Genomic DNA, 243,793 nt, shown 5'->3' with positions numbered 1-243,793 from the left:
AAAAGTGAGCATTTATCGGCACACAAATAATCCAATTAATTGCCCTAAAACTATGGCACCGACAAATTCCCATTTTTGCCTTTTGCCCCCATTTTGCCTTTTATGATGGAACTTTATATCAAATTGGGGACTAATCTAGAATTGTGTACCTGGATATTGCAAAAACAAAAACGTTGTCATTTGGCTTGGTTAGAGAGATATACACAAATTGACATATCGAAAAACTGATTCACCGGCTTAGTGCCTTAACCATTATTGGTAGAATCCTGTGAATCAAATTGAAGATTAGTCTTCAAGTAGGTAGCTTTAAGTGTGCAAAAACATTAAACTTGGCTTTGTTCAAGAGATATTTATAAAAATCAGTGAGTATATTGCACTGATCGATCGAGCACTCACTCGAAATTCTTTGATGGTTACCAATTGGTAGTACTTACTACTACTACTACTAACTGAGAGAACAAAAAATATTCCTTGCGTTCTTCACGATTTCGCTTTCTTTCCTTGCGGTGTTGGCAGCAAAGCCAAACTCTTAATCTTATACTCAATTATAGTTGGTAAGATCAATTTCAAAATGCCGGCCGATATCAAACAAACGCCAGAAAAAGCAAAGGCCGCATTATAACTGTGTGTCCAACCGTTTAGTAAAGCAGCAATTGTAGTACCCACGAATACACCAAAGCCCATAGCAAGACCGGTAAGACCAAAGGCATTGGTAAGTTTATCCAAACCCAAGGTGCGTACATAAATTATAGCGCGTAGTGTTGAAAATAAAGCTAAAAAGAGATATACGAAAACGGTTGTATAAGTAAATAAGAATAAGGAAAGAGCGATAAAATTGTATGACTTGACTTACCAGGCGCCACACCATAGCATATAGCATAAGTATATTGAAACCACACAACATCTTCACCATAAAATGCGCTTACTAGAGTAGCCACACCTCCAAATACAATACCACCACCGCACATATAAGTCGTTTGGGCACGATATTTATTCGCAGCAAAACCCGAGAGTATACGAAACACAAAATTGGAGAAACCAATTGAAGGTGAAATGAGACTTCTATTAAAATCGTCAATTTCAGCGCGTACTAGAAAAATAGAGAGGCAAATAATTAGAATATGAAAAACCACGAACTGCAAAAGAACTTATTGCTTACTTTTCGAATATACGAATGGTATATTGAAACCCATTGGAAAGAGGAAAGCAGATAAAAGTAAAATGCGAAATTCCATAATACTCAACATATTGAAATCGAAAAGCTTTGCAAAAGCATTAAATAGCTTTGCAGGCATCCAATTCTTTGGTGAAATATATGCTAGATAAGGAAATTTATGACGATTTTTAAGTTCAGCCAATGTGTGGCGTCTTGGTTGTTGTTGTCGTTGAGAGCGTGCTACTGAAAGTGAATAATGTATACTTTTGGCCTGAAAGAAAAAAAAAAGGTTTTATTTTCCAGAAATATATAAATCTTGTATATTATTTTTACCCGACTTTCGTCAAGCAAAATTCTATGACCCGTTGTACGTCGTGAACTGGCAGTGCGTGAAGCTTCGTCGCTAGCATACACAGCTGGCCCAGTGAAGAACAAATCCTCACGTTCGATGGGATCCACACGCAGTACATAATTCTTCTGTCCCATTGTGTTTCTCGAGACAGTGTCATCGTCATAATCTTCAGGTTTAGAGGCTTCGGAACCACGTCTACCGGCAGCATCAGTTGACTTTCTACGAAAACAGCAGGGACAGATCCGCTCTATTTTTCTGACTTTTTCGGGCTCATAGGTTTCTAATAAAAAATTCAATAAAGAGAGAAAATAAAAAGTATATTGAGAAAACATGTTTTCTGTTAAGTGAAATGAATAAAATGTGTTTGAAAAACAAACAAAAAATGCTAAAAAAAATATAAAAAAAAGGAAAAGAAAATGATACAAAAAAACATAAAAAAATAAATTTTATTAAACTAATAATATAAAAAAATATATATATAAATAAAAAATGAACTCAAGTAAAATAAAATAAAATAAGATAAAATATAATATAAAATTTGATTAAATAAACAAAAATAAGATTAAATGAAACGAAATAAAATAAAATAAATTAAAATAAAATAAAATAAAACAAAAAACAAAAGTAAAATAAAATAAAAAACAAAATAAAATGAAATAAAACAAATTGAAATAAAATAAAAAAAAAAAACAAAAAATAAAAAATATAGACTAAAATTTGATTGTAGCGACCTTTTTGCTTTGACTTTATCAAACTGATTTTTGCCGGCTCAAGGTCCAATGTAATAAAACACTTTCACACACAGTTTGATAAAATAAAAAATATATTTAAAAAAATTTAACAAAAAAATAACAAAATATAATGAAATCAAATAAAATAAATTAAAAAGTAAAATAAAATAAAATAAAATAAAACCAAATAAACAAAAATAAAATAAAATAGAATAAAATAAAATAAAACAAATTAAAACAAATTGAAATAAGATTTATACATTAAAATAAAATGAAACAAAAAAAAAAAAAAAGAAAAACAAAATAACTAACTATTAATGACTGGGTTCTCGAGATATAGGTCAAAACGTGGACCCGGGCACCCCTAGAATGTGTTTATACAATATGGATATCAAACGAAAGCTGTTGATGAGTGCTTTAGTACAAGTTATTTTTCACACCTATTGGTGATTAGGGTCTCGAGATATAGGCAAAAACGTGGATCAGGGTAACAATAGGGTGTGTTTTTACATTAGCTGTTGACGTGTGCTTTACTACAGATTATTTTTTATACCGCTGGGTGACTTGGGTCTCAAGATATAGGCCAAAACGTGGACCCGGATACCCCGATAAAATGTTTTTACAATACGGATATCAAATGAAAGCTGTTGATAAAAGCTCTAAAGTAATTTTCATTGTGATATTCAATTTATTCGCATCAACTTGGCAAAACTGATAAATATGCATGCGAAGCCGAAATAGAGACATGAATTAATATAACCCACATATCTATTTACATACGTCCTATTCGATTTGCCTGAAATTTGGTATATAACTTTGCCTCTGTTAGTATTTAAGATTATTTTTTCGGGAAAGTAGACCAGAGACGGCCTGGGACTGGGATTAGGACTAGGACTGGAACTTGGACTCGGAGTGAGACTGGGACTGGGACTGGAAAAAAATGCATCCCACCCTCTGGGATAGGCAATAAGGGAGGAAAACGAATGAGAAGAACGTGAGAGAAGAGAAAAGAGAGAAGGAGACTGAGAAAAAAATAGAATGAGAAGAAAATGGATATAGATGAAGAGAAAAAGACGGAGGGAGGAGTGAATGAAAGGATCCGGCAAAAGTGAAGAGGGCAGAGTTAGACGGAAAAAGTTTATTAAATATATGCAGATAGGCCAAATTTAGGGCAGAACAACGTCTGCCGGGTCTGCTAGTAATTTAATAAAAAAAGAGTTAAGTTAAAGAGGCCATTTTCCATTACGACGAATCGCAAGTGTATTTGCACTATACTAAACAATGGCAACATATAACTTGACAATTGCTTGAGCCTTCCTGTTTGACATTAAGTAAGAAACGTAAAGGCACCCCGAAAATGATAAATAATACCATTGCTCGACAAAATCGTTTGGAGGCGATTCGTTCGTCTGAGTTATCATTCGCAATACAGAATGAAGCCCAAATTAAAATAACTAAAGTTTTTTTTTTAATTAGAAAGTACTTAACAGAAAAACAAAAAAATAAAATAAAATAGAGTAAAAAGTAATACAAGAAAAGCACAATAACTAAAAAAAAGTAAATAAAAACATAGGTATTATTTGTATCTTATCTCTTTCGGATTTACAAAATTTTCTTTACCAATCATTTGCTCAAATCCTCTATTCATAGTTTTAGGCACTGTCAAACGTGGCGCATAAAATTCAGAATAACGCACTTCACTAAAAAGCTCAATGCTATCATCGCTCGAAGAAGTGTCCTCATCCTAAACAATATTTTATTAAGAAAATTATTTGTTTTTTTTTCCACTTCTAATCTTAAATTCACCGGTAATATAAAACCTACCTTTTCCACAGTCGCAATGCGTGTTGGTGCAACTTCGATATAAGTGGTAGCCATAAAGAGTATACAAACAAGAAATCCCGTATGTATACGTGACGTATTACGCCAACCTATTCTCGGACAAAGTTCTGCATTCATGAACGAAAATACACATATTCCAGCACCAGCACCCGAACATGAAACACCATTAGCTATGGGACGATAGCGCTCAAAATAATAGCCAATAATCAATTGTGAAGTGACCCAAATCAAACTGAGCGCAGGGCCGCCTAAGAGCAAAGAAAACTTTAAATGTATAAAATTTTTTTTTTACTACTTTTCGTAGTTGCTGTAGAGTTTAACTAACTCGTGATTAATCGAGTGTAAATATCATCTTAAGACTACTGTAATTATTATATTATCTTTTTTTTCGCCATACCACTCACCTAATACGCTATAAAAGAAGATAAGCATTGGCAAATTGGGACTAAAGCTGGCAATAGTAATGACAGTTATAGCACACAAGGTGCCACCAAGACCTACTGGACGGAAGCCATATTTGTTGATGAACGCACTTGCAATTGGCCCTGCAAGGAAATAACAACCTTCAAAAGCATTTATTATAATTTTTAGCTTAGGTTTTTTTTCTAACTTTTAATTTACACCAACCATACCAACTTGAACTGAAGCGACCAATACAACAGTTGTTTGTGTTTCACCAAAGTCCTCAGCCATATAAGGTAATAGAATGCCAATTGAAAAAACAATGCCATCCACTATAACTTGACAGAGAAATGAAATCAATACGATAATCCAACCGTAACCGCCGTCCGGTGGTATGATCATATAAAGCTAAAAGGAAAAAGTGATAAAAAAAATTGTTAAAAAAAGGCAAGGAAGTTTGAAATATATTAAGTATATTTCTACTTAATTTCTACACCTTTTCCAGTTTTAGCTCAGAAGTTTAAAATTGAAGTTCAGAAATTTATAATTTAAGTTCAGAAAATTACAATTCAAGTTCAGACATTTCAATATAAATTCAGAAATTTACAATTCAAATTAAGAAAGTTACAATTCAAGTTCAGAAATTCCAATTTAAGTTCAGAAAATTATAATTCAAATTCAGAAAATTACATATAAAATTCAGAAAATTACGATTCAAATTAGGAAAGAAAGTTTGTCAGGAATTCTAACTTTCATTCAATGGAAATAAAAGTGAGTGAGATGGTAAATGTTAGCACTAATAATTTGATACGTGGATATGAGGGCCTACTATCTGTTAAGGAAGCATTGGAATATTTAAATCAATTTTGCTAACACGAAGAAGATGGCGAAGAAAACGCCTCTCCTCTCTTCTCTCTCCTCCTCTCTTAAGAGGTCATTTACCAGGACATCCAGCTATATTCCCAGTCACACAAGCAATGATCTGCATTGAGTATGACAGCAGCGATGTTGAAGATGTGACCACTTACACAGTCAACGGAGCATCCACAATGCCGCAAGTAACGTTATAGGTACTGCGTGCGCAGGTCAAATCTTCCTCCACCTGCCTATCGCAACTCTGTGGAGTTCTCCCCCTTCAACTTCTTTCACACTGTGGTGTCGACTTGAGTACTCTCATGGCCAGAGCGTCCTCATGCACTTGTTGCAAAGAGTTGTCCTCCGTTGTATTCCTAAGCTCGGGATGTACACGCCTTCGAGAAAACTTGGGGTATATCTAAGCCACCGTTGTCAATGAAGCATGAACACCTCCGCAAACAAAATATAAGTATTACATTACATTTTGAAAAATAAAACCCTACTTATAAATTTCCGAATTCAAATTAGAATTTTTTGAACTTGAATTGTTATACTCAGTTGAGCAGAGCTCACAGAGTATATTAAGTTTGATTGGATAACGGTTGGTTGTACATATATAAAGGAATCGAGATAGATATAGACTTCCATATATCAAAATAATCAGGATCCAGAAAAAATTTGATTGAGCCATGTCCGTCCGTCCGTCCGTCCGTCCGTCCGTCCGTTAACACGATAACTTGAGTAAATTTTGAGGTATCTTGATGAAATTTGGTATGTAGGTTCCTGAGCACTCATCTCAGATCGCTATTTAAAATGAACGATATCGGACTATAAACACGCCCACTTTTTCGATATCGAAAATTTCGAAAAACCGAAAAAATGCGATAATTCATTGCCAAAGGCGGTTAAAGCGATGAAACTTGGTAGATGGGTTGACGTTATGACGCAGAATAGAAAATTAGTAAGATTTTGGACAATGGGCGTGGCACCGCCCACTTTTACAAGAAGGTAATTTAAAAGTTTTGCAAGCTGTAATTTTCATTTAGTGTGTCTAGAATACTTTTAATGCCATAAGTCGAACAAAAATTTACCAATCCTTTTGAAATTTGGTAAGAGCATAGATTCTATGACGTTAACTGTTCTCTGTGAAAATGGGCGAATCGGTGGAAGCCACGCCCAGTTTTTATACACAGTCCAGCGTCTGTCCTTCCGCTCGGCCGTTAACACAATAACTTGAGCAAAAACCGATATATCTTTACTAAACTTAGCCCACGTACTTATCTGAACTCACTTTATCTTGGTATAAAAAATGGCCGAAATCCGACCATAACCACGCCCACTTTATCGATATCGAAAATAACGAAAAATTAAAAAAATGCCATAATTCTATACCAAATACGAAAAAAGGGATGAAACATGGTAACTGGATTGGTTTATTGACGCAAAATATAACTTTGGAAAAAACTTTGTAAAATGGGTGTGACACCTACCATATTAAGTAGAAGAAAATGAAAAAGTTCTACAAGGCGAAATCAACAGCCCTTGGAATCTTGGCAGGAATACTGTTAGTGTTATTGAATATATAAATAAATTAGCAGTACCCGACAGATGATTTTCTGGATCACCTGATCCACATTTGGTCGATATCTCGAGAACGCCTTCACATATACATCTAAGGGCCACTCGCTTTTAAAACCCTCATCAATACCTTTAATTTGATATCCATATCGTACAAACACATTCTAGAGTCACCCTGGTCCACCCTAATGGCGATATCTCGAAAAGGCGTGCACCTATAGACCTAATGCCCACTCCCTCTTAAAATGCTCAGTAACACCTTTCGTTTGATACCCATATCGTAAAAACATTCTAGAGTCACCCCTGGCCCACCCTAATGGCGATATCTCGAAAAGGCGTCCACCTATAGACCTAATGTCCACTCCCTCTTAAAATGCTCAGTAACACCTTTCGTTTGATACCCATATCGTACAAACATTCTAGAGTCACCCCTGGCCCACCCTAATGGCGATATCTCGAAAAGGCGTCCACCTATATACCTAATGCCCACTCCCTCTTAAAATGCTCAGTAACACCTTTCGTTTGATACCCATATCGTACAAACATTCTAGAGTCACCCCTGGCCCACCCTAATGGCGATATCTCGAAAAGGCGTCCACCTATAGACCTAATGCCCACTCCCTCTTAAAATGCTCAATAACACCTTTCGTTTGATACCCATATCGTACAAACATTCTAGAGTCACCCCTGGCCCACCCTAATGGCGATATCTCGAAAAAGCGTCCACCTATAGACCTAATGCCCACTCCCTCTTAAAATGCTCAGTAACACCTTTCGTTTGATACCCATATCTTACAAACATTCTAGAGTCACCCTTGGTCAACCTTTATGGCGATATCTCGAAAAGGCGTCCACCTATAGAACTGAGGATTACTCCCTTTTAAAATACTCATTACCACCTTTCATTTGATACCCATATCGTACAAACACATTCTAGAGTCACCCTGGCCCACCCTAATGGCGATATCTCGAAAAGGCGCCCACCTATAGACCTAATGCCCACTTTCTCTTAAAATGCTCAGTAACACCTTTCGTTTGATACCCATATCGTACAAACATTCTAGAGTCACCCCTGGCCCACCCTAATGGCGATATCTCGAAAAGGCGTCCACCTATAGACCTAGTGCCCACTCCCTCTTAAAATGCTCAGTAACACCTTTCGTTTGATACCCATATCGTAAAAACATTCTAGAGTCACCCCTTGGTCCACCTTTATGGCGATATCTCGAAAAGGCGTCCACCTATAGAACTAAGGATTGCTCCCTTTTAAAATACTCATTACCACCTTTCATTTGATACCCATATCGTACAAACACATTCCAGAGTCACTCCTGGCCCACCCTAATGGCGATATCTCGAAAAGGCGTCCACCTATGGACCTAATGCCCACTCCCTCTTAAAATGCTCAGTAACACCTTTCGTTTGATACCCATATCGTACAAACACATTCTAGAGTCACCCCTGGCCCACCCTAATGGCGACATTTCGAAAAGGCGTCCACCTATAGACCTAATGCCCTCTCCCTCTTAAAACGCTCAGTAACACCTTTCATTTGATTCCCATATCGTACAACTAGAGACACCCCTGGTCCACCTTTATGGCGATATCTCGAAACGGCGTCCACCTAGGGAACTAAGGATCACTCCTTTTCAAAATACTCATTAACAGCTTTCATTTGATACCCATATCGTACAAACATATTCTAGAGTCACCCCTGGTCCACCTTTATGGGGATTTCTCGAAAAGGCGTTCACCTATAGAACTAAAGCCCATTCCCTTTTAAAATACTCATTATCACCTTTCATTTGATACCCATATCGTACAAACACATTCTAGAGTCAGCCCTGGTCCACCTTTATGGCGATATCCCTAAATGGCGTCCATCCATAGAACTATGGCCTACTCTCTCTTAAAATACTCTTTAATACCTTCCATTTGATACACATGTCAGGGTTACCCTAGGTTCATTTTCCTACATGGTGATTTTCCTTATTTTGTCTCCATAGCTCTCAACTGAGTATGTTATGTTCGGTTACACCCGAACTTAGCCTTCCTTACTTGTTATTTTCTGACTTTGAATTTCAATTTTCTGAACGTGAATTGTAATTTTCTGAACTTGAGTAATAATTTTCTGAATTCAAATTGGAATTTCTGAACTTGAATTGGAATTTTCTGAACTTGAATTGGAAATTGTGAAATTGAATTGTAATTTTCTGAACTTGAGTTTCAATTTTCTGAATTTGAGTTGAAAATTTCTGAACCTAAACTGGAAAAGATGGATTAGTCCCTAATTTTATAGAAAGTTCCATCGATAACCCTTCAAGGCAAAAATGGGAGCTATAGGCACACAAGCGACCCATTACCTAAATTGCACTATATCTTTTGAACGAAGCAAGATTTTCTGAACGCTTTTTTTGCGTTATATACGCAACTGCTTGCATTTTCAAAATTCTGATTCACTCCTGAACCAAAGATATACACAATAATCGGTTTAGTCGTCAGTAATTGTCAATAAACTGGATATCTTACATAGCGCTTGAACCGTTAATGGCAAAACCTTGAATCAAACTGTCTATTAATCAAACCGTAGCTGGAAATTAAAGCAGGACAAGCGTTTAGAAAATACTGCATGGTTCAAGAGATATTTATGTGCTGGGTTATTTGTGTACCTATAAGTCCCGTTTTCGCCTTGAAGAGTTAATGATGGAACGTTATGTCAAATTGTGGATTAGTCCAGAAATAGATACCGATATATGGCAAAAACTAAGTCATTTGCCTTGGTTCAAGAGATATACACAAACTGGCGGTGATTATCGATAAACCGATTAACCCACGTAGGGCCTTAGCGTCTAATGATAGAAACTTGAATCAAATTGTGGATTAATCTACAAGTAGGTGGTTATATAATGCAATAAAGACATTTTTTTAATTTTGCTTTATTTAAGAGATATATACAAATCGACAGTAGCTATCGAAAAATCGATTTATGCACGTATCGCCCTAACCGCTAGCGGTTAAACCTTGAATCAAATTGCATTTTGATCTACAGCAACGTAGTTGTATACTTCAACAAAAAAAGGCAAAATTAAATGTTTCATGGTTCAAGAGATATACACAATAATCGGTTAAGTTTTCAGTAGTTGTCGGTAGCTCGGGCATCTCATGTTGAGCTTGAAGCATTTATGGTAAAACCTTGAATCAAATTGTCCATTAGTTTACAGTTAGCTGGCTATATGGCTCAAAACGAAGAGTTTGGAAAATCTTGCTTGACCCAAGAGATAAAGCGCAATTCAAGTACTAGCTTATTTGTCATTTGGCTTTGTTTAAGAGATATACACAAAGCGATAGTAGTTATCGAAACACCGATTAATCCACGTAGCGCCCTAACCGTTAGCGATGGAAACTTGAATAAAACTGTACCTTGATCTGCGAGAAGGTAATTGTATAACGCAATAAAAAACATTTCGCAACATTTGCGTGGTTGAAGAGATATGCATTACTATCGCTTTAGTCGCTAGTAGTTGTCGATAAACTTTGTAGATATCACGTAGCACCAGAGCTATTGATGATAGAAACCTTAGTCTACAAGTAATTGGCATTTTAATGCCAAGCAAAAGTTTAGGAAATATTGTTCGGTTCAACAGATCTAGGGCAATTAGTTGCAAGCTCATTAGTGTACCGATAGATTTTCATTTTCGCCTTGAAGGATTAATCAATTATATATCAAATTAGATAATAAGATTCCGACTCAAAAATGTTAATACATATCATACGAGTACTGCATGCTTACAAATCCATTGCCTAATTCTAGGTTATCACGTAAACCACTTCCCAAGTGAGGTTCACTTGAAAGAGACGTGGATGACTTTTGCGCACGTCTGGCATTTGGTGGTGGTAAAGCCATAGCTTGTAGCTCCGCTGGATCCACATATCGTCTATCATTTTGTGCATCCACATTTTGATTAGGTGAAGATATTTCTGTTGTTGTTTTATCTGACTCCGCTGCCTTAATTACTTTTAGTTCACGTGCTTGACTTTCCAAACTAGCAGGCTCTATTAATGCATCATCATCATCACTTATTTCCGATCTTTTATGCAATGTTGTCATCAAAAACGATGATTCAGTTGGAAGCTCAACGCTTTTAGACTTTGTTAACTTTTTCACACGATCCACTAATGCTGGATCTATTTCAATATCATATTCAAGTGTTTCACTTTCTACCGTACTTTGAACTGCTGATATATCAATGCTACTTTCCACTTCTGTTTGCATACCAAACTCGGCTTTTATTGGCTGTGCATTGGGAGCGATTTTTGCATGTATTGGTAGATTGATACTGGATGTTGTTTGCGCTGCAAACTCTGACGTATCTGGTGCTATATCTGCTTGAATCTCCACCTCTATGCCAATATTTTGTGCACCCACGAGACTGGCAGTTGTTTGCCCTGAAAAATCTGTGATAGCGCGTGAGCTAACAGCGCCACTGGTGCGTGCAGATGTAGATCTAACAGCAGCACTTGACTGTGTTGCGCCAGTTCTCGATATGCGTTGACGTGCTGTTTGACGATGAATAGGCGATGGCAAAGGAGTAGTTGATAGAGCAGATTGATAACCTCTTGGATCCTCAATGGTACGTAGGGATGAGTCAAAACTTTGCAAAGAGTAGTAGGGTGTAACATCGTGTATAGATGACGTTGGCGGCGAGCGATTAGCCTGACTAGAAAATAAATTTGTAAAAAGTAATTTCAATTAATATTAGTAAAATGAATTATAGGAAAATTTACTGATCTCCTCCTGATTTATCAGCCAGTTTTCAGCTTGAAATGAATCTGCACCAAAAAATGCGATTGAGCGTATTAAATTTTTCCGAAAAATTCCGTATTTGAAGCATTGTGTCAAGCAAGTTAGTTACAGCATAAAAAAAAATATTCGAAAACAGCTGAGAGTTTTACTGTGAGTTCTGTAATATTGGGAAAGTTTTTTTTTTTTTCAGAAATGAAGTAGTTATTCGTTATGGAAAATTATTTACTGGTACTTCGGTCATAAAAAGCTTTTGAGCAAATATGCCTAGCAGACGCCGTGCAGAGTCAATGAAATATATATAGGCCCGTTCATTTGTGATCATAAGAATGCTTGGTAGATAAAGGGGTATCTACATTTATGCTTATGCCATGCACCATGCACTACAAATACTAATAAACTTGTTTCTTGTAGTATTCTGATGGGTAGTGGAGTTATTCATTTAAGGATACGCGAGCAGTATACGATAAATATAAATAAAATAATTAAAAAAAAATTTTAAGTTAAACGGTTTTATTGAAAACAATACTTACATGAAATAATAATAATACGAAAAGCTAGAAAATAATTAGGTAGGTCCTAGGTACTAGTCATCACACTCCTTATCAATCTAGGGCGTTGATCAGACAATTAAATAAAAGCGTTGGACGCGTCATATTTCTATTGATAGTCATAAGTAAAACCAACTGAACCTTAATCATGTTATGCCACGCCTCACATTTTTAGAAATTTCAAGCGCCCAACGATTTATTTAATTGTCTGATCAACGCCCTAGATTGATATGGAGTGTGATGACTAGTACCTAGGACCTACCTAATAATTTTCTAGCTTTTCGTATTATTATTATTTCATGTAAGTATTGTTTTCAATAAAACCGTTTAACTTAAAAATTTTTTTTAATTATTTTATTTTCAAGTTTTTAGTCTTTATTTAAGTGCCTATTATTTCTCATTCTATTTAGTTCATTTAGTGACTCATTATTACAAGGACTCTTTCCTGACAATTTGTTACAACTTAAGTCCTCAATACATAATCCTTCCAAAGACTTTACTCGACCCTGCGCCACGTATGCTTGTCCCTCCTCCAACTCCAAAATATTTTGATGTCACTTCTACTGGACTGTATGCAAAATTTGTTCCAAATATGAGCCAAATCGGGCATCATAGGTCGCTTTCTATTTATGTATGTATTATGTGTGCCAAATATGGACCAAATCAAATCGAACCACAAATACGATTTTTGAGAATATCTCGATCCTTGCGCCACCTAGCGACGATTTTTTTTGATAGGTCGCTTTCTATTCTTGTATGTATTATGTGTTCCAAGCATGAACCAAGACGGACCACAAATAAGATTTTTGTGAATATCTCGATCCTTGCGCCACCTAGCGGCAATTTTTTTCATAAGTCGCTTTCTATTCTTGTATGTATTATGTGTTCCAAGCATGAGCCAAATCGGACCACAAATACGATTTTTGTGAATATCTCGATCCATGCGCCACCTAGCGGCGATTTTTTTCACAGGTCGCTTTCTATTCATGTATGTATTATGTGTTCCAAATATGCACCAAATCAAATCGGATCACAAATACGATTTTTGTGAATATCTCGATCCTTGCGCTACCTAGCGGCAATTTTTTTTGATAGGTCTCTTTCTATTCTTGTATGTATTATGTGTTCCAAGCATAAGCCAAATCGGACCACAAATACGATTTTTGTGAATATCTCGATCCATGCGCCACCTAGCGGCGATTTTTTTCACAGGTCGCTTTCTATTCATGTATGTATTATGTGTTCCAAATATGCACCAAATCAAATCGGACCACAAATACGATTTTTGTGAATATCTCGATCCTTGCGCCACCTAGCGGCAATTTTTTGATAGGTCGCTTTCTATTCTTGCATGTATTATGTGTTCCAAATATGAGCCAAATCGGACCACAAATGCGAATTTTGCAAATATCTCGATCCTTGCGCCACCTAGCGGCAATTTTTTTCTTATTATTGCATTGTCATCGTGTTCTGAACTATATTCCAAGTTTCAAGCTTGTAGCTTATCGGGAAGTTACTTAAATTTAAATTACAAGATTCGTTCACAACGGCCGTGCGGCGTGCATGCGGCCTGCCTGTCAACTCAAGCTAAATAAAACCGTTTGAAAATACACTACCCTCCAGAAGAGAAATTCAATTTTGTCCTCCGTCAGAAGGCTTATTCCTGAAAATGTGAAAGCGACTCTAAGTGAATACCCTGGTTCCAGATTCTGCAGGGCCGAGGTGTCTTTGATATTCACCTAAGGCTTCTGTCTCCGAAGGAAGAAGGAAATATTTCCGAATTTTTTTTTATTATAATAAAGGTAACTATATAAAAAACAGACACCTTACCAACATTTTAAGGTTAACATGTATAGATGCAGTGATCAGTAAGGGGCAGAGGAGTACATTGGTAACCACTCTTAGAAGACATTAATAGCTGATACTTGTTTTGTAACTAGGAAATCGAACTGTGTGAGTATGTGACGCGCATTTTACAGCATCACTCACCCACCTCAGTGGCTTAGGGGCCTAGAATATACCCGCGCCAGGTATGCCTGTCATAATAGGTGAATTAAATACTAAATTGATTCAAAATGTTGTGTAGCGTAACCCTTTCGAGGGGTTGCCAAAGGAATATATATCGCTTTTCCAATCCAATTGTCAACATCACCTACCCATGGCGAATCTTGTTTCCTCAACAGCGAGGCTCTGGCGACCAGTATTTTCTCATAGATCAAGGGGTAAGAGGCTGGTATGGCCTGGAAGGTTTCATGTGGTCATACAAAATCGTTCCCGTGATGGTCGGGCTAGCACCTTAATGGTGTTTGTTATTGTAACGTACCGGATCTACATCCAGCAAAGGAACATCAACATCGACAACGCTCTCGAAGGTCTTCGGATAGTGACCTTATCGCTACAACAACAACAACAACAACAACAGCCCACTATTAAGTGACGTTTGAACGGTCGAGAGATATTCTGCCGGCCAAGAGATAACACAAAGCTGGGGCCGTGTATAGAAGTCAACACAATTGAGAAGTAATTCACAATGTATTTGCGAAAGTGATTCTTTGCCATGTGGTACAAGCAGAATTCTGCTGCCTCGAACTTGCGTCAAAGCCAATGAGCATCATTTTGATGGTGTGCTAAATGAGAAAGAGCAAAAGTCAGGCAAGATCCGCCAGTAACGGTTTGAGGGATTGCTCATGAGTTTCTTTGACAATTGACTAACTAGTAAAAGGTACGGCTGCCAGCAATAAAAGCACATATCAATGAGAAAAAAACTGCTAACAGATGACACGAATACGGACAATAGGTACATCATGCAACGTTTATTGCCGTGTTTATACAGGAAAGCTCAACTAGATGTTGAATTTGTGGAGATAAGCTTCGTTACCAAATATTTAAATTTCAAATTAACTCGAAATTTGAAATGAACAGAACAAAACAAATCTTAAATTTGTGCTTGTTGTCGAATTTTTCGTATTTTATTTATTCAAATTTTGTTCGTCTGCGCCGCCGCATTCATTTCATTTTTGCAAGTGCATGAAAAGTACATAGTCCTGCTAGGCCGATTGATCAACAGCTGGGTCCGCTGCAAGCGCCGATACAGAATGAGACCACGATAGTCAATTAAAAATCAGGTGACCGGTTTTATTTTTAATTTCGACGTCTGTGCAGAAGTTAACACACTTGTCTTATCCACAATGCGTTTGGGTGTTTACATTTCAGTCTTATGGCAAGGTTTTGGCAAAATTCTTGAGCACTCTTGCTATGGCACATAAAAACTGCGCTGGAAAACAGCTGTCTAGACTATATGTAAAGGCTCAAGCACATTCGAATTTTTGTCCTTTTGGCGCTTACGCTGCGCCAACAGCTGACTTTGAAGACACACGTTTCCATGGCTATGTTCTCAATCCACAAACAACGCAACGGAAACATCAAAGTAAGGCAAAAGTAATTCAAAATCTTAACTTTGTAATCGTTGTCTGTCATTCCTTGCAGTCTTCCTATTTTGATCGATCTTATTCTATTTTTATTTAACTGGATTTAATTTTTAAAAATATTATCTTTTTTAAACTAAAAAAATTGTTATTTGCACTTTTTGAATGACAAAAAATCAAAATTTCAGTTTTCTTTTAGCGATCATTGTCGTAGGAAAACTTTCAACGTACGTTCTTTCAATATGACGCTAGCACAAAAACGACTCAAAAGTCGAATGTGTTGGGGCCTTAAAAATTGCTAACACTACGCGCTTCACAAATGCACCCACATTCCGTAGATATGTTAAAACTACTCATGCAGTAAGAGTTAAAAATCAATCGATGATGTAGACAAACGAGTTGATTAAAATTGTGGAAGACGGACGTAAGATAAAAGTAGCTAACGCAATGGAAATGGTAAGCGAACTAGCTTGAAATCAAAGAAGATTTCAAAAATAATCTCCCTATATAAGGGGATGGTATAGAAAGTAAAAATTGGAGGCAGAAATTAGAGTTCTTGCTCGACGAGTAAGAGCAACAAACATAGGACATTTCCAAATATCACTTGCAGCTAAATAAATCCCCTATATACTCAATTCATGCAAAATATGTCATCCCAGTTCAGTTCTACATACACAAAGACTCACAATAAGCAAGCTTGACATTTTTTTTTGTTCTGTGTTGTTGTTAATGATTTTGTATACTGTGCTCGCGTGCTGAGCTCTATTTGTATATTTGTATGCACGATCATTTGTAATTTCATGCTCCGTTTCGTTTGCTCTAAAAGCCGTATTTTTTTGTAGGTGAGTTGAAAAATTCACTCTGCTCGATAATGAAATCAACCCCATTTCTATCTCGACCAGATAGACCATAAAGAGCTATAGTCTACATTTCTGTTTCCTCAAAAAAATTATTCTACCAAAGGAAAAAAGCAGAAATAAAAAAAGGCTAGAAAAGGGCAGGAAAAAGAGAAGGAGAAACTAAAGATAGATGGCAAAACCGAGGACCCAAATCATAAAAATCTTAAAGATTTCATAACGTTGAGTTCATTGGTTTCTTATCGACGGGCATCGATTTGATTTATTATCAAATTGTTATATATTTTCTTTCTATAACAAAGGCTAGCGACGAGTTATCGATTACATGTAGACCGCTTCATCAGTTTTTAGCCATCGGAAACTTATCTGCTATTTATGCATTAGTTATGACATGTTGTCATGGAATAATCGAATTGTTTTCAGAGTAGTTCTTAGTCGTTATCGGCGTTTGTTCGATTTGTTATCAAAAAGTTATCGATATGTTGAAATAAGAGTTATCAATTTCTTGACAGTGTTCGCTGACATATTGGTAGCCTGGCGTTGTATCGATTTAATATCGAAAACTCATCGGTTTTGTATGGAAAAGATCAAGATAATTAAAAAAAAAAGGCGCGTTAATCTCCGAAGAATTTGTAGGTCGAGCTGTCTTTCAGATTTGTGTCGTGCTCCTTGCTTTATGCCCACCTACATATTTTATGCCGACTCAGAACGGCATCTGCAAAGCAGACAAGGTTTCACTGAGAAACTTTTCATGGCAGAAATACACTCGGATTGCTTGCAAATCACTGCCTAGGCGCGACTCCGCCTAAAAAAACTTTCTTCTTATTGAAAATAGTACTTTACTAAATGTTGATGTTGCTTTACCCGGGGCGTGAATCCTGGATCTTCGGTACGGTAGGCGGAGTCAGCTACCACCACACCACGATGGCCGGCCCGATCACGAGAAAAATTTATTGCTGGAAAAAATTATACTAGCTGCAGAACTTAACCGCACTGGAACAATATTCTATGAAAGCGTGCAATTACTGGCATATGCTGATGACATTGATATCATCGGCCTAAACACCCGCGTTATTATTTCTGCTTACTCCAAACTGGAAAAAGAAGCGGTAAAGATAGGTTTGATGGTGAATGAGGACAAAAGGAAGTACCTGCTGTCATCGAGCAAAGAGTAGGCACATACACGCCTTGGCAACCACGCTATTGTCGGCAGCCATAATTTCGAAATAGTAAAAGATTTCGTTTATTTGGGAACCAGCATCAATACTAGCAACAACATCAGCACTGAAATCCAGCGAAGAATCAATCTTGCCAATAAATGCTACTTTGTACTCAATTGTAAAGTAAAGTCCTCTCTCGGGAAACGAAAATCATACTCTACAAGTCACTTATCGTACCCGTCCTGCTATATGGGGCAGAAGCATGGACCATGACAACAGCATATGAAGCGGCTCTGGGAGTGTTCTTGTTCTTCGAAAGATTTATAGACATATACGCATTGGCGATGGCGAGTACCGAAGAAGATTTAACGATGAGCTGTACAAGCTATATGCAGACATCAACATAGTCCAGCGAATTAAAACGCAGCGTTTGCGCTGGCTAGGCCATGTTAGGTGAATGAAATATGACGCTCCGGCCAAGAAAGTGCTTCTATCGGAACCCGTCTATGGAAGCAGAGGTAGAGGGCGGGTCCAACTCTGTTGGAAGGACCAAGTGGAAAACGATTTAAACTCCCTTGGTGTGACCAATTGGCGCCGGTTGGTGGAGCGACTGGCGCGCCTTGTTGGACGGCCATAACCGTTTAGACGGTAAAGCGCCAGTTAAGTAAGTAAGTAAGTAATACAACATTGCTTAATTCTTTGTCTTTCTATAAATAGAACAGTTTATTTGAAACTTACCAACAACAAAATGTATAACTTTGACACATGATAATATACGAAGTATGTACCTTGCAAAGAATAAAATATGCAAAGAAGGCTTTTGGGATACGTTTACAGCAACTAAGGCATGACGTGGTCAAATACGTTTCAACCATCGTAATAGTGTGAGTTCTAATCCCACTCCCGGGAAAAGAGGCTTTGAAAAGGTTTAGAAGGTATAATCGGATCAGTTGTCGCCTTGTCCGTCCTTATGTCTAGTTGTTTTAATTTTTTCCAAATTGTTAAATAAATTAAAAATTGCTCCAAATAAATGTTTTCATACATTTAAGAGCAACAAAGGTAATCCCCGCTTGGTTCATACAGAAAGCTTGTTATTTCATTTAAAGGTGGCGCAGTAGATAATTTCCCATTCGCACCCGCAAACCCATAGTGTTGGGGCGAGGCAATACTCGTTTAGTAGATATTAAAGACCACCTTTTTTGATAGTATATTTTTTTTTGTTTTGCAACTCATTTACAAAAGACTGCAGATGTGAGTTTTAGCAATTTCGTTTGCTTTTCACTCACTTCACACAAATTGTTGCGTTCACTTGCAGTTGGATTTAGACGTTTTAAGTCTTGATAAAGTTGCAATTTTCGAAATCATTTTCATTTGCCGTTAGCTGTAGTTTGAGTATTCATATAAGTATTAAGGCACGAAATCAATGAGTTGATATTGGCAATATGTGCAATGTCTGCAGGCACCCACACTAACTAAGGACGCATTAACATAGAGAAACTAAACCTTGCTTTGGGAGATGAGGGAAATGAGTTGAGTGCACGCTTAAATTGCAATCCTGCCACACAAAATTTGCGCAACGTAAAGCGAATCAAAAAGTTGAGATGTTTATAACATATGATGTGCTTATCTGCCAAAGTCAAAGTATGAGTAGAAGCATTCATTGTATAGTGACTCGAAAGCATTGAGAGCAAACAAATGCACAAATGCATACACACACTTATGCACGCTCCTACATATCAAATGAATCGTAGTAGTAATAGTGCCACGAATTCTGTGTTAACATATAAAGACATTGTCGTCGTTTTCTATTTTGTTGTTTATTATTGTTGCGTGCTTTATTTTGTTGTTCTTCACTATTAAATGTGCAATCAAGAAAGTGATGCTTTGTTAATCTTGCTTCGATATTTTAAGAATTTATTATGGATGTTGCGTATGTGTACCTAACAAAGAGAAATCTCAAATTCTCTGTGATTTAAGATTCCCAATGGAATTAAAAATAAATTGTATTTTAAATTATTTATGCTAAATAACTAAAAGTGCATATTAAGATATTTTATATTCCATAGGAAGAAAATATATACCATTTTACAATTTTTCTTCTTTCATTCAATTGGCGCTAGCCGCCTGTAGCCGAATTGAATGAAATGTTGAAGAAATCAAATGATTGGGCTTATCTGAAACTTCGCCTTTCTCAAGCAGATAGTGCATTGCTTTTCCAATAATCTTGGAGCTTTGGGTGTTACTCCACGTGGTTTGGATTCAACTGGCCGGTGAATAAAGACTCTGAATGTGCCCATAGTGTTTCAAGAATTTGTTTGACTACTACATGGAGAAACCACAATTTGGTACCAGGATCTATGTTACTGAATACCAGTGTCTTCTCGTCCGAAATTTTCTAGGACCTAGCTTAATTTCTGCCTCAAGATCTGGCAATCCTGCCGCTCTTAGTAGCCGTCGCCTTGACCTCGCGAACATAGCACGTACTCAACCATTTCATCCTGCAGCTCGCACCTGTTACATGGTTGGTTTATTTATAGACAAAATGTGGGTGATAGTGAATTTACTAGATTTTTTTGTTGTTGTGGCGATGAGGATAATCCCCGAAGATTTTGGGGAGTGTTATCGATGACGATGATTCGTTCCGGTAACAAGCACAATTAAAGTAATAGCACGGTCATCTCGGGAACGATTTAGTATGATCACATTGAACGCTCTAGGCCATAACACCCCCAATCCCTTATTTCCATGAAGAATTTGGGGTCGCCAGAGCTTTGTTTTCTAAATATGTGTATGATATATGCATCGTTGTAACAGGATTCGCCTCGCGTAGGCGATGTTAATAATTGGGTTGCGAAAGCTATGAATTGCGCTTATCAACCTCTTGAATCCCAGAATTTATTAGATCTTAAGCCACACTGATAACATCCAGTTATCTCGTCGATAAAGCCATTCAAGAATTCTTATTCATGTGTTATTCAGAAGATAATAGATCTTTTGGTGCACGGGTCCAGTTGAAAACCCGCATTTCTTATAAACTAGGCAAGATACGCTTAAGATCCAGTTGGAATGCAATAAACCTTCCGATGAAGTGTTTGTGCACGCTTGATCACAACGTTTCTTTGTTCCTTATTTCTCTGTGTCCTGATATTAGGGATTTCTTTCCTTGATCCTGCGATCCCGCTTTTTTTAGAATACCACGTTGCTCTGTAAGCATTATTCTTATTCTTCGAGGCAGCAAATACTTTATAATTTTTCATTATTCCTCACTCAAGCTCTCTGCAGCCGTATACTGTCCTCGATACAGGTAACGAGTGACTGAGAAATGTACTTCTGCAAATCGGTTTAATCCCTTTGTCGAAGGTTGACCTGCCTGATATGCGATCAGATCTCTACAGAAAATTATTCTCCCGCTCCAAAGTGCACGTTATAGACATACAGTGTGTCGGGCTCAATTAAAGATTTCTTAATGTAGCGAGGGGACAGAAGTAGAACTAGTGCCGTCTCTTTGTGCTCTACGCTAGTTCAGAGCTAGTGCGATTTGCGAGTTTGTTATCATACGATATCTAACTCGTCATGATGTAAATAGTACTTCGGGATCAGTTCGAATAACTACAGTTCATTTCGGATTTATTTCAATATTCTTTTCGAAACTATTTTGGATTATTTCGAATCTGCTTTGTTCATTTTGCAGAACCACATCGAAAATATTTTGTTGCCATTTCGGTATAGTTTTGGGACGTTCTGAGAGTAGCATCATCAAATTAACAACAAATATCGACAATTTATCATTTTTTTTCGTAAGCAAAACTTGTGTATTGCTATCGGTTTGTTATCGGTTTTTTATCGATAAGCTATAGATGGCTTTTCTGACTGATAAACTATTATTGATATCTGTTTAGTAACAAACATATGAGTGGTCGATAACATTGTTATGGATAAAACGCCGATAACACTTCGATAACATACCAAAAACTCGTCGATTAATGCTCCAATAATGAAGCGATCGCGCGTCGAAAGCTATTCTTACTGATAACAGAACAATTACTTTTCGGTTTTGACTTCGGTTCCGGTTCCTAGTCTTGGTTTATCAAGTACCATTTCCTCTCCCATTCGTTTTTTCAAAAAATAGGGATAAACTTCACTTTCACTAACAACAGTTTAAAACGGTAGTCTTCTACCTTAGCCATTTTATTGTTCCTTTTTTCGATAACGTAAAGGCGGATCGACAGAAAGAGAGTGATATCTAAATGAGTGTAAAAGGAGCATAAAAACAGGAAAGACAAATAAGAAGTGGTTGATAAAAGTAGAAAGAAGAGAAAGTGCAAAAGAGGAGAGATTAATGGGTAGTCAAGAGGCAGTGTAAGAGATGGAAGGAAATAAGCATTTTGAATAAAATTTTTTTTGTTCAAAATGAAGAAGTAAATTTTGTATTTTCTTTACATAGTCTTTGTTGGCCTTCACAACCCATAAAGTTTTAGACGAATAAATCAAGCTCTTACACCACGTTTACACATGCCTTTATGTACAATAAATCGTAATCTACTTATTTGCATGGGAACTAGGCTATTTTCTGCCAAATTTTTACGTTTTTCGTTAATTTTGTGCTCCAGCTTGAGATTACACTCTAGAGGATTACCGATTATCGAAGGGAAGAATTTATATAAGAAATCTGATTGTATAATTAACGATTAGGAGTTAAGTACGAAAATGAAAATAGTTTCGTTATATGTAAGCAAGGTCTAAGCGATATAGAATTCATGAAAACACAGATAAAGATAAACGCACGGATATGGCTAAAAGAATTCAGTTTAATCATTTCAGCATACTCTATCTCTTTCTTCTGAGTCTCAAAAATTGAACAAAAGTTAACAAACTATTTTTATTCATGAAAGGTATAAAAAATGGAATAGCGATTTATGCATTGCAAAGAGCCAACAAAGCTGCAACAATATTTGCAATATCAAGCTCAGTCGTATTTACCGTTCTTATTTAAAAGCTGCTTCGATTTAGTATTAACAGTTATTTTCGAATTTTTTATTTTTTTGCTGTCTTTGAAATTTCACTGTCAGCTTTCCTTGTTTGCTATTTTTATTGACTCCTTGCAAATAATCATACTAAAGCAGCTTCTACGTCACTACAGCGCTCACTCTATTAGATTATTTTGCTTTGACATAAACATGCAAACATATATAATTGTATGCGTATGTATTTATGTACATATATATACATATGTATATGCAGGTACTAAACGCATAGCGCGGAAATACTCATTTTGCGAATTGCTCTACTCTTTCATCAATATGATTAACTCTGTACTAAAGTTTGCTTCCTAAAATGTCAATGACCGAAGTAAGTTTTAGTTGCGTTGCAATGCAATATTGCGTCAAATGAGGAAGAAAAACAAGTAAGGACAGGACTGTCTTCGGTTGTGCCGAAAACTTCATACCTTTCATAAATGGGGCTGAACAATAATCTTATCTAATACGAAATATCCAAATAATTGGCTGTATAAGATAAGTAATATATAATGAGCAGACGTACATGCCTACGCGATTTTTAAGATAAATATGAAATAAAAACGAGGTAGGTAGTTTGTGTGAGGATGCAAAATTTCAAGTTTTTTGTGGTCTGCATGTAAAAAGTATGACCACGAATCACTTATTTTAACAATATATTTGATGAAATATGAAGCTTCTAGCCATTAAAAAGGGGGCAGAAATGACAGTTCGTATGGGGTTTATACAATATATACTACCGAGCTCTATAATTTCTTCAGACAACAATATACGATATATACGTAAGCATTCGGTGAAATTTGAAGCATATGGGCGTTAAAATGGCGTAGAAATTAACGAAGAGTTTCTTATCCGCACAATCGGTTGTATGTGACATATGCCATATATACGACCGTTCTCTATGATTTTTTCCGACAACAATATTTGCTATATACAAAAGCATATGGTGAAATTTGAAGATTCTAGCTGTTAAAATGGAGCAGTAATTACGAAAAGCTTCTTATCTAAACAATCAGTTGTGTGGATATATGCTATATATAAGATAGATCTCATCTTCAAAAAAAAATATGTACAATATACGAAAGCATATGGTGAAGTTTGAAGCTTTAATGTGAAAAATTGAGGAAGATATGACAAAAATCCTCCTTTTTTTGAAAAATCAGTTGTATGGGGGATATATATAGCATATAGTGGTCTAATCGGATCGGTTCCGACAATTGTATAATAGGACACCTAAATATACTCATTCAACAAATTGCATGAATATATCTCAAAAATTGAGGGACTAGTTTGGATACAAACAGACAGACGGATAGACGGACAGACGGGCATGGCTAAATCAACTGAGCTCTTCATCCTGATCATTTCGGTATACATATTGGTGGGTCTATCTCTTCAACTTTAAGGACTTACAATTTTGAGATTCGTGACAAAAATTAATATACCATTACATTTCCATGAACGGTATAAAAAAGAGTACTGAAAGCAATAGCAAGTCATATGTGCACTTTATATGTTGAATCATGGAGACGCAATGGCTACAAAATTGCTGGTAAAAAGTTAATACGTAATTTTAGAGTTTTCACCAACTTTTTTTTTTTTTGTAGATTTATTTGGCTTGCGTGTCGCTAAATTCCACCCACTCTAATAATCATTTTTATACTGTTGCTTGCCACTGACATTGGCATTCAAGCATCATACAAATATACGTGCCATCATACATGCATATGTATGTGCTTAATAGTACGTATTTTCATAACTGCGTATATTTGTGAGTATTTTTCCGAGCAATTTCTTTCTGTCGCAACATTTTGCGACGCCAATAGTGGCGTAAAACTTTCGAGACATTTTTGGATTTGGCGACAAAAGTTGCAGGTTTATATGTGTTATTGTTATTGTTGTTTTTCCTTTTTGTTCACACTGCATATGTAAGCCTTGCCTTAAAACTTGCCACGCATGCGTAGGTGGCTAATATTTTCGAATTTGGTGACACAAAACCATATAATGTTCTAAACAAACCACATAGAGAAATTTATAGCAACTTGATTGGTAATGGATTGGTGAGCTCAGATGACTTTTTCGTAAACTAGTATTGACTTCATTTTGCAAATAGCTAAGTTTACCTCTGTACAATGAGGCAGGTCTTTAATAACATTTGCACATTCTAAAATCTCATTCTAAATAAATTTTTTTTCGCTGTTTTCTCACCGTTAAAAAAATAAATAAATGTAAGGCGCGATAACCTCCGGAGAGATCTAAAGCCGAGCTTCTCTTCCAATTTGTAACGTGCTCCTCTTGACTTTTCCCTTAAATTGGCCGGACGGGACCTACATGTTTTATGCCGACTCCGAATGGCATCTGCAAGGCAGATGAGTTTTCACAGAGAGCTTTTCATGGCAGAAATACACCCGGAGCGCGTGCCAAATACTGCCGAGGGGCGACCCCGCTAAGAAAAATTTTCTTCTAATTGAAAAACCTTATTTCTAAAATTTTGATGTTGCTTTGCCCGGGGTGTGAACCCAGGGAATACGGTGTGGCAGGCGAAGCACGCTACCATCATACCACGGTGGCCGCTCACCGTTAAATAAAGCTTAAATGAATAAAAAAGTAAAAGCACTCTTGCCCATCCACGAAAGAAGGGAATAAAAAGTGACTACACATAAGCGCACTTGAACCTTCATGATTTATCTCAGCAGAGTAACAACTTGCGATAGGAAGCTTAAAAATTCATAAGATCACAGGGCCAAATGGTATTGCAGCAGAAAGAATTCGTGTAATTTCAAAAAAGGGCTCAGACCATATGCTGGATATGTATAATGATTGTCTAAATTCGCCATTAGCATACCGGCCGTTTTGCATGCTCGACACAGCCGCAAAACTTCTTATAAGAGTGCTAAAAGCACGTATTGCAGACGATGTAGAACAAAGAGGTGGGCTATCATTCAGGAAGCTTGGCTTCAGGTCAATATAATGCACTTAAAGGCGTAATTGAAGACGTCGCTACAAGCGGAGGTACTGCATAATCCAAGCTAGTGTCCTCCCTCCAAACTTAGACTTAAGAAATGCTTTCAACAGCGCGAGATAGGCAGGCATGCTGGTGGCCCTTGGCCAGCGATTCCAAATACAAAACTGACTACAGCGCGTCATCAGAAGTTACCTCACTGATCGCATTCTTATATATCAAACCTCAGAAAGTCCGCGTACCACGAAGCTCACATGCAAAACAGCACAGGTGTTAATTCTTGGTCCTGACCTGTGGAATGGCAGATACGATCAAATTTTAAATCTTGAAGTAATTGATGATTCATTCCTTACTGAAGTCATTACAGCTCGGAACACTCACAAAGCTCAATGTTGTCATGATTCGCACAATGGAATAGTTAGATTCCAGTTGGAAAAAGGATAAACCGAGTTGATGCTGCTTACAAAAAAGCATATACCGCTAGATGTTAGTTTTGCAGCCTTCTCTGGAAATATAACATCAAAAAAGAGAGGGGGCAACTATTTTGGAGTAAGGTCTAACTCCCGACTAACATATTGGACGCAAATTCAAAAAGCAATTGAAAAAGCATATACACAGATATACTTTCTAAGAAAGCTGATGGCAAACTTCAGAAAAGCAAAAGAAAGCAAAAGGAAACTGTTGAAGGACATTATCCAATCACGGTTACTGTACTGTTTCGAGCTATGGGCAAATAGGATTCGCAAGAATAATCGTTGTAAGCTTCTAACAGTTGTACAGCGAACAGCAGGTCTAAGAGAAGCCTCCGCTTATTGCGTTTTTTTAGGACCAGCCAAACAAGTAATGAGCGAAACAATCCTCATCGATATTTGAGTGCTGGAAAAAAGAGGGTTATAGCAAACCCAAAATTAGACAGATAAAGAGCGCATAAAAGTCGTTAGCAGAGAGAGCAGCGAATTAAAGTTTAGCTCTTGCAAGAACGGTGAAAGAATGAACAACGAGGCAAATGCACCGCACAACTATAAACAGATATGGAAGCAGGGAGCAGCAGAAACTTTGGCGAGATAAATGTGCATCACTACGTCAACAAAACGCTCTACGTGTACGGATACTTCAAAAAATATTTACACGAGATGAAAAGGGCCGTAGATTCTAAGTGCGTTTGCGAAAATGCAGACGCGAACGATAAATTTCCGTGATGTAGCCAGAACGAACAATTGCTCGAGTAAAAAGAGTTGGCCAAATCACTGTCGTTACAGTAAAAATGCTGAGCTGACCAGAGAAGTGGCAACAAATCAGTAACTTCATAAAACCACACTCAGAGCAAAAAAGCAGAAGCTGGACGCAAGAAGAATAGAAGGCTTTTAAAAACCGAAAATATTTAGAACACCACCCCTGAAGTTGTGCAAAAGCGGTGGCGGAGTGGGGGATGGTTTAAAATGAGCTGGTTTGTAGTGCATGAATTGCTATGGCAGCAATAATATTCCACGAGGATTTTTTTTTATTTTTATTAAAAAACAAGTAAGGAAGGCTAATTTCGGATGTAATCGAACATTGCATACTCAGTTGAGAGCGGTGGAGACAAAATAAGGGAAAATCACCATGTAGTAAAAAGAACCTAGGGTAACCCTGGAATGTGTTTGTATGACATGTGTACCAAATGGAAGGTATTAAAGAGTACTTTAAGAGGGAGTGGGCCATAGTTCTATAGATGAACGCCATTTAGGGATATCGCCATAAAGGTGGAGCAGGCCTGACTCTAGAATTTGTTTGTACGATATGGGTATCAAATGAAATGTGTTAATGATAATTCTAAAAGGGAGTGGGCCTAAGTTCTATAGGTGGACGCCTTTTCGAAATATCGCCATAAAGGTGGACCAGGGGTGACTCTAGAATGCATTTGTACGATATGGGTATCAAATGAAAGGTATTAGTGAGTATTTTAAAAGGGCGTAGGCCTAAGTTCTATAGGTGGACGCCTTTTCGAGATATCGCCATAAAGATGGACCAGGGGAACTCTGGAATGCGTTTGTACGATATGGGTATCAAATGAAAGGTGTTAGTGAGTATTTTAAAAGGGCGTGGGCCTAAGTTCTATAGGTGGACGCCTTTTCGAGATATCGCCATAAAAGTGGACCAGGGGAACTCTGGAATGCGTTTGTACGATATGGGTATTAAACGAAAGCTGTTAATGAGTATTTTAAAAGCTCGTGGGTCTTAGTTCTATAGGTGAACGCCTTTTCGAGATATCGCCATAAAAGTGGACCAGGGGAACTCTGGAATGCGTTTGTACGATATGGGTATCGAATGAAAGGTGTTAATGAGTATTTTAAAATGGCGTGAGCCTTAGCTCTATAGGTGGACGCCTTTTCGAGATATCGCCATAAAAGTGTACCAGGGGTGACTCTAGAATGCATTTGTACGATATGGGTATCAAATGAAAGGTATTAATAAGTATTTTAAAAGGGCGTAGGCCTAAGTTCTATAGGTGGACGCCTTTTCGAGATATCGCCATAAAGATGGACCAGGGGTGACTCTAGAATTTGTTGTTTACGATATGGGTATCAAATGAAAGGTGTTAATGGGTATTTTAAAAGCGAGTAATCCTTAGTTCCATAGGTGGACGCCGTTTCGAGATATCGCCATAAACGTGGGCCAGGCGTGACTCTCGAATTTTTTTGTACGATATGGGTATCCAATGAAAGGAGTTAATGAGTATTTTAAAAGGGAGTGGGCCTTAGTTCTATAGGTGAACGCCTTTTCGAGATATCGCCATAAAGGTGGACCAGGGGTGACTCTGGAATTTTTTTGTACGATATGGGTATCAAATGAAAGGTGTTAATGAGTATTTTAAAAGGGAGTGGGCCTTAGTTCTATAGGTGGACGCCTTTTCGAGATATCGCCATAAAGGTGGGCCAGGGGTGACTCTGGCATTTTTTTGTACGATATGGGTATCAAATGAAAGGTGTTAATGAGTATTTTAAAAGGGAGTGGGCCTTAGTTCTATATGTGGACGCCTTTTCGAGATATCGCCATAAACGTGGACCAGGGGTGACCCTAGAATGTGTTTGTACGATACGGGTATCAAATGAAAGGTATTAATGAGGATTTTAAAAGGGAGTGGTGGTAGTTGTATAGGTAAAGGCGTTTTCCAGATATCGACCAAAATGTGGACCATGGTGACCCAGAACATCATCTGTCGGGTACCGCCAATTTATTTATATATGTTATACCACGAACAGTATTCCTTCCAAGAATCCAAGGGCTTTTGATCTCGCCCTGCAGAACTTTTTCATTTTATTTTACTTAATATGGAAGGTGCCACACCATTTTACAAAGTTTTTTTCTAAAGTTATATTTTGCGTCAATAAACCAATCCAATTACCATGTTTCATCCCTTTTTTCGTATTTGGTATAGAATTATGGCATTTTTTCATTTTTCGGAATTTTCGATATCGAAAAAGTGGGCGTGGTCATAGTCCGATTTCGTTCATTTTGTATACCAAGATAAAGTGAGTTCAGATAAGTACGTGAACTAAGTTCAGTAAAGATGTGTCTATTTTTGCTCAAGTTATCATATTAACGGCCATGCGGCAGGACAGACGGAAAACTGTGTATAAAAACTGGGCGTGGCTTCAACCGATTTCGCCCGTTTTCACAGAAAACGGTTATCGTCATAAAATCTATGCCCCTACCAAATTTCAAAAGGATTGGGAAATTTTTGTTCGACTTATGGCATTAAAAGTATCCTAGACAAATTAAATGAAAAAGGGCGGAGCCACGACCATTTTGAAATATTCTTTTATTTTTGTATTTTGTTGCACGATATCATTACTGGAGTTGAATGTTGACATAATTTACTTATATACTGTAAAGATATTAAATTTTTTGTTAAAATTGTACTTAAAAAAAATTTTTTTTTTAAAGTGGGCGTGGTCCTTCTCCGATTTTGCTAATTTTTATTAGGCGTAGATATAGTAATAGGGGTAACGTCCCTGCCAAATTTCATCATGATATCTTCAACGGCTGCCAAATTACAGCTTGCAAAACTTCTAAATTACCTTCTTTTAAAAGTGGGCGGCGCCACGCCCGTTGTCCAAAATTTTACTAGTTTTCTATTCTGCGTCATAAGTTCAACTAACATACCAAGTTTCATCGCTTAATCCGTATTTGGTAATGAATTATCGCACTATTTCGATTTTTCGAAATTTTCTATATCGAAAAAGTGGGCGTGGTTATAGTCCGATATCGTTCATTTTAAATAGCGATCTGAGATAAGTGCCCAGGAACCTACGTACCAAATTTCATCAAGATACCTCAAAATTTACTCAAGTTATCGTGTTAACGGACAGACGGACGGACATGGCTCAATCAAATTTTTTTTCGATCCTGATTATTTTGATATATGGAAGTTTATATCTATCTCGATTCCTTTATACCTGTGCAACCAACCGTTATCCAATCAAGGAGGATTTCCACAGTTTTTGTATTTTTCGCAATTTTCTAAATCAAACATGTAAGGAAGGCTAAGTTCGGGTTGCAAAACTTTTAAATTACCTTCCTTTAAAAATGAGCGGTGCCACGTCATAAGGTCAACCCAACTACATACCAAATTTCATTAAGATATCTCAAAATTTACACAAGTTATCGTGTTCACGTGCAGAATTTTCAACACAAATCTTTTATCAAGTTATCGTGCTAACGGACGGGCGGACATGGCCCAATAAAAGTCTTCTTCGATGTTTATAATTATGCCATGTCAATATCGGTTTTCTTAAGGTCATTATGTACCACCTGTAATATAATCAAAGGTATTATATCCATTTGTACAAATAACACACGCTGGGTATAAAATGATCGCTAAACCTAAGTGCACGTGAATATTCTTATACATACGAACACATATATTTGTAAGTACATATGTATGTTTATTTTAGGTTCCTTTAATGCTGTTTAACTTTTTTTCTGCTGCTACCGGGATTTGAGTGTGTGATACGATATTGACTGATTACATCCAAATCGCTTTTGTTTCTCTTTTATGTTCTATAATAACTTTGCAAAGGTGATAGCTATTAAAATTTTATTTTCGTAATGTTTGTCTGCAAAACGTGAAAGGCTTTATTGGAGCATTTATGGTAAATAAGTTATAATAAAATCATATAGATTTCAAGGTATATGGGTTTGGGGTTTTTGAAAATATTGGTATGAGGAATGGGGTACATGGGCATACGTCAGAACTTGATTCGTTCCTGAATTTTAGACTACATTTTTGCACTTAAACACTAAGGGATTAGAAAAATAATTTGCATCACAAGTATATAATGCTAAAGGGGTACACTGCCGTCCTCGCAAAAAGGCAGTAAAGTTTAAAATCAATCGTCACTAGTGGAAAGTGTCCTCCAGCGGTTAGCTTTTTGATGAATTTGGAGCTTTGGGATATACATTCCTGGGCATCTAATTTCGGATTGACAGCCAACGCAGAAAAGACAGATATGGTCTAATTTACTAAGAGGTAAAAGGTCCCAAATTACACGAGGTCTAAGCTAGGAGGTATGACCTTGCAGGTGAAATCTTGCACAAAATATCTAGGATTCATACTAGACAGTAAGTTGTCGTGAAAGCTCGACGGTGAGGAATGAGTTAAGCAGGCATCCGCGGCACTTCATGCATGCAAAAAATTCTAGGGTGAAAGTGGGACTTATTGCCCTCTCTCTTTTTCCTTTTGAATTTACAGCGATTTTAAAGCCTAACCTTTACAAAAGAGTTCTTGTTTGGGAGACAGCTACACAATACGAGCACATACCTCAAAAATATTATAGATGGTATGCAGAATAACAATGCTTAGCATTAGGAGAGCCTTGAAATAACCCCGATGGATGCACTCTGTGCCATTATGCACACTCAATCTATAGACCTGGTATCAAAGAACATAGCGTTAACAACAGCAATGAGGCTCAGTGGCTCGGGCAGCTTGAGCGCAGACCGTACGGCCATAGTAGTATAGCGTCATCAATTAAAGGGCGAACAGATTACCTGATTCCGTATATGCACTTTGAAAGGGCTCTTAGAGGCATAAAGAGTTTGATGTTTGACGCAAAAATGGCGGACAAAGCGATACACCTGGACACCGATGATTCCAAAGTAGTGAAAGGAGTAGGGTCGATCTGTGGTATACTGTGCTGAACCGGAAGAAAACGATCGAATGCGTTTTGTGCTCGTGACCTGCGCTTTTCAAGCTAATACTCTAGTTATTACAAGCGATACGACTGTAAGATTTAGAAGCAGCAAGTGGCTTACGTCATAGAAGGCTTCTAGTATTTGCCAAGGGGACTGAGTTATTTTACGACATAGGTTCTGGTTTTTGATAGGAATTTTCAGTCTTGTTGTCAAACTGACTTCAGATTTAATTTCTGTGCAACAAAAACCTTGAGAAGCCATTAGCGAAAATCTTGCTACAAATTGTTTTTATTATTTAATTCCCCGGTGTTAAACTTATTTTGCTCTTTACATCACATTTACACAGCACCAGATGCATCATTTTGGGTAAAAAATTACAAATGCTACGTAACTCCTCATACAAATCGCATTTCTGAAATTACTAACTTGAGCGCATTTCATCGCATTCGGCCTGCAAATGCAATCTACACAACCGACCCACACACGCTTTTGACATTTGCCGGTACCCGAATGGATAAACGACGTGTCATAGTACCTTCCCTGCAAGAATCGCGAGTACTCCATACATGCATGCTATGGACCTACCGGGTGCTCCAAAATTAACCACAATTCATACGAAAAATATGGTCCAATTAACATTGCAATGTCCCAGGACTGGACCATATACTCTAGCTCCGCATTACATCAGAGTAATCCATGGAGTACCCACAGGCCAATAAACATCGTGTAGTGATTACAATCGTTAAAAACGAGCAATGATCGCGTAGAAACATGAGTTGGTCCATTGCTGCATTACAGTGGAGTATAATGGTAAGTACTCCAGTGGACCACAGGATCCAACGATTTTTGCACGGTTAGTGCTGAAACTGCTTTAAACTTCTGACAATTTTCCTTTTTATACTCAGTTGAGCAGAGCTCACAGAGTATATTAACTTTGATTGGATAACGGTTGGTTGTACAGGTATAAAGGAATCGAGATAGATATAGACTTCCATATATCAAAATCATCAGTATCGAAAAAAATTTGATTGAGCCATGTCCGTCCGTCCGTCCACCCGTTAACACGATAACTTGAGTAAATTTTAAGGTATCTTCACGAAATTTGGTACGTAGGTTCCTGGGTGCTCATCTCAAATCGCTATTTAAAATGAACGATATCGGACTATAACCACGCCAACTTTTTCGATATCGAAAATTTCGAAAAATCGAAAAAGTGCGATAATTTATTACCAAAGACGGATAAAGCGATGAAGGTGGGTTGAACTTATGACGCAGAACAGAAAATAAGTAAAATTTTGGACAATCGGCGTGGCACCGCCCACTTTTAAAAGAAGGTAATTTAGAAGTTTTGCAAGTTGTAATTTGGCAGTCGTTGAAGATATCATGATGAAATTTGGCAGGAACGTTACCTGTATTACTACATGTACGCATAATAAAAATTAGCAAAATCGGAGAAGGACCACGCCCATTTAAAAAAATTTTTTTTAAAGTGAAATTTTTACAAAAAATTAAAATCTTTACAGTATATAAGTAAATTATGTCAACATTCAACTCCAGTAATGACATGGTCCAACAAAATACAAAAACAAAAGAAAATTTCAAAATGGGCGTGGCTCCGCCCTTTTTCATTTAATTTGTCTAGGATACATTTAATGCCATAAGTCGAACAACTATTTACCAATCCTTGTGAAATTTGGTAGGCGCTTTGATTCTAGGACGGTAAATGTTTTCTGGTAAAACGGGCGAAATCGGTTGAAGCCACGCCCAGTTTTTATACACAGTAGATCGTCTGTCCTTCCGCTCGGCCGTTAACACGATAACTTGAGCAAAAATCGATATATCTTTACTAAACTCAGTTCACATAATAATCTGAACACACTTTGTATTGGTAAAAAAAAATGCCGAAATCCGACTATGACCACGCCCACTTTTTCGATTTCGAAAATTACGAAAAATGAAAAAAATGCCATAATTCTATACCAAATACGAAAAAAGGGATGAAACATGGTAATTTCATTGGTTTATTGACGCAAAATATAACTTTATAAAAAAACTTTGTAAAATGGGTGTGACACCTACCATATTAAGTAGAAGAAAATGAAAAAGTTCTGCAGGGCGAAATCGAAAGCCCTTAGAATCATGGCAGGAATACTGTTCGTGGTATTACATATATAAATAAATTAGCGGTACCCGACAGATGATGTTCTGGGTCACCCTGGTCCACATTTTGGTCGAAATCTCGAAAACGCCTTCACATATACAACTACCACCACTCCCTTTTAAAATCGTTATTAGCACCTTTCATTTGATACCTTTCAGGGGTCACCTCTGGTCCACCTTTATATCGATATTTCGAAAAGGCGTCCACCCATAGAACTAAGGCCCACTCCCTTTTAAAATACACATTAACACCTTTCATTTGATAACCATATCGTACAAACAAATTCTAGAGTCACCCCTGGTCCACCTTTTTATCGATATTTCGAAAAGGAGTCCACCCATAGAACTAAGGCCCACTCCCTTTTAAAATACTCATTAACACCTTTCGTTTGATACCCATATTGTATAAACGAATTTTAGAGTCATCCCTGGTCCACCTCTATGGCGATATCTCGAAAAAGCGTCCACCTATAGAACTAAGGCCCACTCCCTTTTAAAATACTCATTAGCACCTTTCATTTGATACCAATATCGTACAAACAGCACATTCCAGGGTTACCCTAGGCTCATTTTCCTACAAGGTGATTTTCCCTTATTTTGTCTCCATAGCTCGCAACTGAGGTTGTAATGTTCGGTTACACCCGAACTTAGCCTTCTTTACTTGTTTATCGTAATTTTGTTTAATCAAGTACGTCAGTGCGCTTTCTTATCATGGATTGCTGTCGTCCCAGTCGACTCTTGCTTTCAAATAACTCATTGGGAAGCTCGTAATGATAATGTTATATAACCCTGCAAAAATCATTGGTCCACTTGTGTCATACTGGAGTACTTACCATTATACTCCACTGTAATGCAGCAATGGACCAAATCATGTTTCTACGCGATCATTGCTCGTTTTTAACGATTGTAATCACTACACGATGTTTATTGGCCTGTGGGTACTCCACGGATTACTCTGATGTAATACTGAGCTGGAGTATCTGGTCCAGTCTTAGGGCATCGCAGTGTTAATTAGACCATGTTTTTTGTATGAATTGTAAATAATTTTGGAGCACTCGCTTGGTCCACAGGGAGTACCCTATACATGCATGCATTGAGTAATCGCGATTTTGGCAGGGAAGTAGCAAGTAAAGATGTCTAAGTTGGTGTGTAACCGAACATTATATACTCAGCGTGAGCTTCATTTTACATTTCATTTCAGATAGAATACTTTTATATATAACACGTGGCTCCGCCCGTTAAAAAAAAAATGTCTCCCAATATCATCTTAAAATAAAACTTGATAAGTAAAATATCATTGATTCAAAACTAGTTTTTGCTCAGTTATAGCATATTATTCTAGTCTACAGCCCTTTTAAACTTGTTTCATATCTAAGTTGCTGTGCTAGTTAAGCGATCTCGTCCATTTTTTCTAGAAATATTTGCTGCTACAGGGAAAATTTGTGTACCCTATTTTATTACGACCCGTTAATTTTTCTTCGAGTTGTGGATCCCGAAACATAGAAAATTGCTTAGTCATAAAAGGGACGGTGCCACGCCCATTTTTTTTAATTTGATGTTTTTCCTATTTATTGTTATAAATCCACTTGATAAATGAAATACCATTAATATAAAGCTCTTCTTTGCAAAGACATAACTTATTTTATTCGTCCACGACCCTTTTAAAAATCTTTTATTTAAAAGTAGGCGTGGTCCTTAACCGATTTCTTTAATTTTCCTTCAAAGCATTCCTTATAGTAAAGGCACCCTCTCTGCCGAGTTTTGTTACGATAGGTTTAACAATTTTTGATTTATGATAATACTATTTGTAAAATTGATTTTATCACAAGTCGGCTATTCCACGCCCATTAAAAAAAAAAATTCAAATTTTTATCTAGACTCTCAATGTCAGTCAACATGTCAAATTTCAACATTATAAGTATATTATTTACTAAATAGTCAGGTTTTTTGTGTTTTCCAAAATGTTATATATATAAAAAGTGGGCGTGGTTATCATCTTATTTCGCTTATTTTCAATACCAATCTATTCTGGGTCCAGATATGCTCATGCGCCTAATTTGGTGAAGATATCTCAATATTTACTGAAGTTATCGTTTTAAGGGTTGGACGGATGGACATGTGCAAAGCATGCTGAGTAGAAAATGAGGATATTTGTGGAACAAGTAAATAAATAAATGTAAGGCGCGATAACCTCCGAAGAGATCGAAGGCCGAGCTTCTCTTCCAATTTGCGTCGTGCTCCTTTTGATTTTCCCTACAAATTGGCCGGACGGGACCTACATGTTTTATGTCGACTCCGAACGGCATCTGCAAGGCAGATGAGTTTTCACTGAGAGCTTTTCATGGCAGAAATACACCCGGAGCGCTTGCCAAACACTGCCGAGAGGCCGCTTAGAAAAATGTTCTTCTAATTTAAAAACTTTATTTCTAAAATTTTGATGTTGCTTTTTCCGGCGTGCGAACCCAGGGCGTATGGTGTGGTAGGCGGAGCACGCTACCATCACACCACGGTGGCCGCCGTACGGAACAAGTATTGGATCATTTAAATGGATATTGGAATGCTTTTGTCAATAATCCCGTAATTAAAGTTCACTAATTTTCGGATTGTCGGAACTTAAAAATGACAGACATCCCTAGTCCCTATATATGAATCGGATAGACTTAAAAACTGATCTCAATAGGCAGGTTGTGTGTGCACATCATATTTAGTTTATACATTCGCGCTTCTAAAAATCATTCATGGTGGGTGGACGAAATTTTGGAAAATTTTAAAAACGTTTGGGCTAAAAATTTAAGCATTTATAGGTTTAGTGGTTTCTTGAACTACTTTTCTAATAGCAAGCAAAGAAGCTAAACATTACTTTACCTACGAAGCCTAGGTTTCGTTTCTATTTCTCATTTCATATTTATTAAAGTCAAAGTAAAACCGCTCACTAATAAACGGTTATAACAATTAATTACAATAATAATTAAAATATACATTATTACAAATTAATTGACAATTGCATTTGACCGCTGCCCACTATAAGCAAGCATAAATTATTTGAATGGAAAAGTCACATGAAAATGCTTTTGTGCGCACAATAAAACTCCCCAACGGGCAGTTGAACTATTAAACATTTAAAAGTAATTTACCGACAGCGCGAAGGTAACAAAACTGCACGCCCACCAGTCTACATATACATATGTACATACATGTACTTGTACTTGGAATATTTCTATGCGCAGTTCCATACGCATGGAAATGAGTCATTGAGTGCTTGTGCTTCTCTTTTTGAGCCGTGCGGTATGAGCAATTTGTGCATTTTACACTTTTATGCACTCGCTGCACTTCATTAAAAAGCACTTTATATTAAAATAGCTTTTTGCAAGCAACAGAATATTAAAAATTATTGTATGCATTTGAAATTCATTATAATTATCCATAAAATATTAATCAACTTCACGCCTTGTGTAATAAAATTTATAATAGATGGTATGACAGTCGTGAGGGCGATAAATAAGCTTCCACCCAAAGGAACGCCTGTGAAGAAAGACGCTCATGGTGACTAAACTAGCGCGGAAATTATTAAGAAAAATAAATGAATGAAAAATATAACTTTGACTTAAATTTTAGTATATAGATAAACCTCTCCTAACGGACACATCTATTAGGCGTAAATATTCCATGGCCTGACAGTTTTCAAAACAAATTCCCTTTCCTTAGGAGGACATATCCCTTTGCCAGTCTCAGAGAGTGCTTACGTTATAACATTGGACGAAAAATACGAATATGAGCGTCTTATTAGCGGATATTAAGACCTGTTTTCATAAAAAATTAATCATAAAAATCCCCTGAACAAACAAGAACTCATCTTAAGTGGACACAGTATTAGAATGTTATAAATTTAAAACATACACGAAAGTGGTGTAGCGAAAAAGGTGTTCAGCAGCTACAAAAATAGCCAAATTAGTTCTACAAGCTAAAATATTAATAAATTATGGATTTTAAAAACTTTGTTTAGGCTATAAATCAACACTTTGTGCGATTGTATAATGGATAGCAAAATTATTGAAATCGTTTTTGAGTATTAGCTAAAATATTTTTCAATTGAAGTTTGCAAAAAAAAAAAAAAAATATTGCCGTAAATGATCCCCAAATCTCTAGTAAGAGAAGAGAAAAAATTACTAAAATCGGCCGCTTTTATCTTTGGCCGTACTAACGCACACAAATTCATTTATATATCGTCGCTCGCTTGCCAGAAGCATGAATGTGCAAAAATGAAAATGTTGGGAAATCAAATTCCAATGTTTATTGCTCTCTCAAATGTAGAAGAACTAGTTTCTAGTGTAAAAATGTACTTATATATTATACTCACACTATGCTCTTTTAACTGAGATAATTGTTCTGTTCGCATCCCTTCTATTCTCCGAGATTTAGCATATTCATTTTTCTGGCACAATAAAAATTTAAAAAAGGTGATATATTTTTTGTTAACACATCTATACAAAAAAATTTTAAGTAATCCGATCACGTTAACCTGCTCATGCTTTCTATGCATTTTGATGCGCTGAATCCGAATAAGCTATAAGAATTGGCCCAACTGGTCATGGTATGGCCTTAACCTCAAAAGACGTAAAAAAATCACTACAGAATACAACACCTGCTAGGCCAATTCCGTTGGCGGATTAGGATTCGGAGCATCACAGTACTTGGGAAAACATCCGCGGCTTTGACTTATCGAAAGTATGTATGTAAATGAAAAAAGTTACACATTCAATTCAAATTCATATACACTAATGTGTTTTTATTTAAGATATTATTGCTATATTATTGAACTAGTCCTTATACTCATCAGAATCAAACTCTTCTGAAGCGCTGGTTTCGAGAAAAGCGTTGCCCTCAAGATTTTTATAAAAAGAATGATATTATTGTGATATAACCAGTTTTGCACAAAGTTTTGCCAAGTATTTTAGTTTTGAATCGGGAAGAGGCAACGGCTTCAAATAAACCGGTTTGCCTTCATTTATTCAAAATCTTTTTTTTTTAGGGATATTAAGTTTCATCGGTGCAATTTTTTTTAATTCATACCAGGCACGTATACCCGAACGATGGAACATACGAATATGTGCTGTTCTTATTTTTTTTTTTTTCATAAATTGTAAAACTTGTTTAGTCATTGTCACATACAATATGCTACACTCATTTTTCTGGCTCACATTTTAGTGATTGAATTGTACATTCGTGAAAATGGCATTGCAAATTGTTGGGGTTTCCATGTACGTAGGAAGCTCTAGATTTAAGTAGAACCTATAGAATCTAAAGGGTAATCCAAAGAGGCCTCTAATAAGAAATCGGAAAAATTGCACATTCATGCTTCTGGCTAGCGGGCGATGATATATAGATTATTTTGAACGTTATTTCAAAAGGAAAAATTTCTTGTCAGTTATTTTTAGAACTTTAAAAAATGAAAAAAATTTTACAATTGTTTTTGTTCTAAGATACTTTTTATCGCCTTTATGATATTCTGGTTGTCAGTAGAAAAGTATCGCTGTTACACTTAACTTCCACTGCCTCCGCTGCTTTGGTAACGTCTGCTTTTTCCACCTGAAATATACTAGCGATATTTCAGCTTGTACGATCTTGATATTAACGGATCGGCATAGTATTCCCTCCTTTTGACATGCACGTGTATCGTATATTTCGATATATCCACGCAATTTCCCTACCCTTCCACCTCTATTAGGGCTCTATGAAAAGTTTCTCTTTAGCATAGAAGACTGCGAGTACTAAATCTATTGTATAATTAAAAATTTGTAAAATTGCTACCCTATTTCTTGAGAGGACATCTCTCTTGGGCGGACAAAAGTTGACTGTCTGCCCAAGGAATGTTTCATTGTATATTTATAATTGAGTAATTGTTTATATCTTTTGCTCAGCTTACAAAAAAGCTTAAGAATAAAAATGTTTCATCATACAGCTTATTATCGTGAAAGACGAGAATACATTTCAATTTTGCTTAATTTTTTTCCATAACTACCACCATCACTTGCACAACTGCTTTTTACATATGCTGATATTCCTTTCATATCCAATTTATATTTATGAGAATTTCAAATTAGCCAACATGTCAGTCAAGTTGACATGGGCGTTAAGTGGTAAGCGAAATAAATTGTATGCAACCATAGAAACATCAACAAAAACAACACAAGCTTGTGAAACATACTTATTTGGCATGCGTCAGTTATGTTGTTAAAAAATCAACCAAATGGGAAATGCCACTAACCAAATAACGCATCCTCAAAAAGTTGCATCATTAATATTTAATTTAAATATTACTCATACGCCATGGTGATTGCGCGTTGCTGCTGAGTGAAGAGAACGCTTGGGCTTAAAATTGTCATAGCATGCATTATTAATGTAATGTTGTTAATTTTTGTACTGTTTTTGTTGATTAAATTGGATTTTGCTGGCACTATTTGTTGTTGTAACTTTTCTAGGCTGTCAGTTTTATAAATGATTTGATTTATTAATATCATAAAGTTCTATTCAAGTGACTTCAATCACAAGAGGTTTCCTCAGCAATCTTGCTCCCAAATTGAATTGACATTAGATAACTGTATTGTTTCTAGCTTCCAGGTTGTTATTCAACTGGTAAAATAAACCAAATCATTGATCAATTCAACACAAATTTCTGTAAATATTTAATCATCGCAAATAGCTGTTAAATAGCTGATGAACTTTTAATTCTGAGTTAACCCTTTCAACTGTCACTAAACGTAAAACATGGCTCCTTGGCTTGAAAATTATAAACGTCATCTTAAGAATCTACAAAAAAAATCGTAAGCTCTATAAAAAACTGCTATTGCAGCGATAAAATTGAATGCCAAATATTTTGCGAGACTAACAAGTGTTTCGCTACGCGACAATAACGCGAGAAACCATTAATCTTTCAAAAAAGACCTAACATAGACTGAATGCGACCAAAAAGTTACAATAATTTATTTGCCGACCAAAAGAAAGAACTCTAATCATGGGAAAGAACTTATGTTATGAAATAGCTATATCTATTTGGAAAATACTAGAAGTTTTCTAGGCCGTATCTTAATTGCTGCCTCGAAATCTGGCAAATCTGCCGCCCCTTAAAGCTGGAGCCTTGGCCTGAAGAGCTCAGGACATGTACACAGAACGTGCTCAATCATTTCTTCCTGCAGGTCGCATTTCCTACATGTGCTGTTACCAACGAGGCCTAACTTATAAGCATGTGACGCCAGAAAGCAGTGTACTGTTAGTATGCCCATTGTAAGCCTTAAGTCTACTCTCTTCAGAGATATGAGCCACTTTGTGAGTCTCATAAAGTCGCACTTTCACGCGATCTTAGAAATTGTGTAGCCCCGTGCATCTGTTTCCATGGATAATATGCAACTCCTGTCTAATTTTGATTTATCCCAAACGGTTTGAGACGTCTACCCTTCATTGCCATCTCGACTGCATTTTTGTTACCTTCTATATTTTTATGGCCGAAAACCCAGTAAAAGTGTATTGTCTGACCTGAGCGAAGTTTTTCGAATGCTTGTTTGTATTCCAGGATACTTCTTGATGACGTACTGTGGAAGATTATTGCCTTAGTCGCGGTTTGACTATCAATATTTCCATTGACGCTACTGCAACATAAGCACGCTCCCTAGAAAATTTCGGCTGCTTTGTTCCTGGAGTATAATTTTAACCTGAAAGCCACTGCTGTAATCTCGCAATTTGTAGGATCTACTTATACCTGGATCGATACAGTAAATAGCAGACCCTACCCCTTGCGGTTATTTAGACCCATCTGCTTACAGGCGTGTAATCTGCTCTGCCATTTATGCCTATTGGTACCAACCCCCCGGCTTAATTAGAGCCCCATGATCTCTTTCGATGCACAGGCATGGTATCATAAATTCCGTTCTCCCGATATTAGATGGCTCTATACTAATATGGCCAAACGTCTGCCACAAAGCCTTAAGCCTTGTTGGAGCTGCTAACGCGATATTTTTGGCTATTAGGTCTGCAGGCAGGATGTATAAAATGGTATGCACTCCTAATTTCGGAAGATTTTTGCGGCTCCTGTTATGCTAATCATTGATTATCTATATAACTCTTCACGTTTTTTGGTATACGTACTTTTCTGTGTGGATTTGGCAATTGCTCATTTAACATCCACGGGGATTTTGCTTTCCAGACGTATATATGTAAACATGTAATATGTAAATGAACTTTCTTGCATGCACGCCAACATAAAAAATACATACACATGGAAACAAAGTAAACATCTTGGTAAGTAAAGCACTTTTCGGCTTGTCTCGCTTACAAGCCACAAAACAAAAACTGTTGCTCGAAAAATATGAAATTTGTGGTTCAACAAACTTGTGAGACCTAAGCAAGTATATATATTTAGAAAGAAATACAAATATTTTTATATACATATAAGCTTGATTACAAATCTAATAAACACACAGAAGATAGTCCTTCAATCGAACATAAACAAAATCACCTCTCAACTGGTTCGAAAAGGAGAGTTAGAAGAAAAATGTAATTGTAAACTCAAAAATTCTTTCTATATCGGTGTCACTCATTAATTGTGAGGACCGCCTTAGTAGATCAATTACAATATGAACAAACTATCTCTTCCGATTTGAAGGGGCTCCTAGAGCCACAATAGAGGTAGGTGGTTGGCGCAAGAAAGCAATGCACCTGTACACTGATCGTTCCAAAGTAGTTGAGCGAGTAGAGTCGGTATACCATGGTGATACGGAAACAAATATATCCTGCAAGCTGCCACATCACTAAAGCGTTTTTCAAGCGGAAGTAGAAACATTGGAACAAAATAGCTTAAACTGCAGCCGTTTCAGCTTTTATATTGACAGCCAAGCAGCAAGTAAGGCAATAACCTCTCACACCACAGCATCTTAAGGTGCGTTAGGGTGTGAGCTATCTCTGTAATGAATCGGGACAAGGAGAATCATACATGTATACTGGGTCCCACGGTATATGGAAATAGATGGCAATGAAAAACCAGAGGAACCAGCTTAAAAGAGCGCATCCCTTGAAGCTTGCTTCGTAGATGTCCCAATTAAATTTGGCGGGATTAAGAGAAGGTGAGAGTTACACATGATGGGACAGGCGGGAAAGGTGTTTGAAACCACGGGCGTATAAAGTGTCGAAAAATATGTCTAGTTTGTACAATCTTACACTAATAATGTTGCTCCTATCATTAAAAACGGCGGCCACCGTGGTGTGATGGTAGCGTGCTCCGCCTATCACACGGTATGCCCTGGGTTCAACTCCCGGGCAAAGCAACATCAAAATTTTAGAAATAAGATTTTTCAATTAGAAGAAAATTTTTCTAAGCGGGGTCGCCCCTCGGCAGTGTCTGGCAAGCGCTCCGATTGTATTTCTGCCATGAAAAGCTCTCAGTGAAAACTCATCTGCCTTGCAGATGCCGTTCGGAGTCGGCATAAAACATGTAGGTCCCGTCCGGCCAATTTGTAGGGAAAAATCAAGAGGAGCACGACGCAAATTGGAAGAGAAGCTCGGCCTTAGATCTCTTCGGAGGTTATCGCGCCTTACATTTATTTTTTTTTTTTTATCATTAAAAAGAGAGGACTTTAGACTCACGACAGATATTTTGACTGGACACTGCCGTCACATACTTCAAATTAGATTTGGTCAGTGAAGGCCGATGTAGGAAATGCAGGTTGAAGAAGGAAATGATCGAGCACGTGTTGTGGTCGTGCACAGCGCCTACCAGGCTAAGACTCCTGCTATAAGGAGTGATACAGCTGTTATATCTAGAAGCAACAAGTGGCATAGGTCCTAGAAAGCTTATAGTATTTGTGAAGATGAGCTCATCTGCCTTTCAAATGCCGTACGGAGTTGGCATGAAAACATATAGCACCTGTCCCGACCAATTGTAGAAAAAATTAAAAAGGAGCACGAAGCAAATAGGAAGAGAAGCTCGGCCTAAAATCTTTTCGAAAGTTATAGCGCCTTGCACCATATTTCAGTTTGGTCGCTAAATCAACTTCTGATAACACTACGGATTCATTCAGTCCATATGAGGTCCCCATGGACCGACCAATTCACCCTTACATAATCTCATCTACCTTAATGGAATTTGAGTGGGCATAAAGATATCAATTTCGGCTGATATCTTGCCCTGGGCAGGAACGCGCGAACTGAGCGTGTCCGCCAGTGGAAACTTTCTACTTTTTAACAGCTAAGCCTCGAGCTTGCTTAGAAAATGCAGGGCTGAAAGCTCTCTTGCCTTTAGTCAAGTTACTTCTGGCTTGATTTTGACTTCAAGCGCTTGGCGGTGCTTTTTTTTTATTGGATTTTTGGGGTAGCTCACTACCCCCAAGTGGCCTAATCCTGTTCATGTGTCCGCACCACGTGGGACCGCCATTAGGCATAACGTCAAGGGAGAGAAGGCGATTTAGTCGCCACTACATCGAATGCGCATTTCTCTGCGCTCCCTTTCAAAATCATTAATTTCGTCATTACTATAAAGGCCATCTTGCTCACAGCAATCCAACAATCTATTTGTCCACACATTCGTGGAACTAAATTAGTAATGGAAGGCTCCTCTCCAAAAACTCTGTTTACAGACAGAGGGCAGTGAAATATTACATGTTCTGCGCTTTCCAATTCGGAGGGACAGTTTGGACGGAAAGGATCCTCCTCTATCCCACGCTTGTGTAGATTCTCCTTGAAGCCGCCGTGCCCGCTCAATATCTGTGTGAGGTGGTAATTTAGTTCGCCGTGTGTTCGCTCGTACCATTTCGCTATATTCCGGACTAGCATGAATGGCCAACGCCCTTTTCTCGAATCTTCCCACCTTTCTTGCCACCTAACTATTGTTCGTGACCTTGCGCTTTTCCTAGCATGTTCAGATGGTTGGCTGATTCCAATGCAATACAGATCGTCCATTTCACCTGAGAGTAGATCTATTGGGATTTTCCTGGATAAAACATGGATCGCGTCGTCGGACACCGTCCGATAGCAAATGCTATTCGTATAGCAGTAATGCGTTAGGCTGCTAGTATATCTTTTTGGTAGATCATTTTAGATCCGCGCCATACTAGTGCTGTATATAATATTATAGAGCTGGTTACGTTGGATAACAGCTAACGGGTAGCTTCGCTTGGGCCGCCGATGTTGGGCATTATTCGCGTTAGGGCTCCAGTAACTCTAGAAACTTTCTCCCCCACCGCCCTGAAGTGCTCCCTAAAAGTTAGTTTTGAGTCAATGATTACTCCTAGTTATTTCAAGGAAGGCTCTGAATTTATTTGATAATCTCCTGTGGTTAGGACCAACTCATCCACAGTCCGCTTTGAGCTCACCAGAACCACTTCTGTCTTATTGCTAGCCATCTCCAGCCCCATGTTCGTCAACCATTCCCTTATTCTTCCCACGGCGTCATTACATAATGCTTGGAGCAGATCAAGTTCCTTGGCAGTTGCTACTACGACAATATCATCTGCATAGCCGACAATTACCATACCTCCGGGAAGGTCGATTTGTAGCACCCCGTCATACATCGCATTCCAAAGATTTGGACCTAGAACAGATCCCTGAGGGACACCGCCCGTGATGTTGTGCTTTCTTGGTCCCTTGGCGGTGCTAATGGCGTTTACAAAAGCTTATTTATCTCTGGTTTTTGGAGTGTTTTTAGCAGACTGGTTAATGGGAATCCATGCGGTATACTCTAATGTGCTTAATACACGCAGCTGTGTTATATGTATGAAAGATGATGAGGTGGAATCATCCAGGCTATTTTTGCCAAAATGTCCAGCATTTGCGGGGCAGAGGTGTAAATATCCTTATTTTTGGACGTAATTTACTTTGCAGAGGACATTTTCGAGACCAGTTCATGCCTTATAGGTAGTCCTAGCGTTATCACGCATATATTCAGGAAATAACTGCAAGCCAGTTTCATCGTTAGAATATGTGGTAACACAACGATTCTTCATTAAAATGTCCAAATAACTCCTCAACTGGGAAACTACCACCCAACTTAACCTAACCCGTTTTTCCTTTCCTTTCCTTTCTTTTCCCTTTCTTTTCCCTTTCTGGTATACTTCCATTTTTTGATAGCAGAAATCCCGTATCTTTCTCTTCTCATTTGGTTTACATTCAGTCAATTAGTAAGTGGCCTTGATTTCTATTTTCGATACACTTTTCAATTTACAATTATCACCTATAAAAACCATGCCACTAAAAGTAGGGTAGTACCACGACCAAAGATAAAATGAAGCCAGAAAATCAACGGAGCCTTTGTGTATAAATATCACGAATATTGAAACAGTGTTCCCCCAAAATTATATTCTATGGATAGTAATTTTACATAAATGTCATGAAATAAACAATTATATATATATATACCAGCACAAATTTCATATCCACCCAAAACCCTTTTAAGACTTAGCTTACAAAGCTTTTAGGAGTGATACAGCTGTTAGATCTAGAAGCACCCCTTTTAAAACTTAGCTTACAAAGCTAGTAGTTAAAATATTAAACTATTAAATGGCTATTAACTCGTAAAGGTTAAAGTGCTTAAGATGTGAGCAGCCAAAATAAAGAAACCGCAGTACTGATTAATTTTTGCATATGCAGCTTTTATGGCCTTTATGTACATGTACATACATGAATGTGCTTGTAAACTTTTAATCTTTGGTAAACCATATATCCTAGCTCAACATCAATTCTCACACAAAATTTCTTTTGGCACTAAATTTTACAAATTTTGTTTAACAACTTGTAGCTTGTCAAATTTTAACTTTCAACAGCTTGTAGCTGCGTATGTGAGTTGTACTTAATTTCTACATTTTGCAATTTTCATCCATTTACCATATAAGCACTTAAAAGTTTGCCCAAATACAAAGTCAAGAAAATAAATTCTCATATTTTTGTGGCAAAACAAGTTCCTTTGGTCAATGAAAGCAAATTTTACTTTCAAAGGTGTTATAATTGTACGATTTATGAGTATGATTTGAGTGCCAATATAAGCAAAGTACTTAAGGTATTAATTGATTTTTTTTTATACTTATATGATAATTTCTCATCTGATATTGATACCACGTCGAATGTAATGATGCATAAAAAATATTATTGATTAAATTGGTGACTATCATATGCAAGATATTTTTTCTACTTACTAAATCATTTGTATCTAAAACCTTAACAAGAAATATCACGAAGCATTTGTTAAATATTTGCACTATACCAATCAGGATAAATGATCATATGATGCTTATATGCAATACAAATCGACTTTATAAATATATGAAAAATATTTGATTCAAAGCTTAATTTTGTGTTATGCCACATACACGAGTTAAATTATTAACATTCATATAAGAATGCAGATTACGCAAAATAGATCACGTCATGCATAGCAATTTTACATATTTAAAATATTGCAGTACATCGCTGATATGGAATCGCATCACACCAACTTGAAACTCTTCTCTGTCCCCAATATTAGAGGCGTATATTAATAAAATAAAACTTTCCAGAATATGATGTTGAAACATTTCACTGAATATCACAACGCATGCAACTTGTTCATTATACTACATCGCTTCCAATAAAAATCGATACCATTTATTTAAACATCACATCATACTTTGGTACATTTTATCACATACACACTGAAGTCATATCAACAATATTTTCTTTTTCTTTCATTAAGTGCCACTTAGACGCTTATACATCATATAAGCCCCACATCAAATAGTCATTAGTGTAAAACGCTAAAAATTTTGCATCACATCGCAGTTATCAGGTCACCTCATATTACCCTAAATCATATCTTCTATATCAGTATTATATTAATTGCGTAATACAAAATATCATATCGTCACATTATGTCAGATGACAACACGTCGAAATACAACATATCATATCACACTAAGTCAATTCAAAAAAATTAAAAACAAATCTTCTACTTTTGATTTGTTGACACCCTTTCTGACAGTATGGGGGATCAAAAATGTATGCGTAAATTAAGTGTATCCGTGATCATAGTTTTTCGAAGTGGCATGTTATATGCAGAAGTATAGAATGTTCTTAAGTGTAGGCGTAATGTGTGCCATAGGTATGTTGTAGGGGAGAGTACAACATTTAAGCGTAGACATAGTGTATGGTGTATGATGAAACTGGCGGGTTATGGATATGTTATCCATTTCTGTTCGATGGCTCATCGGTTTGTTAAAAGTGGTTTATCGACGAGATATTTACGATTTTTTATCGAAATGTTGTACGTTTGCTATCGATTTAAAGGTTATCACTGAGTAGCCGATTTCTTATAGACGAGTTATCAGTTAGTTATCGAAAAATTATCGATCTGTCATCGCGAGGTTTTAGGATTTGATCGATAGTTATCAGAAACTTGTCAATTCCTTATCTTAAAGCATCGCTATGTTGCTATAACTTTTTTGTTATCAAAACTCTATTAGAAATTTATCGATTTGTTATCAAAAATTTATCATTGTGCTATAGAAAATGTATCTATATGTCATCGGAAAATTATCGATTCGCTATCGAAAAGTTATTGATTGTTATCGGAGAGTTATCATTTTGTTATCGGCATGTTATAAATTTGTTTTCGCAAGGTTACGGATTTTTATCTAAAGTTATCGATTTAAAACTAATCACATCGATTTAAAACTAAAATATTGCATTAAAACTAAAATATTGCATCACGTCATTAATTCGCATCTCTGCTGTCGTTTCTACAATAGATGACTGCATCGATTTTTGAATCACTGAACTCGATACCATATTACATCACATCGCATATCAATGCATCAAACCACATCGTTTTTAATTGAATCAAATCATATCATATCACACTCAAAAAATTACATATAACTCAATCACATTTAATCACGCAAAACTGGCATCACATCTTGTCATATCGCACCATACTCTACAAAGCCCACACAGACTTTTTTTAACTCACACTTTATTCTCAATTGTTAGTTAAAAAAGATTTGGGAGTTTTTTGAAGTGTCATGTGCTGCTACGTATAAAATCACATGCTATCATTTATAAACTGTATACAAGTGATATCATATCTTTTGATCACACGCAATAATCATATGATATACATTATTTTTGTCATCATGCCTTGTATTAAATCACAGCAAAACAAAATGAAAACGTTTTCATTACGAAAATAACTACCCACAAAACAAATAAACATATCACGTGTATTTAAGTATATCATCGCACCATCTTTGCAGACGTGTTTCCTAATAATATTTTTCGGACGTAGTTTAAGTAGTCATTATTGGAACATACTAATATTACTAACACGAAATTTTGATATAAACAAATCTGGCTTCACTTACAACTTCTCAAAAGTTTGTGTATGAATTTCAGTTCAAGCAAGATAGTTTTGTAAAATAATTACGTAGGTGTCTCGTATGGTAAAATAAAGTATTCGACAACTAAGTCTGTATCAACACAAGTTAGCAAATGTGTACACACAATTCGGTGTGCATACACACATATCCCCTGATACAAAAAAACAAGCACACAGTTGAAAAGGTTGCATTTCTTTGGTTTGTTTGCATGTGCCAGCTTTTAAAATAAATAGCAATGTGCACAAGCGCATATAATCGACATTATAAACCTGTAGTAAACACATATTCCCATATCTACATATGTGAAAGTGTTTATAAATTGCATAACCCATTTTATTTTGCAATAGAATATTCATAATACAAAATATAGAAATCCTAAAAATGATTTTATTGACATTATTTAACTTTACATAAGAGCAAACCTGCCGGTAGTAAAAGATGGAACTATAAGGAATTCATGCATATACATATTTGAGGAAATATCCCGGTGTGAAAAGGAGTGTACAGAAATGAACATAGGACTACCGGCATTAATGTTTATGTATGCACTGCAGAATTCATACTTCCCCTCAGAGTGATGCCTTAGGGTAATAATGCAAAAAGTATAATTTTGGTGAAAATATATCTTTTTTGAAGTAATTATGCGAATATCATACGGAATTGCTAATAAATTACTCCCATAATATGTACAAAAGTAATCAGGACCTAATCTTGAAATTATATTGAAATAATCAAATAACAGCCCAGAGTTGATTGCGAAAATTACACCGATGTGGTATCGAAATAGGCGAAAAATCCAGAAATTCTCGCAAACAAGTCCACAAGTTAATAAATAGTTCCAAAACGATTTTGAAATATTTAGGACATAATACCAAAATCGTTCCGAAAGCAGTTCTGAAATGAACCGAAAAATTTACGAAATAGTACAAAACAAAATGTTAACAGCATCCAAAATTGACCCCAAAACTACAGCGAAAAATTTCCAGACGTTATTTTGAAACCGTTTCGAGGGAGTCCCAAAATAGTCACGATAAAAAGCCCCTATTTAAAGACGAAGTAATTTTTCTTTTTCTAAATTTATTTCCCCTTGATACGAATTTTTTTGTTATAAGGTAGCAACCTTAAAAAGCTTTTTGAATGACAGCGGCTAAGTGGAAAAATCAAAATGTTCTACAAAACCCCTTTTCAAAATTGGTAAAGCCGTTTTGGGAAGAGAAGCGCATATATAAATCTTATCTATACACCTTATAAAAAAAAAAACCACTAAAAAGGTATTTAGTTGGAAATCTTCTCAAAAAAGCTCTTACTTAAAAGCGGTTTTCGGTAGTATAGGGATCATATGGTTATTTTTTATATAAGATAAAGGAATTTATACATTACGAATGGCAATTGGAATATTTCTTATTTGCCATTTAACTTTTAAAATACCTTCCTTCATACTGCATTGAAGAAATATAATAGTTGATTTATTTCAATGTAACCGTTTTAAAAAAAACAAGTAAGGAGGGACTGTCTTCGGCTGTGCCGAAGACCACATACCTTTCATGAATGGGGCTGAACAATAGTCTTATCCCGCTCGTAATCTCCAAATAATCGGATGTATAAGATAAGAAATATATAGTGAACAAATGTACATACCTAAACGGTTTTTAACATAAATATAAATTAAAAAATGGCAAAAAACCCCCTTATCTGAACAATCGGTTGTATGGGATATATATTACATATAGCTCAGATCGAAATGATTTTTACAGGAAATCTTCTATGATATATTAGAATATATATCACCAAGTTTCACGTTTTTATATTGGAAACTCAGGGAGAAATGACCAAAAATCTTTCTATCTGAACGATCGGTTGTATGGAATATAACTATATATAGCTCCGATCAAAGTGATTTTTTCAGGATATCTTCTATGATATAATAGAATATATATCACCGAGTTTCACGTTTATACTTCGTAAATTGCGGTAGGAATGACCAAAATCGTCTTATCTGAACGATCGGTTGTATGGGAGATATATGTTATAGTGGTCCGATCCTACCGGATCTGACAAATGTCTAATATAATACAAAAATACATCCTTGTGCCAAATTTCATTGAGATATCTCATTATTTGAGGGACTAGCTTGCGTTCAAACAGACAGAGGGACGGACAGACGAACATGGCTATATCAACTCAGTTCGTCGCCCTGATCAATTCGGTATACTTAATGGTGAGTCTATCTTCTATATATCTCAACGTTACAAACATCGGACCAAAGTTAATATACCATTTCATGTTCATGAAAGGTATAAAGACAGTTTGTGTGTTTGTTCGATGTGAACCAAACGTTCAGACAAGATAAAAAGTTTGGCATATTGCTAAAGTTTTAAAAAAACACACACCGAGATCATTAATGCTAGGTTCTTCCGGGTCGAAAACCAGAAAAGAATTAAACCAAAACTTCAAACCTAGAATATGATTATTTTCTCTTTTTTTTCGTGTAAAGGACTAGCGACCGATGCACAGCAAAAAATGAAATGCAAGGTTCTACAAATTCGGATAGAGGCAGAAAGAGAAAGGAAAAACTTGGGTAGGAGAAACAGATAGAGCTAGAGAAGAAGATGGATATATAGAATAACAGGAAAGAGGAAAAGGGAGAGGGCGGAGGAACAACTAGCCTGAAAGCGGGTAAGAGATAGCGAGGCATGGGCAGAGATGGCGGAAGGAGGGAGAAGAGTAAGGGGGAGTAAGAGTAAAAGCCGCGGTGTGAGGGTAACGTGCTCCGCCTACCACACCGTGTACCCTAGGTTCACACTCAGGGCAAAGCAACATCAAAATTTTAGAAATAAGGTTTTTCAATTAGAAGAAAATTTTTCTAAGCAGGGTCGTCCCTCGGCAGTGTTTGGCGAGGGCTTCGGGTGTATTTCTGCCATGAAAAGCTTTCAGTGGAAACACATCTGCCTTGCAGATGCCGTTCGGAGTCGGCATAAAACATGTTAGTCCCGTCCGGCCAATTTGTAGGGAAAATCAAGAGGAGCACGACGCAAATTGGAAGCGAAGCTCGGCCTTAGATCTCTTCGGAGGTTATCGCGCCTTACATTTATTTTTGTTTAAGAATAAAAACCTTTCAAAAGTTATGCAGATAACATAAAGTTAAAGTAGAAATTCTCTGCCGGTTTTGCTTTAAATATAATAATATACTGTGGCGAACGCTAGCAAAATCGATGCGTCACGGTGCTTCTAGTAAATAAATGCTAAACAACAAGAATAAGCGTATATAAATAGAAGGCAACGAAGAAAATTTCACACACATAGAAGCGAAGAGAATATTTCACACACACATAACCAGCAGCTAGAAGAGTGGATAATAATTCACACACATGTAGAAGGGAATAAAGTGCGCATATGGCCTTACATAAACTATAGATATACATGGAGGTAGCCAAAGGCAATAAGGGGAACATAAACGAGAAATAAATAAGCATTTATTCGAGACAGCTGTTCGCGAAAAGTCTAGACCCTGCGAGAAATAGGCGATCATTTTGGTCATTTGATTTTAAACACTTGAAGAATGCGTGTAATGAATGTAATTGTAAAGTACTACTACCAAAGTAGTGTAAATAAAGAACATTTTGCTATATTGAATATTAATTATTTACTCGACAGTTCAAAGCTTCGAAAATTCAAAATTGGAAAAGATAAATAAATGCAAGGCGCTATAATCTCCGAAGAGATTTTGTGCCGAGCTTTGCCTCCATTTAATACGTTATCCTTTTCAATTTTTCCTACAAATTGGCGGGACAAGATCTACTCGTTTTATGCCGACTCCGAACGGCGTTTGCAAGGCAGATGAGTTTTCACTGAGAGCTTTTCATGGCAAAAATACACTCGGAGCGCTTGCCAAATACTGCCGAGGGGCGAACCCGCTTAGAAACAATTTATTCTAATTGTAAATATTTCCAATTATTTGAATGCTAAACGTACCATACCCAACAAGATATATAATTTTTCTCTAAGCCAGTCAATAGTTAAAATTTTCTTGATCTAGTTCTTCTTCTGCGAAAGTGTGAGAACCCTTTCTATTACATCGTGTTTTTTGCAGCTTACGAGACCACAAAATAGGGTTAAAATATGTTTCAGTTTTCTTTGAAATGACAAGCCTAAAGTATTGATGGTATGCGTTTTTGTAACATCTTAATCACACCTACCCCTATGCGACAAGACAACAAAACTTTCCCCTGCAATTAAATTTAAAATACCCATTAATATTGTCATATTTTTTGTACTACAACTTTAGCTTTAACTTCGACTAAAACGTTGAAACTTTTGACAAGTGATTGCTTGTTTTACATGCATGTTCTGCAAACTTTAACACCTCCATCAAAGACCCTCAACGCGCAAACAACCTCAGTTACACTAACTTCTACTTTAAGTCAATATTACTAAAATATCCTCGCAGTCTGCCACGCCGCTTTCGTAATTAAAAAACCACAGGCTACTTTACTTGCCTTAACCAAAGTGTGAAGTTTTTCCTGTGCTCTTGTGTTTTTTGAAGAAGTTTCCTTGTTTCTTAGCATCTTTTGTAATGCCTGATTGGTGCAGCTGCTCAGGCATTTCCTTTGACTGCTTTTTCTTCATTTTCTTTCTCGCACTTTCAACGTTGAAGCAAGTTGAAACTTTTCAAATAATTCAATAATTTGCGCCGTTGTCTAAGTGAGGCTTAACAAGTTTTCTACAACAAAGTCAGTAGAAAGAAAAATTTAAAATTTCCCACCGCTAATGACGAGAGAGAAGCTAAATACAATTATAATGAGCATTCCTGGAGAATAAACAACACTAATTCTTTTACAACAATGTTCGATGGAAATTTATAATTTTTTTGGTATTTTGTACACAGGCTTTGCAGTTCTTTGGTTTTCCCACTAAAATCAAAAATACCACAAATTTCCCTCCAGTATAAACCAAAATTTGTCAGAGAATCAATATTAACAAAAACATCAACATCAGCTCTGAAGTCCAGCGAAGAATCACGCTTACCAATAAATGCTACTTTGGATAGGTAGGAAAAGAAGAAACAAAGTCCTCTCTCGGCAAACGAAAATCATGCTCTACAAGTCACTTATCGACCCGTCCTGCTATATGGTGCAGCAGCATGGACCATGACAGCATTAGATGACCCCGTTCTGGAAGTGTTCGAGAAAAAATTTTTTTCAAAGATTTACGGTAACATAGCGTTGGCGAAGGCGAGTACCGAAGACGATTTAATGTTTAGGTGTAAGAGCTTTACGGATACATCAACATAGTTCAGCGAATTAAAACGTAGCGGCTACCCCGATTGGCCATGTTATGCAAATGATTGGTTTTGCGCCGGCTAAGAAAGTATTTTTATTGAAAAAGTGAAAAATTGTATCGCTTCTGGAACTGTTATTCCTGGGTGGCATAACTTTGGTTATATTTTACTTCGGCTAATGGCATTTGGTCTGCATTAGTTCACTATGCATCATTTTGATCATAATACCAATCAGCCCTCTTCTACGTATCTCCACCTTTCAGTAAACATCTGCCCATTGGGCTTGCTGCAATCTAGTATGGGCACATACACATGGAAGTCCCTCACCACGCTACTTCCTTCATTTTCTTCTCTGTGAAAACTGGAGTCTCAGCGTAAGCTTCCTTTAGTATCAAAGAAGTGAGTTGAAGTCTAATCATTTACTCTCATTAGCTTTGCATAACAGAATGGTTGTTGTCATTCCGGCTAGCATGCCCCGTAATTAAGGCAATGAAAAATTACTCGTAGCAAAGTCTGTGTGATTTTTCTTTGACATTTCTTCACTGTCTCAAGGACCTAGCTTTAGATTTTGCAGTCAGCTGATTTGACCACTGCACACAAGCGCTGCATAATGCCTAATGTTGGCCGGTACTCTAAGAAGATTATCTTACAATTACTTTCCTATTCCTATCCTAACGTTAGTTCGTTGTCCGGGCTGGCAAATCCCCTCCTTACCGAGCTCACTGACTGCACACTTTCCACGCTATCTGCGCCTGATAGCGATTTTCTCTTGCGATGCTTTAATTTCTACGTTCTCATTTTTCTATAGTCGTGAATATTTCAATTCGTTTGGCGTGCGATCACCTGCCAGACAAGGCGGGCTGAAGGGTTTTATGTTAAACAAGGGATTAAAAATGTGCGCCAAAGCAGCGCCTCTTGTTTTTGTAAGGCCATCATATCTGATATCTGTGTTAGGCCGCCAGGTATCGGAAAGTACACGTTTAGGTATAGCAGACATAAAAACCATGGCTGTAAATCATACAAAAGGGACAGTCCTCATAACACTCTGGATTAGGAAGTTGAAAGTTTTTGTTCACCAACATCCCTCCATGCTCCTATGAAGCGTCGCAGCGTAGATACAGGCTCCTAAGCTACTCAGCTTCCTAGTCGCGCGCTATGCAGGTCCGCGAGGCCATTATACCAATGACAAGGTTCCGGCTGTTGTAAGGGTAGGATAATTTCGGGATAACTCCGGAAACATTTTAGGTTTATACCGAAGCTATTTGCGGAACCTTTAACGACATTCTTCGGGTTGTTTTAGCATCGTTTGCGAGCTATTTCTGGATGACTACGAGATAATTTGGCATCAGTTTTGATTGCTTTTGAAATCATATCGGAGCTACTTTGGAATTATATCGTGACTAAGGATAATTGTAATCGGGTTCAGGATAATTTCCGGACTATTACTGCAGAATTATATCGAGATATTTTCGGAATTGTATTCGGAATCATTTCGGGTATATTTTGAGATTACTTTAGAGCAGGGATCTGCATTCCATAGCAAAGTTGTGCTCTTACTGCTTATGTGAAAAAGCAAAAACTTTCAATTTTTGGAGACTTATGCTTTTAAGCTATTCAACGTCCATTCTTTTACCGACTTATTGTTGCTATTTGAGGATTTTTACGACTTAACTTTTTCGATACCGTTTAGTAATTATTTTCGATATCTTCTCGAAACTGTTTGGGATCAGTTTCTTGGTTGTTTGTATTAAAATATTTCCATTGGTAATTCCTGAGTATTTCAAGACTATCTCCGTGCAGCTTGTAGATTGTTTTCGAGATTATTTCGGAACAATTTTGTACACTTTTTGCAATTTTTTGGAGACATTTGGAAGTTGTTTAAGAATCATTTCGAAAGGATTGCTACGAGATTTTTTTTTTTTTTTTTGAACTTCAACCGGATAGTTTCGAGTTTGTTGTCGGAAGTACTTGAGTTTGAACACATGAGATTATTTCCTTAAAAAACTTAGCTTTGGAGTATTGGGCCCCGTCTTTTTGAAAAACGGATCATCGACGATTTGTTCTCGGAATATTTGGCATATGTGTGCTTTTTAAATTCACGATATTTTGGAGCAGTCTTGGATTAGTTCTTCGGATCATATCGGAGCTACAACGCAAAAATTGTATTTAATATTCTCTTCGTGCGTACTGAGCCAAGTGAAATGCTAGTACGTAAATAATAGGGTGGTTTTTTCTCACTGGGTAAAAAAATTTAAGCTTGTTTAAAAACCTCATTAAAGTTTTAGTTTTTGGTAATTTTTCTCAATAGATATTTAAGGCAAAACATGAAACTTTTTTGTATTTAAGATATACACATTGGGATGTTTTTATCTCATAGGGTAAAAAAATGTTAGATTTTTTTTGGGGAACCCCCCTAAAGGTTTTTTTTGTTAGATTTTAAGATTGCCAAGAGCACAATTGGAAGATGTTAACCCGTGCCACTGGGGCCACTGTAAAGCTTGGTTTAATGCCCCCAGAGCGTGTTTAGCACCAAAACAAGACGTAGACCTCATTGAAAATATATTGATATATTAAAGCATTGACAAAGAAATATCAGAAAAAGGAATTAACAAAATTATAAATCACCTGTGGTATATTAGACCTAAACTCAATGCCCTGGCAGTGTTTGACCCGACAGTGCAAAGCACCGTAAATAGCCAAATAGCGACAAAAATCATAAAAAAACTTACGTATTTTTTATTGCATATAAAATATTAAAAACAGTATCGCCTTTAATTTGATGCATTACATGGTCAAATAGCTTTAGTCGTTCCAGAGGTATGGGTCGCCGAAGACTCCAAACTGCAAAAAAATCGAGATTTTCAAAACTTTGAGGACCCAGTGGCACTTGTTAAGATCTTCCAATTGTGCCCCAATATGGGCCATCTTAAAATCTAAAAAAAAATAAAAAATTTAGGGTTGGTGCCCCCAAAGAAATCCGACATTGATTTTTTAAAACCACCCTAGTAAATAAACATCAACATTAATATATCAATTTTTTTAGCAAATAGAACTTTCTAAAACATGTTAAACATGTTATTACACTAAGCACACCAACTGAGCACCGTTAAACAAAAAAATGCGAGGTTGTTGTTGTTTCCACTTTGTAAACTATGTACAAGAAGCAACTGCCACCAGTGAATGGCTCGGTCAAATTCAAAAATTTCACACTTCACAACGACTCCCGTCCTGTGAGTGGGAGCAATTCTTATATTTTTGCTCTTTTTTTTTGCAGCCTCAATGATGATACTCTAACAGTCGGAAAATAGTTGTAATGCATAGTTAAAGTTTTACTTACTGGTGTTTCATTTTAGAATATTCGACTATCATTGTTTATTTATAAATGCAACTATGCAAAATATTTCACAAACAGTCAAGCATTTTCTTAATAAACAAATGAATGCAAAAGCTTTTGGCGGCCTGTGCATTAGTTAGAGTGACAAAGGTATGCGATTTGAATTGAAGCCAAAACGCGATGCGAAGGGTGCAAGCTCATGCTGGACAATTCTCAAATTTCAAAGGAAAATCAACACACAAATACATATAACTTTCGGCCGGTCGATTGACTAACTTAGTTGTAAGTACAGTCACGAGCTAAACAAATGCGTGGAGGGCTTCTGTTAGATGCAGACCTTTGTCACGCTTGTTCAATATGCAGATGTTATTTTTGTTTCTATTCTTGCTGCCGTGTTTGCTCCTGACTACTGTACTCTATATTTCTGCAACTTTATCGTTTATTTATTCCATTTGGCTTATTTTATTTTTATTCAAATAAGTGTTGTACAATTTTTTGATAGCCACCTTTTAGGCGCAATTCTCACAAAGTACGCCAATATCCGGCCTAATTACATTTACAGCTTAAGTTTAATTTATAGTTTTTTTTTTTATTTCTACGTCTTGCTGTGGATCTCACTTTTTGCTGTTTTACACTTTATTTGCTTCAATGCTTTACTACACCTCCTCCCTTTCACACTTCTCGCAAACTTCGTTTATTTGTTCTTACTTTCATTATTGCAACCTTTGCTTTGGCCTTTTTGCCGCATTCCACTTTTTGTATTTTAATATTTTAGTAGCTTACTTGCATATAAATTCGGTGTTAATTTACAACTTTATTATGGCTTTATATTCCTCTGCTTTCGCCAAACTGGCGCTAATCCCTCAGCATTTTATGCAATAAAATATGTAATTTTGCTAATGAAAGTATGCCGCTGTGAATGGGAATGTTTATGTGTGAAAGTCTCTGAGCGAATAGGTGTTATTGCAGATGAAGAAAGGATTAAGTGATTTATGTAACATGTTTATGTTAAAATAAAAGTTTATTAAATTTTGAAATTTGATTTTTGTTTAATAAAGCGAAAGTTATTAGCAGAAGTAAGCTTTTATTTTTATGCCAAACAAGCTTAAAATATTACCAATTATATTTTCATAAACATGTTTTATTGCCCATTTGTAAAACCAGATCAAATGCATTAGCTTGAGCAACAAAATCTAATGGCATTTAACGGTACACCTTTACACTCTTTTTTTTTGTAAAATGCGCGATTCCAAGGAAAGAGTTAGAAAAAGAGTGGAAAAGGAAAAGAAAGAGGGATAAAAACTTGGGCAAGGAATGAGAAGGGGAATGGAATAGGAATGGGAATAGGAATGAGAATGGGAATGGGAATGAGAATGGGAATGGATATGGGAAAGTGTATGCGAAAGGAAATGTGAATGGGAGTATGAATGGGAATGGGAAAAGCAAAGATAAAGAGAAGGGAAAGGAAAAAAGAAAGGGTTAGCGACAGAGAAAGGGAAAATGGAAAGTAATGAGAATAGAAATGAGAGTGCAAATGGAAATGGCATTGGGAGTTGGAACCGGAAATGTTAACGAGAGTGGATGTACGAATGAGAATGGGAATGGAAAAGGAAATGAGAATAGTACTGGGAATGGGAATGGCAATAGGAATAGGAGTGGGAATGCGAAAAGGAATGGGAAAAGGAATGGGAATGGGAATGTGAATGTGAATGGGAACGATAATTGGCATGAAAATGGGAACGAGAATTGGAATGAGAATTGGAATCGAAATAGGAAAGTCAATGGCAGTAGGAATGGGAATGGAGACGGGAATAGGAAAAGTAAAGGGAAGGGAAGGCAGAGGAGAAGAGAAAGGGATGAGGAATGAGAAAGGGAAAAGGAAAAAGGAGGGGACTGAAAATGGGAATGGAAATGCGAATAAAAATAGGAATGGGAATGAGTATGAGTTGATTAAGGGACACTTCTTTGTGTGCTCCAGCAGTAATCAGCTAGCTTGTGTGCTTTCCGGAAAACTTGATTTCGTTATGCCATAGTGCCAAAGTCCTGGTGAAAACACATAACCTGCTCTTAACTGATATTGAGAATGGGAATAAGAAAAGAGATGTGAAAACGAATGGGAATGGCAGTGGGAATGGGAATGGGAGAAGGAAAAGTAAAGGAAAAGGGAAAGGACAAAAGAAAAGGGTGGAGAAAGGGAGAAGGGAGGGGAATGGAAATGCGAATAACAATGAGAATGGGAATAACTTCATTCGGGAGCACTACTTTAAGTGCTCCAGCAATAATCAGCTAACATGTGAATATTCCAGAGTCCTTGAATTCATTATTCCATAGTGCGGAGGACCTGGTGAAAACGCTCACACTACTTCTAATTGAGATCGCCTTAATTTTCTGGAAAACGGTGCAGATGGCAATGCAGAAAGTACATCTTGATACTTATGTTTACTCACAGATATTGAAAATGTAGCATCAGTTGGTTTATTCTATGCTCAGAGAAGTAAAGTAACTTTCAGTTTCCTCGAACTCATCAACTCGTCCCATGCAGATTTTTCATGCGTTTTCATGCGGCTAGTGAACCCCCGATGACAAATTAATTTTCTTATCTGTGGGTCATCCAAAATTGCAGTATACACCTTTTCAAAACTCAGTTTTGGAAATGATTCAGAATGTATTTGAAACTTTTACCACTTACGGTAACAGTATATTTATAGTGATTTCTACAGCGTATGCCTGTTATATTTATCACAGAGAAAAAAGTCGCTGTGAAGGTCCGAAAATTCAGGCCATATCACTGGAGTTTGGTACTTGAAATGAAGTTTTTTATTTATTTGCCCATATGCAAAATGACTCAACATAACTTCTACATACGAAACTTGGAATCTAGGGTTTGTTTTAATTTCATATAAGCAACCGAATAAGTCCTTATAAGCTCGTTTCACTAGGTCTGACCGATTCAAACGAAATTCCTTGAACATACACGCGCCAGAAATAAAACAAAAAATTTTTGGATTGTTTACACACATTCTCCTTGACGATCTCATAACAAATAACGCAAAGGATTACTGTAGTTACTACACCTAATATGGTAGTATTTCAACTAAGAACTTGAGTTGCTACAAGAAATTTGAGGGCAGATTTGAAATCAGCGACATCCAAATTAATGAGAAACAAAAGAAAAAGTCCATACAACAGACAAAAAGTGCCATTTTGTCAAGCAGTGTTATCGATATCTCAGCAACCAATGATCGCACAGAAAGTTTAAGGTGTGTTTCGAGAGTTTGAATGAAATATCTATAACAACTAATTTTCGAAATAGCAATTTCTCAAACAAACATGCAAGTAAGCTATTATCCTTATAATATTCTATGCTAAATTTTTTGCATACATTTTATCAAAAATTTAAATCAATAACAAATTCTATTTTTAACAGAAATCCAAGAATTTTTTACAATTTTATTAAAAGGACCTTCGCAAAATTCCATACTTATAGAAATTTATTTTCCATCGACAGTCCACCACGTCGTATACGCAACCTTACATTTGCCTTGCCCTCAATTCATCACGTAAACAAATTTTCCCTTTTAAGTTACAATTTTAAACAAATGTATAACACATTCTATAAAATTAAACTTTTTATTTCAATTCCCAGTCTCAAATGCGCATTTTAGCTGTGAATTTAAAAGCGATTTTACACCTGCCACCAACGCCCTACTCCCACCTCCGCCCATAGCATCGAGAGTATAAAACGCATTTCAGCGTAGCGAAAGTGGCGGAAGAAAAATGTGTGTAAGTGTCGAGAATTACGGCTATAAAATGTAAAGCGAAGCATGAAAACAACTACAAGAAAAAAAGTGAAATAAAACAAAAATACAAAATACTAAAATAATTCCTAGAGTAAAATAAAAAAAAGGTAAAAGGAAAAACATAAAAACTAAAAATGTGAAAAAAACACTCAAGCTGAATGAAATATTTTAAATAATATAAAAGTAGCGTTGATTCTATACATCGAAAAGGAAAAAACAAAACAAACAAGTAAGGAAGGCTAAGTTCGGGTGTAACCGAACATTACACACTCAGCTGAGAGCTTTGAAGACAAAATAAGGGAAAATCACCATTTAGCAAAGTGAACCTAAGATAACACTGGAATGTGTTGTTTGTACGATATGGGTATCAAATGAAAGGTGTTAATGAGTATTTTAAAAGGGAGTGGACCTTACTTCTATAGGCTGACGGCTTTTCGAAATATCGCCATAAAGGTGGACCAGGGGTAACTATAGAATTTGTTTGTACGATATGGGTATCAAATGAAAGGTGTTAATGAGAATTTTAAAAGGGAGTGGGCCTTAGTTCTATAGGTGGACGGCTTTTCGAGATATCGCCATAAAGGTGGACCAGGGGTGACTCTAGAATTTGTTTGTACGATATGGGTATCAAATGAAAGGTGTTAATGAGTATTTTAAAAGGGAGTGGGCCTTAGTTTTATAGGCGTACGGCTTTTCGAAATATCGCCATAAAGGTGGACCAGGGGTGACTCTAGAATTTGTTTGTACGATATGGGTATCAAATGAAAGGTGTTAATGAGAATTTTAAAAGGGAGTGGGCCTTAGTTCTATAGGTGGACGGCTTTTAGAGATATCGCCATAAAGGTGGACCAGGGGTGACTATAGAATTTGTTTGTACGATATGGGTATCAAATGAAAGGTGTTAATGAGAATTTTAAAAGGGAGTGGGCCTTAGTTCTATAGGTGGACGGCTTTTCGAGATATCGCCATAAAGGTGGACCAGGGGTGACTCCAGAATTTGTTTGTACGATATGGGTATCAAATGAAAGGTGTTAACGAGAATTTGAAAAGGGAGTGGGCCTTGGTTCTATAGGTGGACGGCTTTTCGAGATATCGCCATAAAGGTGGACCAGGGGTGACTCTAGAATTTGTTTGTACGATATGGGTATCAAATGAAAGGTGTTAACGAGAATTTGAAAAGGGAGTGGGCCTTGGTTCTATAGGTGGACACCTTTTCGAGATATCGCCATAAAGGTGGACGAGGAGTGACTGTAGAATTTGTTTGTACGATATGGGTATCAAATGAAAGGTGTTAATGAGAATTTTAAAAGGGAGTGGGCCTTAGTTCTATCGGTGGACGCCTTTTCGAGATATCGCCATAAAGGTGGACCAGGGGTGACTATAGAATTTGTTTGTACGATATGGGTATCAAATGCAAGGTTTTAACGAGAATTTTAAAAGGTAGTGGGCCTTACTTCTATAGGTGGACGGCTTTTCGAGATATCGCCATAAAGGTGGACCAGGGGTGACTCCAGAATTTGTTTGTACGATATGGGTATCAAATGAAAGGTGTTAACGAGAATTTGAAAAGGGAGTGGGCCTTGGTTCTATAGGTGGACGCCTTTTCGAGATATCACCATAAAGGTGGACCAGGAGTCACTCTAGAATTTGTTTGTACGATATGGGTATCAAATGAAAGGTGTTAATGAGTATTTAAAAAGTGAGTGGGCCTTAGTTCTATGGGTGGACCAGGGGTGACCCTATAATGTGTTTGTACAATATAGGTGTCAAATTAAAGGTATTAATAAGAATTTTAAAAGGGAGTGGTGGTAGTTGTATATGTGAAGGCAATTTCGAGATTTCGACCAAAATGTGGACCAGGGTGACCCAGAACATCATCTGTCGGGTACCACTAATTTATTTATATATGTAATACAACAAACAGTATTCCTGCCATGATTCCAAGGGCTTTTGATTTCGCCCTGCAGAACTTTTTCATTTTCTTCTACTTAATATGGTAGGTGTCACACCCATATTACAAAGTTTTTCCTAATGTTATATTTTGCGTCAAAAAACCAATCCAATCACCATGTTTCATCCCTTTTTTCGTATTTGGCATAGAATTGTGGCATTTTTTTTAATTTTTCATAATTTTCGATATCGAAAGTGGGCGTGGTCATAGTCGGATTTCGGCCATTTTTTATACCAATACAAGGTGAGTTCAGATAATTATGTGAACTGAGTTTAGTAAAGATATATCAATTTTTGCTCAATTTATCGTATTAACGGTCAAGCGGAAAGACAGACGATCGACTGTGTACAAAAACTGGGCGTGGCTTCAACCGATTTCGCCCTTTTTCACAAAAAACAGTTATCGTCCTAGAATCTAAGCGCCTACCAAGTTTCACAAGGATTGGTAAATTTTTGTTCGACTTATGGCATTAAATGTATCCTAGACAAATCAAATGAAAAAGGGCGGTGCCACGCCCATTTTGAAATTTTCTTTTGTTTTTGTATTTTGTTGCACCATATCATTACTGGAGTTGAATGTTGACATAATTTACTTATATACTGTAAAGATATTAACTTTTCTTTTAAAATTTGAATTAAAAAAAAAAAAAATTTTAAAAGTGGGCGTGGTCGTTCTCCGTTTTGCTAGTTTTTATTAAGCAGACATATAGTAATAAGTGTAACGTTCCTGCGAAATTTCATCACGATATCTTCAACAACTGCCAAATTACAGCTTGCAAAACTTCTAAATTACCTTCTTTTAAAAGTGGGCGGTTCCACGCCCATTGTCCAAAATTTTACTAGTTTTATATTCTGCGTCATAAGTTCAACTCACGTACCAAGTTTCATCGCTTAATCCATATTTGGTAATGAATAATCGCACTTTTTCGATTTTTCGAAATTTTCGATATCGAAAAAGTAGGCGTGGTTATTGTCCGATATCATTCATTTTAAAAACCGATCTGAGATGAGTGCCCAGGAACCTACATACCAAATTTCATCAAGATACCTCAAAATTTACTCAAGTTATCGTGTTAACGGGCAGACGGACGGACGGACGGACGGACATGGCTCAATCGAATTTTTTTTCGATACTGATGATTTTGATATATGGAAGTCTATATCTATATCGATTCCTTTATACCTGTACAACCAACCGTTATCCAATCAAAGTTAATATACTCTGTGAGCTCTGCTCAACTGAGTATAAAGAGGTGCTGTTTTTTCGCATTTTTTTCCGAAGCGTGTTGCACATTTCTTCCATATAAAAAATAAAGCTATGTGTCATTTGTCTGGAAGAAATAATACACCTTTCGGAAAAAAGTCAGTGGAGATTTTGGAAGATTTTAACTTGAACTAAAACTGATTGGGCTAGAAAACTGCTGACTAAGAGATCGGATTGTACCCGGTATTTAGCATTATTATGAGTAAATATCAGAAAAATACGAGGAATATTTTTACACTCAGCTGAGCAGTGCTCACAGAGTATATTAGCTTTGTTCGCATAACGGTAATCCATAAAGGCATAAACTAATCTAGATAGATATAGACTTCTAAATATCAAAATGATCTGGGCGAAAAGAGAAATTAATTTAGCCATGTCCGTCCGTCCTTCCGTAAACACGATAACTTGAGTAAATTTGGTATGTAGGTTCCTGGGCACCCATCTCAGATCGCTTTTGAAATGAACGAAATCGGACCACAACCACGCCCACTTTTTCGATATCGAAATTTACAAAAAATGAAAATAATGCCATGATTCTATACCAAATACAAAAAAAAGGATGAAACATGGTAATTGGATTGGTTTATTGACGCAAAATATAACTTTAGAATACATTTTGTAAAATGGGTGTAACACCTACCATATTAAGTAGAATAAAATGACAAAAGTTATGCAGGGTGAAATCAAGGGCCCTTGGAATCTTGGCAGGAATGCACTTCCTGGTACTACATATACAAATAAATTAGCGGTACCCGACAGATGATGTTCTGGGTCACCCTGGTCCACATTTTGGTCGATATCTCGAAAACGCCTTCACTTATACAACTAAGGGCCACTCCATTTTAAAACCCTCATTAATACTTTTAATTTGATACCCATATCGTACAAACACATTCTAGAGTCACCCCTGGTCCACCCTTATTGCAATATCTCGAAAAGGCGTCCACCTATAGAACTAAGGCCCACTATATTTCACATGTCATAAAAACACATTCCAGGATTACCCTAGGTTCATTTTGCTAAATGCTGATTTTCCCTTATTTTGTTTCCAAAGCTCTCAGCTGAGTATGTAATGTTCGGTTGCGCCCGAACTTAGCCTTCCTTACTTGTTTTTTTATAATTTTAGTTTGTGCTGATTTGAATTAAAATTCAGCAATTGAATTTACTTGGCATTTGAAATTAAAAAAATTCTAGTTTAATTTTCAAGAAACTACCCAGCAAACATTTGGAGTGAGAAATAAAGTCTATAGGAGCCCAAAATTTTAGAGTCTGAAGCTAAATGCGTTTTACTTTTCTTGCGATAGTTCTCCGATATAAACCTGATTACTTACTTCGATTTTTTTTCTCCTTTCGAAAAATTTTTGGGATCGGTTTGGAAAGTTTCAGACAAAAAATTCTTAGAGGTTTTTTCTAAAAATATCTAAAGTAAAACAATAAAATTAAATTGACAAAACTGATTTTTTCGTATTAACAGATGGACTAGTGTTTACGTATACATATACTGAAAATAAGTGTATGAGTGACTATCAACTGATCAATTAAATTTCTGCTAGGGTTTTATAAAACTTATTCAGCGCATTCCATTTGCAACAAAAATTAACTCTGTGTATGAACAACAACAACAACTTACCGTGATAGTTGGTTCTAATTGAAACGAGGGGATTTTCCTTTTTTTTTTTTTTTAAATGCATTCAAGCATTTTTAGCAAACAATTTTTTAATTTTAATTTATTAGATGTTTGGGAAAAAATTTAAATTACTCAACATCAGAACGGGCAAGGCGACAACTGCTTTCATTAAACCATGTAAATCTCTTCAAAGCATTTTCTTTCGGTAATGGGATTTGAACCTGCACTCTAGATGTTATTAAAATAAAAAAATAGCTCTTTTTCACATGTCTCTTCATAACATTTTAGTAACGTCAGCATTACCTAATCATAACATTCCCCTTAAAGCAATACCAATAGGCTTTACATGTTACTGTTAGCATATGTGAAAGCCTTATGCTTTTAAACCAATATCTATTTGCACCGCTTTCGTTTTATGGATATTGCGCTCCTGTCATGAACAGAAATAGGACAATTTGTGCATTCACCACTTTTGGCTTTCAGCTGTTGCGGCATCTTGTTTTGACTTTGCTATATTAGTTTACAACAAAACTACAAAACCATATAATTTGTCATATTTGTGGTCCAATAGTTGACCTCTAGCAATGCTCAGAGTGATAGAAAAAGACGGGGGTTGATTGTGAACCACAAAGGTTGCAATTGTAGAGAAATTGCGTATGCTTACTCAAATTTTAAAAACATAAGTATAGTTTTGGTTGTACCAAAAATTATATTTCTCAGGTACAGATGCTGCGTATGAATTGAGAAATATAATTGTTACTACAACACACTTAAGGGTAATCATTTTTGCAAAAATCCTTGAATAAAGAGCTACACGAGAAGTTCTTTCCCAACTTTATACGGATGGTATGGAAAAGGCACACTTTTAATATGTTATGAAGTGGGGTATGCTTGTGCAATGCATCTCTATTGGTTATCACAACAAGAAATCTCATACTCTCATGTGATATCCTTATTATACAAAACCATAAAAAAATATATAAATAAAAACCTGGGATTTTTACCTATGAATAGATTTAGGCCAAGCCTTTCTTCCAAATTGCGTCGTGCTCTGTTTTCTAATAAAAATTGGCTTCACCGAATAGTTTACAGAAGTCTGAAGCTCTCATTCTTGGAAATATGGTTTACAGCCGTTTCTAAGATAGTCAGAAGACATTCAAATAAGCGCAAGGAAATAAGGAATAAAATATCTGATTCTCTTTGGTTTACTTATTTTCCCACAAGGTGGATAATTAATGTTTATTGGAATGCTTTTCCGTTATACGTTATCAAATTCGGTTTGGAGATAAAGCAGTTTCGGCGTTGCGCCGCAGAGAGATGATGCTAAGTAGGTAGACACCTATGTATGGTACCTACTGATGCAGCCACAACCGTCTTTTTTCATTGTCCAAATAACAGCTGAAGCAGAGTGAAATAAAAATACCCCAATCCGTTAATTTGATTACAAAATAAAGTCGGAAAAAAGCATGACTGTCGGAAGAGGCTAATAAATAAATAAACCCGGAAGTATTGGAACTCAACGAAATAAATTTGACAGGCCAGAATTACCACCTTCTCTTGTCTAAATTTCTCATTTTCTTTTAAATATTTCTCTAAAATGATTTCACATATTGTGGGTATCGAAACAGTCAGCGCTATATGCAGTGACCGGCGAGATGACTCGTCATAACAATCAACCAATATTCTTGGAGAAAAACTGTAAATAATTGCGTCTCATGCATTAAAAGAGAAAATTTTTGCTTCTGTAAAAAAACACAAAAAGTTAACGATGGAGTGATTTCTTGAAATTATTTGGTCTTTGCAAGAACATACTGAAATGACAATAACTCCATTTATTACTTCGAGAAGCAGAGCAAAATGAAATGAAGTCATGTCACTTAATTTTTTGAGTATAAATTATGATTTCCCTAACGAAGCATCAAACCGTGAAAAGATGTCATCACAGCCGATTGCAAATGAGTACATAAATCTTTTTGCTGTATTAATATCCGGTCTGTGAAAGCATATCCAGTATCTGAAGCAGCAATATAGTATATTTTTCCTAATGTTTGAGCTCATCTCTTTTTCTGAGGGTAATTTGCAATACAGGTAGGAAATTTCCTTTAAAAAGTGAGATGAGCATAACTGCATTCAACTTAAGCAGCCCGAAATACCCCTAGATAATTTCAATCATATAAATTGGCTTATTTAGGATACGAAATGACACTGCTAAAACAAACACCACAATCGATGCACCGCAAAGATGCAAACGCTTTGACAATGTTCGAAAAATAATAATCCAAACAACAAAAATAAGTTAAATGATGGCCATTTCTATGGAACACATAAGCAATGGTCATAAATGAAGTCATATCAATTGACTTCATTATACTACATTTGATTTGCAGGAGAAAGGGAATATGAAGAATTTGTGATAGTCAAGGAAAAGTGTAGGGAAAAGTATTATAAATGGAGTTCCGGAACATTTAACAAATATGCTTTAGGCAAAAATAGAGAAGTTGACAAAAAAAAAAAGGAACAGTGGAATATATCATCAATTATGTAGAACTTCATTTACTCTGTTTGATTCACATAATGTGGAGTATCAGGATAGTTAAAAACTTTCAAAAGTGTAATAGTTTTTACTTACTTACTTTATTGGTGCTTAGTCATTTAAACGGTTATGGTCGCCCATAAGGCTCCTCTTCTTTTACACAGCCACTAATCTCTAGCAACTTTAGCGCTTTCTGCTGCTCTTTATACTCAGTTGAGCAGAGCTCACAGAGTATATTAAGTTTGATTGGATAACGGTTCGTTGTACATATATAAAGGAATCGAGGTAGATATAGACTTACATATATCAAAATAATCAGGATCGAAAAAAAAAATTGATTGAGCCATGTCAGTCCGTCCGCCCGTTAACACGATAACTTGAGTAAATTTTGAGGTATCTTGATGAAATTTGGTATGTAGGTTCCTGAGCACTCATCTCAGAGCGCTATTTAAAATGAACGATATCGGACTATAACCACGCCCACTTTTTCGATATCGAAAATTTCGAAAAACGGAAAAAGTGCGATAATTCATTACCAAATACAGATAAAGCGACGAAACTTGGTAAATGAGTTGAATTTATGACGCAGAATAGAAAACTAGTAAAATTTTGGACAATGGGCGCGGCACCGCCCACTTTTAAAAGAAGGTAATTTAAAAGTTTTGCAAGCTGTAATTTATCAGTCGTTGAAGATATCATGATGAAATTTGGCAGGGACGTTACCCCTATTACTATATCTACGCCTAATAAAAATTAGCAAAATCGGAGAAGGACCACGCCCACTTTAAAAAAAAAAATTTTTTTAAGTACAATTTTAACAAAAAATTTAATATCTTTACAGTATATAAGTAAATTATGTCAACATTCAACTCCAGTAATGATATGGTGCAACAAAATACAAAAATAAAAGAAATTTTCAAAATGGGCGTGGCTCCGCCCTTTTTCATTTAATTTGTCTAGGATACTTTTAACGCCATAATTCGAACAAAAATTAACCAATCCTTTTGAAATTTGGTAGGGGCATAGATTTTATGACGTTAACCCTTTTCTGTGAAAACGGGCGAAATCGGCTGAAGCCACGCCCAGTTTTTATACACAGTCGTTCGTCTGTCCTTCCGCATGGCCGTTAACACGATAACTTGAGCAAAAATCGACATATTTTTAATGAACTTAGTTCACGTACTTACTTGAACTCACTTTATCTTGGTATGAAAAATGAACGAAATCCGACAATGACCACGCCCACTTTTTCAATATCTAAAATTACGAAAAATGAAAAAAAATGCCATAATTCTATACCAAATACGAAAAAAGGGATGAAACATGGTGAGGTAATTGGAATGTTTTATTGAAGCGAAATATAACTTTAGAAAAAACTTTATAAAATGGTTGTGACACCTACCATATTAAGTAGAAGAAAATGAAAAAGTTCTGCAGGGCGAAATAAAAAACCCTTAAAATCTTGACAGATATTACATATATAAAAAAATTTTCGGTATCCAACAGATGATGTTCTGGTTCACCCTGGTCCACATTTTGGTCGATATCTGGAAAACGCCTTCACATATACAACTACCACCACTCCCTTTTAAAACTCTCATTAACACCTTTCATTTGATACCCATATCGTACAAACAAAGTCTAGAGTCACCCGTGGTCCACCTTTATTGCGATTCCTCGAAAAGGCGTCCACCTATAGAACTAAGGCCCCCTCCCTTTTAAAATACTCATTAACACCTTTCGTTTGATACCCATATTGCACAAACGAATTCTAGAGTCACCCCTGGTCCACCTTTATGGCGGTATCTCGAAACGGCGTCCACCTATGGAACTAAGTATTACTCCCTTTTAAAATACTCATTAACACCTTTCTTTTAATACCCATATTGTACAAACAAATTCTAGGGTCACCCCTGCTCCACCTTTATGGCGATATCTCGAAACGGCTTCCACCTATGGAACTAAGGATTACTCCCTTTTAAAATACTCATTAACACATTTCTTTTGATACCCATATTGTACAAATAAATTCTAGGGTCACCCCTGCTCCACCTTTATGGCGATATCTCGAAAATGCGACCACCTATACAACAACCACCCCTCCCTTTTAAAACCCTAATTAATACCTTTAATTTGATACCCATATCATACAAACACATTCTAGAGTCACCCCTGGTTCACCCTTATGGCGGTATTTCGAAACTGCGTCCACCTATAGAACTAAGGCCCACTCCCTTTTAAAATACTCATTAACACCTTTCGTTTGATGCCCATATTGTACAAACAAATTCTAGGGTCACCCCTGGTCCACCTTTATGGCGATGTCTCGAAACGGCGTCCACCTATGGAACTAAGGATTACTCCATTTTAAAATACTCATTAATACCTTTCTTTTGATACCCATATTGTACAAACAAATTCTAGGGTCACCCCTGGTTCACCTTTATGCCGATATCTCGAAACGGCGTCCACCTATGGAACTAAGGATTACTCGCTTTTAAAATACTCATTAACACCTTTCATTTGATACCCATATCGTACAAACGCATTCTAGAGTCACCCCTGGTCCACCTTTATGGCGATATCTCGAAAAGGCGACCACCTATACAACAACCACCACTCCCTTTTAAAACCCTCATTAATACCTTTAATTTGATACCCATATCATACAAACACATTCTAGAGTCACCCCTGGTCCACCTTTATGGCGATATTTCGAAACGGCGTCCACCTATAGAACTAAGGCCCACTCCCTTTTAAAATACTCATTAACACCATTCGTTTGATGCCCATATTGTACAGACAAATTCTAGGGTCACCCCTGGTTCACCTTTGTGGCGATATCTCGAAACGGCGTCCACCTATGGAGCTAAGGATTACTCCCTTTTAAAATACTCATTAACACCTTTCATTTGATAACCATATCGTACAAACGCATTCTAGAGTCAACCCTGATCCACCTTTATGGCTATATCCCTAAATGGCGTCCACCTATAGAACTATGGCCCACTCCCTCATAAAATACTCTTTAATGACTTTCATTTGATACACATGTCATACAAACACATTCCAGGGTTTCCCTCGGTTCATTTTCCTACATGGTTATTTTCCCTTATGTTGTCACCATAGCTCTCAACTGAGTATGTAATGTTCGGTTACACCCGAACTTAACCTTCCTTACTTGTTTTAACTTCCACTTGGCTTTCTGCCTACACTATCTCGAGTGTAATTGGAAACTCTAAAAATGTATACTTTTACTCTTCTACCATCTAAATGGCTAGTATCTTGCCGTTATTTCAGTGTTGTACATTATATGGTATGACATTTCCCATATCCAAAAATTTAAATGAATCAGTGATTACAAGAACTTTACAACATTGCCATGAGCACAAGCAAACGAACAAGCATAAAGTTTTCGACTTCAAAGTAAACCCTTTGCAATTTTTTTCACATTTACATACCCATTTTCCGAACATAATGCCTATTCAATTGTCAGTTTCACGATGTTTATCAATATGAACAAACATTAGTTTGAGAGTAGATAACAAAGTGTTTAATGTATTGTTCAATAGATACATTTTGTCACGACCCCAAAACCGGCGTCGCACGACCTGAATATTCAGGAAGACTGATGCTTTCCGTTGTAGACATTGGTTACGTTAACTGATACGACATATTCAATCGAATTTGATATAAAGAAAATCATGTTTTGTGTGTGTGTGAAGAACAGATATTTCCTTTAGTACACACGTTAGATGTACAATTATGCACACAAGTATTTTAATACAGTGATGTTCTATGAAATAGAGCTTGGAAATCGCAAACCATTTAATTGAAAAACAAAAAAAAAATCATATACTGGTGGGTTTAACATATGTCATTTTAATAGGAAGGAAAGGCTTAAATATAGATTGAACATTGACGAGTTATTTGGTTACATTACAACTTAAACCGTAATCCCGAGAACCCAAAATTCATAAGAGTATCATTTTTGCGCTGCGACCAGACTCAGGTTTAATTTCTTTACTTATGTAGGAAATATAATAAGTCTTAGCTCAGTATATGTTCCACTATACATTATTTTCGCTGGCTTTTGGGCTAATTACGGACAACCAATCCAATAGTTTTTGGTAGAATTTGGCAGGGATGCGTTCCATCCTAGTCTACCAAAATACTCTTATTAATTGGTTGCATGCCTATCTGTGAGAGCAGCTGTAGCCTATAATCATAAAGATTTTATTTTTGTACTTAGTTGAGCAGAGCTCACAGAGTATATTATCTTTGATTGGATAACGGTTGGCTGTACAGGTATAAAGGAATCGAGATAGATATAGACTTCCATATATCAAAATCATCAGGATCGAAAAAAAATTTGATTGAGCCAAGTCCGTCCGTCTGTCCGCCCGTTAACACGATATCTTGAGTAGGTTTTGAGGTATCTTAATGAAATTTGGCATGTAGGTTCCTGAGCACTCATCTCAGATCGCTGTTTAAAATGAACGATATCGGACTATAACCACGCCCACTTTTTCGATATCGAAAATTTTGAAAAATCGAAAAAGTGCGATAATTCACTACCAAAGACGGAGAAAGCGATGAAACTTGGTAGGTGAGTTGAACTTATGACGCAGAATAGAAAATTAGTAAAATTTTGGACAATGGGCGTGGCATCGTCCACTTTTAAAAGAGGGTAATTTAAAACTTTTGCAAGCTGTAATTTGGCTGTCGTTGAAGATATCATGATGAAATTTGGCAGGAACTTTACTCCTATTACTTATGTATGCCTAAAAAATTAAAAAAATCGGAGAACGACCACGCCCACTTAAAAAAAATTTTATTTCAAATTTTAACAAAAAAATTTAATATTTTACAGTCCACTTCAATAACAAATAATATAATAACAAAAAACTATTCACCCGTTGAATCAATAAAGGTTAGACACAAATTTTTGATGCTACTTTGCAAGATAGCTGAACCCAGAACCCTCGGTGTAGTGGGCGGTGCATGTTACCACAAGGGCAACCATAGCCGTAAGACCTTAATATGATAGAAAATGTATGAGACGGTATTAAAATTCATCTCGCCGTCAGTCACTTGACCAATGAAAAGAGATGTTAGAGTTCGATCAAGGCAAATCAAAAAAGTTAGAAGTGGCAACTAAAGTATTTTGTTTTTGTAGAAGTTTTAAGTTCAAAAAATGGTAAGAAGCGTATTAGCCTCTTGTAACCTAAGCATACTAAACAGATTACATACGCCAAAACTTCCTAGATGGATTTTTTTTAAGTATCTTTTTTATGGAAGGAAAAAAGACTTCGTCTCCTTGGCAACCAAGGAAAAAAGACTTCGTCACCTTGGTAATCAACTTTGCAGACCAATATAATTTTTCCAAAGAAATCCCAAGGGTACCCTCCTCTTGCTAACAAGCGCTTATGAGATCTATGGAGATGATTGATAAGTAAAGTCCTTGTTAGCCAAACAGAGGTCACACTGTATATAAATCAAAATGACATGAGCATGGGAGTGTTCGGGGAAAGTCCTTCGACATATATTTCTTCTCTTTTACTGAATTTACTTGAATATCTCTTGAATGAAGAAAACTCACTGTATAATTTCTTTAGATAAAAGGGGACAAAAAAATTGGTCGTGCTTTGAATGGAGGCAAAGCTATGTATTTGTGTATCCATTTGAGAACCGCCATAAGCAGTAAAACAGATAACCAGTATTGCCAACCAGTTACTCTTTTTAAAGTATTTGTATTCATATTTCTTGGCAGAGATTTGTAACAATGATCTACAAATGCATCGACGTTTCCAAGCGATATACGATATGTGTATCGAGATTAAAATTTCCACAAAATCGGCGAAGTGTGTTCGGAGTTCACAAGCTACATATGTGCAAACAGGATGCCCTAAGTACTTTAATTACTCATTCTACGTCTGCGCATCTCTATACAATGGCTCTTTATTTACGTATATATGCGATACATCTAAAAATCCTCTCGGCCTTTCAGGCACTTGCGACTGGCATGGTGCAAGTACGGCGCTGCGTAACAAGCGCGCCCTGTTAAAAGCACTTGTCTGCGAAGGGAAGTCAGCAAAAGCTTTAGAACTGAGATGTATTTTGGAAATATGCTTAACGCCAGACCACAGCTCTTCTTTCTAACTTTTCACCTGAACTGGGTAACTTAAAGCACTGAATGGCTGCTATATCTTGGCGTACTTCGCAAATTTTTTTTTTATTTGACGCAAGAACTCCTACAGAAAAGAGGGATCTGTCAAGTTCATTATATCTTTGTTTAATATATTTTGGGTTCGACCTGCCAATTTCTGTCAACAAGTGAGTGATAAGGAGGTCAATCATAGCTCAGCAGTTAGCAATAATAATGGACACCCAATCAAGAGTTGCGCTTAAATCAAGGCTCTTACATCAACTTCTATTCACAGTTTAGTGAAATTTCAAGCTGTCACATCACTAAATATGACAAAGGTCTAGTTTTTCAGTGCGCGTTTAAACTACAATTAAAGTTGACTAGAGTTTAATCTTGACACTTTGCACAATTACATACAATTTTGCTGCTAACCTCAGCTTAAGCGGCTGAAGTGGTAAGGTTAAGCACTAATCAACTTTATCTGAGTTTTGGAGCCAGATTATGTATAAAGCCGTGACTATTTCGCAGTCACTGACATTCACCACTATATAATACCAAATACTTACCAAGGCATTTAGTTTTAATATCACTCACTGAGATGAATAACTGCTCTTATATAATACGAATTCTGGTTTTTACGCGAGAGTATACCACTCGTTACGTTATACATGATATTCCCCTTATTCTCGAGCTGAAAAAACTGCCCCAGGAGGAACAAATTATCTAAGTTTTATTTTTAGTCCCACCCACAGAAGAAAATTACATTTATTGAGATAGTGCGTGGCTCTGTTTCATGGAACATAACTGTTTATACAAATTGGAATTCAACTTCAAACTCAATTTTTATCCAAAATATTTTTGTCCCAATTCAAGCAAATAATTTTATATAAAAGGATTACGTAAAAATTGAATAGGAGCTATGAAACCGAGTCCTGCTTTTAATACTGTTTTACCACAGCCTCACCGATATCTACACTTACCTCAATTTAGTAACTTTCACGTGTGTCTATATCATTTCGTTTTTAATATTTTTTATACATATTCAGAGTGCTTTTACTTTCGTAATAAAAACTGCATTGCGCCCGGATCATATTGGGTCGCTTAATTGTATGCTCAAATTTTGTAGAGTTAAAAAAAATAAAATAAAAATGTTTATTTTAATAGAAATTTATGGCACACATTTGAGCACAGTTCGCCAAAAAAGGGTAAACAAAATAAATTCTACCCTATAAATGGAAACGTCATAAAAACGAAATTTGCTAAAGCCGCATTTGTAGGCAAATTTTTATGAAATTTTATCTCCTATTCCCAGCATACATAATTTCACATTTTAAAATTTTTTATTTCTTTAGTACACCGCAGTGCTTATAATTTTGAAGTTGGCAATAGCATAGCAGTAAAAGCATTAATGTGAGCTGGTTTATATAATCCATATGCCTAAAGTAGAGCAGAGCATAAAATATACGAAGAAACATATTATGTGCTTATAAATAGGCAAATACCTGAAATTCGAAGCGACGTAAGCTTGGTTTCCACATAGCTTAGATCGAAAAAGCTTAATTAACTTTTTTAAGAAAAAGAAAACATTTTTATGTCAATATAACTTTTTCTACAAAATCAAATAGATTTGTAAACGAAAACAAGTAAGGAAGGGTAAGTTCGGATGTAACCGAACACTACATACTCAGCTGAGAGCTTTGGAGACAAAATAAGGGAAAATCACCATGTAGGAAAATGATACTAGGGTAACCCTGGAATGTGTTTGTATGACATGGGTATCAAAAGAAAGGTATTAATGAGTATTTTAAAATGGAGTAATCCTTAGTTCCATAGGTGGAAACCATTTCGGGATATCGCTATAAAGATGGACCAGGGGTGAGTCTAGAATGTGTCTGTACGATATGGGTATCAAATTAAAGGTATTAATGGGGGTTTTAAAAGGGAGTGGCCCTTAGTTGTATATGTGAAGGCGTTTTCGAGATATCGAACAGAATGTTGACCAGGGTGACCCAGAACATCATCTGTCGGTTACCGCTAATTTATTTATATATGTAATACAACAAACAGTATTCCTGCCAAGATTCCAATGGCTTTTGATTTAGCCCTGCAGACATTTTTCCTTTTATTCTACTTAATATGGAAGCTGTCACACCCATTTTACAAAGTTTTTTCTAAAGTTATATTTTGCGTCAATAAACCAATCCAATTACAATGTTTCATCCCTTTTTTCATATTTGGTACAGAATTATAACATTTTTTTTACATTTTTTGTAATTTCCGATATCGACAAAGTGGGCGTGGTCATATTCGGATTCATTTTTTATACCGAGATAAAGTGAGTTCAGATAAGTACGTGAACTAAGCTTAGTAAAGATATATCGATTTTTGCTCAAGTTATGGTGTTAGGGGCCGAGCGGAAGGACAGACGGCCGACTGTGTATAAAAACTGGGCGTGGCTTCAACCGATTTCGCCTATTTTCTCACACAAGAGTTATGGTCATAGAGTTTCTGCCCCTACCAAACTTCACAAGGATTGGTAAATTTTTGTGCGACTTATGACATTAAAAGTCTTCTAGACAAATTAAGTGAAAAAGGCCACGCCCACTTAGAAATTTTCTTTTATTTTTGTATTTTGTTGCACCATATCATTACTGGAGTTGAATGTTGGCATAAAATTACTTATATACTCTAAAGATATTAAATTTTTTGTTGTAATTTGAATTAAAATTTTTTTTATTAAAATGGGCGTATTCTTCATCCGATTTTGTTAATTTTTATTTGGCACACATTTAGGAATAGGAGTAACGCTCTCGCAAACTTTCATCAAGATATCTTCAATGACTGCCAAATTACAACTTGCAAAACTTTTAAATTACCTTATTTTAAAAGTGGGCGGTGCCACGCCCGTTGTCCAAAATTTTACTAATTTTCTATTCTGCGTCATAAGTTCAACTTACCTACCAAGATTCATCGCTTTATCCGTGTTTGGTAATGAATTATCGCACTTTGTGTGTTTTTCGAAATTTTCGTTATCGAAAAAGTGGGCGTGGTTATAGTCCGATATCGTTCATTTCAAACAGCGATATGAGATAAGTGCCCAGGAACCTACATACCAAATTTCATCAAGATACCTGAAAATTTACTCAAGTTATCGTGTTTACGGACTGACGGACGGACGGACGGACGGACATAGCTGAATAAATTTATTTGTTCGCCCAGATCATTTTGATAAATAGAAGTCTATATCTAACTCGATTAGTTTATGCCGTTACGGATTACCGTTATGCGAACAAAGTTAATATACGCAATAAGTTGTCTGTTAAAACACAATCAGATCTATGGGTTTTTAACTTGTGTAATTGGTGCGTTCTCTGAGTGTTGCATATTTAGTACAGAAAACGTGAAATACTTTCAACATTCACAAAGCTTTCTGAGAAAATTGCCTTAATATAATTTTTAAAATTTGTGTACAAGAAAATATATAGTGCACATTTACAAAAGTTTGTGTACATACTGTAACGAATTTTAAGAGAGTCATTGAAGCATTTGCGGTTTCTGTAAACGCACGAATCTCTGAACTGTCGAATAAATAACTCAAATATTCAGTATAATAAAACATTCTTTATTTAAATTACTTTGGGAGTAGTATTTTGCAATTATGGCGTACTTCATTAAAGCGTGTTAAAATCAAACTGATTGATTATCGCTTGCACCGCGCTTCTTTTCTACTCTGTGTTAGCCTCGTTCACCTATTTCCCCCTAGGTCTTGGCTTTTCACGAACATGCCTACTGGAACAGTTGCATCTCATACTTGGTTATTTAGCTTTATACATGTATATCTGTAGTTTATGTTTTTCCTCTAGCTATATGCGTGTGTATGTGTGAGTAACAGCTTCTGCGCTTAGCTAATAATAACGTGATGGGTGATTGTTTCTCTTTCTTTTTCGCTCTTATCTACTGACTACATACGTGTATGTGAAATAATCTCTTCTATGTGTGTAAATGGCTTACTGTCTTCGTTTTTACTTACTAACAGCATAGTGATGGTAGAAATATTAATATTCGACAAGACAAATTTGCAGCAAAAATTTCTGTCAATACAACGAATTTTTTTAAAAATTTTTCAACTTTTTTTTATCTTAAGTTACTAAAAAATTTCCCGATTTTTAATTTTTTTTTGTTCAGCGCAGCAGAATGTATCCTTTCTTACTTACGTTCTTACCTAATTTGGCACTTAATCGTTTAATCGGTTATGGCCATCCAACAAAACTAACTGGCGCCAGTTTAACACCAAGGAAATTTATGTAAGGTTAAACTGGCTGGTTCGTGTTGAGTGAATGAGTCCATATTGTTACTGCTAGTTTGCTCAACGAACAAACCAATCAAAGGAATTCGAATCGTTTTTTTCACCTGGCCCTTTCACAGGATTCTTCTCCGGAACTCGAAGTCAACGACACCTAGAGGTCCGTTAAGTTTTCGAAGAATCTTTCTATTTAAAATTCAAATTGGTTGTTTTTATTAGAAACAAGTAAGGAAGGCTAAGTTCGGGTGTAACCGAACATTACATACTCAGCTGCCAAATTACAGCTTGCAAAACTTTTAAATTACCTTCTTTTAAAAGTGGGTGGCGCCACGCCCATTGTCCAAAATGTTGATAATTTTCTATACTGCGTTATAAGGTCAACCCACATAGGAAGTTTCATCGCTTTATCCGGTAGTTAATTATCGCACTATTTCGGTTTTTCGAAATTTTCGATATCGAAAAAGTGGGTGTGGTTATTGCCCGATTTATTTCATTTTAAATTGCGATCTGAGATGAGTGCCCAGAAACTTACATACAAAATTTCATTAAGATACCTCAAAATTTACTCAAGTTATCGTGTCACGGACAGGCGGACGGTTCATTTCGATATATAGAAGTCTATATATATCCCGATTAGTTTATGCCGTTACGGGATATCGTTAAGCGAACAAAATTAATATACTCTGTGAGCTCTACTCAGCTGAGTATAAAAACTTTCGTACTTATTATAAAATATTAACAAAAATTTGAAAATTTGCGATATATTACGTTTTTTTTTATGTTAAAAAGGCGCAGATTTGAGCGCCGGTCTTAATAGTAGTAGTAACACATTTTTTACCTAACGTCACTTTGTTTGTTATTACTAGGAGATAAAGATGTGTTTTCTTTTCCGTAACTCACATTATATCAAATTTCCTTTAAAATTTCCCTTTTTAAGCAAACTTCATTTTTCTACAAAATCCTTTCTCCCTATTTGCAGCAAGCACGCGCTAAAAATACTCACTTAAAACTTTTCATAACCTACTTTGATAAATTTTAATTTTTAACACTTACACATAAATTTGTGCAAATTCTATGCATTCACGTCTGTCTAATGCTTTGAAGTTTAGAATAACTTAAATTTTTTTACTTTTGATTATATCTGTCTAACTGGTTGTATTTCATAGGAAAGCGATCCTTTTTTAATTTATATGTGTATTTAGATTACTTGCGACCCATGTGTTAAAGCACCTAGTTCGGCTGCAATTTGTGTCACCGTGGCTCTTGCAGATATAAGTGGGCTACTTCTTTCTCAAACATTTTAAGCTTCCTACTTTAAGCAGGATAAACGTGCTAATATGCTTACTCAAGTATTTGACACATTTTAGTTGTTTAGCATTACGTTTAAGGAAATTCCATTGCATAGCTGCATAAATCCTCTCTATATATAAAAATTAAATTCTGTCTATGTGTGTGTATGTGTGTTGTGTTCCCTATGGAAACGTATTTCCCACACTTCTGTCATCACCAAATTTTGGCTATAGGTTGCTTCCATCATATTTCCGAACTAAGAGTTTTAAATAAAAAAAAAATAATTTTTTTTCAATTTCACACACTCCACTGTGCTGTGCGACCTATTTTGTATGTCAGCAAAAATTACTCATACGCCATGTACGTACTTAAGTGCAGAACTTTTGTTTGATCATCATCATTACATTCACAAAATGTTAAAGCGATTGCATTGAGTGATTTAAAGGTTTTTATTAAATTTAAGCATTCCATTGTTAAAATAGCTGTCTATATGGTATGATAGACAAAAAAGGGGCAGCTAAAATATTTTGATTAAGTTATGAGACTTTGAATATGAATTGTGTGTGACAAAATAAAATTTGAAAAATAAAGCAAAGAATGATAAATTAGAGGAATGAGGGATATAACAAAAAAGAAGGAGAGATGTAGCAGGTGTAGAAAAGAAGAGGAAGAGATAAGGAAATTATAAAGGGTTTGAATGAGAAAAATTGGGAGAGACATTTTGAAGATCAATAAAATCGTATATACTGATTGCTTGACTTTCAGTAACGAGAAGGAATGCGTTAAAATATACCTTCTTATTTAGGTTAGTATCTGCCTAACCCGAGCAACGCCGGGTACCCTGCTAGTAGTATATAAAAATGGTATATGTAGTTTTTTTTTTATAACAGATAAAATAAAAATCGCGCGTGGTGAAATATGTCGCTTTAAAGAATTCGATTGAAATAATGGGGTAAATTATATATAAAGCAACGAGTAATTTTTTCTTGTGCGAACCAAACTTACTACTACCATATAAGAGTATTCACTGACTTCAGTGAGTGATAGTAAATCTGGATACCTTTATGAAATTTTTGCATAGCTGTGACTGCGAATGTGAGTGACTAAGTCGCAAAGTGTTACGGCGTCATACATAATATGGCCCTTAGAGACCAATTTTTAATGCGCTATTTTATAAAATTATAGGTTGTCCTTATAGCTTTCCAATTTATTTCATACATGCACGACATTCATAAACAACTTTCGTATGAACATAGTTTACCTGAATTTGCTTGCATCACACATTTTTCTACTTCCACTTTATACAAATCTGTATTTTTTTATTTTCATTTTAATGGAATGCGTAATTAATTGCAAAATTGGGCATGCTTTTAGACAAATTTGAGAAGTAAGCTAAGAGCTTTTCGAGACAACAAAGAAGATGGAAGAATAAAAAACAATCTCTCTTAAAAAAACTTTTTCAAAGAAAAAATTTGAGATATGTAAGTACGAGGGTCAAATCAAACGCTTTCTCTTTGGGATGTCAATAAGTAAAACTGTTTCCATACCATAAAAGTAGAGGAGCATCTTCGAATGTACTTCAAAATGAACGATAAAGACGAAGGGAGAAAGGAAGAGTGAGAGAGGAGGTTGAAGTAGAGGTTGAGGTAGAGGTAGAGGTAGAGGTAGAGGTAGAGGTAGAGGCAGAGGTACAGAGAGAAATAGAGAGGAGAGGAGAAGGGTCATGGGAGGGGAAGTGGGAGTGGGATTGGGTGTGGGGTAGGGAATAGAGTAGGGAAAGGGAGGGAGAGCGAGAGCGATAGGGTTATAGGGATGGAGAGGGTGAGGGAAAGCGAACTCACAATGACAGAGCTTAGCCCTTTGATAGCTGCTTGCCTATTTGATTAGATGAAAAATTCCCCAACAACTGCAGCGACGGATAAAAATTCATCTTCCGCATTATTAATAGCGGTAAACTCCGCTTGAAAAACGCTGCAGTGATCGGGCAGCTTTAATGTTCGGCTAATACTGGGGTAATGACAAAATACTTCACCGTCAATCCTTCCATCAAGAGAGGACTAGTCCGTGAAGAGGTTCAGCAGGCTCCCGTCCCTCCACATATTATCGAATTTTAGTGGTGAATGTAAGAAAAGAAGCTAAAGCTGAGAAGCTCTGGATCACATTCAGTATTGCGGTTACTAGTGCCAGCTTAGATATTGAACGAAGGCCCGTTTATTGCAATCACCGCTAAATGCTGAACTACCTTGAACTTGTTGCTCGTGGGAGAACGATTTTAATGCTCTCTATCCGACCAGAATACGATAGAGTAGAACTGGCTTGAAGAGAGCAACCAGCGCTATGGTTGACAGCTAATACGCATGATTCATGACACCCACAAATCCCTTTGAAGTGTCCTGCATTGTATTCCGAAATTTACCCCTGACAAAAACTACCAGATCATCGGCACAAGATACCACTTAGCCCTTATCCTCAAAGTTGTTAAGAATGTCGTTTATTACCGTGATCAGGGATGAAAGAACATATCCCTGTGGCGTGTCATTTCTTACTTTCCGTAGAACTTTGCTTACAATAGGCCTGTTAAAATGCCGAAAATTACTCTCGAGCTCGGATAACCGGTCAAGCTTTCAAAATTCTATTCTAGTTCTTTCACAAAACCAAATTTTGCGACTCATCTTTGGTTGAAGCTCATCCCGATGGATAAGAATTAATTTAAATATATCTAGAACTATTAGTCACACTCAACAAGTTTAATTCACACTCAATGAGATCGAAGTAGGAAACAAAAAATCATCAATCCGGTAAAATGAACAGAAAAGGTATTAAAAAATATTGAATACAAAAATACGCTCAAAGAATTTTAAAAGCACCAGGAATGCATTAATTAACTTACATCACCAGCGTTGCATACAAAAGCAAGCAAGGCGCTTATCAGCTCGAATGCTCACTAGCAAAAGAAACAAGCAAGTAAAAAGGGGTAAACAAGGAGGATGACTACTTAACGAAGCGGCAGATAAATGTTGAAGACTTTGCAAAAACATATGCAAACATAAGCAAAAAGAAACAGGAACAAAAAAACCAACGTAAACGAACTATAAACAAGAAAATGCTGCAAACCAAATGTGATGCTGCTTGCCACAGAAAGATAGCGGACATCTGTGTCAATGTAAAAAATAACAAAATAAAAAAAAACTGTATATTCAGTGTTTACATGTGTGTGTACTGCTGTAAGAAAAAATTGTTGGGCGGCAAAACATAGCCGGTTAAATGGTACTTTATGCCACATGCCACATTCCTCATTTATTTAGCTGCCTATAACATACGCGCGCTTTGGCGGCTCGTATGTCCGTTTAGCAGTCAATTCTTGTTTGTCTAACTGTATGGTTCTTTGGTGTGACATAACATCTGTGTGCAAGTGTGCAGTGAAAGACAGATTTTGCTATTTACAGATGTTCTTTCCTGCAGCGAGACAAATAGCTGTGGCTATAAAACTATGCTACTGCTACTAAAAACTGTTGTCAACAAAAAATACAACAAACAAAATGTTACTTATATCAAAATAACAAAAAAAAGAAATATGAGGGATTCATAGAAATAAATTTCCAACATAATTTTGCACATAGCCTTAGATTTACAAATATTTTTATACAATATGTCCAGCAATAAATTAAGTGTTTTCTTATGTATTTGCTTTTTAAAATGTTTTTTTTTTTGTTTTTTTTTTTTTTTTTTTTGATATTAAAGAAAATTTACTTAATTTCTTTGGCTGCTAGCTTTACGGATGCTGCTATACTCGAGTATATGTATATGGGGTATTCCATCCCATTTCGACCAATTTAGAGATATTTTAGTAAAGGGTGTAGCGGGAAATTCATATGGCTGAACAAAACGGGGCGTCTCCCCTTAAACCAGGGGGTATTCCATCCCATTTCGACCAATTTTGAACCCGACCCCTTTTAGAATTGGCTGAAAGTTTTTCTTCTTTTTCTAGCTTACGAAAGACGTTTTAGAATTTTTTCAAATTTTTTCAAATTTTTTCATCCAACTCAAAAAGAGTTATGAATTTAAAAAAAAAACACCGTTTTTGTTTTCAAAATGCTATAACTTTTTCAAAAATTTACCGTTTGGGATATTTTTATACTCAGTTGAGCAGAGCTCACAGAGTATATTAAGTTTGATTGGATAACGGTTGGTTGTACATATATAAAGGAATCGAGATAGATATAGACTTCCATATATCAAAATAATCAGGATCGAAAAAAAATTTGATTGAGCCATGTCCGTCCGTCCGTCCGTCCGTCCGTCCGTTAACACGATAACTTGAGTAAATTTTGAGGTATCTTGATGAAATTTGGTATGTAGGTTCCTGAGCACTCATCTCAGATCGCTATTTAAAATGAACGATATCGGACTATAACCACGCCCACTTTTTCGATATCGAAAATTTCGAAAAACCGAAAAAGTGCGATAATTCATTACAAAAGACAGATAAAGCGACAAGACTTGGTAGATGGGTTGACGTTATGACGCAGAATAGAAAATTAGTAAGATTTTGGACAATGGGCGTGGCAACACCCACTTTTACAAGAAGGTAATTTAAAAGTTTTGGAAGCTGTAATTTGGCAGTCGTTGAAGATATCATAATGAAATTTGGCAGGAACGTTACTACTATTACTCTATATGCGCTAAATAAAAATTAGCAAAATTGGATGAAGAACACGCCCACTTTTTAAAAAAAAATTTTTTTAAATTCAAATTTTAACAAAAAATTTAATATCTTTACTGTATATAAGTAAATTAAGTCAAAATTCAACTCCAGTACTGATATGATGCAACAAAATACAAAAATAAAAGAAAATTTCAAAATGGGCGTGGCTCCGCCCATTTTCATTTAGTTTGTCTAGAATACTTTTATTGCCATAAGTCGAACAAAAATTTACCAATCCTTCTCAAATTTGGTAGGAGCATAGATTCTATGACGGTAACTGTTCTCTGTGAAAATGGGCGAAATCGGTGGAAGCCACGCCCAGTTTTTATACACAGTCCACCGTCTGTCCATCCGCTCGGCCGTTAACACAATAACTTGAGCAAAATCCGATATATCTTTACTAAACTTAGCCCACGTACTTACCTGAACTCACTTTTTCTTGGTATAAAAAATGGGCGAAATCTGACAATAACCACGCCCACTTTATCGATATCGAAAATTACGAAAAATGAAAAAAATGCCATAATTCTATACCAAATACGAAAAAAGGGATGAAACATGGTAACTGGATTGGTTTATTGACGCAAAATATAACTTTGGAAAAAACTTTGTAAAATGGGAGTGACACCTACCATATTAAGTAGAAGAAAATGAAAAAGTTCTACAAGGCGAAATCAACAGCCCTTGGAATCTTGGCAGGAATACTGTTAGTGGTATTGCATATATAAATAAATTAGCAGTACCCGATAGATGATTTTCTGGATCACCTGGTCCACATTTTGGTCGATATCGCGAGAACGCCTTCACATATACATCTAAGGGCCACTCGCTTTTAAAACCCTCATTAATACCTTTAATTTGATATCCATATCGTACAAAAACATACCAGAGTCACCCCTGTCCCACCCTAATGGCGATATCTCGAAAAGGCGTCTACCTATAGACCTAATGCCCACTCCCTCTTAAAATGCTCAGTAACACCTTTCGTTTGATACCCATATCGTACAAACATTCTAGAGTCACCCCTGGCCCACCCTAATGGCGATATCTCGAAAAGGCGTCCACCTATAGACCTAGTGTCCACTCCCTCTTAAAATGCTCAGTAACACCTTTCGTTTGATACCCATATCGTACAAACATTCTAGAGTCACCCCTGGCCCATCCTAATGGGGATATCTCGAAAAGGCGTCCACCTATAGACCTAATGCCCACTCCCTCTTAAAATGCTCAGTAACACCTTTCGTTTGATACCCATATCGTACAAACATTCTAGAGTCACACCTGGCCCACCCTAATGGCGATATTTCGAAAAGGCGTCCACCTATAGAACTAAGGATTACTCCCTTTTAAAATACTCATTTCCACCTTTCATTTGAAACCCATATCGTACAAACACATCCTAGAGTCACCCTGGCCCACCCTAATGGCGATATCTCGAAAAGGCGTCCACCTATAGACCTAATGTCCACTCCCTCTTAAAATGCTCAGTAACAACTTCGTTTGATACCCATATCGTACAAACATTCTAGAGTCACCCCTGGCCCACCCTAATGGCGATATCTCGAAAAGGCGTCCACCTATAGACCTAATGTCCACTCCCTCTTAAAATGCTCAGTAACACCTTTCGTTTGATACCCATATCGTTCAAACATTCTAGAGTCACACCTGGCCCACCCTAATGGCGATATCTCGAAAAGGCGTCCACCTATAGAACTAAGGATTACTCCCTTTTAAAATACTCATTACCACCTTTCATTTGATACCCATATCGTACAAACACATTCTAGAGTCACCCTGGCCCACCCTAATGGCGATATCTCGAAAAGGCGTCCACCTATAGACCTAATGCCCACTCCCTCTTAAAATGCTCAGTAACACCTTTCGTTTGATACCCATACCGTACAAACATTCTAGAGTCACCCTTGGTCCACCTTTATGGCGATATCTCGAAAAGGCGTCCATCTATAGAACTAAGGATTACTCCCTTTTAAAATACTCATTACCACCTTTCATTTGATACCCATATCGTACAAACACATTCTAGAGTCACCCTGGCCCACCCTAATGGCGATATCTCGAAAAGGCGTCCACCTATAGACCTAATTCCCACTCCCTCTTAAAATGCTCAGTAACACCTTTCGTTTGATACCCATATCGTACAAACATTCTAGAGTCACCCTTGGTCCACCTTTATGGCGATATCTCGAAAAGGCGTCCACCTATAGAACTAAGGATTACTCCGTTCTTTGGTTTTTATGTGATTTTTTCTGTTTTATTTTAACTTCTTCCTTTTTTTTTGGACGTTTGAATACTTATACTTTTTTTTCAATACTTTTCAAGTTTGTTTCTTTCCAATATCGTTTTGTTGTTGTTTTTATTGTAGCGATAAGAACACTCCCCAAAGCCTTGGGGAGTGTTGTCGATGTTGATGGTCATTTGCTAGACGCAGATCCGGTACGTTCCGATATGAAGCACTGTTAAGGTACTAGGCCGACCATCTCGGGAACGGTTTATTATGACCACATCATATCATATGACCAACGTAATTTGCAGGAAAAGCTTGGGCTTACTTTATTGAGAAAATTATGCCCCCTTAAAATACATAAACAGAAACATATTCCTTTTATATTATATTTTTCGATGACTTTTGCCAAGCTGTGTTATTTTTTCCTACAATATCCCAATTAAAATAAATTGTATAGATACAAGATGTAAGCTTCATATATAGTCACCTGTATTACTAAGAACTATATATGTTCTAAATTCAAAAATTACATCTTTTGTCCATATATATATATATATATACTAGCAGAGTACCCGACGTCGTTCGGGTATAAATAAAGGCAGTACTATATAGACTAATATATTAGACTAATACAAAACCCAATTTGTATGGGAGATGCCACGCCCCTTTTTCGCTATCACCAATTTTTCCCGAGGGTAGGGATTAGTCTTATAAAACTCCTCACCTAATTTCAGTCGTCTAGCTTTAATACTTTCAGATATGTATATTGACAACGAAAAATTCCAGTTGTTTGGGAGGTACCACGACCCCTTTTTCGTTATACCCAGTTTTTCTGGAGAGGGTAGGGATTGGTCTCATATAACCAATCGTCTAATTTCAGTCATGTAGCCTTAATACTTTCAGATATATTGACTACGAAAAATTCCAGTTTTATGGGAGGTATCACGCTCCTAGCCTACCATAGATTGACGCACTCAGGGTATGTCATGGCAAAATTTCGTTCGATTCTATTCTGCGGTTTAGGCTGCAAGTCCAAACATACATACGGACATACATTCACAAATATATAGTAGATATATATAAATTTTGTCTGCACGTGTATTATTAATAACTCTTTGATTTTTCTTAAGTTTTGAAAAACTTATTCGTACTTACGAAATGTATGTACTTCAAACAAACTTTTTTTCGAAGAGAAATGCAGAATATAAATAACCGATGACAGATTGTGCAATTTAGTGCATTAACTTTGGAATATATCCAGGATTTATGACGGCCGCCGATCTTTTGACACGGAATGCTTTGCCGTCATTAAACTGTTGTACTTAAGTACAATTTCCAGGATGTTGGAGTTTGACCAAACCGGTAAGAATTGTGCGTGTATTAGTGGTCATAATCAAAGCTTATCGCTTCAAGTTGCGCCGTCTCACATCCTATCAATGCTATTGTTAATGTAATTACCTACGAAGAATAAATTAATATTCATCAATACAGGAATAGTGCTTTCGTATGTACATATGAAACATGCATATGGATGTATACATGCTTTTCTAGTGTTTTTGTATGCATTCGGCATTAATACAACCACATGCATACAGAAGTAGTACAAGGGAAGTAATAGAGTTAGTATGCTCTCTGAGAAATTACACGCGTTAGCAAGAGAAAGTAGTGTATTTACGCTGGCATGCATACATAGCTTCATTTCATGCTTCAAATATCGATGTTTCATGCATTCATTTATAACTGGAATATTTTGCTTATATGCTATCTACTAAATCTACATTTAGCATTTACGTCCGCTTCCTTAACCCAAAAACTATGCCTTCAGTACTCGCACATTGCTGCTATTTTGTGTTATTTATTCCTATATGCACTTCCACACACACACTGGAAACCCTATAACCAACACGTTGCTTGCTTTATACTAAATTAAACTCATAATAAATAAAATTTCTAGCATCAGTTCTGAGTAACTTTATAAAAGTATTACGTCAAAATTATGTTGTGGTTTCAAACTATTCCCTCTAAAGGCAAATGAATGGCTGGCTACAGCCGCATAGGCACTAGCAAAACTTGCAAAGTACAAAAATGAAACAACAAAGCGCAATAAGAAATAAATAACTATGATTAACCAAAGTACGGAAAGTGTAATAAGGAAGGAATCATGATGGATTTTATAGTGTAATTCACTTGTGCTGCCATTTTAAATGACCAACAGTAAATGCTGAAAAACTTTCGCCAGTCTTCAACTTTTGCTGCCGTGTTTTACTTATTTTTGGCCTGGAATGTTTTTGGGTGACCCACACTATCAATTTGTTGTTAAGCTTTATTATTCATTTCATTTATTTACAAGTATATGCATACAGAGCTAAGGATAATCACACAGACAATACACAACCACCCACAACTACCTTCGAAAGTTGGCCTCCTCTCTGGCGCATCACATTCAAGTAAGTAATAACATTTGTAAATAAGTAGCGCACATAATACAAATTACGCTCAGCCAAAGTAGAGTACAGAGCGGAATTAAGTTGAAAAATTTCTGGAAATGTGGCCGTATAAAGCGCATTAACGAAAACTACCGTTACAACTACTGTCATCCTACCAACAAAGAAAAACTTTCCCATTCAACGCTGACCTCTACAGCAAGTTGGAAGAAAGATTGAGTTTGCTAGGTAGTTGTTGGAATTTTTAAAGGAAAGCACAAAAGTTTTGCAGTCATTTTTATTCAAATTTTCGTGAAGTCTTACTACATTTTTATAAACTACGCGCTTCCTCTACCTTCTGCTACATTTTGTAGATTTTTATACCCAGCGTGTACTCGTAAAAAATAGTAGATATTGTAACTTTCATAGGATAACGGTAGCACGTAATTGCATAATCGAGATAGGTACACTGGTTTACAGCCAAAATGCACCAGAGACGCCATTATGAAATTTTTATGTAAAACCACACCCTGATTCTGAAAAGCAAGGCTATTTTTGATTCTATGTTAAGGTTTTTGAGATATTTACGAATAACCGTTTTTTCAAAAAAAAAAAAAAAAAATTGGGTCCACTAAATCATATATATCTCAAGAACGAATTGAGCAATTCCCTGCAGATTCAAAGATAACGAACAATCATTACGGATTTTTTTAATTTTTTTTGTGAAGGTATAAAAAAATTTGTACTTTGCGAGGAAGGATCTCGAAAACTTTTTATTTTTTTTTTTTTGCAGATTTTTTCTCTCTAAGCTCTGTTTTATTACAAAACAAAAACAAGCTTTCACTCATCAAAATCGATGGACTAATACAAAAGTTATAAGCATTCAAGTATATATATCCATTTAATACTTAATTACCCTTACTGGTATATCAGTTAGTTAGCGAATACTAACAAATATGTACCAGTAGGGTACTTAAGTATTAAGTGGTTATATTTACTTGAATGCTTATAACTTTTGTATTAGTCCATCGATTTTGTTCAATGAAAGCTTATTTTTTTTGTAATAAAACGTAAATTAGAAGGAGAGAAAAATCTACGAAAAACTAAAAAAGTTTTCGAGATCCTTCTTCGCAAAGTACAAATTTTTTTATATTTTTACAATAAAAAAATGATAAAATCCATAATGGTTGTTCGTTATCTATGAATCTGGAGGGTCAGCACAGTTTATAGAAAATTTGATTACCTTTTAAAGGCTTCAAATAGTTTTGGAATTGCTTAATGCATTCTTGAAATATATGATTAAGTTGACCCAATCTTTTTTTTTTTTGAAAAACGGTAATTCATAAATATCTCAAAAACGTTACAATAGAATTAAAAATAACCTTGCTTTTCGGAATCAGGGGGTGATTTTACATAGGAATTTCATAATGGCGTCTCTGGTGCAGAACAAAAGTTAGAATTTGTGATCCAGCGTCGAAAACATTTTGATTGAGTCACTTCCGTCCGTCCGTTTGCCCACTAACACAATAACTTGAACAAACATTTATATATCTTTACGCAATTTGGTATACGGTCTTAGCTGCACCCAAAATAGATAGCAATTTAAAACAAAAAACACTGCGCCGAACTTTTCGATATCGAAAATTTCGAAAATGGAAATAATGCGATATTTCAGTACCAAACCCAGTCTCAACAGTGAAGTGATTAAATTTATGAGGACAAAAAAGAATTTGTTAGAACGTGGAAAAAAGGCCTGGCACCATCTACATTTAGAACAAAAAAATTTAAAAGTTCTCAAGCCAGAAGTACACGATCAAACAAACTTACAGCGTTCGCGGATGACATTGGAAAGTGCCTTCCAACAATTAGCTCTTTTACGTATCGGACATCTATTGTCAGGTTGACCGTCAATGCGGAGAGTACGGATATGATCTTATATATTAAGATGTACAAGGTTTCGAATTAGACTACTCCTAAGCTAGAAGGGGTGACCCGGCATGAGAAACCTTACACAAAATATCTAAGAACTTTTGTAGGAAGTAAGTTGTCGTGGAAGTCCAATGCGGAGGAAAGAGAGAAGAAGGCCTCGACGATACTTTATGCATGTCAAATAATGCTGAGGTGTACGTGAGGCCCAAGCGCGGGGCTGTTAAATGTCGAAGGTTATGTGCAGGTCTTGCAACCTTAGTCTAACCAAGTTACTCTTGTCAATGAAAAGATGGTAGTATAGGCTCATAATGTGTATTTTTACTGGACACCGCCTTCTGGCATTACACGCTTTTAACTTAAACCTTGCCAGTGATAGCAGATGTAGAAAGAATGGGTTGAGAGGTAACGATCGAGCGCATTTTGTGCCGCAGAAGTTAGAGTCCCAGATGTCTAATATTTGCCAAGAGGATGGAGGTATTTCATAAAATAAGTTCTGGTTTTGATGGGGTTTTCAGTTTGGTCATTAAATCAACTTCTGGTAACAGAATGGACGCGTACGGTTTAAGTGAGCTCCTCACGGGGCGGCCAGGTTAACTTAAACAAATACACACCTTTTAAAAATTTAAGAAAACCCTTATCGAAATTTCGAAAAATGCTGTGATGAATCACTTGTAGAGCGTGATTTTTTTTCCTCGAGTGAGGATTTTACTTTTCATTTTTCTTCTGAGTCCAAAGTAGCACTTGTTGGCAAGAGCTATTTTTCGTTTGATTTCAAAAAAAAAATACACAAACGTGATATTCCACTTCGTCCAATTGTATCATCAATTAACGCTCCATGCTACAACATGTCTAGGTATGTAGGAAATATACTTAACAAGAAAAGAAGGCTAAGTTCGGGTGTAACCGAACATTACATACTCAGTTGAGTATGGAGACAAAATAAGGAAAATCACCATGCAGGAAAATGAACCTAGGGTAACCCTGGAATGTGGTTGTATGACGTGTGTATCAAATGGAAGGTATTAAAGAGTATTTTAAGAGAGAGTAGACCATAGTTCTATGGATGGACGCCATTTAGGGATATCGCCATGAAGGTGGATCAGGGCTGACTCTAGAAATTGTTTGTACGATATGGGTATCAAATGAAAGGAGTTACTGAGCATTTTAAGAGGGAGCGGGCCTTAGGTCTATCGGTGGACGCCTTTTCGGGATATCGCCATTAAGGTGGGCCAGGGGTGACTCTAGAATGTGTTTGTACGATATGGGTATCAAATGAAAGGTGTTAATGAGTATTTTCAAAGGGAGTGATCCTTAGTTCCATAGGTGGACCCCGTTTCGAGATATCGCCATAAAGGTGGACCAGGGGTGACTCTAGAATGTGTTTGTACGATATGGGAATCAAATGAAAGATGTTACTGAGCATTTTAAGAGGGAGTGGGCATAGGTTTTAGTTGGACACCTTTTCGAGATATTGCCATTAGGGTGGGCCAGGAGTTACTCTAGAATGTGTTTGTACGATATGGGTATCAAACGAAAGGTGGTACTGAGCATTTTAAGAGGGAGTGGGCATTAGGTCTATAGGTGGACGCCCTTTCGAGATATCGCCATTAGGGTGGGCCAGGGGTGACTCTAGAGTGTTTGTACGATATGGGTATCAAACGAAAGGAGTTACTGAGCATTTTAAGAGGGAGTGGGCATTAGGTCTATAGGTGGACGCCTTTTCGAGATATCGCCATTAGGGTGGGCAGGGGAGACTCTAGAATGTGCTTGTACGATATGGGTATCAAATGAAAGGTGGTAATGAGTATTTTAAAAGGGATTAATCCTTAGTTCTATAGGTGGACGATTTTCGAGATATCGCCATAAAGGTGGACCAAGGGTGACTCTAGAATGTTTGTACGATATGGGTATCAAACGAAAGGTGTTACTGAGCATTTTAAGAGGGAGTGGGCATTAGGTCTATAGGTTGACGCCTTTTCGAGATATCGCCATTAGGGTGGACCAGGGTGACTCTAGGATGTGTTTGTACGATATGGTCATCAAATGGAAGGTGGTAATGAGTATTTTAAAGGGAGTAACCCTTAGTTCTATAGGTGAACGCCTTTTCGAGATATCGCCATAAAGGTGGCCCAAGGGTGACTCTAGAATGTTTGTACGATATGGGTATCAAACGAAAGGTGTTACTGAGCATTTTAAGAGGGAGTGGGCATTAGGTGTATAGGTGGACACCTTTTCGAGATATCGCCATTAGGGTGGGTGGGCCAGGGGTGACTCTAGAATGTTTGTACGATATGGGTATCAAACGAAAGGTGTTACTGAGCATTTTAAGAGGGAGTGGGCATTAGGTCTATAGGTTGACGCCTTTTCGAGATATCGCCATTAGGGTGGACCAGGGTGACTCTAGAATGTGTTTGTACGATATGGGTATCAAACGAAAGGTGTTACTGAGCATTTTAAGAGCGAGTGGGCATTAGGTCCATAGGTGGACGCCTTTTTGAGATATCGCCATTAGGGTGGGCCAGGGGTGACTCTAGAATATTTGTACGATATGGGTATCAAACGAAAGGTGTTACTGAGCATTTTAAGAGGGAGTGGGCATTAGGTCTATAGGTCGACGCCTTTTTGAGATATCGCCATTAGGGTGGGCCAGGGGTGACTCTAGAATGTTTGTACGATATGGGTATCAAACGAAAGGTGTTACTGAGCATTTTAAGAGGGAGTGGGCATGAGGTCTATAGGTGGACGCCTTTTAGAGATATCGTCATTAGGGTGGGCCAGGGGTGAGTCTAGAATGTGTTTGTACGATATGGGTATCAAACGAAAGGTGTTACTGAGCATTTTAAGAGGGAGTGGGCATTAGGTCCATAGGTGGACGCCTTTTTGAGATATCGCCATTAGGGTGGGCCAGGGGTGACTCTAGAATATTTGTACGATATGGGTATCAAACGAAAGGTGTTACTGAGCATTTTAAGAGGGAGTGGGCATTAGGTCTATAGGTTGACGCCTTTTCGAGATATCGCCATTAGGGTGGACCAGGGTGACTCTAGAATGTGTTTGTACGATATGGTCATCAAATGAAAGGTGGTAATGAGTATTTTAAAAGGGAATAACCCTTAGTTCTATAGGTGGACGCCTTTTCGAGATATCGCCATTACGGTGGGCCAGGGGTGACTCTAGAATGTTTGTACGATATGGGTATCAAACGAAAGGTGTTACTGAGCATTTTAAGAGGGAGTGGGCATGAGGTCTATAGGTGGACGCCTTTTAGAGATATCGTCATTAGGGTGGGCGAGGGGTGAGTCTAGAATGTGTTTGTACGATATGGGTATCAAACGAAAGGTGTTACTGAGCATTTTAAGAGGGAGTGGGCATTAGGTGTATAGGTGGACACCTTTTCGAGATATCGCCATTAGGGTGGGTGGGCCAGGGTGACTCTAGGTTGTGTTTGTACACTATGGATATCAAATTAAAGGTATTAATGAGGGTTTTAAAAGCGAGTGGCCCTTAGATGTATATGTGAAGGCGTTTTCGCGATATCGATCAAAATGTGGACCAGGTGATCCAGAAAATCATCTGTCGGTTACTGCTAATTTATTTATATATGCAATACCACAAACAGTATTCCTGCCAAGATTCCAAACGCTGTTGATTTCGCCTTGTAGAACTTTTCTTCTACTTAATATGGTAGGTGTCACACCCATTTTACAAAGTTTTTTCCAAATTTATATTTTGCGTCAATAAACCAATCCAATTACCATGTTTCATCCCTTTTTTCGTATTTGGTATAGAATTATGGCATTTTTTTCATTTTTCGTAATTTTCGATATCGATAAAGTGGGCGTGGTTATGGTTGGATTTCGGCCATTTTTTATACCAAGATAAAGTGATTTCAGATAAGTACGTGGACTAAGTTTAGTAAAGATATATCGATTTTTGCTCAAGTTATTGTGTTAACGACCGGGCGGAAGGCCAGACGGTGGACTGTGTATAAAAACTGGGCGTGGCTTCCACCCATTTCGCCCATTTTCACAGAAAACAGTTACCGTCATAGAGTCTATGCCGCTACCAAATTTAAGAAGGATTGGTAAATTTTTGTTCGACTTGTGGCATTAAAAGTATTCTAGACAAACTAAATGAAAATGGGCGGAGCCACGCCCATTTTGAAATTTTCTTTTATTTTTGTATTTTGTTGCATCATATCATTACTGGAGTTGAATTTTGACTTAATTTACTTATATACAGTAAAGATATTAAATTTTTTGTTAAAATTTGAATTTAAAAATAATTTTTTTTTTAAAGCAGGCGTTTTCTTCATCCAATTTTGCTAACTTTTATTTAGCACATATATAGTAATAGTAGTAACGTTCCTGCAAAATTTCATGGTGATATCTTCAACGACTGCCAAATTACAGCTTGCAAAACTTTTAAATTACCTTCTTGTAAAAGTGGGCGGTGCCACGCCCATTGTCCAAAATCTTACTAATTTTCTATTCTGCGTCATAACGTCAACTCATCTACCAAGTTTCATCGCTTAATCCGCCTTTGGGAATGAATTATCGCATTTTTTCGGTTTTTCGAAATTTTCGATATCGAAAAAATGGGCGTGGTTATAGTCCGTTATCGTTCATTTTAAATAGCAATCTGAGATGAGTTCCCAGGAATCTACATACCAAATTTTATCAAGATACCTCAAAATTTACTCAAGTTATCGTGTTAACGGACAGACGGACGGACGGACGGACATGGATCAATCAAATTTTTTTTCGATACTGATGATTTTGATATATGGAAGTCTATATCTATCTCGATTCCTTTATACCTGTACAACCAACCGTTATCCAATCAAAGTTAATATACTCTGTGAGCTCTTCTCAACTGAGTATAAAAATTTAGTATCTAATGAGCACAACATTAAAAATTCCTTCGAGTTTAAAGAACGGCTGAATGCCATAAAGGTCAATGACGAAGATATATTAGTTTCCTTTGATGTAGTATCACTATTTACGAACATTGCAACTAGTCTTGCTACAAAAATAATTTAAACAAGTAAGAACGGGACTGTCTTCGGCTGTGCCGAAGACTTCATACCTTTCATGAATGGGGCTGAACAATAATCTTATCCCGTTCGTAATCTCCGAATAATCGGAAGTATAAGATAAGAAATATATAGTGAACAGATCTACATACCTTAACGATTTTTAAGATAAATATAAAATAAAAAACGGGTAGGTACTTTGTGTGAGGATGCAAAGTTTCAGGTTTTTTGTGGTCTGCGTGTAAAAACTATGACTACGAATCACGTATTTCAAAAACATATGACGAAAACGTAATTATTTGATGAAATTTGATGAATCTTGAAGCTTCTAGCCGTAAAAAAGGGGTCAATATGACAGTTTATATGAAGTATATAATATATATACCACCGATCTCTATGATTTTTTCAGACAACAATATATGCTATATACGTAAGCATTTTGTGAAATTTGAACATATCTAAACGATTTTTAAGATAAATATAAAATAAAAAATAGGTAGGTAATCTGTGTGAGGATGCAATGCTTCACGTTTTTTGTGGTCTGCATGTAAAAACTATGGCTACGAATCACGTATTTCAAAAACATATGACGAAAACGTAACTATTTGATGAAATTTGATGAATTTTGAAGATTCTAGTCGTAAAAAAGGGGTGAAAATGACAGTTTATATGAAGTATATAATATATATACGACCGATCTCTATGATTTTTTCAGACAACAATATATGCTATATACGTAAGCATTTTGTGAAATTTGAAGCTTCTAGCTGTTAAAATGGGGCCGAAATCGTAATAAAAATATATATATACTATATATATATACTATATATACCATCATATATATATTATATATATCACCGATCTCTATGATTTTTTGACACAACAATACATACTATATACGTAAGCAATCGGTGAAATTTGAAGCTTATAACTGTTAAAGTGGGGAAGAAATTGCGCAAAGTTTCTTATCTGAACAATCGGTTGTATGGGATATATACTATATATACCACCGGTATCTATGATTTTCTCAGACAACAATATATGCTATACACGTAAGCATTTGGTGAAATTTGAACATATATAAACGATTTTTAAGATAAATATAAAATAAAAAATAGGTAGGTAATCTGTGTGAGGATGCAAAGCTTCACGTTTTTTGTGGTCTGCATGTAAAAACTATGGTTACGAATCACGTATTTCAAAAATATATGACGTAAACGTAATTATTTGATGAAATTTGATGAATCTTGAAGCTTCTAGCCGTAAAAAAGGGGTCAATATGACAGTTTATATGAAGTATATAATATATATACCACCGATCTCTATGATTTTTTCAGACAACAATATATGCTATATACGAAAGCATTTTGTGAAATTTGAAGCTTCTAGCTGTTAAAATGGGGTAGAAATTGCGAAAAGTTTCTTATCTGAACAATCGGTTGTATGAGATATATACTATATATAGAACCGATCTCTATGATTTTTTCAGACAACAATATATGCTATATACGTAAGCAATCAGTGAAATTTGAAGCTTATAGCTGTTAAAATGGGGTAGAAATTGTGAAAATTTTTTTTTTTTTTTTTTTTTAATTGCGAAAAGTTTCTTATCTGAAAAATCGGTTGTATGAGATACTATACTATACTATATATACAACCGATCTCTATGATTTTTTCAGACAACAATATGCTATATGAGTAAAGTATAAGTAAATATTCGGTGAAACTTGAAGTTTCTGGCTGTTAAAATGGGGCTAAAATTTGCGAAAATATATATATATATACTATATATATATACTATATATACCACCATATATATACTATATATACCACCGATCTTTATGATTTTTTCAGACAACAATATATGCTATATAAGTAAGCATTCGCTGAAATTTGAAGCCTCTAGCTCTTAAAATAGGGCAGTAATTACGAAAAGTTCCTTATCTGAACAATCGGTTGTGGGGGATATATACTATATATACGACCGATATCATAAATTTTTTCAGGCAACAATATGTTCAATATACGAAAGTATATGGTGAAGTTTGAAGCTTCAATCTGTTAAATTGGGTAAGATATTACAAAAATCCTCTTTTTCTGAAAAATCTGTTGTATGGAGGATATATGCTATAGTGGTCCGATCCGGTCGGTTCCGACAAATGTCTAATCGGACACCCAAATACACCTGCTCACCAAATTTTATCAAGATATCTCAAAAATTGAGGGACTAGTTTGCATACAAACAGAAAGACGGACAGACGGACATGGCTAAAACAACTCAGCTCTTCAACCTGATTATTGCGGTATACTTAATGGTGGGTCTATCTATTTTCCTTTAAGGACTTACAATTTTCGGTTTCGTGACGAAATTAATATACCATTTCATTTTCATGAAAGGTATAAAAATAGGTAGGTAATCTGTGTGAGGATGCAAAGCTTCACGTTTTTTGTGGTATGCATGTAAAAACTATGGCTACGAATCACGTATTTCAAAAATATATGACGTAAACGTAATTATTTGATGAAATTTGATGAATCTTGAAGCTTCTAGCTGTAAAAAAGGGGTCAATATGACAGTTTATATGAAGTATATAATATATATACCACCGATCTCTATGATTTTTTCAGACAACAATATATGCTATATACGAAAGCATTTTGTGAAATTTGAAGCTTCTAACTGTTAAAACGGGGCAGAAATTGCGCAAAGTTTCTTATCTGAACAATCGGTTGTATGAGATATATACTATGTATATCACCGATCTCAATGATTTTTTCAGACATCAATATATGCTATACACGTAAGCAGTTGGTGAAATTTGAAGCTTCTAGCTGTTAAAATGGTGTAGAAATTGCGAAAAGTTTCTTATCTGAACAATCGGTTGTATGAGATATATACTATATATAGAACCGATCTCTATGATTTTTTCAGACAACAATATATGCTATATACGTAAGCAATCAGTGAAATTTGAAGCTTATAGCTGTTAAAATGGGGTAGAAATTGTGAAAAGTTTTTTTTTTTTTAATTGCGAAAAGTTTCTTATCTGAAAAATCGGTTGTATGAGATATATACTATATATACAACCGATCTCTATGATTTTTTCAGACAACAATATATGCTATATAAGTAAGCATTCGCTGAAATTTGAAGCCTCTAGCTCTTAAAATAGGGCAGTAATTACGAAAAGTTCCTTATCTGAACAATCGGTTGTGGGGGATATATACTATATATACGACCGATCTCATAAATTTTTTCAGGCAACAATATGTTCAATATACGAAAGTATATGGTGAAGTTTGAAGCTTCAATCTGTTAAATTGGGTAAGATATTACAAAAATCCTCTTTTTCTGAAAAATCGGTTGTATGGAGGATATATGCTATAGTGGTCCGATCCGGTCGGTTCCGACAAATGTCGAATCGGACACCCAAATACACCTGCTCACCAAATTTTATCAAGATATCTCAAAAATTGAGGGACTAGTTTGCATACAAACAGACAGACGGACAGACGGACATGGCTAAAACAACTCAGCTCTTCAACCTGATTATTTCGGTATACTTAATGGTGGGTCTATCTATTTTCCTTTAAGGATTTACAATTTTCGGTTTCGTGACGAAATTAATATACCATTTCATTTTCATGAAAGTTATAAAAATAGGTAGGTAATCTGTGTGAGGATGCAAAGCTTCACGTTTTTTGTGGTCTGCATGTAAAAACTATGGCTACGAATCACGTATTTCAAAAATATATGACGTAAACGTAATTATTTGATGAAATTTGATGAATCTTGAAGCTTCTAGCCGTAAAAAAGGGGTCAATATGACAGTTTATATGAAGTATATAATATATATACCACCGATCTCTATGATTTTTTCAGACAACAATATATGCTATATACGAAAGCATTTTGTGAAATTTGAAGCTTCTAACTGTTAAAACGGGGCAGAAATTGCGCAAAGTTTCTTATCTGAACAATCGGTTGTATGAGATATATACTATGTATATCACCGATCTCAATGATTTTTTCAGACATCAATATATGCTATACACGTAAGCAATCAGTGAAATTTGAAGCTTATAGCTGTTAAATAAATGCAGTTTCACCCCTGAGGAAGCTAAGATGCTTAGCGAAACGTTGGTATGTAATAGTGGAGTTTTACTTGCACTAAAAGCAACATTATGGTCAAGAAAAGCCTATCATAACACAAAAATATTTACAATAATTTATTGACCGGTTACAACTAATAAAAATTGATTTTGTTGTTAATGCCGGTTCCCAAATAGACGAAATCTTTCCCAGTCGCAAGAGTAAAGTGATTGCCATGGCGCGAATGTGTCGATTCTTTCGTGTATGAGTGCAAGTACTTCGTCTTGTCCTTATTTATCGCAAGACCCACTTTTTTGCTTCCAGAGAAGACAGAACTCACAGCGCGTTTGTTCAGGCCAGTAACATTATTATTAATAGCATACGCCAGTAATTTTACGTTCTTTTAATATATTGTACCATCTCGGTTTAGCTCTGCTTCAAGAACTTTCTTCTCCAGAATTATGTTAAAGAAATCGCTCGAAAGGGAGTCTCCTCGTCTGAAGTTCCGTTTAATATCGGATAGTTTGAAAAGGTCCTTCGCAATCTTTATATATAGGAGAACACAGCTTGGTATATAATGTTCGGTTTTGCCCGCACTTGTACTTCTTTACTATTTTAATTTTATTTTTGTATGGTTTTTTCTCTTACCATGTCCTCAATACAACTTCATCACTTTTATAACTTCAACACAACTTTTCACAATCAGATAAAAGTAGTAATAAATGCTACCTTATCTTTTTGCGTGATTAAAAGTGGACGAATTGAATACCAGCAGATTAAGTTATTATGTATTTTTAAAAGTCCAATAAATGAGTTTTACCTTTAAGTTTTTGAGGCAATATTAATACGAAAACAAGCATGAGGGTTGATGAGATAAAAGGTAGATATATTTCAGGTGTCTAGGCTACGGACAAAAAATAGAAAACTGCAAAGGACCTGACAGTTTATAATTTATTGTTGGAAGTGCGGACAGAATGGCCATCAGGCGTTGGTCTATACAGAAACACCAAAGAACCTTTTATGCAAGTCACATACAACTTTCCCAGGTTTTGGAGCATTCCAAACCTTCAAGGAGGCACTTGCTGGAGCGAAGGCGAAAGTGACCACCTTTATTCAAGATAGCCTGAAATGAAATAGTATTGATGATGATCTATAATCCGGCTAAACAAGTGAATTTTATAGGGTCAGAAGTGACTGGCAGGTAGACGTAAGTAACAGGCGCTGCCCGGAATTGAATCGTATGCGCTGGCAACTAGCAGTGTTGCTGGAAACGGATATGTACGGGTAATGGTAATACGAACTGCACTACCCAGCTGCAAACTGATTCCGAATGATCACATTTTAGGGCTGAAGGAGAATTTAGTACTACCTGAAGAGCAGAAAAATAAATTACTTATAGAGCAGTGAAATTACTAAGCTTCTAAAACAATGCCGCAGAATGCTAGGGCTGGTAGATCCGAAGCCGTATACTCGTAAAAGCGGTCTATATTAAAAATGGAGGCGGACGGCATTAGCGGCAACATTCGAGAGCACCAACACAGCATAAATCAGTTGCTAGCTGACTATGGATCGTATTTAATATAACAGTACCATAAGGTTGTATGGTACACCTTAGTCGTGATGTCTATGTCTTCCTCTTCCCAAGTTGGTATAAGAATTTTGAGGTCCTCTTAAGCCTACCTGCTTCTTGTATATTTCGCTTGTTATCCGCTGGACTTTCTCCTCTAAAACATTTGTGGTAACGTCCGTGTCCTCCACCTCCTCGTTTTCTTCAAGGCTATCGGGGTCATTTCCTACTTCGCCCACATCTAGCGTGGTAGGATTGTTTTCCTTGGGAGTTCTTTTGCCAAGACGTGTGTATAATATAACAATGGAAGATGTAGTACTGACCCTCTTCCGAAGGCGGGGATATATAAACTACCTTTCAAATCTGTGTCGACTTCATTACGCCTTGCATCTCTACTTTAACTTTTGCTACCTTGTAGATCTGCGTTTTATCCATCACCTCAAATCACATGTATGTGCCTTGCCATTGTAGATTTAGAACAACTTCCCAGCCACCGCAAGCTCGATATGTTGTCGCAGGCTCTCATCTTCAAACCTTGTACAACCACATCCCCCCCCCCCCCCTCCTGCTCCAATCAAAAGTTGGATGAGCCTCACCTCACCTTCGATAAAGCTGGCTTTGCCACATCTCCACTTTAATCGGCCTCTCTTTGACTTGCAGCTTTCGAGGTTTTTTTTTTCGATTTAGCTAATATCTCGCTATTGGAACAGATCTGTCATACAGTTTTAAACCCACTTATTTTGTCTATGTGGTTTCCCTGCTTCGCGTCTCTAATATTACGTCCTTTCTGCCGCTTGAGAGCAGGCTTGCCGCCTTCTGCTGAATGTTGCTCTTTCATTCTGCCTTTCGACGGTTCTTCCTACTCATATCAGTTTTAGTACCGAGGGTTTCTTCCAGCACACCTCCTGAATAGCCTTCGGCCTATTTCAATCACCATACGGGGACATTTCACGGGCTCGCCTCCAGTTTTGTTGGGTCGACCACTACTTTCTTACTCCCTTTGCTCCGTAGCCTGCTCCACCTTATTTCTCCCTTTGCATTTGAATGTGCGAATAATCTTTTGTTTACTTTAAAACTTTTTATACTCAGCTGAGCAGAGCTCAAAAAGTACGCTAATTTTGTTCTCATAACGGTACCCCTTAACGGGGAGAACTAATCGGGATAGATATAGACCTATATATATCATAATTATCTAGGCGAAATAATTAATTCAGTACGTCCGTCCGTCCATCCGTCTCCCCGTAAACACGATAACTTGAGTAAATTTTGAGGTATCTTAATGAAATTTGGTATGTAAGTTCCTGGGCAGTCATCTCAGATTTAAAATAAACGAAATCGGACTATAACCACGCCCACTTTTTCGATACTGAAAATTTCGAATAACCGAAAAAGTGCGATAATTCATTACCAAAGACGGATAAAGCTATGAAACTTGGTAGGAGGGTTGACCTTATGACGCTGAATAGAAAATTTGTAAATTTTTTTTATAATGGTCTTGGCACCGCCCACTTTCAAAAGAAGCAGCTGATTATATAATGTTCGATTACACCCGAACTTAGCCTTCCGTACCTGTTAAAAATTTATTTCGGTACAACTTTGGGACTTTCTGGCGATCTTATTGGCTTGGTATTGACAGAGTATCGTAGTGTTATCCATTTTTATTGAAATGTTATTGGTACCTGTTTGATAACTCACCTAGAAGACGTCGCTAATGTTGCTATAGATACCTATCGATATCTCATCTTCAAAAAATCGATTACACCTCGTTAACAAACCGTGATTCGTCGATAATAAATAAGTAACAAGCCAACAATGTGTCGATTACAAATGAGTTACTTTCTCGATACCTCACCTCTTATACCCTGATAGCAAATCGATCGTTAACTTTTCGATTAGGATTTTTTTTTCTTATTTTCCTTTCCTCTGCCCACCTATCCTTTGCTATTCCTTTCTTCCCACTACTGCCACTCGTTACACCTACATTTACGTAAAAAATTTAGTTCTTACAGTTAACTCCTAGTCAATAATTGGCTTCTTCTGATTGCTCATCAAACAAATTCTGGCGAAACTAAGCACAAATGCAATCTTTGGGAAGTGTTAGTTCACCGATTTATACTTTTTATTTTATTTTTTTTTTTTTTTATTTCTTAAAAGCACAACAAACATCACCCACATTCACAATTCACTTTCAATGCCTACATTCTTTAAAGCTCATTTGCAATTTTACTTTTGTACAGCAACTTACCTCATTGTAACACTTTTTATTTGCCATACTTAAAGAAAACTGACATTATTTCTTTGCCAACCAATAAATTTTCACTTGCTCTATATTTGTTTGTTATGCTACGATTGCAACATCAAGGCAGTGTCTGCCTTTCAGTTATTTCCTATTTGTGTTTTTTTTTATTCTCATTCGATAGCAATTCCAATCCTTCCATGCAACACTAACACTTTCAAACATAGCTTGGATGATGATGGCCATGGCTGCTGCTATGTCATTGCCTGACACTTTGACATTGACAATGACAAATGTGTTGTCATTAAATTTCGATTTGGTTCTGGCTTGCAACAAGGCAACCGCAACGCCTTCTAACTATCTGATAAAGATTGTTGTTACGCATAGTATGCTTTGCTTAACTTTGATTTACATACAAGCATACAGAAAGCACTACTCTGTGGAGATGCACTCAAACTAAATATATTTGTATGTAAATATCTTGGAGTTGCTTCAGCTGGTTGTGAATTAATTCTCAACTAGTGTTAATGATATAAACTATCACTAGCTTAAAATATGTATGTTAGGTATGTACTCAATATCCAGTCTGCTTCATAATTTATCACACACTTTTAGAATATAATACAGTTGTGTATCATACTTGAAAAAATTAGGTTAGCTTGAACTGACCGGGCAATAAAGACCTCACATAGACTGCATGTGTCCATACTGTTACCAGCATATGGTGCATAGGTGCCAGGATCTAAATAAATAAATAAATACAAGCGCGATAGCTTTCGAAAGATTTAATCCTTTTAATTTTTTCTTACAAATTAGCGGAACGGGACCTACGTGTCATATGCCGACTTGAGCGGCATCTGCAAGGCAAGCAGAAGCTTTAAATGGCAGAAATACACTCGGAGTGTTTGCCATATCACTTCCGAGGGGCGACCCCGCTTGGAAAAACTTTTCTCTAACTGACAAAACTCACTAGTACATTTTTGGTGCTGCTTTTCCCGGGAATCAAGCCCAGGATCTTCGGCGTGGTAGGCGGGGCGCGCTCCAACCTAACCAAGACGGTGCCAGCGCTAACATTGTAGAATAATTCCGTCCTCTTGGCAAACACCAAGAAGTTTTAAGGACCTAGCTAAATCATTGCCTGAATATCTGGCAACTCTGCAGTCCCTTATAGCTGGAGCAAAAAATGTTATCGACCGTTTCTTCCTGCACCTCGCACTTCCTACATTTGCTGTTACTTGCGAGGCCTAACTTTGAGTGTGTGACGCCAGAAGGCAGTGTCCAATTACCATGACCATCGTGAGCCTAATTTCGTAGGATTCGCCCATTATATTAAAAGTGTGCAGCAACGCGCTCCTGTTCACGCCTTTACTTTTTACTGGATCGTATTCAACCCCTGCCTCCTCTTGGTTTTTCTCAAACGGGTGGGACATCTAACGTCGAGTCAGTGAGTGCTGCACCCTCCCCTACCTACTCATCGGCCGTTTTGTTAACTTCTCTCCACTTTCCAGAATTTCTGCTGTTTTGGATCATATGCAACCCCTGTCTCCTTTTGACTTTTTCCAAAACGGTTTGGGAGGTCTAATGTCGATTCAGCGAGAGCTGCACCCTCCTTTTCCTACTGATCGACCTTTTTGTTACCTTTTCTCCTCTTCCAGAATTTCTGATGCTTTTTTCACCGAAAATGCTTAGTCCCAATTATTTTGGACTTGTTAAATCTACTTCCTTTCATAGCTAGAACCTTATCGTTACGAATTAGAAATTTCTCAGCCGTCTGTTCCTACAACCCGTAATTTTCTTTTTGCTGCTACAGCTGAGGCCTAGTTAATGAGCATGTCACCACGACGGCCACGTTGATACGCCTATGAAAATTCTCAAGTCTTTTTCTCTAGATCTTTGATATACTTCGCTAGTCCCATTTCGCAAGATTTGCACATGATATTACCTGCAACTCGAAAGAGTTATTTCGTATTTAGTTTCGAAGAGTTTTTTCTATAAAATTTATTGAACCATCCATGGTGTCAGCATTGAGCTCAGCACCCATCTTTTACAATATATAAATGCCTTTTCATGACCTGCCAAACCATCACTATGAGGAAACCTGTATAGATGTAAAGTCTTGCATGCACGAACTCTTTGCAATACTTTTCTTTACTCCACCCCAATTGCAATTTAGAGTTATGCTGATTTATGAAAGCACGTCACATTACACTATATTAATTTAACCCTTTCAGATCGTCCACTATTATACATTTTTAGGTAGTCTTGAAAGCCATTGAAAAGATCAGAATCTTCGAAATTGTTAAAGTAATATTAATCTCTCTTGAGTTGTGTTACTTATTAATCTGAAGTATTTGGGATGCAGACAACTGATTCTTCGCATCTTTGAGACGACGGTGATTTTAGCCGTCGTCGAAGAGTTTAGAAAGTGGTTCCGGAGAGTATATCCTAAATGTACCCGTCGATATTAGCTAAACAAAATATAGCAATGCTTTGGCATTTTGAAGTTGTAGTGAAACACACTCAAACTTCCGATATATTTGTTTGAGCGTGGTTACTGGATTAGACGATTTGTCAACAAAAGTATTATTGAAGCTACTCACTGAAACGGTTGCGTAGTGAAATGTGTGCTCACTGCAATTATGAATATCACTTCCTGCTTTCAGTAAATGACGCAGGATATGAAAGTCTCGTACATTATATCCTGAACCTTCAGCTATCAATTCTCGAGGCAAGTGCGTGTTTGTCAAACCTTACAAAGCGTTATGATGTTCTGTGCTTGTTGGATGGGGTTTTACTGAAGATGTTAATTTCGGATTGCTTCTTTAAGCTTCTTACCAGGTATATAGACAAATTTGTCACCATCTCAATGACAATTGAAATATGTTCCTATGTAATCTTAATTGCTTCTTCTAACTTAGGGCCACTTGATAGCAGTATGAAGAGCACATTATCCAATGTGAGTAAGTGTATGATGACCCTAGCATCCCTAGTATTTTTATACTCAGTTGAGCAGAGCTCACAGAGTATTTAAGTTTGATTGCATAACGGTTGGTTGTACATATATAAAGGAATCGAGATAGATACAGACTTCCATATATCAAAATAATCAGGATCGAAAAAAAATTTGATTGAGCCATGTCTGTCCGTCCGTCCGTTAACACGATAACTTGAGTAAATTTTGAGGTATCTTGATGAAATTTGGTATGTAGATTCCTGAGCACTCATCTCAGATCGCCATTTAAAATGAACGATATCGGACTATAACCACGCCCACTTTTTCGATATCGAAAATTTCGAAAAAACCGAAAAAGTGCGATAATTCATTACAAAAGACAGACAAAGCGACGAAACTTGGTAGATGAGTTGAAATTAGGACGCAAAATAGAAAATTAGTAAAATTATAGACAATGGGCGTGGCACCGCCCACTTTTAAAAGAAGGTAATTTAAAATTTTTCAAGCTGTAAGTTGGCAGTCGTTTAAGATATCATGATGAAATTTGGCAGAAACGTTACCCCTATTACTTTATGTACGATTAATAAAAATTAGCAAAATCGGAGAAGTAAAATTTTAACAAAAAATTTAATATCTTTACAGCATATAAGTAAATTATGTCAACATTCAAATCCAGTAATGATATGGTGCAACAAAATACAAAAATAAAAGAAAATTTTAAAATGGGCGTGGCTCCGCCCTTTTTCATTTAATTTGTCTAGGATACTTTTAATGCCATAAGTCGAACAAAAATTAACCAATCCTTTTGAAATTTGGTAGGGGCATAGATTTTATGACGTTAACCCTTTTCTGTGAAAATGGGCGAAATCGGTTGATGCCACGCACAGTTTTTATACACAGTGGTCCGTCAGTCCTTCCGCATGGCCGTTAACACGATAACTTGGGCAAAAATCGACATATCTTTAATGAACTTAGTTCACGTGCTTACTTGAACTCACTTTATCTTGGTATGAAAAATGAACGAAATCCGACTATGACCACGCCCACTTTTTCGATATCGAAAATTACGAAAAATGAAAAAATGCCATAATTCTATACCAAATACGAAAAAAGGGATGAAACATGGTAAAGTAATTGGATTGTTTTATTGAAGCGAAATATAACTTTAGAAAAAACTTTATAAAATGGTTGTGACACCTACCATATTAAGTAGAAGAAAATGAAAAATTTCTGCAGGGCGAAATAAAAAACCCTTAAAATCTTGGCAGGTATTACATATATAAATAAATTAGCGGTATCCAACAGATGATGTTCTGGGTCACTCTGGTCCACATTTTGGTCGATATCTGGAAAACGCCTTCATATATACAACTACCACCACTCCCTTTTAAAACTCTCATTAATGCCTTTAATTTGATACCCATATCGTACAAACTCATTCTAGAGTCACCCCTGATCCACCTTTATGGCGATATCTCGAAAAGGCGTCTACCTATAGAACTAAGCGCCACGCCCTTTTAAAATACTCATTAACACCTTTCATTTGATACCCATATGGTGCAAACATATTCTAAAGTCACCCCTGGTCCACCTTTATGGCGATATCTCGAAAAGGCGAACACCTATAGAACGAAGGCCCACTCCCTTTTAAAAATACTCATTAACACCTTTATTTTGATACCCATATTGTACAAACAAATTCTAGGGTCACCCCTGCTCCACCTTTATGGCGATATCTTGAAACGGCGTCCACCTATGGGACTAAGGATTACTCCCTTTTAAAATACTCATTAACACCTTTCTTTTGATACCCATATTGTACAAACAAATTCTAGGGTCACCCCTGCTCCACCTTTATGGCGATATCTTGAAACGGCGTCCACCTATGGGACTAAGGATTACTCCCTTTTAAAATACTCATTAACACCTTTCTTTTGATACCCATATTGTACCAACAAGTTCTAGGGTCACCCCTGGCCCACCTTTATGGCGATATCTCGAAACGGCGTCCACCTATGGAACTAAGAATTACTCCCTTTTAAAATACTCATTAACACCTTTCTTTTGATACCCATATTGTACAAACAAATTCTAGGGTCACCCCTGCTCCACCTTTATGGCGATATCTTGAAACGGCGTCCACCTATGGGACTAAGGATTACTCCCTTTTAAAATACTCATTAACACCTTTCTTTTGATACCCATATTGTACCAACAAGTTCTAGGGTCACCCCTGGCCCACCTTTATGGCGATATCTCGAAACGGCGTCCACCTATGGAACTAAGAATTTCTCCCTTTTAAAATACTCATTAACACCTTTCTTTTGATACCCATATTGTACAAACAAATTCTAGGGTCACCCCTGCTCCACCTTTATGGCGATATCTTGAAACGGCGTCCACCTATGGGACTAAGGATTACTCCCTTTTAAAATACTCATTAACACCTTTCTTTTGATACCCATATTGTACCAACAAGTTCTAGGGTCACCCCTGGCCCACCTTTATGGCGATATCTCGAAACGGCGTCCACCTATGGAACTAAGAATTACTCCCTTTTAAAATACTCATTAACACCTTTCTTTTGATACCCATATTGTACAAACAAATTCTAGGGTCACCCCTGCTCCACCTTTATGGCGATATCTTGAAACGGCGTCCACCTATGGGACTAAGGATTACTCCCTTTTAAAATACTCATTAACACCTTTCTTTTGATACCCATATTGTACCAACAAGTTCTAAAGTCACCCCTGGTACTCCTTTATGGCGATATCTCGAAAAGGCGAACACCTATACAACAACCACCACTCCCTTATAAACCCCCATTAATACCTTTAATTTGATACTAATATCGTGCAAACACATTCTAGAGTCACCCCTGGTCCACCTTTATGGCGATATTTCGAAACGGCATCCACCTATAGAACTAAGGCCGACTCCCTTTTAAAATACTCATTAACACCATTCGTTTGATGCCCATATCGTACAATCGCATTCTAGAGTCAACCCTGATCCACCCTTATGGCTATATCCCTAAATGGCGTCCACCTATAGAACTATGGCCCACTCCCTCATAAAATACTATTTAATGCCTTTCATTTGATACACATGTCATACAAACACATTCCAGGGTTTCCCTCGGTTCATTTTCCTACATGGTTATTTTCCCTTATGTTTTCACCATAGCTCTCAACTTAGTATGTAATGTTCGGTTACACCCGAACTTAACCTTTCTTACTTGCTAATAAGTAGTTTTCATTTATATTTAATACCAACTGTGTCTTTTGTGAACTAGCTCGTAACTAGTTTCCTTTCCTAACTTAAACATTTAACTACAATCCAGTTTTCGGCAGTTCATTTGTGGTATTTTCGCATTGTTGTTAGTTGTTGTTTTTAGCAATTGTTGTTACTATTGTATGAACGCTAGCCCCACACAATTGCAGTTACAAAAGCATCTTTGCAAACTTTTTGTCTGCAACATCACTTATTAACGCTATGTTGTTGGTATAAAGCAGCTGTTTTTTTTTTTGCAACAATATGTTGGCTGTATATGGTGCAGACCTATTAAAAAGCTTTGGCTGCAGCACGTTAAATTCACAGAATATGCCTTTTTTACACTCACTCTGTTGCTCCCTCCTTCTCCTTTGACATTGTTGCCATTTACATACAAAAATATTCTCTGCCACTAGTTTTTGGGTGCGCCCATCACTGCTCTTGTTTGCTTGAGTAAAATTGATTGCATAACAATGAACTCTTTCGTACTTTTATGTGCAAATTTAAATGTGCGTCTGTGTGTGTGTGTGCGTGTGTGTATGCATGTTTTGTGTAAATGATTGCATGATGTGATTTGGAAAATTGTTCTCATTCAAACACCTATTTTTTTCGTTTTTATTGTCACTCAGTGACAGATTTTGCGTTTTCCCTTGCTGTGAATTTTTCTTCACTTTGTCCCTTGCCCCACCACAATAACTTGTTTGCGAATATTTAGTAAAAATTTGCGTATGGTAAATGTCAAAATTAATTTGACTTGCTGTGTTGTCTTGTTGCGAAGTTCATTAAAAGCACATTAACTGTTAAGATTCGTTTACGTTGAATGGTTGCATCGAAAAACTTTGTATCATGTTTCGGTAATTTAGCTTAAATCACTTTCGTTGTCATTTTCTTGCGCTTTGTATCCTTTGGGATCATAGATAATCCTTTTTGCTTGCAGTAATTTGAATTTGCCCATAAATTTCCATTATAATCATGTTTGTAATTGAAATTTATTATAGACAACTTGACTTTGTTTGCGCTGCTTTCCTTTTGGGTAATTTGGAGTTGCGTCGTAAATGATTTATATGCTAATAAAATTGCATATGTTAAATATTAAAGCATTAGTGTTTAACGCGCAGCAAAAGCTGGTGAATAATTTTACTTTGCGCTGTGCAAATAGAAAAGTTTATAGTCATTATCATAAGTATGCAGTTACTAAATATAGCTGTTTAATCAATTTTAAAGAAGCAGTGTTACAATATAGAGTTAAGTAAACAAATTTTAATGTGTAAAGATCATTTCTCACGCTGTAGTGAATGGAAGCGCAGGGTAGCATGATAAGTGTAGGCTTAAGCGTAGTTTTGAAAGTGGTGTGCTATATGGAGGGATCGGATTGTTATCGAAAGGTAATCGACTTGTTATCGAAAAGTGAGCTAGTATCTATCGAAAAAGTATCGAAATGTTATCAAACAATTATTGATTTCTTACCGGTAAATTATGGAGATGTTTCCAAAGTTTTATCGGCGTACTATCGACTTTTTATCAAATTTCCATTTTTTGTCGAAAAATTATCGATTTTTTTTTCAAAGAGCTAACGATGTGTTATCAAACATTTATTGATTTGTTATCGAAAAGATATTAAATTTGTATCATAGTATTTCCAGTTTGCTATCGGCATGCTATCGAAAAATTGTCGATTTTTTATCAAAAGGTTAGCGATATGTTATCAAAAAATTATTAACAAAAATAGTGTTTCCACTTTCCTATCGCCATACTGTCGAAAAACTATCGATTTTTTATCGAAGAATTATCGATATTTTATCAAAATATTATCAATGTGTTGCAAAAAAATTATTAATTTGCTATCGCAAAGTTACTTAATATTTGTTTTCAGTTTGCTATCGATGTTACATCGAAAAAATTTTTAGTTGCTATCAAAAAATTATCGGTTTTTTTCAAAAAGTTAACGATATGTTATCTAAAATTAATTTATTTGTAATTGAAAAGTTATTAAATTGTAATCAGAGTACTTCCAGTTTGCTATCGGCATGCTATCCAAAAATTATTGATTTGTTATCGAAAAATTATTAAATTGTTATCATAAAATTTCCAGTTTGCTACCGGTGTGCTATCGAAAAACTATCGATTTGTTATCGAAAAGTTAACAATTCATCAAAAAGTTATCGACTTATTGTCAACAAATCATTGATTTACTATCGAAAAATTGTTGAATATTTATCAGAGTGTTTCCAGTTTGCTATCGGCGTTCCATCGAAAAAATTTTTATTTTCTATCAAAAAATTTTCGATTTTTTAAGAAAAAGTTAACGATATGTTATCAAAGATTTATTAGTGTGTTATCGAAAAGTTATAAAATTGTTGTCATAGTATTTCCAGTTTGCTACCGGCGTGCTATCGAAAACTTATCAATATTTTATCAAAAAGTTAACGATATGTTTTCAAAAAATTATTGATTGGTTATCGAAAAGTAATTGAATTGTTATTAGAGTGTTCCCAGTTTGCTATGGGTGTTCTCTCGAAAAAATTTCGACTTGCTGTCGAAAAATTATCGATTTTTTTATCAAAATGTTATCGATTTCTCTTCGAAGTATTACGTTTTTGTTATCGGCGTATAATCGATTTATGATCGTCGACTCAACGGCTTTTTTCGAAATAGATGGCTATAAAGCTTCAATATAAAATCGATGACACATCATGTAACTCGTCAATGGCTCGGCGGAAGTAAGTCGATAACAAACATTAACGATAACAATGCGCTTTTGATAATAAGGCGTTAATAAAGCAACAAATTGTAGGAATCGGTTGTTACAGGTAAGAAGCCGACGTATCTCTTATTCAGAAGCCCAAAATTATTTGTTTCTGTTAAATTTTACTCTGTTTAGGCTAGCTTCAGCTCCTGTGGGAGTTTTATAAAGTCAATATCTTCCGTCTTTGTGTAGGATAACTTAAGTTACAGTTCCTTGGCACTGATCGCCCACCATAAGATGATATTAATAGAAATGACGCAAGATCCAAGTCTCTCTGTTAGTATTAAATACCTGAACTAAGCTGAAATTTACAATGCAGCACTCACTGAATTGATGTCGAATTCGGTTACTTTGCCAATCTTGTCATACGGAACACTCTTCTGTTTGAAGTTCCTCAAGATGAAAGAAAAAAAGAGAAAATGTAAAGATCTGCCTTTGGAGCAATCACAGGGGTGGTAAGATCAAAGCCTTTAAGCCAGATATGCAACGACCCACCAATTGATCTTCTTAATAATAAAGCAATATTTCGTGGTCCCTTTAAGGTTCGGGGGTTGAGCTTCTGGAAGAGCGTACATACAGGCACGGCCATTTCCAGCTAAAAGCAAGTAACTCGTGTACCATAGTTCAAATGTTCTACATATGGCAGACTTCAAAGGAAACTATAGCGTCCTTCGGGGAAGGGTTGGGAAATTAAGTAGCACGCTCAGAGACTCGACACCTCAGTTTAGATGAACAGATATAGAATATCTTAGAGAGCGGAGCGGGATACTCTGCATCGTTTATCGTCACATTTATACCCATGTATATGTCTTCCGTAGTCAGTGTGATTCATTGCAAAACTTTCCATATACGAAAGGCATGTAAAGTATAATGAGATGCAAGTGGCAACGGAAACAGGAAAATCATCGGAGATTAGCTCTAGAAATCGAAAGATCAAAATATGTCTTTGCACCCCTGATACTGATCAACGGTCACATCTCCCAGTACCGCATCTAAGAAACTAACAAAGGATTGGTGCGTTTGAGGTATTGTGAAGTTTTTGAAATAATCACAGTATTTCTAAGAGCATCGTAGGTCATCATACATTCGAAAACAATATTTCTTTAGTTCTCAAGGTAAGAATTGATACATTCAGATTAGTTGGGTACTCACAATGTACCTGAAAGTATGTTAGAATGTTAGCAATCCTTGGAAAAAATCGGGATAGTGAGAAGCATATATCAATATTGGGTCCCAGGGCAAGGGGAAATAGATGGGAATGAAAAAGCGGATGAGCAGGCATGAAAGGTCGCATCACCCGAAGTTTTCGCGGTAGACTTGCTGTAAACCAAATTGCGCTGCTGTAAAGTGTAAAAGATTATGTGTGGATCTTACAACCTTAGGCTAAGAAAGTCACTACCAAGATCAAAAAAGGGAAATGTAGACTTATGACAGGTATTCGTTTGGACATTCCCTTTTGGTGTCACATTCCTTTAAATTTAGCTTGGTAAGTGATAGCAGATGCAAGAAGTGCGGGTTGAACAGAGAATCAAGCATATCCTGTGCTTGTGCCCTGCGCTTGCAAGGCTAAAACTCCAGCTATTAGGAGTGAAACAGCTGTCAGATATAGTGACAGCAAGTCGCATAGGTCCTAGAAAGCTTCTATTATTTGCCAAGAATACGGAGTTATTTTATAACATAAGTACTGCTTTTTGATAACGATTTTTAATTTGCTCGTTAAAGAAACTTCTGGAAACACTATGGATGCATTCAGTCTATATGAGCCCATCACGACTAGCCAATTCAACCTAATCTAACGATCGATCACTGGACTGTTGGGGCTCCATAAAGGCGGATGGCATTAGAGCACATTGCTTCGATCTTTTCTAATATACATAAAAGATCAACGAGATGAATATATTTGGATGAGATTTGCGTCGAGGATTTTTAACATATTCATTATTCATAAGTTATTATTCATTCATTTTTCATAAGTTTTCTTATGTTTTTTTTTTTCTTTCATTGATCAATTCACTAGCTACTGTATGAAGCCAGTGCTTTACAGCTAATAGGTGTAAAAGGAAACTTGCCCATGCCAACCAAGAATCCTTTAGTTTTACCCGAAGCCAAAGTATAATTATAACCATAATCAGAAACGTAAGTGAACCTGAACAATCCCACCAGCGGGTTAGGGGGCTTAGAGTATACCCGGCGTAGATATGCCTGTCCTAAGAGGCCACTAAAATACCAAATTGATTCAAGGGGTTGTGTAGCGCAACTCTTTCAAAGGTTTCCAGCGCAATATATAGCTTTTTCAATCCAATTGTATACCTCACCTGCACGTGGCGAATCCTGTTTCATTAACAGGCGAGGATCTGGCGACCCCAAACTCCTGGGATCTAGGTGGTGGGAGGGCGGAATGGCCTAGAAGGTTTCAAGTGGTCATACCACTTTATGGTGGTTGTTACCGGTATGTACCAGATCTGCATCCGGCAAAGGATCATCAACGTCGACAACAACAACAACCTCAACGATACAATCGAGCTAGAATATAATTGTGGCAGTGATAGTTACCATAGTCCTGACCATGCGCATCATTACAACAATGTCAGGCTCATAGCATAACATTAAGTAAACGCAAGCATGAGCAGTAAGCGTTACTCGAACTCAACCTATCCGTAACCTTAGCTATGAGCATTACTGTAAGTGTATAGAGACTTAATGGCTCACTGTCCCCTTAAAATCATTTACTGCCATTAATGCTGTAAAACCAAAACAACACTCACACTAAGTGGTACCGAACGGCTATGTTAGCAGGCGTTGCACCAGCAGTCATTTTGCCACAACAACGAGGAAATATGTCGCCAACCAATGCCAGCACAACCGCGAAAAAACTGAATGACATTCATTCAACAATCAAACCAACATAACGGCGAGCAAGCGACCAACAAAATCTGCATGTGATCAACACCAACCAAAATTCTAACAACCAGCAAAGGCAATGACGGCTAAATTTTCAACGCCGTTTTCGACATTGCTGTCGTCGTTGTTGTCGTCACCGCACTGATTAACTGCAACACAAATGAGTCAAGCAATTGTTTGGTTTGAAAATGGTTGGCGATTACTGTCGATAAGAGTATAGTCAATTAAGTTAAATAATAAACCAAGTAGGCAAAAGACATGTAATGGGTTGGTGATGCAAAACAATAATAAACACGAGAATGTAAGTCATTAGTGTAAACATAACCTCAAACATGTTAGAGGAAAGCATGGCATTTTTGGTAGAACTGCAGAAATAATGAGGACTTCTTCTATCGTTGCTGTTGACTAAAGCTTTCCAGTTTGTACTTTGAGAATATCACCAAACTCTGGTGTTCTTGCATCCATCATAAACTGTTTTACTCTTCCCTGAGAATATATATAATTTATTTGTATTTAAATTCCAAAACCAATATTCAATCTTCAATCAGCTTTCATCGATTCATCGATTTATCTATCACTATCAGGCGTAACAAAACATTGAGTGATGTATATTGCAACGATTTTCTGTCATCCCTTGTCAAATTTGGTTTCGAGATAAACCGGTTTCGGCTTTGTGCCAACATCAGTGTCGATTTTCGTTCTTCGTTCGACACTGATGATGGCACAACGCCGAAAACGGTTTGTCTAGAAACCAAATTTGACAAGGGATGACGGAAAATCGTTCCAATATACATCATTTATCCACCCTGTTGGAAAATCAACATAACAAAATAAGTCAAAACATTGCGTCCTTAGCATAAAATATTCATATTACTACTTCAGGCAAATGCAGCTGTATCTTGAATTGAACTCAGAACTGACAATACCAGAATGCTGGAGCTTATCCTCCAAAAATATATATCGACTAAATAATACTACTCCGACAATCCTTCTAGACGTCAAGTTCTCCATAAGATACCCTGAGAAACACGAATGAGATGTTATCTTTTATTCAGGCTCTGAATCGATGACAGTTCTCAGGAATGACTGCAAGCTGACGTCATACGTGGTCATTGGCATTTACTTGCAAAATCGTTCGTTCTCTTTCGTTATAAGTCTGCTAAGTCATTGCAACGTCCTTCAGGTGAAACTAACAATCATAAAGGAGGAAACACGATGTCTAATATCTAGAAATCTCACTGCCGATGTAATTTACTGTGAGATTCAATGAGCAATAAAAGCTCATCGGGGCAGGACTACTTCATAGCTAAATGAAATAGCATAACAGTGTTTCTGGTGATGTTGAACTTGCAAAGAAGGTCACTGTAGATATCGGACTAACCCAGTTGAGTATTCTCGCTTCTACCGTATTCAAATACTGGCTCGTGTGTATACTCATCAAGAATGCAAACAAACGAACTGGCCTCTGCAAGCATCACAAGATAAGGAGGTTTCCGGGTCACAATATACTAGCGATTAAGATCACTGAATATACCAAGTATGTTACTTTTGGGGGAACAAGGCTTATGAAATGGGGGCACTTAAGCTCATATATGAGGTGCCAAGAAAAAGTGTATCTTGCATAAATGTGATCCGAACCCCATTTTTAATTAATGTTAAACAGAATGAGGTACCTCATTGATTAGGATAATAACCAGAAACTGTCCGATGGGAGGACCCGGCGAACACACGGACGTTTCAACGAAAGACTTCTACCACAACTGAAAACATGAAGGGGATAAAAGGTGCTTAACACATCCTATTAAGATACCCTACTCTGGAGAGGACAGATATCGAATATCTTTGTCTCCTCATTGGCTGGCTCATCGAGCTTGTCAATTACTTTCAGCTCATGGGTATCTAAAGGTAAACGTATTGTATTTTCGCATACGCAATGAGAGCATAATTGTGCTTTGGAATGCAGATGCCTGCCGCACACGAATTTGTGCGTTTATGGGATTTAGCCCATTCAGTCAAATTACAATTATACAACCAGTCTGTAAAAGTGTTCCCTTCTGCTATCCTAACCTGTTTTATAAGATCACATATGGAGATGAATAAGCAACACTGAAGCATCGAAAGATACAAAATATGACTCCAACGGTTTACTGTGGTTAGAGTCAACTAAAATACACACACCGTACGGTATTCTTAGTCACCAAAGGACTGCCCATATCTATCACACTCTGCTATGTTTTAGACGAATATTTTTACGTAGATATGTTAGGCCAACGGTATCTTCGCATACAAAGAATGAAACAACAATATAGAATGCACTCCATCCTCTCTTATTTCTGATCATCTTCACAGTTCTATAGTCCAGCTTTTATTATCAAAAAAAAAAAAAAAACAAAAGGCGCAAGCTTTCAGCTACTCCTATTCGTGAGGCTCTGCACGTTTTGATGAACCTTTAAACATGGTGTGCAGAACGGTTTGGTTCAAGGCTTCGTTTCTTTTTTTCGCGGTTAGCACTTGCTGCGCTAGCTAAAGTTTACAAGAAAAGATGAAAACACTCCCTACAATTCACTCTTCCTCTAACTTTTTCAGTACCAATCTGGTGTAGTCAGTTCTGTTATTCATCTGCAGAGAACGGGGAGAGTTCGGTAATAGTTTTTTTTTTTTTTTTTTTTTTTTTTTTTTTTGTTGAAAAATGTGTTCTATTTCAGCATAGTTGTCACAATCGGTAAATCCTTTAGTTTCTCAACTAGATGATGTGATATTTGATCAAAGATCTAAAGATATAATCATTTTAAGGTATCTGTGTACTTGTTATCAAATTTAATTAGATATCTAGTGATACCAATATCGAATGGTCTGAAGCAGTGAGTCACTGATATATTATGTGTCCTAATGGCTTTGTAAGCCAATGATATAATCTTGCGTTGATCAAGTGATAAATTAATTTATGAAACGGGCGATGAAAAATTCAATAATGTAATGATATAACATTAATATCTAATCTCATAATCCTATGACCTAACATTCGGATGATAAAGTGACTTATTGATCTGATTATGTCGTGATATAATTTACCATTATTATAAATATTTATACTATACGAAAGTGCATGTTTCCAGATATGCATAATGAGAAAAATCAATGTATAAAATTCAAGCTTGCATGAGCATTCCCAACACACTTATCTCAAGTAAAAACACTTCTTTAGCCGTAGGACTGCGAGTTTGGCAGTCTAGTAATAAAAAACTAAGTTTGTCTGTGCTATAAGATGAATTGTCGAGCATCGATTTACATGCGGAAAATCCCTTAAAATATTAAGTCATTTAATTACTGCTGACATAGTTAAGATGACACATAATTTTAGGCGCAATTTTTTTTTAGTAAAAAGTTAAAACCTTACTTTTTTTATCTGCAAATCCTTTCTCCCTCTAAATTCATGTGTTTGATACCCCATAAAATTTAAAAAAAAAATTCTTAAAATACCTACGCATGAACACATAATGCAAAAATTAACTCTCTGAAAAGTTAGCAACGCAGATTTAAAATGAAGGCGCCTAAAAGCATGCAACAGTATTCTTCGTATCTTGTTACACTCACACCAATTTGTACCGTAAAAACGTCGAATAGAAGGAGAGAGTTAAAATAACTGTGAACAATTTTGTAAAATAAACCTTTGGGAAAAAGCCTAAAGAAGAATAATGAAAATATGCGAAGGTAGAGAGAACAAGCAGAAATAATAATAGCAAACAAAAGGCTGCTGATCCCTAAAGCGTAGACAAACAAAAACTAATTTCATTATTTACGAATTTTTCTGCACATACTTTCTAACTGTAACTTAGGTTGGGTGCATTGCTATTGTTGTTGTTGTATCTGCTGTTGTTGGCGAAATTAAGCATCATAGCAAAAACAGGTAGTAAGCAAATGTAAATAAAAAATGCAAAGAGTTTACCTTTTACTTTTTCACTTTTGTTGACAGTTGACTACTGGAGCCGCATGCTTTGCAATGCCATGAACTCGACTACTTTTTTCACATTTTCTCTGATCTTTCCTTTTTTCTACATTCTATTTGCTATATATATAGTTCGCGCATCGTTTGTATATTCATTGCTGCTGCCAGTTGAGTTGTAAAGTTGGCGAATTATGCTCAGAACTCGTACTGGGATTTAGATAGCCGTTGTTGTCAAATATAACTTTGTATGTGAATTGTTTGCATGTAGATTTTACTACATTAAAGATGAACTTTGAGTTGAGCAGTTTAGGGCCGACAAGACGCAACTGTCTTATTTATTTGAGTAAATTGCATTGCCGTTCTTACTTTGTTTCAGTTAGTACTTTTATTTTTATTGAAAAGTTGGGCCGCATGCAATAATGTCATAATTGCCCAGAAGACAGCGTATGGCGGCACCCTTTTTGCATTTCGGTGACAAAAAAGTGTGGAAAGAATAGTCATAACCATACTATGAAGAAGCAGCCAGTAGGAAATGTTCAGTTTTCTAATTATACGGCATTCATCTCGCCCAAGCTTATTTAAAAATACAAATTTGCTTCAGTTTTTGGTCGCGAATATAAATCCAGGATAATGCATAAAAGCAGTGAGGTAAACAAATATTTTGTTTTTATATAAAATAAATATTTAGCGAATATTATACGTTTTATATGAGAAAAAAAGATTTTGGTTCTCTTGTGTCTTAAAGTCGTTTATTTGATGACAAGGTGATGTCATCTTTTCTCAATTTAATGATTAAAAATCTTTAGCTATAATTGTCTTATGGTATCTTTCAGAACTACTGATGTAGTCATCTGATGATATTATAATAGTAATTTAGTCTAGTTAATGCTCGAGCGACATAAATGATTTAGTTAGCCAATAATAAAATTATGATGTGATTTAATGTTCCAGCGATGTGGTGATGTGATTTAAACATCTCACGATGTAGTGATATATTGATTTGGCATAAATATTTTATGATCAAATTACGGAAGGGCTTAGTAACCTTGTGATCTAATTAGTATTGCGACTTAAATTTCTATTGATCTTGAGTTTGAAAGGATACAATGATTCAATGATCTAGCGATGTGTTTATATGATCTACGAAGTATGCCTTGGTGCGGGATGTATTTAAAGCATATTTAAATATTTTATGGTCTTAATATCAAAATGCTTGGTAATCTTCTGATCTTATTCTGTAGTTATTTAATGATTTAGAAATATAGTTTGTAAGCTATATAACATAAATATCCTGTGTGATATAAAAAACCAATGATTAAATCATACAAAGATTTCATTATCTTGCAATATGAGGATATAATCAGAGTATCTCATGATGCAGTTATGTATATATTCGGCATACATATTCAATTTTTCAGCAATAAAACTGTTGAAAAATCTTGTGTAAGAGGCGCTGGTTCCACATTACAATTAAGAGATGGTTGGAGTCATGTGGGGACACATTGCAACCGGGGCATACATTTTGTCTGTCGGGGTTGATTCTGGATATGTAAGAGTTTAACCTGTTACAGTATCCAGAACGAAGTTGAGCCAGAGTGACTCGCGTTTCCCTGTGGAGTATGCGTTCCTCTTCCGCAAGTTTTGGGTACTGTTTTTTGAGCACTGAATTCACCGGGCAATTCCTGGCACAAAGGTCTGACGCCTATTTGTGGAGTTCACCAAAGACCTGCTTGTGTTTTTTGCTTCATACGGCCGAGTTCTCAGGTGTTGTATTTCCTCAAAATGCTTACGGAGATGACTCCTTAAGTTCCTAGGCGGTGTTGGCTCATCAATCAGATGTCTGTTGGGAGGCCCAGGTTTCTTGGTATTCAACAGGAACTGTTTGGTTAGCATCTCATTTCTCTCCCTGATGGGGAGTATTTTCACCTCATTATGTAGATGGTGTTTTGGGGACATAAGAAGACAGCCGGTGGCGGTTCTGAGAGCAGTATTTTGGCAGGCCTGTAGCTTATTCCATTGGGTAATTTTTAGGCTTGGCGCAGACTACAGGACGTCCCAGGGCGTGAACAGCAAGGAGCCAAAAAAGATTTATAGAAGTTACGTGGACATCTGATTTTGGGATCTAGCCCAGAACAACCTGTCCGATGCAACCATCCCTTACACGAGACACACTGATAAGAGTATGACCGTCCTAAAAAGATTCTTTTCCGGCAGATGCAGCAAAACCTTTTCTCAGGACCGGGTCAGTAGGCGGACCCGGATTGGGTTCGATACCTTCCCGGAGCAAGAGAATATGGAGCAGTCCCGCTGCAAGGAGCTGCTGGGAGGATGACAATTTATGGGAGGGATGCAACAAATTAAATGGGATTACACTGAAATGGCAGTCCGTGGTCGGGAAAAATCCCGATTCGCTCCGGTAAATAGAACCGACGGCCTTGGGAAGCGAAATATCATAAGGTCTTATGATATAGTTATTCGTTGACCAAGTTATACAATTGCTAAATTATTTAGCGATATAGCGACGTGATCTGAGTATCTCATAATCAAGCGATGTCTTGATTCGACATACATATTTCTTGATTTTTTTACTAAAAAGTTTAGTGAACTTGTGATCGAAGAATGCTGTCATTTAATGATCAAAGGATGTGGTGATGCGATCTAATTATCTTATGATCTAGTTATATATTAATTCGGCATAAATATTTTTTATGATCTAGCGAACAAAACGTTCAGTAATGCTTTGATCTAATTATTCAGCAATTTAATGAACTCGTAATGCAGTGCTGAAACCAAAAAATCTACTGGTCGAAAATTGCAATGGTGCAGTACCTCAATGATACCATGATTAATGGTTTGATAAGACTCATAACAAAATAACATTACAGGTCCGCATAAATTTTAACCATTCACATCATCACTAACTTCTACTACATAATTTTTTGATATTGTGTGAAATTTATAATATATATTGGCCTTGCAGTATATCCTCTGCTGCCATTGAAGATTTGTGGATGGATTACATCTTTCCGGTAGTTAGCCTCTTTTGCTTATTCTGTCGGATAACAGAACTCTTTCTTTTGTCGTTTCAGGATTTCTGAAAATTTTCCGGACTATAAAAGTGGAGATGTTTAGATGCAACCAATTTAATGATTTATTACTCTGATAAGCTTAATATGAAGTAAAAAACCTATCGAATGATGTAGGTATACGAACTAATTTGATATATTGTGATCTAGTGCTCTATGATCTAGTAATCTAATGTTCGCACGATCAAATTATTTGATAATATAATGTTCTGGAAACGCAGTGATACAGCAAATAAAATTTGCTATATTTTGATGATCTAGTGATGAGGTGATGAGACTTAAATATTTTCAAATTTCTAGCTGACTCGACACTCTAGTGATCTGAAGGATAGATACAGTTATGATAATCACACGACTTGCGATTTAATTATTATACGTAATCATACACAAGTAACCTGATGGTCAAACCATCAAGTTATAAAACAACATGTATGACCGATCATCGCCCAACTTAAGATCAGATTATCACGTCATTTGACTTAATTAACAGTGCCTTCAAATTTCTGTGAAAAAATTCCTACAGCCCATTATAAACTAAATAAATTACATGTGAGCATATTCCCGTGCCAGCGGGTTTATAACATTTTCGTGGTATTCTCATTATTTACCTACAAAAATATATTATTTTGTTATTCAAGTTTTCTATTTACATTGCATAGGCATGAGGATAGGTCAAAGTAAATATGAAATTAAATGGGTAGCTATGGAGTTATAGATATTTTTATTTTGAGTTGGATATAACCAGTATGTATGTAGATAAATAAATAAAAACTGAGAACTGAGCCGAGCTAGCTCACTATGGCAAACATGGAAATGTAAACAAAGCGTAAAGTAAACAGCAGTGATAAGCGAGTGCAATTGGTAAATATTGAAAAAAAAAACAGCTTTAAAAATTAGATAGAATATACAAATTTAAATTTACCTAGCTGAGAGACCAACTTTGAATAAACTTGGTATCGTAACCACGCCTTCTTACTAAAGAATTTTTAAGTGATCTGACTGGTATATGATACTGCCTACTTTTTACGTCACAGGGTTGGCAGTACTAGAATCGCAACTACCCTTTTCCTTGGACTATCTTAACGCAAATATAAACTAAAATAACAAAACACGCTACAATATCTCTATATTTTCCACAAATATTTTGAACGGCAGAGATTTCGAAGATTTTTTCCACGCTCCTCCTTAAAGTATATTTTTGCTCTTCAAACCACCATCTTTGGCGGAAATATACGGAGAAAAGCAGTTCGGCTAAGCGAATAAACAAATAAACAAGCTGAGCACAAAAGCGGGGCGAAATAACATATGCCGAAAAAGTGAACAGAAGATATTAAAAAAAAAAATAAATGTAAGGCGCGATAACCTCCGAAGAGATCTAAGGCCGAGCTTCTCTTCCAATTTGCGTCGTGCTCCTCTTGATTTTTCCCTACAAATTGGCCGGACGGGACCTACATGTTTTATGCCGACTCCGAACGGCATCCGCAAGGCAGATGAGTTTTCACTGAGAGCTTTTCATGGCAGAAATACAATCGGAGCGCTTGCCAGACACTGCCGAGGGGTGACCCCGCTTAGAAAAATTTTCTTCTAATTGAAAAATCTTATTTCTAAAATTTTGATGTTGCTTTGCTCGGGAGTTGAACCCAGGGAATACGGTGTGATAGGCGGAGCACGCTACCATCACACCACGGTGGCCACCAAGATACAGAAGATATTATAAACGAAAAACTGAGATTTGTAGTAAGTAAGTAGCGCATAAAATCTAAATTGAAAAGATTTATTTTGCAAATTTAGCAAGTTGCTAAATAAACCACACGATAGACAAATTGGCTCTGTTGCAAGAAAAAAGAAAGTTTACTGAATTAAACGCTCGACGCACAATTGAGCTACTCAATAGCGAAACATTGAATGTTTGTAAAAGTGTAGTGTATACGGTCGCGAAAGCAGATACACTTGGTTTATTATAATATCAACCAAAGATCTCAGGTTCTACTCCAAATTCGAAGGAAGTGTTCCAGTATCTGTTCATCCCTTCCAGTAATTGAACGTTTCCTGAGTCGCCTTTCCCCTCATATCCACTGGCTGTATGTTTAACATGATATCCAATGTCAATATGTTGGTAACACACGCCGTAAGTGTGTCCCATCAACAGATTACGCCATAGAGCAAAATCGTCTAGACTTCCATTCATTCCATAAAGTCAGTGTACTTTGCTGGGTAGTGATCTTACGCGATCTTATCAAAGGCCCGACTGCAGCAGTACAAGCCAACCGACGCCTTTTTATCCCTTTCTTCCACTTTGCTCCTCCAGAACAGGTTTCTGTGTAATATTAACCCTAAATACTTTACACTATCAGAAAGCACCAATTGTATTTCTCCAATGAAGGGTGTTATGAAAGCGGTGATCTCATTGCAAGACGAAAATATCCAGAAATTTACTGCTAACAATTATGTCTATATTATCCACATAGAAAAACACTCAGCAGCCAATGTGTTCTAGCTCTACCAGAAGCACATTTATTACCACAAACCCAGAATAGCAGAGAAAAAAACCCTCCTGTAGGGTTCTTCTGGAGGCATTCTTCCCGATTGTGAAATTCCTCACTGAACTGTGACAATTCTGTTGCACTAAGTTAGCTAATGATTTCAGCGAAAGCCTTTTCGATTCCTAAGCCAACGAGAGCATATCAACATTACGAAAACCTTCCCGAGAAAACTTTGTGTGCTCTAGGCACACCACTATTTGCTTTAATATCGAATAGAGAGCTGTTGACCTGCCCTTACTGGGAGGCATGTCAATTGTCACCTCCGTACCATGATCAGTAAATCTCTCAAATGTTTTAGGAGAAGCGAGGAGAAAGTGATTGATCTGAAGTCTTAAGGTGTTAGATGTGAGCTCTTGTTAGACTTTGAAACAAAAATAGCCTTGACCTTGTTCCACATTCGGTACGTAGCACCATTGGGTTAGTGTAAACATGGAAAGCCAGTGGCAAGAAATCTTCAAAGGTTTTCGAAGTTGAATTAGGGATGTTAAATTCGGCCCTAACTTCACGTCACCTTCTACCGTTAGTAATAAATTCATCCTATCGACTACTTTCATGACTTATCGTTATGCTTAAGTTATATTCCTCACATAAACACACATATGATGTACGTGTGGTTGGCTGGCGCATCCTTTTTAATAACGCACATACACACACATATATATACACACCCATTTCAATTTCACTGGTCACATGCCAGCGAATACCGCAATAACAACTTAAAATCATACTTCAATGGAGTATATTTGCCAACATTTTTGTGCACGTCTGTATTCTTCATTTTCATCCTATCCTAGCAATGATGCGAAATGTCTTTCAATAAGCGTTCTTTGCGAAATGCATACAAAATATACGAAAATACAACTCAAATCGATTATAGTGCTGCTACAAACTTGGTCTTCTCCGTTGCCGTTACATAACGACATTTCAATTATGAAAATGCATTCAAGCGAGCAATTTTTCTGATAATTTATTTCGTATGTTGAATTGCGTTGATCCTTTCATTTATTTTATTATATGGAATTTAATATAATATTGAAACATGAAAGTATTTTTACGTCTGTTTGGCCACTCTATGGGTTGCATGAGTCATATAGTACGCATAGTTTTCTTTTCACATAATTATGCCAAATATTTTCCAATCACATTTTTAGCATTTTTTCACTTGTTTATGGTTTTTATCCCTCATTTATATTAAAAGAAGTATAAAGGTTTAATTTCTTAAATTTTTTTTTGTTTTTTTTCGAGTTTTTCCCCTGTTTTTCGTTGTTTGATGGACATTTTTTAAATGTCTTGAAAAATTCATAAATTCGCAAAGTGTCTGATGCTCTCATTATTTCTCATAAATACAATCCTTTTTGATATCTCATTTAAAAATGTTATTGCATATCCTTTCGACTACATACATATGTATATATGTACAGCAGCGATCTTGCAAATAGCAGTGGCAATGTTTATCAAACTTCGTCCGCTAATTTTTATACTCAGCTGAGTAGAGCTCACAGAGTATATTAACTTTGTTCGCATAACGGTAATCCGTAACGGCATAAACTAATCGAGATAGATATAGACTTCTATATATCAAAAGGGTGAAAAAAGAAATTCATTTAGCCATGTGCGTCCGTCCGTCTGTAAACACGATAACTTGAGTAAATTTTGAGGTATCTTGATGAAATTTGGTATGTAGATTCCTGGGCGCTCATCTCAGATAGCTGTTTAAAATGAACGAAATCGGACTACAACCACGCCCACTTTTTCGATATCGAATATTTCGAAAAACCGAAAAAGTGCGATAATTCATTACCAAATACGGATAAAGCGATGAAACTTGGTAGGTGGGTTCACCTTACGCCTCAAAATAGAAAACTAGTAAATATTTGGACAAGGGCGTGGCACCGCCCAATTTTAAAAGAATGAAGTTTAAAAGTTTTGCACGCTGTAATTTGCCGGTCGTTGAAGATATCATGATAAAATTTGGCACGCACATTACCAATATTACTATATGTGTGCTAAATAAAAATTAGCAAAATCGGAGGACGAACACGCCCACTTTAAAAAAAAAATTTTTTAAGTCAAATTTTAACAAAAAATTTAAAATCTTTACAGTATATAAGTCAATTATGCCAACATTCAACTCCAGTAATGATATGGTGCAACAAAATACAAAAGTAAAAGAAAATTTCGAAACGGGCGTGGCTCCGGCCTTTTTCATTTAATTCGTCTAGAATACTTTCAATGCCATAAGTCGAACAAAAATTTACCAATCCTTGTGAAAGTTGGTAGGTGCATAGACACTATGGCGATATTTATTTTCTGTCAAAATGGGCGAAATCGGTTGGAGCTACGCCCAGTTTTTATACACAGTCGACCGTCTGTCCTTCCGCTCGGCCGTTAACACGATAACTTGAGCAAACATCGATATATCTTTACTAAACTCAGTTCACGTACTTATCTAAACTCACTTTGCATTGGTATACAAAATGGCCGAAATCCGACTGTAAACACGCCCACTTTTTCGATATCGAAAATTGCGAAAAATTAAAAAAATATAATAATTCTATACCAAATATGAAAAAAGAGATGAAACATGGTAATTGGATTGGTTTATTGACGCAAAATATAACTTTAGAAAAAACTTTGTAAAAGGGGTGTGACAACTATCATATTAAGTAGAAGAAAATGAAAATTTCTGCAGGGCGAAATCAAAAGCCCTTGGAATCTTAGCAGGAATACTGCTCGTGGTATTACATATATAAATAAATTAGCGGTACCCGACAAATGATGTTCTGGGTCACCCTGGTCCACATTTTGTCGATATCTCGAAAACGCCTTCACATATACAACTAAGGACTACTCCCTTTTAAACCTTCATTAATTCCTTTAATTTGATACCCATATCGTACAACACACATTCTAAAGTTACCCCCGGTCCACTTTTATGGCAATATCCTGAAATTGCGTCCAGCTATAGATCTATGGCGCACTCCCCTTTAAAATACTCTTTAATACCTTCCATTTGAAACATATGTCATACAAACACATTCCAGGGTTACCCTAGGTTCATTTTGGTGATTTTCCCTTATTTTGTCTCTAAAGCTCTCAGTTGAGTATGTAATGTTCGGTTACACCCGAACTTAGGCTTCCTTATTGGTTTTTTTTTTTTATTTCAGTAATTTGCAAAAAAAATTCTATGACTTTTATAACTGATGCTATGCAAACTAACTTTAAAAACATTTTCGAAAATATTCGAAACTTTGAAAAAATTGTACGAAAATTTCGATTTTTTTTGGTGGAAAGCCACACAAAAATAACCTACCTCAAAAAATTAGGAGGGTATACAGACTATCACTGCTTAGCATTACGAGAGCCCTGAAAATAACCCCGTTAACTGCACTTTATGCCATTCTCCACATTCGACCTGTAGACCTGGTAGAAAAGAACAAAGCACTAACGACCACAATCAGGCTCGGTGCTTCGGGGCAGTTGGAACGCTAACCATACGGCCATACTAGTATAGCGTCATCAATCAAAAGACGAAAAGACTGCCTGATTCCCTACCTGCGCCTCGAGGGCGATCTTAGGGCCACAATAGAGGTGGACGGTTGGCGCAAGTGTGCTCAAATGGCGGACGAGGCGATACATGTGTACACAGATGGTTCCAAATTAGTGGAAGGAGTAGGGTCTGCGGTATACTGTGCTGATCCAGAAATTAACAGGATCTGTTCCGGATTTCTGTACGGAAATAGTAGCCGTAACCAAAGCAGTAGAAACCCTGGGAGAAAATAACACAAGCTGCAATCGTGTTAACTTTTATATTGACAGTCAAGCAGCAATAAAGGCAATAATCTCGCATAGCACAGCATCTAAATGCGTGTTAGAGTGTAAGCAGTCCGTGAAGAGAATCGGGACGGGGAGAAGCATACATCTATATTGGGTTCTAGGGCATATCGGAATAGATGGCAATGAAAAAGCGTACACGTCCCAATTAGACTTGGCGAGATTAAGCGAAGGCGAGAAGTGCACATGATCGACCAAACAGGAAAGGCGTGGGTTCAAGTGCGGGGCTGTAAAGTGTCAAAGATTATATGTAGGTCGTACAACCTTAGATTAACACAGTTGCTTCTATCATTAAAAAGAGAGGACTATAGACTTATGACCGGTATTCTAACTGGACACTGTCTTCTGGCGTCACATGCTTTTAAATTAGGCTGGGTCAGTGATAGCAGATGTAGGAAGTAAGGGTTGGAATAGGAGTTCTATATTTTCTTTCATACGAAGGTCGCAAATGTTTGTTTATTATATGAAAGCAAATCTGAAGCACCTTTAAAAAATATGTTGTCAAAAATCGATGCGAATTTTTAGAGACCCATTAGTTAAACTTTTCCAGACTCAAATTTGTTAAGCTGAAAACTGCATATTTAAAAATTAAGAACACTTCAAATCAAAACTTTGAAAATTTTATCAATTTTTTTTTCGAATTTCGAATTTTTTCGCAAACGTTTCTGAGAAAGCTTTGCATAGTTTCAGTTAGAGAATTCATAGATATTACTCCCTAAGTTCTCGAAAAAAAGAGATTTTTTTTTGATCCAACTCTTTTAAAATTTTTTATTTTTTAACAAACGGTTTTGAAAATATTTGTCATATTTTGAGTTCAAAATTCAAAAAATTAGTTAATTCATGTGCAAACTGGCGCCAATAAAATGTAAACCGTTTACCACCTGGTCCTTTCAGCAAATGGAGGGCCCTCTACCTCTGCTTCCTTAGACGAGTTCCGAAAAAAATACTTTCTTAACCGGATCATAACTCTGCATTCAAAAAACATGACCTAGCCAACGCAGACTCAGTGTTTTCTTTCCTTGACCTATGTTGATGTCTGCGAAAAGCTCGTATAGCTCATTTTAAATCTTCTTTCGTACTAACTGCCTCCAAAACACAGAGATCCATAAACCCTTCGAAGAAGTTTTCTCACGAACACTCCCAGAGCCGCCTAATCTTTCGTTTTTAGAGTCCACGCTCCTGCACCGTAACGAAGGAGCGTACGCCGAGAGAGGGCTATAGCAATGGCAAGTTTCAAGGGTTTGTTAAGCGCAACTCATAACTTCCGCAACCCAATTTTCAACCTCACCTAGGGGTATGTCTGTATCAAACACATATTTAGCAAACCATACTAAGGCGACCTAAAGCTCTTGATTTAATGGTGCTTGTTTAGATCACAGACCTAAATATATCTGCCCCCTCATAACATAATCACCTACCACCCACACATGCTTGTGGTCACTAGTACACACAGGTATGTGTGAGTGGTAGTACGTATGCATATTTATATTTTTACCGCTATGAGCCCGCGGTATAGAAACTTTGTTGCCGGGACACCCAACGAAGGAGCTGTATCGTGGGTTCACCGATTTTGTTGCAAAGAGGCTCGTTCGCTTTGTATCTAGCAACCAGCAAGGAAACTCGCATCATACGTCACGCATGTGCTAATATTTTCAATATTTTCAAAATTAAATATATTTTTACAACATTTGTTAAATCTTCCTTAACAATTGTTGTATTTCAATACATTTAATAAAAAAATCCATTTGTCATTCCTTTTATTCACACGAAAATCCTTTTGGTGTTTTTATTTTTCTTCTTTTTTGTTGTTGCTTCTGTTACTGCTGGTTTTCAAATATACGAGGTCTTTTTATTATTTCAAGATAAGACTGCCAGCAGTGGCGTGGTTGCCAAGGCGAAGATGCACTTTCTCGATAACTGCATTTCGTTTTGTTTTCATTCACCGCCAATCCTGTCTTTTCCGTTGCTTTTCTAATTTGGAATAAGCAGTACTTAAGGCGCGGATATTCAGGCAAATGAGATCAATTTCCTCAGCATACTCCAGTAATTGCACGATTTTATGGAATATTGTTCATAGCGGTTAAGTTCTTCAGCTTGTATTATTTTCTCCGGCACCAAACCAAAGAAATTTTACGATAGGTAGTCCCCCAGTGTAAAACCTCGTTTAGTTTCGAACGGCTCGGTGAAGTTCTTCCCAACTCTGACTGAGATTATTGTGCTGCTCAACATCACTTAGCGTAGCCCTGTAAATATTGACGAAGAGGTGATGTGTGTCAATAGGCGTATAGTGAAAATCTATTCAATGCTAGATTAACCAGGTCTGAAGCTGCATTAATAACGTAGAATCGGCCGGTTTACGATGGCCTTCAATCTTTCGAACAAGGTGCTTGACAGAACCTTTTAGGCGAAGGCTGATTCCGCGATAGTTGACGCAATTTGCAGAGTCCCACTTCTTGTGGACTGTGCACGGAGCGACCGCGGCTTTGTTGTTATACTCAGTTGAGCAGAGCTAACAGAGCATATTAACTTTGATTGGATAACGGTTGGTTGTACAGGTATAAAGGAATCGAAATAGATATGGACTTCCATATATCAAAATCATCAGGATCGAAACAAAATTTACTTGGGCCATGTCCGTCCGTCCGTCCGTCTGTCCGTTAACACGATAACTTCAATAAATTTTGAGATATCTTGATGAAATTTGGTATAAAGGTTCCTGGGCACTCATCTCAGATCGCTATTTAAAATGAACGATATCGGACTATAACCACTCCCACTTTTTCGATATCGAAAATTTCGCAAAACAGAAAAAGTGCGATAATTCATTACCAAAGACGGATAAAGCGATGAAACTTGGTAGGTGTGTTGAACTTATGACGCAGAATAGAAAATTAGTAAAATTTTGGACAATGGGCGTGGCATCGCCTACTTTTAAAAGAAGGTAATTTTAAATTTCTGCAAGCTGTAATTTGGCAGTCGTTGAAGATATCATGATGAAATTTGGTAGGAACGTTACTCCTATTACTATATGTATGCCTAATAAAAATTAGCAAAATCGGAGAACGACCACGCCCACTTTTAAAAAAAAATTTTTTAAAGTAAAATTTTAACAAAAAATATAATATCAATTTTTGTTGTTATATCGGCCTACTGATTTATAAGATCACGGGTTCGAATCAAGCTCAAGGCCTAACAATAATTTTTTATCATTATTATTGTTATGATAAATTTTTTTTTAATTGAAAAAATTTGTTTAAATTAGAATAGGACAGTCAAGCAGCAATTAAGGCAATAATCTCGCATAGCACAGCATCTAAATGCGTGTTAGAGTGTAAGCAGTCTCTGGAGAGAATCGGGACAGGGAGAAGCATACATCTATATTGGGTCCCAGGGCATATGGGAATAGATGGGAATGAAAAAGCGGACGAATTAGCTAAAAAGGGCGCATCCCTTGAAGCTTGCTCCGTAGACGTCCAAATTAGATTGGGCGAGATTAAGCGAATGCGAGAGGTGCACATGATCGACCAAGCAGAAAAGGCGTGGGTTCAAGCGCGGGGCTGTAAAGTGGCGAAGATAATGTGTAGGTCTTACAACCTTAGACTAACACAGTTGCTTCTATCATTAAAAAGAGAGGACTGTAGACTCATGACGGGTATTCTGACTGGACACTGCCTTCTGGCGTCACATGCCTTTAAATTAGGCTTGGTCAGTGATAGCAGGTGTAGGAAGTGCGGGTTGGAGGAGGAAACGATCGAGCACGTTCTGTGCTCGTGCCCTGCACTTGCCAGGCTAAGACTCCAGCTATTAGGAGTGATACAGCTGTCAGATCTAGAAGCAGCAAGTGGCTTAAGTCCTAGGAAGCTTCTAGTATTTGCCAAGAGGACGGAGTTATTTTATAACATAGGTCCTGGTTTTTGATAGGGTTTTTCAGTTTGGTCGTTAAAACAAACTTCTGGTAACACTACGGACTCAATCAGTCTATGTGAGGTCCTCATGGACCGGCCAGTTCAACCTACCTACCTAGAATAGGAGAAAGAAAAAATTTAGACAACTGCCAAAGCTCGTTGTATATCTCCATTTCGGGAACTGCTAAATTCCGTCATCGGCAACGTTTAGGCGCCGCTGCTATAACCATTCAGCCATAACAGCGGTATTTTTGTTTGTCTTCATTAATCCCACTTCTATTCTGGTTCGTGCCAATTGATAAAATTTATCATAACAATAATAATGATAAAAAATTATTGTTAGGCCTTGAGCTTGATTCGAACCAGCGATCTTAAAATTTAATATCTTTACAGTATATAAGTAAATTATATCAACATTCAACTACAGTAATGATAAGGTGCAAAAAACACAAAAATAAAAGAAAATTTCAAAATGGGCGTGGCTCCGCCCTTTTTACTTTAATTTTTCTAGGACACTTTTAATGCCATAAGTCGAACAAAAATTTACCAATCCTTGTGAAATTTGGTAGGGGCTTAGATTCTTGGGCGATAACATATATCTGTGAAAAAGGGTGAAATCGGTTGAAGCCACGCCCTGTTTTTATACACAGTCTACCGTATCTCCTTCCGCTCGTCCGTTAACACGATAGCCTAAGCAAAAATCGATATATCTTTACTAAACTCAGTTCTCGTATTTATCTGAACTCACTTTGTATTGATATAAAAAATGCCCGAAATCCGACTATGACCACGCCCACTTTTTCGATATCGAAAATTACGAAAAATGAAAAAAATACCATAATTCTATACCAAATATGAAAAAAAGGATGAAACATGGTAATTGGAATGGTTTATTCACGCAAAATATAACTTTAGAAAAAAACTTTGTAAATCGGGTGTGACGCCTACCATATTAAGTAGAAGAAAATGAAAAATTCTGCAGGGCGAATTAAAAAATCCTTGAAATCTTGGCAGGAATACTGTTCTTGGTGTTACATATATAAATAAATTAGCGGCATCCAACAGCTGGTCCACATTTTGATCGATATCTCGAAAACGCCTTCACATATAAAACTACCACCACATATTCTGGAGTCACCCCTGGTCCACCTTTAAGGCGATATCTCGAAAAGGCGACCACTCATGGAACTAAGGCCCACTCCCTTTTAATATACTCATTAACACCTTTTGATACCCATATTGTACAAACGCATTCTAGAGTCACCCCTGGTCCACAATTATGGCGATATCTCGAAAAGGCGTCCACTTATGGAACTAAGGATCTTACTTACTAACTAAGGATCACTCCCTTTTAAAATGCTCATTAACACCTTTCATTTGATACCCATATTGTACATACAAATTCTAGAGTCAGCCCTGGTCCACCTTTATGGCGATATCCCTAAATGGCGTCCACCTATAGAAATATGGCCCACTCCCTCATAAAGTACTCTTTAATACCTTTCATTTGATATCCATGTCATACAAACACATTCCAGGGTTACCTCGGTTCATTTTCCTACATGGTTATTTTCCCTTATGTTGTCAGCATAGCTCTCAACTGAGTATGTAATGTTCGAACTTAACCTTCCTTACTTGTTTTTAAATATTTTTATTGCTATTATGACTTCATCATAATCGGGTGCGGGCACAATAATAAATTTGCTCTGCTATTTTCGTCTTCGCTGCTGTAGGTAAAAAAGGTTAAATTGAGACAAAGCTACACATCATCATCATCAAAGAATTTACACAAAAACAAGTAAGGAAGTCTAAATTCGGGTGAAACAGAACAATACATACCCAGCTGTACACTGGATGGCTGCGCAATAATACATATACATATGGTTCTATTATGAAATAATTTTTCTTCGAGTTATGTCTCCCGTAACATAGAAAATTGCTTAGTCATAAAAGGGGCGGTGCCACGCATATTTTTTTAAATTTAAAATTTTTCCTATTTATTGTTATAAATCCACTTGCGAAATGATATAAAGCTCTTTTTGCAAAGATATAGCTTATTTTGTTCGTCCGCGACCTTTTTAAAACTCTTTTATATAAAAGTGGGCGTGTTCCTTAACCTTTCGTTTTTCTTCAAAGCATTCCCTATAGTAAAAGCAACCTCTCTGCCGAATTTTGTTACGATAGGTTTAACGCTTTTTGATTTGTGATTCAAAATATTTGTAAAATTAATTTGATTACAAGTGGGAGGTGCCACGCCCATTTCAAACAATTATTTCAAATTATATTAAATTAAATATCGAGAGTCTCAATATCAGTCCACGCAAAATTTCAACATTTTAGGTGTATTATTTACTAAATCACGAGGTTTTTTGTGTTTTCCAAAATGTTATATATATAAAAAGTGGGCGTGGTTATCATCCGATTTCGTTTCTTTTGAATACTAGTCTTATCTGGGTCCAGGTAAGCTCGTGTACCAAATTTGGTGAAGATATCTCAACATTTACTCAAGTTATCGTGTTAACGGACAGACGGACGGGCAGACGGACGGACGGACATGGCTCAATCAAATTTTTTTTGATACTGATGATTTTGAAATATGCAAGTCTATATCTATCTCGATTCGTTTATACCTGTACAACCAACCGTTAACCAATCAAAGTTATAATACCCTGTGTACAAGTACAGCTGGGTATAAAAAGAGAGAGTCATGCATATAAACTAAAAAATATGCATATTAGGATATGTTTTTGAGGTTTTATTTTATTTTGATAATCACATTTGTTCACTTTTATTATGCTTGAATTGCTGATATGAATCGTTAACCCACCCAAACAAGCAAACCCACATACTTAGTAGAATTAAGATGTTGCGTTAGAAATTGTTAACCCTTTTGCAACATGGAACAGACCGACCTTCAAAGTTCACGATGCGTAATTTTATGTTACTCTCATGCTGATTGTACTGCAATATAATCAAATAATTCATTCATGGCATGTTTGTATGGGGTGTTAGTACTGAATCACCTAATAAATATCGCAATTTAAGCTGAACCAACATATTAACCCATAAAGCGAGCCAGTTTTTTTTTTCTAGCTGTTATTTTACGTGTGCAGTTATCTGACCTAGCACTAAACAAATTTTGTTGTAAAAACTTGACAAACATTTTTAGGACTGTCTTCATATAAATGAATACGCAAATAAGCGCTATTCTCATTCAACAAATCAGAACCTAAACACGAATCTCGTATATCATGCGATAAAGCATCACACCTTAAACTACAGTTCATATCAGTACAGTCTATATATGCCATATTGCAAGTCACTTAAAAAACGTATTATATGTTTTCCTAAGGAAAGATTGTCCAAGGCCACCTGGTAGGTTACTGATAATCGGCAAGAAAATAACGTGCGGACATGCAAATCCCTATTGGCACTTCTTATACAATGCTTCGGAAATGAGAAATTTTGGCATTCTAATAAGAACAAAGGATGCCTAAGGTACTTCAATTGTCATATATTAAGTCTGGCTAGGAGCTAATATTCTTTGTGTCACCGTGACAACAGCTGCCTATTTTTCGGTAACACCTTTCACCAATAATCGAAATAACGCACTTAAATAACAGCTCTCAGTTTCTTGTTCATGTGGACAATAAACTACAAAGTTAGGGGACTAAGAATATACCCACGGCAGGTATGCCTGTGGTAAGAAGCGACTAAATTACCAAATTTGTTCAAGGCGTTTTGTATTGCAACCTTTTCAAGGGTTGCCAGCGCAATCTATAGCTTCTCTAACCCAATTGTCAACCTCATCTACCCGTGACAAATCCTGTTTCTTTAACAGCCAAAGCTCTGGCGACCCTTATGGCATAGTAGCTAACTAGACCTTTCACTGTTCCTTAGTCGTATTGAAACTCACGCAGTAAACAGAATGCAGGAAAAGTTACCGAAATCTTACTGAATTTGTAAAGTAGTATAACAAGTTGAGAGATGCTGTGACGACACCAGTAACTTGGCCCGTGACTATGATTAATATTAAGCGTGATTTTGAAATGCGATCGTAATCATATAGCAATTATAAAAGTCACTCAGTAAATATCACAAAGCTCATACTGACTGAGTTAAATGTTCTTTTGTGATGAAAGCTGTAACACGGTATGTGATTCTGATTATGGGTAGACGTGATATTTAACTGTGATTTTGATAATATTACTTGTATATGACAGCTAAGGCCGGCGTGGTGTAATGGCAGCGTGCTCCGCTTACCACACCGAAGATCCTGGGTTCACGCCCCGGGCAAAGCAACATCAAACATTTTTAAAAGCGTTTTTTCAACTAGAAGACAATATTGCAAACGGGGTCGCCACCCGGCATTGTTTGGCAAGCACTCCGGATATACTTCTGTCATGAAAAGCTTCTAAGTGAAAACCATCTTGCTTTGCATGGCACACCGAACGGCATGAGTCGGCACGAAACAAGTAGGTCTTGTCCCGCCAATCTGTAAGAAAAATCAAAAAAGGAACACGACGCAAATTGGAAGAGAATCTCGGCCTAAAACCTCTTCGCAGGTTATAGCGCCTTACATTTTTTTCATGACAGCTAAATACTCGTTAATCAGAGTACGAATAACTAAAGGAGACTGTCTCTGCTAAAGGTTCTTTTGCAATGAGAGCTGTAACTCTCTCTAAAGTCGTAGTGTCAAATCACGTTGTTCAGAAAAATCGGATGACCTGTTTACTCAGTGGTCTACCTTTCTCGGTTTGGGGCATTCCATAACTTATTAGTTAGTTAGTATTCTTGTATTGGATTCAAAAACTCTTGAGAGATCACCCAACTTGCTAGCTAGAAATAGTATATTGATCAGCCGCAAGCTCAGATAAGACAGGATCAACCTAAAGTAAATTTATTGGCAATAGGTGTATAACTTTCTCCGCGACATCTTTCTTTTGGTGAGAGAATGCTGATTTTATCCGTCCAAGTGTTATTATTTCAGTGGAAATTGCAGACTGGCTCTTCAGTGCTCACAAGTTAGCCAGTGTGAGTGGATGTTTTTGATACATACCTCTCTTATTCTACTTTCGGTGTAGTTAAGTAAAAGCGACGTGGTTACATCACGGTTCACTTAGATAAGGACAATAGGGAAAATGTCTTTTCAGTTACCCATTTGCCCAATATTTTGGGGAAGGACAACGCTCTTGTTATTACTAGATGGCTTCTTTTACTTAGCTTTTCTCCGCCCATGAACCGTTGCATCAGCACTAGGAGCTCATGTCTTGCCTGTAGTGTACATTTCCTCTCAGACCACGAGTCCGTCTAGAAAAACCTACAGACAACCACTTTTTTCATTGACATATATTATGCAGCATGCAAAAGGCAACGAGGAGTCCTGCGATTTAGTCAGCTGTAATTATAGTTCTTGCTGTTTGCTTTCCTATGACTACTCCGCAAAACTAGGTGCACCAATTATGCCTGTAGAATGCACTGTGGAAAAGTAAATCTTTAACTTCAGCTACTAGTTCGAGCTCCGTGGCCACACTACTGCTTTTCATCACCTCGCTGCCCGCTTAGTACCGCTCGCTATCATACCGGTGCCCATAAGTTGCAGTCTTAACGTTCCATGCTGCTACCGCAAACTATTGCTTTACTCTTGGTAAGCCCATACAAGCCATTTCTACCACGACCCTTGACCGTCTTCCGGCTGGTTGACCAGCTTCCCAGGCAGCCAGTTCTATATACCGGAGCGACTCGGGATATTTCCCGATCAAAGGCTGTCATTTTAGTGTAACACTGCTACAACAACAACAACATCATCGGGTGTTAATTCGATCGTTTGAGCAACTGCTGCCAACCACCAATCATTCCCTATCAAAAGTAATCTGCGACCATGACCACACTCAACTACTCCATCCATCGCATATTCGTAAGCCAGGTCCCACTACTCTTCGCTTTCTTGGAACCTATATATGTCGTCCTTCTAACACAACATGTCGTTTCTGTGGAAGTGTATTCGACCTCGATACAGAAATACTGTGTATACATCAAATTTTGGGGCCTCTTCTTTGTACTTGATTGACTGGAGCTGTTCTTGACGAGACCGTAAAATTTCGGAAATCAACCCTCACTTACTCGCTAATGGTGAACTTTTAAATAGAACCGTAATACTCAATTAGTTCGTTTTTTAATACATCACCTCCCGCATCTCTCTTTCCGCTTCTTAATTAAAAACCTTTCAAACAAGTTCTTCATTAACTTAACATGAAATACAGTCAATTAACTCCATTTGTAATTAAAATGCAAACATTAGCATTACACAAAGCCGCTGAGTTGGCAGTGACGACGACAGGTATGAATGTATGTAGATATGTGAAGCACATGTAAATTTTTACAATAAATAAAGAAAACAGTCGGTAGTACAAAAAAAATATGAAGCACTGAGCTTTGTGCGCCTAAACCATGCTTTTATATTTAGCTATAGAACAAAAGCCTGCAATTCATTGCAGTAAATAAATAATTATAATCAGCTGAGCAGAGCTCACAGAGTATATTAACTTTGTTCGCATAACGGTAATCCGTAACGGCATAAACTAATCGAGATAGATATAGACTTCTATATATCAAAATGATATGGGCCAAAAAAGAAATTCATTTAGCCATGTCCGTCCGTCCGCCCGTCCGTCTGTTCGTCCATCCGTAAACCCGATAACATGAGTAAATTTTGAGGTATTTCGAAGAAATTTGGTACGTATGTTCCTGGGCGCTCATCTCAGATCGCTATTTAAAATGAACGAAATCGGAGTACAACCACGCCCACTTTTTCGATATCGAAAATTTCGAAAAACGGAAAAAGTGCGATAATGCATTACCAAAGACGGATAAAGCGATTAAACTTGGTAAGTGCGTTGACCTTATGACGCAAAATAGAAAATTAGTAAAATTTTGGACAATGGGCGTGATACCGCCTACTTTTAAAATAAGGTAATCTAAAATTTTTGCAAGCTATAATTGTGCAGTCGTTGAAGATATCATGACGAAATTTGGCCGGCACGTTACTCCTATTACTATATGTGTGCTAAATAAAAATTAGCAAAATCGGATAACGAGCACGCCCATTTCAAAAAAATATTTGTTTAAGAAAATTTTAACACGAAATTTAATATCTTTACAGTATATAAGTAAATTATGTCGACATTCAACTCAAGTAATGATATGGTGCAACAAAATACAAAAATAAAACAAAATTTCAAAATGGGCGTGGCTCCGCCCTTTTTCATTTAATTCGTCTATAATACTTTTAAAGTCATAAGTCGAACAAAAATTTAACAATCCTTTTGTATTTGGTAGGTGCATAGACTCTATGACGATAACTGTTTTCTGTGAAAATGGGCGAAATCGGTTGAAGCCACGCCCAGTTTTTATACACAGTCGACCGTTTGTCCTTCCGCTCGGCCTTTAACACGATAACTTGAGCAAAAATCAATATATCTTTACTAACCTTAGTTCACGTACTTATCTGAACTCGCTTTATCTTGGTATAAAAAATAGCCGAAATCCGACTATGACCACGCCCACTTTTTCGATATCGAAAATTACGAAAAATGAAAAAATGCCACAATTCTGTACCAAGTATGAAAAAAGAGATGAAACATGGTAATTGGATTGGTTTATTGACGCAAAATATAACTCTAGAATAAACTTTGTAAAATGGGTGTGACACCTACCATATTAAATAGAAGAAAATGAAAAAGTTCTGCAGGGCGAAATCAAAAACCCTTGGAATCATGGCAGGAATACTGTTTGTGGTTTTACATATATAAATATATAAATAAATTAGCGGTACCCGACAGATGATGTTCTGTGTCACCCTGGTCCACATTTTGGTCGGTATCTCGAAAACGCTTTCGCATATACAGCTAAGGGCTACTCCCTTTTAAAACCCTAATTAATACCATATCGAACAAATATTCTGGAGTCACCCCTGGTCCAACTTTATGGCGACATTCCGAAATGGCGTACACCTATAGAACTACGGCCCACTCCCTTTTAAAATACTCTTTAATACCTTCCATTTGATACCCATGTCATACAAACACATTCCAGGGTTACCCTATGTTTATTTTGCTAAATGGTGATTTTCCCTTATTTTGTCTCCAAAGCTCTCAGCTGAGTATGTAATGTTCGGTTACACCCGAACTTAGCCTTCCTTACTTGTTTTGTGTTTATGTGAAGTTTATGTTGTGTATGTATGTGCTATATGCGTGTAAATATGTACGTATGACTTATTCATCATTTATAATGTCCTGCATATAAATACTTAATCATTAAAATGTCTTTCCCTTTCCACTTCACTATGCTTAAAGAATATGCACCCTGAGCTTTATTCAGAATGTTGCTACAGTGAGTTCTGATTTTGGTTGCCTTGAATTTTGTGCGCCATTGGCATTTTCCGCGTAAAGCTGTATTCAGTTTTATATAGCTTAATTGAAATGCACTTTCACTTTGACCGAAATACTAATTTAAGGGATTGAATAGTAATGACTAGATTTAATTGATGAAAGTGTTAGCACGACAAGGCGATTAGTTGCTGCGATTGGCTTTGAATAACTTACTGCTTTCATGTAAGATTTAAACCTTAACATGCACTTGTTAGTCTATAAATTTTATAGAATAAAGTCGCTAAATGTCGTTGTACGCCCATCACTTCAGACAGAAGGGCTCCGATTTTAAAACAGTTTTTTGTATCTGAAAGCTTAGCTACGTCAGACGGACATTTTCAGCATAATTTGAAGGCATATTTTAAAGGAGCGTGGCAAATTGCCAAACCGTAGTAAAAATCATACAATTTTTTTTTACAAAGCTATAAATTCAAAACGAATGGATCGATTGGAATATTTCTTCTTTGCAGTACAAGCAAAATTGTTAGAAAAAGTAATTTTTTTATCAAAATATGCAGTGCGGATGTTCGTTCGCTATGAACTGTGCGAGCAAGCTTGCTTTGAGTGGGACATTATGCATTATATACGTACATACATAATATTCGCTAGCGTTATTTAACTCTGGGAGTACATTTATAAGTATGTGTGTATTTTCATTTCATATCAGCTTTATATCGTATTGTGGCGAATATTAGCATCACTATGACGTTAGTAACTAATCACAACAATAAAGTAAGAAGCAATCAGCCACACTTATGTACAAGGCAACAAAGAATATTCCACACACATAACCAGCTTGCTTGAGGCAAAGAAATTATCTCACATGCTCATATGTAGTCATCAGCTAAGAGCAGAAGTTGTTACATATACACATGCATATAGCTAAATAACGAAGTATGAGAAACAACTGTTCCAGACTGCATGTTCATCAAAAGTCTAGACCTTAGGAGAAATATGCGAATGAGGCAACAGAGGGTATAAAAGCAGCGCAAGCTGAGGCATAACTAATCAGTTTGATATCAATAACCTACGAGTGAAGTATTACTCCCAAAATATTAGAGTTATTTATTCGACAATTCAGCAATTCGAACATTAGCAGAAGGTACATAATTATCAGGAAATCCGCAAAGTTCTATACAATACGCTTATTATGCGTGTTGCCAAGTAAATGCAACATAAATGGTTAGGAACTCATACATCATACATCATTTGAAAAGTTGAAAGATTCTATTTTTTTGTATAAATATGCTACTGTTTGTGCACTAAGGATATTTAATCCGTCTATCTGAATACATATAAAGAGCGATATATGTTTTTATGCTGCTTATATACTCCGAAACTACTCATCGATTTTGTTCAAATTTTCGGGGTCGCTTTATGGCAAACCTGATATTTTTGGCTGGTGGTCTAACTGGAACTGGGAGTAAAGTATGGAGACGAATATAAACTAGGGAGAAGATAAAAGTGGGATGGAGAAGGAGACTAAAAGAGAGATAGAGTTAGATGAGTCTAGAGCGGAAATGACAAAGAGGAAGCAAGAGACGCATACGAAAAGAAAGGCGGACTGAGGAATAAATAAAAGAACAAGAAAAAGAGGGTGGAAGAGTTAGATGTAAAAACTTTTTAAATATTATGCAGATATACCAAGCTTAGGGCATAACCACGTCTACCGTGTCTGCTAGTTTTCGTATATTTTTAAAATTTTTCGCAACGAATACGAAGTGTTCAAAGCTATAGTAAAAAAAAACTTAGTAAACCACAAAAAGTTTCGAAATTTTGCATTACAACATTCGCAATTACTTCATTTTCACATGAGTAGCTCTGCAACAATCACCGTTAATGGTCAGTAAAGTAAACTTCTGTGCTCACATTTACAAATATTAAGTACAAAACGCTACAACGAAATCGTTTTTCAACTAAAATGTTAAGCAAAAATACATTGTTATAGCGAAAACACAATTAGCAGTTAACATTGGATTCTGACCAAGTAATGGTGCTGCGATTTATTGTAACAACATTTCAAATAGCTTCACTTGCTTAAAGTACTGCAAGTCAATTAAATTTAACAACAAATACTTTGAATGCTTGTTCCCATATGTTAAGCAAATTAAGAGAAAGAATGACCTCTCTTGAACAAAATAAAATTTATGTTCATAGAACAGAAGCAAAACCTTTTAATATGCTATCGATTCGTTATCGAATTGTTATAAATGTTTTAGCAATAATTAACGTAATCAATATATTATCCGTTATTCGGAAAAGCTATCGATTTGTTCCCGAAAAGTTATGGCTCTCTTTTCGAAAAAATTTCGATCACTTTTCGGTATTTTTTCCGACTTCTGCATTCGACGGGATACTTGTTTGTAGTCGGCATGGTAGCATATTATTAACCGGATATCCGTTTGTTACCGAGGTGTTTGTATGTAGCCACTTCTTCTCTTCTTCATATACTACTAGCCTTTAACCGCGGCCCCGTCCACAAGGAGAAAATAAAGCATATGGGCTTTTCACGTTAGCCTGCTTATCAAGTCTAGTGTATTTTATTTTCGTAATAGTACAAAAATAGTAAAAAAGATAACCAAATGAACTTATAACCTGACAGGGACCCCAAATGATCGAAAGCCACGAAATGACCCCGACGGTATCGCGGACGGATCCCGAAAAATATCCATAAATGTTTCCGGAAAGGTCTCCAAATGGTCCCGGAATATTCGCGAAATGACAACGAAGCGATTCTAGACTGATCCAGAGAACCACACAGAAATGACTCCGACTGGATCCCGAACGGATCCAGAAATTATCCCGGAAAGGTCCAAAAATGGACCTCCCCCTTTCCAAAAACATATAGCTAGTATGTAAATCCTTCTAGACTATTGGCTATATGTGTGTCGAATTTCATCCGAAACCGTCAAGCCGTTCTTGCGTGATTGAGTTACAAAAACAAACGTCCGGACATCCAAACATCTAAACATCCAAACTTTCGCGTTAATAATATTAAAGAAGATCATTATTACCCTCCTCTTTTTGCCTTGCGGTCACCGTGGTGTGATGACAATGTGCTACGCCTACCATACTGAAGCTTCTAAGTTCCCGATAATGTGTAGGAAAAACTAAAAAGGAGCATAACGCAAATTGGAAGAAAACTCGGCCTAAAATCTCTTCGGAGGTTGTCGCGCCTTATTTTTATTAATTTTTTTTTTTTTTTTTTTTTTTTGCTAGCAGTTTCAAACCACATAACAGAAGAAATAAAGCACAAGGTGCCATATACCTCGAAGAAGATTTAGGATGAACAACTCTTCCAATTTGAGTCGCGCTTCTTACAATTTTTCCTGCAAACTGACGGAACAGGACTTTCATGCTGTTTGCCGAATTGCATCTAAAATTGAGCGGACAAGCTTTTCACGTCAGAAATACATTTGGAATGTTTGCCAGGCAACAGCCAAGGGATAATTCTGGCTAGAATTTTTATCCTAAAAAAAGGTGTATCGAAATATTTTGTTTTTGGTTTCACGGGCCTTGTACTCTGATAAGTTCTTTGGCGTAGTAGAAGAGAACGCAACCTACCCACTACGGGGCCACGTACCTTTCCGAAATTGTAAGTTCCTTTTAAAACCTATCATGCCGAATATGGAGTTCAAGCCTTGTCAACGCGAGGAGCTCTAGCTTCACGATTCTGAGACTGTGGCATTTCCCCTCATTCTCTCGCCTGGTAAAAGCAAATTAATTACCTACAAGCGATAGATTCCTCTTATTTTTTTCCAAGGTTTTCGTTCTCTTTAATCAGGTAGCTGAATCGATTTTATGCTAGCAGTCTTCAACCTGCTTCGACTGTCCTGCGGATGCATAAAAAGTGCTTGCTCTCACAGTGGGTTGGGTCGACTAATGCTGCCAAGCTCTAGACAACTCTAAAGGCTGCCCTACTTCTCGAAATGTTTTCCTTCCCTTCTCCGTATTTTCGACTTCTTTCGCAACTTACCGAGCTCACTGACTTTCCGGTATGACTCATCACTTAGAGCGCTGTCTTCTTCCCTTTCTCTATTTCCTCAGACCTTTTGCTTTTAAACGTATAGGGTAAATTATCTTTTGAGTGACTACCTGCCGGAATATTCAGGCCAGCGTTCTTGTATTAAATATTTAGAAAATAACCACTTAACGAGAAAGCGAGCTTTGCTGGCCACAGGTACCCTTTGCTTTCGGATGAAACGTAGTCACGAACATCTGCCCTTAACAGCTCAGCTATGTGGGGGGATGCTTGAGAATTCGGATATGCTCATACATCATCTTTTATAAAAATTGTTAAAATAAGATGAGCTCAATATGATGATGGGCAAAATTGCAAAAAGGGGTAATTGTTTCAAGAAATTGGAAACCAGGGCTTAGCTGGTTTTTTCAAGCAATGAACTTGTGTACAGTTTACCTTTATTTCAAAATATAATCTGTAACGTTAGTTTGCTACAAATAATATAAATTCATTTATGATTTCCCAACAGCGAGAATCGCTTGTAAAATTTAAATTCATTGCGCGCCAATAAAAATCAGACAAATTAGACACCCTTGCGACTACCCCAGCCCATAAAGGCATGCAAAAATGTCTGTTTGGCATACCAATCAAAGCAAAAGCCAAGTGCGCGCAAAGATAGAGAGAGAAAAATAATAATAAAATTTAATACAATAACAACAACGCCCCATCATACGCCAAAGCTAATTTGCTTTGAATACTCGCACAATTATGACACGGCTAAGAAAAACGAGACTATTGTTATTGTCATTTTTGTTGCTGTTGTAATTCCCTATTATTATTTAACAAGCATTTCACAACCATCTTAATATTGTAAATGTCGAAATGACAAGCGAAGAAAAAGCAAATAATAAATGCATACCACAGTATGAGTAACGAACCCAAGGAACATCTTTGAGTGAAGGATATGCATAGAAAGCGCTCAAATTTAAGTATATATATAAACAAGTAAGGAAGGCTAAGTTCGGGTGTAACCGAACATAACATACTCAGTTGAGAGCTATGGAGACAAAATAAGGAAAATCAATCTGGGGTAACCCTGGAATGTGGTTGTATAACATGTGTATCAAATGAAAGGTATTAAAGAGTATTTTAAGAGAGAATAGGCCATAGTTCTATGGATGAACGCCATTTAGGGATATCGCCATAAAGGTAGACCAGGGCTGACTCTAGAATTTGTTTGTACGATATGGGTATCAAATGAAAGGTGTTACTGAGCATTTTAAGAGGGAGTGGGCCTTAGGTCTATCGGTGGACGCCTTTTCGAGATGTCCCCATTAAGGTGGACCAGGGGTGATTCTATAATGTGTTTGTACGATATGGGTATCAAATGAAAGCTGTTAATGAGTATTTTGAAAAGGAGTGATCCTTAGTTCCATAGGTGGACGCCGTTTCGAGATATCGCCATAAAGGTGGACCAGGGGTGTCTCTAGAATGTGTTTGTACGATATGGGAATCAAATGAAAGGTGTTACTGAGCATTTTAAGAGGGAGTGGGCATTAGGTCTATAGGTGGACGCCTTTTCGAGATATCGCCATTAGGGTGGGCCAGGGGTGACTCTAGAATGTTTGTACGGTATGGGTATCAAACGAAAGGTGTTACTGAGCATTTTAAGAGGGAGTGGGCATGAGGTCTATAGGTGGACGCCTTTTCGAGATATCGTCATTAGGGTGGGCCAGGGGTGACTCTAGAATGTGTTTGTACGATATGTGCATCAAACGAAAGGTGTTACTGAGCATTTTAAGAGGGAGTGGGCATTAGGTCTATAGGTGGACGCCCTTTCGAGATATCGCCATTAGGGTGGGCCAGGGGTGACTCTAGAATGTTTGTACGATATGGGTATCAAACGAAAGGTGTTACTGAGCATTTTAAGAGGGAGTGGGCATTAGGTCTATATGTGGACGCCTTTTCGAGATATCGCCATTAGGGTGGGCCAGGGGTGACTCTAGAATGTGTTTGTACGATATGGGTATCAAATGAAAGGTGGTAAGGAGTATTTTAAAAGGGAGTAATCCTTAGTTCTATAGGTGAACGCCTTTTCGAGATATCGCCATAAAGGTGGACCAAGGGTGACTCTAGAATGTTTGTACGATATGGGTATCAAACGAAAGGTGTTACTGAGCATTTTAAGAGGGAGTGGGCATTAGGTCTATAGGTGGACGCCTTTTCGAGATATCGCCATTAGGGTGGGCCAGGGTGACTCTAGAATGTGTTTGTACGATATGGGTATCAAATGAAAGGTGGTAATGAGTATTTTAAAAGGGAGTAATCCTTAGTTCTATAGGTGGACGCCTTTTCGAGATATCGCCATAAAGCTGGACCAAGGGTGACTCTAGAATGTTTGTACGGTATGGGTATCAAACGAAAGGTGTTACTGAGCATTTTAAGAGGGAGTGGGCATTAGGTCTATAGGTGGACGCCTTTTCGAGATATCGCCATTAGGGTGGGCCAGGGTGACTCTAGAATGTGTTTGTACGATATGGGTATCAAATGAAAGGTGGTAATGAGTATTTTAAAAGGGAGTAATCCTTAGTTCTATAGGTGGACGCCTTTTCGAGATATCGCCATTAGGGTGGGCCAGGTGTGACTCTAGAATGTTTGTACGATATGGGTATCAAACGAAAGGTGTTACTGAGCATTTTAAGAGGGAGTGGGCATTAGGTCTATAGGTGGACGCCTTTTCGAGATATCGCCATTAGGGTGGGACAGGGGTGACTCTAGAATGTTTGTATGATATGGGTATCAAACGAAAGGTGTTACTGACCATTTTAAGAGGGAGTGTACATTAGGTCTATAGGTGGACGCCTTTTCGAGATATCGCCATTAGGGTGGGCCAGGGGTGACTCTAGAATGTTTGTACGATATGGGTATCAAACGAAAGGTGTTACTGAGCATTTTAAGAGGGAGTGGACATTAGGTCTATAGGTGGACGCCTTTTCGAGATATCGCCATTAGGGTGGGCCAGGGTGACTCTAGAATGTGTTTGTACGATATGGGTATCAAATGAAAGGTGGTAATGAGTATTTTAAAAGGGAGTAATCCTTAGTTCTATAGGTGGACGCCTTTTCGAAATATCGCCATTAGGGTGGGCCAGGTGTGACTCTAGAATGTTTGTACGATATGGGTATCAAACGAAAGCTGTTACCGAGCATTTTAAGAGGGAGTGGGCATTAGGTCTATAGGTGGACGCCTTTTCGAGATATTGCCATTAGGGTGGGCCAGGGGTGACTCTAGAATGTTTGTTCGATATGGGTATCAAACGAAAGGTGTTACTGAGCATTTTAAGAGGGAGTGGGCATTAGGTCTATAGGTGGACGCCTTTTCGAGATATTGCCATTAGGGTGGGCCAGGGGTGACTCTAGAATGTTTGTACGATATGGGTATCAAACGAAAGCTGTTACTGAGCATTTTAAGAGGGAGTGGACACTAGGTCTATAGGTGGACGCCTTTTCGAGATATCGCCATTAGGGTGGGCCAGGGGTTACTCTAGAATGTTTGTACGATATGGGTATCAAACGAAAGGTGTTACTGAGCATTTTAAGAGAGAGGGGGCATTAGTTCTATAGGTGGACGCCTTTTCGAGATATCGCCATTAGGGTGGGACAGGGGTGACTCTGGTATGTTTTTGTACGATATGGATATCAAATTAAAGGTATTAATGAGGGTTTTAAAAGCGAGTGGCCCTTAGATGTATATGTGAAGGCGTTCTCGTGATATCCACCAAAATGTGGACCAGGTGATCCAGAAAATCATCTGTCGGGTACTGCTAATTTATTTATATATGCAATACCACTAACAGTATTCCTGCCAAGATTCCAAGGGCTGTTGATTTCGCCTTGTAGAACTTTTTCATTTTCTTCTACTTAATATGGTAGGTGTCACACCCATTTTACAAAGATTTTTCCAAAGTTATATTTTGCGTCAACAAACCAATCCAGTTACCATGTTTCATCCCTTTTTTCGTATTTGGTATAGAATTATGGCATTTTTCGTAATTTTCGATATCGATAAAGTGGGCGTGGTTATGGTCAGATTTCGCCCATTTTTTATACCAAGAAAAAGTGAGCTCAGGTAAGTACGTGGGCTAAGTTTAGTAAAGATATATCGGATTTTGCTCAAGTTATTGTGTTAATGGCCGAGCGGAAGGACAGACGGTGGACTGTGTATAAAAACTGGGCGTGGCTTCCACCGATTTCGCCCATTTTCACAGAGAACAGTTACCGTCATAGAATCTATGCTCCTACCAAATTTGAGAAGGATTGGTAAATTTTTGTTCGACTTATGGCAATAAAAGTATTCTAGACAAACTAAATGAAAATGGGCGGAGCCACGCCCATTTTGAAATTTTCTTTTATTTTTGTATTTTGTTGCATCATATCATTACTGGAGTTGAATTTTGACTTAATTTACTTATATACAGTAAAGATATTAAATTTTTTGTTAAAATTTGAATTTAAAAAAATTTTTTTTAAAAAGTGGGCGTGTTCTTAATCCAATTTTGCTAATTTTTATTTAGCACATATAGAGTAATAGTAGTAACGTTCCTGCCAAATTTCATCATGATATCTTCAACGACTGCCAAATTTCAGCTTGCAAAACTTTTAAATTACCTTCTTGTAAAAGTGGGCGGGGCCACGCCCATTGTCCAAAATCTTACTAATTTTCTATTCTGCGTCATAACGTCAACCCATCTACCAAGCTTCGTTGCTTTATCTGTCTTTTGTAATGAGTTATCGCACTTTTTCGGTTTTTCGAAATTTTCGATATCGAAAAAGTGGGCGTGGTTATAGTCCGATATCGTTCATTTTAAATAGCGATCTGAGATGAGTGCTCAGGAACCTACATACCAAATTTCATCAAGATATCTCAAAATTTACTCAAGTTATCGTGTTAACGGACGGACGGACGGACGGACGGACGGACATGGCTCAATCAAATTTTTTTTCGATCCTGATTATTTTGATATATGGAAGTCTATATCTATCTCGATTCCTTTATATATGTACAACCAACCGTTATCCAATCAAACTTAATATACTCTGTGAGCTCTGCTCAACTGAGTATAATAAGAATATGTATGAGTGTACTTCATAACTCTTTGATATGCGTGTCACGTTTTTATTATCATCCACGCAAAGGAACACTACCCAATAAGGCGTGCAGCAGAAGCGCTCAAAGGAACCCAACTAGAAAGTACTCAAAGCTAGGAAAAGTACTTGGTATATGCAAAATTAAAGGATAACTATGTACGTTTGTATATACACAATTGCGAACACGAAAATATCAGTGACAATTTTTTAAAATTTTAAAAAATTTTCTTATATTTCCTTTTCCCCAAAAGTACCAGAAGTTTCTCCTGATAGTCCAGTATCTGCGCGTCGATATAGACAGCTCATGAAAACGTCAAAGACTGATTCTTTTGCTGAAACCTGGTAAGATGCACGACCAGCCATCTTCATACAGGCCACTTTGTATGTTGGATTCAAAAGGAAAGATTCTCGAACGTATTATTAGTAAGCGTCTGCAGCTAACCCTGGAAAACCCAGGTGGCTTGTCAAATAGTCAGTTTGGATTTCGAAAATCGAGATCCACAATATATGCAATACAAGCAGTTGTCAGTAAAGCCCGCGGAGCCATAACCGGAGGCCAAAGTAAAAGGAAGTTCTGTGCACTGATAACTTTGGATATTAGAAATGCTTCCAACACCGCGAACTGGACAGATAGTGACTGCGCTACCAAATTTTGGCACTCTTGCTTACCTAGTCAGCATAATTGGTAGCTATTTAAGCATCAGAGTACTCCTTTTTGATACGGATGAGGGACCAAGTAAGCACAACATCCCGGGCGGAATGCGATGTATGATGGTGTACTACAAGTCGACCTTCCCTGAAGCAGGGAAATTCTCCGCTACGGCTTCAAGGAATATCTGCATAATCGTAGGATAGAGGAGGATCCTTTCTGTCCACAATGTCCCTTCGTATTGGAAATCGCCGAACATGAAAGGTTTCACTGCCCTCATTTTCGCAGCGAAAGGCTCTCTGTACACGGAGTTTTTGGAGAGGAGCGTTCCATTAGGAATTAAGTTCCCCGAATGTGCGGACGAATAGATTGCTGGACTGCTGTGAGTAAGATGGCTTTTATAGTTATGACGAAATGATGCATGCGGAAAGGGAGCGAAGAGAAATGTGCATACGAAGTAGTGGCGCCTAGATCGGCTTTCCTACCGTGACGTCATGCCTAACGGCAGTCTCACGGATTGCGGGCAGATGAACAGGATTAGCCTGGTTTCATTGGCCTGCTGTAGCTATAGCTAAATGCTTTACTATGGGGGATGCGTTAGTATGGGCCTGACGACGGCCGTTTATAGGCACATCACAAACTCGGGTTTTGACCCTAGTTTCTGCTAACGATTCCTGTACACAAGTAGATGGCTATGTTAGCCTTTTTAACCCTACGTTCGATATTTCATTTCCAGTTAAGCCTGCTGTCTTTTTTTTTTTTATTGGACGCATTTAGCTTAAGCTAACGGCCGTCGCCAAGCCCATACTAACCCATCCCCCATAGTAACGCATTTAGCTATACCTACAGTGGGTGGCCTCCACAGAGTGGCCACAGGATTATCCTCAAAAGGTTTCGCTGTGGGTCCATTAACAGTTTACAAGACGCCATTACTAAGTCTTGACACGTGTCATACAATAAAATTTCCCTCAAGAGGGGACATGGTGCAAAAAAAGACGCAATTTTACTCTACACAGACAGTTCCAAAATGGACTGGGGTATGCGAACGGGTGTTGCTGTTAGTCCCTTTTCAACGTTGCTAGTATTTTCCAGGCGGAAGTTCTGGGTTTAAAAAGGGTATTACGTCCCTGCCGGAGGACTCGCTAAATTAGCGCGAGGTGTACATTTACTCATACGGCGCTCATGGCCGCTTGACTGCCACATTAATTCGTTTAAGACCGCCAGCTATTGCAATGGGATGCTTCAAGCCGCAGATAGCTTCGCAAACATAATCCTTGTATGAAAACCTGGTCACAGAACCATTAAAGGCAACGACAAGGCAGCGAACTTGCAAAGGCAGGAGCTCTGCTGAATGCTGCGGAGGCAGTCGAGACGCATCATCTTCTTGCATCAATCAAAATAAACATACATAGGAGATTCAAGGAGTTAGTGGTCTCTCACTGGAACTCCTCGAACACCTGCAAGATAAGTAAACCTGACTGAATTACGATAGTAGAAGGACAAAGGAAATACTTAATAGATCAAGGAAAAAAAACTTTATGGTCACTGCCGGAATCACGGGACAAAGCCACTATATCTGCGCGCTGAGAGATTGGGAATCCCTTTTATCAGCATTTGCAGTTACTGCGGCGAGGAAGGCAGCAAAGAAACAGTCTCGCACTATATGTGTGAGTACCCAGCCCTATCTCGCACTTGGTTGAAAATTATGGGCGGTTGTATACTGCCTGAACTTCGGGAAGTAGTAGTAGAATACTCTATAATAGAAATCAGCGGGTTCATTGTCCGCACCAATTGGTTTGAACGGGACACTGACTAGCCATACAACAGCAGCAATGGCTCTAAGAGAATGGGTTTCAAAATGGTGCACCCAGCGCTTGTTTGGATCGGGTCTTTTGTATACGGGTAGCACAGCAACCAACCAACCCCTTTTATGAAAATGTTTCAAACTACATACCACTACACCGCGCTAAACGCCATTAACACGGAAATAAATTGCGGATTAAATCATAGGACAGTAATTAAGCCAAAAGCTTTTGGTACGTTCAAACACGGCACGTTAATGCAAGACCTGGAAGGGTCTTCGCACCCCCAAGTCTCAAAAGGTGGAACGCAGATGATCAGCCTGGTCGGACAGCATAGGTGAAATTCAGGAACATTACCCCTAAACCCAAAATATTTAAACAAGGGGTACCACAGGATGGTGTCCTATCTCCGCTTCTGTTAAAATTCTACATATCGAAGCTCCCTTCTCCACCAGAAGTAGTTAATGTTATATCCTACGCCGATGACTGCGCGATAATGACTACAGGTCCCGGCCCATTCATCGATGCGCTTTGTAATAAAATAAACAGCTACCTCCTTTATCTCTCCAGTTTTTTCGCCTCGCGAAACCTGACATTGTCACCGACCAAATCATCGGCGACCTTATTTACAACATGGACGCGCCAAATGTCGACCATATGGGACATCGTCGTAGATGGCATTACGCTACCGACTGCCTTACACCCAAAAATCTGGGGTGTAACGTTCGATCAGGATCTACATTTTGGAGTGCATGCAACCGCAATTGTACCGAAAATCCAGAGCCGTAATAAAATCCTCAAATCTCTTGCCGGCAGCACTTTGGGTAAAGACAAAGAAATGCTCATTACAACTTACAAAGCAATTGGCAGGACGATTGCATGCTAAGCGTCCCCAATATGGTCGCCAAGCCTAAAGTTTACTTACTGGAATAAAATACAGGCCTGCCAAAATACTGCTCTCAGAACCGCTATGAGCTGCCTTCTAATCTGCCCAGAACACCACCTACAAAATGAGGCGAGAGCATTCATCATTAGGGAGAAAAATAAAATGCTGAACAAACAGTTTCTGTTGAAAACCCAGAAATATGGGCATGCCAACAGACATCAGATTAAAGAGGATAAACCTCCCTAATCCCCAGTGGTCATTTCCGTAAGCATTATGAGGAAATACGGCACCAAAGAACACAGCCCTATGAAGCAAAAAAGCACAAGCAGGTCCTCTGATAATCACAAACAGGCATTGGACCTCTATGTCAGGAATTACCCGGTGAATCCAGTTCTTAAAGAAAAATACCCAGAACTCACAGAAGAGGGAGTGTGTGTTCCGCACAGAAACGCGCGTCGCTCTAGCTCAACTCAGATCTGGGTACTGTAACAGGCTAAACTCTTACCCCGACATACAAAATATATGTCCTGCTTTCAATGTGTGCCCCCATGACACCAACAATCTCTTCAATTGTAAAGTGGAAGCAATGCTCTAACACCCCTCTCACTATAGTCCACTCCTGTTGAAACTGCGAGTTTCCTTGGACCGTTAGGGGACATTGTCGAAAATTTGTGATCGGTCGCATCTATTTGATAGGGCAAAGCACTGCTACAAAAACAACAACATGAAAATTTTTCCTTAAACTATCGACAATAAAAGAAGTTTTTATTTGATAAAATTTAACAAAAATTCTATTGCTATTTCTGTGCTCGCTGCTGCAAATATGACTGTTTTCGTAAGACTCTGAAATATTCTGATATTCGCAAATGATAAATTTAATTTTATGCACAGTCATATTTGTCAAATTTTCAGCGTTGTGGCGAAAAATGGACATAAATTGACGATACACAGAATCAGCCCTGTAAATATCAAATTTGTTGTTGCATAAACAAGATAACCAGGCAGGACAGGTTGTTTTGTTTTCTGTGCATGACTCTTTTACCTTGTTTACCCATTGGGGTGAATAGCCGAAAGGTTGGGTGTGCTATTTGATGACAGCGTAATTTGATTACGTTTACTAGTAATTGCAGATGGAGGAGGGAGTTATGGTGTTGCGCAGGTAAACAATGAATACAGCTTGGGTGAACAGCAGCACCACAGTGGCTAGTCGGCCATCAGCATGGTCTGCTTTAGTATTCTTTATTATGACAGGGCTACATCTATGCTAAGAAACTTCGCCGAAAATCGAAAATGACGGATGTTGCATTTTTATTACATTTGAAAAGGATAAATTGCATGCGCTGGTGGTTGAGTGATTTGAAAATGGGGGAAGTAAAATTTAATAATAGAAAAGGTAGTCGAAACAAGTGATGCGGAAGTACATTGATTGAAAGATAATGAATAAAATGAGTCAGTGGACATTTATGTGAACGGTGCTTTAAGGAACTTTAAATGGGTTTTTTTACCAAATTCAATCTCGTTCAATTGAATCTTATTAATGTCTGACCATTTATGCATTAGGAATCGAAAATTCGATAGTTATGGGTACTTTAAAGGCTGCCAACCTTATTTTTCGAAGCTTGGCTACCATAAACGAGTTATTTTGAACTCATCGGTAAACTGTGAGCATTTTTAAGTCTGCTATCAGGTAGTTATTCACCATAATTTTTCTATAGCAAAACGTTAAATTTTTGATAACAAATCAATAACTTTTTAATGGAAAATCTATAAGTTTTTATTAATTCACTGCTTACTTGTCGATAGCTCTCCGATAACAAATCGATAATTTTTTGTTAGCAAATAGATAATTTTTGGATAACAATTCGATAACTCGTAACAAACTGTTAGCACTCCGATAACACTTCGATAACAAATCGAACAATTTTTAAAAAGAATCGATAAATCGTCAATAAAAAGTCGATAAAAAGCCAATAACTCATCGATAACCTTTGTCATTGGTAAACAGGTTAAAGTACTTCGATAACAAGTCACTAACTTGTCAATAACATAGCGATAACAAAACTATAATTTGTCGGAAAGGCAGTATTACCACGTCCATAACCCATCGATGACAAAACCATAACTCATTGATAGCTAAAACGATAACAAATTGATAACGAGCCATCCGAGCTCGGTTCCGGCTTCTGTTTAGCGTCGATTTCGACTTCATATGTTCATTATACTCCCCTACCACTCAAGCCTTTTTTCCAACTCATCTCGGGCAATGAAGTCTAAGTACCTGAGTGCGACATCGAAGTCACTCCCGTTGCTTTACTTACACCTATATATAAACAAATAATCAGGTTAAATTCGCCTGTGCCTTCCTGGGCCACGAGCTCAACCAGACAGTTGCGAGAGATATGCTTAAGCCCTGGTATCCAGTTAGCTTTTATTAAAAAGTAGTAAATTTATACCGGTAGTGATGTTGAGCAAACTCTCACAGCCTTCGACCTCACGATGTCAGGGCATAGCGCTTTGATAGCCGTCTAACCATCTTAGTAAATGTTGAATTCTAACATCTGCAGCGGGCAGCAGCGGAAAATTTACCATCTACCGGCTCCCTTACGTAAGCGATCTCCGACCCGTCATCCAACTTCAATTTCAGGGTAACATCGATTTTTGACAGCAGTAAATAACTGGCGATAAACTTTACCAACGCCATAGCTTAATTATAATCCTTAGTGCTAGCTCAGAAATTTTCTCATTTAATCTTTTTCTAATAAGAGGCCCTGGCCATTTTCGAGGTACTTTTCCATTTGTCTTGTTTAAAAATAATAATAAAAATTTGCGCGATTTACCTTCGATTATATTTGGGCAGATATTCTCATCCAATTTGCATCGTTCGCTTTCTAATTTTTCCTGCAAGTTTTTTGCCGACTCAGAATGGCATCTGCATGACAGATGAATTTTCACTGAGAAGCTTTTCATGGCAGAAATACGTTCGGAGTGTTTGCCAAATCACTTCCGAGCTGCTTACCCGATTAGAAAAACTGGTTTCTAATTAAAACAACTTTTTCTAAATGTTTGAGGTAACTTTTCCCGGTAGTTGAACCCAAGACTCTCAGTGTAGTAAGAGGAACACACTACCACGACACCATTGCGGCCGACATTAAGTCAATTTAGTACTCCTCAAAATGTAATAATCAACTTCCTTTGAACAAATAAATCCTGCTAGTTTTTTATGGCAGCCATAACGTCAATTGGCTTAAATAATGAAAACTTCAAAAAAACATAAGAATTTAAAAATTGTTGTGAATACTGACTTGAAACGACAATAATAATATTTAAGTTCAAACGTGCTCACCCAGGAATTTCAAATTGCTACAATATCAACAACATTTACATTGCACAATTATTTTTTTTTTTTTTTTTTTTTTGAAATGGTCATAAAGTCAACTCATATTTTCGCAAGTGGCTTTAAGGTCAATTATTCTTTTCGCACTTCTACGTATTTAATTGTTTAAAATTTATTTACTTACGATAGGGCGACATAATGTCAGCGGCCATAGCGTTAATTATTCTTTATGATTACTTCACATGACCATGAAGTGAAAAAAAGTTAAGACAATTTGAAATGACCTCAATCTCAATTAGTTATTTTGTCATCGATATTGCCACTGTGACCATTTTGTTGTGGGGGTGACATAAGGTCAACGGCCAAAGCCTCAATTGAAATGGTCACAAAGCCAAATTACAAATGGTTGCAATATCAACGATATTGACAATATGACCATTTGTTCTGTTTGATCTGTTTTCTTGAAAAGGTCATAAAGCCAATTAATATTTGCTTAAGTGGCCTTAAGGTCAATTTTTTCGCTGCTCCACGTATTATAATGCTAAAACTGGCTTCTTTCGCTATAGACTACTTGCTAAGCCGAATTAAAAGAGCATGCCAGTAGAAACATTTAGCAAATATATAGATTTCGAAGAAATAGTTCATCTAACCTTAACTGGTAATCTTTAATTTTAACTTCCTTTCTTGAACGAAATTATCATATTTCCTCACATTAAAGTTAAGAAAAGTTGAAGTCTTTTCCATATAATCGGATCTCTTTAAAGAAAACTCACCTACTTATTCATTTAGTAAGTTGCTCAAGAACAAAAGCACGATTATAGGCCAAGTACTTATTATAGCAAAGAATTACGCAGAAGCAACGAGGATATAATAATCTCTTTTGCACTCACCTTTGCATATATATGTGTGTGTGTATGCTTGGACGGTTGTGTGTCTACTACAGGCCCTTAAGCTACTTAACTAATTAACCACTCAAAGAAAATCAAAAGAATTGAATTATATAAACCAATGGCAACAACAACATAACAGCCAACAAGATTATTACTACAACGACACACGCGCATACACATTAACATACACATAAGTCGATTGATACGACATACTGAGCAATATTAAGCAACCTCTTTTTAAATCTTCATTATTACCTTCATTATTACGCATCACACCAAAAAACAAACATTAATCGTCTTTGTCGTCGCTTGTCCTCATCGTGCCAACCTTTAGCCAATGCTGCCTCGGTGTGTGTGCCTTTATTAATTTTTAATAAAGCTTACTTTTACTCATTAATTCTATATGAGATACAATTTAACGCCATCAATTTGATGGTGAAAGCAAACAAGAAATACGAAGTTGAAAGCCGAAACCGCTGAAAGACAACAAAGTGAGTCGAAAGTTGAATGGCAAAGGAGACGTGGTGGGTTGTGTTTCTTTTTCGTTTCTTTACACCCTTTCGGGCCTGTTCTACGTGGTGGTTTTAGCTACATACACGTGAAAGATGGGAAAGATGCCGGACAGAGTGTTAAATTATGTCAACAAAACTGGAAATTCAGGTGATTTACGAAGTTAAGCAAAAAATCAAACAATGTTGTCTTTTATAATATAAATTTGCTAAAAATCTCGATAAGCTAATTTATGTGCCTTGTAGAAGTCTAATACCAATTCCGCTCAGAAACTTAATGGAATCACAGTTTTATTTAATGATATAATTAACTTAATGTTTTGGCGGCCACCGTGGTGTGATGGTACCGTGCTCCGCCTATCACACCGTATGCCCTGGGTTCAACTCCCGGGCAAAGCAACATCAAAATTTTAGAAATAAGATTTTTCAATTAGAAGAAAATTTGTCCAAGCGGGGTCGCCACTCGGCAGTGTCTGGCAAGCGCTCCGATTGTATTTCTGCCATGAAAAGCTCTCAGTGAAAACTCATCTGCCTTGCAGATGCCGTTCGGAGTCGGCATAAAACATGTAGGTCCCGTCCGGCCAATTTGTAGGGAAAAATCAAGAGGAGCACGACGCAAATTGGAAGAGAAGCTCGGCCTTAGATCTCTTCGGAGGTTATCGCGCCTTACATTTATTTTTTTTTTATTTTAACTTAATGTTTTCACATATAGCAACTTGCTTTATTAACGAACATCAAGGAACAGTCCCAAAAAATCATATGATTTTTTCAAAAATTATTTTAAATAGAAAGCAATCGTTTCTTCTTGAGCTTAAAAGATAATAAAAAAAATTCATGCGACTCTCTTTAAAAAGGCATATTACCTTTTCTCAATGCTTTCTTTTTGCTCAAATGCTGCAAATATAAAAATATAGCGGGTTCGAATCGAGTTCAAGGCCTAACAATAATTCAATAATTTTTTATCATTATTATTGTTATGATAAATTTTTTCTCAATTGAAAACATTTTTAAATTTGAATAGTAGAAAGAAAAAATTTAGACAATTGCCAAAGCTCGTTGTATAAATCTATTTCGGGAACTGCTAAATTCTTTCATCGGCAACGTTTAGGCACCGCTGCTATCTTACAAATCAGTAGGCCGATATAACAACACAAATTGAAAAAATTTATATCTTTTTGGAGTTATTTTTTATTTGTCAAAAATCATTGACAATAAAATCTGAAACACTAAGCAAATCCACGCCCATGATGGCATTACTACAAGTGCTGACGTTGGCAGCTTCCATTTCTAATCCGACATCTTGAGATAACACTCTGAAATTCAATTTGCCTCTTTGCGAAACATTTTGTCAATCAAAGGACCCCCAAATTCGCAGCTATTGTGATTTAAAACATTGATTTCGTTCACGTATCTTAAGCCACGATGCGGATCCCGATGTGTTTTAATCCATTAGGCATCTAGTAGCGTAATAATAAGATAATTAATAATTTATATTATCTATGAAGGGTTGAGTTCTATAAGACTTTTATAAGGGACATTTTACTAATTACTTCATTAAGCCTCTGTGTGAAACTGGCGTACGAGCTGTGAGTAAATTTAAATACATTTTTTTTAATTATTAAGCGGGATAAGCTGCCGTAGTTAATATTGCAACGAATTTACTGCAAATCCTCTTATTTGCAAACTTCTACTAACGTTCGTATCTCTAAACTGTTGAATAAATAACTCCAATATTAAATAATGCAAAATCGCCTTTATTAAAGTACTTCACAATAACACTGATACTTCACAACAAGTAGCTTGCTTAAATCCAAATGATTTCTCGTGCCTTTACTATTTCTCGTTTGCACACTTCTAGGCTCTTCCAGAATTTACTTAGTTACTGCTATATAATTGTAACTACAGATGCATGTGTATAGCTCTCGTATGCGCGTGTGTTTGTGAGCGACACTTCCACAATTATAATTGCATACTTTCGGGAGCATCTCAGATAAGATATCTGCATGTGTTTGTGCGTTGTTTCTCCGCTGCGTGTACGTACATGTAGACATAATGATTGAATTATTGGTGTGCATAAAAGTCACTGCTTAGCATCGGCTTAGAGATAATAGTATCCCTTAGTTCTGCTAATATTCTTTACAATATAGTTACACCAGAAACTTATTTAATTATAGAATAATAACTCTTTGATTTATATAGAACGACGAGGTCATTTTCCATTCCTACATATATATAATTACCATAAATGCGATTATTTGTGTGGGTAATTTCTTTTATTTCTTGTGTGTTGTTGTCATGCCCAACTTAATCCTTTTTATCCCCCCCCCCCCCCCCCCCAACCCGGGCACATTATAACTAATTAAACAAAGTGATTGAAAAAACCATCACTGATGCATAAACTGCTTAAATTTAAGTACGTAGGGATGACCGGAGCACAAGTGCATAAGTTCCTACCCTACAACATTTAAGGGGGCATGCCAGTAGGAAATTTGTCGAAATAAATTTATTTGAAGGAGCTCAAAACCGGTTAATAACATTGGTTTACAGCCAAAATGCACCAGAGATGCCATTATGAAATTCCTATGTAAAATTACCCCTTGACTCGGAAAATCAAGGTTATTTTTAATTCTATGGTATCGTTTTTGAGATATTTATGAATAACCGTTTTTTTCAAAAAAAAAAAAAAAAAAAATGGGTCCACTTAATCATATATATCTCAAGAACGGATTAAGCAAATGCAAAACGGTTTGAAGCTTTCAAAAGGTAATAAAATTTGCTATTAACTGTGCATACAACACTTTTTGCTAGGCACTGCAGATTCAAAGATATCGAACAATCATTACGGATTTTCTTAATTTTTTTTGTAAAAATATAAAAAAATTTGTATTTTGCGAGGAAGGATATCGAAAACTTTTTTATTTTTTTGCATATTTTTTTTCCTCTCTAAGCTCAGTTTTGTTAATAAAAATAAGCTTTCATTCAACAAAATCGATGGACTAATACAAAAGTTATAAGCATTCAAGTAAATATATCAATTTAATACTTAAGTACGCTACTGGTACATATGTTTTAGTATTCGTATATCAATTAGTTCGCAGGTAGATTTTCAAAGGGTTATTAGATACAAAAAACTGTTAGTGTCGTTTTCTTAAACCCAGGCACATTTCAAGCAAGAGCATATTTTTAAGGCAGGTAGTGTTTTCTTTGTAGAACTAGGGAACCTTTTTGTCTAGGTAGGCTTGAATTTTTACATAATCTAAGTATAAACAATAGTACCTTGTTCCTTCATAATATCTGCAATGCTCGCCGAATACTGTTCAGTTTATAATTGCAGTTTTTGGCCCATCATTTACTTAAAAATATAATATGAATAAAAGGACGCGAGAGTTTGAGTGTACAAATGATTCAGATATGTTCTGTTTCATCTGCGGTAAATTTATCGTTAAAAGGATGCGACGTGTGTTTTCAAATCCCTTGAAAGTTACATACTATAAGTATCTTGGAATTGAGCCTAAATCCATGGACACCGAATACTGTGTGCCTCACATGTCGAGTCGAATTGATTTTTTCGGAAACCGGAACAAAAAGGTGCGTTGTAAAAGTTAGGAATTTGCTCCCTTTTAATGCATAGCTGACTAATTTCTAAAACTATCTATTTAGGCGACATATGAAATTTATTACACCAAAGAAGTGGAGGGAACCAACTTGCCATTCAACGGACGCTATATTTGTACTAAAAAGTACTTGAGGTTGGGAAGTCAAGAAAAGTAACCTATGCGAGCGTATCTACAGTGTCATTACCAGAACTAAATTCAACGGAAGCCACATTGTCAGAATCAAATTTAATTTTAGTTCCGGCTCCAGTTTCATTGTCAACAGCAGTATCTGATTACGCAGCATCATGTTGTACTGGATTTCAAACGGAAAACGAAAGCAACTCTTTGTCACAAGCACAACTCAATAATGGGATAAGAGGTTTAGAATTGTCAAAGGAAAAGGGCGAAATACACGTCTCTCATATGCAATAATTTAAATTTGTTTCATCCGATGTTAAGGTAACATATTATAGAACTCGCCACAAACAATATTCCAAGTACTATACGAAGGAGGACAGTACAGTGTTTTTTATTGCAAAGACAATGCTGGTCTATTCAAACAGTTTGGTGAATCAAATGATTCAAAGGAGTGGCGATTGTTCATAAGCGGCAATAAATTAAGTTTAAAGGCCGTATTATTGCATTTTGGGAAGCAAAATCCATCTATTCCGATCGCGCATGCAGAATATACGAAGGAAACGTATGATATAAAGCAAAAATTGCTCAAATTATAATAAAATAAAAAAATAATAATAATAATAATAATTAAATAAAAAAACATATTTAAGACCGTTTTCTCAGTTAACTTTAAAACCTATCAGCCCGATAAACAAAATACTTGTATGAAAATTTTTAAATTTACATGAAAATATATAGCCCTAAATCTGAATTCATCGTCCAGTTCCGAACAAACAAGATCGAGAAAAATGTAAACAACAAGTAAGGAAGGCTAAGTTCGGGTGTAACCGAACATTACATACTCAGTTGAGAGCTATGGAGACAAGATAAGGAAAATCACCATGTAGGAAAATGAACCTAGGGTAACCCTGGAATGTGGTTGTATGACATGTGTATAAAATGGAAGGTATTAAAGAGTATTTTAAGAGAGAGTAGGCCATAGTTCTATGGATGGACGCCATTTAGGGATATCGCCACAAAGGTGGACCAGGGCTGACTCTAGAATGTGTTTGTACGATATGGGTATCAAATGAAAGGTGATAATGAGTACTTTAAAAGGGAATGGGCTTTAGTTCTATAGGTGAACGCCTTTTCGAGAAATCGCCATAAAGGTGGACCAGGGGTGACTCTAGAATATGTTTGTACGATATGGGTATCAAATGAAAGCTGTTAATGAATATTTTGAAAAGCAGTGATCCTTAGTTCAATAGGTGGACGCCGTTTCGAGATATCGCCATAAAGGTGGAACAGGGGTGTCTCTAGTTGTACGATATGGGAATCAAATGAAAGGTGTTACTGAGAATTTTAAGAGGGAGTGGGCATTAGGTCTATAGGTGCACGCCTTTTCGAAATGTCGCCATTAGGGTGGGCCAGGGGTGACTCTAGAATGTGTTTGTATGATATGGGTATCAAATGAAAGATGGTAATGAGTATTTTAAAAGGGAGTAATCCTTAGTTCTATAGGTGGACGCCTTTTTGAGATATCGCCATAAAGGTGGACCAATGGTGACTCTAGAATGTTTGTACGATATGGGTATCAAACGAAAGGTGCTACTGAGCATTTTAAGAGGAAGTGGGCATGAAGTCTATAGGTGGACGCCTTTTCGAGGTATCGTCATTAGGGTGGGCCAGGGGTGACTCTAGAATGTGTTTGTACGATATGGGTATCAAACGAAAGGTGTTACTGATCATTTTAAGATGGAGTCGGCATTAGGTCTATAGGTGGACGCCTTTTCGAGATATCGCCATTAGGGTGAGCCAGGGGTGACTCTAGAATGTTTGTACGATATGGGTATCAAACGAAAGGTGTTACTGAGCATTTTAAGAGGGAGTGGGCATTAGGTCTATAGGTGGACGCCTTTTCGAGATATCGCCATTAGGGTGGGAAAGGGGTGACTCTAGAATGTTTTTGTACGATATGGGTATCAAATGAAAGGTGGTAATGAGTATTTTAAAAGGGAGTAATCCTTAGTTCTATAGGTGGACGCCTTTTCGAGATATCGCCATAAACGTGGACCAAGGGTGACTCTAGAATGTTTGTACGATATGGATATCAAACGAAAGGTGTTACTGAGCATTTTAAGAGGGAGTGGGCATTAGGTCTATAGGTGGACGCCTTTTCGCGATATCGCCATTAGGGTGGGCCAGGGGTGACTCTAGAATGTTTGTACGATATGGGTATCAAACGAAAGGTGTTACTGAGCATTTTAAGAGGGAGTGGGCATTAGGTCTATAGGTGGACGCCTTTTCGAGATATCGCCATTAGGGTGGGAAAGGGGTGACTCTAGAATGTTTTTGTACGATATGGGTATCAAATGAAAGGTGGTAATGAGTATTTTAAAAGGGAGTAATCCTTAGTTCTATAGGTGGACGCCTTTTCGAGATATCGCCATAAACGTGGACCAAGGGTGACTCTAGAATGTTTGTACGATATGGATATCAAACGAAAGGTGTTACTGAGCATTTTAAGAGGGAGTGGGCATTAGGTCTATAGGTGGACGCCTTTTCGAGATATCGCCATTAGGGTGGGCCAGGGTGACTCTAGAATGTGTTTGTACGATATGGGTATCAAATGAAAGGTGGTAATGATATTTTAAAAGGGAGTAATCCTTAGTTCTATAGGTGGACGCCTTTTCGAGATATCGCCATAAAGGTGGACCAAGGGTGACTCTACAATGTTTGTACGATATGGGTATCAAACGAAAGGTGTTACTGAGCATTTTAAGAGGGAGTGGGCATTAGGTCTATATGTGGACGCCTTTTCGAGATATCGCCATTAGGGTGGGCCAGGGGTGACTCTAGAATGTTTGTACGATATGGGTATCAAACGAAAGGTGTTACTGAGCATTTTAAGAGGGAGTGGGCATTAGGTCTATAGGTGGACGCCTTTTCGAGATATCGCCATTAGGGTGGGCCAGGGGTGACTCTAGAATGTTTGTACGATATGGGTATCAAACGAAAGGTGTTACTGAGCATTTTAAGAGGGAGTGGACATTAGGTATATAGGTGGTCGCCTTTTCGAGATATCGCCATTAGGGTGGGCCAGGGGTGACTCTAGAATGTTTGTACGATATGGGTATCAAACGAAAGGTATTACTGAGCATTTTAAGAGGGAGTGGGCATTAGGTCGATAGGTGGACGCCTTTTCGAGATATCGCCATTAGGGTGGGCCAGGGTGATTCTAGAATGTGTTTGTACGATATGGATATCAAATTAAAAGTATTAATGAGGGTTTTAAAAGCGAGTGGCCCTTAGATGTGTATGTGAAGGCATTCTCGCGATATCGACCAAAATGTGGACCAGGTGATCCAGAAAATCATCTGTCGGGTACTGCTAATTTATTTATATATGCAATACCACTAACAGTATTCCTGCCAAGATTCCAAGGGCTGTTGATTTCGCCTTGTAGAACTTTTTCATTTTCTTCTACTTAATATGGTAGGTGTCACACCCATTTTACAAAGTTTTTTCCAAAGTTATATTTTGCGTCAATAAACCAATCCAGTTACCATGTTTCATCCCTTTTTTCGTAGTTGGTATAGAATTATGGCATTTTTTTCATTTTTCGTAATTTTCGATATCGATAAAGTGGGCGTGGTTATGGTCGGATTTCAGCCATTTTTTATACCAAGATATAGTGAGTTCAGATAAGTACGTGGGCTAAGTTTAGTAAAGATATATCGGTTTTTGCTCAAGTTATTGTGTTAACGGCCGAGCGGAAGGACAGACGGTGGACTGTGTATAAAAACTGGGCGTGGCTTCCACCGATTTCGCCCATTTTCACAGAGAACAGTTACCGTCACAGAATCTATGCTCCTACCAAATTTGAGAAGGATTGGTAAATTTTTGTTCGACTTATGGCATTAAAAGTATTCTAGACAAACTAAATGAAAATGGGCGGAGCCACGCCCATTTTGAAATTTTCTTTTAGTTTTGGATTTTGTTGCATCATATCATTACTGGAGTTGAATTTTGACTTAATTTACTTATATACAGTAAAGATATTAACTTTTTTGTTAAAATTTGAATTTAAAAAAAATTTTTTTTAAAAAGTGGGCGTGTTCTTCATCCAATTTTGCTAATTTTTATTTAGCACATATATAGTAATAGTAGTAACGTTCCTGCCAAATTTCATCATGATATCTTCAACGACTGCCAAATTACAGCTTGCAAAACTTTTAAATTACCTTCTTGTAAAAGTGGGCGGTGCCACGCCCATTGTCCAAAATCTTACTAGTTTTCTATTCTGCGTCATAACTTCAACCCATCTACCAAGTTTCATCGCTTTAACCGCCTTTGGCAATGAATTATCGCATTTTTTCGGTTTTTCGAAATTTTCGATATCGAAAAAGTGGGCGTGGTTATAGTCCGATATCGTTCATTTTAAATAGCGATCTGAGATGAGTGCTCAGGAATCTACATACCAAATTTCATCAAGATACCTCAAAATTTACTCAAGTTATCGTGTTAACGGACGGACGGACGGACATGGCTCAATCAAATTTTTTTTCGATCCTGATTATTTTGATATATGGAAGTCTATATCTATCTCGATTCCTTTATATATGTACAACCAACCGTTATCCAATCAAACTTAATATACTCTGTGAGCTCTGCTCAACTGAGTATAAAAAATTTGTTCTGAATTAAAAGATAAATCTAGCCTAAGAAAATTATATACTAATGTATCACTTATGAATTTATCTAATATCAATTTTTATTTTCTTTCAGGAGTAAATATGTATGTCTTTAAAAATTCATTTTCTACACTCCCATTTAAATTTTTTCCCGCAAAATTTTGGCGACGGAAGTGACGAGCATGGCGAAAGGTTTCACCAGCAAACGAAAATGATTGAATGTCGGTATCAAGAATTCTGGGATGTCGCTATGATGGGTAACTACTGCTGGTTTCTCATAAGAGAGACCAATCCTAATCTAAATAAGCGTTAAGTTTTCGAGATCCTTCCTCGCAAAGTACAAATTTTTTTATATTTTCACAAAAAAAAATTTTAAAAATTATTATTCGTTATCCTTGAATCTGCAGGGCCTAATAAAAGGTGTTGTATGCAAAGTTTATAGAAAATTTTATTACCTTTTAAAGGCTTCAAACCGATTTGAAATTGCTCAATTCGTTCTTGAGATATATATGATTAAGTGGACCCAATTTTTTTTTTTTTTTTTGAAAAAACGGTAATTAGTAAATATCTCAGCAACTTTACCATAGAATTAACAATAACCTTAATTTTCGGAATCAGGGGGTAATTTTCCATAGGAATTTCTAAATGGCGTCTCTGGTGCAGAACAAAAATTGGAATTTGTGATCCAGTGTAATCGGAGAATTCAATTCCTTTTGTCGTTAGTACGAAAACACCCAAAAAGAAAGAAATAAACATTGAAATTTTTAAAAACCGTAATCATAGTCAAACAATTTCATAATCGTATCGAAGTCTTCCAGGATTATGTAGGTGCTTCAATTTGTAAGAAAAGTAACAAGCAATAAACCTTATGGTATATCGCACCAAATTATTATACTGTTACGAACATTAGCGACACTAAGGGTACTGCCATCTCTAAGCCGATACTAAGCAGCGCCTTGCATGCACATCCACAGATGAATCATTATGTATCTACATTAACGAATCAATCATTATGTCTACACATATGTACATACAAGCAGCGGAGAAGAGATGCACAAACACATGCAGATATGTTATCTGAGATGCTCCCGAAAGTATGCAATTGTAATTGTGGAAGTGTCGCTCACAAATACGCGCGCATATGAGAAGCTATTCACGTGCATCTGTAGTTATAATTATATGGCAGTAATTAAGTAAATTCTGGAAGCGCTTGAAGATGCAACGAGGAAATCACAGAGTATAAAAGCTCCAAAGTAGAGACGCTAGAGTCCGTTTTCGATTAAGCACGCTATCTGTCGGGCAATAGTAGAGTTATTTATTGTGAAGTACTTTAATAAAGGCCATTTAGCATTATTAAATATTGGAGTTATTTATCCAACAGTTTAGTGATTCGAACTTGCAAATAAGACGATTTGCAGTAAATTCCTTACAATACTATCTCAATTCAGGCCTATTCCATCAAATTTCGTAACCTTCTTGTCATACATAATCTGTCACTTGTCATTTGTTATATAATTTTTTGTACTTGTGAATTGTCGCCTCTCACTTGTTACTTTTTAGTGTGCTACCATCTTTGCTGCGAGTATAGAAAAACCTAGAATGCAAACGTAATTTATGTATTGTCGTTGGAAAAGTCTTTGAAAGGGAATTATGTGGAAGTATACAAAACCGTAACGTATATAGTCATTGTACTTTAGCTTAACGTAGGAACAATTAGCTTTCTCAGCAAAAACAGTTGTTGACTAGTCGTTGGGTGCTACTTTTCTGAATGCGCCGTTGAGTATTTTTATCCACTCCAAAATTTGGGAATTCACGTCAAATCACTGAGCATAAATTTTTTCCGACATGCGCACAACGTGTTTATTCAGCTGTTGTTGTTCTTCAAGCGGCTACCGTGGTGTGATGGTAGCGTGCTCCGCCTACCACACCGTATGCCCTGGGTTCGCACCCCGGGCAAAGCAACATCAAAATATTAGAAATAAGGTTTTTCAATTAGAAGAAAATTTTTCTAAGCAAGGTCGCCCCTCGGTAGTGTTTGGCAAGCGCTCCGGTTGTATTTCTGCCATGAAAATCTCTCAGTGAAAACTCATCTGCTTTGCAGATGCCGTTCGGAGTCGGCATAAAACATGTAGGTCCCGCCCGGCCAATTTGTAGGGAAAAGCAAGAGGAGCACGACGAAAATTGGAAGAGAAGCTCGGCCTTAGATCTCTTCGGAGGTTATCGCGTCTTACATTTATATATGTTGTTCTTCTAGAGATAAAAAACACCCCCCCCCCCCCCCCCCCCCCCCCGGAGGGCCATCGATGCTGACGGTCCTTTGTCGGATACAGATCCGGAACGTTTTGATAACACGCACCATTAAAATACAAGCCCAACTAATTCGAAAACGATGTAATTATGACTACATTGAACCTTCTAAGCCATCCTGCCCCCGCCTCCTACTTCCACGAGAAACTAGGGTCGCCAAAGCCACGGCTACTAAAGGATTCCCCATGGGTAGGTGAGGTTCACAATTGGGCTGGAGAAGCTGTGAATTGCGGCTGTCTGGCAGTTCTTTGACAATTTTTCCCATTTATTTTATAGCTTAGTAGGAAATATAATTCAAGAAGTCCTTATCTATTCAAATTAAGAATAGCAATAGCATTTGACAGCTCCTTTGATTCTCCGTTCATAAAACAAACTCAACTGACGGAAACATGTTTGCAACGTGTCAACAAAAATTCTGTTCGCTGAAATCTCACAATGATATAGTTGATATGAGCGAAACCAGATAGCAAATTCAGTCAAGGCAATGCGTTTTACTAAATCGTTATCGTAGTGTTAACAGCTTAATAACGATGTTAGCGATGAGTTATCGGTTTGTTATCGGCGGGTTATGGGCGTTTTACACATTTTTTACACGAACTATCAGTTGTTTGTAGGTGCTTTGCTTTATCAACAAGATATAGACGAGCTATCGACTTTTTACTGAATTTTTATAAATTTAACTAAAGGCAAAAATGTGTTGCCGATTTTTATCGACGCTTTATGGGTTTTTCATCGAAACCATTTATCTAGAAGTTGTCCATTTGTAATCGAGAATTTATCGATTTTAAATAAAAAAAAAAGTTATTGAATTATTATCAGAAATCAATCAACATCGTTCTACTTCCCAAAATCTATCGATTATATATCAAAGAGTGATACTATCACAATATTTTCAGTTTACTATGGAAAAGTTATATAAATTTTTTGTATAAAAGTTGTCGATTTGGTAACAAAGAGTTTACAGTTTTTATTGGAGTTTTAGTTATTTTTATCGGCTTATAATATAGACAGATGACACATTAGTTTTTTAACAAGCCAATGAGATACCAATAAGATACCAGAAATAAGCCGATGATTCGGCCATTACAAATCTGCATCTAGACAATAATAATTCCCTATCGATATTAAGCTAGTAATAAAGCAGTAAATTGTGGTTATCGAAGCCGACGAAGCTCTTCTGTTATCTGCCATTTGCCATTTATAATATTGTGATTTTTCATTTTCCCTTGTCATTTTTCACATGTCATTTGTCATATGTAGTTGTAAATTTTTCATTTCTTTATTTGTCATTTGTCATATTGCCATTTAATTTGTCATTTTGTAATATAAATATTAAGCCCATAGTAAAACATTAAATCGAAACCGACGGAGCTCTTCTGTGATCTGCCATTTACCATTTGAAATATTTTTATTTCTCATTTTTCCTTGTCATTTGTCACATGTCAATAGTCTTATGTCGCTGTCATTTTCTCATTTCTTTATTTGTCACTTGTCATATTTCCACACAATTTGCCATTTTGTAATATCTCATTTCTACAACAGTAACGACTTCAAAGAGTGTAAGTAAGGTATGCCGAACACTATTGAAGGTCAGTCACATTTCAAAACCTTTTTTGATATATTTGTAGGAATCTTTAGTACTTAAATTGTCAATTTGTAAAATATATTGGCATTAACAGTTGATTTGTTGTAAGTAAAATATTACTTATTTTTGTCATTCGTCACTTTGTTCTTTGTAAATTGTAATGTATGCATACGTTTTATTATTTTATTACCTTTCATTAGTATTTTGTTACTTAATATATTCTAAGACTTTCAATATTTGGTTTGGCAGTTTTGGTTTGTTAATTGTTACTTGTATTTACCAGTTTACAGCCTTCCATTACACCATTTTCGTCCCTGATCACTTTATCATAACATATTCTCACAGGGTCTTTCATTCCATATATACTACAAATGTATACTTTCCCCAATACGCAAATATATAAACCCAAACCAAGCACTCACTGCGTAACAGCCATCAGTTAAGAGCGAGTAATTCAGATGGTATGAGGAAGCAGAGCCAGCAGCATTTTTGTTAAATTGCACGGTGGGGTATTTGATCAATCTAGCTGGCCAAAATTAAAACAGTAGTTACTTCTGTTAAAAAAGTGGTTGTCTCACTTCATTGTTATGAATGGAAATTTTTGACGGTAAATTCACTGTGTTCCGCGCAGAAATACTTGGATCGGTTTCGGAGGGACCCAGTGTAATTTTTCGGCATTACATGAGATATGTATGTCAATATGGGTATACAACGAAAGGTATTTTACTCCGCATTTGTATTGACACTTTTGAGTAGGGTTGCCACTTAGGGTTGCCACTTCACCTCCTTTTTTATATTTCTTTGTATATCCACTACCATCTCAGAAACGGGCTTGACCGATTTGGATCAAATTTGGTACAACGATACAGTATTACATTTTAAGACTTTTCACCTAGGTGTTACCACTAAGGATGTTTTCAAAAGGATGCCACCTTTTGCCAATGGGGGTATCAGCCTCTTACAAAATTGATCACCACTCAAAAAATCTCGGGTATGCGCAGCCGTTTTTGTTATTAAACTTTGAAACAAACATAAGCTAATGTAATGCAAAAAAATTACTGACATGGTATGCCATGAAAAAAAGATATATCTTTTTGTTTGCAAGGTTAGGTTAGGTTGGACTGGCCAGTCCATGAGGACCTCACATAGACTGATTGAGTCCGTGGTGTTACCAGAAGTTTGTTCTAACGACCAAACAGAAAAACCCTTTCAAAAACCAGGACCTATGTTATAAAATAACTCCGTCCTCTTGGCAAATACTAAAAGCTTCCTAGGACTTAAGCCACTTGCTGCTTCTAGATCTGACAGCTATATCACTCCTAATAGCTGGAGTCTTAGCCTGGCAATAGCAGGGCATGAGCACAGAGCGTGCTCCATCGTTTCCTCCTCCAACCCGCACTACCTACATCTTCTATCACTGACCAAGCCTTACTTAAAGGCATGTGACGCCAGAAGGGAGTGTCCAGGCAGAATACCCGTCATGAGTCTACAGTCCTCTCTTTTTAATGATAGAAGCAACTGCGTTAATCTAAGGTTGTAAGACCTACACATAATCTTCGACACTTTAAGCCCCGCACTTGAACCCACGCCTTTCCCGCTTGGTCGATCATGTGCACCTCTCGCCTTCGCCTAATCTCGCCCAATCTAATTGGGACGTCCACGGAGCAAGCTTCAAGGGATGCGCCCTTTTTAACTAGTTCGTCCGCTTTTCATTCCCATCTATTCCCATATACCCTGGGACCCAATATAGATGTATGCTTCTCCCTGTTTCGATTCTCTCCAGAGACTGCATACACTCTCACACGCATTTAGGTGCTGTGCTATGCGAGATTATTGCTTTAATTGCTGCTTCACTGTCAATATAAAAGTTAGCACGGTTGGAGCTTAAGCTATTCTCTTCCAGGGTTTCTACTGCTTTGGTTACGGCTAATATTTCCGCTTGGAAAACGCTGCAGTAATCCGGCAGCCTGTAGGATCTGCTTATTTCCGGATCAGCGCAGTATACCGCAGACCACACTCCTTCCCCTACTTTGGAAACATCGGTGTACACATGTATCGCCTCGTCCCCCATTTGCGCACCCTTGCGCCAACCGTCCACCTCTATTGTGGCTTTAAGATCTCCCTCGAAGCGCAGATAGGGAATCAGGTAGTCTGTTCGTCTTGTGTGCCCCGAAGCACCGAGGCTGGTTGTGGTCGTTAGTGCTACTAGGTCTACAGGTGGAATGTGCAGAATGGCATACAGTGCAACCGTCGGGGGTTTTTTTGAGGGCTCCCGTAATGCTAAGCATCGATAGTCTGCATACCCCCTCTAACTTTTTGAGGTATGTTGTTTTTTGTGTGGCTTTCCACCAAACAAGAACTCCATAGTATAGAATAGGGCTTACAATCTCTGTTTGCAGGGGTATTAAAAAATTTAAAATTGAAAAGTAGTAGCTCATGTAGAATAAGTCAGTTAAAACATGCGGTATAAAAAATCTAACATATGAGTTGGAATATTTTGAAAAATCGACTTTTGGCCAGCTAAATTGATCAAATAACCCACCATGCATTGGCAGGTAAAATCGGGTGCGGGCAAAAAAATGAATTTTCGATATACCGATAACCATTCAAGGGCCGAGTAAAATTTTCACTCAACTTTTTTTTTTTTGAGTAGCCGGAGATTGCGAGTGTATCTACCTTCATCTATAAAGCAACTCTTCTAAGTTGCGGCTTAGTGGTAGGAGTATAATTTGACTATATTGTTATCCTGATTAAATATTTACATTTTCATTTTGTTTGACATTGACGTTGCCATCATTACACTGGCAGGGTCAACAAGTTTTTATGAGTGTCATAATATTTTCTTGTTGTAGTAAAGTACGAAGGCCTATTTATAGACAAGTAAAGTTATGGCAACTAAATATATATAGCGCCATACCTATCAGCTACACCTGGTTGGAGAATTGGCATTTGTCGATTGACGTTAATTTATATTGTACACGCAGACATTTTGTTGACGCCAATGCCAAACGTATAATATATATGTAGAAACATTATAGCTCCTTAGTACTTGCTCCTTACTCCTTACTCTTTACACAGAATCAAATTTAGCAATTTATATTTGTCATGAAACTGTGTAAGTCAAATTGAATTGGCATAATCAATATAGAGAAGCTGTCCAAGTTGACCATTTCATTACGCCTACGCAAATACAAACATTGAAATATTTTTTATGTAGAAAATTCTTATTACTTTGTTACGTATACGCAGTGGCTGGCAGTCAAAAGAGGAATGCGTTGGTATTAGTATGGTTTAAAATATATTTAATTTGAACCTTTGACAAGCTGTGTTTTTGTAATAGTATATTTGCCAGTAGTAAGAAGCGCTGCCTTTTTATGTCAAATATATAGTAACGAATTTAGTGCAATTCCCCTTATTTGCAATCTTCTGCTAACGTTCGAATCACTGAACTGTTGAACAAATAACTCCAATATTGAATAATAGAAAAATGGCCTTTATTAAATTACTCACAATAACACTTATACTTTGCAACTAGCTTGCTTAATAACCAAACTGACTGATAGCTTAAATGAAACTGATCTATTGCCCGACAGATAGCGTGCTTAACTGAAACTGCCCATAGCGCCTCTACCGCTGATGCTTTTACACTCTGTGATTTCCTCGTGGCATCTTCTAGGCGCTTCCAGAATTTATTTAGTTAGTTATAAATTTCTGAGCTACAACTACAGATGTATAATTTTTATAGCTTCTCTCATACCCCATGCACTTGTATGTGTGAGCGACATTTCCTCAATCACAATTGCATATCTTTAGGAGCATTTCAGATAAGATATCTGCATGTGCTTGTGCGTTGCTCTCAGCTGAGTGTACCTACATATGTGTAGACATAACTATAGATTCGTTTATGTAGATATATAATGATTGATCTATGGATGTGCATGCAAGGCGCTGCTTAGCATCGGCTTAGAGATGGCAGCACCCCTTAGTTTTGCTAATATTCGTAACAATATAAAGTTGCTTATGGCATAAGAAATTCTTTTGTGCGTAACTTTATGTAAGGGATTTAGGTATAAGCAAGTTTTGAGGTGATTGATCGATTTAATTATTCCCAATTTCTATTATGCGCAACTTAAACTTATCTCTAGATATCTTTGAGTGAAGACCGTTATTTTCATGCGAGAAATTCTTTAAAATTGCAACCAAAAATATAGACAAACCATCCATCATTTAGCTCACTTTACAAACATTAGTGCGATTAAATAAATAAAAAGTATAAAAATAAATGTAAGGCGTGATAACCGCCAAAAAATTTTAGGCCGATCTTCTTTTCCAATTTGAGTCGTGCTCCTTTTAATTTTTTCTACAAATTGGCGGAACCGAACATACTTGCAGAGGAGTTTTCACTGAGAGCTTTTCATAGCAGAAATATACTCGGAGTGCTTGCCAAACACTGCAGAGGGGTGCCCTGCTTAGAAAAGTTTTCTTCCAATTTAAAAAACCTGTTTCTAAAAATTTGTGTTTCTTTTCCAGGGGCATGAACCCAGGATCTTCGGTGTTGTAGGCGGAACACGTTACCATCACACCCCGTGGCCGCTCCATTAAACAAATGGTGAACAGAAATGTCTGGCCTACCAGAAAAGAAGATCTCCAAACCAGCTAACAACTGATAACCAAATAGATTTTAAGTTAATATTCATTGATTAACACTTGGATCGATATCTTTGAAACCGTCTAATATTGTAGAACAAGAAAATATAATTTGGTCCAATGGTTTTCGCTTACGTGGGCCTTCATTTTGAAAAGGTTCCATGTTTATTTGTTCTTTCTGATGATATAGAGAAATGCATGAGATGCATATTTGCGACCACAATTTTGTCAAAACCTTTAAATTATGTTGTTGTTGTTGTAGCGATAACGGCAATCCGAAAAGATTTTAGGGAGTGTTATCATGATGGTCCTTTTCAGGATATAGATCCCATACTTTCCGGTAACAACTACCACTAAAGCACAAGCGCGACCATCTCGTGAACGATTTAGTATAACCACATTAAACCATATATTTATGTTCCTACCATAGCTGACACTGATACTATCGCCCACATCTGCCCAACTGAACCGTGTACACTAGACTGGGTTGGTCCCCATACAAAAAAAAAGTTGCTAATGTCCGCCCCTAAATTTGAAGATTATGTTGAAAGGGTTTCGGAAAAATTTTTTTAAGTTTTTTTTTGATCCTTCGAAATACAGCCGAAAAGGTTTTTCGTTGTAACTAGATTATTTGACGTCCGAGTTTTAAAATTGATATGTCATTATTTTGGCCTTGAGAAGCTTCACATTTCCATTTAATGCCTTTTTAAGCTATGAAGTCGTTTTCAGATGATTAGGTCAGCTAACAAAAAAAAAAAAAAAGTTCGAAATTCTACATTTCGAAATTTTATTTTATTTTTTGATAACGCGTTCAACAAATTGAAAAATTGGGCGTGGTCCGCTCTTTTACCTTATTAGAATGGCTGGATTCTTTTTTCAGAAATTTAGTATAACAGCTGTTAGACGAGGTGAAAGTCAGAAGTCAGAGTCTGATATTACACCTCGTATAAGAGCTGTTATACTAAGTTTCTCAAAAGAAGAATGCAGCCCTTCTAATAAGGTAAAAGAGCGAACCACGCCCACATTTTGTTAGCTGACCTAATCATGTGAAAACGACTTCATAGCTTAAACGGACATTAAGCGGAAATGTGAAGCTTCTCAAGGCCAAAATAATGACATACCAATTTTAAATATCGGGCGTCAAATAACCAAGTTACAACGAAAAAACCATTTCGGCTGTATTTCGAAGATCAAAACAAATTTAAAAAAATTTTTCCGAAACCCTCTCAACATAACCTCTAAATTTAGGGCCGGACATTAGCAACTTTGTTTTCGACCCAGTCTAGTGTACACCTGGCATTGGTCTGAGAAAATAGCAACATTGAGGGAAGCTGCGTTGCGGATGAACTCGCTAGACAAGGTACAACCTGACAGATAATTACTGGCCAAGAACGCTTAGGTATACTCCTTGTCACATGCGAACTTATGCTTAAAGAACACATTCACCGTCAAGCCGACGAAAGATGATTACACACACCGGATTGTCGGGCATAGAAGGAAACCTCGCCAAAATGGGATCCTAAAGATCTTGTTATGTGTAAGACTCAAGTAGGGATACAATTTTCAAATTTGTAGGGGCATTAACTGGGCATTGCCTTATAGGTAGACAAGCAGAAAGGTTAGGAGCGCCTTACTGTCGACGCTGCAAAAGTCGCAAAGAGGATTATGAGTGCAAAACGGTGGCTCAACTCATTTGCAACTGCTCGGCACTAAGTGGCACACGACAGCGCTTTCAGTGTGCTCCATTTCTATATAACCTGAGCCAGGTTGTGAAGCATGACGTCAAGAACCTGGTAGCCTTTATGAGTACCTCTAAATGGTTCAATGAGTAATATAAATGGTGTATTTTTGTGGTATCACAACGGTCCTAATATCACTGACCTAGGTGTGCCCTCGGGCAGCAACTTGAACCTAACCTAACGACAATAACAGGTCAGAATGAAAATTGACATTGATGATTTCATCCGTTTGTCCCTACACCAAACTGACAAGGTATGACGGAGAATAGTTCTAATATATCAAATAAAGTATTCTTTTTTTGTTTTCAGTAAATAAGGTTAAAAACTTTGTAACTGAAACTGGACAAACCGGTCTAAAATACGTTTTCGAAAAAATTCGATAAACTTTGTCAAAATTACGATTTTGTGTATTTAGAGTTATTTGAGTTGAATTTTTTGAATTTTTTGGATTATGTAGTTTTTTATCCCAATCAATTTCTTTTTAGCAGAGTTTAAGAATCTCAAAATTCATTTTTACTTTTTACAAATTTCTTTCTGGAGAGTGTTTTATATTTTTTTCCGAACGAAGGGTGTGTGGCTTTTTTTGCAAAGAAAGAGATTTAAAACACCTTTGAAAAAAAAACCTCCCATGTCAATACATATTTTGAGAAGTCTTTAAATTGTACTTTGTTCCAGCTAAATTTATTTTCTAGCCCAATCATTTTCAAAAATCTCCGAAAACTCGAAATAAAAAGTTTGAAATGTTCATGCATTTTCCAATTTTTTTGAAAACTGTCTTGAGAAGCGCTTGCAAAGCTTCCATTACAGATATTAAAGAAGCTTTTTCATAAATTATCGGCAATGAAAAAAGAAGACTATATTTTACGAAAATTTATAGAAAATTTATAAAAAATTTACAATAGTATTTTCGTATTCGCGCGTTCAAATTATTTACATAAGACACCTATGCACCACTATGAACCTCAGTTAAAATGCAAGAGACCTGCCCAATATCGAGGCGAGTACTCGTTTTAGCAGAACGTAGAACATCGGGTTCTTTTCAATTACGAAACACACTAGCTGCTACTAACCGCTCTAAAAAAACTTTAGAAATATTCAACCAAATCAATACTTACGGCTCCACTTTACAGACACTCATAGATCCATCTTCAGTAACGTAATATACACTCATAAAGAGATCAGCTCCAATTAATTAATTTTGTTACACTAACAGTCATCAAGAAAACTTAAAAAAAGTAGGTGTGAGGCAGCAGACCCAAAGTTACAACAACAAAAGCAACGAACCAAAACAAACAAAACAACAAAATGAAATTTCCGATGCCATGTTGCTGCCGACGTTACAAAGATTTTTTAGAGCTTTTTCAAAAGTAATATAATTTAATACATCTAAATGTCAAACTTTGTTGTTGATAAACTCAAAAACGCGTCTGAAATTTTGTACACACATACATGCTTTTTACACCCTCACACCCACACTTCACTGATGCTCGCCTTAACGCTCATCCATTTATTTTATCTTTTGTAGCTCATTGCTGTTAATCTGCAAATGAGTTTGGAATTATTTCAAACAAAAATTCATATTGTGCGCGTCTAAAAGTGGATTATAAGCCTTTAAAGCTCATTCATTACACATTTTCGTCTGCACATAATATCCTATTCAGGCGCTTATACTGTCATCACCGCTGTTCACTTCATCGCGGTAATTTCTTTCTGTCATTGTTTTTGTTTTTAGTTTATTAAACTCATCTTCTATATCTTCCTCATAATCAGTCTTTGTCACTTTCGTTGCCTCTTCAGACAATCACTGCTTTTGTCAGACGCATTCAACACTTTTTGTCTTTACTCCTTTCTAGTCTGTATGGATTCCTAAATCTTTTTTTTTATAACTTGACTTCAATTGTGAAACCATATATCATTTTGAACAATTTTTAGCCGTACATGTATGTATGTTTAATGAGAAGAGCATAGTATCCTGAATATTTTATTATTATTATTGCATACTTTTTAGGAGCTTAAGGATTCAACAAAAGTTATCCAATTATCTCTATTTCGTGCTATTTGCCTAATTCGTTAAACGATTTGCCAGTTTCCTGAAGAACCGTTCTCCTCCAAGTCATCTTTGGTCGGCCCCTGCATCGTTGCCCTTGAGCATTCCAGGTTAAGGCAGCGTGTGCAACGTCATCGTGTTGGCTTTCGTAATGTGTGGCCTATCCAGCAGTATTTACGCTTCCGTATTTCAACATGTACACTGGTTTGGTTGGTCAGCCTCCATAACTCTTCGCTCGATATCGTTCTAGGCCTCCATATCTGCATTATATTTCTCAAGCAGCGGTTAATGAAGGACTGCAGCTTGGATTTAGTTTCAGCAGTTACGAGCCAAGTTTCGGAGCCGTACAAAAAAACAGACTTCACACATGCGTTAAAAATGTTTATTTTTATTTCAGTTCGAAGGTTGTTAGCGCGCCATATGCTACGAAGTCTGGCAAAAGCTCCCCGGGCTTCTTTTCTGAATATTTAAGGCACTGGAAAAAACTTTCACTTCACTTTGATAAATATAAATAAATGTCTCATATAAATAAATATCTATAAATACTTGGCATAGTTTTCCTTATCCAAAACGCAATAAAAATCCCATCCGATGTGGTTTTTAAAAACCATTTTCGAAACGTTGCTGATATCATTGACCACAGAGCGTTTAACTTAATGCCTTGAAAATAAATATGAGAATGCATCTGAATATGAATACAAATATAAATATATATATCAGTATGAATATGATACGGCGGCCGCCGTGGTGTGATCGTAGCGTGCTCCGCATACCACACCGAAGATCCCGTGTTCACGCCCCGGAAAAAGCAACAACAAAAACTTTAGAAACAGATTTTTTCAATTAGAAGAAAACTTTTCTAAGCAGGGTCGTCACTCAGCAGTGTTTGGCAACCACTCCCAGTGTATTTCTGCCATGAAAAGCTCTCAGTGAAAACTCATCTGCCGTGCAGATGCCGTTCGAAGTCGGCATTAAGGAAGTAGGTTCCATCCCGCCTATTTGTATGAAAAAAAGTAGGAGCACGACGCAAATTGGAAAAGAAGCTCGGCCTTAGATCTCTTCTGAGGTTATCGCGCCTTGCATTTATTTATTTTTTATGAATATGAATATGAATATGAATATGAATATGAATATAAATATGAATATGAATATGAATATAAATATGAATATGAATATGAATATGAATATGGATATGAATATGAATATGAATATAGATATGAATATGAATATGAATATGAATACGAATATGAATATGAATATGAATGAAAATATGAATATGAATATTAATATGAATATAATATGAATATGAATATAAATATGAATATGAATATCAATATCAATAAGAATACGAATATGAATATAATATGAATATGAATACGAATATGAATACGAATATGAATATGAATATGAATATGAATATGAATATGAATTTGAATATGAATATGAATATGAATTTGAATATGAATATGAATTTGAATATGAATATGAATATAAATATAAATATGAATATGAATATGAATACGTATATGAATATGGATATGAATATGAATATGAATATGAATATGAATATGAATATGAATATAAATTTGAATATGAATATGAATGTGGATATTAATATGAATATGAATATGAACATGAATATGAATATGAACACAAATATGAATATTTCCATTTCCATAATAAATTATGAATAAATATAATGTGAAATAAAAAACTTGTAAAACTTTGCGCACAAAAGCTCAAGTATGTTAGTGTCTTACCAATATCTGTGGACCTCTGAATATGATAACAAGATTAGACATTGGACTCAGAGAAACTAAGTGTTGGAAAAATTAGGAGTCTGGCCACAGAAGTAACCGAAACAGAATCCCATATACAGATGCAACCAGAGATTATCGTTCGTTTGCATTTAAATTTGGTAGAAACTTTAGACGGCCGAACAGCTAAGAGGCGCACACTCTTTTAGTCGCCAAAGGTTAGGTTAAGTTGGCCGGCTAAAAGGAAACTCTCATATACTGAGTGAGTCCAAAGCCTTACTAGGTCAAATGGAAAAACCCAATTAAGTGCCAGGACTTATGTTATAAAATAACTCCATCCTGTTGGCTAATACTAGAATTTTTCTAAGACCTACTTCATTTGCTGTCTTATATTCTCTTTGAATAGAATGAGCTCAACCGTTTTTTCCTGCAGACCGCAATTCCGGCATCTGCTATTGTACGCCCAGCATGTACTTCAAGTCTTCCCTCATCAGAAATGCAAGCAAATTTTTTAATCTAATACAGAGGGAGCGTAGCTGTGAAACGAGCTTCTATACATGTTTTGGTTTTTGGAAAATTGAACGTGAGTATGCATAATAGGGTGGGCCGATTTGTGTGGACGAAAGTTAACCGATTTCGCGCCATCTAATTTTCAATAGGATTTGGGCTCAGGAAAAAAAGTTCCACTACGCATATCCAAAAAAATAATTTTCGATCCTGCGAAATTTCATTTTTTTTTTACCTTTTTCGACTTTGGTTTTTAAGGTTTTTCTCATGACCTACTAAACAATTGTCCGACCCAAAAATGTTCACTAAAAACGTTGGCGATAACAGTTTTTTGAAAAAAACAATTCTCCAATCAAATGAAAAAACCTTAAAAATCAAAGTCGAAAAAAGTAAAAAAATTAAATTTCACAGGCTTGTAAATAATTTTTTTTTGTTTATGCGTAGTGGAACTTTTTTTCGCCCAAATGCTATCGAAAAATCGATGGCGCGATATCGGTTAATAAATCGACCCAGTCTAATGCATATACCTAGAGACTCGAGCAACTCTTATACAATCGTATTCACAAATTACGTCCAAAAGTCCATCCATAACTATTAAAAAGTGACAGCCATACATATTTCGGTACCATGTTACAGACATTTTGACGTAAACTTAAAATAGGGTAAACTAGCAAGAGTTTAAATATCACTAACACACTTAAACACAAACTACGCAACACTATTAGAAGATGTAGTCCCATTATCTTAATATATAAAAAACACGTGTCACAGGTTTGAAGCCAATGGACTCCTAAACTACTGAACCGATTTTGAACTTGTTTTCCTCCACAGGAGTAGTTTGATCTAATTTGAAATATAGGATAGGTTATATCTCAGTTTATAGTCGCAATATTGTTTTATTGCAATTTTTTTATTTGTTTATAAGTAATATTAAAATGTTACGTATACGCAGTGGCACTCATATTTTCAGGTAGTACGCATATACTTCCGTGTAATTGCTTGGTGTTTAATTAAACAACCTGCTTATCAATAAAAAAGATTACACCGAATGATATCAAGTATAGCACATCACCAGGCCCACCGAGAGGGGGGGAGGGGGGTTTCTGAGTTGCGTAAACCTCACACGGTGGTTACTACAGGTACAGGATCTCGAGATATAGGCCAAAACGTGGGCCAGTGAATGCCTAGACAGTGTTTATACAATATGGATATCAAATGAAAGCTGTTGATGAGTGCTTTGTACAGAGTAATATATTATCCAGAGACGGACTGGGGCTGGGATTAGGACTATGACTGGGACTGAGACTCGGAGTGGGACTGGAATAAAATACATACCACCCTCTGGGACAGGCAATAAGGGATGCAGAAAAATGAGAAGGAATTGAGAGAAGAGAAAAGATAGAAGTAGAAGGATATTGAGAAAGAGATAGAATGAGACGAAGATGGAGATAGATAAAGCGAAAAAGACGGAGGGATGAATGAATAAAAGGACTAGGAAAAAGTGAAGAGGGCCAGACGGAAAAAGCTTATTAAAATGTATGCAAATAGGCCAAATTTATGGCAGGACAACGTCTGCCGGATCTTCTAGTATCATAATAAAAAAAACAGTTAACTACGTTGGTCTAGGAAACAAACAAACTGAATCGTAACCACAATTACGGCACAGTGGAAGTTGCGAAATAATGAGAATCGCCTTTAATGACGTGTAGCCAGACTGTGCCCATATGATGGTTTTGTTGCATTAATGAAAAAGACTCTCCCAGAAGGTTTTGGGGAGTGTTATCGATGTTGATGGTCCTTTGCCCTATATATTTCCAGGACGTTCCGGTAAAAATTACCACAAAATTACTAACCCGATCATCTCGGGAGCGATAAATATGAACACGTTAGTTCCTCTAGTTCCACAAGGAACTTGGAGTCGCCTGAGCATCGTCTGCTTAATATGTGTGTGATACATTTAAATTTTGACATTGTTCTCCTCTGCATTGCGCCTATCAACCCCTTGAATTCCATGTCCATATCGTTGGATATAAATACTGTTTATTAAACAGACACACTTGTTATAGCAATAAATGTATCCCCAAAGGTTTTGATTCTTTGAATTATTTGGCATAGACACCTCTCCACTTTACTATTAGCTGCTTAGCTATTTTATTAGCAACTGCATTTATTGCCCACAAAAATCATTGTAATTCGTTGAAAGTAGTATTCCTATTTTTGAATAATTATTGACTTAAATTTGCCCATTTATGTTCCTTTTCGGATATGCTCCCTAATGAAGCACCAATGTATGCCTCAATTTAACTTGACCTGAAAAGTCAAAACCTTTAAAAGCTATAGCTAGTAAAATGAAAATGAGATTAGCAGATAAGCCAAACCAGAAAAAAATTGCTACTGATATTTTATAAAATTTTTTCTACGCTTAAAAAGCCATGTAATAAAGTGCTTGAACTCAAGATTAGATCATATTCACTCGAATTCCAATACCAAATCAAAGGTGAGACTGTAAGCAGATTTGTAAAACATTCCCTTAAAAAATATGTATGTATGTATAATGCCCCATATGTATAAAGGTATAAGAAAAAGTGTAGGTATTAACGATAATATGTACTTAAGCACAAGGGGCAATATAAAGTACAAAAATATCATAGATACGTTCAAATGATTTCAAAAGAAATAATTTTAGCACGTAAAAAAGGGAATAAGAGTAATAAAATAGCAAAAAGGAAAGTGTATTAAAATGAAAGTGAAAATGGCGATAAAAAGATACAAGGTGCAGATATAAAAAAAAGCAGCATTAGCATCTTAAAGAGGATTATGTGGAGCTTTGCACGATAGGTGTGTGTTTATGTATAAGTAGTCGTTCCTTTTTAAAATACATACATATTTAAAAAAAAAAAATATGTTACATTATGCAATAACACACGCAACACAGCGGGAGATGGCGCATAAATAAGCTCAAGTCAAAACATACGTGAAGGTCATGCTATAGCAGCGAACAAAAAATTTCAATGGCAATTTTTTTTTTTTTTTTCAAATATCGTGAAACAAGTTTTTATTTTTTATATTTTAAGAAAAAAACTCTTTACTTTATAAATGAAACTGATCACAAAAAAAAATTTTGGAAAATTCGAGAATTAGAGAAAATTTAACGAAAATTTCGTGACTTCTATTTCAAGTATTTTATCGAGTATGCTGCTTTGAAGAAATAAGAAGATAAAATGTTTTTCGCTTCTCTTTTAAAAATATAAATTTGTTGGTTAGGGCCTTTGTGAACTAAGCTAACTATCAGGATGTTGTGAACTTACTAGCTAACGATTTGTATATTAAATACTTTTAGTCGTACGTTTGTGGAATATTTTCAGGCGCGTTCAACAGAACTTGATCAATAACATTGGTCTTTTAGCTATGCGTTATTAACAATGCTTACCATATCAATATTATAGTCATGTACTTAGTTGGCAAGGCAGCATCATATTTTTTTATATAATTTAAAAAAAAATCGAAAGTTGGAGAAAATTTTACTAATGCTTCGAACTTTAAATTTGTAGTTCATTCATTTTTTACGGGTATGCAGCTTTGTAGCATAGTAAAGTTTATTCTGTTAAAGTATAAGTTATAGCTCTCCTAAACTTAGCAATAACTTCTCATCACTTTTTTCCGTTCAGGTTAAAGTCTACAAAACTAAAATCTTTAAATATATGGTCGGTTAATTTAATAATTTGGGAAAAATTTAAACAACGTGACATCAGGACGGACAAGGCGACAGCTGTTTCGATTATACCTTTTTAAAATCTCTTCAAAGCCTTTTCTCACGGGAGTGGGATTCGAACCCGCACTCCTTCGATGGTTGAAGTGTTACAAACGCCTTCAGCCACGTCGTGCCATAGTTGTTGTAAACCTTATCCCAATTGCCTTCTTTGCATATTTTCTATATTCATAGTCCATACTACGTATGACATCATATTGTTCTTGCCCATCCTGATGTCATGTTGTTTAAATTTTTCCCAAATTATTAAATAAATTATAAAATTAAAAATTGCTTCAAATAAATGTTTTCATACATTTAATCCCGCTTAAAACTCATACATATGGTCGGTTAAGTTAAACTTTAGAATAGGACTAAATATACAAGAAAGGAGTAATTTCGGGCTATTTATGTATAGCAAGTTTCCGTTTTGTTATCATTTATTTATCAGAATCGAAATTATCGCCGGTTTTCCAGTTTGTTGTCAGCTTGTTATCGCCAAGTTATGCCTTCTTATTGAATTTTATCTGTTTGCTTTCGACGCGCTCCATAGGTCTTATCGATTTTGTTTTGAAGTTTTATTGTTATATGTTTTAAAGAGAACCGATATATAGTCGATAACAAAATTTAAGCGATGCTATATTAAACCGGTAAATTTCTAATAGCAATTTTATCAGTTTTTAAAGCAAATCAATATCATTATGAAAAGTAACCAACGACTTATCGCAAACTTGTCTGTAATATATCGATAACAAATCGATAACTTTCCAAAAACTAGTTGATAACTCTGTAATCCGCCGACCAAAATTACAAATACTCCCATAACAAATCGACATTTATTACATTTTAATCATGTTGATCAATAATCAACAATCTTTCGATAATTCGTCGATGAAAAATCGGTAACTCATCGATGGTATTTGTTATACATATGTAGATAGCAACTTTATAACACTTGGTTAACTTCACTCGCGCAAATCCCTTCACGTGAAATTGTTCCCACTTTGCGCTACAGTGTAGTGCCTACAACTACGCTAATATTTTGTTTTCCTCCATAGCCTACGGCATACACATAGGTACACTTTCTGCAAGCCTTCGTGAACAATTTTATAAATACCTATTATTGTTTATATTTTATATATATATGTACTCTTATGAAGCAGGAGAACTTTGTGTCTCGAGTGGATCTCAAGAGCTGTGTTCTTAATTACATTACTTTCACTTGTATATATTTTACTTATAAATATTGCGTTTTAATGGCTCAGCCAGAGAGGTTTCTCTTTTTACTTTTTTGTTAAAATTTTTTTATCCTTTTCATATTTTATTTTAAGGTTAGATTGAAGTGGCTGCACATATGTATATGTCAATGTAATTAGGCCCACTGTGATACCACTAAAGTACACCACCACCTCTTCTCTTACAATCATTTTAAGGGTCTGATAAAAGACTATCCTTGATGTTATCCAAAGAGCTCCCAGGCAGCCTTGTTTGGCAATTTTAATTGCAACACTTATTTAGAACTCTCAAATTAACGAAGATAAGGCGCTCCTAGCATTTTACATGCCTCCCAAGAAGGCAGTGCACAGTTAGAACTCCTACAAGGTTGGAAATTGCATAACTACTGAAGATGTCAACGTGACAGGATCTCAATTTTAGCCAAGTTTGCTTACATATACGACACTCTGCAATTTGAATTCACCTTTCGCTGGCTTTACGGTGCACACACTTTTTCAACATAATCTTGCATTTTGCAAAGGGTGTACCAAGCAATACTTCTCAGAAATACTCTACTCGGTCGCGGCCTGGCAATCAGGCTCAACTGCAAGATATGTAGTTTTGTGAATAATTAAGTGATAAGAAAAAATGCTCCCCTTTAAAACATATCTAAAATAATTTCCGAAAAAAGCCAAAATATTTCAAAATTGTGTACCATTTTCTTATCACAATTCTAAATTTAAATTTAGTAATTTTTGTGTATTTAATTAGCGAGACATGCTCAAATTGCCTTATATAATTGTTTTTGTTATTTACATTATGGAAAAAATACAAGGTTTGCACAGGGCGATGGTTACTAGGACATGTTTCTGGATTTCATTTCTTCACGAGCTTGCTCCTCGGGAGCAGAGTATTGAACGCGAAATCTCCAATATTCATATTTTATACCAGTATAAAGGCAGATGTATTTATCCACTCAGCCACATGAATAGCCCGCTGCTCGCTTTGCAATTGGTTTCTTAGTATTTCATTTTTGTTGCTATTCCTTTATTTACCTTTTAGGTTCCTACTAATTTTATATGCTTTTTTTTACTCCTAATTGTGTGGAATAATTATAGGCGCGCTCTAAGAGCTTAGTAACATTGGACTTATAGCATTACTTTTATAAGCAATACTTCTAATTTTAGTTGCTAAATAATTTGTTTTGAGTATTAAACTTAGAATTTGCTTCCAGCACAAAGGTCGGCAACTTTTGATTAGGCCTTCATTTACTTCGCGAGTAGCTTCGGGGAAGTCAAGTTTGTTCGGAGTTGCAGTAAGGACGGTTTATTTTCTCGTCATTGCATTCATTTTTAATGAGCATTCTTGTAGTGAACGAAATTGAATCTAATTTGGTTCGAGCTCGACTCCCTCCTCTGCAAAATGGATATCAATGGGACTCTTTTGATTAAATTATACCTTATCTGATGAAGAGCAAAAAAAAACTGTACAAAAAAAATAACAACATTTAAAAAGCTTTTTCGCTTTCACCTGCATTGGTAGTAACTCAAAAGAACTCAGTTCGATACTGTTTTATAATAAAAAGAAATGATTTCACTGAAAAAAGCAACATCATAGCCAACTTAACTCCTCAACAAAGTTTCCCCTAATAAGTGACCATACTGAGTAAATCAAATTTGCAACGAAAACGTGACTCAATGATTGCTCGAGCATAACAAAGAAACTTTGTAGACTTCAATTGCGAAACTCAATTTGGCTTACGTTTTGGTAAACAAAAATCAAAATCTGTCCACTTTGAGAAAAGAAATAAATAAAAATACGGCTATGTGCGCATATAATTACGTTTCACTATTTATAAAGCTCTTGATGATTTTATATCGTTATTCGCAGAAATCGAATAAGGCATCGTTTTTTCTTTCCTTCCTTCTTTTTTCGCTTATAAGTGAGTTAAGCTTTTAACATAACTTTCTGCTGTTTGCCAATCACTTACATTTTTAATTTAATCCATACAATATACAAATATTTAGTACAAATGATTTTCAGTATTGGCTGTATAATAAAAAAAAATAACTTAATGTGTGATTTTAGTTAAATTAAGCAGCTGAGGTTTCGGCATGTATTTAGGTTTTATCTAAATTCGAGCTTATCACTGAAAATTAAAAAAGAATGGCAGTATATACAGTGTACTTCAAAATTAAATATTTGTGAGAATATATCTGCTGTGAAACAAGAGCCAGGTTTACCACTTGAATTTTTATTGCTAGGAAACTGTTCGGAACGAGGCCAAACTTAGTAATATTTAGTGGTTTGGCTCATGCAAGTACCTCTCAGTGCGTGTGAGTTTGCTGTGTATGTGAGAAGAGATCGCATTCAAGACTTCTTCCATGCGGACCGACATGACATCTCGTCGGAAATCTACATGTTATGAAAATTCAAATTGCTTCATGGAAAACAAGACAGCTGGCTGGCATGGGATTCATACTACTTGGTCAGAATCTAGATTTAATTCCCAATTGCTTCCTTAAAAAATGTGCTGAGCACATTTATCAGCCTGTTGTTGTTGTTGTTGTAGCGATAAGGTTGCTCCCCGAAGGTTTTGGGGAGTGTTATCGATGTGATGGTCCTTTGCCGGATACAGATCCGGTACGCTCAGATACCACAGCACCACTAAGCTGCTAGCCCGACCATCTCGGGAACGATTTATGCGGCCACATTAAACCTTCAGGCCATTCCCTCCCTCCACACCCCCAAGTTCCATGAGGAGCTTGGAGTCGCCAGAGCCTCATATGTTAGTGAAACAGGATTCGCCGCGGATAGGTGAGGTTGACAATTCGGTTTGGAGAAGCTATATATTTCGCTGGCAGCCTGAAGGGTTGCACTACATAGCCCTTTAAATCTGGAATTTTAGTCGCCTCTTACGACAGGCATACCGGCTATATTCTGACCCCCTAACCCGCTGGGGGACATTTATCAGCCTCTTACTCATTTATTCAATCTGTCCCTAAAACGTGGAGTTTTTCCTTCAATTTCGAAGGAATATTTTCTCATATCCCTTCAAAAATGTGGTAGTAGGTCGTGTGTAGAAAAATATCGAGGAATTGCAAAGCTGTCGGCCATCCCAAAGTTATTTGAAGCTATCGTTACCAATCAGCTAACTTTTTCCATTTCTAATTTGATTGCAGAACCGCAGCACGGATTCTGTAAAGGCAAATCTACCATTACTAATCTACTTGAATTCACCACTCATGTTTCTAATGGATTAGAGAAAATCTTTACACCGATGTTATTTATACTGATTTCAGTAAAGCATTAGACAAAGTATCCTAACCCTTACTTATCGGCTTGGCTTCCAACATGGTCTCACCCAGTGGATCTCGACGTATCTCTGCGGTCGAACGCAAAAAGTTTTTTTTTTTTAAATAATCTTTCAAATGTCATCGATGTTCCCTCTGGCGTCCCACAGGGCAGTCATCTTGGTCCAATTCTGTTCTTGCTATTTATTAAAGATATCTGTACAACTGTAAAATATTCCAAAATCTTAATGTATGCAGATGATGTAAAACTGGTTAGGTCTTATGCGTCTATCGAAGAACGTCCCTTGCTTCAAGCGGATTTAAACTGCCTAGCTACTTGGTGCATCGTAAATTCAATGCCGCTGAACCTCAATAAATGCAAATTCATGTGCTTCTATCGAATTTTGTGGAGTTGGGAGCCGCGATAGATGCTAAACTTAATGTCAAGCTTAATTTAATGCTTCTGTTAATAAGGCTAGAGGTGTTCATTCATTCGTGAAACGGTGGTCCAAAGAATTTGGTGACCCTTATGTAACTAAAGCCCTTTTCATCACTCATAATAAAACACTAAGCTGATGACTTTCATTCTGTAGCTGAGCAGTTTTAGATCTCGACGCTTAACAAACCTCCGCCTATCAAAAATTCGTCAAAAACAAATCCGTGCATCATGCGGATGCGCCCCCACGTCGGTTTAGTGGGCTTTGGAGGAAATTTACTTATTATTAGTTATTTTCATTTTCAATATTTAAAGGAACAAGTTCTATTAAGCTTGTTAATACAACTATGCAAACCTATCTCAAAAACGTTTTTGAAAATAATCGAATATTCGAGAAAATTTTACCAAAATTTCGAACTTTTTATTTGGAGTTTTCTAAATTTATTCGATTATGCAACTTTGTAGGTCAATCAATTTGATTCTAACACAGCATAAATTATAGGTCTCTCAAAATTTGCTTTGATTTTTGAAGATTTTTTCCGGCATTATCAGTGATTTGCACCAGATGGCGCAAGACTGAATAAATGTAGTTGGTAAAAAGGAATAGAAGTAGCAAATTTGCCAGTCAAACAAACCACCGCTGTATAGCTAAATGGTTAGCGCAGCATGCTTAAAGCGTACTGATGATGAAGGCTTAGCACCCTTCGAAATGGATCTATCTGCGCAGCTATGGCAGGTTGTCTGGAAAATTTTCTACTTACTATTCCAAAAACAAAAATTCAATTTTTCAAATTTAGAAAAATTAAAAAATAACAATAATTATCATTAGAAAAAAATTATTGTTCTGGCCTTGAGCTCGATTCGAACCTTGAATGATTTTTTCCGAGGGTTTAAAATGTTCTCACATAAGGATGTTTACTCTTTGCAGATAGGAATTATTGCGAATTCTGAGAGACTTAGTGTAAAATAATGGGTTAGGTTAGGTTAAGCTAGCTGGTAGCAGCCCTGACGGGGAAGCTCATTTGGACAACATGTAGGTCCGTTGTGATTCCACATTCAATAAAATAGCGGTAACGTTGCTATAGCTACTTAGAGAATATAGTTTCGAATAAGACCGATCTCAGCTTTCTATAGATCCTTTCGAGATTCAAGTGAGTCGCGTCCAACTGCCAAAAATATTCTAACGAATTTAGTGCAATTCCGCTTACTTGCAGCCTTCGGCTAATATTCGAATCACTAAACTGTTAAATAAATAATTCAAATATTCAATAATGCAAAATGGTCTTTATTAGACTACTTTCACAATAACACTTCTACTTCTCGATAGATAGCGTGCTCAAACTGATTCGTCGTGCCTCAGCTGGTGCTGCTTTTATACTCTTTGGTTTCCTCGTTGACATATTTCTAGGCGTTTCTATTTCTAGAATTTGCTACTTGTTTACCAGCTATAAATTTACCAGCTATAAATGCAGATGCACATTATAGCTTCTCATATGCGCGTGTATATGTGATTGATACTTCCACCGATGATTTCCTACTTTTAGGAGTATATCAGATATATGCATGTATTTGTGCTCTCCGCTGCTTGTATAGAAATATATATAGACATAATGATTGATTTGTTGATGTGCATACAAGTCACTGCTTAGTATAGGCTTAGAGATGATAGTATCCCTTAGCGTTGTTAATATTAGTCACAATATTGATAATAATGCAAAATAAATATTTTGTACATGCTTCTAGAAAAAGCTACGTATTAACGCTCATTTCGCCCAATATTTCATTCCCGTAAAAAAAAAATTTTTTCCAGGCGCATAACTCTATCCTGTATGTTAAGACGCACTGTCAGGAGAAGCATTTTTTTTTATATTTACTTTCTACTAACTAACAAAATTCGATTTTCTTTCAAAGTATGCAGACAAAACTTCAGAAAAATATACCAATACAAATTGTCTAATGAAAGCAAATGAGTGCTAACAAACTTTAACAATGTCCAACGTGTCGGGTTAATCAATCAAATTTAACTTCGTTATATACCTTAGAGTTAGAGCCATTATTTTGGTGGCAGAGAGCAAATGAATTTGATTATGACAAAGGCATATAAAAGCGTACACATATGCACATGTATGGGAGTGATGAATATATCATATGTGGCATAAATAAGTATTAAAGCAATCAAATCACGTTGTTTTTTATACCCAGCTGTACTTGTACAAAGCGTATTATAACTTTGAATGGATAAGGGTTGGTTGTACAGTTATAAAAGAAAAGAGATAGATATAGACTTGCATATATCAAAATTATCAGTATCGAAAAAAAAATTTATTAAGTCATGTCCGTCCGCCCGTCCGTCTGTCCTTTAACACGATAACTTGAGTAAATATTGAGATATCTTCACCAAATCTTTTTTACACGAACTCATATGGACCCAGAATAGATTGGTATTTAAAATGAGCGATATCGGATGATAACCCCGCCCACTTTTTATATATATAACATTTTGGAAAACACAAAAAACCTGATTATTTAGTAAATAATACACCTAGAATGTTGAAATTTGACATGGGGACGATATATTGAGACTCTTGATAAAAATTAGAAAAAATTTTTTTAAATAAGCGTGGCAGCGCCCACTTGTGATAACATCAATTTTTCAAACATTATTAATTATAAATCAAAAATCGTTAAACCTATCGTAACAATATCGGCAGAGAGCTTGCCTTTACCATAAGGACTGTTTTGAAGAAAAATTCACGTTAAGGGTCGCGCCCACTTTTATATAACTTTATGTCAATGGTATTCCATTTCCCAAGTGGACTTATAACAATAAATAGGAAAGATTTAAAACTTTAAAAAATGGGCGTGTCACCGCCCTTTTATGACTAACAAATTTCCTATGTTTCGGGAGCCATAACTCGAAGAAAAATTTGTTCAGAATAGAACCATATGTATATGAATTATTGCGCAGCCTTGTAACACTATTAAGCACAAAATACAAACAGGAACATTTCAAGTGTACAGCTGGATATGCAATATTCGATTTCACCCAAACCTAGACTTTCTTACTTGTTTTCCTATCTCTCTACTCTATCTCTTCCCTCTCTTTACTTCTCTATAGCTCTTCTTATTCCCAGTCCCAAGCTCAGTCCAGGTCCATTTATCTATCTAACACATGCTTTTTAGTGATCAGATCAGCCGGTGGTCCATCTTTTACCGGCATTATTTCTTATATGTTCGCATGGTTAATGGTGTGTTCAATTTTACTTAAGATTTTTAGGAATTAATGAGCTTAACACCGGTAAATAATAGTTGTTATTCAATTGTTATTTTTGGTTTTTTTTTATTTTATGGAACCTGTTGAAATAAATAAACAATACGAAATTGCCTGACGATGATGACGTGGGGTATTTCGAAATGGTACCAGCGCACTATGCCAGTAAATGTTTCCTTCTTTTCAGTTTTTCCAAATAAAAAAACCAAAAATAATTATTGAATAACAATTATTATTTACCAGTGTTAAGCTCATTAAATCTGAAAAAACTTAGGCATTTTGTTTTAACTATATCGCCTTATCTTAGTTGTCACGAAAGTTGCGACAGCCATTGGTATTTCTCGTAGACTTTTCGTACTTCATTCTTATAAGCTACAATCTGAAGCTCCTCGCACTCACGCCTCACTATTATAATTAGGTGTTTTTCTTTTCTCAACGGACCACGATAACGTTCAAATATGCCACAAGCTGCTGTCCGGTGTCGTTATCTATATGGCGCCCTTCCAGATGTTTTAAATGCTCACTGGAAGGCACGCCTTTGTTCGATTACATAGTTGGGTCAATTATTGCGCTCAGTGAGCAGGTAGAAGAAACGAGTGATGTAACCATCAGCTGTCTGCTCCGTGCGTAGCTTTTTCACAGCAAGCTTTTCTTGAATTGTTTTCGTATCTATACTATTAAAATTTCCCGTTTTAAGTCAATATGCAAATATCCTTGAGTGTTTTCATTTCTTCATCGAACACGATGATATCAACTTGAAGTTCTAAAGCTGAATTTTCTAACGTTAAGACCAAAAACATGACATCCGAATCGCGGAGCATGATTTTGATTTTATGGCTAGGGTAGCGTTAATATGCCTTTTTATATTGGTGCGTATTTTTGGCGACGAAGTTTCTTACTCACCACAAAATCATCACTGACACTACATCTTGCATTTACATCCTTAAACCATGGTAGCAGACGGCACAAAACCCCTGGGAGGAGTGGCCTCTTTAAACAGATGTCTGTTGGCATGTCCAGGTTTCTGGGTATTCAGCAGAAACTGTTTGTTCAGCATTTCATTTCGCTCCCTAATTGGGAGTACCTCATTGTGTAGGTGGTGCTCTGTGGAAGTAAGAAGTAGCGGTTCTGAGAGCAGTGTTTTTACAGGCCTGTATTTTCTACCAGTGAGTAACGTTAAGCCTTGGCGACCATATCTGGGACGCGTGGTAATAGCGTCTCTTTGTGTTTACCCCAAGTCATCGGCTTAGAATACAATGGTAACTCCTTCTGGTGGCGAAGCGAGCTTCTATATTTAGAAGTTAAACAAACGCAGGGATAGAACAATACCCTGTGGTACCCTTTGTTTAATTCTTCTGAGTTGAGGTATTATGTTTCTGAATTCCATAAACCCCAATATTACCCCATTTAGTATCGCTCTCTTAACCAAAAATAACTTTTCGTTAATTACTTATACACATGAATGCATTTATATTAGTGTGGTCCTTATACATCAAGTAAACGGTTTATTTAAGTAACAGACCTCCGGACGAGTATAACTTGGACGAAAGAATCACATATAAATTTTAGTAGAGATTGAAAGCAATTAAAGAATGTGGCACAGGGGTCAAAGTAATAATTGCTCTAAGAAGACTCAAACAACTTTTTTTTAATTTTCAAATAAGTGTGATATCTTTAACTAAGTTACTACCGTTTCATGGACTGAGTTTGAAATAACAGTTTATTTAATTTATAGGGACAACACTAGTGTACAGGCACGACTCTTATACATAAATACCACACAAAGAGTACCAACCAGCTTTTAGTGCCCAAAAGTGTCAATTTATATTAATCAAATGTCAAACACGCGCAAACAAACCAAAACAAGTCATGTGAGTCTGGTCGTCACTTTACCAAATGCCATTAGAACTACCAATGTGCAAAAAAGGTAATAAAGTCAAATGCACAATAGACAGCCAAAGAAAGTGCTAAGTGAGAAATTCGAAGTTGTGAGCTGCAAAGGACTGAAGACAGTATAATTTTAATGGAAAATGGAGTTTGTGTTAAATTCTTTGTCGTAATTGCAAGCTGCCATGTTAAGTTCATTACATATGGCTATTAGCTATTGCGTTTAGAGGAAATAATTCTACAAACATATGTGTATATGTATACGGATATGATTGGGTGAGCATATGTGCATTTGGTGAAATGTGTTGCATACAGTTGCCAATATGTGAAATGGTACACTCGTGATTCTTATTCGAGGGCTCAACCCATCTGTATAAATCTTTCCGCGCATGCGTCCACACCCTTCCCAATTAGTCAATCATGTGCAACTCTCATTTTTTCTCAATTTCGCCCAATATAGCTGGGATTTCTACGACGCAAGTTTGAAAAACGCTACAGTGATCGGGCAACTAGTAGCATCTCCGGATCAACACAATATATCAAAGCCTTACTCCTTGCACTACTTTGGAACTGTCGGTGCATCACCTCATTTGGGCACATTTGGGCCAACAATTCACCTTCATTGTGGCTCTAAGAGTCCCGTCGAAGCGCAGATATGGAATCAGGTAAACTGTTTGTCCTATAACTGACGACGCACTGAGCCTCTTTATATTGTTAGCGCTATGTTACTACCAGGTAAATAGCATGCAGTGCAGCCATGGGTTTTTTTTTCAGGGTTCCCGTAATGCTAAGCATTGATTGCCTGCATACCCCCTATAATTTTTTGAGGTGGGTTCTTTGTGGCTTTCACCCAAACAAGGACTTCATAGCATAGGATAGGTTTGCATCTGCTGTAAATACCCAACGAGAGAGAGAGAAAGATCGATAGATAGCACAACATTCTTTTACATCCATAAAGTGCCGGCGGGCCTTCTTCACTCTATAATGCACGTTGAGCTTTCATGAATTATTCGTAAATATTTGTTGCATGGTTTTTAATGCAGAGTCACCCTTCCTAGCTTAGGCTTGGTCCACTTGGGACTAGCAAACTAGACCATATCCGTCTGCTTCCCATTGGCGGTCAACCTAACACTAGATGCCTTCGCTCTTTTTCTCCCAATTCTCTTCTCTCTTTCTTTTTCTAACTTTATTCTTATACCTCTCAAGTTCCATCTACCTCTCCCTCTTCCCCTCTCTTCACCTTCGCTTTTCTCTTCTCCTTACACTGAACTAAGTAGAGGGGTCCCTAGAACACAAAGAGTATGCTCTGGGTGCCTTTCTAGACATCGAGGGAGCTTTTAACAATGTCTTACCGGGGGCAATCGAAAGAGCTCTGGTGGGTTTAGGAGTCGAGGCGGCTCTGGTTGAATTTATTAGCAAACTTCTATGCGGCAGAATTGTCGCAGCGGAGTGGGGAGGGGCCATAATTAAGAGGAAGGTGTGCAGGGGCACGCCACAGGGGGGTGTCCTATCTCCTCTCCTCTGGGTTGTGGAAGTCAACGAGCTTCTGGTGGAGCTGGAAGCCAATGGTTGTCGGGTGGTTGCCTATGCAGATGACCTCGCTATCCTAGTCAGAGGCAAATTTCAGGATACTGTGGCTAGGTGGGCTGAATCATGTGGATTGGCGGTCAACCCGGGAAAAATGGAATTGGTCCTTTTCACAAGGAGATATAAGATGCCCGATTTCAGAACTCCCTCGATTGGAGGGGTACCGTTGGTACTTTCTTATAGGGTTAATTATTTGGGGATTGTTTTGGACAAGAAACTGTCCTGGAGACCCAATGTGGAAGATCGGGCCAGGAAGGCCGCCATTGCCTTGTACTGCTGCAGAGGAGCTATCGGAAAGAGATGGGGACTCTCGCCAAGAATAGTACACTGGCTTTATGAGATGGTGGTCAAACCGATTCTGCTATATGGGGTGCTGGTCTGGTGGAAAGCACTGGACAGGGCGAGCACCTCCAAAATGTTAGTGTCAGTGCAACGGCACTGATCGGTATCAGTGGCGCTCTCAGAACAACACCTAACTTGGCACTGAACGTCATGCTGAACATATACCCAGTAGATATTGCGGAAAGGCGGCCCGGCAAGGTCGTTGGTCAGGCTTCGTGATATGGGATATAGACTTTCTGACCGCGGACACTCTAGCCTTCTTACCAGTTTCGACTTTATCCCGGACAGAACGGACTACTGTATGCCGATAACTGCTCCCTATATAACCTTCACCCCAGTTATTCCAGAGAGAGAAGATTGGGGAGAGGAATTATCTGGGGCATGGGACCGGTTAACTTGTTCACGGATGGGTCAAAGCTGGATGGAAAGGTTGGTGGGGGGGGTATTTTGTCAAGAGCTAAATTTAAGCCGCAAGTTTAAGTTGGCTGATCACTGCAGTGTATTCCAAGCGGAAATTGCTGCGATTAAGGATGCAGTGGATGCAGGAATTTAACATCTACTCTGATAGCCAAGCGGCTATCAAGGCCTTGACCTCAACTACAGTGCGATCGAGGGTGGTCTGGGAGTGCCTGACCTCGCTTGCGTTTGCATCGAATTATTTTACAATTAAGATTATCTGGGTCCCGGGCCATAGTGATATCCCGGGTAACTGTCAAGCGGATCTCTTAGCCCGCATCGGTACAACTGAACCGTATGAAGATGGCTGTAGGGATTTCGGGATCCCGCTGGCCACCTGTGGATTGCTCCTCCATAACTGGGCCTCGAATCAGCTCAGCAAACGTTGGGCGGATACCACGTCTTGTAGGATAGCAATATCTTTCTGGCCAAAAGTGGATGGCAGGAGGTCTGCTGAAATAATTGGGTTCACTAAGGCTCACCTATCAATGGTTATTGGGGTTTTGACAGGGCACTGTCCCATGGGTATCCATGCGGTACGTCTCAATATACTGGAAACTCTATCCTGCTGCAGCTGTATGGAGGATGATGAGGTGGAATCACCAAATCACTTTATGCTTGATTGTCCAGCTTTTGCCAGAACTAGGCGAAAGTACTTCGGTCGCGACTCACTTGGATCTCCCGGGGATATATCCAAAGTTGAGATCGGTATCATTCGGAGCTTTATCGTTGCTACCCAACGATTCTCTAAGTAGCTAGATCTAAGTCACCGTTATTTTTGGTGTATGTGGTATCACAACGGACCTTCGTGTTGTCCAAGTGAGCTATCCTTATCAGGGCAGCTACCACCTAACCTATCCTATCGTATCCTGCACTGAACTTTTTCTTCCCATCCCTATCCATTTTCCCAATTCTCCTACCTCCTCCCTCTTGCCATGTGCGTGATGCTGTTATGCACGACTGCTTTTGCCTACGTAATGTGCCCAACTTCCCTAGTCAAGGAGGTATCCCTTTACTAACTTTCAACTAAATTGCAACATAAATAAATTTTAAAACAGACTTAACCTGACACGATTGGTAAAATTCATATATTTTCGCCAAATTTTAGAAATTAACCCTAAAGAGCTAAAAAAATAACTTGCCATTCTGAAAGTGGCCCATAGAATTCTATAGCTTTTTCAGTTTAAGTTCAGAAAATTACAATTCAAGTTCAGAAATTTACAATTCAAGTTCAGAAAATTACTATTCAAGTTCAGAAAATTACAACCCAAGTTCAGAAAGTTTGTTAGGATGGTTTTCCTTAATGCAATGGAAATAAAAGTATGTAAGATGGTAAATGTTATCGCTAGTAGTTTGATACAAGGATATGAAAGCCTATTATCTGTGAAGGAAGCATTGGACTTCTTAACTCACTTAAATAAATTTTGCTCACATGAATGAGATAGCAAAAGAAACCGTTTGCTCTCTTCCCTCCCCTCCGCCCAAAAGAGGTCAGTTGCAAGGACACCCAGTTATATTCTAAAGTTCACAAGCATTCATCTGCATTGAGTATGACAACAGTGATGACGAAATTAACGGAGTGTGCACAATCCCGCAAGTAACTTATAAGTACTATGTGCACAGGTCAAGTCTTCCTCCATCTACCCTTTTCCACTGCTTCCAAACTGAGGTGTCGACTGAAGTACTTTCATGGCCGGAGCGTCCTCTTGTACTTGTTGCAAAAAGTTATCCTCCGTTTAATTTCTTTGCTCGGGATTGTCAACGAGGCATCAACACTTCCGAAAATAAAATATAAGTATTACATTACGTAGTATGAATTGGAATAATTTTTGAAAAATAACACCCTACTTATAATTTCCTGAATTTGGATGTAATTTCCTGAACTCGAATTATAATTTTCTGAACTTGAATTGTTATTTTCTGAACATTAATTATAAATTTCTGCGTTTGTATTGGAAATTCTGATCTTGAATTGCAATTTTCTGAACTTGAGTTGTAAATTTCTGAACTTAAACTGGAAAAGGTGTAGAACAATAACGGGCCAGTTTTCATTAGCTGTACATTTTGATTAACTCAGGCTAAAAAAACAAAGGTTACTCACTTGAAGAATACAGGCCTGCGAAAATTCTGCCCTCCGAACCGCTACGGGTTGTCTTCTTATGTCCCCAGAACACCATCTACAAAATGAGGCGAGAGTACTCCCCACTAGCGAGAGAAATGAAATGCTCAACAAACAGTTTCGGTTGAATACTCAGAAAGCTGGGCATCCCAACGGACATCTGATTGATGAGGCTGCACCTCACAGGGGCTTAAGTGGCCATCTGCGTAAGCATTATTAGGAAATACGGCACCTGAGAACACACCCGTATGAAGCAAAAAAGCAGAAGCAGTTCCTCAGTGATATCTACAAACAGGCGTCAGACCTCTATGTCAGGAATTGCCGGCGAATCCAATTCTTAAAGAAAAATGCACAGAACTCGCAGGAGAGGAGCCCACTCTCCCTAGGGTAACGCGCGTCACTCTAGCTCAACTTCGATCTGGGTACTGTAACAAAATATGTGTTCTGCTTGGAATGTGTCGCCACATGAAACCAACCATCTCTTCAATTGTAATGTGAGACCAACGCCTCTAACATCCCTCTCACTGTGGTCAACCCCTGTTGAAACAGCAAGTTTGCAAGAAAACTTAGAAGACATTGGTCGCACCTATGGGGATGGGGTAAAGCCTGCTACAATAGCAGCAACATTAAGTCAGGCTATGTTGTAAAAAATTTAAGAAGCTTTCTAGAGCTTTTTAAAACTATGAGTATGAAAAAATTTAAAAACTCACATACAAAATTTTACTGTAACATTTCTACTGGCCGTGACTGTTCGTCTCATTTATTTTGCTTTCTCGATTTCTCTACACATAAAAATAGCTTCACGCCTCGCCTTAAATGCCTTATTTGATACTAACCAACTGTCATTAGTGTCTGCGTTGTTGGCCAGACATTCATACAATACCTGCTATGCACGCAGATGACACCCCACTCCCTTGCGTCACCACCACTGCTCTGTAACACAATTTCTCACACTTCCCAAATTACGCTACTTTATTTTAGTGATTTTCTACGACAAGCCAGCACAAAACTTTTGCAATTTACTTCATTTATGTGTACTCCCGCACACTCATTCCCTCCCTCCACAGCGAGGCTGACCAACTAACTGCGCTATAACTTCACTTTTACTTCAGTCCAGTGTGAATTTCTAACTAAACTTCATTGAACATTTTTGGGGGCGACCGCAAAGTTAACGCGAAAAACCAACTGTATGTTTTGCTGTGTTTGTACGTGTGTTTGTATCAAACTGCAGGAAGCATCAGCAAAATGCTATTTTCATCACACTTCCCTAGCTGTCACTATTACTTGCCACAGTTTGTTGCAATTTCGTATACGTTGGCGCGCGTTTCACATTTCACGTGACGTCTTCTGTAGGTGGCAAGTAAGTGGTGAATACTCTTACATATGTATGTACATAGCAAGCGTGGTAATGAAGCTCCAACAATAAGGGGTGAGTGTGGAGTTGTGGTTGGGGTGGAATATGTCAGCGATAAACTTTATTTTACTTTTGCTTCACTTTGCTTCTGTTATTGCTATTAATTTAGCGTAGCACCTCCGCCTACGCTGGTCTGTCTCCTAGACATCCACACACTCACACATTGATACATGCACACATATGTATATATTGCGTTGTATTGCAATTGCATAAATCAAACTAATTTCTCTAGGGAGTTAAAAACGATTGATTGTGTGAAGTTATGTATGGTATGTGCGTAAGTTAATACATAAGTAAGAAGTCTGCTACAAGCATAAGAAAGACAACAACAATATCAGGAAGGAATCAAAATAAAATTTCGTCACATTTCAATGGTTTAAAAAATTTCATTAAAATAATATAAATAAGTATAACAGTTTTATAGTTTAGATTTAAGTAAGGTATATTTGCGAAAGAGTGACATAAAGTCAACAGGCGTAACGCCAATTGAAGTTATGACCAAATGAAATTGATACAATGTCCAATTTCGAATAACTACAATGTCAACGATATGGAAAGATTGATCATACGGCTTTTCCGAAATGGCCATAAAGTCCATTTTTCTTTTCAAGTGGCCATAAAAGGTTAAGTATTTTGTTTCACACCTCCATGTATCAAAATTTTAACAACTGTTGAACAACAGTTACGTTTTATTGTTTTTGCTTTGTTATTGTTGTTGTGGCTGTGCTATGCCCTATCCAATTGCTGCGATCATACTCTAATATATGTATATCCTCTATAGGAAGTCTAAGAAAACTTGCAGTTTGAACAGGGTTGGACCACAGTGATATGGATGTTAGAGGCGTTGGTTCCACAAAAACTGGTAGCCGTCATGTGGGGACACGATACATGCTGGACAATTACGGGGTTGATTCTGAAGTTTACTAAGAGTTTAACCTGTTCCAGTATCCAAATCGAAGTTATGCTTGAGCGAGGCATCTTCCTGAAGATATTGATTTCTTCAACTACGAATTTCGGGTTTTGACATTTGGAATGTGGTTCACCAGATAGTTATCATCAGCAGCAACCTCTGGCGACTCATCACGATCAAACGGCTGAGCTTTTATGTGTGATATTTCCTCATAGTGCTTAAGGGAATGGATCCCTAATTTCCAGGGAGGCAGCGCAACTTCAATCACATGTCTTTGGCATGGGTATTTAAAAAATATCCGAACCCTATTTAGAAAAACCCGATCCATTTCAAAGAGAGATGTTGAAAAAATAAAACGTACAGAAAGAAAACAGATTTAAATATAAGTGAAAAACAAACGCCAAAAAGCATTTCCTTTGCACTTGTAAGTGGTTATGGATGACAAAACGTACTTGAAAACAGGTAATGAAGGCTAAGTTCGGGTGTAACCGGACATTACATACTCAGCTATCAAATTACAGCTTGCAAAACTTTAAAATTACCCTCTTTTAAAAGTGGTCGGTGCCACGCCCATTGTCCAACATTTTACAAATTTTCTATTCTGCGTCATAATGTCAACTCACCTACCAAGTTGCATCGCTTTATCCGTCTTTAGTAATGAATTATCGCACTTTTTCGGTTTTTCGAAATTTTCGATATCGAAAAAGTGGCCGTGATCAGAGTCCGATTTCGTTCATTTTAAGTAGCGATCTGAGATGTGTGCCCAGGAACTTACATATCAAATTTCATTAAGATACCTCAAAATTTTCTCAAATTATCGTGTTTACGGACGGACGGACGGACAATGGCTAAATGAATTTCTTTTTTTCGCCCAGACCATTTTGATATATAGAAGTTGTAATCCATCAGAAATGAAGGTACTGACACTCGTCGTTAGTAGTAATTGTGTGCCAGCCCTAATAGTCACTGGATGGATTGCAGCCAACGCAATCTAACAGTCAGATCGGTTGCACGAGCAGAAGGTGTAATGTGAAAAATATAAGTATGGCAGCGCTGTCTTATAGGCAAGAATCTGGCGATCAGCCAATCAGGTGCTCGCTTTGATTCTTGCTTAGCTGACGCAGCCCTCTGTAGGAAAACATCGGTAACTTATTATAAGAAAGATGTTTAAAAAAAAAAAATGTGAGAGTGTGGCAATGATGTAGACACGAAAAAAAAAGAAAGAAGATTGATTGAGAATAGAGCACTGAATGCGAACGGATATACATAAAAAAACTCAACCTTGACATTATTATTACAAATAAACCGGAATTAAAAAGTCTATATCTATCTCGATTAGTTTATGCCGTTAAGGGGTACCGTTATTCGAAAATGAACGTTGCTAGGTACCCAATTTTACTGCTTGTAATCTGGAGAGGATATTCCTCATTCCGAAAAAACCATCCAAATTGAAAAGTTTGGCAGAAAGGTTTTGATTTGAGAATACGGTCAAAAATCCACGCCATTCGTTACGTCTTCAAAAACGTCTCTCGCCATTCCTACGTCGTCATAATGGTCCAACTATATTTTGGGCGGACTTGGCTCCAGCACATTACGCACGTGTCACCCAAATGTGGTTCGAAGATAACAATGTACACTATATTGGGAGAAATTTAAATCCACCCAACATGCCTGAGTTACGGCTAATTGAGCGATATTGGGCCCTGATGAAAACAATATTTTTGAAAATAGGGAAACCAACAAAAACGGTAACGGAAGTACAAAAACTGCGGCGATCGATGTCGCTTAACTGAATAAAACCGTTCTACAAAACTTGATTTCGGGTCACTCCAGAAAAGTTTCGGTGATATGGACAGCAACAAATGAATTAATAAAATTTCTTTACATTTCGTTGGTGTAAATATGTATTTCCATGTTATTAAAAACAAAAATAAACAAGTAAGGAAGGCTTATTTCGTGTGGAATCAGACATTACATACTCAGCTGTAAGCTTAGGTGCGTTGGTTTCGTAGATGCTTTATAAGATGATTTTAATACCATATCACATACGTTTGGGAAATATCGACCAAATTGTAGACCAAGGGTGACGGTTTTTGGAACGATTTTCCATCATCCTTTGTCAAATAAGGCAAAATCACCATGTAAGAAACTGAACCTAGGGAAACCCTGGAATGTATTTATATAGCATGGGTATCAAATGAAAAGTATTAATGAGGGTTTGAAAAGGGAGTGGCCCTTAGTTGTATATGTGAAGGCATTTCTTAGATATAGATCAAATGGACCAGGGTGGACCAAGGTGACCCAGAACATCATTTGTCGGGTACCGCTAATTTATTTATAAATGTAATACGACGAACAGTATTCCTGCCATGATTACAAGGGCTTTTTATTTTTCCCCGTAGAACTTTTTCATTTTCTTCAATTTAATACGGTAGGTGTCACATCAATTTAACAAAGTTTTTTTCAAAGTTATATAATCCAATCTCCTTGTTTCATCCCTCTTTTCGTATTTGGTATAGAATTATAGCAGTGTTTCCATTTTTCGAAATTCTCGATATCGAAAAAGTGGGCGTGGTCATAGTCGGATTTCGCCCATTTCTAATACCAAGCTAAAGTGAGTTCAGATAATTACGTAAACTAAGCTAAGTAAAGATACATCCATTTTTGCTCAAGTTATCGTATTAACGGCGGGGCGGAAGGACAGGCGGTCGACTGTATATAAAAACTGGGCGTGGCTTCATCCGATTTCGCCCATTTTCAAGCAGTTATAGAAGCTATGCCCTTACCAAATGCCACAAGGGTTGGTAAATTTTTGTAACTGCAAAAGGGCGGAGCCACGCTCGCTTTGAAATTTTCTACCCAGGAACTTATATACCAAATTTCATTAAGATACCTCAAAATTTACTCAAGTTTTCGTGTTTACGCACAGACTGACGGTCGGACGGGCATCGCTAAATAAGTTTCGTTTTTTGCCCAGATCATTTTGATATATAGAAGTTTATATCTATCTCGATTAGTTTATGCCGTTACGTGGCAACATTATGCGAAAAAAATTAATATACTCTGTGAGCTCTACTCAGCTGAGTATAAAACAGTAACTGGTACTACTTTGCGAGCATTTTTCACTTTTGCTGAACTTTTTGTACCAGTCCTTACCTAGCAAAGTAGGGTGCTATAGAGCATTGTATCGTCCAGAGACCTTCTGTGGACTCACAAAGGCACGCGCTAGGTAAACCAGAAGTATCACTTTCTAAAACATTTATCAAGTGAAAAAAAGCTTATCTAATATGAGTTTTGTTTTGAGGATAGCATGAGTACACAAAAATTTTGATTTGATAAACTTGATATATATTTCAATCAGTTTTGAGAGAAAAATATTCATTATTTTTAACTCATATTTGATTTAATAGAAATAAATTTATCATTTATCAACATATCAGTTGTGTTGCACTCAGCAAAAAAAAAAAAAAAAAAAAAAAAAACAGATTAAAACCGAATTTATCAAAGAGGAGTCTTCCAGCGGTCTGGTATTAAATTTCCGTATTTACTTTCACTTCCAACATTCACTTTCAGCACTGACACTAACAATATCAACGAAGTAATCCCCTCCTCCCTCCTACTCCACTGCAAATTCGAAAATTTACTTAAATCTAGTAAAAGACTGTGTATAAATTATAACTTTACGCAGTGAGTAAGGTGAGCTTTAGAGCACGCCTAAATGCACACAATGAATTTTTAAACAACTGCGCATGAAAAGTTTTCGCGTAACGCAACAGAAACGATAATTTTTTCGCCTAAACAAAAAACCCAAAACAACGAAACATAAAACATGACAAAAACTTAAGACAATTTGTAAAGTTAAGCGAAGCGCAACCAAATGAGGCGCTAAACTCAAACTGCCCGATAGGGAGGGATGAAGGTGAAAGTGCAAACGCAGTTGAGGCAAAACCCGATTGGAATGTTATAGGGAAATTTTAATGGTAAAAAAAATGGTGAACAAAGTTGAAAGTGAAAAAAAAAAAATAAATAAAATAAAAAATAGTAGCAAATGTCGACAAGTAGCTAAATTATTTCAAGCAATTTTTTTGTTTGCATTTTTTTTTTCTCACTTTTCATGAAGTATTGTATAAACATTATTTTGGTGGCAAACTTTTACTTTTTGCTGTTAACGTTACTTTCGTTGTGCAGCGAGTCTTTATGCTGTTTTCTGTAATCTGTTTTTTTTTTTTTTGTGCTTTTTTTTTTTTTTGAGAAACATAAAAAATTTTTAAATCATTGTAGCAACAAAAATAAAAAATTTAAAACTTTCAAATTATTTGGAGGGAGAGTACTTTTAGGCGACATTGAATAGTATGTACAATAGGCTGAGTCGTTTGCCATATAAAGCACAAAATTTACATAACACTGCGCCTTAGTATGAAGTTTATGTTGGCAGGCTCTTTTAAAATTTATTGTATACTCGAAAATAAGGCCGAAATTATTTTTAATTGCCACTTGAATACTTAACATATTGTAGCTAATTTTTGGAAATTCTTGATTTTAACCAGTTGTTATCGTTCGAACCGCTGAACTGGCGAATAAATTACTCAAATATTCAGTACAGCAAATTTTTTTTAATTTACAACACTACTAGGGTAGTAGAACTTCACAATTAAATTACTCGCGTATTTCACTTATAACGTTTAAAACCAAACTGATTGATTATGTATTTCTCCTCTCCGTTCGCCTATTTTTCCTAGGGTCTAGACTTTTGACGATTAGCCCCTTCGCGGATTTGCTTATAAATTTCTTATTTCTGTATATCTAATTCACGTTCGTCTTCTAGTTATATGCGTGTATATGTGTGAATAATAACATACGCGATTTTAGCTGTAGGAGCTCTGTTGCGCTCTCACTGTTGCTTTCTATGCATATGTGTGTATATAGCTGAGTAATATTCGCTATTTGTTGCAGTGTGCATGTATGCGTGCCTGTGCTTTCTCTTTTTTCTTCGCTCTTAGCTGCGATGTGATTGCTTGCTTTGCTATTATTATTGTACAACATTTATTTACTAGCAACATAGTGATGTATCGAAATTGCCAATATTCTCCACAGTATGATTTTAAAAATTTATGTGTAACAAACCTACTCTCAGACGTTGCCCTGTCCGAAAACTGGTTTTCCTACATTTGAAAAGTAATCCTCTGTTCCGCCTATCGCCCTAAATCCCAATCCCGTATCTTTTTTCTTCCATTTCGCCATTTTGTTTGTTATTTCTTTCATCTGCATTCATCTCAAATCCCAATTCACCTCCCCACGGACTATATGATTCGGCCGATAGATAGAGCCGATGGATTGGCGCAAATGATGCGAAAATGGCCAAACACACTATGCACGGGTATACCAATGTTCCCGAATTTACAGAAAGGATCGGGTCTGTGTCACTGTGTCAATCCAAAAATAAGAGGATCTTATAGGCTGCCAGATCACTCCATTTTCTTTAATGCGAAAATGATTCAAGGTTCGATTCGAGCTCAAGGGCAGAACAATAATTCTTTTCTAATGATAATTATTGTTATTTTTTAGTTTTTCTAAATTTGAAAAATTATATTTTGTTTTTGGAATAGTAAGTAGAAAATTCTTCAGAGAACCTGCCATAGCTGCGTAGATAGATCGATTTTGAAGGGTACTAAGCCTTCATCATCAGTAAATTTTTGGCATGCCGCGCTCACCATTTAGCTATACACTTAGTCCGGCAACAAAAGTATTAACCAGACTCATTAACCTAAGCAGAGAAGACCTAAGAACTCTTACTTGGTACTACACGGGAAACTGCGGTCTACGATATCACCTAAATAAATTAAATCAATCTGATACCCAAATTTGTCGTTTCTGTGAGCTGGACGATGAAACGCCGGTTCACATTCTCTGGGAATGCGTCGCTCTAGCTAGGCAGATACTATCCCATCTAGGTGGTAGTACTCTTAATCCCTATGTGACATGGAGTAAAAAGCCTGAAGAGGTACTTAGATACATCAAGAGCCTCCAGATACAAAATTAGGCTGAAAGGTCTTGCACAATAGATCTGCACAAAGGTCGCAGTGCTTCCAGACCTATTATCAATAATAATAATCAATCTCACACACTACCTAATCAAGAAGTATTCTGGAATGCAAAGAAGCTTTAGAGAGACTTCGCTCCAGCCGGACGATACATCTACACTGGGTTCCCGGCCATAAGGAAATAGAAGTAAACAAAAAGGCCGATGCATAAGCAACGGATGGTGTAGCACTCGACGAGTCGACAGTAGGTAGCCCAACCCGTTGTTGCTTATATCTGTAAAGAGAGAAGACTTGAGGCTCACGATGAGAAGTGTGAGCTGCGGAAAAAAAGTTTGAGCACGTCCATGTCTTCAGCTACTAGGAGCTTCAAAACTTTAACTCTTCGCGGAGAAGACCGTGTTATTTTAAACATAAGTCCTGGTATCTTATTTGATTTTTTAATGTTTGATGGTCAGACAAATTCTGGTAACACTATGGGCAAAATCAATTTAATTTAAAGTCTTTAATCACCGTCCATTTCAGCCTAACCTCCCCTTACCACCCCTAAATCTGTTCCCACTCCCAATCCCATCACAACCGCACTCACACACCAGCTTCCATTTTCACTACCACACCCACTCTCACTTTTATAGACGATTTCCCCCCTACTCCCACCACAACTCTCACTCCCTCTGTCTCTCTGATACTCGCTTTTGCTTCCAATCAATTTCCTCATATATGAAATATCTTTACCAAATATTGGAGCCCTGCTTCAAATATTTGCGAGGATAAAGCATGCACATACTTTATGAAACAAACAGTCCTGGATTTTGGATACCCCCACTTCCTCAAAAAATTTTATGTAGCCAGAAAAATAGAACAGAATGTGAAAATTTCTTCAAGATGGGTTCACTACTTCGGAAGCCCCTGGGACACACACTTGCACACATCCATTTAAATTTATAAATTTGAATTCCTAGGAAGATTGTGAGTTTCTACAATATCCTTTTGAGTCCTCTAATCGTTTCATAAATACGCTTTTCATAGTTTGGTGAAAGGAGGCGTGAAATATAGAGGTTTTTAAACTAAAGTTACAGCAAATTATCAAAAGTCTTTTGCAACCATTTTTCGACCAAGTCTTATATATAGTAAGGACCACATATTCATTATCCCTAAAAGCACCAAACTATGTAACCAAAGCCACTGCAAAAACTAAACACATTCTGAAAGGGGCGGAAAATTATAATTCTAGGAAGCCACGCGATCTGACGGAAAAGTTGTCGCGCTGACTTTAAAACACGCTACAGTTTATGTATTAGCAAACAAAAATAAAACTGAGCAACTAGATGTCAGCCTTGGCCCATTGGATCAACTTTGACTTGCATCAGCTTTCGTTGGCTGCAAAATAATTGTCAGCTTGTCAGCTTCGTCATGACAAAGTGTAGAGCCGCAAAAGTTGTGCATTAATTTGAAACTCTTGTCAAGTTTTTCTACGCAAAAAAAAAATTCGAAAATGTGAAATAACAAAAGCTCCCCATACATAAGTTGAGTTTTATTGGATTTATTTTAGCTTTTTTCTTATTATGCTAAAATGGACTGTAACCGAGAGAAAAGTGTAAACTTGAAATACAAGGCAACAATTTAGGGGGAAAAACTGTGACAGAGATTTGTGAGTTTCATGACATCAAAAATGTAGATTGAGCTAACTTTATCCAGCGTGATAAGCATAAGCGGGTCTCAAAGAACAACGCCTAATGAAGCTAAATAAATACAGCTTTCTTCCTCCTAGCACGGATCGCTGTGCGACCACAACATTTGCGGAAACCAACTTTAATATAAACATACCCAGCAGGAATGACTGGACGGAGTCGGATAAGTGCCTTGCTATGAGCAACAGCATTTCCATATACACGGACGGATCCAAGCTAAACGGTAGAGTTGGAGGTGGAGTATACTCAAGGGACCTTGACCTCCAGCTCTCATTCAGACTACCGACCACTGCAGTGTAATCCAGGCAGAAGTTGCAGCCATAATGGAAGCCGCAGCTAGCATAGGGACATACATTGTCGGCAAAGAAATTTTTATCTTCAGCGACAGCCAAGCTGCCATAAAATCTCTGGGCTCCCACTCATTTAATTCTTAACTAGCACTAAACTGTCGCCGATCTCTTCAAGAGATGGCTCAACAGAACCGTGTACACCTCACATGGGTCCCTGGACATTGGGATATCGAGGGAAACTACATTGCAGATGAACTCGCTAGGCAGGGTACAACCAGGCAGGTTCTTCCTGGACAAGAACGCTTAGGTATGCCCCTGTCCACATGCAAGCTAATGCTAAAAGAGCACATCTACCGTCAAGCCGACGAAAGATGGCTGCAAACACCGGGGTGTCGAACATCGAAAGAAACCTGCCCTAAATGGGATCCTAAAAGGTCCCGTCACGTGTACAATCTAAGAAGGGATACAATTTCCACACTTGTGGGGGCACTAACGGGTCATTGCCTCATATGTAGGCATGCAGAGAGGTTAGGAGCACCTTATCGTCGTTGCTGTAGGAGTTGTAAAGAGGATGAGGAGGAAGAAATGGTGGTTCACCTCATTTGATACTGCCCAGCATTAATCGGAGCACGGCAGCGCTGTCTGGGAGCTCCATTTCTTGATAATCTGAGCCAGGTTGAGGAGCATGACGTCAAGAACCTGGTGGCTTTCATCAGGTCCTCAAAATGGTTCGAAGAGGAAAGGTAACGGTGTGTTTCGTGGTATCACAACGGGCCTAAAACTACTGGCCTAAGTGTGCCCTCGGACAGCCACCTTAACCTAACCTAACCTAACTTTATTTGACAAGCTCAAGTTCAAATTATAGCAATAGTGGCAGAATTTTTTTTACATGAATTCAAGCATGTTCAGGTTCCACATTAAATTTAAAAAACAGTAGTTGCATAGAGAATCGCTCCAAAAACAAAATAGTTATAAAGGAATTATCCAACTGTGCCGTAATATTTGTCGATATTCCGAAGGTTGTTTGAGGAATGCACAAAAATCTGCATGGCTGTCCCTTCGTCGAAATCCACGCACTAAAAACAACCTTTCTTAATTGGCGCTTAACCGTTTGCTTCTTTTCCCTACCAACTGGCGCCAATTGGTCACACCAAGGGAGACTAAAAACAACCACATTGTGATTAACGGACTGCATGTCTCCAGTATTTTAGATGTGCGCACGATCCGTAGACCTAACATCGACTCGGATTACCAAGGAATAAAAAACATGAAGGAAGCTAGACGTCGAAATGCTGTAATCTAAACAGAGTGACAATGATTTCGCTAGCCAAAACCCATACCTGCTTGCCGAGAGCACAAGTCTATCCGGCAGAAAGCAGAATATCTCTAATGCACTTCGTTCCGCAATCGAAAAATAGAAAACTGGTTACCGGTAGCCATGGAAAAACAATTGTTACAATGAAGAATGCCGCGTTGTATCAGAGCGAAAAGATGCTACCGACTACGTTAGTTGCGAGCGCAACAAAATGAGCATGTAACCGCCACGGCGTGTTGAAAAGGGAGGCAATACATGTTTACAAGAAGAAAAAAGCAGAGGCAGAAAGGAGTGGGTGCGAGGAACTTGAGCTGCTAGCCACCAGGAATAACGACCGCAAAATTTTCCGAAATATTCGGATACCTACGGAATGTTTTAGGTCACGAGAAAACTTCTGTAGGATCGAAAACAGCGAAATTATAAACGATGTTCTGGGAGTACTTAGATTGTTGATGAAAAGCTTCTCTACTCTCCCAGATTAAGACAGCGATTTACAGCACAGGTATAATGAACCGCGATCGATGATAATGGAATTCAGGTCCGCTACCACGAAAATAACTAAGTCAAAATAGCAAAAACCAGATTTAGAAACAACAAGGCCCCTGGCGCTGTGTCACTGCCTGCGCAGTTATTCAAATACGGCGGGGAGGAGTTGGTAAGGCACATGCATCAGCCTTTTCGCAAAATATGGTCGGACGAGCGCATGTCCGACGATTGGAATCTAAGTATGCTTAGCCCAATCTCAAAGAAGGGAGATCCTGCAAACTGCGCTACCTATTGCGTAACCAGCCTTTTTAGTACCATATATAAGGTCCTATTGGGCGCAATATTGAAGCCCACCGTGCATCGACAGATTGCAACTTATTAGTGCAGCTGTAGACTTAGTAAATCTACTCTGAGTCGTTCGAAACTAAAAAAGGTTTTAGACATGGTGAGCTTCAATCATGCGATCTCTTTAATTTGATATTGGAGAAAGTAATACAAACTGCAGAACTTTACAGTAGGGCAAGGAAGATATTTTTGAATGATTGGAGAGGACATCTGTTCAAACTTCGGTTGACCTGGCTTTGTCTCCTCGCTTTTATTTTAAAAACATGGACCAATGACCCACCAAAAATATATACCGACAGCCTATCGTATGACCACTTTGCGAATAGCATGTGCTTATCGGTCGTTGTCCGACGACATGATCCATGTTTTGTACCGGAAAATCTCAGTAGATCTACTGTCAAGTAAAATAGCCGAGCTGCATGTCATTCGAATCGGCCGACCATCTGAAGATGCCAAATAAGCGTATGTAAACGAACAAAAGCTAGATGGCAACAAAAGTGGGAAGAATCGGGAAAAGGGGGATGTAACTTCATATTAGTTCGGAATGTTACCAGCGAAAGCATGGCGAACTAAACAAACATTTCACGCAAATATAAAGCACACACGTGTGTTTCAAGGTATATCTACAATAACGTAGGAGGAGGATGCGTTCTGTCCCAAATTCCCCACCGAGTTGGAAAAAGCGGAATACGCAATGTTTTACTACACTCGATTTCACGACGAAACGCTCTCTGTACACAAAGTTTTTGGAGAGAAGCCTTCCATTAAGAATTTAGTTCCCCAATGTGACCGCAAATAGATTATTGGACTGCTGTGAGCAAGATGACCTTTTTAATCATAACGCGATTGATGCATGCTGAAATGAAGCGTAAAGAAATACGCACGCGAAGCAGTGGCGTTTAGTTTCCTTTCCCTCCCATGACGTTACTCCTAACGGCGGTCCCACAGGGTGTGGATACACTAACAGAATTAGTCGGGTTTCTTTAGGTCACTTGAGGGCAGTGCGCTGTCCTAACGTTCAAGAAAACCTGTATATGTATAAACCTACTTACTTATTACCTTATGGCACAGGCATTGAAAAATATGTATCTATGCGATGTGAGACAAACTGAAATAGGCAAGGAAACAAACACAAGCAGTATAGGCAGTGGTTAAGGCAACTACAGTTTCACCGTGTGATTCGCGGTTCGAATCTTGGTGAAACCTTTGATAACATTACGAAATTGTGTGATGATTATTATGTGGCAGTTTTCGAAATGGTACCATCGCCATATGCCAGTAAATGTTTTTTTCTTTCTTTTCAGTTCCTCTTAGCAAACATAATAATTGAATATTCAATTATTATAAGCCGGTGTTAAGCTTATTTATTTATTTATTTATTTATTTATTTATTATTTAAAGTCGACGACAAACTATGGTCGACTGCATAATATAAAAGATATATAAATATACAACTCAAAAGATAAAATTTAAGATATATCGAGCTTTCAACAATGTTATATTACAAACAAAGAAATATTAATGAACATTACTATTTAATTTCAGAATATAATAATAATAAGAAATATGAGCAGAAATAAGATCTTATGCCGAAATCTTATACTGGCGGAATGCATCAGATTCCGCTCAGCATGATTTCGGAATGCAGTGGATTCCAATCTCCCTGTTGGAATGCAACAAGATTCCAATCAGCATGTCACGGGAATCCGGCAGTGCTAAGAGTAGTGTAATGAGGATACGCCACCACAAGGCATAAAAAAGTAACATGACCTGTGTTGTTGGAATACACCGGATTCCAATCAGCTCGATGCCTGACCCATAAGATTATACTGCCGGAATGCATACGATTCCGGTCAGTGACTCATGAAAAAGCATGTTTTTTACGTTGTTGGAATGCACCAGATTCCAATCAACACAGTACTGTCTTGTTCCTTCTTAATGATACATGTTGATAAATGTTCCTCCATCCTTAAGCGAGATAGTTCCTGTTTTTTATCGAAGGAATAAAATGCCGGCAAATTAAATTAACTTGTATCTCTTAAATTAGATAGGCAGGTATTGCATTACGTATAGTGGCAAAAGTACATTCAAGACTGATGCAGCTATACAAGTCATTGTAGTGCGCGCACCAGATAAGAAGAGGATTATTTTTAGCAAAGTTTCGTCGAGATTTCAATGCTGGCTTCACTCGGTGAAATGTCATATGCTTACATTTAGAGCAATTTAAAGCTAGTAAATTTGTTGTGCACCAACATTGGAACGAGTCCAAGTCGGCCTGAAGAAGATCCAAGGAACTCAAATCGGTAGGACAGTAAGTGTAGCAAAGTTTTACATCATCCACATACATTATAGTATGGGAATATAATATTGTCTGTGGCAAGTCATTAATGAAAAGGGCAAAGAGCAAAAGGCCTAGATGACTTCCCTGGGGTACGCCGGAGGAAACTCCGAACGATTCCGACAGATTGCACTTGAACAGGATTTTTTGGGTCCGGTTAGAAAGATAGCTTTTCAGCCACATTAATAGGTGAAACGGAAAGCCCAGTAAATCAAGCTTATGAATAAGCAACTCGTGGTTGACGGTATCAAATGCTTTGCTGAAGTCCGTGTAGATGGCATCCGTTTGCTTGTTCGCTAAAAATCCTTCCATAACTATAGTGGTGAATACAAGCAAATTTGTAGTGGTAGACCTTTGACGAATAAAACCGTGTTGACATGGAGATAAAAGACTAGAACACTGATATTGCAGTTGATTGGTGACAATCTGTTCAAAGACTTTAGGAATGACTGAAAGTTTAGCAATACCCCTGTAGTTTTCAACTTTTGACCTACTACCTTTTTTATGCAGGGGTATAATAAAATACTGTTTCCAAAGTGCCGGGAATGACGCAGATCCCAGAGATAGCTCAAATAATTTTAAAATAGGCTCATACATGTTTTCGGCGCAGTACCTAAGCACGCAACTAGGAACACCGTCCGGTCCCGGAGAAAAGGTGGGCTTCAAAGATTGAAGACTCTGAAGAACAATATTACCATCAATAGCAAGATTCCTAATGTAATTCGAGCTATCTAAGCGATAGGGATATTGACCAGAATGAAAACCACTGGATGAATACGTGGACTTAAAGAACTCAGAAAATAGTTCAGCAACGTCGTCGTCAGTGCAAACTTTTTTACCTCCAAAGGTTAATGAGGAAGGATACCCAGAAGTCTTATGAATTCTTAAATAACAAGTATAAATTGGACACACCATTAAACAAACAAACATAATTACGACGTCCATGTAGAACTCGAAAAATTTGATATTGTAACGAATTTACTTGCAAATCCTCTTATTTGCAATCATCTGCTAAGTTCGAATCACTAAACTGTTGAATAAATAACTCCAATATTGAATAATGGAAAAAATGGCCTTTATTAAAGTACTTCACAATGACACTTATACTTTGCTACTCGCTGGCTTAATAACCAAACTGATTGATAATTCAAATTGAACTCTACTATTGGCCGCCAGATCGCGTGCTTAATCAATAACTGATAGATTGCTCAACTCAAACTGAATTACTTCTTACTCGCCTGCCCCGCTTTTATAGTTTACGCTGCTTACTTCTAGGCTCTTCCATTTCCAGAACTTACCAACTATATTCGTGTGTGTATAGTTCTCATATAGTTTCTACTTGTTTACAATTGTCTACTTTTTAGCGCTTCTCAGATGTACATATGTGAGTTTGTAGTTTACAGTCTCCCGCACACACATAAGCGTATAAGTAAATTCATCTGTGTGTGACATCTCATCTCTCGCTGCCTTGTATGTAAATGGTGCTCGTCGGAATGTGTACATATGTGTAGACGCAATTATTGATTCGTTTATGTAGATACATAATGATTGAATTATTGATGTGAATTCACGTCACTGCTTAGCATCGGCCTGGAGATGGCAGCACTCCTTAGTTTTGCTAATATTCGTAACAATATCATAAAATTCTAAACATACCCAAAGCAGAAATATCCGAAAGCGAAAAAGTTTTTATTTTGTCACAATGCATTCAAATATTTTTAGAATTCTTCAGTGAGAGCCACTCGTGAAAATTTGCACGTTAGTGTTATGTATGTGGATCAACAACAACAAAAAAAAGAAATAACAACAACTTTCGAAAAGAAAATAAAACAATATAAAGCAACTTACAAATTTGAATGCCCGCATGCAAGCTTGTGGCCTTCTGAAGCTGTAAACAATGCATGCAACTGTGACTGGTGATATTTTTATACTCAGCGTGCTTTGTACACAGAGTATATTAACTTTGATTGGATAACGGTTGGTTGTACAGGTATAAAGGAATCAAACGCATCAGTATCGAAAAAAATTTGATTGAGCCATGTCCGTCCGTCCGTCCGTCCGTCTGTCCGTCTGTCTTTCTGTCCATTAACACGATAACTTGAGTAAATATTGAGATATCTTCACCAAATTTGGTACACGAGCTTACCTGGACCCAGAATAGATTGGTATTGAAAACGAGCGAAATCGGATGATAACCACGCCCACTTTTTATATATATAACATTTTGGAAAACACAAAAAACCTGATTATTTAGTAAATAATACACCTAGAATGTTGAAATTTGACGTGTGGACTGATATTGAGACTCTTGATAAAATTTTGAAACATTTTTTTTAAATGGGCGTGGCACTACCCACTTGTAATAAAATAAATTTTACAAATATTATTAATCATAAATAAAAAATAGTTAAACCTATCGTAACGAAATTCGGCAGAGAGGTGCCCTTACTATAAGGAATGCTTTGAAGAAAAATTTACGAAATCGGTTAAAGACCACGCCCAATATTATATAAGAGCCATAACTCGAAGAAAAATTTACATATTGTAACAAAATTGGGTACACATATTTTTCTTATAGCAGAAAATATTTCTAGTAAAAATCAACGGGATCGGTTAAAGACCACGGCAACTTAGATATAAAACAAGTTTATCTGAAATGAAATGTGCAATTGAAGCCCACGCTGAGTATATAATGTACGGTTACACCCGAACTTAGACACCTTTACTTGTTAGAGTTGTAGTTTTTTGCTCGCCTCTACAAAACTTCTAACAATTCTCACAATCGCTTCACTTTTTGTTCAATTTAAAAGCTTTGCATAGATCATTTGCTCACCCACATTTGATTGAATTTTTTTGAGCATTGATTGGCGGTTCCCTTATATATGTAAGTCTCGTTTGTTAACATTTTTTGAGTGTGTGTTTTTTTTTGTTACAAATACTGAAAGAAAGGCAAATACGAAGCCTATGCAAATATTTCGTTTACGAAAGAATTAGGTCACTATGCTGGCTATTTGCCCAAAACAAAACAAAAATAAAGAAGTAAGAAAGTCTTAGTTCGGGTGAAATCGTACATTATATACCCAGCTGTGCACTTGAAACGCTGTTGTTGTTTGCTTTGTATGGTTAATAGTTTTATAAGGCTGCGCAATTATACATAAATGGTTATACTCTGGCATTGAAAGTATTTTGGCAAAAGTGACAAAATAAGGGAGGGTGACAAAATTTTCAAAATTTGTTTAAGTTTTGTTCTTAGCTCAACCATACCACTACTGAGGAATATCGGTGAAATGTAGTTAAATACCATAGAATTATTGTAAACTTTGGTAGGATTTGACCTTTAGGAAAAGTGGGCGTGACCATTAAACGATTTTGACTAACTCACCTAGGTCTATATAATTTGGCAAGGATAGTGTCTCTGCCAAATTTCAAAGTAATATCTTTAACGGCTTTTGATTTACGATTTGTTCAACTTACAAAATTTTCTTCTTCTAAATGTAGGTGGTGCCACACCCATATTCTATTTTTTTTTTTTTTTTTTGGAATTTATGTTTTTCGTCATAAAACCAATCCATTTCCAAATTTCTAAGCTTAGCGGTATTCGTTTTTCAATTATCTCATTTTCTCCGTTTTTCTAATTTTTCGATATCGCAAAAGTAGGCGTTCAGATTTCCAATCTATTCTCGGTACAGGAAAGCCCGTATACTTAACTTGCTGAAAATATCTCAATATTTGCTCAAGTCATCGTGTTAACGCCGCCGTGGTGTTATGGTAGCGTGCTCCGCATACCACACCAAAGATCCTGGTTTCACGCCCCAGGCGAAACGACATCTAATTTTAGAAACAAGTTGCTTCAATAAGAAGACAATTGTTCTAAGCGTGGTCGCCCCTTAGCTGTGTGGCAAGCACTCCGAATGTATTTGTGCCATGAAAAGATCTCAGCGATAACTCATCTGTCTTGCTGATGCCGTTCGGAAACGGCGTAAAATAAAGAGGGCCCGTGCAGCCAATTTTTAGCAAAAATTAAAAGTAGCGCGACGCAAATTGGAAGAGAAGCTCGGCCCTAAATCTCTTTAGAGGTTATCTCGCCTTACATTTTTATTTGTTTTATCGCTTTAACGGTCGGACAGACGGACGGATATGGTTACGAAATTTTTTTTATTTTTTTTTCAAAACTGATTATTTTGATATATGGAAGTTTAAATCTATCTTGATTCCTTTATACCTGTGCATCCAACCGTTATCCAATGAAAGTTATAACACCCTGTGTACAAGTACAGCTGGTTATAAAAAACTGATTCACAACTGAATTTACAATGCAAGAGTGTGTGGTTGCACACGAGAATAGAAATCGTTGAATCAAAATTAATGGGTGCTGGATTTTTATTATTCACAAAATCTTACCCGCCTCAACTCGAATGCGTAACGTATGGCTCTCAAACCAAAAGCAGCAAAAATCAGACAGTTGCACCCCATAGACTACAGGTACATAACTTTTCAAACGAGGGCTTTATAAAGATACGAAATCAATGAACATAGACATCCCACAAGGCGGGGTATTATCACTTCTGCGTAAACTGTAATCAATAAAATGATCAGGCTGTTTGATTGGAGTGCTGTCGATCGTGGCGCTTTCACAGAAGAGGTTTCAGTGTTCATGTGGTTTATGCTCAATCTCCCTTAAGGGAAGTCAGCAACTGGAAATATACATTTCTGATTCGGAATAAAATTTTAAGTGCCAGATAAATACTAGATCGTTAGTAACTCGATTTTCTCCAGTTATGAAATCGACGGTATGGCTTTTGTATTTCATATTTAACATGTGTTTGAGAAATGGTCTACCATCAAGAAAAACTTCTACCAGCGTTACGGAGCTTCGACTGTGAATATGCGTTCTTCTCCCAAACTTTCCCACTGTTTCGGAACTATCGATAAAGGGAATAATGTTGTACTAGTAGCAACGGGTAGAATTTCGAAATACTAACACTAGAAATAGTGCCAATAAGCCAACGAGTTCAAAAGTGGAAGTTTGTATCTTGTTCAGAAATACAGATTAGGCAAAGCAACAGCGACAATTTCCATCCCCACGACATCGATATTCGCCAGTCCAAAGCATGTGCAAGAAATAGAGGCCGAACTAGTTGTAGTACTACATGAAACAGGATCGTACTACTTTCGAGCTAAAAATTTTCCATAGAGTGTTTGTGAAGTCGGCTTTAACGCCAATATTGGTTTTAGTCTTGCTTATTAGAAAATAGAAGTTCTCGAATCGGACAATGGTAGATACAACTTTATTAGTACTTAATTTCCCTTAGTGTTTAAAATTCAAGTACTAGCCTGGTCACTGTACACTATGCTCACTATAACTTATCGGTCGATAGCACAGCTTCTTGCGCCATAATTTTTCTTGAGAGTTCTGGAATCTGTCATAAATTTTTTTGCTTTTGAAAAATGGTTTTAGTCTCTAATTTGATTCACTGCTATTATTGGTGCCCCATTTTAAATTTTGCTTTCATATCCGAGAAAATAATGCTTTCCTTTTCACTTCTTCCTACTTCGGCTCTTGTTTCGAATTCAATACTGTATTTGGTTTCCGCTTAGTTTCGACTTAGGTTTCGATTCTGAGCTTGGCTTCGGTTCATATTACGATTTTAGTTTTAGTTTCGGCTCGGGTTTCGGTTTCAATTCAATTTTAGTTTCTGCTACGGTTTCGATTCTGATTCTAAATCGAGATTTAATTTTTGGTTTTGTTTCCGATCTAAGTTTCGGTTCCTGTTTTGATTTTATTTTCGGTTCCGCTCTCAGTTTCTGTTTTGGCTCCTGTATCGGTTTATGTTTCCCTTTCTATTCCAGTTTCAGCCACGTTGTTTCAGCTATTTCGGGGCCAATTTCGTACTCGATTTTAGTTTCGTTTTCATTTTATGTTTCGGTTCCGGTCTCTGTTTCGGTCTAAATATTAGTTTCGGTGCCGGTTTCGACTTTGGTACCAATTTTAGTTGTGTTACGGTTCGAATTTCAGTTTCAAACTCAGTTTCTACTCCGGTTTAAGTGATGTTTCGGCTACCGTTTCGGCTTTAACGCCGATTTTGGTTGTTTTTCGGTTCGGATTTTTTGTTAAGTTTCAAATTTAGTTTCAGTTCCGGTTTCGGTTTGCTTCTAGTGGATCTGATTTTAGTGGTGTCTCGGTTACGGTTTATGTTTCAGTGTCAATTTTAATTTCAGTCCCGGTTTCGGATCTGGTTCTAGTGGCTCTGGTTTGAGTGGTGTTTCGGTTACGGTTTAGATTTCAGTGTCAATTTAAGTTTCAGTCCCGGTTTCGGATATGGTTTTAGTGGCTCTGATTTGTGTGGTGTTTCGGTACCGGTTTAGGTTTCAGTGTAAACTTATGTTTCTTTTCAGGTTTCTGTTCTGGTTTAGTTATATTTCGGTTCTGGTTTCGGCATTGGCTTCGGTTTTAATTGTGTTTGGATTCTTTCTTTTATGTTTCTGTTCCGTTTTCCGCCGTGACACCGATTTTAACTGTGTTTCGATTCGGGTTTCGGTTTCAGTTTCTGTCAATAAATACCTCACCTAGACTGTATGTGTCCATAGTAGTACCAGTATTAGTTTGACGACCAAACAGAAAAAATCCAATTGGGTACCAGGGCTTAATTAATATAATTACTCCGTCCTATTGAGATATCGTAAAAGTTTCTCACATCTTTCCCAAAGAGTTAAGGCAAGCCATGACTTCGACGGAGTATGCGTAATATCAAACAAATGGTTTATACAATTTCTTCGTTTCTTTTAAAAACACGGAACGCCTAATTGATCTTTATGTATGGAGCAGAATTTCTCGATTTTCGGCATCTCAAATCACCTGATGTAAGGACACGTCGACGGAAAGAGCTCTTAAATCAGTCGTCAAACTGATATAGGGAGCCCTCGAGAAGGAAGCATTTGCGCTGTATGCCTTTCTTGACATTCAAGGAGCCTTCAACATTTTCTTACAACTGGCAATTGAAAGGGTCTTCGCAACACTGAGAGTCGAACCCTTAAAATTCCTTAGTTTATTGCTGAGGGGCGGAACTGTAGCGGCGGAACCGGGGCAACGACGGCTAAGAGAAAGGTGAGAAAGAGCGCGCCAAATAGCGGTGTTCCTTCTCCACTGTTTTTGGTCATGGTAGTGAAGGCAGTATATGCGAAGTGGTGGCTAATGCCGATGAAGCTTGCCGCTTCTTGTCAGCGATGAATTTTTGAATACACAAATGATTTTCTTTCAAATTTACCCGCTCAATGTGACCAGGCGGTCCAATCATTGCACATAAATTGTCAGATATCCTCTGTTGTGGGAGACACTCCTGTGCTGTTTGAAATTGTCAAGTACCTTGGGATTATGCTCGACAGCAGGCTGTCATGAAAGTTTTATGTGAGTGACATGGCTTGGAAGGCTTCAATAGCCTTGCACAGCTGTAGACATTTTTTTCACGTACGAAGGGTTGGAAGCAGTACAGCGATTGGCGTTGGTTGAAATAAGAGCCGGTTTTCATACAACACTAACACTGGGACAAAACGGCTAACATCGTGAGTTCGTGGGTAAAATAGGCACAGTCTGAACGGCAATATTACTTCAAGACGCTGGATATAAGCCTGAGACTTTACTTTATTCCTGGCAGAATGGAATGCTGCGCGTCAGCGTCCGCTTCTGTTGGCACATTAATCAGTCATATTCAATCAAGTGATGAATAGGGTGGGAAAATAATAATGTTTACGGATGTATACTGAGTTCGATGTCAGAAACATAGGCTACTCGATTACTGCAGCGACTACCATGTGGTGGTCGCTTCTATAAAACATGCGGTGAATCCGCCACTGTAACTTTCAGGGAGTTAAACATCTTCTCAGATAGTAATGGGGCTCTTAAAGCGCTAAGCCATGTCATCGTGAGGACGAGAGCTGTGAGGTATTGCTTGACCTCACTTGTATTGGCATCTAACTCCTTTTTAAAAAAATTTATCTTGATTCTAGGGCATAAATATATCCCTGGCAACTGTCAGGCTGATCTATACGTATCTACACTTTGGCTTGGCCGTAAATGAGACGAAGCTTTAACAATTTTGCCTATTTACATACATATATTACAGAAAATAGCTAATAAACCAACAGCAAACAATGAGGACCTCCACGGCGTATACGTAACATCAAACTCAAATGCATTTATTCAATTTCCGAAATAACACGAATAGAATCAATTTGCGCAACATAAAATAAATGAGACATAATAAATATAATAACAAAATTGCATTTAAATTTCCTTTGTTATCTCTCCTATTTTTCTATTATACCGTCATTACTTTTCACAATTCTTTGCTCATTAAATATCTGCAATTCACAACAACTTTCAGCTGAAGTGCTTCGCTATAAATCAAAACAAAACTTGGATAAATTAAAAAAAATCTGATTTATCTGCAGTTGAAACAACACAACATAGGGGCGTGTATTTGTTGGTGTATGAGTGTGAAATTTGAATTATTGCAAAATATGATTGGTGTTACATCATCATTTTCTTTAATTTGCTGCATACTCTTATTGCCAAGTTCACGTTGCTCAGTGATATTGCCACTACGCAAGCAAAACAAATAGTATACGCATACATTTATGCATTATAACTGTTTTGTAGTTGGACCACAGTACGGCAGCTACTTTTCGAAAGTCCACTTCAAGTACGCAGTCGTGGATGGGCGCGCACCATTCATACTTGCAATTGCAGTTAAATCAGTGCTAGCGCTACTTTAGCTTTTTGCCGTATTCAACTCAATTTGCTGTTGCCAGCTACTTAGCATACCTGGGCTAGCAAATTGATTTATGATGCTGCATATTCTATGTTTGTACATTGAATATAGTTCGTTTTTTGTTGTAGTTTTTTTCAATTTCCTCGTATTCGCTGTTTTATATTCATTGATACAATGAGAAACGAAATTTTGCATTGATTGGCTTTGATGTGAGCGTAGCTGAAGGTTTTGATGTTACTTTTCCGTTGCTATTGTAAAGTTTGCGCACCTTACTCTCCAGATGCAGCAACTCAAATAGCATTCAAATCACTTTGAAATGGTGTCTCATTATTTTCGTTGGCTCTGATGTTGCATTGGTAATAACTTTATAAAGAAGTACCAAAATCGGAGTTAAAAGTTTAACATAATTTTTTATGCTGAAAAAATATAATTATGGTAATTTAAAGTTCTTTGCTGCATTTATGTTGCTTCTTGATGGACTTACATTTGCCTTCAAAATAAGGGAGACCTCAAAATTTGAACTTATTTCAGTAGTTTATTACAGCGCCAAATAAAGGCCGAGATATCGACAAGTCAACAATGGTATTTTTTTAAAGTGAGTGTAGATATGGCAGTGAGGGCCTGGTGAGCTCATATGTGGACAAATGCAAACACTCTCTAACTAATGAGTATCAAAAAACTTACTTTTCCATATGTGAACATAAAAATTCACTTAATTGAAACTAACGCAGAAACGCACAACAAGAAATTTATGGCATTTTATTCGAATGAATCGACTTGCCTTCCTATTCTACTCTACCGAAGAGAGAGAACGTTTTGTGTTGCGCCATTTACGAAGCATATTCACGGACTCACAGGTGATGTAATCAGACTATATTTTCCTTTGAATTCGGAAATGTGCTAGTACCAACAAAGGACTGCATATATCCATAATACACCTCCAAGCAGTGTTTATTGTTGTTGTTGTAGCGATAAGGACACTCCCAAAAAACTTTCGGGAGTGTTGTCGATGTTGATGGTCCTTTGCCGGATGCAGATCCGTCACGTTCCGGTAACAAGCACCATAAAGGTACTAGCCCTAAACGGGAAACTATTTGGTGTGACCGCATGCAACCTTCTAGGCCGGACCACCCTCCCATCCCCTAAATCGATCAGATGGTCGCCACGGGTAGGTGAGTTTGACAATTGGGTTGGAGAATCTATATATTGCACTGGCAACAGTTGGAGAGGGTTGCGCTACACAACCTCTTGAATCAATATAGTATTTTAGTTGCCTCTAATGACAGGCATGCCTACCGCCCCTAATCCGCTGGGACTCCTCCAAGCCGTCGAAGAGCATTTTTAAATTTTATAAACAATTTCGATCGACTTCTATCTGAACATGGCCATGGGGACCTCAATATCTTGCAATCATCGTATTTGGTCTTTAGTATGTTCACTACTCTAATATGTTCTTCACAAAATCACTCGCTTAGTTGCCTTTCTCGTTCAAGTCTATTTTGGCGTCTTCCCTGACCATCTTATTTGCAGTTTTCTTTCCTACTGTATTGTTGTTCCTAGAGATCCAACGAAGGAAGACTTTTATATTTCTATGAGCGTCGGCGATGCTTTGCACTTTGACTTATTTAGTTTGAGCAGAAAATTTGCATTTTTTCTTGTGCTCTTTCTTTACACACTTTTTCATGGGGAACTTGAGACTTTACGGTCATCCCAAACATACCAAATAGTGGCAGAAAGAGGGTGTCCCTGAAGTTTTATGAGTATTTTTTTAATTCGTGATTTACGTGAGGTATACAGAAAAGGGCAAAGTTGAGTTGCGCTATGGCCTTCAGTAAGGCTTTCTACACCCGCGCATTTTTCAATGTGATCATATTAGCTTCTTATCATTTTGTGGCAGCCTGGGCGTCCAAGCCCTTTTGTTGGTCTCTAGTGCCGCAATATTCTGGTGCAATGCAGTGGCTCGTTCTTTGACATAGACCTCGGCTAAGCAGATATTACAAGAGTGAAAAATCAGTGGGAAAATTACAGCAAAAAGAAAAGGGAAGGGAGAAAATTTGGAACATGGAGGAGAATGAGGAAGAGGAAAATAAAGTGCAAAAGGAATAGACTAATAACGATAGGAAGGGGAAGGGAAAATAAAAGGAAGAGGATTGGCAGGAGTCAAAAATAGGAAGGGATATGAAAAAAAGGAGTAGAACACGGTAAGAGAAACGAGGAAGGAAAAAACTAAGAGCAAGAATAAGAAATGTGAAAAATGGCGTTAACTGTAAGAGGATGGATGATTTAGAGAGGATTCAAAAACGAAAAGGTTAAAGAAAAGGGAGATTAAGAGGAATAGGGAAAAAGGAAGGATTAGGATGAAAAATTAGAAAGCGAGACGAAGGGAGATGGGAAAGCGAACAGCAAGCCTAAAGGAAAGAGTTGGAGGACAAAGAAATGACTGGGGAGGTATGGAGATAGAGAATTCAATGAGAAGGGAATGAACAAATAAAGACCAGTAAAAGTGCTGGACAGAATATTGCACAGGAAGAAAAAGAAACCTAAAAAAATTGAAAAAAATTAAGAACAGGAAAAGACAGAGGAAAGGGAGAATAATTGGAAGATGAAGAAAATAGGAAAACTAAGTGGACGGAAACGGGAAGAAGAGAGAGAAGAAGAAGATACTAGAGGAAAGAGAAGAAGAAGAAAGGGGAAGAGGAGAAGAAGTTAACGGGGGAAAAGAAGAAGAAGATAAAGAGGAAAGGAAAGAAAAGTTAAATGAGGTAAATTATGAGGACAAAAAAAATTAGGTTAGTTTAGGTGGTAGCTGCCCTTGTAGGGGAAATTCACATGGGTAGCTTCATGTATTGTATTGTATTGTATTTTATTAAACATTTTCTAGATGCATACTTATTAACCTAAGATTACAATATTACATTAAATAATTTCAAATTACTATGCAGCATAGGAAGTGTATGGCATTTTTTATATTAAATTTTAACATAGTTCTAAATGCTATTCCTAGCTTTGATATATCGATTTGGGTGGGGTGTACAAAAATAAAAATATCATAAAGAGTTTCAGTTATACATTAAATTAAATCATCAAAGATATGAAAGAGAATCAACACTAAATATGTGCAGCTTCCTAAGGTAGGTAAGGTTTATAGGGTCATCCTCAGCAACGTTTCTAATTCAAAGTGATTATAACCAAAAAGATACAGCTTAACCTCTTTTTTAAATAAGTTGGCATTTCTTATTACCTGTACAGTGGCAGGAAGGGAGTTGAAAAATTTGCGCGACGTGTATGTGTAAAAACTTCTAAGGTGCGACGTACTAGGAATTTGTATTATCGGAAATAGATTTCTTCGTAAGTTGTAGACTTCCGAAGGAAATCTTTCCAGGTAGCCACACCGTATAAAGAATGTTTTTAAAACTTTGTAAAGATAGAGATGTCGACACTGAGATATATCTGGTTTCCTAAAATATAGCAAAAAGTGAGACCTATAGTTTGCACCACAGATTCGCCTTATAACCCCCTTTTGAATTGTTATCACTGCTGACAGCTTATTAGGAGAAGCGCCGCCCCAGCATGTGATACCATATTGCAGTTTAGATTGAAATATTCCGTAGTAAACTGTTTTTAGAGTGGATATAGCACATAACTTTTTCAGACTATAAAAGTGACGAGTGGTATACAGAAAGTATTTTTTAGAGCATTAGTGTGCTCAGATCAACTCAAGCGGTTGTCTATTATAATTCCTAGGTATTTGAAATTTCAACTACTTCAACCCTGAAGAATCTCTCACTACAGTTTGTATTACAATCAAAATATCTCATCGAGTCACTTTGAGTGCACGCTATATGGTGCATGTTAAAACGAGAGCACACTGCGGAGTGAAATATGACATCATAACTTGGTTGTTCTTTGAGAATATGACTGAAATACATAAGTCTAATCTTATTACTTACAATCAGTTTGTGTGAAGCGAACCAGGTTCGTAACAAATGTATATCATGGGTAATGTCACATATTAATTCAAAGTAATTCGGTGTACTGTACGCAATTGCAAGATCGTCTGCAAAGGCAGTGGTCTTGCCTCTCAATGGAAGCTTAAATATTGAATTAATATAGACCAAGAACAATATTGGACCAAGAATTGAGCCTTGCCGAACGACCAGATTAACAAGCTGTAAGCTACTGTAGCTACATTCTACTTTAACTCTTTGTCTTCTGCCCAATAGATACGATTTAAGCCACTTATGCATAACACCGCGGAATCCTGCACTATATAGTTTATCCAATAGTACACCCCTATCGACCATATCATAAGCTTTTTTTATGTCCACAAAGAGACCAGCGCAACTTCTTTTTTCATCCAGATCTTTGCAGACGTTGGTGCAAAAATCCAGCAGAGCGTCTTCTGTTAATAGGTCGGAACGAAAGCAAACTGCATGGTGCTAAACAAGCTCGCTTTATGTAGAAAATTAACAATTCTGGCTTTAACAGCCTTTTCAAAAACTTTAGATATGGCCGAGAGCAGTGAAATAGGTCTGTAATTATTAACATCTTTTTATCCCCTTTTTTGAAGATCAGAATTACAATCGCACATTTCAAACCATCGGGAAAAATACCATGAGTAATGCTGGTGTTGAATAAGTATATCAGTATATCAACCACATTAAAATATATCTTTTTTAAAAATAAATTGGAAATAGCATCCTCACCGCATGAACTAGAGTTTTTTTTAAGGTTTTTATAATGCTTATAACTTCGAAACCTGTGATAGGGTCAAAAAAGTAGCTATTTGGAGCATCTTGGTGATAAATATGTCGCAAACTGACAATTGCAGTTAGTTAATAATGTGTTCCCAACCGTTGTAAAGTGTATGTTAAATTTATTAGCTACTTCCACAGCATCCGTAATCGACTGACTTCCAGCTTGCAATACTACTCGCTCATTATCTTTTTCATCGTTTCGATTAAGAAGATTATTGACAACTTCCCATTCTTTTTTGATATTACCAAGTGCTGAATTAAACTTGTTTCGAAAGAAGTTTTCCCGCGTCAGTCGTATGGCCTTATTGGTGCTATTACTTATTTTATTGTATCTAGTGCGGAGCCTTCTATTACTAGGATGCTTAGCACACTTTTTTCTTAATTGGTTTTTGAGCTCTATTTTCTGTAGGAGATCCCGAGTAATCCAAGGATTAAGTCTCACATTTTTTTACGATTATTCACAGTATACGAAGAGTTGAGAATCTGCGCGTTTAAGGTATCTAAAACTATGTAAAAGTCATTTACTGATATGTCATTTCAGCGAGGACATTCGACCAATTTTCGAAACCTAGCTTATGGTTCAGCATAGGGAAATAAATTTTGGTATATGACTTCTGAACACGATTTACGTTTGGTTTGTCGAAAACAATTCCAAATATTTGCAAACCCGTCATCGTGTGATCAGCTACTTGCAAGTCAATGTTAAAACTATTTCAATATCTATATGGTACGGCATTAAAGCGGCAAAAAATATGATCAATACAAGTACCCGAACTTAAGCGCGTCGGCTCATTTATTTAGGAAGTATAACCATTTCCAGCCGTCAACCAAATAATCGTCAGTTGTATTAGAGTGATGCAAAAGGCCTAAATTAAAATCACCCAGTATGAAAAAATTTGTAGTCTCTTCACACAGCACGAAGCTGGAGTATTCTTGAATAAATACAGAAATAGGAACAGATTGTAGTCTGTATACCCCAAGGAAAACAAATTGTTCGCCTTTTATATTAAGAGAAAGTTGTAGCATATCAGCACTATAAAGATTTTTACTTACTGAGGTACACTCATAAGTATCGCGCACAAAGGCTCCAACACCTCCCGCACTGTATCTCTCATTCGCATTGGCATAAAAATTGTAATGAGGTATGATGCAGTCACTTACTTTATAAGAATAGATCCAAATTTCCGTTAAAAATATAATGTCTGGTAGGCAACCTAATGCATCGATATGACTTAAGAATAAATCAAAATTCTGCCTAAGGCTACGTATATTCTGATGCACAACTTTTATATCGTTAGAACCTACTGAGGGCGTTTTTTGAAAAAAATTTTTGCTAGCGATGATTGGGTTATCATCAATCAGAACGTCAACAAGCATCGAAGAAAAATAAATGAAGAAAAAAGAACAAAGAGTATAGCTACAGAGTAGCTAATCAACAATAAATTGTATGTCTTCAAAAGTTCTGATGTTTATAACCCTCTCATTCTCTGCTCTTTTTAATATGAAGCTCGATTTCCCTAACCATAAATATTTGTAGTGTTTCTCTTTCTTCAATGTATATGCTGTTGTGATACCACATTAAATAACAGCGAAGTAGCTATAGCTTCTTAGAGAATTGTTGCGTAAAAACATTAAAGTTTCTAATCGGATAAGTATTCCGCAGATCCTAGAGAGTCACAATCGAAGTAATTTCGCCTAGCCTAGGCAAAAGCTGGGCAATCAGGCATAAATTGACTTGATGATTCCACCCCATCATCCCCAATACTGCTTCACCAGGATGGGGTTTCCAGTATATTGAGATGTACCGAATGGATTCCCATTGGACAATGCCCTGTAAAAACCCCAATGAACTTTGCTAGATGAGCTTTATTTAACCCAATCATTTCAGCAGACCTCCTGTCATCCACTTTCGGCCAGAAAGATTTTGCTATCCTGCAAGAGGTAGTGTCCGCGCAACGCTGAGGACAAAAAGTAAAAATAAAAGTACAACAGCAAAATTAAGACCGACGGTAAACTATCAAATAAGGAAAGGTAGAGATGGATACAAATCCGCAGAAAGTAATAAAATAATGATGATGCGGTTACACTTAAATTAATCTCCTGTTAGGCCAGTCTGTAGAGGAGCGAGTTTTTCTGATACTGGCTTTCAGCTGTAATATAGTTGAATAAGATGGGCATCGATCCAAGATCGTTTCTTTATACTTCTCGACCCATATATTCACTCTTCGTCGTCGCAAAAGCTGGTCAGCCAAACATGAAATATCTGCATAGCCCCACTCCATCCTTATTCGATGGGCACACCGCATGGACTCCCACTCGGCAATGCTTTGTTACCACTGACATTGCTATGGGGTGATGAAATATATTAAACCTTAATAGCCTGAAAATTTCGATATCTCGTATGGGGTGGGAAAAGCGTACCGCAAGAGCAACTCCTCAATGCAATCACAAACTAGCTTTCAGCAATCACGGCCATATAAATTACGTCAAACAATCAATAACAGCCCTCAACCCTAGCCGCCTGACTGTCTGAATAAATACTAAATTCTCTTACAACAGCGGCTTTCGCCTGGAAGACGCAGCAGTCATAAGGTAGCCTAAGCTTCCGGATTACCAGACCGACCCTATGCAGTACAGCGAGAAAGCTATAAATTGCGCTGGCAGCTCATATAGAGGTTTTCGCTACACAACCCCTTTAAGCGTTTGGGTATTTTAGTCGTTTTTTACGACAGGTATATCCGTGGCGGATATATTCTAAGCCTCCTAATCAGCTGGGGTGGTGTACTCCTTCTCACACTTTCTATAAGCTGTTTGCCTTCCCACACTTAAAAAACACTATAAATTTATAAGCAAAGAAAATACCTAGATTTTATACTAAACGTTTATACATAAATCATTCATTTTCTATAAACGCTTATAAACAATCCTTTCATGTTATTGCTGACTCATTTCGAAGCATACCCGAGGAAGAGAAGATTTACGAGCAACACTTCAAATCTCGATTGGCATCATTAGAATGCAATTATCCAAACAAAGCAATGCTAAATTGGCAGCTTAACTTAAAAGGCATTTATTTTGGGGATATCTGAAATGTTTCTTATTTTTCTACTCATTCATTCATTACTCTGTAAAAAACCAGACAAACAAAACTCAAACGAACTACAATTTGATTACTGATTTGTTGCTTTATTATTTGTTAAATAAGGGGCGTGCATAAAAATGAGCCTAAACAAAGTAAAATAATATAAATAAAGATTGAAGAGTTAACAAAGTGGGGGAGCAAATAAAAAGAAGCAAACAAGTAAAGAGGAGAGAGACATAAACAAGTAAGAAAGTCTAAGTTCGGGTGAAACAGAACATAACATACCCAGATGAGCACTTGAAACGCTCTTGTTGTTTGCTTTGTGCGGTTAATAGTGATGTAAGGTGGACCAATAATACATATATGATTCTATTCTGAACTCATTTGGTTCATTTTTGAATTGTAGCTATGCGAAAATGTTTATGCCAAATTTCATTCTAATTGGGAGATTTTTGTTCGACTATGGCACTAAAAGTATTTTGCAGAGAGTAACAATAAAAAAGGGGACGGGACAGGCCCATCTTCAAAGTTTGTTTAAGTTTTGTTCTTAACTCAACCATCCCACTACTGAGTAGTGATAGAACTTTAAAAAAAAGTATCGATACCGGTACTCATATAAAATACTCGGGTCAAATTATCGATGCTACACTGAAAGACATGGTGCTAGTAAAATCAAGAAATCGGTTCTGTTGTTCTTGACTTAACGGAGATTCGGTGAAATTGATCGAATTATGGTTAATTCGACCGAGTTCTTTGTCAAGCGAGCAAATTAGTTTAGACATTTCAACAGAAGAGAAATTGTCGCTCTTAAGTTAACAAAATTCTATAAAACTTACAGATTTCTAATCAATCTAACTGATTTTTTTCGTTAACACAACTAATCTCACTGCTCGTTTCAACAGCGATCAACAGTCAATACATGAGCAAATTTCAAAGTGAATTTTACGCTCACTGCGCTCTCTACTTTGTACTTATGTATGCTGAGTTCTATATGTATGACCATATTTACCTATGTATATGGCGGCCGCCGTGGTTTGATGGTAGCGTGCTCCGCCTACAATGCCTTCACACCCGAGCAAAGCAACATCAACATTTTAGAAATAAGGTTTTTCAATTAAAAGAAAATTTTCCTAAGCGGGGTCGCCCCTCGGCACTGTTCGGCAAGCTCTCCGAGTGTATTTCTGCCATGAAAAGCTCTCAGTGAAAACTCATCTGCCTTGCAAATGCCGCAACATAGGTACTTTCGTACAAAGCTGTCGCAACAACTTTTTTGTTCATTTGACTACTAAAACGGTCAATTACGAATCAACGATTTGTGCGCAGTTGATTCAACATCTTGTTGCGATGGATAAAAATTTCAGAAATTTCGGTTGACTTTACCAGTATTTTTCTTTCAGTGTAGTACTCATTATCAGTAAGAGGTATTGCGTGCTCTTGCATATATTTAAAGGATACATTTTGAGAGAAACGTCAAGAATATTAAATGACTTAAACGATTTTTGATCGATTTAAAGCATTTAAAATAAAAAAAAAATTTTCATTTAGAAAAAAGTTTTTCTAATACATATATGACACTACTTTATTCTCTCTTATATTTTTTGTCGCCTTCCTTCCTAATGCGCTTTCAGTGCTGGTAAAAGTGTGTAAACTATATTTCAAAAAAGTTACAAAATACAAGAAAAATGAAATCTCGTTCATTCAAAACAAAGGAGCCTGTTTGTATTTCGATAGGTTTTTTGACAATCGGCCATTTTTCCTTTATTTATTCTGACAAATGGAAATTTTGTTTTTTAAGATCAAAAGTTTGTGCATAAAAACACAACTAAAATCAACTATCTTGTAAAAAAGTGAACCATCAGAGAAGGAAATAATTTTCCCATGTTATTTGCATTGTTTTTATTGTTAAAAATGTAAATGTAAAAATATAATTTAAAATATAAACAAAAACATGTCGAACTCACTAATTTTGGAGGAATTGTGGTCTCTCTTTCTCATGGTGGAAATTATTTTTGTATTTTGGAGTTCCGATAAAGTTTCGTCAGTTTTTCTAGCTTGGATTCCATGACAAAATAAAGTAGTGTCATATAGATATAAACGGGGTCGCCCCTCGGCAGTGGTTTCGCAAGCACTTCGAGCGTATTTTCCCATGAAATGCTTACAAATTAAAATTGTGCGACGGGAAGAAAAGCTCAGTCTAAATTGCCTCGCAAGTAAATCGCGTCAAGAATTTTTTTTATGGCATTAAACGTAACTAACTAAATAAAAGGGAATCAGATCGATTTTAGTTTTTTTATAACTTTGTACTTTGCACTAACACATTTTTAAATTAGGCGTGGTCCTTATCAGCTTTTGATTGGATCTATATATTGTTACGAATGTTGGCGGCACTAAGGGGTACTGCCATCTCTAGGCCGATGCTGAGCAGTGGCGTGAATTCACATCAATAATTCAATCATTATGTCTACACATATGTAGGTACACGCAGCTGAGAGCAACGCACCAGCACATGCAGATATCTTATCTGAAATGCTCCTAAAGGTATGCAATTGTGATTGTGGAAGTGGCGCTCACACATACAAGCGCATGGGGTATGAGAGAAGCTATAAAAATTATACATCTGTAGTTGTAGCTGAGAAATTAATAAATAACTAGTAAGTACTGGAATTAGAAAAGCCAAGAAATATGCAACGAGGAGGTCGGACAGTATAAAAGGGCGATAACAGTGGAGGCGAGAGATCTGTTTCATTAAAGCTATCAGTCAGTTTGATTATTAAGCAAGCTAGTTGCAAAGTATAAGTGTTATTGTGAAGTACTCTAATAAAGGCCATTTTTCTATTATTCAATATTGGAGTTATTTATTCAACAGTTTAGTGATTCGAACTTAGCAGAAGGTTGCAAATAAGAGGATTTGCAATAAATTCGTTACAATATAATACCAAAGACCAAATTTCCGCCAAATACCAAAGTGATATCAACGGCTTTTGATGTATGGCCTGCAAAACTTTTAAAATTTCTTCTGCATAATGTGGGCGGCGTCACGCCCATTGTAATAAATGTATAGTGAGCATCGTAATTTTTTTTTTATCCACTCATCAAGTTTCACCATTTCATCAGTATTTGGTAAGGCATTGCTCCTTTTTTCCCATTTTTGAAAGTGGTCGTGGATATAATCTGATTTTGACCATTTAAAATACCAATATATAGTCGACGATGCTGTAAGTAAATTTCACAGTGGAACCAAAAAGCTCTGTCGCATGAAAAGCTAAAATGTATTCAACTTTTATGGAGTAAACACATACTTTTCTTTTGCCACCATTTGCAGAAAGTGTCGCCCATTCCACCATTGTCAAAAAGTCGAATTAAGTTAAAAGCGAAGATTTTACCGCATCGTCGACGATCTCAGCTTATGCTCAAGTTATGGTGTTAATGGCCTGAAATTTTTTGATCTTAAAAATGTAGACCATCTACACTTGGTGAGGTATCGGGGATAAGTATCGAGGTAAATTATGGCTACTTTACTCAGTACTTGTAAAAAAGCATCGAGTACATAAATAACGAGTCTTTTTTGGAAAAGTATCGATCCTACTCACTCAGTACTCGTATCGTTCTATCACTACTACTGAGGTAGAATATCAGTCAAATGTAGTTAGATACCGTAGAGTTGTTGCAAACTTTTTTAAGGTTAGGCCTTTAGGAAAAATGCGCGTGGTTTTTAACCAATTTTGATTATCTTCACTCAGTTTATATAATTTGGCAAGGATAGTGTCTCTACCAAATTTCAAAGTAATATTTTACGGATTTTGAATTACGGCTTGTTAAACTACCAAAATTCTCTTATTCTAAATGTGGATGGTGCTACGCTCATATTCAACTTTTTTTTTTTTTTTAGAATTTATGTTTTGAGTCATAAAACCAATCCAACTACCAAATTTCTTAGCTTAGTGGGATTCGTTTTTGAATTGTCAAATTTTTTCCATTTTTCTAAATTTTCGATATCGAAAAAGTGTGCGTGGTTATCGTTCCAATTTCCAATCAATTCTGGGTCCAAAAAAGCCCGTATACGGAATTTGGTGAAGACAGCTCAATATTTGCTCATGTTATTGTGTTTACGGACGGACAGATGTACAGGCGGACGGAAGGACATGGATTAATCAAATTTTTTTTTTTCGATACTATTGATTTTGATATATGGAGGTCTATATCTATCTCGATTCCTTTATACCTGTACAACCAACTGTTATCCAAGCAAAGATATAACACCCTGTGTACAAGTACAGCTGGGTATAAAAATGGTATTTTTCCAATCTAAACAGCGCCTTGCTTGAATAGCTGAGCTAGCAAACAAAAATGTGTGTGGCCAGCAATGGAATTGGACATATAAATTATGCTACAAATTCCTGAGGGTAAACAAAATACATGCAAACAAACAAACACATATGCTCGGCATGCAAGTATGTATGTTGGTATTCGTGGTATGTTGGTATGTGAATATGTATTCTTTTAGCAAAAAAATAGTAGTTTAGTAAGAAGCAGGCAAATACCACAAAATAATGTAGCTTGAGTAAGTAAAATGCGGCAAAATAGATTTCAGTCACGTTCTAAGCCATTGTATAAAATACAAAAACAAACAAGTACTTCAAAAAGTATTCCAAAGAAAAAAATTTAAGGAGGATATAAATCTATAATATAAAATCTTTTTTGTGTTTATAGAATGGTATGATATAGTTGTTGTGAAAAAGGTTTCCGTCAGCGAATGGACACATGCAATTTGGGCGTATTGTACTTTCCATAAAAAGCATGTGCGGGTGAAACTTTTGGTCAGCAGGAAATTTACAGCTTTAATAAAAAACTAAATTTTACGTTTAACTGGCTGGAACTGTCCGTGAGGGCCTAACACACAAACTAAATGTGTTCATAGTTTTACCAGAAATACCAAGAACCAGGACCTAAACTATGAAATAATGCGTTGCTTTTGGTAAATACTAGAAGCTCTCTGGTGCCTATTCTACTTGCTGCTTTTAGATCTTATAATTATACTGGCGTGCGCCGTACGCAAGCACATAGCATAAATCACAGCTGCAATCGCTTACAAGGCTTATTTGAAAGCTTGCGAAGCCAGAAAAAAGTGCTTGTCGAGAATATTTATAGTGAATCTTGAGCCCTTTATTAAGTGATAATATTAACTTTGTTAGCGTTAGTGCAACGGACAGCGCTGGTCGGTATCAGTGGCGCACTTAGAACAACAGCTAACGTGGCACTGAATGTCATGCTGAACATACATCCAATAGATATTGCGAGAAAGGCGGCCGCGGCCCGGTCGTTGGTTAGACTTGGTGATAGGGGCTATGGGCTTTCTGACTTCGGACACTCTAGCCTTCTTACCAGATATGAGTTTATCCCGGACAGAAGGGACTATTTTATGCCGATAACTGCTCGCTATACAACCTTAACCCCAGTCATTCCCCCGAGAGAGTAGTGGGGAAGAAGAATCCTCTGTGGAAGTTGGACGGAAACGTTTGTCAAGAGCTAAGTAAGCCGCAGATTTAAGTTTGCTGAACACTGCAGTTTATTCCAAGCGGAGGTTGCTGTGATTAAGGATGCGGTGGATGAAATGCTATCCACTGCTACTACGGCTAGGAAATTTAACATCTACTCTAATAGCCAAGCGGCTATCAAGGTTTTCAATTCAACTACAGTGCGCTCGAGGGTGGCCTGGGGGTGTCTGACCTCGCTTGCGATTGCATCGAACTATTTGATAATTAAGATTATCTGGGTCCCAGACCACAGTGATATCCCGGGCAACTGTCAAGCGGATTTCATAGCCCGCATCTGTATAACTGAGCGGGTTTCGGGATTCCGCTGGCCACCTGTGGTTACTACTCAAAAGATAAAATTTAAGATATATCGAGATTTCAACAATGTTATATAACAAACAAAGATATATTAATGAACATTGCAGTTTAATTTCAGAATATAATAATAATAAAAAATATGAGCACAAATAAGATCTTATACCGAGATCTTACATTGGCGGAATGCATCAGATTCCGCTCAGCATGAATTCGGAATGCAGTGGATTCCAATCTTGCTGTTGGAATGCAACAAGATTCCAAGCAGCATGTCATGGGCATCCGGCAGTGCTAAGAGTAGTGTAATGAGGATACGCCATCACAAGACATAAAAAAGTAACATGACCTGTGTTGTGTGAATGCACCGGATTCCAATCAGCTCGAGGCCTGACCCATAAGATTATACTGCCGGAATGCATACGATTCCGGTCAGTGACTCATGAAAAAGCATGTATTTTACGTTGTTGGAATGCACCAGATTCCAATCAACACAGTACTGTCTTGTTCGTTCTTAATGATACATGTTGATAAATGTTCCTCCATTCTTAAACGAGATGGTTCCTGTTTTTTATGGAAGAAATAAACGCCGGCAAATTAAATTAAGTTAGCTTGTATCTCTTAAATTAGATAGGCAAGAATTGCATTACGTATAGTGGCAAAAGTACATTCAAGACTGGTACAGATATACAAGTCATTGTAGTGCGCGCACCAGATAAGAAGAGGATTATTTTTAGCAAAGTTTCGTCGACAAAGGGGTAAAAAAAGGAACGTAGTATCTAGATACTCTAGGGGGAACCGCAAAAGCTGAGAAGGTCCGCAGAATCAATTTCTCCAATAATGAGCTTATGGATGAACAATACCCCCAGTAATATTCTCCGATTTTCCAGGGTGGGTAAGTTAATAAGAAGAAGTCTACTTCTGTATGGAGGAAGGTGGAGACTTGAGTCCCAATTAAGGCCGCGCAATGCGAATATCAACTGACTCAAGACGCTTTATATGCTTTTGAGAAACAGGGGACCAAACGCATGAGCAATACTCGAGTATTGGACGAACCAGCGATTTGTAAAGACCTTAATGAGGTACGGATCATCGAACTCTTTAGCCCGTCTTTTAACAAATCCAAGTAAAGCCAACGCTTTGTTGGCAATAGATGAAATATGCATTTTAAAATTCAATTTCGGATCAAAAAGGACACCTAGATCATTTGCAATAATTATACGTTCCAAAGGCGTACCATGTATTACATAAGGTTTCAATATTTATGCGGTTCGTCTCAATATACTGGAAACTCCATCCCGCAGCATCCGTATGGAGGATGATGAAGTAGAATCATCAAATCACTTTATGCTTGATTGCAGTTATCCCTTTTACAGGAATTTTCGATATCTTTAACCACTCGTGCGATCAGATTTTCTGCCACTATCGTCAATATGACCCACCATTTTCTGATCCTTCGGTATATATGGATCATATTTCCCTGCTCAAAATTGTTAATTCAATTCCGAAGTCCATTGATTTGATGATAGTCCTGGGTGACTTTAATCTCCCGCATATATTATGGACCATATCTGATAAAGATATTGTACCTATTTCTTCAAAACTGTCCAACAACGAATTTTTAGCCGAAATAAATGAACTTTGCCTTAAATAGATAAATATAATTCCTGACATGTTCGGGAGGACCCTTAATTTGGTATTTGTTGAAGATACATCCAAATGTACTCTAAGCTGGGGTGAACCTCTTACTGTACCTGAAGACCCTTACCATCCTTCCCTGGAAATAGCATACGAATTCGAGAGAAATTCTCCGAGTAGCATTGCTACTAAATACGAATCAAGCTTCAGATTTGAATTTGCGAAGGCTAATTTTAGTAAACTTAATCAAACTTTATATACAGTGGCTTGGCCCAAGTATGGTGTAGATATTGACAAAAATATTTCTGACTTCTATCCCACCATTTATGGTATTTTGGAAAAACACGTACCTAAGCAAAAACGTGTGTCTACCGAACCAGTCCAAATATGGTTCACTAAAGAGCTGCCAAGGTCTTTTAAAAAACAGAAAATCGCGCTTCTTAAAATTATTCAAAAGGTCGGGGTCTCACTCCGATTACTTGCAGTACTCTATTTTGCGTCATAAATATTTTGAATTAAATAAATACCTATCTCTGTACCATGAAAAAGAAAATAAATTGCAATCCGAAAGCTTTCTACGATTTCCTAAACTCTAAACGTAGGATTAAATGGTTTCTTTCTGGTATGAAATACCAGTATGATTTGTCTAGCGACGATCAACTTCTAATTTCTTTGCACAATTCTTCAAGTCCCACTCTTCCACTGAATTTAAAACTTTTTCAAATAAATATCCATTTCAACTTAACTCACTTAACAAAATTAATATTCCAGAAATATCTCCAGATGAAGTTTTTTCATATTTAATGTCTTTGAAAGAATCTTACAAGTACGGTGCTGATTTAATTCCCACTTGTTTTCTAAAAAAATCCGTGGTAGTAGATCGTGTGTACAGAACTACCGAGGAATAGCAAAGTTGTCGGCCATTCCAAAGTTGTTTGAAGCTGATGCATATTGGAACGATTTTCCGTCATCCTTTGTCAAATTTGGTTTTGAGACAAACCGGTTTCGGCGTTGTGCCATCATCAGTGTCGATTTTCATTCTGATCTGTTGTCGTTTGTGCTGTATTTATAGTTCGTAGGTACATGAGCAAGTATTGTCAAAATTGATGCTTGCGTATATTTAGTTATGTGTATGTGCTGTGTGTTCATTCAGAACCGAGGGTGATTTTTACTGATTGTTTGAAGCTATCGCTACCAATCAACTAACATTTTCCATTTCTACTTTGATTGCAGAACCGCAACATGGATTCTGTAAAGGCAAATCTACCATTACTAATATACTTGAATTCACAACTCATGTTTCTAATGGATTTAGAGAAAATCTTCACACCGATGTTATTTACACTGATTTCAGTAAAGCATTTGACAAAGTATCCCACTCCTTACTTATCTACAAGCTGGATCGGCTTGGCTCCCAACCTGGTCTCACCCAGTGGATCGTCGTATCCCTGCGGTCATAGAAAGTTATTTTTAAAAATACTTTTTCAAATGTCATCGATGTTCCCTCTGGCGTCCCACAGGGCAGTCACCTTTGTCAGTTCTGTTCTTGCTATTTATTAATGATATCTGTACAACTATAAAATATTCCAAAATCTTAATGTATGCTGATGATGTAAAACTTTCTAGACCTTACGCGTCTATCGAAGAACGTGCATTGCTTCAAGCGGAATGAAACTGCCTAGTTACTTGGTGCAACGTAAATTCAATACCGCTGAAACTCAATAAATGCCAGCAGCCTCTTACGTAATTAATAATTTTTGTCTTCTATCAGTAAACTATTTTGTGGACTTGGGAGTCTCGATAGATGCTAAACTTATTTTCAACCTTCATATTAATGCTAATGTCAATAAGGCTAGAGGTGTTCTTTCATTATTAAAATCTTTGTACCACCGTTCCACGAATGAAAGAACTGATACTAGAATACGGATCAATAGTCTGGAATCCACAATATCGAGTTCATGGGGATAGACTTGAATCAATACAAAAGCAATTTCTACTTTTCTCTTCAAGGAAATTAATTGGGACTCTGCGTATAATCTTCCACCTTATACTAGTCGGTTGAAGTTTATCAATCTTCCAACTCTTGCATGTCGTAGAGAAATGCTAGGCGTTATATTTCTGACTAAACTCCTGAATGGATTCACACTACGGAATTATTCAGTCTATGTGAGGTCCGCATGGACCGGCCAGTTCAACCTAACCTAACCTGAATGGATTAATTTCTATTCCAATTCTTTTGAACGAAGTAAACTGTAACGTCCCATCACGGGTGTCAAGACATTACAAACATCTTCTTTTGAGGCAGTTTAGAACTAATTTCTAATTAAATGAACCTTTTGGGTGTTTGTGTTATGATTTTAACACTCATTCGAATTCAATTGATATAACGGATTCAATTTTTACCATAAAGAAAGCTTTCTTATCCTATATTAACTGTTAAAACTGTTCACTTATTTAACAATGTCGTATGTATATGTATAATTTGTAACTGTTATGTATAGTACTTAGCTGATGATTTTTATTCTGTAGCTGAGCAGTTTTAGATCTCGACGCTTAACAAACCTCCGCCTATCAACAACTCCGCAAAAACAAATCCGTGCGTCATGCGGACGCGCTTCTCGCGCCGGTCGGGGGGCTTTGAAGGGCTTTAATCCGTTGGGTATTATTATTATTATTTCAAACTTTTGTGTGCAAAATAAAATTTTAATTCAAACATGCTTAACAAAAGGTAGCTCAAAGTAAGGCATAGAAATTAAAAAATTGGCGCTCAAGCACATAGCTAATCCAGTGTCAAGCATTAAGTCTATCTTAATCCCAATTAAATTACAGTTAATTCCATCAGGGATCTTTGAAATACGTTGCTTACATTCGGACTCTTACGTGTGCCATTTTATAGTTTACACACACTCATTCCTCTTTTGCTTACCCACCAACCTTAAACCGATGAATGAGGTCAAAAATACAAAAGCTTTGCACATTTATTATCGCAAGCGATACAACTAAATCATTGGCAGCACAGAAAGTAGCCAACCAAGCGTCTATGCGACCGGTCAACACGGTCATGTCCTCTAGCCGTATGTATAACATGAAAGTTTGTGGGTCGAATGCGACAGCATTTGTTAAAAGATTTGTTTTCTTTTGTGAATTATTTGTTTCGTATACAATACGTACATATTTAGGGTATATTTCACAATATTTTCTTTAACTGATTTATTTGTTTTCGATGTGTGTTGTGGACCTTTTTTGATTTCACTATTTCAATCCGTTTGCCTAAACGCACCGAATGTAAGTGGGTACTCCAAAGCTCTTGCCTGTAAGCCAGCAAATGATTGAAAGTTATATACAGACATATGTCGTGGCTTGTATGTGTGTGTATTTCTTTAGCCTTTTTGGTATTGTTATACATATACACAAAGGTGCTTACATGCCTTTCATAGTTGACAGCTGACATGCTACGTCTTTAAAAACGAATTTGTAATTCGGTTTGTTTGGTTTTTATTATACAAACATACAAACTTCACAAACATACATATTTAAAGATATATGCGCTAGGAT

General features: G+C 37.0%; 1 protein-coding gene across 1 annotated transcript; it reads right to left on the bottom strand.

The window, feature by feature from the left end:
• Positions 1–465: 465 nt before the first annotated feature.
• Positions 466–137,671, bottom strand: Targ (Tarag). The gene is made up of 12 exons (XM_067777077.1): positions 137,522–137,671; positions 137,269–137,321; positions 11,339–11,634; positions 10,707–11,299; positions 4,714–4,891; positions 4,486–4,644; positions 4,064–4,329; positions 3,860–3,983; positions 1,490–1,788; positions 1,160–1,427; positions 854–1,090; positions 466–773 (listed from the first exon to the last, which is right to left on the bottom strand). The coding sequence occupies exons 1-12, from the start codon at positions 137,669–137,671 to the stop codon at positions 481–483; spliced, it is 2,916 nt and encodes a 971-aa protein (XP_067633178.1). The 3' UTR covers positions 466–480.
• Between the last annotated feature and the right edge of the window lie 106,122 nt (positions 137,672–243,793).

Source organism: Eurosta solidaginis, chromosome 3, assembly GCF_040869045.1.
Source record: "Eurosta solidaginis isolate ZX-2024a chromosome 3, ASM4086904v1, whole genome shotgun sequence".
Lineage (NCBI taxonomy): Eukaryota > Metazoa > Arthropoda > Insecta > Diptera > Tephritidae > Eurosta > Eurosta solidaginis.
This window is presented reverse-complemented; position numbering and strand designations above follow the sequence as displayed.

Bases quoted from the DNA above. Each gene is read 5' to 3' on its own strand.
- Targ (XM_067777077.1), bottom strand. From the start codon at position 137,671: ATGGCATATATAGACTGTACTGATATGAACTGTAGTTTAAGGTGTGAT. The intron at 137,322-137,521 runs GTTTGTCAAGTT...ATTATATTGCAG, and splicing joins ATGAAGACAGTCCTAAAAAT to TACAATCAGCATGAGAGTAA. The intron at 774-853 runs GTAAGTCAAGTC...ATCTCTTTTTAG, and splicing joins ATGCTATGGTGTGGCGCCTG to CTTTATTTTCAACACTACGC.